At 46.5% G+C, this 278876-nt stretch overlaps 21 protein-coding genes, 1 long non-coding RNA gene and 10 other non-coding genes across 52 annotated transcripts in view; 20 read left to right on the top strand and 12 right to left on the bottom strand.

The window, feature by feature from the left end:
* The window catches only part of npas3 (neuronal PAS domain protein 3), a 184700-nt gene extending 151920 nt beyond the window's left edge, over window positions 1-32780 (top strand). The window contains exons 6-12 of the mRNA XM_084683274.1: window positions 3975-4149; window positions 19780-19898; window positions 24182-24375; window positions 25321-25427; window positions 29968-30115; window positions 30286-30401; window positions 31046-32780. Coding sequence (XP_084539400.1) covers window positions 3975-4149; window positions 19780-19898; window positions 24182-24375; window positions 25321-25427; window positions 29968-30115; window positions 30286-30401; window positions 31046-32589 — 2403 coding nt within the window. The 3' untranslated portion in view covers window positions 32590-32780. The remainder of the gene's footprint in view (window positions 1-3974; window positions 4150-19779; window positions 19899-24181; window positions 24376-25320; window positions 25428-29967; window positions 30116-30285; window positions 30402-31045) is intronic.
* Window positions 32781-37590: 4810 nt separating this feature from the next.
* Window positions 37591-46055, bottom strand: egln3 (egl-9 family hypoxia-inducible factor 3). 3 transcript variants are annotated; one of them, XM_084678832.1, is made up of 5 exons: window positions 45123-46055; window positions 39835-39954; window positions 39194-39227; window positions 38764-38837; window positions 37591-38532 (listed from the first exon to the last, which is right to left on the bottom strand). In XM_084678832.1, the coding sequence occupies exons 1-4, from the start codon at window positions 45597-45599 to the stop codon at window positions 38767-38769; spliced, it is 702 nt and encodes a 233-aa protein (XP_084534958.1). In that variant the 5' UTR covers window positions 45600-46055; the 3' UTR covers window positions 37591-38532; window positions 38764-38766. The 3 variants fall into 3 exon arrangements, with proteins under 3 accessions (XP_084534958.1, XP_084534943.1, XP_084534951.1); XM_084678817.1 differs by having other exon boundaries at window positions 39091-39227; window positions 45123-45905; XM_084678825.1 differs by lacking the exon at window positions 45123-46055 and adding an exon at window positions 43542-44449 and having other exon boundaries at window positions 39091-39227.
* A 1621-nt stretch (window positions 46056-47676) lies between these two features.
* Window positions 47677-49056, bottom strand: sptssa (serine palmitoyltransferase, small subunit A). Its single transcript, XM_084678844.1, has 2 exons — window positions 48906-49056; window positions 47677-48375 (listed from the first exon to the last, which is right to left on the bottom strand). The coding sequence occupies exons 1-2, from the start codon at window positions 49054-49056 to the stop codon at window positions 48272-48274; spliced, it is 255 nt and encodes an 84-aa protein (XP_084534970.1). The 3' UTR covers window positions 47677-48271.
* A 292-nt stretch (window positions 49057-49348) lies between these two features.
* Window positions 49349-51694, bottom strand: eapp (e2f-associated phosphoprotein). Its single transcript, XM_084678808.1, has 6 exons — window positions 51528-51694; window positions 51061-51242; window positions 50844-50927; window positions 50587-50701; window positions 50260-50388; window positions 49349-50094 (listed from the first exon to the last, which is right to left on the bottom strand). Exons 1-6 carry the CDS (start codon window positions 51605-51607, stop codon window positions 49782-49784), a joined length of 903 nt encoding a protein of 300 aa, XP_084534934.1. The 5' UTR covers window positions 51608-51694; the 3' UTR covers window positions 49349-49781.
* A 383-nt stretch (window positions 51695-52077) lies between these two features.
* snx6 (sorting nexin 6) lies at window positions 52078-59430 on the bottom strand. The gene is made up of 14 exons (XM_084678782.1): window positions 59276-59430; window positions 59094-59144; window positions 58237-58341; window positions 57646-57756; window positions 57059-57180; window positions 56500-56623; window positions 56138-56233; window positions 55811-55916; window positions 54625-54700; window positions 54493-54532; window positions 54166-54252; window positions 53518-53677; window positions 53314-53399; window positions 52078-53014 (listed from the first exon to the last, which is right to left on the bottom strand). Exons 1-14 carry the CDS (start codon window positions 59279-59281, stop codon window positions 52961-52963), a joined length of 1224 nt encoding a protein of 407 aa, XP_084534908.1. The 5' UTR covers window positions 59282-59430; the 3' UTR covers window positions 52078-52960.
* A 2124-nt stretch (window positions 59431-61554) lies between these two features.
* cfl2 (cofilin 2 (muscle)) lies at window positions 61555-65136 on the bottom strand. 2 transcript variants are annotated; one of them, XM_084678800.1, is made up of 4 exons: window positions 64978-65136; window positions 63372-63679; window positions 62957-63033; window positions 61555-62587 (listed from the first exon to the last, which is right to left on the bottom strand). In XM_084678800.1, the coding sequence occupies exons 1-4, from the start codon at window positions 64978-64980 to the stop codon at window positions 62475-62477; spliced, it is 501 nt and encodes a 166-aa protein (XP_084534926.1). In that variant the 5' UTR covers window positions 64981-65136; the 3' UTR covers window positions 61555-62474. The 2 variants fall into 2 exon arrangements, with proteins under 2 accessions (XP_084534926.1, XP_084534919.1); XM_084678793.1 differs by lacking the exon at window positions 64978-65136 and adding an exon at window positions 63995-64360.
* Window positions 65137-65442: 306 nt separating this feature from the next.
* Window positions 65443-78424, bottom strand: baz1a (bromodomain adjacent to zinc finger domain, 1A). 6 transcript variants are annotated; one of them, XR_014731922.1, is made up of 30 exons: window positions 78312-78424; window positions 77811-77966; window positions 76599-76877; window positions 74913-75071; window positions 74441-74542; window positions 74253-74340; window positions 73956-74090; window positions 73697-73769; window positions 73424-73590; window positions 73227-73322; window positions 73003-73141; window positions 72738-72884; window positions 72504-72599; window positions 72145-72369; window positions 71796-71961; window positions 71499-71609; window positions 71281-71369; window positions 70988-71088; window positions 70444-70891; window positions 69997-70166; window positions 69599-69753; window positions 69228-69412; window positions 68822-68902; window positions 68451-68698; window positions 67950-68161; window positions 67503-67819; window positions 67087-67265; window positions 66871-66958; window positions 66131-66615; window positions 65443-65941 (listed from the first exon to the last, which is right to left on the bottom strand). XR_014731922.1 is itself a non-coding variant. In XM_084678740.1 (29 exons), the coding sequence occupies exons 2-29, from the start codon at window positions 77921-77923 to the stop codon at window positions 66440-66442; spliced, it is 4545 nt and encodes a 1514-aa protein (XP_084534866.1). In that variant the 5' UTR covers window positions 77924-77966; window positions 78312-78424; the 3' UTR covers window positions 65443-66439. The 6 variants fall into 6 exon arrangements, 4 of the variants coding, with proteins under 4 accessions (XP_084534866.1, XP_084534882.1, XP_084534889.1 ...); XR_014731920.1 differs by having other exon boundaries at window positions 65443-66251; window positions 66360-66615; XM_084678740.1 differs by having other exon boundaries at window positions 65443-66615.
* Window positions 78425-78891: 467 nt separating this feature from the next.
* LOC146299985 (uncharacterized) lies at window positions 78892-81606 on the bottom strand. Its single transcript, XM_084678731.1, has 8 exons — window positions 81373-81606; window positions 81102-81223; window positions 80856-80994; window positions 80289-80410; window positions 80011-80121; window positions 79810-79916; window positions 79460-79550; window positions 78892-79228 (listed from the first exon to the last, which is right to left on the bottom strand). Exons 1-8 carry the CDS (start codon window positions 81467-81469, stop codon window positions 79106-79108), a joined length of 912 nt encoding a protein of 303 aa, XP_084534857.1. The 5' UTR covers window positions 81470-81606; the 3' UTR covers window positions 78892-79105.
* A 51-nt stretch (window positions 81607-81657) lies between these two features.
* Window positions 81658-86929, top strand: srp54 (signal recognition particle 54). Of its 2 annotated transcripts, none has more exons than XM_084678713.1 (17): window positions 81658-81776; window positions 82168-82277; window positions 82369-82466; window positions 82634-82725; window positions 82848-82932; window positions 83182-83286; window positions 83436-83502; window positions 83598-83655; window positions 83773-83923; window positions 84130-84278; window positions 84488-84588; window positions 84738-84824; window positions 84911-84984; window positions 85266-85374; window positions 85572-85751; window positions 85849-85944; window positions 86388-86929. In XM_084678713.1, exons 3-17 carry the CDS (start codon window positions 82389-82391, stop codon window positions 86477-86479), a joined length of 1524 nt encoding a protein of 507 aa, XP_084534839.1. In that variant the 5' UTR covers window positions 81658-81776; window positions 82168-82277; window positions 82369-82388; the 3' UTR covers window positions 86480-86929. The 2 variants fall into 2 exon arrangements, with proteins under 2 accessions (XP_084534839.1, XP_084534844.1); XM_084678718.1 differs by having other exon boundaries at window positions 81660-81776; window positions 85572-85742.
* Window positions 86930-87220: 291 nt separating this feature from the next.
* On the top strand, window positions 87221-103976 carry sec23a (Sec23 homolog A, coat complex II component). The gene is made up of 20 exons (XM_084678689.1): window positions 87221-87364; window positions 88555-88797; window positions 88990-89047; window positions 89204-89290; window positions 89408-89644; window positions 89773-89852; window positions 89943-90087; window positions 90385-90543; window positions 90747-90862; window positions 90948-91071; window positions 91306-91386; window positions 91486-91575; window positions 97268-97374; window positions 98661-98814; window positions 98967-99044; window positions 99289-99450; window positions 100803-100889; window positions 101755-101910; window positions 101997-102062; window positions 102169-103976. Exons 2-20 carry the CDS (start codon window positions 88577-88579, stop codon window positions 102256-102258), a joined length of 2298 nt encoding a protein of 765 aa, XP_084534815.1. The 5' UTR covers window positions 87221-87364; window positions 88555-88576; the 3' UTR covers window positions 102259-103976.
* LOC146299983 (adenosine receptor A3) lies at window positions 92069-95151 on the bottom strand. The gene is made up of 4 exons (XM_084678700.1): window positions 94532-95151; window positions 94007-94257; window positions 93457-93610; window positions 92069-92698 (listed from the first exon to the last, which is right to left on the bottom strand). Exons 1-4 carry the CDS (start codon window positions 94975-94977, stop codon window positions 92278-92280), a joined length of 1272 nt encoding a protein of 423 aa, XP_084534826.1. The 5' UTR covers window positions 94978-95151; the 3' UTR covers window positions 92069-92277.
* Window positions 103977-117554: 13578 nt separating the features above from the next.
* On the top strand, window positions 117555-119479 carry clec14a (C-type lectin domain containing 14A). Its single transcript, XM_084678664.1, has one exon. The coding sequence runs from the start codon at window positions 117795-117797 to the stop codon at window positions 119043-119045; it is 1251 nt and encodes a 416-aa protein (XP_084534790.1). The 5' UTR covers window positions 117555-117794; the 3' UTR covers window positions 119046-119479.
* A 427-nt stretch (window positions 119480-119906) lies between these two features.
* On the bottom strand, window positions 119907-122692 carry sstr1a (somatostatin receptor 1a). The gene has a single exon (XM_084678676.1). It carries the CDS (start codon window positions 121316-121318, stop codon window positions 120125-120127), a length of 1194 nt encoding a protein of 397 aa, XP_084534802.1. The 5' UTR covers window positions 121319-122692; the 3' UTR covers window positions 119907-120124.
* A 62-nt stretch (window positions 122693-122754) lies between these two features.
* On the bottom strand, window positions 122755-144936 carry ttc6 (tetratricopeptide repeat domain 6). The gene is made up of 34 exons (XM_084678651.1): window positions 144716-144936; window positions 144276-144467; window positions 143080-144051; window positions 142759-142827; window positions 142406-142573; window positions 142034-142164; window positions 139494-139673; window positions 139113-139269; window positions 138740-138844; window positions 137674-137775; window positions 137382-137465; window positions 136721-137112; window positions 136329-136598; window positions 135969-136200; window positions 135634-135763; window positions 134827-135002; window positions 134548-134684; window positions 133966-134135; window positions 133764-133884; window positions 133355-133505; window positions 133087-133169; window positions 132886-132962; window positions 132206-132363; window positions 131902-132036; window positions 131311-131460; window positions 129712-129852; window positions 129030-129143; window positions 128602-128721; window positions 128435-128508; window positions 126630-126840; window positions 125611-125763; window positions 125079-125252; window positions 124504-124729; window positions 122755-123431 (listed from the first exon to the last, which is right to left on the bottom strand). The coding sequence occupies exons 2-34, from the start codon at window positions 144447-144449 to the stop codon at window positions 123298-123300; spliced, it is 5871 nt and encodes a 1956-aa protein (XP_084534777.1). The 5' UTR covers window positions 144450-144467; window positions 144716-144936; the 3' UTR covers window positions 122755-123297.
* Window positions 144937-146632: 1696 nt separating this feature from the next.
* Window positions 146633-149614, top strand: foxa1 (forkhead box A1). The gene is made up of 2 exons (XM_084678629.1): window positions 146633-146802; window positions 147724-149614. The coding sequence occupies exons 1-2, from the start codon at window positions 146731-146733 to the stop codon at window positions 148960-148962; spliced, it is 1311 nt and encodes a 436-aa protein (XP_084534755.1). The 5' UTR covers window positions 146633-146730; the 3' UTR covers window positions 148963-149614.
* Window positions 149615-155160: 5546 nt separating this feature from the next.
* mipol1 (mirror-image polydactyly 1) lies at window positions 155161-199690 on the bottom strand. 2 transcript variants are annotated; one of them, XM_084678622.1, is made up of 15 exons: window positions 199446-199690; window positions 196729-196820; window positions 185468-185552; window positions 184008-184078; window positions 181502-181676; window positions 181133-181351; window positions 180305-180440; window positions 179355-179460; window positions 177493-177622; window positions 175324-175357; window positions 174788-174958; window positions 170388-170501; window positions 165915-166009; window positions 159447-159689; window positions 155161-155239 (listed from the first exon to the last, which is right to left on the bottom strand). In XM_084678622.1, the coding sequence occupies exons 2-15, from the start codon at window positions 196736-196738 to the stop codon at window positions 155173-155175; spliced, it is 1656 nt and encodes a 551-aa protein (XP_084534748.1). In that variant the 5' UTR covers window positions 196739-196820; window positions 199446-199690; the 3' UTR covers window positions 155161-155172. The 2 variants fall into 2 exon arrangements, with proteins under 2 accessions (XP_084534748.1, XP_084534741.1); XM_084678615.1 differs by lacking the exon at window positions 199446-199690 and adding an exon at window positions 198466-198593.
* A 148-nt stretch (window positions 199691-199838) lies between these two features.
* psma3 (proteasome 20S subunit alpha 3) lies at window positions 199839-204061 on the top strand. Its single transcript, XM_084678637.1, has 11 exons — window positions 199839-199997; window positions 200472-200554; window positions 200787-200910; window positions 201094-201195; window positions 201673-201746; window positions 201937-202009; window positions 202584-202649; window positions 202770-202816; window positions 203002-203069; window positions 203422-203486; window positions 203824-204061. The coding sequence occupies exons 1-11, from the start codon at window positions 199977-199979 to the stop codon at window positions 203866-203868; spliced, it is 768 nt and encodes a 255-aa protein (XP_084534763.1). The 5' UTR covers window positions 199839-199976; the 3' UTR covers window positions 203869-204061.
* Window positions 204062-205338: 1277 nt separating this feature from the next.
* Window positions 205339-210747, top strand: LOC146299969 (uncharacterized). Of its 3 annotated transcripts, none has more exons than XR_014731884.1 (11): window positions 205339-205434; window positions 206152-206199; window positions 206720-206788; window positions 207023-207120; window positions 207593-207658; window positions 207896-207993; window positions 208513-208578; window positions 209183-209248; window positions 209728-209795; window positions 210150-210214; window positions 210540-210747. It is a non-coding gene; the product is annotated as an uncharacterized LOC146299969 (long non-coding RNA). The 3 variants fall into 3 exon arrangements; XR_014731885.1 differs by having other exon boundaries at window positions 205379-205434; window positions 206723-206788; XR_014731886.1 differs by lacking the exon at window positions 209183-209248.
* Window positions 206481-206561, top strand: LOC146299975 (small nucleolar RNA SNORD53/SNORD92). The gene has a single exon (XR_014744316.1). It is a non-coding gene; the product is annotated as a small nucleolar RNA SNORD53/SNORD92 (small nucleolar RNA).
* LOC146299974 (small nucleolar RNA SNORD53/SNORD92) lies at window positions 206869-206949 on the top strand. Its single transcript, XR_014744382.1, has one exon. It is a non-coding gene; the product is annotated as a small nucleolar RNA SNORD53/SNORD92 (small nucleolar RNA).
* On the top strand, window positions 207413-207493 carry LOC146299973 (small nucleolar RNA SNORD53/SNORD92). The gene has a single exon (XR_014744338.1). It is a non-coding gene; the product is annotated as a small nucleolar RNA SNORD53/SNORD92 (small nucleolar RNA).
* LOC146299972 (small nucleolar RNA SNORD53/SNORD92) lies at window positions 207742-207822 on the top strand. Its single transcript, XR_014744404.1, has one exon. It is a non-coding gene; the product is annotated as a small nucleolar RNA SNORD53/SNORD92 (small nucleolar RNA).
* Window positions 208273-208353, top strand: LOC146299971 (small nucleolar RNA SNORD53/SNORD92). Its single transcript, XR_014744349.1, has one exon. It is a non-coding gene; the product is annotated as a small nucleolar RNA SNORD53/SNORD92 (small nucleolar RNA).
* Window positions 208664-208744, top strand: LOC146299970 (small nucleolar RNA SNORD53/SNORD92). The gene has a single exon (XR_014744327.1). It is a non-coding gene; the product is annotated as a small nucleolar RNA SNORD53/SNORD92 (small nucleolar RNA).
* Window positions 210748-211560: 813 nt separating the features above from the next.
* arid4a (AT-rich interactive domain 4A) lies at window positions 211561-230850 on the top strand. Of its 2 annotated transcripts, none has more exons than XM_084678568.1 (25): window positions 211561-212140; window positions 213173-213222; window positions 213581-213691; window positions 215087-215152; window positions 215485-215575; window positions 216030-216109; window positions 216234-216331; window positions 217482-217614; window positions 217758-217837; window positions 217983-218059; window positions 218343-218545; window positions 220882-220957; window positions 221115-221209; window positions 221679-221776; window positions 221993-222236; window positions 223704-223978; window positions 224236-224394; window positions 224960-225044; window positions 225286-225478; window positions 225908-225970; window positions 226081-227703; window positions 227932-228036; window positions 228170-228370; window positions 228677-228823; window positions 228928-230850. In XM_084678568.1, exons 2-25 carry the CDS (start codon window positions 213217-213219, stop codon window positions 229029-229031), a joined length of 4413 nt encoding a protein of 1470 aa, XP_084534694.1. In that variant the 5' UTR covers window positions 211561-212140; window positions 213173-213216; the 3' UTR covers window positions 229032-230850. The 2 variants fall into 2 exon arrangements, with proteins under 2 accessions (XP_084534694.1, XP_084534700.1); XM_084678574.1 differs by lacking the exon at window positions 211561-212140 and adding an exon at window positions 212461-212548.
* On the top strand, window positions 214845-214925 carry LOC146299968 (small nucleolar RNA SNORD53/SNORD92). Its single transcript, XR_014744415.1, has one exon. It is a non-coding gene; the product is annotated as a small nucleolar RNA SNORD53/SNORD92 (small nucleolar RNA).
* On the top strand, window positions 217091-217171 carry LOC146299967 (small nucleolar RNA SNORD53/SNORD92). Its single transcript, XR_014744426.1, has one exon. It is a non-coding gene; the product is annotated as a small nucleolar RNA SNORD53/SNORD92 (small nucleolar RNA).
* Window positions 221431-221511, top strand: LOC146299966 (small nucleolar RNA SNORD53/SNORD92). Its single transcript, XR_014744393.1, has one exon. It is a non-coding gene; the product is annotated as a small nucleolar RNA SNORD53/SNORD92 (small nucleolar RNA).
* Window positions 225624-225704, top strand: LOC146299965 (small nucleolar RNA SNORD53/SNORD92). Its single transcript, XR_014744360.1, has one exon. It is a non-coding gene; the product is annotated as a small nucleolar RNA SNORD53/SNORD92 (small nucleolar RNA).
* timm9 (translocase of inner mitochondrial membrane 9 homolog) lies at window positions 230778-232687 on the bottom strand. The gene is made up of 4 exons (XM_084678587.1): window positions 232594-232687; window positions 232123-232181; window positions 231937-232032; window positions 230778-231791 (listed from the first exon to the last, which is right to left on the bottom strand). Exons 2-4 carry the CDS (start codon window positions 232159-232161, stop codon window positions 231657-231659), a joined length of 270 nt encoding a protein of 89 aa, XP_084534713.1. The 5' UTR covers window positions 232162-232181; window positions 232594-232687; the 3' UTR covers window positions 230778-231656.
* A 202-nt stretch (window positions 232688-232889) lies between these two features.
* On the top strand, window positions 232890-271098 carry kiaa0586 (KIAA0586 ortholog). 8 transcript variants are annotated; one of them, XM_084678548.1, is made up of 22 exons: window positions 232890-232969; window positions 233636-233746; window positions 233833-233900; window positions 234017-234080; window positions 234224-234293; window positions 234441-234726; window positions 235035-235274; window positions 235363-235546; window positions 235639-235935; window positions 239233-239365; window positions 255694-255859; window positions 257119-257262; window positions 258474-258709; window positions 262313-262385; window positions 263167-263403; window positions 264573-264780; window positions 264952-265119; window positions 266568-266752; window positions 266923-267011; window positions 269109-269219; window positions 270689-270764; window positions 270942-271098. In XM_084678548.1, the coding sequence occupies exons 5-22, from the start codon at window positions 234274-234276 to the stop codon at window positions 270978-270980; spliced, it is 2892 nt and encodes a 963-aa protein (XP_084534674.1). In that variant the 5' UTR covers window positions 232890-232969; window positions 233636-233746; window positions 233833-233900; window positions 234017-234080; window positions 234224-234273; the 3' UTR covers window positions 270981-271098. The 8 variants fall into 8 exon arrangements, 7 of the variants coding, with proteins under 7 accessions (XP_084534674.1, XP_084534647.1, XP_084534640.1 ...); XM_084678521.1 differs by lacking the exon at window positions 232890-232969 and having other exon boundaries at window positions 232976-233746; window positions 263167-263349; window positions 264576-264780; XM_084678514.1 differs by lacking the exon at window positions 232890-232969 and having other exon boundaries at window positions 232976-233746; window positions 263167-263349.
* irf2bpl (interferon regulatory factor 2 binding protein-like) lies at window positions 241458-244999 on the top strand. Its single transcript, XM_084678558.1, has one exon. It carries the CDS (start codon window positions 242305-242307, stop codon window positions 244309-244311), a length of 2007 nt encoding a protein of 668 aa, XP_084534684.1. The 5' UTR covers window positions 241458-242304; the 3' UTR covers window positions 244312-244999.
* Window positions 271099-278876: the final 7778 nt, after the last annotated feature.

The raw sequence follows: 278876 nt of genomic DNA, 5'->3' as shown, positions 1-278876 counted from the left end.
CCATTTCTCCTCTCTTCTATTCTCCTCTGGCTTGTCTCCTTAGTCTTATCTGCCATTAGTTATTTAATTCCACACCAACAGTAATTTTCAAAGTTATGACAAATGCTTCTTTTTTTACAGCTTCTATTTTAACAGCAACTGCTATCAATTGAGGGCAATGTAATATGAATCATTAATGCAAGAGTAATTATAGCTATCAAACTTATAATATTCCATTTAGCTAATGTTAAATGCAATAATTAATTCTGAACCCTAGAGCCAACATCAATTTATTAGATTAGTGCTTTACAAAGTCACACCGATGTTTTAGAAGAGTGTGAGGGGAATTTGTACAAGTTGTTTTTCCCTGTTTAACTCAGAGCAAAACTCCTTGTGGGATATGGGCCTCACAGCCCATCCAGATGTACTGGTTAAATATGTATGATGTAGATGTTGACGTTTATAACATCTCAATACAGCCGAGTTTAGTTGATTAACTGAATTATTTGTATTTGCATTTTATTGTATAGATTTTTTTTTTTTTTTACTTTTTACCTAACAGGTGATGACTAACATGTGATGACTAACAGGTGATGACTAACAGGTGATGACTAACAGGTGATGACTAACAGTTGATGACTAACAGGTGATGACTAACAGGTGATGACTAACAGGTTGCCCACCACAGGGAGACAGGACAGACCGAGAGAGAGAGAGAGAGAGAGAGAGAGAGAGAGAGAGAGAGAGATAGAGAGATAGAGAGAGAGGCTGTTGTTTGATGACAGGGAGTAATGGTGTCATAATGAAGGGTTGTCTCTCTCTTGGGGTGGAGGGGGGGGGGGTGGAGGGGGGGGGTGGAGGGGGGGGGGTGGAGGGGGGGGGGTCCTAAATGAAGAGCAGTGACATTTGACAAACTCATCAGGGAGGGAGGAATGGGGAGTTTTAGGGAGTTAGGGAGTGAGTGAGAGAGAGGGAGGGAGAGAAACAGAGAGAGAGGAGAGGGAGGGAGGGATGTTAGGATGGAGTATAGAGGAAGAGGGAGGAATGGATGAGGGGATGAGCAACTAGTGACATCATGTTAGGGTAGAGATGCAACAGTGAAGGAGACATCATCCTTTGGTGTCTGCTTGTGTGAAGTGACGGAGCAGTGTGTCTGTTTATTTACATAAAAAAAAAAAGAAAAGAGAATAACTGAAGAGAAAAATAATGGAGAAATTAGGGAAGCGTAACAGGAAGCTAGCTGTCCATCATGTGATGAAATATGACGTGCGTCTGTGTAATAGAGATGAACCGATTGTGGTGGAGAGAGGGAAAGAGAAGGGAGTGATGGAGACAGAGAGAAAGAAAGAGAGAGAAAGAGAGAGTGAGAGGCTGACATTTCAGTGGCTCCGCTAATTAATGCCCCCCCCCCCTTCCCTTCTGTTTTATATACCCAGACTTAAAATCTCTTTTTTTTCCTGTTTGGGGAGAATCAGGTGTTTGCATTAATATGTGCCAGTCAGTCTTAATAAGCTTGTCGAGAGGCCAGTGGAGGCCAGGGGGAGGGAGGGGAGGCCAGGGTGAGGTAGATATTATTGAGTGACCTTCCGCCGAGGCAGCAGCATGTAGCTGAGGGTGCCCCCCCGCCCTCCCCTCCTCACTGCCTGGCTCCCAGTACCCTCATCTCCAATGCAAACGCAGGCGTGTGTAATCCACGTGTCCTTTCTGCTATCACACAGTCTAATCTAGCCCCTCTCATGTACCGGACAACAGAGCCACTTCAGCCCAGCCAGCCGAGCACCAACACACTATGAATATCTCAGCTGCTATTATGGCGCCCCCGTCACTGTTATTGTGCCTGATCTGAGGCGCGCTGAGATTAGGGTGGATGAGAGCATTGTTGAGCCACTTGTGCGTGAGAGGGAGGTTGAGTCTAATACAGTTAAAATAGTCAATCGCTCGTGTTCATGAATGATAATGGAACACAAAAGGTTTGACATCCCCGCTGCCTGTGAAGGAGAGATAGCCCAGCACGTTTCATCCATCTGTCGAGAAAGAGATTTTAAAAGCACACTGTGTGTGTGTGGTGTGTGTGTGTGTGTATGCATACATTGGTAATTCATTCACACACTCTTAACTTTGTCACACACACACACTGCCCAGCCCCGGACCATAGCCCCAGACAACCCCAGCCCACTGTCATCTTTCTTCTTATTGTAGTTTAATCCAATTACAACTGTGAATGGCCTTGTGTTCGGCTCCTCTGCTAATCCTGCCTGGTGATGCTCCGCAGGTCCAGGGCCCGCTGGAAGACATTTTGGAAGAGAGAGACAAGGTGGAGGGGGTTCCCTTTTGTCTGTCGGGGTAGGGGTGGAGCAGGGTAGGGGGCAGGCATTTAGTGTAATCTGTCAGACTTCCTTACAGTCATTGTCCGACGCACACACACACGCACACACACACGCACACACACACACACACACACACACAGGGTGTGTCTTCGTCTTCCCGGAGCCCAGCAGTGTGTCAGCCTTTCAGCTGACCTCCAGGAAGCACATCATAACTCTCCCCGTTGTTGTTTCAAATCAAGGACACTCAGGTGTTACATATCATTTGTATACTTGAATATATAAAGAGATAAATCGTATTAAACAAGCCGTGGATTGGAAGTTTTAGTCTTTCATCACCCAGCTTGTCTGCCTGGGACAAGGACATCAGCGGAATAAAGGAGTTGTGACGATAACAGTGTTGAACCACCTTGTTTGTCTCCTCCTCTTATCAGGCTCCATGCATCAGTGAAACGTATGGCTGCTGTTTGATAGAGGCGCCGCCTGTCTGTGCACAACACAGCAACGATACTCGTTCAAGAAAACAATATCTTTAACTTATGAGACAAGTTACTCAATACATGATGTCTGTTTTTGCATTATCTACGACATAAAAATGCAATTTTTGCTGTCATTGTGAAATACTATGTGAGATATCACTCAATTGAGTTTTTAAGCATTAATAGTTTCATACTGTTTCCACACATGAGCAAGATAACCTTCATGTAAAGCATCACCAAGTATTTTAATTGATTTAAAGTCATGTTTGGGTCTTGATATAAGCTGCAAATTACCCTGCAACTTGTAAACTGCGTGGCAACATCCCAGTTCACGGTCTGGAGTATCATGTTCATTTCTTAATCATTGTTTCTGCTTGGGATGATAATTTATGAGGGACTAAATTGCTTAAAGGGATTTGACATTAAAGAGATTATTCCCATGTAATCCTCGCGTCCCTCCGGACCCAACCTGATCATCCAAGCACTCCTGCACGCGCAGCCCAAACACCACAGAAGGAGGGAGGGATGGAGAGAGAGAGAGAGAGAGAGAGAGGGGGGGGGGGAAGCAAGGGAAGCAGAGAGAGAAAGTGAAAGAGAAGAAGCAGAGAAAGCAAAGGAGCGAGGGACTACTGAGAGAGTGACAGAAGGAGAGGGAAGAAAGGTGGGGCGTGTTGGAATGGAGAGATGTATTAACAGGCCCTGACGCTTCGTCTTGTCATCCCCAATTAACGGCTGCAAATCCTGTTTTCATCCAGCGTAATGACTGTTTAAAGTTGCAGGGATTTATTATATATTTGGCTTTGATAATTCTAAAGCGGCTTGTCATGGGTGTTAGGTCTAATTTTGGGAAGGGAGGTGGGGGGGTGGGGTGGGGAGTTGTTTTGGAGAAAACGATGTGCACCACTGGAAACACATACACTGTCTGTATCAAACACACAGGAGTATGTGAGCGCAGACACCCACAAAATAGAGTAAAAACAGGAAATACTTCTCAATGCCACTGTTTACCAACTCATATCCCATAATATCCTTATGATGATGCAAATGCTCCCAAAAAAAAGTCCCTATCCCTGTGGAGTGGCTTTAAGAGGAGATAATTTGTGGCATCTGCTAATGCTAATTGCCCTTTCGATTGCAATGACAATGCTAACAGTGCTAACTCTGTGACTGTCCTGGCGCCTGGTCCCTGTAGGTGGAGCTGACTGGCAGCAGTGTGTTTGACTACGTCCACCCTGGAGACCACGTGGAGATGGCCGAGCAGCTGGGGATGAAGCTGCCCCCAGGACGAGGAACCCTGTCTCAGGGCACCGGCGAGGATGGGGGCTCCTCTGCCTCTTCTTCCTCCCACGCTGAGACCCCCGAACCAGGTAGGGACTGGTCTGTGTGTGTGTTGGTGTGTGTTGGTGCATGGCCTATAGTGTTGGACAGTGAGTGTGTGTTGGTGTGTGTTGGTGTGTGTCCTGTAGTGTTGGACAGTGAGTGTGTGAAGGTGTTGTGTGGGTGGCCTGTAGTGCTGAACAGTGTGTGCGTGTGTGCGCGGCATCCCGCGAGAGGAAGACCCCCTCTGACGCTCAGGACTCTGCTCTGCCTCTGACCTCATCAGGCAGAGCTGTGTGGGAGACCAGAGTCCTCATTGGAATTCTCTTCAGGCTGTTATAGACTTTGCCTTCCAAATGTTCCCATTTTCATTGTGTTGTACTGATGATAATTTAAGTATTAGGGGAAAATCCATTTATAAATTAAACAAAATGACTTGATATCCATCAGTCCCTCAGTTCATCAAGCTGTTCAAACAGAGAGGAGATTGGCTGAGCGGCCGAGGTCTGGAGAGACATGCCGTAATTAGATCTGCCTAGGATTTATTCTTTGCTGATTGGGGCTTTAAATTAATTGAAGTTCCACATTTGTGGTTTTGTCCTTTTTGTGCTTTTTTTTTTTTTCTTGTGCCAGGAGATATTTCACAGTGGCAGAGAGGGAGGGGGAGAGTGGGGAGAAGGAACCAAGGGAAGATAGGGGACAGATGTGTGTGTGGGGGTGGGATGGGGTGGGATGGGGTTTCTTTATGTAAATGTATTTGCCAAGAAGAAGAAGGGGAGGGAGGGAGGGAGGGAGGGAGGGAGGGAGGGAGGGAGGGAGGGAGGGAGGGAGGGAGGGAGGGAGGGAGGGAGGGAGGGAGGGAGGGAGGGAGGGAGGGAGGGAGGGAGGGAGGGAGGGAGGGAGGGAGGGAGGGAGGGAGGGAGGGAGGGAGGGGAAGAGTCTAATGAAGGAGTGGGTGTCCTGACATTGAGATTTATTTGTGTACACAGAGGCTCATTATCAGTGGACTGGACTGTTGGGCGGAGGGCAGCCAACACTCTCTTCCTTCTCTTCCTCTCCTGTCCATCTCTCACTCCCCTCACCCTCCCTCCCCTCACTCTCTCCATCTCTCCCTCCCCTCACCCTCCCTCCCCTCACTCTCTCCTCAACTCTTCATCTCTCCCTCCCCTCACCCTCCCTCCCCTCACTCTCTCCCTCCATCTCTCCCTCCCTCCCCTCACCCGCACACTCTTCATGTACTTCCTCTCCCCTCACTCTCTCCATCTCTCCCTCCCCTCCCCTCCCCTCCCCTCACCCGCCCTCCCCTCTCTGTGTCAGGATGCTGAAGGAGGTTGAAAGGGAAGCAGTGTTTCAGAGAGAGCTAAACCCTGTATCTCCCTCTAGTCGGGATCATTGTAGATATGAGAGGCGCTCCGTCGGCCCCCCAAGCAGCAGAGACAGGAAGCCAGCTTCAGCTCTTCCTGTTTGACTCCTTCCATATTTACATGCTGTTGTTTCGTCTAGTCGATAATCAGTAAACACGATGTAGCAAAACAGTATGGAGGCGAAGACGTGTTTGTTCAGGCTGTCATATCCTGGAGGCTCAGTCGTGTCCTCCTCCTCTCTCCGTTTTCCCTCCGTCAGCGTGGTTGAGAGGACACGAGGGAGACAACTATTGATTGGTATTCATCTTTTACCCTCGGCAAAGTTACACACACACACACACACACACTCTCCCAGCGAGCATGTGTGCACATGTTAATGTCCTGGACCCCAGGGTTGGATAGAGACAGAGGCCCGCAGTGACATTGATGTAATAATGATTGTTAACTTCTTACCTGGCCACTGTTGTGGAGTTGCAGGGTTGTGTTGTGTTGTACTGCAAAACAAATCCCCAAAATGTTCAATTGATATGAAGTGGAATTATTAAAACTTTATTGCGGTAATCTGTTCATTATTGTTTGTATCAACAGTGTAATTGTCCAAGGCGTTGACTTATTCCTGGATCAGAAGTCCCTGATTATCACAGCTAATTATGCTATTAGTAAAACGAATCTGAATAATTCTTTGTAATTGCACACATTCATCATAATTACCAAGTTAGCCTGAGTTTACTGTCACCTAAGTTTTATGTCATTTAAGGGACATTTGTCATTTGTATCCCAAGGACAGAGCTGCTTTAGCTGTGAGCAGCAGAGCGGTGTGTGTGTGTGTGTTTGTAAGAGAGTGTGTGTGTGTGAGTTTGTCAGAGAGTGTGTGCATGTATGTGTGTGTTTAAGAGAGATGTCTGTAAGAATGTGTGTGTGTAAGAGCGTGTGTGCATGTATGTGTGTGTTTAAGAGAGATGTGTGTAAGAGTGTCGGTGTGTAAGAGAGTGTGTGCGTGTATGTGTGTGTATAAGAGAGATGTGTGTGTGTGTTTGTGTGTGTGAACCCCTTTCCCTATAGGTTGGACCTTTTGATTTGTGTGGATATTGCTCCAGCCTCTAACAGGTGCCTGCTGCATGTGACATTTGAAATGCAAATACAGATCTTTGCCAAGAGCCTCAGACCCTACCCTTGTCAAGCCAGAGCAACCCCCTCCACACACACACACACACACACACACACAACACACACACACAACACACACAACACATGCATGATGCCTCTCCTCAGAGGTAGGGGTGACAGGGTATAGTAATGGATAGCAGAGGTACTGGTGCAGGATGCAATCCCAGACATTATTGCACATGTACTATTTACGTGAACTGTGCCTTTAAGACTTGATTCAATGTATGGATATATTGGCACTACAAGCAGACAGTGATCCCCACCCTCACACACAGTATTATATAGACACACTAACACCAACACACACACTCTGATCCCCTACACTTATATACAGAATAAATTACCACAAACTTGCAAAAGTGCTTGAATTAATTAAATCAAATTGTATGTGCTTTTAAAGTATGAAACCACTCAAACAAAAAACTTTATGTTGAGGCTAGGATTATAGTAAAACTAAATTAGCCATTTTGAGACATCCATGCTCGTGTCACTAATTGGAATTTTCAGAGTACACAATGAGCAATCAGAGTCTATTATTATTAGACTTTTCTAATTATTTCTTTAGTGCAGGCTTGAGTGGTTGAGACCGCCTGTTTACAATAGAGCTGGGATAATTAAGATAATGCCAGAAGGATGGTCTGAGAGCTCCCTGCACTGACAACCTGAAATAAAGCCTCTCTTTAACATCCTGTCAGACTCCAGTAGATCTCACACAGCATTCAAACTTGTGAAGTGACACCCAGCCCATTTTACAGGCTGTGATAGACTGGTGGATCAGGCCTCTCGGCGTATTAGCATTTCGGAACTGTGAACCTGCTGCTGCCTATTGAAATGGACCTGTGTGGACTGACAATGGGGAGAAGGAGGCTGGAGGGGAGGGGGGGGAGAGGAGATGGGGTGACTAGAGCTGAAAGAAGAGGAGGGCTTTGACTGGGGATGCAGGATGAGAAGTCTGGAGGCCAGAGAGCAGGGGTGGAGGGCGGAGAGAGCAGGGGGTGGAGGGAGGAGAGGGTAGGGGGTGGAGGGAGGAGAGGGTAGGGGGTGGAGGGAGGAGAGGGTAGGGGGTGGAGGGAGAGAGAGCACAGGGTGGAGGGAGGAGAGAGAGCACAGGGGTGGAGGGAGGAGAGGGTAGGGGGTGGAGGGCGGAGAGAGCAGGGAGGTGGAGGGAGGAGAGAGCAGAGGGTGGAGGGCGGAGAGGGTTGGGGGTGGAGGGCGGAGAGGGTAGGGGGTGGAGGGAGGAGAGGGTAGGGGGTGGAGGGAGGAGAGGGTAGGGGGTGGAGGGCGGAGAGAGCCGGAAGTGGAGGGTGGAGAGAGCCGGAGGTGAGGGCTGGGTTTGCTGGAGCTGAGCCCTGGGGCTGGAGATTGGACTGGGACTGGAGTGCAGGTGGGCCGGGGGCTATAGGTTCTACAGTGGCTGCTTCGTGTCATGGGTGAGACACAAGGTGAAACAGTATCTGTGGTTACCTCATTCTGCAGTCAGATGACGATATGGTTTGTGCTCAGATGTGGTCCAGAGTGCCTGGTTGTGTCTGGAGGTTACCCTCCCAGATGGACTGACACCTCCATGTGTTCACAAGGGGCCGACATGACTCGTTCGTAATCAGGGATACAGTTGTAGCAATGTGTTTTCCCCCAGTTCATCTCAGATGTGATACAATGACAAAAACACACGCACACACACACACAAAGTGGTTATTCCACCTCACGTCTCTCTATGATTAGGAATGCAAATCCGGCCTTGTGTCCATCTGCCTCCCTGTCTCTATGAGGATGTATTCAATTAAACCAACATCCATCATGGTTGTCATCTCTACTGTGCCTTTCATCCATGTCCATCTCTTCATCCCTTCATCCCTCCTTCCCTCCGTCTACTGATCAGCGAGCGCTTCTGATCCTGTTTACCTTCATGTGAATGTAAATGCCACCAGGGACGAGGGAAATCCGTTTTTTGTCTTGGAGACGACAATGAGATATTTGCTGTTTGATGTTTTGTGGTTATTGTTTGGAAGCATGACTTGTTTTGGACACGTGTGGATTTGCTGCGTGGTTGTTGTGAAGGTTAAAGTCTCCAGGAGAGCTGGAGGGATCTCTGGAGTGTATCTGCCCCTCTGAAACCGATCATTGTCATCTTCTTCTTCTGGAAATTAGGGTTTTCCTTACGGTTTCACTGGGAAATCCAGTAGGATATCCTCTTGTGCAAAACCTACAAACCTACTGCACTACTCCACTATTGAGGCAGATAGATGGTCAACTATTGCAATGTAATTGTCATGCAGCTGCAGCAATGGGCCATAAGGTGTGTGTGTGTGTGTGTGTCCGTCTGTGTGTGTGTGTGGTATGTGTGTGTTTGTGTGTTATATATCACCAACATCCTGACAGGTAAATATGTTAATTTTCTGTCTGTTTGAGACAGCGTCATAAGTTAGCCATCAATTATGAAAATACCCTTCATGTCATCAGCTGGTCCACATCATCAGGTTAGCTGTTGACAGACTGGCAGTGGTGCACAGCTAGCCTGCTAGCGAGATGCACAGAGACAGATAGGTTTTAATCATCTGATGTGTTCATTTATCCCCAGCCCCACAAGTTTAGTCTTAGATTAAGCATCTTGCTGGAGCATAACTTGATTTAAAAAGTACCAATCAATCGTGGCCTGCCTTCATATTTCAGACAGCCTTTAATAGAGTGACTGACAGGTTTATTTTTATTCAGAAAGCACTACATATAATGTGTGTTCTGTTATGCTTAAAGATCTATAGTTTGGATCCAGGCTTAGATTACTTCAAGCTACTTTATTCAGAACCTTCACTTATCGATATGAAGTATTCTCCTGATTAATTATGCCTCAACGGACACTTGTGTTATTCATCAAATGAACCCCATCAGTTGAGTCATTTCTTCTGGCTCCATCTCTACCTTCCTCTCTCTCCTCAGCTAAGTACGATAGTCTCCAAGTCAGGTTGTCATCAACAGTCCAACAGTCACCAAGTCTTTGACATGGTCACCCGGTGTGTCAGTGTGTTTGTCATCCTATCTCGGGCAGCTTCAGTTGGACATGCGGTAAATGGTTTGTCTGGTGACCCCTCCACTACGTAGCACGAGGTCTTATCACATCTGAAACCATCGACGTATTCCAGCCTGTCGGCTCCCCCACCCCTGCCTGCTCTCGTCCTATCACCGTGCCCCGTACGCTAAACCAGCCTCGAAGAGGAACAAAGAAGCTAACGACAGCTTAGCCGGCCTAAAAGATTGGAAGTCCTGTCACGGGGAGTGTTGGAGATCAGTGGAGTAGGAAAGCATCACAGCTCTGAGAGACAAAGACAGGATCAAGCGGTCTCTTGCCTATTAGGAGACACTTTTATAGAAGCTTATTTGGCTGATAAGGTTGTCAGAAAGGCCTTTTTATCAGGCGGGAAAGCCAGGAGGCAGGACTTACTCCACCGTTCCCAGGCACAAGGTGCTGCAGTGCTTTGTGGGAAAAGACTTTTGATAAAGCTGGCGCACTTTCTCTGTGTGTCTTAAACTCAACCATTCGCACTCGCACACAAATCGTCACAGTAAGAGAAAGCTCATCGGACGTTCAGCGGTCTGTCTCTCAGAGGACTGTGTTTTAGTGTGTGTCTGCTCTCCGGAAGTTGTTAGTATGATAACATATCGCCCATGTCATGGAAAGTTTCAGTGTTTCATTATTGCTTGGGGCGGTCACTCAGGCAAACGTGAAGTCGAATATTTGGTCCTGCAGGTAATGGTCCAATCACACACAGCTGTCGTTTGAGTTTTTCTGGGAGTTTTTCCATGTCTTCCTTGAGGGTTTAGGTTGGTTGAGGGGCAGTTCTATGGGCGTATGTGAAGCCCTCTGTGACATTGCTTGTAAAAAGGCCTATACAAATAAATTTGATTTTAGAGCTTTTTTTGTAAACAAAAAAAGTTACAATTGAGTTATTTTCACTTTTTGAAAATGACAAGCCATTTCCCACAGAATCACACACTGAGGGCGGAATATCAAATATGACACCGCGTTGGCAGAAAACACAGTTGTTTACTGTTGACAGCAAACAAATGACAGTCGTATTGTCCATACTCTCCAAGTCTCAACCTCCACCACACCCCCACAGCCTTCTCCACTGCCCGACAGTCTTGCCGCCGAGGACTATCTTAGCTTATCAGACATGGAACATCTCTCCTTTCCCATCCCTTCCTCCCCTCTCGTCATACTGTTGGTATTCTGCAAGTTCCTGTCTGCAGGACTGGTCTATGAGTTTCTGTGGCATTTATTCCTAGCAGAGCCTGGCTGTGGCCTGTGCAGGGCTCTGATGGCCTGTTAATAAAGCTCTTACAATACTCACATCACTCACCACGCTCCACAATGGCCTCGTTTGCAGCTCTGTGTGCCATTTAGACTAACCTATCTGCTAGGGTGAATAACAACTGTTAAGCCCAAATTTCACAAACACACACACACACACACATTAACACACACATCGCACAACATACACATATATTTATTTATTTGTTTAACTAGGTGCTTATAAAGGCGGGGGGGTAGATAAGAAGAAACAGCAAACAGGTTCTAGTCTCCTCAATAAACTGGGAAATTATCGCTCCTGCCTCTCCTCCTGACACAATTTGTCAAACGGGCTGATAGGAAACAAATTCTATTCATAAGGCTCACCTCCTCCCTTCCCCCCCCCCCACTTCCTCCCTTCCTTCCTCTCCCTTACCCACCCTCCCACCTGAGCTGCGGTGAGATTTGGTAGCAATTCAATTATAGTTTTGCGAGATAGTAAGCCCAGAGAGAGAATCGAGGCTGACAAGAAATATGACAGGACAGTTACAGAGTGTTTATGCAATTAAACTTTCACTGACAATACCTGGCGAGTGATGAATGCCTGTGTGGAGCTGTGTGTGCACAAGCCAGGCCCCACAAGGATCGCACATTTTTCATTATTTTTTACAGCTGCTCTGATCTGGCGAGGGAGGGGAGAGGAGAGGAGAGGAGAGGGGAGGGGAGGGGAGGGGAGGGGAGGGGAGGGGAGGGGAGGGGAGGGGAGGGGAGGGGAGGGGAGAGGAGAGGAGAGGAGAGGAGAGGAGAGGAGAGGAGAGGAGAGGAGAGGAGAGGAGAGGAGAGGAGAGGAGAGGAGAGGAGAGGAGAGGAGAGGAGAGGAGAGGAGAGGAGAGGAGAGGAGAGGAGAGGAGAGGAGAGGAGAGGAGAAGAGGGGGAGAAGAGGGGGAGAAGAGGGGGAGAAGAGGGGGAGAAAAGGTATAGGAAAGAGAAAAGGATAAGAACTTTGAGATGGATAGGGAGCAGGAAAGGGGAGAAAGAGGGGAGGAGAGGTAAGGTGCAGGAGGATGTGGAGAATACGAGAATTTAGCAGGGGGAAAAAGAGGAGAGAAGAAAGATGGTGTTGTATTAATGAAACCCACACACTGGCACAAATCTCTGGTTTGGATTCTGGTTGTACAGATAAGAATGAGGTGATGTTATAGTTGCCATTTTATAGACACAGATACAGAGAAAATGATTTTTAATCCATAATTTTTAAGTCAAAATCCTGTCACTTATTTTTTCAGTCATGCAGAATAGATGGGAGATGCTAGCCCAGAACTTTCTACCCGGGGCAAGTGTCAAGTGAAAGCCACACTTTAGCAAGCCTTATCACATTCTGCATGTAATGTTGTTATGGGTGTGCACATACATTAACCAATCCATTTCTCATCCAGTTTGCGTTTCATTTGTTATCAGACGGTTGACAAATTCTCATCCCGTTTTAATGCAGCTGAAGCTCAGTGCCTCTTTATCTAATATAATCGGAATATTCTTCATCTGTGAGACTGACAATATCTACACGTCTGTGTCAATATTAATAATTACATGAAGGAGTCTGCTGTTCCCCTCTGGAGCTCTGGAACCATGTTCTGACTCTTTAATAAAATATAACTTCAGATTAGCGAGCGCAAGGGCCCCAACCCTCAGCCTATCATTTCTGTTTCCAAACTGCCTAATCGCTACAGTCTTCTGAAGCCTGTTAACCCACCAGCAACCAAGCTAGGGAGCTGGAGTGTCTAATGCAAACACAGGGTAATATCTCTCTCTCACACGCACACGTCTGATCTTGGAACTATGGATTCCCTGTGATCTTCGTCTGAACACCTGTTCAGTTAGCTACTAAGCAATGCCACTTGTCATGGTTAAGTTTCTCATAAATGGATTAATCTTTTTTTTTGCTTTGTTTTTTGAATTTTCATGCTGCTTTGGATAGAGATAGTTCAAGGTAAACAGGAAGTCAGGGGAAAGAGAGAGGAAGACATTCTGCCTGGGCCAGATTGGGATTCAGGCTTCTGTGGTGAATTGTGTACCCGGTCACTGGGCACCCCTATTATTATAATTCTATTTTATTATTATTAAATATAACTGTCAGATAGTCGCAGCAGTCACTAATAAATTACGATAGAGGAAGTATCATAGTGTGCAGAGTGTTTGATTTGACTCACCTTGCCATGCGCTTGTGTTTTAGAAGGCTGTCTGTACCAATGTTTTCTATGGATTCTTTATCTTAATCATCAAGCACTAGTTATCTATCCTAGATACACATACACCCCCCCCCCCCTCCCACACACACACACACCCTGGCAACCAGAGAGTGTTATTAGTGGATTTGACAATGAACCAACATTCCACAGAGGCTTACAATCACACACACACACGGACACCAGGCCCGACCAAGGATCACAAGTTAGGTGAGTTGTTCTTTTTAATTAATCATTTGTCCTTCAAACAGTGAAGTTTCTCTGCTGTCTGTGGCTGTGTTCTCCACAGATAATTAGGTCCCAGAGTTCAGCTAATTCCACAGGAGAGAGGCTTGTAGCCACCTGCTTCTTTTGTATGGGTAATCTTTGTCTTGTAAGAAACCCTCCCTGTAGACACACTCGGGATCGTAGAGAATGAGAAAATGTCTCTTTTTCCCCACTGTGTTTTCTGCTCGCCGAAGATTTTAATTGTATGCATGCAACACACACACACTCCAGCGTATGAACATGCACACGCACACACACACACACACACTCGAGCTTATGAACATGCACACACACAACACACACGCTTGCAAAGGGGAGGTGTTGATTTTAGGTGTATATGGATCTGAAAGGAAAGCTAATCCCATTAATTCTGAGAGAATAACAAAGAGAGACGCGAGTCTTTTCCCTGGCCGTTCCACTTATTCAGCCTGTTCCCGCTCTGTTCCTCCATCATCATTATTTCCAAGTCAGATTGGCGCTGATTTCCTGGTGGACCCGAGCACCTCAGACTAACTTGGAGAGCGCCGACGTGCAGGATCGTTCTCGCCAGTTCTCTGGGGTGCATGTTCTCTGTTTTTTTTTCAAGGACATTTTTATTACAAAGCTGATGGAATTTGCATATTAATTCATTTCTTTCAATTTTTTTAGATTAAATGTTGTCAACACATATCTGTGAGGGGCTTTGACAGGGCTGATGAAATGGGCCAGTCAAGCTTGAACGTTGCAGCGCTAAGCAGCCATCTGTAACCCCACCGCTTCCCCCCCCCCCACCTCACAGTGCCCAATACCTACACTCTACAGTCCTCCCCCCTTCTTTCTCCCCCTCTTGTCATCTTCACCCAAACTCCCCCCTTTCCCCTCCTCTCTACCCCCCTTTTCTGCCTCTCTGCCCCCTATCTCCCCTTGTCTCTCCCCTCTGTCTAGCTTCCTCCCTTTCGTCCTCCTCTCTCTTCCCTCTCTTTCCACCTTCTCTCTTTCCCCCGTCTTCCTGTGTTCCCTTGCAACACAATTAAAAGAGGAGGAGGGGGGAGGGAAAGAGAAGGATGGAGAGGAGGGGTGGAGTGAGGCTAAAATGATATGCCAAATTCTATCAACTTGCTTTGAGGCGGCTTTCTCGCAAATTAGACAGCCATTAGATCGACTCCATTCCTAAAGTGCGTTTCCTTGTTACAGCTCTAACCTTGGCTCCCTCGCGTGTGACCTTTGACCTCTAAGGGGAGAGCCTCAGTTCAGCATTTAAAAAAAAGGTTCATTGCTTCTATGGTTAATGAAGGCACATTCACCAGGCTCTCACTGCTTACACCACCTAGTTGTATTGTTTGTGTGATGTGTTCAGGATGTATTCCCAGTACTGTGTGTGTGATGTGTTCAGGATGTATTCCCAGTATTGTTTGTGTGATGTGTTCAGGATGTATTCCCAGTACTGTGTGTGTGTGGTTGGGTGTGTGATCAGTTCCTCAGCCAGGCCATCTGGGCATTACTTTGTCCCCTATTTATGCTCATAGGAAGTCAGTCAGGAGTGAAGTCCACCTGCCAACGTGTCTGGTAACATTTACCTCAGAGGAACACGGATTCATTTAACTTGCCAAAAACTTGCTCCAAAACCACCGAAAATATGTCATTGACAGATTTATCAGAATGGGCCTTGATTGGAAAATCATGCAAGTGTGTATGTGATTGTGTCTGTGTGACTACAACCTTGTGCGTGCATCAAAAGGTGTGTGTATTTGTGAGAATGCATATTTTGTGTGTGTGTGTGGGGGGTTGCCTGTGTTTATGTGTGTGTGTGTGCGCACGTCTCCCCATCCTCCCAGTGTGGGGGTGACCTGCCAGAGATAAGAGCTGCCCCGAGAGTCACCCTGCCGCCTTCATTACCATAGCGACCACAGACAGACGCCAGGCCAGGACTCTCTCCTGCTGTGAGGAAGCCTGCAGATGTCTCAAAGGCCAGAGGGTTATCAGACCGCTGTCCTCACACACACACGGACACACACACATATAGGACAGTACACACACATACAGTACACACACACATACAGTACGTGCACGTGCACATGCACACGTACAGTACACACACACTCAGAGGCACACACACCCACAGACACACAGATACATCTTTCTCTCACACGCACACGCACGCACACACAAACAAACTGGAGATGTGACAGCTCAGAGAGACCGTGGCGAGGAGGAGAGGCAGTAATCTAGGATCTCTCCTGTGTGTGTGTGTGTGTGTGTGTGTGTCTCCTAAGACTGTGTTGCTGTCCGTGGTCGTGCAGTCTACTGGTCCTCCTCTCCGCTCCCTTCTAGAATGGACTAGAGCTGGAAGAAAATAAATAACACTATCACTATGAATTGTTGCTGTTTAGACATTTGATTATGTTCAAGTGTTTGTCTGTGTGTTTGTGGTCTGACCTTGTGACTAGTGAGCGTGTAATGTACATCTGTACATCACTGTGGATTCAGATGTCTGTCTTTTGATGAACACGCTGCATGTGTTCTTTTGATCAATGCACTTGTGTGTGTGTAGTAGTGTGTTTGTGAGTGTATGTTCTATTTGTCTTAATCTACCTCCAGAGACATATGGTAAAATCAGCAAAGTGCTCTGGCGACAAATTGTGATGGAGAGAGTGCAAGAAAGAGAGAAATTATGTGGTTGCCATGGCAACGTATACTTTACCATATTAAAAGCAAGGTAAGAGAGATAGCTGTTGGTTAGGTGGGGTGGGGTGGGGGTGGGGGGTTGACTTGTAGGTAAAATGTTGCTCTCAGAACAGAAGGTCTGCTTGGTCTAATGACAGATGATTGAGTTGCTCTGAGGAAAGCCTGGGTTTGATCCCTGATTAGGTACAGGCCTGTAGATACAACATCCCAGACTTTACTTTACTTTCATCCAAAGTTTTCTACAAACTTAATGTGAATGTGAATTTCTGTTGTTGGCAGGAGTGACCCCCCCCTCACACACACACACACACTCACACACACTCACACACACACACATACGCCCAGTTATCCTGTTGACAGGTTGAATTACTACTGTGTGTCACACAGGAAAATGGAGAAATGATGATTTGTTTCTTGTGTTTGGGCCGACGTCACTCAGTCTGACATCAAACAGCCTAGATGTCTTTAATTCCTGTCTGCGCGTGGAAGTGTACACTAATGCTGAGAGGGAGAGAGAGAGAGAGAGAGAGAGACAGAGAGACAGAGAGAGAGAGAGAGAGAGAGAGAGAGAGAGAGAGAGAGAGAGAGAGAGAGAGATGAGCAGGAAGGTGTCTGACTGCATTTCTCCTTCACTTTCTAATTACGAGACCTGTCAATTTAACCTAGGTCTCTTTATTAACACATTGTAAACACACACACACACACACACACACACCCCCTCTCACTCACACACTTATACACACTTTCCCAGGACCACACGAACGCCCTGTATTGAAAAATCCCCCTTCTACCTCTTAATACAGAGCTGGCCAGCAGTGCCTCCCAATTAGCAGTGTGCTGTGTAGGAATATATATCATTACTAATGTACAGACAGACAGACTCATCCATCAGAACACAGCCAGAGAGAGAGAGAGAGAGAGAGAGAGAGAGAGACCTCCACTGCCCTGCTGCAGAGGACAGGCCACACACACACACACACACACACACACACACACTGCATGTTAAAGGCTCCATGCTCCAAATGAGCATTAATATTGATATAAATGGACACGGTTGATCTTGAAGCAGAGTACATTGGCGGCTGAGGAGGAGGTACAGAGTCCTAGTCGGGAAGGAGTGTGCTCACGTTGGCATGTGTGTTTGTAAGTGTTGGCGTACAGGAAACTTTCCACTCAGACTTTGTATGTGTATGTGTGTGTGTGCGTGTGTTTGGGGAGGGGGGGGGATAAAGAACTGCCAGCGTGTTATTGATGATGGACACTCAGCAGCAGAAAGTAATACTTTTAAAATCTCATCACTTACGTCCAGAGAGGGCTCCCTCTGAAGGCTCTCATCTAGAACATGAATCCTCAACTCTGACATCACATAAATAAGGATCGCATCACACATCCTGCTTCTACAAGGATCTATTAGGTGTCATTTCTGTACAAGTTCCAGATTTTAAGTGTATTGTCTTCACACGCTGCCTAATTCTTCCTCTTTTTTCTGTGTGTGTGTGTGTGTGTGTGTGTGTTATGTACTAAATAGAGACCTGTGTAATTCTTAACTAGTAATTACAGAGTGTAGTCAGTGTCTCTCTCTCTCTCTACCTCTCTCTCTCTCTCCCTCTCTCTCTCTCTCTCTCTATCACTCTCCGCCTCCCGCTCTCTCCCTCTCCTCCACATACCCCCCCCCCCATCCTTCACTTCCTCCTGCCCCTGACAGGGCTCCCCCAGGTCTGTGTCTCCAAGAACAGTCCCAGGGCCGAGCCAGTCTACATTCTGACAGCCCACTGCTTCAGCAGAGCCCATGTTACCATCATCAGAGTACTGCAGCAGAGCAACACGCGCCGCTGTCTAAACTAGTCTTTACTTTCCCTTCAGAACCACCCTGTACCTACCCAGCCTGCGTTGTGACACCCACACTATTTTCTCTCTCTCTTTCTCTCTCTCTCTCTCTCTCACACACACACGCACACACAGAGACTCCCCAACACACACATGCATACACCTTATACATCTGCTCCCACAGGCACACACACGCCCCAACACTCACACACACATACACCTTGCACATACGCTCACACATCCACGGCCCAACGCGCACACACCCGTCCTCCCGAACAAAAACGCACACACCAAATGACCCTGATGTTGCTCCACAAGTCCTTGGGGTGAGTGGAGAAGGCTGTGTCTTTAAGCTGGGCTGCAGCCTAATGAAAGCCCTGGCTTCTAAGGGCCTCTGATCTGCTTTCTCACTACAACACAACTCCATGCCTGACTGGCAGCTCTGATCTAAAGCATTTAAGTGTAAGTTTTGATCTCTCTGCCTTTGATTAAAACTAATGAGCTCATTTAATTCAAAATGGGAATGTGTGATAAGAGAAATAAGGTTGATGTGATTGGATTAGAGAGGCGAATTAAACTCTCCCAGCTCAAGTTTGTGCTTCTGCAGTGTATTAAAAAGCTGTTGGCGTATTCTGACGCGTCAGATGATGAGAAAAATTTCATAGTAATTCATATTTAATCAGAAGAAATGAAATGACTAAATATAACATGGCTGGCCTTCTCCCCCGAGTGATAAAGGACTGCTTCGATTTTAAATGACATTTAATTCATGGCCTCCTCTCACAGCAAAAAAGAAAAGAAAAAAAGAAAGAGAATGACAGGAGGGGCAGCATCCTCTCCACCCCCCCCCCCCCTCACCCTCCACCTTACCCCACACCTCCCCCCGCCTCACCCCATCTCCCCTTCACATCCCATTGTAACCCCCCCCCCCTCAGTCCCTGCAGCCTTGTCCGATGCAGAACAGCAGAAAACTGGATTTTCCACATGTGCTGTTGTTGGTAATCCCATTCAGTTTAATCTTCTACTCATGTCTTTTCTCTCTTTCTCCCTCTCGATATGCCTTTGTAGGCTCTCATCTCTTCTCCTCTCCTCTTACTTTCACCTCTCTTCTCATCTCCTTTCCGCTCCTCACCTTTCCACTCCTCTCACCTCACCCCTCCCCTCTCCTCTTCCATCTCCTCCCCTCCCCACGACTCCCGTTCCCCTCGCTGTTTGGTTAAGGGAAGTCATTTGAAGGCGTGTTGTCATCAGTCAGTTGAGATGGAACACTGCCGTGGGTGTCAGGCATTGGTCAGTTCACCTCCGGGACACGGACGAGGGGTGTGGCCAGCTTGTCACTTCCTGTGTTGTCCCTGCTGACGGATGGAATGTTATGAATATGCATGTGATGATGGTCTGAACAGGTAGAGAGTGTGATGGATGGAGGGGTTCACCTCCTTCTCAGAGGACAATACTGGAGCTCGGTGGGTGGGAATGTTGTGGAGGTGGTCCAACCTTGAGTGGTGTTATAGTGGATAATTTGCTTGGCTGAATAGAGAGAATTGTGTAGTTAAAACAATTTTAACTGCTCCTAAACCAGCAATAAAAGCCTCTCGCCAATTACACTGCTACATCAAGCATAGGTTGTTGGCTGTTAAATAACATTATCAAAACCTTTATTGCCTGTGTTTGTGTGTGTGTGCTCAAGAGTTTTATTGCACTGTGCTTTGAAGATTATCTGGACCAATACAGAATCCCAGTGAAATGTTGCTTCAAATGCGGATCTCACCGACTTATTATAGATCCTCTTTTCTCCTGGATTCAACCCGCATTAACGTTAGTCTGTCTGTGTGTTTGTCTGTGTGTTTCTGTGTGTGTCCACAGTGGAGTCGAGCAGCCCCAGTCTCCTAGCACCAGACAACACCTTGGAGAGATCCTTCTTCATCAGGATGAAATCCACGCTGACCAAGAGAGGTGTCCACATCAAGTCTTCAGGCTACAAGGTAGGGGACCTTCACTTTCCCTATCCCTGGATGGTCTTGGCGGCCATCTTGACAGCTAAAAACTCAAATGAAGATTAGAATCCCCAAGTTTGATTATCTGTGTAAAATCCAGTTGGAGGGAGAAAGGAAAAGTCACACATCATTTCAACATGTAGATTTGCCATATCCTAGCATGACAAGATTCAGGCCTCATGTGTGTAATGAGATACCGTATGTATAACATGTTCACTGTTAGGATCATGGAATCAGACCCTGGCTTAGCATGTTAAGGTGATAAGCTCCATGACTACTGGTGGCTTTGGGACAGAGAGATAGGATTAAGACTGATTCTTTAGCCTGTGAGTTTCGGTGAACGTATGTGTGTGTGTGTACTGTGACAACTCGTACAATTTAGGTAGACAGGTAACGGTAAACTAGCACCGATGTGTGTTTAATTAAAGGACCTAGGTTCCAACTTGAAGAGAGGAGCCGTTCTCTCAGGGCTCGTCAGTGAGGAGTCTCTCTCTCCACCCTCGTCGTTAGAGGAGTGGGAAGCGGGAAGCAGGTGCTCTTTGTCGCCTGCGACTTGTTAACTTGGGATGCTCTTTCTTGTGCTGGGAGGGAAGGTTCCGACTCTCTGGGAATGTCACAGTACGTGTGTGTCTGTGTGTGTGTGTGTGTGTGTGTGTCCTTCTCCTGGGCCACTAGTGTCCATAGTCCCAGTATTCAGGGTTTATGCAGGACAGATACTCAAGTTTCTCAAGGGTGAACGTGCTAGGATAGGATTTCATCTTAACATTGGGCTCTGGTTTGTATAATAGGAAAATACACTTGACTCAATTTATTGTGTGATGCATAGCGGGTAGAGAACAAATTAATTCTAGTGTCGCCGACTTAGGTATGCATTGGCACTATAGAAATAAAGACAAAAAGAAAGAGGAAGGAAAGAAAGGAAAAGCAACAGAGAACAGTAGCAGAGGATGTCTTGCTCTCTAAGAACAAAATACAGACCTCCCGACTCCTCTTCCTTTTCTCATTCTCCTCCTCCTCCTCTCCTTATTAACTGTCTCTACATCTCTTCATGTTCCTGTCTGTCCACACAGACACAAATGCAAATCACCATGGAGAGAGAGAGAGAGAGAGAGAGGAGAGAGAGAGAGAGAGAGAGCGAGAGGGAGAGAGGAGAGAGAGGAGAGAGAGGAGAGAGAGAGAAACAGACAGCCTCTCCACAAAGAAAGCGTGCATACATACATTTGTAGGCAGACAAGGACACCTCTTATTACATTTACTTAAATTAAGTCAACACTTGTGTTGTTACATAATACAGGAGCCATGAATATTACATCTGGCATCCTCCGTCAGGGTGCCAGGTGAACAGCTTCTCCCGCTCGCCCGCCCGCTCGCTCGCTCGCCTGCCCTCTCCTCGGCGCGATAAGCCTCGCCGCCACGCATCATGGCAGCTTATATCTCTCTCTCTACCTCTGCCCATCCCTCTCTCTACCTCTGCCCATCTCTCTCTCTACCTCTGCCCATCCCTCTCTCTACCTCTGCCCATCCCTCTCTCTACCTCTGCCCATCTCTCTCTCTACCTCTGCCCATCCCTCTATCCATTCCTCTCTCCACTCTGGAGGTCAAATCAAAGTGAATCAGGGCGAAGGCTTAAAGCCATCTTTTTTCAACAGATCTCAGCCCCCCCCCCCCCCCCCCCATCTCATTTAATGCTCTCATGTAAAGGCTCTCCATCATTATTTGTGTTGTATCCCGTTTCAAAAGCTCTCCGGAGACCCACCCAGCAGCGGCAGATGAATCTGATTTCTTATGTATACCACTTCTATATTCACCGTCTGAGAGGGGGGGACGGGAGGGAGGGAGGGAGGGAGGGAGGGAGGGAGGGAGGGAGGGAGGGAGGGAGGGAGGGAGGGAGGGAGGGAGGGAGGGAGGGAGGGAGGGAGGGAGGGAGGGAGGGAGGGAGGGAGGGAGGGAGGGAGGGAGGGAGGGAGGGAGGGAGGGAGGGAGGGAGGGAGGGAGGGATAAAATGAGAGAGAAGGGAGAGAGTGAGTGCATTGTGTGCTGAACCATGAATTATAAAAATTGATCCCTTTGTTATGTTGGCTTGTATTAAATTGAGATATGCTGTTCAGCCTGCCTGAGACTCTGCCTGTTGTGAACCTCTCTCCGTGTCAGTTTGCATTTAGCTGCTTGAGAATATTTAATGTTTTCGCCAGAGCTTATGATGTTCTTGCCAAGAGCACTCCTGCAGCAATCTGCAGTGCCTACGTTTCTCTTTGTGGCAATTACTTCAGAAGTTGTTATTTTTCAAACTAACTTTTGATGCCCCTTAGCTTTGGGGGCGTCTGAGGGGAGATCATTTCCATTTTGTATGTTTTAATACATTTCAATGTTTATTTATTTAAAGACCTCCTTTATATTCATTGCAGGGAGGGAGGTAGAGTGAAGGGGAGTGTGTATGGGTGTGTGTGTGTGTGTGTGTGCGTGCGTGTGTGTTTGTGTGTGTGTATGTGCACTTGCATTTCTGACAATCTGTCTGTCTGTGTCAGTTTGTTTGTTGAGGTGCATGTATATCCTTGTCCATGTAGAGAAGGGTGTGTGTGTGTGTGTGTGTGTGCGTGTGTGTGTGTAGTAATATGGGTTATGCATGCGTCTGCCTGCCCAGTTCTCTGGAGTGACGATATATTGATGAGGTGATGCAGCCTACGAGGGCCTCTCCTCTCTCTAGGAATGGGATTAGACATCTCCCTCTGGCTGCCCTGAGCTGTGATGTCTTACTGCTCTCTGGCTGGGGCATGCCTGTCAGTCACCCAGGCACCTGGCAGCCAGCAGGCTGCCATAAGCAGCTCCACACCCCAGACACTCCCTGGCCTGGAGCTTAGCATAGCTAAGTTCAGCTACTGTAGATGCGCACAGCTGATTCACCGTTAACACCAATTTTAACCTGGTAATGTGTACTTTTATATGATTGGCTCTCTGCCTAGGTGTGTGGAGGTAGTTCAGTCCTGGTTTAGCGAGCTAACAGCTCCTCTCAGAACTCCTCTCCAAGGACCCAGCACACCCTTCAACCCAAAGACAGCCGAGAAGTCTCTCCTCTGCTCCTTCAGTGAACAGCATGCCTTCAGGAACTACAAAGAATCTCTCTCTCTTTCTCCCTCCCTCGCTCTGTTTCTCTCTCTCTCGCTCGCTCTCTTTTCACCTGCCCAAAATGTCTTCGCTTCTGTTTCATGTTATCAGAGACTGACTGACACATTACCCCCCCATCTCGTCTCCGCTTCTGACTCTTACTGTGTTAACGACGTCCAGACAACGTCCAAACAACGTTCAGACAGCATTTAGCCATGCCAGGGCTCTTTCTACTGAGTTTTTATTCCGGTGTTGTATTCACATGGATTTGAAACTGTCTGGAGGAGGAGAGAATGCAGTCAGTACCGTTTAGGAGTGAGGAACCTTTGTTGGTGTCTGTGTTGGAGGCAGAGCAACACTGTTTCGAGAACAAGACATCATAGATTCAGCTGTTAGGAGATCATCCTTCTCATGGGGAACTGTGCTTTGAAGGCTTCTTTTATAACAAGTCAGATTACTGTTAGCTTAGTGAGATCCCACTACGTCCCTCTCTCTCTCTTTCTCTGTCTCTCTTTCTCTCTCTCTCGCTCTCTCCCCCTCTCTCTTCAATTGACATGCAGTGTCTGTCGCCCATTGTGGAGGGTTGCCCGTCCCTGGTGAGAGGTAGGACCGTCAAGGTCCCCCCACGGTCGCAGGTCTTTGAATGAGTTTGGGGAGCCAGAACTGTCTGCGTGAATGATGATAATGGTGTCTGGCCCATCTCTGAGGTGTTACCACGGAGACGCCTGTGTCAGTAGTTTAAAGACTACAAAACAATTCCCCCTGGCTTCCACACCGCTGATTAAAATGGACGGATCTGAACATGTAGTGTGCATATCTAGTCCCATTACTCCTCTGGGCACAAAAACACAGCTACAAAGACTTTAAGCTCGCCACAACTTTAAAGCGAGCGATAATTAGGAACTTCAATCTCTCCTCTCTCCTCTTCTCTTTCAATCACTCTTCACCGTGTCATTTGGGGAGAAATGGCCTGCTTCACCTCCACTTGCTTTTTCTGCTTTTGTGTTAGTCATTTGTTTGTCGTGTTCTTCAAGTCTTAGTCCTTGATTTCTGGAAGTGCTGTCTGCACTGCCTCTGGACACACAGACTGATGTTCTGATTCACTCTGGGATTCTCTGTAGCTAATTCTGCCTGATCTCTGACCCCTGCTGCTTTACACTTCCTGTCAGGTGATCCACGTCACGGGTCGTCTGCGAATCAGGATGGCCCTGACCCACAGCCGGTCAGTGCCCAATCAGATAATGGGAATGGTCGTGGTGGCCCACGCCCTTCCCCCGCCCACCATCAACGAGGTGCGCATCGACTGTCAGATGTTCGTCACGCGAGTCAACATGGACCTCAACATAATTTACTGTGAGAACAGGTAGGCCCGGGAGCACACAGTGGCACACGGAACATTCTAACCACAAGAGAAGTTTGAATTCTGTTGTGAGAACAGATACAGGTCTGTCGCCAGCCTTTATCTCAGGTGTAATTGTCACAGCAAATCTGCCAGTGTGCCAGACTATGCAACTCTTTACTCTACATGGTGTGGTGACATCGTGGTTGTTGTTATGCTATGATACCATCTTAAAAAGTAGTTTTCAGTCATTGTGTAAACGCACAAAAGAGTCTGTCTACGTATTTTCTCCTGGTTCCTGTGATGACGGGGTTGGGCCTGAGGTATCTCACAGATCTCCTGATAATGCTGCTTTCTCCACGGACAGTTAATCAGTCATTTATCACTATCTGTCCTGCTCTGCTCTCAGATCCATCTGAGGTACTGCAGCAGAGACAGACCTCCACCTCTCAGGCACATATAGCTCCTCTCCTAAGCTAAGCTGTTTGAGGGGAACCAGAAATATCCAACACAACATCGGTTTGCTAAGACAGTTTGTGGACAGATTGCTTGCGGCCAAGCTAGAACGGGGGAGATGATATTCAAAGCTAAGTGATGGAGGGTTTTCATCAGGGGCGAGGCAGAGAGATCTGCTGGCTCTGTTGTCTGGCTGGGATGTCTGGAGTTAAACGTGGGGGTCTCTCCCACACGGTCATTAGAGCAACAGAGCAGAGAGACTGGCGAATGTATTGGGTAAATGTGTGTGTCCGTGTGTGTGACATTAGAGCAGAAGAGCAGAATGGCTGTTCTGGCTGCACTGTAATAACTAGCATGTCATTGAACCCCTTGTTAATGTTTCCTTGCTAAAAGGTAAAATGACAATGTACACCACAGTGTGTGTGTGTGTGTGTTTAATGTGTACGTGCATGTGTGCATCCACTGTGCGTGTAGGCGTCTTCCAAGGCGTGAGAGTCTTGCTGTGTGTTTCAGGATCAGTGACTACATGGACCTGACCCCAGTGGACATAGTGGGGAAGAGATGCTACCAGTTCATCCATGCTGAGGACGTGGAGGGGATCCGACACAGCCACCTGGATTGTGAGTGACTACCTCCTAATTCTAATAGCGAGTCAACCACTTCTGATGCCCATGCCAGGTGTGTTAGGGACTGTGGGCTGTGAAAACGTCACTCAGATGGCTTTAGATCCTGTGGTCTGGAGCTCAACTCTGCTGTCACTTTGAACAAAGTTGATCCCTAGGTATCTAGGTGCCGTCCGATGAGCACCGGGACACTGGCAGTGTGCACGGCTACAGCTTTGCATCTCTCAGTGAAGGCTGGGACTGGCTGTGGACTGTTTCTGCAGTGAAACTTGCAGTGAAACCTACAACCCTTTAACTGTAGTGCGGGTTACGCTGGGGGAGTAGGTGGAGGCAGTGCAGCATTGATTGTGGTTGTTATTGGAAGACACGCATAACAATTGACACACACACACACTCTGAAGCAGACAGGCTGGGTTCCCAGGGGAGAAAGACTGGACAGAAGAAGTGAGCAGTTCCTCTTTTTTGGTTAAGTGTTGAGAGAGAGAGAGAGAGAGAGAGAGAGAGAGAGAGAGAGAGAGAGAGAGAGAGAGAGAGAGAGAGAGAGAGAGACAGACAGACAGACAGACAGACAGACAGACAGACAGACAGACAGACAGACAGACAGACAGACAGACAGACAGACAGACAGACAGACAGACAGACAGACAGACAGACAGACAGACAGACAGACAGACAGACAGACAGACAGACAGACAGACAGACAGACAGACAGACAGACAGACAGACAGACAGACAGACAGACAGACAGACAGACAGACAGACAGACAGACAGACAGACAGACAGACAGACAGACAGAGAGAGAGAGGGTGGGTGGTAAGGAGGGAGTAAGAGAGGTGAGTGAATGTTATTGGGGCCAGCTCGCTTGGGGAATATCCTCTATCCTTTGACCAAATTCAGTGTGATGAGCTGAAGTGAAGTAGAGGGAAAGATAGAGAGAATGAGAGGGAATGAGAGGAGAGAAGACAACAGAAGGAGAAAAGAGGAGAGATATAAAGGAGGAGAAAGGAAAAATAGAAAGATGGTGAGAAGGAAAGGAGAACCGAGAAGAAGATTGTGCTGTCATAACTGATATCCAGCATCATCTTGACTACCACTGTGATCATCGACACAGATCAAACCACACAGTCTACATGGAGACAAAAGACTCAAACTTTTTTTCTATTACATTCCGTGGACGTTTCTATGATCGGAGTAGCAATCAGGATGTGTCTAAGGCAGCACGTAGAAGGGCAGAGAGAGCCAGAGGGTCAGGGAGTGGATAGGCAGAGAAGCACATTATTCTGGTCTGTCTGCTACTTAGACAAGAGGTCAGAGGTGAGGCAGGAAGAGATGGTGTAAATGACTCAGCTCCTGTCAGACACTCTTTAATATGGCAACTTGGGCACCTCTGGTTTTATTCATTCAGATTAATGTGACACAGAGTCTGCTCGTCACAGTACATCTGCACTGTACTGTATGTTTTTTTTCTTCAGTTTACAAAGTTTCCCATTACTGTAGTTGGAGAGAAAATTTGAGAGAAATTATATTCTCGATGATGGTGAGGAGGGAGGAGAGAGGAGAGGAGGAGAGAGGAGAGGAGAGAGTGGAATAGAGAGAGGAGAGGAGAGTGGAAGAGGAGGAGTCTCTGAAAACTTAAGCCTCAATGCCTGCAGGCAAGCGAGAGGAACCTGCTTAGTTCACACAGCCTCTAACGACACCAGCCTGCTCACTGCCTTCTCAGACTGCACACGCACACACCGTACATGAAGAACACACACCTTCAAGCTTTTGTGTAAACACACTCCAGATAAAGTTCCACAAACATTGCGCAACTCACACACGCACACACACACACATACTTCAACAACACAAGACAGAGTCCTCTGTGAAGCCAGCCAAAATCTCCAATCTTAAACCCAGTGGAGAAGAAGAAAAGAAAACATTCCCCTCTGTCTCTCCTCTCCTCTCTCTCCTCTCCTCTTTTCTCTCTCTTCTCGAGCTCTCTCATTCATAAAAGACTTTGCCTTTACGATAATACCCGCGATGGTGCACTGCAAGGACTTTTCCATAAAGCAATTTCACGGCTGTAAATTACCTTACTTTTATAGGAATGTGACACGGCATGGCAGACAGGCTGGGGGATGCTGGGTAAAGGGTATCTGAAAGGTAACCACCATTATGGAGGGAATCCAAGTGATTAAAACTAACTGAAGGACAGGAGGGAAAGAGAAGAAGGGAGGGAGTGAAGGAGGGAGATGGAGCGATGGGGGAAGGGGCGGCAAAGAGATGGAGAGCCAGGAAGATCAGGGAAGAAGGGGCAGGGAGAGGGGAAGTGGGTACGAGATGGAGAGAAAGAGGGGGAGTGCACGTACGAGATGGAGAGAAAGAGGGGGAGTGCATAAGAATACGTGACAGAGAGAGAGGGAAAGAAAGAGAGAGAGAGAGAGAGAGAGAGAGAGAGAGAAAGAGAGAAAGAGAGAAAGAGAGGAGAGAGAGAGAGAGAGAGAGAAAGAGGTATATGCAGAAAGGGAGGTGCGTAGAACACGAAAGAGTAAGAGGAGGATGGAAAGAGAGAGAGTGAGAGAGTGAGGTGTAGAGAGAGAAGGAAGCCATGCTCTAGGCATGCCCGGGGCTGCAGGAGAGAGAGACTCAGATTAAAGGCAGCGTATTCCTTTTAATGCCTCCAAAAGCAGCAGTCTGGCCCTGCACCGGAACACAGCCTCCTTCATTACCACTGGATCAATAGGCTGAGCAGCCCTGATTGATTTAATGGCAGAGTAAGTGAAAGGGGTTAAAAAGTAAACCTCACCTGAGAGGGGGGGGGGGCAGGGGGGGCAGGGGTGGGGGTGGATGTGGGAGCCAGGAGAGGTGGGCAGGGGGGGGGAGGTGGAGGTGGACAGGGGAGTGGGTGGAGGTGGTTGGTGTATTGATGGTTATGCAGATGAGATCCTTCACACAGTGGTATCAAAGAGACTGACAGGTCTGTTGAGGAAGATGTACAGAGATCTTAGGCGTGTAGCAGTCTCCTGGCATGCGCTGCAGAAAGCTCTATGTACAGGCTGGAGAAGTAGCCTAGAGCAAGTTTTCATGTACAGGTTATAGAGGTACAGGGTCTGTTGAAGGTCCACTGGGATGCCAGTGTTCTACAGCCATTGTGGGAACATCAGAGTTTAGGTTTTACCTGATTTTGCCCTTTAAAAACTTATGTGATATTTTAAGGTTGACTAAAATTTTGTTTAATGATTCACTTTACTTAAAAATAAAACGAAAACATAGGTTTATTAAATTAGTTTTTAGCCAGACCTTCAACAATGTAAATATCACACGGACACAGAGCTATCACTTAATAATTTATTGCGTTGCATGACTAAATTTACACATGAAACATCCAACTACTACATAAAACATCCAACTACATTAAATTGAAACATTTCATTCAATAATTTACTAAAATGATCATCAAAGATTTGTTCAAAATATAAGTATTATTAATTATTTTGTATTTACATATACCCATTTGAAATAAAATTAAAATATGTTTTACGATAGCGGCACACTTAATTCTTGGATCACACAAAAAGCTTAGCTGTGATAAATAAACAGTACCTTATTTACTGTACCTCTCTTTAATATACGTTATACTCCTTTACGTATGAAGTAAACTATGAAGGCGATCTTAAGGATACACAATCACACCCTCTCTGTGTTCTTAGAAAGAAAAACAAGTCGTTTCTCTCATCGTCCTGTATCCAGCTACACATCCGTTCTGTGTGTGGTTCAAGAAAGCAGCCAGTGAACTAAAGTCAATTATTACAGCCCCTGGGATGAGCCCTTAACAATGCTATTAGTTCCTAATAGTTTTTAATTACTGGCCTTCTTTTTATATAAATCATTCCTCTCACAGAACAATTTTTTCATAGAAAGGCCTATTTGTAGCTGTAATTAAACCAAGAATATGAATTTACTACCTCGTTCACATTTTGACTGTTTCTGTTTTAGAGTGGGATGATTAATGCAAACACATATTGGTTGAGATAACCATTTAGCGGTTAATTTAGCCAAATTTATTGCAACCGCCAGCGAGCGCGTCTTCTTCAGAGGAACACAAGCGGACAAGGACACTGAGGGAGGGAGGGGGGGGGGGGGGGGGGGGGGGGGTGAGCCTGTTACAGAGCCACAGCTCAACCTAGTGGCGAAGGGGGAGCACTGCACCCTTTTCTCAACAAGCCCGGGCTTCAGCATCAGGAGCACTCTGGGGGGTTCGTATGGGTTTTAATATATTTGAAGGATCCCAGTTCCCTGAGCTACTGTGGCCAGCCCCAGAGGGAGGGCCCAGCAGCGATGGTTGCTACGGTACAGCCCAGTGCACAGCCCAGTGCACAGCCCAGTGCACAGCCCCCGCTCCATTCAGACAGTCACAGGCTTGATTAATGATGTCACCAGCAGAGCAGGCCTCAGCCAGATGTTGGACGCCACCTGATGTCCTCTCTCTCTCTGTTTCTCTCTGTCTGACACACACACACACACACCCACACCCCGTTTCTCCCTCCCCTGCAGTGATGAATAAGGGCCAGTGTGTGACTAAGTACTACCGTTGGATCCAGAAGAACGGAGGTTACATCTGGATCCAGTCCAGCGCCACCATCGCCATCAACGCCAAGAACAACAACGAGAAGAACATCATCTGGGTCAACTACGTCCTCAGGTACACAGCAGGATGTAGTCTGATCCAGTCAAACTGAATGGAGACGCCATCTGAGCATAGCCTGGCAGACTATCTGTCATACCAGTCTGTCTCATCCCTAGGCTATGAGATGATTCTGCTGTTGTCTGGGAGACTGACTTCCTGTCTTGCTGTTCTTCTTCTCTGTGCAGTAACCTGGAGTACAAGGACACGCCCATTGACATCGCCCAGCTTCCCATCCTGCCAGAGAAGACCTCCGAGTCCTCGGAGACGTCCGACTCAGAGTCTGAGTCCAAGGAGAACTCCGGTACGATAGAAAACCCACCTAGAACCGCCTAGAACCGCCTGCCACTCTGGGGCCGGTTGGTTGTCGTTGTTTAGAACCAGCTCGGTTTGACACAGAGCACGAGGACAGACTCTGGTACACAGGTCCAGCAACAGAGTAAGGCTGAGCACTGCTGCTCAAACGGCTTTTCTAACCTGGGTGATGGAAAGGAGGGAGGGGAGGGGATTATAATTTTAGGTGACAGTATTAGAGAAGGCTGTGCCAGCATATTGACGGTTGGCATCCAGCCTCCTTCTGTGCCCCCTATGCCAGGCTGTATTATGAGGGCTGGGTACTTTGCCAGCTGCCACTGGCACAACAGAGTGTTCCACTGTGTCTCCCCAGCTGGGCTGGAGAGGGACGGCATCCCAGCAAAAGACGTTACTTAGATGTAAAAGCAACAGAGCGCTGCTCTGTGTTTGAGTCGGCTGGCACAGAGAAGAATCTCTTCCATTCAGTCGTGGGATGAAAGCAGTATATATATCTACATTTGCAGTGCAGCCGAATGCGTGCGTTTGTTTATTCCATTATGTCAAGGCAGTACGGGGGGTTGTGAGGGTTGAGGTGTTGAGGAGGGGGCCGGGCTGTGTACCTGTGTTGTCTAACCTGCGTCTCTCTCCCAGTAGACAACGAGAACTCCAAGTCAGGTGGTAAGGGGAACCATTCGGAGCACAGCGAGGACCCGGAAACAGACAGCAAGAAGCAGCCCCAGCAGCCTGGACAGTCCTCCTCGGAGCAAGAGATGAGGCGCCAGGAGGAGGGCGACAGCTCCAGCAACCCAGAGAGCCAGGACAGCGAGGACCCGGACCAGGACAGCCTGGAGCCCTCCGACTGCGAGGGGGAGGCCCAGGGGGCCAGGCTGGACAGGCTGGGGGGCCTGGGAGAGCTGGGGGCTCTGGGGGGAATTGGGGGATTAGGGGGCATAGGGGGGGTGGGGGCCATGGGGAGCCTGGGAGGGCTGCACATCAAGGTGGAGCGCTACGGAGATGGAGACGGGGTGGAGCTACGCCACTCGCCCTCCTCCTCCTCTGAAGAGGAAGAGGACGAGGACGAGGACGAGGACGGCGACAGCGTGAAAGACTGCGACAGCATAGCAGAGATGGCCGCCAGCAAGCACCAGAAGAGGAGGAAGAGGAGGAAAAAACAGAAGTGGGACGGCGGACGCAGCAGGAGGCTCCGGCTCGCCTCGGCCACGCCCAGCCCAGGCGCAATGGACGCCGCCCTGGGGGAGCCGCCCCTCCTCCCGCCCCCCTCCCCCTCCAGCGCCTCCGTCCTCAAGATCAAGACGGAGATGTCGGAGCCCATCAACTTTGACAACGACAGCAGCATCTGGAACTACCCGCCCAACCGGGAGATCTCCAGGAACGAGTCGCCCTACAGCATGACCACCAAGCCTCCCCCGGGTCCGCCCCCTGCCCCTGAACCCTACCCCTCTCCTCAAGGCTCCTCCCTCCAGGTGCCAATCCCCGACTCCGTCCTAACCCCCCCTGGCACCGAGGGAGGGGCCGGAGGTGTGAACAGGAACCAGGTCTACAACGCTGGCTCCGCCCCTTCCTCCGCCTCCAGCGCGGCCAGTTTAGCCCCGCCCCCCTCCAGCTCCTCCTCCTCCGACCCACTATCTCCGCCCCTCTCGGCGTCTCCACGCGACAAGCAGCAGGTAACGCCCACCACATCCTCCTCCTCCCTCCTCTACTCCAACGACCTCGAGGCCCTTCAGCGCCTGCAGGCCGGGAACGTCGTCCTCCCATTGGTCCACCGCGTCACGGGCGCCCTCGCCGCCACCAGCCCCTCCTCCACGGTCTCCGCCCCCCGCGTGTACACCACAGGCACCATCCGCTACGCCCCGGCCGATGTGACCCTGGCCATGCAGGGGAACCTGCTCCCCAACACACACGCCATGAACGCCTTCGTGGACGTGAACGCCCCCGGCTTTGGCCTGGACCCCAAGACCCCCATGGAGATGCTGTATCACCACGTCCACCGCATCAACATGTCGGCCGCCGCCGCCGCCGGCCCCTTCGGCTCGGCGGCAGGGAACGGCGGCGGTCTGGGCCAGATGCAGGCTGGGAACGTGTTCACCACGGCCGAGGGCCTGTTCTCCACGCTGCCCTTCCCCGTCTACAGCAACGGCATCCACACCACTCAGACGCTGGAGCGCAAGGAGGACTGAGGCCCGGCACCCACGACCGTGTGACTGTGTTCCACTGTGTTGACAGAACAAACAAACAAAAGACTCTTGACTTTTTATTTTGCGGCAAAAGACTGTGTTTTGAAATGGGGGGGGAAGGAAACCATGTATTCTAGCACTTTGAATTTGAGCAATTGAGCTTGTGTAATAGAAATGAATGCCCCCTCTCCTCCTCGCCCTCCTCCTCTCCCTCCCAGGTCACTCTTGCTCTCTTTCTCTCTCTCTCTCTCTCTCTCTCTCTCTCTCTCTCTTTCTCTCTCTCTATCTACTCCTCTCTCAGCCTCTCCATCTTTACTTCCCTTCCTTCAATCAATGAACATTTTCTCTGAAACAAACTAAATGGACTATTCTTTGTTGTAAAGAATCCCTTTTTTGCAAACAGAGAATCCTAGCTGTCCAGAGGCCCCACTAGAGCCTCAGGTGAACTCTTCTTGTTATTTGAGTTGATAATGTAGCATCTTTGTGAAGGTGCCCTGTGTATTTAAGGTGAAGGTTCAAGATGTTTGAGAAGAGGGAAATCCTACTGGGTTGGCTGTCAAGGCTACACAAACACTAAAGGAAGTTAACCTGTCTGACAAGGTATAAGACATAATCTTGAAACAAGATGTTAGGGTTATTTCTCAATAAGGGAATAGTAGTTTAGAAGTTAATGCTTTTTCTTTCTTTTTTTTTTTGGTTTTCATGTAGCTCAGTTTTTAACTTTCGAATCAAGCATTTAAAAAGCAATTTTCAGCCGGGCGTTGACCTGTGAATAGAATGTTACTTCTCTCCTCCTTCTATTAGTTCTATTTGTGATCCAGAACTCTAGAAATGGTCAGCACCAGATCTATCCTCTCCTTCCATTCTGCAGCCTCATGGTGCTACCACTGAATGACAGACGCATACACACACACAGACATCTTCGCACACATACACACACACACTGAAACACCACACACATACTGACACACTTACACATACACCTCATTCAGCTGGCTGATGAAGTGTTTTACACCTCCAGACGAGTGGGGGTCAGTCTGGGAAGAGTTCCCACCAGGAGAGCTAGACCTCCAACCAGCCGATACGCTCCCTTGTGACATCACTTCTCCTCATCTCTAGGCTCAATCTGATTGGCCACTGAGGATGGACAGATAGCCAACATGGGTTGTGTTGGGTTTTGTTTTCTATGTTTGTTTGTTTTTATTCTAAACTAGATCACTTTTTCTCTCAGTCAAACTGGGAGGCTAATCAGCACCATTAACTTGAAGATGAATGTTTAAAACTATGACCGGCTCCTGTCAGTGTTTTTTTGTACTCTCTCCTTCCTCTGCTCTTCCCTCCCTCCTTCCCTCCTTCCTTGAACCAGAATCACCTCCAGTCTCCCTGCTGATCTGCTCTCTTCCTCCAGTCATCTGACTCTCTGAGTTCACATATCAGGAAGATTGTAAACAAGGACATGCATCTCAATCAGTCTCAATGGAATAGGAGGGTTTTTTTTACGGGAGAGAGAAAAAAACTTTTCCCATTCCCTATAAACCCTTTTTCCCCCCTCTGTTGCCAAAAAAAATGTTGATCTACTATCTCACAGTTTGGTGTTACAAAACACTGTGATTATTCGTTTTTTTTTTTTCAAAAGAAAAATAAGTAATAAAACGGTAAAAACTGTCACTTCATCCTTTGACAGCCCGTCCGTCCATTCTGCCATCCTATTACCAAGCGTGATAACCGTAAACGTGTACAATGTGTAAGTGTCACTGGCTGTCAGTCTCCATGGAGATTTCCGTGTGTGTTACTATATGCAGTATATACCAAGCTGATGTAGCTGTTTTCTTGTCCTTTGTCTTCTCTGTGCTATATCTCTAGTGTGGGGTGGGCGGGGCCTCCTAAGGCTCCTCCCCGGCTCCTCTGCAGTCCTAGTGAAACCAGTGGAGGTTTAGTGGATTTCGTGTGGTGGCCTTCCAAATGTAGAGTCGCCTTTTTTGCTGCTTCCTTTTGTCTGTAAGTTCCTTTCCGTTTCTGCTATTGCTTTGCTGTTGTGTAGTCTTACAGACCTCTCTATCTCGCTCTCTTTCTCTCAGAGATAAAAGACTCTTAACTAGCTCAAAGGTTTATGGAGCCATTTTTGCCACTGAGGAATCTGGGAATCGCAGTTTTCAGCTTGCATATTTACACTACTATAGGAATATGATGAGAAAAAGCTAAAGTAGCATTTAGATGTAGAAACTTCTGGAACCATACAAGCCTCAGTTGTGAAACATTCCCAGAGTCCCTTGTGCTTATTGTATGCATTGGGTGTATTTCATTGGTTTCCACCTAACTTGTTGACTTCAAGGACCCTGCAACTCACAGGATAAATAAACAAAAAAAAAAGATCACGGTAGTATTTCAGGACAATAAACGATTTTAAAGATTTCTAAAGAAATGAAAAGAAAAATATTTCGCACTATAAATCTATTTTTATAGGTGTTTTGGAAATGCATGTTTACTAAGTTGGTTGATTGTTTGGTTTTACTTGATTCCGTTCGGTCCAGAAGCTTTGTCAACGTTCCAGTGTTTTATAGTCTGTCCAGACAACGGGTGGAGGAGCCTAATGTCTTATGAACTGTACAGGGCGACTCCCCCACATCAGGAAACAACTCTGTGTGGTCTCTGTGACAATGTGTTGTTCCTCTAAATCCCAGGTCATGAACTAAATGTGTTTATAAAAAGAGGGATTGTGGGTGTTGTAGGCAGAGAGGCTTGGTCAGTTGCTGGAAAGAGCCGAGTGTCTCTATGGTGAGATTGATGCTAAGCTAGACTTTAGTGTTTTCTACATAGCCAGGAGGAGGAGGCAGGGGGGAGCTGAGGGGGGAGGCTGGGGGAGGGGGGGGGGGGAGGAGGGGAGGGGGGAGGGGGTGCTGAGCTCTCAAGACTAAACACTGTGGACCAGGAAATACACCCATGTGTTACACCCTCTCAGCAGCAGGGGGAGCTGTTCTTAATGTGTTCTGTGTTGTTGTCAAAATGATCGCTGGTGATTTTAAACTTCAAACTAATCTCAGCTGCTGTCCGATACATAGTGTTTAAAATTACAAATATGAATCGTCATTTCATTACCTGTGAAGAGTGTGTCTGTGTTTTTAACTATTTCTTGTACAATTATACAGATTCTTTTATGAGGAAACTTGGTGCCAAGTCCACGAATACGGGAGAGAGGGATTCTCTTAGTATCAATGTTAACAGTGTTATAAATTCTAAATACAAACAAATTAAAATATTAAAAAGAAAAAAAACTATGGTACATTTCTATTTTATTTGTTTTTGTTTTGTTTTCATTTTTGAGAAGAAGAAAAAAAAACATAACTAACTGATGCTAACTCTGAGTGCCTGGCTTTCTTTTTTTTCTTTTTTTCTTTTTGAAATACATTTTTTTTTCATTTACCATGAGTAATGCTGCAGATCAGAATTGTACATAATTCATTTTACAACAGGGTTATTTTATACTTTTGTAGCTTTTCATCCGTTCAAAGAAACATGTCATACATGGTTGTCTTTCTGTAACACGGTTTACCATCTTACAGGTGCCACATTCATAATAAAACCTCTCCTGAATTTGTTACTATCTGGCATCATTTATTTTACATCCAACCATCCCAGTGAATGCTACCACACATCAGTAAGCTGCCAGTTTTTTTCCTTCGTCTTTCCTTTCTATTTTTCTTCTTTCTTTCTTCCTACCTTGCTGTTTGTGTCAGGGTCTGGGGGCTGGGCTGGTCGAGACAGTTCCGTAGGGAGCGTGTTCTTGTCAGGAGTATGTACTCACCTCTGTATCATCACTCGGTCACATGACTTACGGAGCCGACAGGCCGATTTGTAGAGTCGGGGGTTGTGGTTATGCTCAACTTCTTTCCTCAGTTGGATAACCTGTGTTTTAGTTTTAGTTGTCACACTGCATTTGATTTCCAGAATTCACACACAAACCGATTGCATCCCAGGTCAGATCAACAGCTGCAACAGACCATCCAATCCTGGATCAGAACACGCACACACACACACACACACACACGTGCATACAAGGCCATGAACTCATTTGAACCCTACAAGCAGGTCCGGTCAATAATACACTCTGCCTACAGTGTTTTACACATAACTCCCATTACTGATTACCTCAGAGTGACAATCACGTCAACCTCACTGTGATACGGAAGCTTCCCACCATATTAGCTCGAGTTAGGAGCTGTCATCCACAGCAGAAGGGCCTCCAGCCTCCTCCTTGGTGTTTCTGATGAACAGATTTGATGATATCATTTTTTCCTACTGAATGTGATGATTTAATGACTAACCCCCATCTGTAATAAAGCAGTAAATGGTATGAAACGTTCACACGCTTGGAGTGATTATTATACCTAGCGACTCGGGTCCATCACTGGCAATGTTTAGGTAATTCTGTCCTCTCTGCCTCATGCTAAGGGTTTGGTCATGTGGAATAGATGCTCGGGGAGGAACGTGATGTCAGAAAGATGAATCAACGCAAGAACAAAGCAACACACGCCTGATCCATGTGTATGTTCTGCTCTATCCCCGCCTTCATCATTGTCTTCACCATTATCTCCCATTCTAGATCAGACTAGCATGGGAGGGAGATGGACAGCTTGAGGTTATTAGCCAGGCTCCAGGTTCACACTCTCTGCCTGCCTTACCCTCTGATCTATCTTTCATAGACCTCATTTAAAATAGACTGAAATATTTAAAACTGGCTGGCTAGTCTTGGAGGGCCTATGCTCTCTACGACCTCTCCTCTTCCCTGGTCCTCCTCCTCTTGTCCTTCCCTCTCCTCCCCTTCTGCAGCTTGAAAAGGGAATTGCGTAGAAGAGTAAGAGTGCCATCTAGTGGGGAAAAGTCAAACTTGATACAAAATGGATGTTTTCTCAATTACATCGCTTTCATTTTGATTTATATGCAGGGTCCTACAGGGTTACAACTATGGCCTTTAAAAGATTTTACTTCAAATCAAATCCCAAAACATTGGTGAAAAATACTTTTAATATTCACGTCAAGCAAACATTATTCTCATTCTCAACAGCATTCCCCATACATCATCAGCTTTGCTGACCAGCATACAAGCTAACTAAAACACAATTTGAATATTTCATATTTACATTTTTTTATTAACTTTAATGGACCACACAGCTTTAAGCTGTCGCATCAAGGATCTTTTTTTTTAGATGTGTGGAGGCTTTTTCTGAGGTTTCACAAATGTTTCAAAGACAGACTGGAAATCTGCTGTTTCTATAGACAGTGTACTCAAGTAGGTAGTAAGTTTGGCAATCTTCATTCCATAAGAGCTATAGATAGAGAAGTACTGTGAAGGAGCATAGCACACTGACCACAACACTAACAGCCCTCCTCCATACTACACTATAGTTTTTTTAAACTGCATTGAAGAGCAAACATAACTACCATTTTGAACGACTTCACCACACACATTCTTAATGATTGTAGGATTCCACACACAAGTTACACCTCAGACGGTTGTTATGGCACAGCACAGACACAGAAAAGGCAGCAAATGATTCAATGCAGATTAACTCCAAGACACACCACACTGCTGATAAATATCCACCATGACGCCACAGGTTGGAACTTGCCAGCCTTTATATGAGCACAGTCCTCTTGAAAGCAGAGCTTAGTCTACTAAACCACACTGAGTCTTAAAAAGTGTGTTGGTGTGGGTTAATAATAACATCTCAGGGTTAGAAAAAGTTGTCAACCACATCTCTCTTCATTTCTTGTCCATTTAAGATCAATGAAGAGAGATACACAGGAGTAAACACGATGTGGCAGAAGGGTTAAAGTTCCCAGAGCAGGCTGTGAAGACAAGACTTCCAGACCAGCTGACCTCTTCAGACCAGCAAGATGGCGGACTGGCAGCAGCTCAAGGTGTGATACTGTCCTGGTTGGTAGACGCTGAAACAAACACCACAGAGGGTTTTCATTTGTGATAAAGATAAGATTCCCATACTCATCTAAAGTATTATCATTCACACTATACGTACACGTAAGACATTCCTGTTTATTACTGGCATCCATGGAATGTTTCAGCAGTTAATAAGATCTATTATGTACAATTCAGTCACATCACGAGAAAGGAAAAGTTCAAGTGAAGCAATCAGAATATTCTGTAGTCAGGAAACCTACCAGTTAGATCTCTGAACTTCCTCTTGGCTTCAGCCCTTTCCTCGGAATCAAAATACCACACTGTAATGGCATACCTGGAGACAAAAGAGGATATGAGCTACAGACACACTTGATACTCTTACTTTTTTGCACTCAAATGTATTAAGACTTTGTGTTTTCTCCACACATAGACAAGCAAAGTACCTTTTGCCGTTAGTTAAACTATGCATCTTAGTACTAGTACAGCAACTGTAACTAACCTACAACTCAAATGGGAATCAATGCCAGTTTATGATTAAATAGCTCTCCCTTGGCCAATTCCCCCTGACAGCAGCAAAAGATTCAAACCTAGTGGAGAATGAGGGCTGGACCTCATGGGGGTTCCTTCTGTCCGACCAGAAGAAAAGCAGGCGGTCAAACAGCGGTTCAATGTCCGCCACATACGACTTGCCTTCCGGAAAGATCCGTAGAATTCCCCCATGCTCCTGGAAGATAAAACACCAAACATGTTCACCTCAGTCCAGAGAATAAGATGCTTAGAACTAAAATGCTCTGAGGCTACAATTATAAGAAACAGTATGAACTTGAAACACTGAAAATCATGTTTATATATCGGGTAAGATTCTGTAATCTCCATGTGTAATGTAAACACCCTGTAGGGATGCTTTCATGTATTATATATAGTATTAAATAGTATTTTATGTAGTTTTATGTTTTTTTTAGTTGTATTATAATTTATTTATTATATATACACTACATATAATAGTATTATATAACACTATTATAATATTATTATAATTATATAACACTACATCTAATACTACTACAATACTAATTATAACTAAATATTTAATACTATATACATTATAGTTTAATCATACAGTAATTTTTGTAATTTAGTAAAACCATATATTGTATTACATTATAAAGATATTACATTAAATTATTTTACATAATTTTAATAATTATAAATCTTAACTCTCATGGGTAGTTTCTGTTAGGTGATTGAGTGGCAAATCCATCCATGGCCAACATGGTTGGATACAGTGATACAGTGACAAACTAAGAGGATTTCCAAAAGGTCCAGCGTACCTTGGCATTCCAGTTCTTGTTCAGGTAGTAGATACAGGTGACACATCGCCCATCAGCATTAGGGTTGTCCACATGCTTCACATACCCTGTCCCGTTGCCTGGGTAACATGCTACCATCGCCTGGAACACACAAACACAGTATCCTTTTACAGTTCTTCGTTACGTTACATAAGGTTTATAAATCGAGTTATACTTAACTGAGGTTCGGGAGGAGAAGGCCACATAACTCCTATCTGCCACCTTGTCTACACTCTTCCTTACCATATCTGATATATGTTACACACCCGATACTCATCAACTAATCCAACATATCTATAGCTCGGGCAAGTCAGTATCCTCCTATGAATACAACTAGAGATAGGAAGTATTGTACATAAGTAGATTTTTTCTGGTATCAGTACTTTACTTCACTATTACTTTTTTTTTGTTTTTTTTTACTTGGACTCCATCTTACATTTTCAAACCAGGCTTGTTACTTTAGTTTTAATCTGTATTTGGTAGCAAGGACACTGTTATCACCCTTTTTTATGTTGTTGTTACACTGCTGTTACACTGTTGTTACATTGTTATTATGTTGTTATTAACACTTTTTACACCTGTTCTTTACACCGTCGAGCTCCAGGAAGCCCAAACCGGCACTTTTACTGAAATGTTGATTAATGTGCACTGTCCCTGTAAAAATAAAATAAACTAAAACCAAAAAACACATATTGTTGTTAATGTGTGGTTTTTAACTGGTGAACTAAGTGATGTGAAAGAAAGGACTGTGTGCTGTGAACTATTGGTAAACAGTTCTAGAAACGCCTCAATGTATCCATTGGTTAGAAGACTGGACCACAATAAGACTAGACATTTTCAAGTTAGCAGGCTTGTAAGAGATAGGCTTAGAGTTTTTGTTATGGTTCTGGCCTACGTGTGAATAAGAGTGTGTGTGTATGTATGTGTATGTGGTGGGTGTGTAAAGTGTGTGTATGTGTGTTGTGGTTTTGGCCTACGTGCACCAAGGCAGTCAGTCAGCAGTTCAAGGCAGCATAATGAATCAGGCTGTGGTCATTTAGCGATAAGAAGCCATAATGCTACTCAAATGGGACTAGCCTGGGGTTAGGAGCCAAACCCAAATCACAGCCCCCATCCACCATCAGTATAAGACCTTTCAACCCCTCACATAACCAGAGATGGTCACAGTTCCGCCTACTCATTGCAGCTTGTTCCAGTAATGCAGTAATAGATCCTACCTACATGTTCTGGACTGGTCAGAGCACCGGAGCTTACGGTTAGCTGTAACCGCCTGACAAAACTGGGTTGGGGATTTCCTGGTGTTGTGTGTGTGAGTGTGTTTCCTTTGTAAACGCAGTGGAGGTAAATCAACTTCCAGTGCCAACACACATGACTCAGCTTTCTCACAAGAGCAATACACACAAACACCATTTCACATACACGCATCTAAAATCAGACCATGAACCAAACCATTTTATGAGTGGGTCAATGGTTTTTAATGTATGATGTTCAGAGATGGGAAGTTACAAAGTACAAATACTTTGTTACTGTACTTGAATATTTTTCTGATATCAGTACTTTACTTCACTATTTATTTTTCTGCCAACTTTTTACTTTCACTCCCTAAATTCTTTACACAAATATCTGTACTTTCCACTTCTAACATTTTCAAATGTGATCTCTGATGATATCACAGCACAACAACTGTGATATCTGATAAGGAACTTCTTTGTTTATGCAGCCTATCTGTGCTGTAAGACACGTGCATGTTTAGATATAGAACCCTGTCGGCTGGGGTGTTTACTAAGCTCACCAGGAGCACGAACACACGCATCACTAGACCATGGAGAAGGAGTGTGTACCCGTGAAGCAAGAAAGGCTTGGAGTAGGCTCCTTTGAAAAACGTTTTATTTATGAAAGAATTTTGTTTTTGTTTTATCTGGGTTAAAAGAAGATAATTATATTATAAAAACATGAGGTATTTGTTGGTGAATACTAGTTCCGTTAGTCCGTTTAAAATATCTACTTTCCATGGTTCTGTGTAGGCTATTTATGTCAGATGAAAATTGAACGTTTCTGTTTGCGTTTTACGGAATCAGAGAGAGAGAGAGAGAGAGAGAGAGAGAGAGAGAGAGAGAGAGAGAGAGAGAGAGAGAGAGAGAGAGAGAGAGAGAGAGAGAGAGAGAGAGAGAGAGAGAGAGAGAGAGAGAGAGAGAGAGAGAAGGGAAGTCCTCCTAACCCTGTGAGGAGGGCTGGCTGCTTGCCAGGATGTTGAAGGTTTAATGGCAATGCTACGTGTGGTGCGTGAGCCAGCAGCATAGTCGATTTTACCGCGGGGGCATGTGCACCCCCTACTGTTGGGATGAAAAGATTTACATTTTCAGATTAATGTAAAAAAAAAGATTAAATGACTTTAGATGTTTAAGTGATGTCATAGTTGTATGTTATATCATGGTTTGTTGTACTATGGTGATTCATTTGAACATTTTAAGATTTACAATTAATTTTGAGAACGTTTTTTGAATTATATTATTGTTGCTTGCTTTTGTACAGGTACTGCACTTTTTGAGGTTCATGTTGTTTAATTGTAACTTGTTTAGCTACATGCTCTTATGGTTCTTCCCATTGGCACTTATTTGGTTTCCACAATGTATGCTTCATGTTTAGGCTACCCGCAATGTTTTGGGGGCTATCTCGTTGTTATGATCAGTGACCTATGCACTTTGGTAAGCTCTCTCTTGGAAGTCGCTTTGAATAAAAGCGTCAACTAAATGAATACATGTAGGCCTAAGCAACAACAAAAAGGTTCACTACCCTTCACCCCAAGTTTTAAAACCTAAAATCGCCTATGGCCAGCAGTTTGCATGGTGGCCAGAGTGGAACCCAATCAACAACACAAAAATGACCTTTTTATCTTATAAAAATACAACATGAAACCCAAGACAATTTTCGCAGTAATATGAGACAGTAGCCTCAGTAAACTTTGGCAATGCATCATGGTAGGCTGTATGAAAAAGCTGCATAACCAACCTAGCGATTAACGTCATAAACTGCATTTCCTAACCAACATAATCATGTTTTGTTGCTATTGACCTGTGATTGTTTGGGTAATCACTGAGCAGTCCATCTGACGTAGGCCTATTTAAAACAAGGGCTGTGTGCATATAAGACCTGCCTTGAAGTGGGTGTGTGTGCATGTTCGTGTCTGCGTTTGTTGTCTATGTGTGCGTGCTAAATGTGGGTGTTCTCCTTCCTCTAGCCTATCCAACTTCCTTGTGTCTACAGCAACAGTTAAGCATCACGTACAACCCACACACATCTGCGATAAGTATTAATCATATATGTAAACGTATACGAAACACGTTCAAAGAGAGCAGGAAAGGTCTGGATGGGTGTTTCCTTTTAACTGTATATACAAAGATAAGTCTTTATTTTACGCACGCAGTGCAAGTATTGCCTAGCCATGCAAGGCTGCTGGTCTCACAGGTTCACTGAACCTGCACAATCCTGACCCTGGGTATGAACCGAAAACATGTTGGCCCCTTGGATGAAAACGTTTGTTTTTGTGAACCAATATAAAATAGCCTACATGTAAAGAATGTTGAAACCTATCTCACACTACATAAGCTACTGAAACGTTTTGGGCTGAGCCTTGCCTTAAGAATTGAACGACCACCAGGAATCTTTTGCAAGTTTTGGTTTCATCTTACCTTCGAACGCTCCCGAATTATGCTTTTCCCAAGTCGTCCGATGCACAGAGAAATTAATTTATCGATAAGTGTCAATAAAAAATGTATAGCCTCGCATCCCCTCTCAAGTCCGCTGACCCAAGATATTTTATCACTCCTAATGTTTCGTCTGGAGATGCCAGAACTTCGGCCGGCTAATTGTCCATCGTGCAGCAATCCAGAGTGGTGCATTTCTTTCACTTGATGTAACACAAAATCTCCAACCATTTCTCCTAGAAAATTGTCAACATAAAAGAATCCCTGGTCCAGCAGGGACGGAACTATCTGGTCCAGGGCTAACCGCTCCAGTTCTGAGTCCATAATGTGTTGAAGAATTGGCATTATTAGGCAGTAGGCTAACCGTAACCTTCTCAGTTTAAAATTCAGGTATTATAATTTTGTCCAACGACAGCTTCGAACGACGTTTCCAAAATTAACAGACTGATACTTTGACATGAGAGGATTATCGGACCATTCTCCTCCTAGAAACTGTCGACGTTTGTCAACTACAGGGTAGGAGCGCGCCGTACCTGTACATGGAACGTGCGGGATGTGACCCTATAGGGGCGGGGTGTGTAGAACTTTCATTCATTGAAGTAGCCCTAAGGTGATTCAGCTACAATTTATTAATGCATTTAGTACAATTATCTCGATAATACAAACACGGGTTAAAACATGTAATAGTTTTACATTCAAATGTAGACTCGCATATAAAACGCGAAGTAGGCCTAAGCTTAATGTAGGCCTACATAATTATATTTTAGACAGACCACCTAACTTTTTTTTCGTTTCATATCCAATTTCAAATACATGCAGGTCAATAGGTGTGATTTGCAAACAAGGAAAAATCAGCGAGTGGTAGGCGTTTCCTCCGCCATTGAGGATTTCACAAGCCGCATGTAGCCCTCGCTCGCAGTCGCACCGCACGTACTCCCCGGCCCGAAGTAACACTGTCATGGCAACGTGCCACCGAGAACCCCAACGTTCCCATCAGAAAAAGAACGCTTGCCTAATAAGTAGACAGAATATTATCGTCAAGTATTATTAATATCATCATCAGAAGAGGGGACAAGGAATAGGCTAAAGAACAAGAAAACCTAGCCTATAAAGATCGGAATAATATTAACAATATGCCTAAGCCTAATAATGATAATGACAGCTCATTAAAATAGTTAAGCTACGACATAAATATGACTGAAATTATAGCCTAATTATTCCAATAACAGTAGCCTAAGATAAACGTGATAGCCCAAATCAATGAAAATGTGTCCAAATCGTTAAGCTATTGATAACTTAATCATTAAAACAAGCATAGCCTTTTTTTTCATACGGTTATTTTGTGTATGCCATGTCGACCTAGATTTAGCATACCTAGTTTCTGATAATATAGACTATATATTTTCTACATATAGGCCTACGGGACTATTTGAATTGGTATAATCATTCACACATATGCCAACAATGCAAAATGTTCTCTACAATGGGCAAAACTTTGGCCAACGTAATAGGCTACATTAGAGAAATACAGATAAATGATAAGCTATAAGCATATAGGGTACTAACCTTGTGTCTCCCTCTGATTTTGTACTGCCCCAGTTTGCCGTCGGCGTATGTGATAAGTTTGTCCATCCTTGTGAGTAGAAAGCCTATGTTTTCACAGCCTTTCTCATTACCCTCTACCCATGCAATTGTATCACCTCGAATGTTCTTGCTTTGCCCAAAATGTCCACATGCCAACTCTCCGTTTTTCATTTTGCCACCCTGGTGGATATGTTTTACTTCTTGGAGAACTCGTTCTCCAATTTTATTTCCGAGAAAATTATCGACGGTGCAAAGACCGTAAGAGTTCATAGAGGGGACAATATACTGTAATACTAATTTATGAGGGTTCAGGCGCTTGTGTTCATTCGACTTGTGCCTGTTACTGCGGGGTCTTCGGGGAGCGCAGGGCACGACCCTGCTCGTGTTGTCTTCATCAGTGGTTTCACCTTTGGATGAGATTCCTTCCAAACACCTGTTTTCGCCCTTACAGTGGTTCATTTCGAGAATTTCGCAGAGTTGTATTTTCTCAGTGTTGGTTCAGGCGTTTAGGGGTTTCCTCGTAATGTACGCTTAAAAACACATGCACCGTCGCAGAAAGCACAGTTCGAAGGAGGTTTTCACATGTGTAACTTTACTGTGCCATGTTGCAGTTTTATTAAGGGAGAGCCGCGTGCACTGTACACGGGAATGCGCTTTCTGCGCAGACTGCCAAAGATTCGCAAGCTGAGAGAAACAGTAATTGAACTTTGATTTGCCCTGTGAAACAGATTGTCTCTAAGATCCAGAGACAAATAAATGAAGTAATTTTAAAACGGAATCTGTTTTTTCAACCGTTAGAACATTATCAAACGCAATTACGCACCACCATCTGTGTATCCATCATCAATAATACTATGTAAGTACTACAAAATAGCCTATAACGGCAGTATCGGCCAAACCCCATAGTTTGTTGGACACGTCAACATTCATTGTAATGAATGAATTACAATAACAAGCTCCAGAATCTCTGGTATCTGGAGGCAGAAAAGCCATATAAGACTGACATGAAAATGAAATCAGTGAATATATCCTTCCACAGAATTAAATTTCAGAGAACTCCCTTATGAATACGTGACTAAACACAGCACTGTGCAACAAGAAACCTTTTAATGACGCAGTGTTCCCAAAGAGTATTGGCTGTGCCAGTCCTGCCAGGCACGTGTTGGTTTGTCCAGGTGTTGGTGCTGTTGTGCTGACAGGTGATGCAGTGCCAGTTCACTTTTGGCTTCTGGGCCAGAGTCACAACCTTACTCTGAATGTAATATTGTTTACACGAAAAAAAAGTTTCAAGCCATGGGTGTATCCAGGGGCACCACTAGAATTTTGGTCCCCATGAAGAGATTGCAGTCACCCCCCTCTTTGAGGGCCCTCCCCCCACTGGGCTCCTGGGTAGTTACACCCCCCCCCCCTCCAAACACACACTTCAATGCCCCTGAGTGTATCCTGCCCAGCCAGGGAAACAGGTGGTTGCAAAGTGGTCTGGTGAGGTCAGGCTAGTCCTGGCTCATATAATGATGAACATTACATTTTCTTCCATGATGGTCCATGGTGGTTTGATGTGCATGAAGTTGCAGAAGGGATATGTACAGACCTGAATTTTGATAATCTATGGGAAATGTGTTCTTTAAAATCCATACAATTATTCCATTCTTGTAAATACATTTTGTTTTGTTTTCTTAACCCTTGTGCTGCCTTCGGGTCACATGACCAAAAGGTTCATAACGAACCATCGTTGTGTTTACCCAATTTTACCCAATACAAAAGCATTTTTTTTTTCTTTTCTTTTAACCTTCGCAATGTGGGGGGTCTGAGACAGCCCAACGGTTAAAAGAAAATGCTTCACTTTGTTTTTGTATGCGGTAAAGTTGTCGCAAACGACGGTGGGTCACAATGACTGATGGGTCACAATGACTGGAGGAGAACACAAGGGTTAACCACCAGCAAACTGCCACAAACTGCTTAAATGTGTCTGCTTCCGAAGGGAAACGGGCAGATACAGTCAGGCAGCTTATTCTAATTACATTGGTTTCTGAGCATTCTATTTGTGATGTTTTAGCCTGTGGGTCCAAACTCCAGGCAGCAGCTCTGTGTGTACGTGAGATCATCCTCATCCACAGGTTTAAAAAGTAACCAGCTGCTATTTTAATTTTGAACCAGTGCCAGCATGATGAGTATGAATATGTTAAGAGCTGAGGGAACATATGGTTCAATGTCATTGGCTCATGTCAAGCCAAGCCAGCCCTCTCTTTTTTGACAGACAACTTTGTGGCAAACTCAAGTGTCCCACCAATGTAGAAGGTATTCTATACGTCAACCCATAATTCATGACAATTCACATATGACCTTTTGTCTAGATCTGGGCCTGTAAGAAGAGAATACGTAATGGCCTAACGTGATATTTGCTATTATATAAAGTCTGGCAGGATAACAATGCATGCGTTATAATATGAACTACTACCGTTTTCTCTTCTACATTAATATCCAACACGAGCAACACTATCACTAGCAAAAGTGAAGCAAGTTTAAGTACAAGAAATCACAAGAAAATTGTTTAATCAAACATTCATCCCATTAAACACCATCAGAAGAAAATAAAAATGTTGGTGACAATCATTTCAAAAAATTATGTTGCATATTTTTGGTCAATCATAGCTGACATTTAAGTGTATTCAAGGATAAATGCTATCTTATATATAGCTAATTTTAGAGGTGCTCCCATAACACAATCTTCCAGTCTGAGATGATCGCTTGGTTGTGAAACTAATTGAGTAGTTGTTGTAACTGAATGTATCTACTACAAAACTTTACAGATAGTGCTATTTATAAAATAAAACAAATTATACATTTCACAAGATGTGCAAATAGGAACCAACCTGTCACATTGTCTACCATACATTAAGACAATAATGGTTTTAATGTCCCATAAGATCAGATGTTCCATCTCTTCAATAGAAACCCCTTTTTTCCACTTGTTGTAGAACACTGTTCATGTTTCCAAGGTGAGGACAGATAAAATCCAAGGGAATATGTTGGTCCACCTGTCCTTTACGCCACAGATGTATGAAAATAGTTGGACAGACAGCCAGCCATGGACTGATAAGCTCTAGATCAGGGCACTGAGTGGACATCTGTCATTGGATCATTTTAAAGTAGTGCAGGATAGCCATGATGTGCTGGGGCATGAACACATAGCCAGTGTAGACAGCCATACCTGCAACGGAGATCAGCAGCGAATCTAAGCAATAGTTAAGAAAACACTGTTGCGGAAATTGCCGTAAGTTGGGTTGGTGACGTCCCCAATCGGCCAGTTCTCCTCACCCAGGTTAATATGTTAAGTGCATGTGCCATGTGGGGAATTTAAGTGAAATGTATTGGTTCTGTTACGTCAGTCACCTGCTGGTCGAAACTAATCTAGAGCTAATGATGTAATTGGTTGGCACTCCTTTTTAGGTAAGAGGCCACCAATTGAGTATCGCTACCCTGCGAGTAAGTTATGAACCTAACGATAGTAAATCACACTAGCCGTAAGCCATCTATCCCCTTGACTTGTAAATCGGTCAACCACCTAGTTAACATAAATATTGTTGGAAAACATGACAAACTGATCTGCCGCTAGGGACGTGGCTCTTCCATGACAAACTATGTATCGTCACAGATGGCTACGTACATCATGAAACCAGTATTACAGGCTAACTTGCTAGCCAGCCTAGTAATGTAGAGTATGAACTAACTTGACGCTGACCCGTTTTCAAGCAAAAAGGATACTGAAGATCGTCCTCTCCCATGGCTCCAACATATATAAAGCCGTGACGAGAATATACTGATAGTAGAACCAAGATAATTGCTTCCAGACGTCCCCCAACGTCATGTTTTCAACTTTAAATTTTTTCTTTAGCCTTTCAAAACTGCAGACCATTTCCTGGTGGCGACAACGACGTTACATCACAAGGTTTTTATGAAACCAATCACGACTTAAGAAGTGCAGCGCAAAAGGGTGCATTCGGTTCCTGCCTAAAGAGAGACGCACTTCCCGTTTGGACAGTTTATCAAAATAAAGGCCTTCTTTGCATAAAACTTCTTTGAGAAATCATTAAACTTGTTAAGTCTACCTTACACCAAATTGATTTCTCCTGATTCTACAATTAGAATGTTCAAATTAATGTTAAAAAATATATTTTTTAAATCCAAACCCAATCAAACAATGACACTTGTTTGCAGAAACCAATTCACTGGTAATGATTGTAATTACAAAATCTGAAATGTTAATATGTACAAAATGTCCTGATATTTCAGGCAAATACACTTCAGAACATTTAGTTATTAAAACAGTATGTCCAAAAAAGGCACTTAGGCCAAACTAAATCAAACTCAGAAAATGGTATATAAAATCAAAAAGGAAAACCCAGTCTGCTGACAACCTCCTGCCCCCACTCCACCAAGTGTAGACATGCTATCTGTACAGACCTGTCTACCATCAACGTTGTAACCAATGCTTCAGAATGTGAGCCCAAACATATACCACAGACCAAGGAGGGATTTATCTAAGGTCTAAGGGCAATACCTTTCTATGTTCAGGCAGACAGGGTTGATAAGATCCTACAAGGCAAGGCAACCAAGTCTCATTAGAACACCGGGTCCCCTTTAGCAGTGGCTGGCCAGGATGTTGAAGAAGTGGTACACCTCATCTTTATCAAACACGGCCACTTCTGTAGAACACTCTGTACACTGGACCGGGTGGTAGGCCTCCTCTCCATCCATCCCTCTGGGGCTTGGGCCCAACGGGGATTCTGTTGTTGTTGTTGGTGGTGGTGCTGCTTCTTCTTGTTGTCCTCTCCTCCTCTTCCTGTTCTTCCGCTTCCCCTCATTTTGTGTTTTGTACCTCAGCACCTCCTCTTTGTTCACAGAGCAGTTCATGACAAACATGGCCCTGTACTGCGTTCTGTATTTATCGTGTCTGTAGACAAAAACACAACAGCACAAACAAGTCAGAAAATACAAACAGAAAAATATTTAGACAATTGAGATCTATCTATACATGTGCAAGACAACCCCTGCATTTGTATTGTAATACTTTGGTCTTATTCAGAAGTATATGGTATTAGGAGATGGAGGATATTACCTCTGACAGTCCAGACAGAGAGTGGTCATGCAAGCAGGGCAGTTAAGGACAGCATCACTGCTGGGGAGAGCACTGGACTTCTGACCTCTGGGGCCAATCGCTCGCTGCCGTCTTCTGTCACTGCCATACCTAATTACAAAGGTAAACACACGCCAGTTAACCAATACTCACTTGACTTTATTCAAAGTTTTTTCCCCCAAGGCAAGACTACAAGGAGCATGTAAGCACAATACAAAAGCATGGGCAGTCATTCCATTGCCTCTACGATCATAACAATAATATATTTAACATGTTGGTAAATTGGGAGCGAGAGAGATTGATGTTTACCCCCTCCTTTTGGCATCCACCCAAGCCTGGTCTCGGTCATCCTCATCTGGGTCATATAGTAGCTCGTCATTGGTGGGGATGGTGCGCTGCTTCCGCCTCCGACCTGTGGAACTGCCTGAGAGGAGAAAACAGATTGTAAGCCTGTCTACACACTCACATATGCCAGATTTTCTGGGAACATATTTCCCTCATGCAGATTAAGTATGTCACTAGAGTTTAGACCTATGTGGGTCATGAATGTTAGTACCAACTCTTACTTGGAGCATCCTCCTCCTCAGAATCTGAATCGAAGTAGATCTGGTCGTACACCGCAGGCAGCACTGGAGTGGTAGCTGAACTATCTGCAGTTGAACAAACAGGCACACATTATTAATACAACTACACTTTTCACTTCTAGAGTTATAACAATAAAAACAAAAACATTTTTAAAATCACGAAACAGCGGGTTCAAACTACTGCTCAAATTATAAACACCCGATGCTGCAGGTGCCCAGGTGCCTTCCATAGACTTGATAGTGGAGCTGAGCTCGGCCTCCATCTCCTTTTCAAACTCATCCCCGCTGGAAGACTCGCTTTCTCCCGTTAGGTATTCTCTGATCAGCTTCCTCTTTTGGTCCGGTGTCCCGTTCAGAAGCACGTCCAACTCATCCTCCGAGCTACAGGAGAAGCACACGTTGTCAGAGAAGCTAACAAGCACGCAACGTTACCTAGTGAGGCTATCAAACAATGCTTAAGTAGGTAGCTAGCCATATGACAAATGACTTAATGAGACAGAAAAGGTAACTGTAAAAGATATAACAGCATACGACTGTGAATTTGTGTCTATCGCAGTACTATGACACTGACGATGCTTGTTGACATGTTGTAAGCCTATTTGGTTCGCTAGCTAGCTAACGAGGTGGTATCAGCATCAAATATAGAATATAAATAGCAATTACTACCTGTCCTCGGCTCTCTCCTCGTCACTTGGTTCCTCTATTTCATAGGAATCATATTCCTGTGGTTTGTTTAAACTATTCATTTCTAAAACGCTAAATACGAACGGTTGTTAGATCCAGCCTTTGAATATTGACTTCAATGTGCGAACACCTGGAAGTTTTTGTCGTTTTACAAAGTGCTTCCGGTGAAGGATTTTCACAATAAGTGTTGATTAAGGTGGTGGTGGCGGCAGTGGTTGGGATTGAAATATCCTCACACCAGTGAGTGGACTCTCAGAAAATTATGCACGTCAGTATTTTTTTTGTTGAAAAATGGCCATCATCTTTTTTATTCAACCTTAGTATTAACAATGGTTACTTTACGAATCATGGTTCGACTGTTTCCATCACTAATGCCCAGACTCATTCTATTATGGTCACAGAGATGGCAAGATGCTGGAAGGTGATAAATTAAACTACGGTACATCTAGTCAGACAACAAATATCCTTTTATCAAGCTATTTACATTAAATGAAATGTGTTGGTGACTGATGGTAAACAGTTTCATATGCTATTCATTTCAGGATAATCTTTATTATCATTATTTCATTATCATTACCATTTATTTCAGCATTTCTCCATTTTAATAAATGGAAGCTTTGGTCACATAGAGTGAAAGAAAACATTCATATACAAATAAAATGGGAAAAAAACATGTATCCATTCATGTGTTTTCTTTACAATACTTGATTGGATTCATCTACATTAAGGCAAACGTACTGAAGCATTATTTGTCTGGAATGAAAAAAGAACAGAATATGTATGAAATTAACAAGAGAAAATTAAAAGTGTTAGTCATTTGATTAGGATGTTCATTAGCAGTACATCAAAAACTAATACATGTACAAGGCTTGTTTTTAGTGACAATACACTTTAATAATTGTAACAATCAGCTCAATTTCAACAAAGTAACTGAGCAGCATCACAGGAAAAAAAAAGATTTACTGACACCAACAGCCTTCAACAATAAGCAACTGAAAAATTATAACAAATCTGACAAAGACATGACACAGACAGATGATATAGGGCTGGAGTTACGACACTACCCCTCATGGACATCCATGTTTGGTAGTTAGACAATTAAAAAAATGTAATAGACGTGAGTAGATGACTTTCTAGGTTCTTGTGCTGTGTGGACGTAGCCGTCCTCCCATGTCACACAGTGGCTTTCTCTGTTAAAGTGGGGGTGGTGGAGGCAGAAGAAAACAGGGGAGGGGAGGACAGAAGAGAGGGGAGGAGAATAGAGGATGGTGTCTCCCTGGTAGTGATGAGGACTAGAGACATCCTTGAAAACAAACTGACCCCTAAAATCGGATCTGCCTGCCCTGCTGCCTTCCCAGAGAAGACCAGACACAAGCGGAGAAAGCCCTGTACAGTTGAACATCCAGTCTGGAGACTTAGGTGTCGCCCTTTAACACCCCAAGACAGCTTTGCAACAACTGTAGATTACCCTGCAGAGGAAGAAGTAAAGAGTGAGAATCAAAAGGTTTTAAAAAAAACAATAAAAATACAATAAAGAATATGAATAAGACATGTAGATAAAGCACTTCTAGGCCTCAGGGATGGAATGTTAGATTATTTGGAATGTGTTCTCTAGCCCCTAGATCTAATATAACAACTGTAGTTACCTTGTACATTTGTTAACTTTCCTAGATTTGACAGCCATTTAAAAAGCTGAAAGGATCTGAAAAACCCATTAGCACTGCACCCAGGAAGGGGAAGCAACAGTTTACTTTAACAGGAAATTTACCTTTGCATGTTTGAGTTCCAGCTCAGCCAGTTCCACCAAGTTCTTTCTAAAGGCAGCTACTCGTCTTGTCTTGAAGTCTATGAGCTCTGAGAACAAAACAAACAGAGGTTATAGACAGGAAAACTGCACCTTATGGACATATGGATCAACAGTAAACCTCAAAACCTTAATCAAGACCATTGAGGGTTGAAAACTAAAGAGTACCTTGCTTTGCAGACTCTGATATCTTCTCAAACTTCTGGCAACAGACCTGTTGGCTGGTCTCAGCCTGCAGAACCTCCTTGTTTTTAGCTCTGGCTTTGTCCAGGGCCTTGTTAGCGTTTTCATAGTCCACCAGTGCTCGTCCTCGTCTATACAATAGGTCCTATAGCAAACAGACAACAAAGCAAAACTGGTCAGATCTCTTTGCATGTGCAATCCATACTATGCATACTGTGTTGTGGAATCATTACACCCCCCCCCCCCCAAAGAAAATAAAAATATGGCATTTGTTTATGTAAACATAGCAAACAGTATATTGCACAAAGCATGGTATTACAGCTTGTTTTTCAAGGCATGTTCTCATTGCCTTTCAACAGCAAGACCATGCCTAATGTGTGTAAAGGTACAGTCCGCCATACAACTTAACGTTTGCAAAGTTACCAAAGCTTCGGTTTATAAAACCTTCTAACCACAAAAATGCACTGATGGATTAGCAAGCCCAACAAGCAGGGGAGGGGGCATAGCTCTATTATGAACGCACATTACACATAAGAGAGCCTAATTTGATCTCATGTCACACACGACTCAGAGCCCAATTTGAACCCAAAACAGACCTTGGTAAGGTGAAACTAAAGTTCTGTAGCTAGGTACCTTGGCGGCTTGAGACTCCCGGAGGTAGTACTTCAGTAAGTCTGCCAGTTTTAGGTCCTCATCTGCAGCCACCCGAGCCTCAATTTTCTACAGATGAAAGAAAATCACACTTTAGGCAATATTAAAGCAGAACATCATAGGTCTGACTTTGAATCTTTCAAAACCTGATGCAACATCTTGTTCAGAATCTCAAAGAGAACCAACTGGGAACTTGACATTTCTGATTATCTTGCATCATCAAAGCCTGATATGGTTGTTGAATTCTAAGTACATCCTTCCCTGAACGATATCAAACTGCATAACTAAACTGTCTCATTCATTACTTACCCTAGTTTTTTCAAAAAGCTCTGATACTTTCAGGAAGAATCTGGAAAACAGCAGTTAACATTATGAATAGCTAGTAATAACCACCAGTAAACGGCGCATGAGAAAACATCAATGTGTCAGCTGGTTTCATACTTGCACACTTCTGTGGAGTCCTGGGTTCCTAGAGTGTACAATGTGGAGGCAATTCTATTGATATCATCTGCAGCATCTAAAATAGAATACAAACAAGCACACATTGTAGTTCATGTTAGGTACGAATCGGAGCTTCATAGAGCTCTAAAGACACACATATGGAACACGAACACACAAGGCACTAACAGTTCCATATTTGACGAGTGCACCAATACATTCAATAAAGTTGAAGAATTATCAGCGACAAAGGATTTTGCTGGACATTGTCACTATTATTTAAGGCAGTATCATGTTTTAATGTTGTGGAAAGTGCTAATTATCCATCAGTAAGAGACATTAGCTCCTACCAGGAGCAAAAGACAGGACGTAGAAGCACTGGACCCCGGGGAATGACGGACGGCTGGACAGATGTCTCCCTTGTGATGGACATCAGCACAAACTATATCCTTGATCTGCTACAAGTAGTCTACTTGAGCAATGGTCTTAAGGAGTTAAGATGACAAGAGTGATTCTTCGACACTATGCCGGATGGAGTTCTATTAATGAATCTCAATCAATCACTAAACCAATCAGCTGTTTAACTAGTCTAGACTTAATTGGACAGTGTGTGCTTTGAGTGGATGATTGGAGTATATAAATAAACAGATGCAATGATAAAAACTAAGTCGGCCGTCATTCCCAACAATTCAACTGACCAGACTAAAGTAATTATTCAACTCACCCATTTCCACATTTGTCAGCGAATTAATATGAAACAAAGAGTACACGTAAAATACAACGCACAGCACAGGGACAAACAAGACAGCTGTGTTTCCACCAACATTAAAACATGATACCAGACCATGCCAGCCTGCAGGCCCATAGCTTGTTCAACACCTCATCAACACAACACTATGATCCCCAATTGTATCTGGAAAAAGCCACCTTCATGCTCAATTAACTATGAACAAATATCTGCCCCCTCTCATACCCCTACTACCCTACCCACTATATCTGTATCTTCATTAGATGAAGCCGATAGTCATTAGAGTTGTAGTTGGCAGGATGTTGACAGTCTGAGGGACAATCCAGATCCGAATCCACATCTGGGTACCTTCAGCTTTAATGAAACCACCCCACTAACTGGGTCATAAGAGGCCTTACCTACCAGGACTCAGAAAAATACACGTGGGGTAGAGAGACTTACTTTTGTGAGACCTGATCATTCTATCAGATTTGGCGGAGGCATCTTTGACACGATTATGGTATTCTAAAAGGAATGTCTTCTCATGCTCAAAGAAATCATCTACATCCTGAAACCAAAAAAACAAACACGTTAATTCTTCACACTAAGGTTAATGTCATCAAACCCATTTTGGGGAGAGACAGAGAACACTAGCAATAAAGAGCAATAAAGAGCTTTGATTAGTCTGAACAAATAGGCTCAACATTGCATTTCCTATTTCAGACTCCCCCTCCAAAATCCATTTTTAAATACACGTTACAGATTGTTTACTTGCGCAGTGAGTCTAACCTTAACTCCTGCCACCAACACTCCGTCTGCTGATTTGACCACGTTCTTGAAGAAGTCCTCAAGCTTCTCCTTTTTGTTCTTGCCTCGTACACTCAGCTGGAGGGGAGAGGTCAGCCAAGTTGAAAACAAACAGAATCCCAACTGCAACATTGACAGCTGAACTTGAATAAACAGCTGCTATACCAAGTAAAGTCAAGCTGTATTCAAGTACCTACATAAGTAAGGTAGGACAGTATTCTTGTCCATTTTTTTATTTCTTTTTTTACAATAACAAATACATAATACTGAATTGAGTCAGTGACACAGAGCCACCCTTCCCCAGTTGGCTACATGTGAGTTAGCAACCATTTATTGTCACTTACGTCCTGGTTGTACTCTAGAAAGACATGGAAGTTCAGGTCTTTCCTCAGGACAGGATGTGCAGCCACACGACACAGGAAGACTTCATGCATCGCCACTGTCTTCTTGAAGATGGCCAAGTACTCCCTGAAACACAGGCACACAGACCAATGCAGACACACACACAATAGTGTGTATAACCAATAGTGTTCTCCACACTACCAAAAACAACAAAAAATAATCCTCATTGTTTTGAAACTTGAGGACAAGTGGATGTCAGATAATATGGATGTGTATTGAATCAATATGAAGCGTCGGCATGGATGTTTGTGTGTAACATGTTCATTATGTGCAGCGTTACTGTATTTTGAACTGGGTTTCAGTGTGGAGCACAGAGACAATAGACGTTTGTATTACATCAGCTAAAAAAAGGGGATGTGGGAGCACCACAGCAGCTGTGTGGGAGTGTCACAATGCGAAACATTTCATTTTAATGTATGCACTTCTGTACTATGCAGGACGTGAACACGCTGTCAAATAATCCTGTAAATTTAATCCATCAATCATCCGTCGGTTACTCACGCCTCTAGTTCCTGCTTCATCTTAGTAAACTCCTCCTTGGTCATGGAGCCCTCCCCCTCACCGAGCTTCTGAAGCTTCTCCCTGGAGGCGTCAAAATCAGGCCTGGGGGGAGCTGGAGGGATCTGAGGGACAGAGGCAGACACCCTGGGTCAGTATTCTGGACGGACACAGGTTAAGTCGGTCTACATAGCAGCTCTGTTAGACCCACACAGACTGAGCAGAGGTCTATGAACAAAGCCAGTCCTCGGAATAGTATCATTTAGATCAACCTAATAAACTCAAAACCTGAAGAGGCACAGTAAATAGTACTAACAAGTTGGCATATTCATCCTGAATTATTTGAATGTTGCCTATTAAGCCCTTCTACCTTAGCCCACGTCCTTGAAATGTAGCTTTTCTATGTAAGCTCTTAGGAAGAAGGAAACGTTTATATTTACAGTGCAGCAAACATTTTCCACGTTGCATAAAATGTAGCCATCCTATTCCGTATTATATACAATGAAGCCAGCATTTGACCTATTACTTACTATGTGTCAAACCTATCCATCATTACTTACTATGTGTCAAACTTATCCATCATTACTTACTATGTAGCCAGCGTATTCCTCATTCTCCACGAAGGAATCGTGCAGCCAGATGAACTCCTCATGCTGTCGAACCACAGAGAACTCATTCTGTTTGAAGTTAGGGAGGGTGCTCTAATGGAGACAAGACACAGGGTAGTTAGCCAAGGCCATTACAAAACCACAAGGCCATTACAAAAATACATTACAAAACCACAACAAAAGCTGTCAAGGAGAACCATTCTTCAAAATGACCAATACCATACCAAAGTTATTGTAAAGACAAATTATGTGTTTACAGCCTTATTCTATTGAACTTAAAGTGCAGAAACAGATGACAGTTGTGAAATAACCAAGCAGCATGATAATCATCCTCAGTGACAATCCTAAGATAATTATTAACCCTCAACCTGTAACTGAGTTACCTACGAATGGTCATTGTCACCTAAATATGCAATTGTAATATATATTGTAACATAAAACAAGCAGCAGTTACACAAATTACAAAACACTGAGCTTTTTAAGCTTGTACTTGCAAAAATAAGCATGTCCGACTCAATCAATTGTGTGAACTATCAGAGAACCTGAGGAAGGTTGTTACATTGAAAGTATTACCTTTGTGTGAACAGTGAACTTGACTTTGTCCCTTTCACTCAAAGCATCAGAAATATCCACCTGAAGTGTGGCATCCGTTTGGAGATCCACATTTACTGCTCGAGGCTGAAAGAGATAGGATAGTATTCAGGTTCAAATTAACTCTTCAGATAACACAGTTATAGTTAGGCAATTATAGACGAACCTTTTCATGTATTGGCTTGTGAGCGTGCGTGCCTGCGTGCGCGTGTGTATCTCAAATGAGTATGCAAGAGAAGCATGTGACAGCCTCAATCAGTTCTTCAGCATCTATGAATGAGAACCGAGTAATCGAAAATGCTGTCCCACTCAGCTAAATGCAATGTGAATATACGCATGAATATAAATAGCTCCAAGTCATTTTTCTGATTACACTGAATAGTTATCCAGAAAGATTACTTTTCACTTCCTTGACACACTGGTGGTCTGCTGACCTGCTGGGCTAGCTAAGAGTTTGATAGCTAGCAAGAGAGCAATGACAGGTACTTGGCATCCAGCAAATGCTTGTAGCTGGCGAAGGAATGCCTCTTATCTGATAAAGCAATAGGCTTGAATGCAAACCGGGTAGTACCAACCACTGACTAGAAGTCCCTGAGTTGTTATTGACACAGATTGTATGGTCAACAACAAGGCTAAAGAGCTGGATAGCCTGTTAGCTAGCTAACTGACAAGCTAGCCATGTTATACATGTTGTCCACATTCGCCTGCTAAGAAGCTGTCATGCCGTGCAATCTCGGATCCATGTATAAGGCATCATAGCATAAAGACAAACGACATCGGCATGCACAATTTTTGCGTTACAAAATAAGACATTTTAAAAGAAAAGAAAAAAAACTTACTCCTCTGTCTTCCTCGGAGAGGAAATCGGGACCGTCATCCAGCCCTTCTTGCTAGGTAAATAAAAGCAAAGAAGGACAGCATGCATCACAATGTTTAAAGTGCAATCATTAGTTTACTAATGATAGTGCCACAACATTTATTTATGTTTAAATAGTAAGGAAAGGTAGTGGATAACACCTACCATCATGGCTGCTGCGGGTGGAGTAGCTACGGATCCAGAGAAGTCGTGTGACGTGACGGAGACGGCGGCGAAGGCTGAGGGTGGAGCTTGACAGACAAAGCTGCAGATTGAGTCACATCAAAGTTGAATCTGTATATTCATATAATTAATCAAAATAATTTGTACTAATTATTTTCATGTGTTAATATATTTAAAGTCACTGAATCATTAATACCCATGACGCACAGACCATTATTTAAGTCCTTACAAACGAAATTGTAAGTCTCTCCACAAGTCTCTCCCCCTCCCAGCTTGCCACTTCAATTTAAAAACACAAAACATGAAACCCAATAAATGTAGGCTATATAAATCAGATTCTTGTGATGGAGAAGAGAAATAACTCGTTGGCATTACATACACAAACCACTTGAGGGCAACAAGGGCAAACATAATACAGGACCTGATTCAACCGTAGGCTACTCACAATTCAGTGAGGATGCTTTGGCAGCTGTGCTGAAGCGCACATAATGCAGTGCCGAAACCACTGTGACCAGAGCAGATTTGATTATTTACTGGCCTAGAAGGTTACGGTTAGATAAACACGACTCTATCTCACACATATACAGTATTTGATTCAGGACTGAGTGGTAACTCTATCACTGTGTCAGGCTGTGTTCCATTTCAGATCAACAATTGAGAAATATGTTTTGACAACATGTTGCAAGATTGTCACACAAGAAACAGCTCAGCTGCTTCGGAACATTTAAAGGGCCCAAAACAGATTCTACTTCTCAAGTTCTCAATTTTGAGAAATTGAAACAGATCTGGATAGTTGACTAATTGGAAAGACTCTTATATGAATACATCTCACCGCTATGGACTCTTTAACTATCATGTGGGCCCCAGAGGAAAAGTACCATATGCTCCTGTGTTGTGAATGACTGGCTAAGCTCTGTGCTGTTTTTCCCTAGTATAATGGTGTTTATAATCATCCCAGAAGCTATATGACAGTATGCTGGAGTTGAGAGCAAGGAGAGGTCACCTGTTTATTTTCAGCATATTTATCATAGCACACACTCAAACTGTCGGTATCGGGCTGCTAAACTCACAAGGCCTGGTGAGCTGTCCACAATACAACCTTATGTGAAGATTGAAGAGCCTCAAGAAGTTGGAAGTCTCCTCGCTATTCTCATTGGTAGCCTATGGACATTAATCTGAGCTTTCATCCAGGGGAATAACCTAAATGGATTAATCAAATCTAATGTGCGTATTACTTAGATAAAACACAAGTTATGTAAAACATTTTTTTTTTTTTACATGTTTTCCACGTCTGCAGACGTAACTTCCCACTATCACCACCACTCCACACACAGTGATGACTTAGTATGTCACTGGGGTGATATTGGAGAAGCTGTGCAGCCATTGACCAGTTTCATAACCAGGACTGGAAGGTTCCGGGAAACAGGGGACATTACTAGGTCAGAGGTGGGTCTATCACACCATCCATGGTAGTCACCTCAGACCATTTTACAGTTTATTCTTTCTCTGTAAGGACAGGATAGATGGTGGCTTCTAAACAGACATCATACACTGCAGCTGTCAGAAGGCATTTACCCAGAAGGGGTATATAACATCTATAGTCCTACTGTGTGTGTGTGTGTGTATGTGTGTGGGCAGGGGGTTCAATGTGAGATGTTTGTGTACATTTGTTTCCGTAGCTGTTCCAAGTTCTTCAGTATGAGAAGCATTCTTTGCTGCTGCTGCTGAGCACTCGGGCTCCTCCACCCTTCTTCCCCTTCCACTGCTCTCTGGAAGCCAGCCTGTCCACTTTTGCCATTTGTGGACAACGATGACAAGACACAAAAGCATGTGTTGGCCATAAATAGCAGTCAGCAGCAGAGGATTGCTCTCCGCCCGCAGATCAAATTCTCTGCAGGGAGAAGCTAGCAGGCCCTGGCCTCAAGCCCAGACGCTGGTGGACTCGCCACTACGTTAACTCCAGTGCTTGACCAGGCCCAGACATCGATCCAGTTTGGTTAAAACCAACCGGGCCAGGTTTTCTAGACACAAATCTAAATGTGGATGTATCAGTGTTCACATTAAGCAATAATAAATTATGATGTTCTAAGATTAAATAGACCTAACAACATATTACAAGAACATTTTACTATTGAATTCACTATACTAATGTCATTAGTAAATAACAAAGTCCTAACCCTACATTAAGACCTATTTTCCAAGGATATCAATCATGCAGAATCACACATTCATAAACATAAAACCACTCACATGAGACTGGGTTTACTGATCTGCCACAAGGTTTTATTGAAAAGTGGCAACCTCTGCGATCTCAAAAACAATATTTAAGTTAAGGCTCCAAATGCTCGTATATATTGTCAACTTTTCTGATCCTTCTGTGAATTCACTTTTTATTATTTTGCGTTAATAAAATAACTGCAAGAACCACCCCCCTTCTTGCTACTGCATGGCGTAACTGTACATTCAACTGAAAGTAAGGCGGCGACTGAACAGGTCCATACTCTTCCTTTCTAGATAATCTGCATAGCAGGAATGAAGACTGAGGTAAAGTCTATCTCGGTGGCATAAAATATATAAACTTTATACTTAGTTATTCTCTGACCTTTTTGTCTCAACTTGTATTGTATAAACAAAAAAAGTGCTTTTTATGCATAGTCTAGAACGTGTTTTTGCCCATGTTGAGTAGCATATCCGATAAAGATAGAACAGTTCAAATAATAAATAAGTCATATGAAAAAATGAGTGCAAAGTACTATTAGGCAGCACCTGGACAGTGGGAGATTGTCAAGGCATTATAGAAAACGTTCCAATTTCCTACACTAGTGAACGCTAAGTCAGCACTGTCGATGTGGTGGAAAATGCAAACAGTGGCTACTTCTTAGAGCTTGTGTGGTGGGAGTGTGTGTATCTTCTCAGGTAGTGGTGCTGTTTGAACTGGCTTTGGCAGAACACTCGATGTTACAGAACATTCCTTGAAGGTCACAATTCTACCAGGATTTTGAAAACGTCTGCTGGCAATTTACTGGTAGGGTTTTGCATATGTTAATGAGATCTTCATGTGGAAAAATTTAACAAACAGACACAAAAAAAAAAGCCTAGGAGCTATTCCTTTAGGATCAAATGATATAGACACAGCTGCTAAGATGAAAGCGTCTGGAATCCATATGGCACGTGTTGTCAGTTACAACGGCAACCCCTCCAGTGTCACCACCACGTTGCCTCCCAACTTGTCTGCCAGGGTTGCACGATCCTGAATGTCATCGAGTCCGTTCACTTGCCATTCGTGTTTTATACCTGAGAAATAGAAGTGGAACGTTCAAGGAGATATGTTCCATCGGATCTCTGAGGTTTCAAGGTCTTCCTTCATTCAGATATTGGTAGTCACTTTTATTACTTTCTCAGTGTAATCCAAAGTACAAAGAACATCCAACAATTGAAATATAATTGAAAGATAACTAGAAACTAAATGTCTCTGGAAGGACTATTCATGGTTTTACAATCTACTACCGGTATTACACTGCGCATCCATGATAACTTAGGGTTAGGGGTTAGCACATCCAAAGTTTTGTTGATTTGGCATCCATACTCCTAAAAAACATCAGCTAATCTAATCACAATTTAGTGACGCTTGTCACAATGAAACACACAGGGGGAAGTGCTCACCTGTAAACTTCTTTTTAATGGCATCTTTGGAGCTGGCGTAGATCATCTTGCTTTTTAACGGAGCACCTTCAGGTGCCCTGGAACAACAAGGACAATAAAAACAAGATTAACTTCCTTGCTTCATTTCAAATCAACGACAGAAGCCCCCTTACGGGCATTTCATTCTTAATCTGCCTCATCCTATCTGAAACAATGAACTGACCTGGTTTGGTCCTACTCATTCAAAAACAGCTTTAATTGTGATATTCAGTTGTGAACCGAGTTAGCCAACTGTAATTTAATAGCCAGTCAGTAACACCAGGATTTGACAACACGTCTGTGTAGACATATGATAGGCCAGTTCATCTACTCAAGAGTCAGTTTTGGTAGTAGCTACCGCATTAGACGTAGAACAGTGACACAAACAGCAACGTACCAAAATATAAATACTAGGTCTTCTTTCTTGGACTCTTTTGTTTCATAGGTGGCGTCGTACAGGCCGTATCTGCAGTCATTGAGCGGTAACAGCTTGACGAAGCAGGCATAAGGGTCTTCAACAGTCTCTCCGATATCTCCCACAAGGATCTGCTTGCCCTCCTCCACAATGATCTTTTTCTTGTCATCGCTCAGGCAGAAGAGTACAGCCTTCTTGCGCTTCTTGACATCTTCTGAGCTGGACGATTTCCTCACCTTCATGTCGTTAAACACCTTGATGACTTCATCGTTAACTGTTACGCCAGAGGCCTGAGAGAAAAGAAGGATCGAGATAAGGGGGCAATAGAGGATATAAGATGAACAGTAGATCATGGTGACTAGGTGTACATTTGAGGTAGTCTGATGATTCATGAAACAGTAGTAATAATTAACAGTTAAAACAGTTAAAAACTATTATAAACAAACACAAATCACAAAATAAATCATATTCCTTTCTGAAGTGGACTGCAGCTAAATGTGTTTAGGAAGGTATGCCCCCTAAACAGCAATTCAAATAGGCTAACATAAAGATTGGCTTGGCCTATCCTGTTCATTTCAAATTTCGTAAATAGTCCATATATTTACCTGTACTAGATTACAGTATGATAGTCCATTTCGCTTTAAGGCGTTGGAAACTATAGGCAGAGTCATGCAGACAGAATAACAATTGACAACATTGATTTTTCACCAGTGATTCACAATGACGAATACACTTGAGTTGGGGACAGGCACAGTGCTGACTCATACCCAGATCCTAAACTAGGTGCCATATAGTCAGTGTATGCCAGATGTACGACAACCTTACATTTCAACCTTCTAAATGGCGTTAATTCGCTACCCCACTCTCAATCAAGAAAACATTAGACTCTTTGGACAATATTGCACTATTGTCAATGAGAAAAGACCACTGTATTGAGGCCTAGCTAACTAACGCAGCCCTCTGTGGTTATAGGTAGACCACCAGGTGAATCTTCTTGAGGCAACTTGGAAAGACATGACTATCCCAAGTAATATTAGTTAGTCACATTTATCTCAATCACAGTTGTAAGCAAACCAATGCATTTCGCTATTAAGAAATGTATCAAGAATCAAATACGATATTGACAAAATAAGTCTACACGTTTATTTTTTACATCAAACCGAACTTTTAAGAAAGTAGCTTCCACTAGCTTAGCTAACCATTGAAGTTGAACGGGCTTGACAGTGATTACTGCGTTAGCTAGCGGACTGCGGCTATAATTAGGTTAAAATGGCTGTCGAAAGCCAGAGAGGCATCAGGCCTCATGACAATCTTAGATTGAGACTCATTTCATAAACCAAATCATGATTATATTCAATACTGACACAGACACGGCACTGCTGAACATAAAATAATCATACCCTGTCATCTTCATTTGGTCACTCTGCTAACAAACATGCTATGCTAGCCGCTGCTGGGATTGCTAGTCCTCTAAGAAGATAACGGTACGGTCAGGACAGATCCCACTACAACTGCAAAGTTGTAAAAAAGTTAATTCTGCCCCCACATTAGTCAGCAAAGACATTATCACAGGTTTAAGTGCTCTTACCATGATATCCGATGGTTATTTCGTTCTGATAAGAAATAGCAGGGAGAACTTATAAGGGGGTAAAGGTATCGGGAATGTGAACTGCCGAACGTGTGTTCGCGAGAAGGGGGGTAGGGAGGAGAGGGGTGCGCCAGTATGGGACCGTATGAGATACTGCACTCACACTGGCGGGCGGGATCAGTCCTGGGATTGGAAGGGAGCGAAGGAATTTGTCCTCTGACATTCTTGACAATGAATCAACTCGCTAGGATAACCAACTTTTAAACTTCACCTGAGCAAAAAAAACAAAAACAATAAACAAACTCGTAATTCAGTTTCCTAAAAATAAACATTTGTATAGAAAGAAAAATATATATTTCCACAATTTGTAAAGTTCGTGGTATGAGGTGCAAATTAAGTCCTCTTGATGTTACTTAAATCTATTAAATAAAAACCTCTAGTTAAAGATGAGATGTAAACAATAACTATTAAACAAAAGTCAATTTATTTTTACATACAGAAAAATGTACAAGACAGCAAATACAAAAGCAAAAGTTCGGAAAGTTTAGGGGGAAACTCAGTATATAAACCCTACCCTAAAAACTCAACAGAAAGCTATGTCAATTACTCTTTACAAAAACATGGTCTATATATATTTAAAAGAAAATCATAAATAAAGCAGGTCATCCTCACACACAAACTAAATAAATAACCAATAAGAAAAAAAACAAAATGGGGGTTATGGAACATTTGATAAGGATTAAATGATGGTTGTTCCAGTGTAGTGTCACTGAAGCCCCCCCCCCCCCCCTTCAAGGGTGTGAGTTGATGGAGACAGTTGATTCTGGGACATTTTTCTACTAAGTTACAACTGAGAAAACGCACAAAAAAAACTTAGAACATCTTGAGGTGGCAATACCTAATTAATCAAAGTTGTTGAGGTCATTCACTTGAGAGATGTGCTCAATACAGTAGTCTAGAAATGCTGCCAAGAAAATACAAAACATAATGCACCGTTGTAAAAAAAACTTTGATTTTCAATTTCAAATCACAATTTGTTTTCCCTGAGTGAAAATGAATAAAATCGACTGTTTTCAAATAATATCCAGTGCAAAGTAGATTCACATCAAGTTAATCCTGTGTTGTCATTTGATGGTATGTGGTGCTGTCTTACGTGGCCATTTTGCTTTGGGAATGTTCAAAAACTCCAGTTTGGTGCTAGGAAAGTTCAATCCAGTTTGTTTACAAACAAACTCCACATCCCTCCCTTGCCCCTGCCTGGCTAGGCTCTAGATCTGAGAGGAATGGACTGGTATAAGCAACATGGTGATAACTTGATCTTGTTGCCTGATATGCTATGATGTACTTAGACCTATAGTGCAGATCTATCAACATCACTTAACTGCCTCTACTTTCCACAAAGCACCTTCAAGGACATCCTGTCAGTTCTAGAGCGGCAGGCAGGGGTGTAGGGGATGGTGCGTTACATCCGAGGCCGCTTCTGAGGAGGAGGAGACGTCTTGTCAGACAGACCCAGCTTGTGGAGCTCAGAGTAGAAGTAATACTGGAGCCTGGTCCCAGCCTTGGCCTCGTTGGTGTGGCGAGGGTTGTACTGCAGACAGTTGGCAAACATCAGCTCCACGTCATCAATGTATTCCGCTAGTGGGAGGGTGGGGGGCAAGAAATTGAGATAAGCAACAGGTTGCTGTCAACAACAAGAATCTTCAGGGTCACTGATTTAATTCCCATGGACATTAAATGATTCTGATGATAGGTATTTACCGTTAGCAAAATGGCATTGGGAGATATTTACTTTGAAGTGATGCATTTTGTTGAGGCAAATACTATGCAGCAAAGTTACAGAATCTAAAGACAGTTGTTGAGGGGTGAGGTGTAATGTCAGTTAGAGCTCACCAGATGTTTTGTATTCACAGTTGTTGACCTTCTCCCTAATGGTGCTCAGGGCAATAGGCTTCTTGATGATATCGTAGTAGTCAGGAACCTACACACAAGGATTAAGAAGAGAAAGAATCAGACACCACACCTCTGAACATGGAGCGCGTACATGTGTAGGCACGCGTCTCAAGGTCTCACTCCTTGAGTACCAAGTGCGTGACAAACCCTGTATACCTGGGTCCTGGAGACAAGCTTCATGAAGGGCCAGCTGTCCTCGTGTCTGACCAGCTCCACGGTCAGCTGCTCGCAGGCCGACAGCTCGTGCACGCCGTGGTTCCTGCCAGAGCTGCGGCGGCTGGACGAGGAGGACGAGGTCGTCAGCAGGACGGGCTTTGGCTTGGTGAAGACCTCTGCTGGCCAGACAGGGAAATGACAGGCAGGTGACCCAACGAAGGCAGGAAGGAAAGGGAAAAACGTCTTTGTGAAAATAATAGCTTTAGCCATTTAACAATGTGTCAATTTAGTCATATAACACAAAGTGAAGTCTGTGTGGGGGGGGGGGGGGGGAAGAAATGAGAGAAAATAAAAAGGACTACCGTCTAACATGAAAACCATCAACTTTATTGCCTTTGTTAACCCATGTTGCATACCTGCGAGGGGACGTTTTGAGGCAGGTGAGGGGGTCTTGCCTTTGGGAGCCAGGATCTCATGGCTGAGGCGAGAGCTGGCGCGGCTTCCTGCCCTGGGAGGAGCTCTACCGTTGGACACGGGGGTGGTCTTCTTCCCTGAGCCCCTGGAGGCCGAGCTGGAGGCCGCCCTCCCAGAGGAGGGGGCCTGTCTGGGGGTGGTCTGCTGGCTGCGGGGGGTAGAGTGGCTGGAGCTGCTTTTGCTGGGGGTCTTGATGTTGGACCGGCCTCCTTTAGCGGGCGGGGGGAGCTTAACGGCAGCCCGGCCCCTCTTAGTCCCACTACAGATGGGGAAAGGTCCACCAACATCCTCATATTTTAGAATTGGGAGACTGATGACATAAGCAACTTACTCAACCGCGAAACTAGTTGTCATGATCTTCTCAGCCCATGACATGTACACAAACACACCTCTCTTTTACTTCCTCCTCTTCAGAATCCTCCTCAGACTCTTCCTCTTCCGACTCCTCCTCTTCGGAGCCTTCTTCCGACTCCTCCTCAGAGCCTCTCTCTTCCTCCATCTCTTCCTCAGAGTCCACAGAGGAGCGCTGGCGCGAGGTGAGACGGTTGGCCCGCTGTTTGGGTCGACACTCCGGACAGAACCAGTCCTCAGCAGGGATCGCCTGGAGAGAACACAAGGAAGGTTCCAGAATTAGTTTCTTGCCTCAGACCTACAGTAATACTGTAAGAATTTGATACATATTTATTTTTGGGAAGGCGGAGGGCATTTCTGCCTTAATTTTTTTTTACAGTGAAAGTATAGAGAGACAACAAATGTAGGGAGGCAGGGAGAATGAAGAGGACATTCAGCAAAGAACCTGGGGTGGATTCAAACCAAATCCTGTGCCGCGCGCACTTCGCCACAGCTAAGTCCCCCAGACCTACAGCGCTGACGCTACTCCCGAGTCCTACCTTGAGTTTGGGCCTGATGCAGTGGATGTGGTGTCCCCGGTCGCAGCCGTCGCAGAGCAGCATGTTCTCTGCGTCTCCCTTGCGCCGGCAGACCTTGCAGCGGGCGTTGAGCAGGGACTTGGCCCACAGCACGCTCCTCTCCAGGGTGGAGAGGTGGAGGAACACCTGGGACAGGCTGGAGCACGCCTGCAGAGAGTCCCGCCACCGCTCCAGCACCGTCTTACACACACGGCCGCTGTCACTGCCGTCTGAACACACACACAAGATCAGAAAGTGTTCTCGACGGCATACTGATTCTAGCTAAAGGGTTGTCAGGGAACGAGCCTGATGACTAAGAGTCGACTCAGTGACTTGATTATTTTGTTTCTTACCGTCTTTATCACTAGACTGGTCCTCATCTTTTTTCTTGTCTTTCTTCTTCGTCTTTTGATCCTTCTTGGAGTCGTCATCCCCTGGAAGAGGAAGAGGAGGAATTACAAGATGGACCCGAGGAGGGAGGAGGGTTGGCTCTAGGTTCTGACTGGTTCATCATGTCCGTCTAAAGGACAGCCAGTAATCTGCATGTTGAGTCATGTCATCAGGAGCTTAACTACCTCAACAGTGGATCAACAAGGGTCCTTAATGACCAGCTCTGTATGGGATGAGTACACATCTTCAGTTGGAAAGGTTTGGAGGCTCTCAAACTCATGATGTTGACTATCATCAGTCAGCTAAGCTGTGTGTGTGTGTGTGTGTGTGTGTGTGCACGCGGGTGGGTTGGGTGTTCAGTAGCCTTACCCAGAGGCGCCTTAAGAAACTTCCTCTCCATGCCCTGTTCGATCTGCACCAGAGCCTGGGCCAGCAGATGGACCGTGTTGTTGACGGGCTGGGGGGTCCCCGACCCGCTGGAACACCCTGGTGTCGCCACGCTGCCCCCCTCAGCCTTCAGCTCGGCCAGCCTGCTCAACACAACGCAGGGGAAACTGTTGTTGTGGTTTTGGTGGGTGTCAGTTGACAGTAGACACGTAGAGGGGGCAGAGAGGAGGGGTAGAGGTGAGGGGTGTGCAGGAGACCTACTGATGCAGATACACATTTCAAGGACCTCCCTCAATTCCCATTTGCAAATACTGTCTAGCAGTCGAGCCAGGTCTAGCAGAGGCATCGTTTACCTGTCTCTAGTGCTTCCTCTCTGGGGCTGACAGTCCACCTCCATGTCCTCCACCTCTCCATTCACCTTCAGCCCGTTCTCCTTCGCGCCGTCTGGGGTCAGCAGGTCGTAATGGCCCTGCTCCAGCGCTGCCCTCCACGCACTCCTCTCCATCACCTACACACACACATACACATTTAGCTACATAACCTAAGGATTTATCTACAGTCAAGTGGACAAAATGTCACCTAGTAAAAAAATTAAGATATTTCATTTAAAGCCATTCAGTACACAACTAATTGACCACTGGGAAATTAAGATATTGAATTAACTTTCCTGCAGTCAAAGACACTGATTTGTCAAATGTACAGTTTAACAGGTCATTCTGGAAAATGAAGTTCTTCTGACAAGGCAGGGTACCTTGAGGTTCCCCAGGGTTCCCTGGTAGATGCGGTCCTCGATGTCCAGCAGCAGGTCCCTCAGACGGTTCTCCATGAAGCGCTCAGCCGGAGCAGAGGATTCTGGGACGGCTGTGGAGGACTTGGTCCTGGAGGAACTGCCTCCAGCTTTCCCTGCCTCCTGGGGCTTGTCTGGACAGAACAGGAGATAGAGTGTGAGGAACCAGGGTGACATACTGCAGCCTGACCTGCCTCCTGGGGCCTGGCTGGCTGCATGGTTCGGTCTGACCACAGTAGATACCTCTCCTATTTAATCCTTGTTCTACACTGGAGTTCTAGCCTGTGGCAGTTCATCTATGGTGCCTGGAGCTATACAACGGAGACCCATTTCAGCTGTATGACGTAGCTACATCAGATGGGTTTAGAAGTTGTATAGATATAGTCAGATGTCTAAATAGTGTCTCAGTACCTGCATGGTTGTATCTGTCGGCTGTGGAGCCGGACAGCAGCTGAGCGATGCGTTCCCTCTCCAGCAGCAGAGCCTCCCTCAGCGTGTTCTCACGGTGCCCTCTGGGGTTCAGCGCCGCGATCAGCCGATCCACCTCCTCCACCGTGCTGTAGAACGCCCACTGGTTGGGCCGGTTGACGGGCGGTCCGCAGACGTGCACCGGGGCGGAGCCCGGGTCAGAGGCGGGGCTGGACACGGCGGTGTCGGCCCCTTCCTGGTCCTCCGTCTTGGCTTCCTGTTTGGGCTGGGGCAGGAGCATGTCCTCGGTCAGGCCCAGGAAGTCGTCCTCCACGAAGAGGGCGGAGGCTCCGGGGAAGAGCCAGTAGCGCCTGTAGAGGCGGTCGCGGCCCAGAGGGAGGATGTACGTGCAGGCGGCCGCCTTCTGGATGCGCTCCTGCAGCTCTCGCACCTGGGAGCCACGGCAATGTTGTTAGTGCTGTACGGGAAGAGGGTTGTGGTGTCTGGGTATGTACAGACACACACACACACACAAATATATCCCTACCTTCTCCTGCTCCTGCTGCAGCTCCTCAGGGGTCAGACCCATGGGGGCGGGGTCTTCCTTAGGCTCCGCCTGCTTCTGTTTCGGACCACCGCCTCCAATCTCTGGGGAGAGAAAACAGTTTCAGCTGAAGCAAAAGTGTCTCTTTTTGGTTTGCGAGAAAAGCTTGGAAAATTCTGTGATACCACAATTTCAGTGGCTGGACCCCCGCCAGGGAAATTGTGAACTTATGTTCAATACTCTGAGTATTATGGTAGTTACAGTGCTCAGAATTGGACGTATTTGTAGAATTGTACTTTTCTTGGCCTTGCTCTGTTCCTCCTCGTCCTCTGTCTGGTGTCCTCCATGACTCTCTGTACTGGTGTTCATGTCCTCAGCTCCCTCCCTGGACACACACAGGAACACACACAGGAAGACACACAGGAACACACACAGGTTAGTGTCCAGGTCAACGGTACCAGCTCTGTACCGTGTGCGAGGTGTGTCTGTGTGAGGTGTGGTGGGAGGTACGTACCTGGCGGAGTGGGTGGCGCTCTCCTGCTCCTTCATCTTCTCGTGTTTCTCCTGCAGCTCCCTGAGCTTGAGCTCCTGCTCACGGAGCTTCTCCTCCTTCCGCTTGCGCACCCTGGGACAGTCCCCACCAGCAACATGAGGGAGTGTGCCCTTCTCCTAGTGTGTGTGTGTGTACTTCCTTGTTTTTCTCCTTGATGTGTGTGACCTCCTCCCTCTCCGTGTATGTGTTTGTGTGTGAATGGCCTCTTCTCTCTGTGTGTGTGTGCGGCCTCCTTCCTCTTTGTGTGTGTGTGTGTACCTGTGTGCTGCCTCCTCTCTCTCCCTGCGGTGCTGCTCAGCCTTCAGCTCCCTGAGCTCCTGCTTGGCCTGCCTCTGCTCCTCAGCACTGTCCTCTATGAAGTCCCTGGTGGACACCAGCGTCAGCAGCTTCCCACACAGGGCGTGCAGGATCTTCATTTTCTCACCTAAACACACACACAACACAACACATAACTAAGGGCTTGAAGCTACTCTGGTGTTGTATTACTTTAGAGTGTGAAGTTGAGTTTCGAGGGAGTGGAGAACCCAGCAGTAAGAAGAAGCTGTCTGGGTGTTTTACTGTGTGTGTGTCTGACCAGGCAGCAGGTCGTACTGTGTGTGTGTCTGACCTGGCAGCAGGTCGTAGACAGCAGTGCAGGACAGCCTCTTGAGAATGGCAGGGTTGGCCAGTCGGAGCTCCACACAGGGGTCGTCGCTGGAGATGAAGCCCCCCTGCTTCTGGTAACGGAACTTGGCGTTGCTGTTGTTGCAGTCGGCGCCCGAGGCCAGGAGGTGGAGCCTCAGGATCTCTGACAGGGTGCAGCTGTCCAGGTCCAACTGCTTCAGACTGCAGCCTGGGGGCGAGAGAGGAAGAGTCACGCATCGCAAACATACTCTTACTCTCCAGTCAACAGTTGGCCTTGCCTATTTTTGGTGTCAGTATTGATTGATGGACTTGTATTCGCGGGCGGGCTGATTGACTGGTTACCTTGGTGTAGCTGTGGCCAGGCAGCAGCAAGGGCAGCCACAGCGCTGATGGCTGACTGGGTGGGATCTGAATCATCATCCAGCGCCTCGCTAAGATCTGCAACCAGGAAGTCCACATTAGCTGCCAACATACTTAATATAACTGTTCAGTTTGTTTGATCACTTTAACATACACTTTAACAATGAGCCTTTTCTCCCCCCCAGAGAGACCGTTTGTGAAACATCATCAACGTGCCTTTGGTGTCGGCCTCGGCCACCTGGTCTTTGGCCACCTCCTCCTGCTCCTCCGCCAGAGCCTGGAAGATGGCCGACAGGAAGAAGAAGAGCAGCTCGCACAGGGGCCCCTCAGGGTCCGAACCCACCAGTGCCTCCTCCAGAACCTCTGCAGGAACCAGAAAGATTTCACGTTTCAACAAAACCCAACAAAGCAGGCTGCTGGGAGTCTAAGCCCAGCAAGGCCTCCTGGTCTGGTTTAAATATCCAATCAAAGTTTTTCTGACCTAAGGAGACTCTGTCCGGGAACTCATCCTTCAGGTCGAACAGTTCTCCAAAGGACTTGAGGAACTCCAGAACCATGAGAGCGTCTCCAAACAGCTCAGCTGGAAGGCGGGTTTTCACCGGTACTGGACTGGGTAGCTCCTACAGGACACAGGGATGAGGGGAGATCAGAGACAGAAAAACAAACAGACTGACAGATGGAGGAAGACAGAGAGAGTCGTGTTACCTGCAGGTCTTCACACTCCATGTCCTCTCTGGGTTTGTTCCACAGCTTCAGACGCTCTGCATACTTTTTCTTCTCCTCCTTCAGCTTCTCTCGCTCCTGAGTGGAGACATACAGCGTTGGTTTACAGCATGAGAGGTGACATGATGTATGCACTGAGGAGGACGCTGAAGCCCTTTCACTGTGAAGATCCCCCTCACCTTCTCCTTCTCCAGTTTCATGCGATCCTTCTCCTCCTTCCTTCTCTGCCTCTCCTCTTCAAACATCTTTTTCAGCTCTTCTTTCTTTTTCTCTTTGTCCTCCTTCTCCCTCTTCTTGGCCTCCAAGGCACCCTCTTTCTCCTTCTTCAACTTGGCCTTCTCCTGGACTGAACATGAGCCCCCCAAAAACGTGTCTCAGCTTCAATCAACATACTTTGTGTTGCATATCAAAAGGTAAAAAAAGTAAAAACACAACTTTAATCTATGACTCACCAACAGCCATTTCCTCTTTCTGCTGCATTATATGAAGCTTCTCCTTTGCTGCCTTCAGGAGACTATGTCCCAACTGCGGAACAGAGCCACAACACTGGTTTAAGGTGTGGTTCACATTCGGTTACGTACAAAGTCTAGGGGAACGGTCTCAGCGGCTCCACACAACTGAAGCTTGGTGGAAGGTCAAATGGGAAAACATGATGCACCAATCACGTTACAGCTCGGGAATATAAAGAGCAAATCACAGCCGGTCTTTTACCTCTCCAGGAGAGCCATCTCCAGGCCGTTTGCCCCGCCCCTTCGCAGGTGGGCTGAAGACAAAGACGGGTGGTTCATCTGGGAAAAACTGGGAGAAGTTTGTCTCTGACAGACAGTACTTAGCTATGGTGGAGGCCTGGGACAGAGGAAACAACATTACACAATGCTAGCTAGCTAGCAACGACATACAGACCTGAGAAAACACTTTACTCAAGATCAAAAATCCCAGCTTCAAAACTGAACAGCCATTCCTGAATGGTCTTTCTTCCATTCTCCAGTTAGAAGCCATCTTCCCCACCTTGAGGCCGATGGCTCCGTTCTGAGGTTCACAGTGCTGTTTGAGGAGCAGCTTCAGCCTCTCCCGGGACAGTGTGTTCTTCTTGCGGCTGAAACAATGGAGAGCATTTTAAAAAAGGTAGTGTGCATTGAGACACGCATCCAAACAGAGTTCACCCTCCAGACAGCGGAAGAGGATCGAGATCTCACCTCATCTGAGCAGCCTTGGTCACAATGGGTTCACAACCTTCTGTCTTAATGGGACGGACTTTGTACTTTATCACTGCTGGGTTGATTGGTTTCTTCTTACGGCTGTCAACACAAGAGATAGAAAGGGGGAGAGAGAGAGACCACAACAGTGTTTTTCTGATAAGTAGACAGAAGAAGAGGTACGACCGAATGCAGGCTCCAGCAGAGGAAACCACTGATTTAAGTTTTTTGCGGTAGGATGTGGTCGGGGTCTATGACATGCATTCATTCATGCTCATTACAGTAAAAGGTGTGAGCAGCCTATGCTTGGCAGGGTTTTTAACATAACTTTATTCAAGATCTTTGAATAACTTCCTTATTAAAAGACTATCTGTATTCCAGATTTGTCATTGCTGTGTGTATTTTAGGGTGTAACTGCACCATCCTAAACCAAATGGTCTCGTCTGGACAACAACGTCCCACTCCCACTCACCCATTGGCCAGTGACTTGGGGGACTTGAGGACGCTGCTCTCCTCGTCACTGTCACTGATGACGATGGCGTCCCCGTCTGAGGGGGGCTTCGTGTGACCGTTCATGCCCCCGTTAGAGTTGGAGTGTGGGGACTGCACCTCCAGGATCTCACATGGTTGTCTGCGTGGGAAACAATCGAATCGCGGGTAAAGATGCCGTTTGTGAGAAAACCTATTTAAAGACGTGGTCAATAACAGGAATATGAAAAACGCATCAAATTCATTCCTACATTTTGGACTTTTAAAACGGCACATCAAAGCAAGCACCCGGAGACGTAATTGTATTCTGTAGCTTTCTAAATAGTTAAATAAGATACTGAGTGGATAAAAACTGTGGATTAGCATGAGAGACCTCTATGGGACAGAGTAACAGGCATGAACAGAAGTCAAGTGGACGTGCATACAGTCAAGTAAAAGATCATCTGACAGAGAACGCACTAACAAACACCTGACCCACTACAAGACCAAAACTAGGCCAGAAACACACACAGACACTGTGTACAAGCCCATAACGTAGCTAAGCACATCAGGCTAAGCACTGGTACCCAACTGTGCCACAGCAATCTGCCAGATAAAGCCCACAGAGCCACTAGTGGCCTCGGCACAGCGATTGTCTGCGCTCCCGCCACTCCCGATACCCCTCCCTCCCCCCTGCTGAGCCCATGCTGCCTGGCGTCTGGCTGCCTCCGCTCCACTCGCACATTACAATGATGTGACGTCTGGGCGAGTCTTTCTGCCTTGAAAGCCAATCAGACAGCTCTGCCATTTCTTAGCTCCGCCCAGTACCTTCGGTGTTGTGTTGTCTCTGCAGACAGCAAGGTCAGGCCGCGATGGCTGACTAGTTTGCGGATCCACTCTCTCCGTGCAGAAAAAAGCGCTCTGGTTAGCTTGTTAGCAGTTTAGGCCCATTAATATGGACCAGCCGCTAGGTTTGACCGTCTGTGACCACATGATTACAGACTAGTTGGTGACTTTAGTGACAAGAGTGCTGCAACAAATGCACTTCCGTTCTTCTTCCTCTGTTGTTTGATAAGAAAGTTACATTTAGTCATTTAGCAGACGGTCTTATCCAGAGATGCAGAAATGTCATAACGGGGCCTCCGTGATCCAGGCAAGGCTGAGAGATGGTAGCTTGTATGGCCACGAAAAGCTGAAGAATAGCTTGGAGCTTCAGCAGACTGAGCCATATTTATGTGAAGCCACACCCAGTTCGGAAGGCTCTCATCAAACAGCTCACAGTCAAGGTCATGGCTACCAGGAGTTCCTTAATTCTTAGGCTGAATGGAGATGCTATAAAACCACAGCATCATCCTGTTCGAGACCCTTTGACACTGCTTAACCTTATCCCTTTCTTCCTCTTTATATAAATAAAGTCTTACTTACTTACTCACAGGGCAACAAAGTTTTAAGGACAAGGTGGAGGAACCTAACCAAAAGTCTACACGGGGCTGTATGTGCTATTTAAGCACTAAGGTGCCATCGGATTGATAACTTACTCATGAGAAAGTAACTGAGGTGCATTGGACCTGTCCCCAAGTTGGCACTAATAAGACTGGTTGGTTTCATTGCACTGGGTATTACACATCCACTGCACCCCCAGTATGGTCAGGACAGCTGACATAGGACCGGTTGGGGATCGGCATCTTACCTGGCTCCTCCTCTGTGTATAACATCCACCAACTCCCCAGGGAAAAAACGGTCCTTGGCGTAGGAGTACACGTCGTCGCAGATCTCGTGGAGGCGTGTGCGGTGTGTGAGGGCGGTCAGGTGCAGCAGAGGGAGGACCAGTGAAGATGGAAAGTTCTGGAGGTTCTGCCGGGCCTTCTTCTCGCTCTCTACGGCCTCCAGGTAGGTCAGGCCAGGCTTACCAGTCAGGGCACAGCTCCACACAAGGCTGTTGCACAGAATAGTGCGCTCAAAGAACTCACTGGAAAGAGACAGGAAGAGGTGAGATTGGTATTGTTGTCCACTCAGTTCATTATCACCATAGGATTCAGATAAACTGTTAACTGGTGAAGTGGTGGTTAACACCAGACACTGAAATTTCGAATTTACATTACGTAGAATGTACACCAGACAAATGAATGTCCAGATAAATTGAGAAAAATACAGTGTGCTTCCTAAGCAGTACTTTAGAAGTCAAACAAAAAAGTGCTCAAATGTCCATATAGGGCACGGTGTAGCTATGCCATCGCCTAGCATTGTTATGTTTTCACTCCAACAATAGGCTACACCACGCTTCTCTTCACATCTAAGCTTTAGCTTCTACTGTGCGAGAGGTTGCATGCTACTTAAGTGAGTATTATAGGCAGTGATAGTGACTTCACTCGAGAGCTCTTGGGATGTGACTGAGTACACCGATAATGCCAATGATCAATTATTTAGTTCTAAATACTAACTTGACAGTCAATACAACTTCTCTCAAGTTCGAAACTTGGGCTATCAGTTGCCTAGCAGGCCGGCCTTAAGCGTGAAGTGAGTGGCGCGTTTCAGATGCTACTTCTCTCTTAGCTAACAAGCAGCCTTGGACTTGGGTAAGCTACTATAGCTGCTAGTACAACTAGCTTCAGTAGCAACAAAACTACACCTGCCAAACGAAACGGACCTTATTGACTCTTAACCTCATGTAAAATAACCAACTGTAACACCCACGGGCACCTATTTCACTAATTTATATTATACTACATAGTAGTGTCCATTTGAAAGTTCATTGGTGTTAATTATTAGAAACTTAACAAGATTATGCATCTTTGTACTCTTAACTGTGGATGACATCCCCTAAACTTCTTGCGACCCAAGTCAGAATCTTAGCTAGCTCTAGATATAATATCGAATGATCGAATGAACTAATTTAACATACTCATAGTTTCTGAAGATTTCGTGGGTGACTCGGCATAGGAAAACCTCTTCGTCAGGCTTTAGGTCGGCCGGAGGTTTCTGTCTGACAAACGGCTTTCTGTGGAGAAGCGGCATCTTTCTTTATCTTCGTCTCCTTGGATGCACTGTCTCTTTCAGACTTTAAAAATAGGAGGGAAAGAGACAGCATGAATCCCTATAAATATTAACCAAATATACACACTAAAATCAGTATTTTAAGCCAGTGACTGTAAGGAATCAGTGATCCGAAAGCTGTAAAAAATGCTGTAAAAGATGCCAGAAATGTCAAGAGAAAAAACAGTCTTTGTTAGCAAGTGACACACGCTTCCCAGTTCCACTCACAAAGTGACTGTAATCCAGCCCACATGAAAATGTGCTCAGTAATTGACTTGTCCCATTTCTGACATCAATAGTCAGAAAGTGTACATACAAATATATTTAAGTAGGATATCGTTTTCAAATACATAATTCAAGAGATGTTTACCAGTTGTATAACGTTGAACAGATAATCCGCGCTCGAAAGACCGAACTCAAACGACTGTCCCACTTCGACCGTGAGCGTGTTGACGACAAGTTTTGATCCGCTCTAGTTCCCCAGGGTTGCCAGGTTTATTGAATGCATCCCTCTAACAGTGTGTACACAACCCCCTATATGAGACCGTGCATGTCTATGCCAGATCAATTTGACTTTCTGTACTTCGGGAGTCACAGTAAAGCCGCAAAAGTTAGAACAATGTTGTAATTTGTATACAACAGAGCTGATAACTTTATACTACACAATATTTTTGTTTCAGGGTTTATTATCCCAGTAGAGTTTCAAAAGAAACATTGTGTGCACTGGTAAACCGAGTTCCTTGCTAACCCATTTCCTGTTTAGACAGTTTAATAGAAATGTACTATATACTTACTTGTGCATTTATATAAGAGTGACTGCTCATTCAATTTACTTGGGTTGCTCACTGTTTACCTGTAAAGCCGATGTCGTTGAAGGTGTCCCTCTTGACAATTGCAATAATGCAAACCTAACACAAGTTTAAACAAATTAAAAACACCAAGGCAGTATGTTGACATTTTGAGCATTTTAAGTGTTGACATTTGCAAAAATGCATTTACATTTACAGAAGTTTTGTAAAAACAAAACAAAAAACATGACATGTGTTGCCAGATCTAGACGTTGGCCTGTCCACATTTCAGATGTCAAAAAACTGACAAGTCATCATCATCATTTATCATTGATTTAACTGTTCAATTGACAAATCCAGTGTCAGAGCTTTACATCTATGATCCCAGCACCCTGTAGAGATGAATGTCTCTATAGGCATCCTGGTCAGTGTCCTTTCCCAGGTAGACACTGTAATCCAGGGGCACTTCCTCCACCCATTGGCTGTGGTCCACACTTCCCTGGGAGACCAGCACAGGACATACAACATACACACGGAGAAAAGCAGGCTACCCTTGAATGATGTTTTTCAGTAAATAAGTATTACTTATGATGACAATACAATTCCAGACAAAGTTGTGTACATAGGACCTACAAGCTAGATATGACAGTACATATGGGTGTACAATATATACAAGTGCACTGCATATAGCCTATACAAATATCTAGCTGCACTGATCTGTACAGTTTACCTGTAAAGATGAAAGTGACTCCAGGATGCTAGGAACAGTTACCAGTAACGCGCCCTTCTTGCGAAAATTGTGGATGATAAAGTTCCATGCTCTACACAAGCAAAAAGAAGACGGGAAACGAGGGGTGGTTTAATGTCAATAATGTATAGTAACTGTAGAAGCCTATGCAAAAAAGCTGAGTAAATCTTTTTTGTAAAGACTAACAGTGAGTTTTGTTTCCAAAACATGTTCCCTGTTCAACCTTACACTAATCAAACTCAGATCTGTCAGATCTGTGATGAGGAATGAACAAGGAAGCACTAATCCCCCCCCCCCCTTTCCGCCCCCCACTCTTTGTGTCTACTACCTACTTCAGTTGGCTGCTAGGCTCTAGGAAGTATTCAAAGACATTGTTCATTATGAGAACGTCTGCATTCTGAATGAGGGAGTCCTGACTGCAGACATCTGCATGGATGACCTGTGGAGATTAGAGAAAGTTGCAGTGTTAAGTAACAATAAATAATATAAAGAAAGACCTGATGAATTGCTCTAGTATGAGACAGACATTCTACCTGTATTCGATCACTGAAGCCATACTTTTCCACAGCCATGTTCTGAAGCCTGACAAATTCAGCACTTATCTCCACCCCAACCAGCTGAGTGGCTGAACTGTACAGATACCCCTGAAACACAGATATACGGGGTCCTTTCAACCACAGGTTAATATACACTAGATCTGACTTGGTTACACCACACTTAGCTGCCGACCACAAACATTGATGTCCCTTTTTTTTCCGTCTTTCTTTCAGAAAAGCATGTGAATATCTGTTTGTCTACAGATGTATTTTACCCCATAGAGAACAGCACCCAGTCTGGAGCCCACATCCACCACAAGTCTTCCTGCCAGGTCTGGCAAGGCGTGTTGGAACAGAAACTGGAGCTCCAGGATGGAGAACGAGTGAGAGATGAAATCTGAGAAGACATAAAACATTTATATGGGTCATGTATTTTCAAGTTTTTGTTGGGGGCAAAACTCCTATCCTCCTTTCATATGGAAACTCAAACATCTATACTTGAGATAATCCTTAAATCATTTATTCTGGGATATTCTTAACAAAAGCTGATCTTTGTTCCAAACAACTTCTACACTTTTAGCCTAAAGTTTAATATCGAAACCATTCAACTCTCAGCAGGAATGCAGAGCCATATACAGCATGCTGAAACATACACAAATCTAAATCAAATCAAATCAAATGTATTTGTATAGCCCTTTTTACACGCAAGCATGTCACAGAGGGCTTCACATACGCCCATAGAACTGCCCCTCAACCAACCTAAACCCTCAAGGACATCTAAAGATGTCGGACAGTGGCTGCACACTCCATGTGGGGAACCAGGACACCTAAAGAGCACCTACCCAGGGGAGCAGTCCCGTGAGAGCCACAGCTGAGGCAGTAGTTCCTGCTCATCTTGCCCTCCTCACAAAGCATGTCCACTGCCTCCTCATCATACAAGAAGGCATCCACATGGACCGTAGGGTGGGCACAGTGTTGAGTCTGGAGTATTACAGACACAGCAACAACAAAAAAGACAACATATTCAGTTTAGGGAACATCTCATTGTGAGCCACCAGTCATGACAATGATAATTTTATGGCCAGCACCTTCTCTAAGGCCAAAGACTCTGAGGACAATGTTGCCTCCATTGGCAGACAGGTTCTAAGGTCCTCTGAGATGCTCTGAAGTATGACTTTCTGGTTATCAGTTAGGGCATCATCCAGTTCATCTGAGAGAAAACACAATTAGTGATGTGATCAACCTGAAATATGTATGTATCTATAAGAGATTAACATTTTCTTGCAGGGTGACTGGATGTTCAAATAGTTATTGACTTGTCAATTATTCTATGAAGGCTTATGTATACAGGAAAGATACCTGTGTTTTTCATCCAGTCTATTAACCTAGGAAGGTCTTGACGTTGAACTCTTGAAAGTAGACGTTGGATTTCATTTTTAGCTTCCAAAAAGTTCATTTTCTTTTTACAGATTTATGCGTGCGGTATGTGGGGGAAAATACTGCCGCGTGTCACTTTTGAGAAGGTAAATCATGAGAATAAACGATAACGAGATGATTACCAATTTCAGTATAACGAGACATGCGAGTCGCGATGTAAACCGAATCAATGCAATCCCGGCTTTCTGTTGCACGAGGAGGTAAACACAACCCCGGAAGCGGATGCATTTTGCTTCTGGGTCGAATCGGATTTAGATGACGTTCGTTTGGTTGACTTAGCTTCTGTAGCAGCTGGAAAAACAGGAATACTGATTCTACTGATTCTGGTAAGATGGACAATTACACGATCTTATGCTATTAGCAACTGTAATGTATTTATTTTGTTATAAAACGAAGATGTCAGTCAACACGTCTACAAAGTAGTTAGCTAATAATTTTCACTGAACGGTAGAATCACGGCCCGTTGCGTCGCAGCTGTATGCTCCTGTACTCGAAATGTTGCTATCTTGGATAACTTTGCTTGCTATTAGTAATATTTATTCTTCTTCTATACATCTATAGCTATCAGACTACCTAACTATCGATACTTTGCTACGGAGGATGTACTAACCCGCTTTTCACTTCAATCACACTTTTACCAATAATCCTCCTGTCCCGCTTCTCATTTACATGTCTTGCTGTTGTTGTCTAATCTTGTTAATCCTTTATTTATTCTAGGATTCCTATTGATAACAAACAGTCATCACTGCACTAATTGGTGAGCAGTGAAACTAGGGGGTTGCCCCTCAACATTGAAGCCGAAGAGGCCGAATTTCTCAACTGATTTTGTAAGTTGAACACTTTGCTTGTAAGGTAGTAGTATACTATTTGTATCCGTACCCAACTGGTGATCTACTACCATGTAACCTATACCTTCAGGTTTCACTTGGATTGTAAAGATGGTTTTGGCCGATTTGGGACGAAAGATCACATCGGCGTTGCGATCACTCAGTAATGCCACAATCATCAACGAGGAGGTATGTTAAGTTGATCTTGAGGTATTATTTGCCCCAAGGTAACATAGTGCTTGTAACTCGTAGTTAAATAGTTCAGTATGATAACGGTTGGCCTAGCCGAATTGATTAACCATGATTCCATCTGCCCTGGTCTATATGTACTTTGACGAAGTGTGTCAACCCATTAGGTGCTAAATGCCATGCTAAAGGAAGTATGTGCAGCCCTCCTGGAAGCTGATGTCAACATAAAGCTGGTGAAACAGCTTAGAGAAAATGTCAAGTAGGTCATCATATTACACATGTATATTTGTCTCTTTTTCACATACACACATTCACACCTCAGATAGATGCACACTCAGATGACAGCACTTGACATTGTGGTGTCCCTTTCACTGTTTGTAGGTCAGCCATTGACCTGGAGGAGATGGCGTCAGGCTTGAACAAGAGGAGGATGATCCAGCATGCTGTCTTCAAGGAGCTGGTCAAGGTCTGTGCATACTAACACCATCACTACACACAGTGTACTGGTATGGAAGCAAACGTAATGTCTTGGTAATGAGTGTAGTTTGTAAAACCAGCTGTCTTGCAACTTGAGTTTTGAGTCTTTGGGGTGGGGTTAAGAGTTTCCATTGTCTTTCAACCAGTTGTTAATTACTGTGAAAGATACTTCCAGGGCTTACTGCCAGGGCTTTGAACAGTTCATGATTTTCAAACAAGTTGTGTGTTTTTGTCCTAGCTGGTGGATCCAGGGGTGAAGGCATGGACGCCCACAAAGGGCAAGAACAACGTGATCATGTTTGTGGGTCTCCAGGGGAGTGGGAAAACCACAACATGTTCAAAGGTGAGTGATACTGCTGGATCTTAGCCCAAAGATAAAAACTCTTCTATTTACTGTTTTTAAGGAAAGTAAAGGGAGTCCGGCTCTGTTTTCAACAGTGTGATGCTCCCTTATTTTCTAATATTAATACTGAATGCTTTTCTTTTTTACAGTTGGCATACTACTTCCAGAGAAAAGGCTGGAAGACCTGTTTGATATGTGCTGACACTTTCAGAGCTGGTAAAGTGTTCTGTTTGACAAATATATATATAATTTTTTGTTTTGCCTTAAAAATAATCAATCAAATTGAGTGACCGTGTCCTCTGTGTTTGAAGGTGCCTTTGATCAGTTGAAACAGAACGCAACAAAAGCCAGAATCCCATTCTATGGAAGGTAAGCTGACAACATTCTAGGGCCATATTTAACCCCTAAATCCTACATATTCCTCGGGCCATGTAATGCATAAAACCTACATGTTGCATGTGTTTATGTTCTGCATCTAATTGACAGTTACACAGAGATGGACCCTGTTGTCATAGCAGCGGAAGGTGTAGAGAAGTTCAAGAATGAGAACTTTGAAATCATCATTGTTGACACCAGCGGTCGACACAAACAGGAAGATTCTCTTTTTGAGGAGATGCTCCAGGTTTCCAATGCTGTGGTAAGTCTGAGGCACTTATCCCATCCCTTACACATCTCCTAAATGACAAGGAAGCACCGCATTTGGCTCTGGTATTGGACTAACTCTAAAAATAAGGTTTCACCATGACCATTGCCTTGTTTTTATTACTGGGTATTTAATTCTAACCCCAATTATGATATTGATGTATGTTTTATCAACTACATCCTGGTGTCCTGTTTCCACAGCAACCAGACAACATAGTGTACGTGATGGACGCCTCCATCGGCCAGGCCTGCGAGGCCCAGGCCAAGGCCTTCAAGGACAAGGTAGACGTGGCGTCTGTCATTGTCACTAAGCTCGACGGGCATGCCAAGGGTGGTGGAGCTCTCAGTGCGTAAGTTGCAGAAGTATTCATGTTTAGCACAGCTTTAATATGGTTGATTTCCTGGTTGAAATGAATAGTACAAAGCCTCAACCTGGTCTGGAAAGTTGCTGAGGTAAAAAAAAAAAAAACAGTGGAATGAACACTTGTTAAAAGAGATGTTTTCATAATGAAAGTCTTTTGTGTTGTTTTTGACTTCTTTTTTGATAATAATTTTACAGTGTGGCTGCGACCAAGAGTCCCATCATATTCATTGGAACTGGAGAGCACATTGATGACTTTGAGCCATTCAAAACACAGCCCTTCATCAGCAAGTTACTGGGTAGGCTGGTCACTCCACTGGGTGTCCTTGCTTTCATTTTGCCCGTAGCCAAAGCAACATTCCCTATTTATTACATTTGTTAACATTTTGTGAAATTGAATAATTTCAATTTTGTTCTCTTATTTTTCTTTTTTTCTTTTCATCTCCAGGTATGGGAGACATTGAAGGGTTGATAGACAAGGTCAACGAACTCAAACTAGATGACAACGAGGAGCTGATTGACAAGTTGAAACATGGTGAGATTAAAATCTATTAATTGTAGTTTTACTTGGGTAGTATTGTCACCCAATCACCCCCCCCCCCCATTGCTTCTCTGTTTCAGGCCAGTTCACTCTCAGAGACATGTATGAGCAGTTCCAGAACATCATGAAGATGGGACCGTTTGGACAGATCATGGTGAGGACAAGTGGATGGGAATTGGGTAGTTTGGGTTAATGGCAGGTGATGAGAGTCATGTTTGTGTCATGTTCTGCATAAACATTATCTTAGGGTTACCTTAGTTCTGCCACTTATAGGAGATGTATTGAGTTTGTATTATCTTCATTGATCCAAGCTGCTATACGTCGCTTTGAATAAAATCCTCTGCTAAATGAATACATCACTACATTACATTATTATCTCAGGGGTCCCGTATTAAGATGCATCAGTGCTATTATCGTACTTGTTTCAATCTTTAGGGAATGATCCCAGGCTTTGGAACAGACTTCATGAGCAAAGGCAATGAGCAGGAGTCCATGGCCAGGCTGAAGAAACTAATGACCATTATGGACAGCATGAACGACCAAGGTGATTACTGAAACATGGAGGAACATTTTGCTTTATATTTCCACATCAATCATCAGCTTCAACTCAATTGTCCTCAACGGAAATGATTGGTGCATCAGTAAAATACATTGGTTCCCAGTGATGTTCTTACCTCCTGTTGTATGTTACTCTTTAATGTCGTAAGCCTTTACCGCTCACGGATCTCTATTCTCCGACAGAGCTGGACAACAAAGATGGCGCCAAGCTGTTTAGCAAGCAGCCCAACCGTATCCAAAGAGTGGCTCGGGGGTCAGGTGTTGCCACCCGCGATGTCCAGGAGTTGCTTACCCAGTACACAAAGTTTGCACAAATGGTCAAGAAAATGGGTGGTATCAAGGGCCTGTTCAAAGGTACGAAAGGTACAGAGACTGACACTCATCTGGGTCAAATGCATGGTTGTGGGTTTTGCAGCAAGCTGAGTGGACTCTCCTAAGTAATTGTGTTTCATGTTTAAAGGTGGCGATATGTCCAAGAACGTGAACCCCTCTCAGATGGCAAAGTTAAACCAGCAGATGGCCAAGATGATGGATCCAAGAGTTCTGCATCACATGGGTATGTTGTTGAACTCTGCCTGCACATTTAAGAACACATTTGAGTTATTTAGCAGTACTTTACATTTAGTCATTTAGCAGACGCTCTCATCTAGAGCGACTTACAGTAAGAACAGGGACATCCCCCCCCCCCCCCCCAAGGCAAGTAGGGTGAAGTGCCTTGCCCAAGGACACAACGCCATTTTCACGGCCCGGGATCGAACCGGCAACCCTTTGATTACTAACCTGATTCCCTAACCGCTCAGCCACCTGACTCCACTTTACACATACATCTACAATGACTTAATGAACGATTGCTGCATTAACCCCCAAGAGGACATTCATTCTGTGATGTTGGCTCTGTTTTGTTATATGCATGGGAAATCTCCTTGTGTTGCTGTTTTTGATGATTTTGAATGTAATACTGATGTTATGTTAATCCACCACCGTGTGTTCTGACTGCAGGAGGCATGGCCGGGCTTCAGTCCATGATGAGGCAGTTCCAGCAGGGAGCTGCTGGCAACATGAAAGGAATGATGGGATTCAACAACATGTGAACCACAAAGCCTTAACAGTACCGCTGAAGGATACAAAATATGTGTTTTGGACCGTTGTGAAAAGGAGGAGGTGGGGGTAGGGGGAGGGAGAGGAAAGGACATAATTTGAGTAGATGGCAATTATTTCAGGAGGTGGAGCCAGTTATTTGAGGATTAGACAAGTGGAACCAAGTTCTTTTTGCCTCCGTAATATAATTCTATAACTTCTTTGTGTATAAGATTATGCAGAGGCGTATGTTCATGTCCAGAATAACAGGTCAATGATTTTACAGTAATTGCAGGTAAAAGAGGCACAAGAGATGGCAGGCAGGATTACAGTAGTGTAAGGAAATCATGGCTGATAATCCTGATTTCGAGAGATTGCAATGAATGAATATGACAAAAGATAAGTTTGTGACAGTATTTTTGTCATAATGTTATAATAAAATTTGTATTGCAACGTTTTAAAAATATGCTGTCATTTATTGGAAATCTTTGTGTGATTTATGGTTAAATGCCCTTCTTATCTAGCCTACTTTCAGCACATGATAATGTTTTGAAGAATAATTTAGTAGTAATTGTGCAACTTGTTCTTATTCTTACGGTAGAGGTAATAACACTAATATAGTGTCTTAAATGTCAAGCTGCTACACTGTGAACCAGAGTAAAACATTTTTTGGAAAAGTTTAAAATAGAAAAGATGTAGCTGGTGAGTTGGTGAATTTCGGATTTAACCTAAAAACTATTTTGGGTAGGATTCAGGATAGGACACGCCTCTCGACGTGGCATTGCCTTGCGCAGCCATGTTGTTTGCTACGTTGACAGAAAGCTAGTCTAGCTAGCTGCGCTTGTGTGAGGCGCTGTTCACTGTCGCTAGTACCAGTGTGGAACCAGTCTGAAAACCAGGTAAATATGTCAACTGTGCCTGTACTTGTATTGCATATTCAATGAAACTTATGTTTGAGACATTTGAATCCACAGATGCCTATGATTCCCATTGTGATAGTTTGATAGTTTAAGTAACAAGTTTGGCGGTTAGTGCTATGAAAGCGTTTTGACAGGCTGGCAACATTTGCCGGTGGGTTAGCATCTACGCTACTAGCTAGCTAACGTTAGCTGGCGTTAAAGCAATTTTTATTTAGAAAGCAACAGTGTTGGAAGTTTGTCGACTTGAGGAGATTACGATTTCACAATGGCGAGATTATAAAAGTAATTGAATACTTGCTTTGGATTGTGTTATTAGCAAACCAGTTGGCTAAACATGTTATGCCTTAAATATGTCTCACAGTTGTGGATTGATCGGTTACATACTGTGGCTTTCCACTCAGTTTCTTTAATCATTTAATTGACCGATCCCAGGCAATGAAAGACAATATTGTACTTGAGAAATTACAGCAGAATAATTCTAGCTTGTGAAAATGGTGTAGTTGGCAGAATACTGACCATTTAAAGACACTTTTAAAGTTGCTATTGAGGTCAGAGCTACTCATTTTAGAGCCTATATAATTGTGAAATATATATATATATATATATATATATATATATATATATATATATATATATATATTATTCTTTTGAATGCATTTACAAAATGTAAAGTTAATGTAATGTCCGGGTGTTGGTTTGAGCCACAACTTCATCTTTGGTTGAGCTTTGATTCACTTGTGTCGCAGCCAGTTAGTTAAACCATAGGTTAGCCTTCAGCTTGCTATGTGAATTGGTTCATTGGGCGTGTTGTTTCTACATCTTTAATGCTATCATACGTTGCGGATGGCCTCTGACGGAAAATAATTGTAACTTTATGTCCAAAGTCCAAAAGTAGTAGTTCATGTCAGGATAAGGAACAAATCAACGCACTCGAAGCCTATTGGCCATAATAAATAGATTGTGGACTTGGGTCTTAAGCAATTATAAAGTGCAATACGTGTTTAGTTTTTTGTATGACTCATTTTACATTTAAAGTCAGTGAAACTCTGTTCCATTCTTCTTATATGTAGGCAGTATGCCAACATCTGAGGCAGTACCTGCATCAGAAGGCAAGAGAGAGTTGTCAAATGCCTACCTACACTCCTTAAACCCAGCACCCCTTTTCCCAGTCTGTAGTTCTCCAAGGGTGCCATGGCGACCTTCCCAGAGTACATCCAGCAGAACGAGGATTGTGACGGGACACGTTTCAGCTGGAACGTGTGGCCCTCCAGCCGCCTCGAGGCCACACGCATGGTGGTCCCCGTTGCCTCGCTCTTCACCCCCCTGAAGGAGCGTCCAGACCTGCCCCCCATCCAGTACGAACCAGTGCTCTGCAGCCGGGCTACCTGTCGCGCTGTTCTCAACCCTCTCTGGTATGTAGGCTATGTTGACAAACAAGGCTCGTCTTTGAAAGAGCGGTTCATGCAAATATCTACTGTTCTTGAATGTCTGGATGTTAGCTCTAGATTGTGAGATTGTACACTAACACAATTAGATGCAAATATTCTGTGGAAATCTCCCTCCTCCCCTCCTCATAATAAACATTCCTTTCCTCTGTCACCCAGCCAAGTGGATTACAGAGCCAAGCTGTGGGCTTGCAACTTCTGTTACCAGAGAAACCAGGTAGGTGCATAGGGGACTTTGGCTGATGACATACCTTGTACAATACTGTAACTACACCGGGAGCTGCAACTCAGGTGTGGTCTATTCATGTTCTCATGATGTGGCTTTAGACTTATAGTCCTTATTCATGTTCTATTCGTGTGTTCATTCCTGTAGTTCCCACCCACCTATGCAGGGATCACAGAGGTGAACCAACCAGCAGAGCTGCTGCCCCAGTTTTCCACCATTGAATATGTGGTCCAGGTATAGCTACGTACTTCAGTTAAGCCCTTTGTCTGGCGGACGTGGAAGCAACACAAATCCAATTCCGACTATTTATACATTCACAGCAGCGCTCTGTTTGTAATTGCTTTCCTCCAGAGAGGTCCTCAGATGCCTCTGGTGTTCCTCTACGTGGTCGACACCTGCATGGAGGACGAGGACCTGCAGGCCCTGAAGGAGTCTCTGCAGATGTCACTGTCTCTGCTGCCCCCTACTGCCCTGGTGGGGCTCATCACCTTTGGACGCATGATCCAGGTTCATGAGCTGGGCTGCGAGGGCATCTCCAAAAGCTACGTCTTCAGGGGCACCAAAGACCTCAATGCCAAGCAACTTCAAGTGAGTTCCCAGACAGACGGAGTGATAGACGGATCGAGGATGGAATGTGGAAGGTTATGACGGCTGGACCAGCTGGACTACCTCCGAATGTGTTTGCTGAACTCTTAACACCTGGTGTTGTTGTGTAGGAGATGCTGGGTCTGACCAAGCCCACTGCTGCCCAGGCTGGACGGGGGCCCCAGGGCCCACCACAGCCTCTCTCTAACAGGTACAGTTCTCTCTCTCTCTCTCTCTCTCTCTCTCTCTCTCTCTCTCTCTCTCTCTCTCTCTCATACATATGTTGTGATGCTGTTCCCAGGTTCCTGCAGCCAGTGCAGAAGGTTGACATGAACCTGACTGACCTGCTGGGGGAGCTGCAGAGAGACCCCTGGCCCGTCACCCAGGGAAAGAGGCCCCTCCGCTCCCTGGGGGTGGCCATGTCCATCGCTGTGGGCCTGCTGGAGGTAAGACCTAGTCTGGGGGTTGGGTTTAGCCTGCTTGGGGATTAGGCGGGGTAAGGGCTAGGGCTGAGGGTGACTGAGGCTTGAGGGAAAGCTAAGGTAAAGACTGGTCTTGACACTGTAGCCTGTTTGGTAGTACCAGACTCCAGTGGGTCAGTGCTGGGATAAGACCAATGGTTGTGGAGTTGTAGGGTCTTGGGAGTCTTGTCGAAACAGTGTTTTTTCCTTTCTCCTTATTTCTCTTCCCCTCAAACCCATCTCCACTCCCCCCCCCCCCCCCTTCCTGCTTCCTGACCCTAGTGTACGTTCCCTAACACGGGGGCGAGGATCATGACGTTCATCGGCGGCCCGGCCACCCAGGGCCCTGGCATGGTGGTGGGGGACGAGCTGAAGACGCCCATCCGCTCCTGGCACGACATTGAAAAGGACAACGCCAAGTTCATGAAGAAGGCCACCAAGGTGAGCCTCAGAGAGAGTCACACCGATAAACATCATCTGCATCATCTGCCTACACCCAACTGTCAATCACTTCCTGGTCAGAACTGGGAAGGTGAATGATTTTCGACAGGTTGCGGTTAGCTCTTAGTCATCCATGCTGATCTAGAAGTAAGGGCTGTTCACAGTGAGGGCAGCACTCTAAGCACTGTCCCTGTGTGTTCCAGCACTATGAAGCGCTGGCTAACAGAGCTTCCACCAACGGACACATCATGGACATCTACGCCTGTGCCCTGGACCAGTCGGGTCTGCTGGAGATGAAGTGCTGCTCCAATCACACCGGGTAAGGCCCCTGCTCCCAGGCTTTCACACCAATCACAGAGCCGGAAAATCGTGAGTCAACCAATCACATGTGTTTTTGTGTCCAGAGGCTACATGGTGATGGCAGACTCCTTCAACACGTCTCTATTCAAGCAGACCTTCCAGAGGGTCTTCAACAAAGATGTACAGGGCTCTTTTAAGATGGCTTTTGCTGGAACACTGGAGATCAAGGTAGAGTCTCTCAGGTCTTCTCAGTCACTACAATGCCTCCACCAGATCACCAAGCTGGAACTGGGACCTTGTGTCTTTCGTTTATCTGACTCATTGGGGTAAACTTGATCTCTACCCTGGTTAGACCATAACTGTCTGGGGTGTTAGATGTCTTGGTCTTACGTTGACCCGTAGGAATGAGAGTGGAGATTGTTGGTGGGATTTATCTCATGTCTTTCCTCCTGCTCCTCTCAGACCTCCAGAGAGCTCAAGGTGTCTGGAGCCATCGGCCCCTGTGTCTCCCTCAACGCCAAAGGACCCTGCGTCTCTGAGAACGTGAGTGTCGTCCTACACACTTGTTGACATCGTTTTCGTCACAGAGCCGTGTGACATTCTGCCAGGTAGCTGTGTCTGAAGCCTCGCGTGCCTTCACAGGAGATAGGAACCGGAGGAACGTGCCAGTGGAAGATCTGCGGCCTAGACCACAACACCACGCTGGCCCTCTACTTCGAGGTGGTCAATCAGGTAGTTCTGATGCACACACGAACACACTTGTTCAACCTGTTGTTCAGCCATGGCACACACGCACACAGCTGCTAAACCTGTTATTCAGTAGAGTATCTGATGCGCCAGGACAGTTTCGTGTCAACACGTGTGTGCCCTCCTGCTGTGCAGGCATGCAACAACTGGAAAGTCGACTCTCCCAGTAGCCAGTCCCTAGCTGCAGAGCCCTGTTGAGCTGAGTATGGCGTTGCAGTTTGTTATTGCCAGATAGCGAAGTAGTATTGTTACATGGATGATATGAAAATAGGAAGTCATAAAGCCAAGTCTTAATTGCCACTAACCCAGACCTATACCACATGTGACCTGCTACCTGAGCTGTGTTTGTGTCGCTCCACCACCAGGTGGCGCCCTTGTCAGGGAAATGAGAACGGATGCCAACAAGTGATCAAAATGACCAAAGATGCCACAGAGAAGTCTTTTTTTTTTTTTAAGATGAAATTATAGAAGCCTTCATTTTTATTAACTTATAAACGTTTAGAACCTTGCCTCGAACATTAAGAACAGTATGGGAATTGAAACTACCCAAAAATCCAAACAGGAAGAGCCACATGGAGCCTGTTGGTTTGAGGAGCTCTCTCAGTGGGATTAGAATGGGATTAGTCTTCAGTAGTAGATCCTCCGTGGTCCATCAGGGCTCAGGGAAAGTCCCTCTCAGGGTTGGGTCTATGGTGTGTTCCTGTGCTGAGCAACAGTCCTGTGTGTGGGCACTGCCTCTGTGTCTGTGTGTCCAGGTATCTCCACTGTTGGACTGTGAGGCTGGGTCGTCGAGTCCCTGGCCCCATCTCTGTCCTCGCTCCCCTCAGTGTCCCCGTCCTCATTCACCTCCACTATGTGGCAGGGACGGGGCGTGGGAGACTCGCCGTCCGCGTCTGGGTGACTCGTCCCCCTGGTGTGAGACCCTGGCCCGGTCTGAGGCGTCATGGCCTCGTTCTCAGACGGTGGTGGTCCCTCTAAGGAGGTCTTGGGCCTGCTGGTGACCACCTCCAGGTGCAGCGCGCTGCTCTGAGGACGGGAGGTCTTCTTTTGGCACTGGAGTGCCTGATGCAGCTTAGCCAGGCTTCTCCTAAGGGCGGCCCTGTACCTCCTGAGGGCAGGGAGGGGGGGGGGGGAGGGAGATTAAAGTAGGGGACCGAGGGAGAGACTAATAATTCATGCTTTCCTCTAACAACCCCAGAGTCCGATCGACAGTGTACTCTCATGATGACTTCATAATCAATCAGAACAGATTCTAGAAGGAGGTTTGCTGGAAATTCCAATATAACTGCTGCTTTATCAAATTTGTGAAAAGCCTGGTTTCCAGGCAATTTAGTAACTTGATTAGTCAGGTTTATCAGTGCTGGTCCTAGCACATTCTGTGCCCTAGGCAAGGTTTACCTACACCGCCCCCCCACCCCCCCGGGGCACAAACCGGGGTGAGTGCCCCCCTCCCCCACAATAATCAACCACAACACGGACTTATGATGCAATTGGTGCCCTCTGCTGGTAGTGCGTTTGAAACACAAGCGGGAGGTTAATTTAAATGGGTGCACTTGGGAAATTGCCGCCCTAGGCGGCTGCCTATGTCGCCTATAGGAAGGACCGGCACTGAATCTTATTACTTAGTCAAGATCATGGATTTGAATGAATTCACAACCCATCACTGTGTGAAACTGATTATGATTGCTCTACCAAAGAAACGTAGTCTTGAGCAATTCCAGGGAACAGAACAAGTGATTGGATATATCTTTGGTTTCTTAGTGGTAGCAAAGATAGAGTCTGCATGGAAACCTCAGTCCAAATGTCAATTCCTGAAGGATTAGACAACAGTGCAGCTGAGTGCTTTGTGTGGCGTGTATCACTCACGCCTGCGTCATGGAGTTGATCCAGGGGTTGAGGGTTGCGGTGAAGAGGACCAGCCAGGTGGCCAGGGCAGAGGCCGTCTCGGGACCCTCCCTGCCTGAGAAGGTCTCATAGAAGCACAGGCAGATGTAGGGCAGCCAGCACACCAACAGACACACTGACCAGAGAAGAGGAGGAAGAGGAACAGGGCATGAGGTCACAGAGGAAGAGGAACAGTCAGGGGAACAGGAACTATCTATGAGGGAACCTCATAAATAGTCACCAATGGGTGCGTTTCACGACAAAGCGACTTGACAGATATATTCGAGGCAGATTGCGTTTAACCTTATGGGAGGTTTTGCCTTTGTGTCGTCCCAGAGTACGGTATGCGTCTTTCTATCTGGTCTTCTGATATTGTTTACTGTCGCGTGGATATAGCTCCTTATCTCTGTCTTTGCACCAAGGCATTATTTCCTGATTCTCTTGTTTGCAAACAGCAACGGCCACAAACCATGGCTTAGACCTCGGCAGTGTTCAAAAGGTCAACAGCCGTTATGCAACAGTCAGGACTCACCTGAAGTTGCCACCATGACGATGGAACTCTTGAAATAGGTGTTAGCCGGTACGTAGAAGCAGTGCTGGTCGTTGCAGACGAACGTGCCCCTGCGGACCTGCTTCCTGGCGATGTAGACGATGTAACCATAGAGGGAGCACATGATGAGCGTGGGGGCAATGATCCCCACCACTATGAAGAGCATGTTAAAGCCCTGGTTGGAGTGCTCAAAGCTGGGCGCGCAGATGAACCTGGTCTTGCTGTAGCTGTACCTGCACAAGACAAGACACAGAGTTGGAATGTAAATATGTGCGGATGTTGCTGCCAACATCCTTACTGAACGTTGAACGACTTTTTAAACAGATGGAACAGAGAAAGCAAATGAGACTTGTGTTTGAATGTTTCCTGATACTTTATAGGCAGTGCTGATGAAACGGACTCGCTACACATACACACAGACATACTCTTGCTACGACACAAGCTCCGTGGAAAGAAAAGAAAACACACTTGTACGTCTTTGGAAACACACAACACACACACCCTTACCTGCCGAAGCCCAGGAGTGGCAGGGCAGCGTTGAGCAGGCAGTAGAACCAGACCAGGACCAGCACCAGTCTGGTTCGACGGAGAGAGCAGATGGAGGCGTAACTCAGCGCAAAGCAGATCTCCGTGAACTTGTCGATGGTGGCCCAGGTGAGGGAGTGGATGGAGGCCAGCTGCAGCAGGAGGTAGAGGAAGCCGCTGCCCTGGCAGAGGGCTCCGTCGTCCGGGTAGCCGTCGGGGCGGAACAGGCTGTTGTGGGCCCCAAAGGGGATGGTGGAGAGGCCCAGGGCCAGGTCGCTGAGGCTGAAGCTCAGAGTCAGGCCCCAGGTGTCTGTCTGGAGCTCCTTGTTGAGGAGGAGAACCAGGAGGAGGAGCAGGTTGCCGCAGATGGAGCCCAGGCTGGAGAGCACCATCAGGGCTGCGTAGAGCAGGGACACAGCCTCCTCCATCCTGGTACACTGCTAACCCGCTAGCCTGATATCCTGGTTGTCAGCGTGCTGGGAGGCTTACTACGATGCTGTTGGACATGCTCTTATCTGACATGGCTACGGCTGTCTAATCCCTTACGCTGTAACGACCGACCAGGGACGATTTCCCCCATGAATAAGCAGATTCACCAGCTGAAACACCTGTGCAGTTCATCCCATTCCCAGCGAACTGCTCTGCAGCGAAGGACCTACACAGCACATCCCCATGTTGGTCTGAGCGTTCAGCGCCAGCGTCGACGGACCACCCACAGTGCTGATCCTCCCTTTGCCCCTCCCTGGTTAGAGCCAGCCCATTCACTCCTGGCCTCTCCCCCTGCCAGCTAGCCCCTCTCCCTGGCTGTGTCGGCTCCAGCCCGCCCCTCGGTCCAGTCAGCAGGTAGCTAACGTGACGTTGGCGCTCACGTTACCTGAGACGGTGTGTCGGGGGCGAGGGTTCCTCGGGGAAGCCGTTGTTAGGGCAGATGTGTCGGTCTCCCGCTGTGTATCCTTGGAGGAGGAGGGGTTCAGTTTGTGCTCAGGCACACAGACACACAACCACAGCCCTGACAAGGAGGGAAGGAAAAGAAACAGAAATGCACATTCACAAATCGCAGGCCGACAAGTTCCTCTTGCAAGCCTTTGTGGTTGTTCTCAACTTTTGCTAGCGGAAAGTTAAGAGTCCAAAGTGTGATAAAGCTAAAGTATTCCTGTCGTGTCTGACAGTGGTCGGGCGAGATGAGGAGACTGGGAGGTGTTGTTCTCTCTTGTTCACGGCTCTGGCACAGAGCTGGACATGGTCTCCTGTCTCAGTGCCTCAGTTCCTCACTCACACAACAGCAATAATGGGCCTGCCTTCCCATTCACCTAGCAGCCATGAGAACAGAAACATGCATTCTCACTTTAATGGTGGGGAGAGTACAGTAAGACAAACACAAAGAGGAGGAGTGTTTGTGTGTGTGTGTGTGTGTGTGTGTGGATACACATGCATGTGAGAGGCTGTAACAACCACTGCTTGGTGTAAAGTCAACACGCGCTTGAGATCCAATATCCTCTGTGTGCCTGTAATGGCTGCTGCTGTCTTAATGAACCATTTGGTTGGAGAGGGATGGTGGGGTAATTGGCTCGTAGCCTGTGTCTAATTCCCACTAAGCCTGACGCATCATTAATAACCTCCTCTCTGCCCTCCTAAACCCCGTCTCATCACTCTAATTATCTGGCGTTTGAATCTTGTTTTTCCCTCCACAGGCTGTGAGGTCAGCAGTCCTTTGTCGTGACCAAGCCCAGTTTTGAATGATGGGGCAGAGAACTGAATCCTGGCTGTGTCAAACCCATAGCTGGGTCGTTGGTGTTCATGGTGACCTTTATAACGCCTCTGTGTAAATATACACAAGCAGGGGCGGGGAGCTTCTCAGTGGCTTTACTTCTCTGATTGATTTAGTGTCGGATGTGCCTGGGCTAGCACGTCTTCTCTTAACAACCCCAATCCCCCTCGAAATAATCTTTTCTTTCTCCTCCCTCTTTTGATGTTATTTTCCTGCCGAGTTGAGGATCTGATCCGAGTCTATGACTTCTTCTTTGTGTGAAGCTGAACATGTGGTGTTGCCTGCTAGTGTTCTAGTGAGTGTGATGCCCGTGGCTAGAGCTGACCTTAGCACAGCCCGTCTGTCTCAACTGCCAGCTCACGCAAATCACTGTAGGCGTTTGTTTTCTCTGAATTCTCTGAACATCTTTACATACTCTTTTGTTTTTTTCCACAGGTACACCCTTGCACTTTTGAGGTTCATGTTTAATTGTAACTCGTTTAACTACTACATGCTCTTATGGTTCTTCCCTTTGGGACTTATTTCATTTTCACAATGTATGCTTCTTGTTTTGGCTTCCCGCAATGTTTGGGGGTATCTCGTTGTTATGATCAGTGACCTATGCACATTTGTAAAGTTCTCTTTTGGCAGTCGCTTTGGACAGATGCATCTGCTAAATGCATACATGTAAATGTCCTCTACCCCTTCCCTCCACATAACCTCAGGGTCAAAGGGGAATCTCCCCAGGACACTTTGTCCTCCTCTCAGACCTCATTCTGATATCCATTCTTCCTTCACTTCAATGGGTTGGCGTGAGGCTAACCATCCTTCAGTTGTGTTACAGTGCAGTCCTCCTAAGCCTGTAGACTGTGCTGCTATCCCCAGAACTACCAGAAGGGGGAGTGTGTATGATGTGTGTAACTCCAGTTACTCTGCACTGTCTGACCCTGTGTGTGGTCTTCCTGTCCCAGCACAACGCTCCCATCCCCCAGGGAGGGCGTGGCTCCATCCAGTTTGTCACCCAGTACCAGCACTCGAGCGGACAGAAGCGCATCCGGGTCACCACTGTCGCCAGGAAGTAAGTCCCGCCCCCTCTCCCTTCTCCCTCTGCTCTCCTCATTCTGGCTCCTTGTCTCCTCGTCACTCCGCCTCATCACTCCTTTCCCCCTCTCCATCCCTCTCTCCTGGGACTTAACTGTTCCTTTTCATACAAATCTTATCTGAAATGGAACACTGACCTTACATCCAAAGGACAACACGTGAGGAATAAAATAAATAAAATATTAAATCAAAGCTGAATCGCCATACATTTATCAGAGCTACAGAACTCTCAGAATGACAGGGGAACAGACATGGTTACATAATATGTTTGTATAAAGTTTTCTGTCCGACTGTGCATCTATGTAGGCAAAATAACAAACGGTACACTGTAGATAAACAAACAATCCACTGTTCCAATCACAGAACTGACTGTTGATCTCCACTTACTGTGTATCTGTGAGTTAATCCTGTTTCCATGGCAGCATGGTGGCGAGGAGGGAGAGTCGAGCCGTCCGCGTGTCTGTTAATATCAGAAAGATTTAAGAAGGAGATCATCTTCACACAACATGACAGAGACTGAGCGGCTGTCTAGCTTAGGATCATGTTAGCTGGACGGGATAACATACCGTAGCCAGACATTTACAGACTAGGCGTCTTTCAGAAGATGCTACTGGAGATAGATTGTTGTATCCTTGGTAGATGGGCACCCAGTGAGCAGCATGATATGTGCTGATGGCGAGATGTTCATTCTCCCTGATGAAAAGTGTGTTTCTGCATGCTCAGCATGTGACGAGGGCCAGAGGACATGGATCTAGATGAGAACAGTGATAGCAGAAGTAAAGGGCTCTGTCAGAATTCTTCAGTTAACACGCTTCTTAGGTAAGAAGGACTCTGGGAGTTTTAATGCTACGTTAAAATCCATCGAACTGAGGCACAGTTGTCGTTTAATGGGCACTCAACAAACATCCACTGAATGTTATGCAATATTTATGCAGGAGTAGCAGCCTGTGTTTCCCTGCTGATGATAAAGATGTTGTCTGTGTCTCTCACCCCTCTAACCTTTTTTTTCTTTTTCTCAATTTTACTTTTCCCTTCCTCCCAATCTCCCTCTCTTCTACTCCTTTACCTTCCTAATCCCATTTCCTTCCCTCTCTCTTCCTCTTTGTCCAAACATCGAAATCTGTCTCTCTCTCTGTCTCTTTCACTGTCTCTCTCTCTGTCTCTCTGTCTCTGTCTGTCTGTCTGTCTCTGTCTCTCTCTGTCTGTCTGTCTCTGTCTGTCTGTCTCTCTCCTCTCTTTAACCTCCCTCCCTTGCTCCTCCAGTTGGGCCGATGCCAATACCCAGATCCAGAACATCGCTGCGTCCTTCGACCAGGAGGCGGCGGCCATCTTGATGGCGAGGTTGGCAGTGTACCGGGCAGAGACAGAGGAGGGCCCTGACGTTCTACGCTGGCTGGACCGACAGCTCATCCGCCTGGTAGGAGACACACACGCACGCACACTGTGTTCCTGTTTTTTCCCTGTGAAAAAGTCCATTTGCGGTTTCTCACCCTCCTTAGGACACCGTTTCACACCAAGAGCGCCTCTACATTAGCAGGTTTGAATAAATTCGATTTCTCTGTGTTCCAGTGTCAGAAGTTTGGAGATTACCACAAAGATGACCCCAATTCCTTCCGCTTCTCAGAAACCTTCTCCCTCTACCCTCAGGTAGGTCTCTCTAGAGGCTCTGTCTCTTCTGACACAGCTGGATTGCATATACCCTTTACTTTTGTCCAAAAAAAGAGGCCTTTGAGACCTTTTGCAAATACTTGTTGAAGATAACATATCAATAGATATGACCATAATTATGTGGAATCCTCTAGATTGCTGTGTGGATTGCTGTTACATAGTGTTTTTACCATAACATTCCTGCCAGACGCACACAATGACCCATCTGTGCTTCCATCCCCAGTTCATGTTCCACCTGAGAAGGTCTCCCTTCCTCCAAGTGTTCAACAACAGTCCTGATGAGTCTTCCTACTACCGCCACCAGTTCATGAGGCAGGACCAGACCCAGTCTCTCATCATGATCCAGCCCATCCTCTACGCCTACTCCTTCAACGGGCCGCCTGAAGTAAACACACACGCACACACACTCACACACACACTCACACACACACTCACATAGCACAAAGAGATCAGCTCTTGGGATGAACTCCTGTTATGTTGTTTAAAGAGAGTCATTTCTTAGCTTCTCTCCAAACTGGAACCATCAACAACTTTTTTTTCTCTTTTTCTCTCTAGTTGTAATAAAGATCAAAGCCTCAATTTCTCCATCTTTCTCTAAATCTCTCTCTGTCTCTGTTCATCCCTTCATCTCCGTCTCAGTAGTTCTCTTGCTCCTTCTTGACCTACCCCTCCCTCCACTCTCTGGCAGGCCGTGTGTGTGTGTGTGTGTGTGTGTCAGTCAGTCGTCTCCACACAGCGCCTGTTCCTAGCTAAGGCTGGCTGCTCGGTTCTCTCAGGTACCAACTCCGATAACAGAAGTGCTCTCTCCTCACAGCACCCGCTGTTTGCGGTGTGTGTGTACGTGTTGCTATACACTGTCTGCTGTGGAGAGGCTGGTGCTTGACCATCTAGCCTGGCCTGGCCTGGCCTGGTGTAGCCAGGAGACTGAGAGGCGCAGCTGTTTGCTTTTCTGATTAGAAGACTTGTGTGTTTCCACTGGAGCTAGCCGGGGCTTTAAACCCAGTCAGAATACCTGCTCCTTTATCACAAAACAGATGGTGGCATGCAGGAACAATAACTGACGTCTCTCTGTTGCTCCTGTGTCCGCTGAATGACTCTGCAAAAACAAGGAGCAGACTTAATTAGCAGATAGAAGCTCATCGACAAACTGCCATGGTGGTTGTTGTTGTTTGTAAGGTCACCTGATGTGTTATAACTTGTAAAGACCCAGTGTTGGTCTTTTGTAAGGTGTGCTCTCTCACCTTGGTTGTGCGCTTGAGATGCCCTCCTCCTTGTGAGTGAACTGGATCTAATCTGTTACTGTTCAGGTTGATCCCTCCGCTCCAGGGATTAGACCGCACCGCCCTTTTTAATCTGTCAAATCTGCCTCACTAATCTGCTCTAATTGGAAGCAGCGTTATTGATTTGAGTAGAATTAGGCGGCTGTCATGGGGTTTAAGAAAGCGATGGTTTCGACATAAATAAGAAGTTTTTCTCATATTTCCTTGCGTCGACCTCAACATCCTCCTCAGCAGTTGCACGAATGTAATATTCAGAGCGTGCTCCTGTTTTAATGTTTTTGGTTGAAACTAACCTTTTCTCTCTCTCTCTCTCTCTCTCATCTCCTCCTCCACTCTCCTCCCCTGTCCCCCTCTCTTCCTCTCATCTCCTCCTCCCCTGTCCTCCTCTCATCTCCTCCTCCTCTCTCTTCCTCCCCTCTCCTCCTCCCCTCTCTTCCTCCCCTGTCCTCCTCTCCAGCCAGTCCTCCTAGACAGCAGCAGCATCCTGCCAGACAGAATTCTCCTCATGGATACATTCTTCCAGATCCTCATCTACCATGGAGAGGTACCTTCAGTCTTCTCTCTCACTCTCACTCTCGCACTCTCTCTCGCCACCCTATTTCTTCACATCAGTGTGTGTGTTCCCTTATATATCTGCATCTTTCTTTCTACACATCTCTCTCTCTACTTTTCTCTTCTATGTCTCTCTCTCTCTTCATATGAGTTAGTACCCTCCCCTTCTTCTTTTCTGGGCCTGGATTCAGGCAGATCGGTCGCTGTTGTCCCTGTGAAACGTGTGGGTAGAGGGAGAGGGGGGGGGGGAGAGAGAGAGAGAGAGAGAGAGAGAGAGAGAGAGAGAGAGAGAGGAGAGAGAGAGAGAGAGGAGAGAGAGAGAGAGAGAGAGAGAGGAGAGAGAGGGGAGAGAGAGGGGAGAGGGAGAGAGAGAGAGAGTCTATCTAAGCCTCAAGCAAACAGTCCAGGGAGTCCAGTCCCAGGGGCTCCCACTGCCCTCTTAAGCTAGCGTTCACAACATTTCATACAGAGAACCAATCACGCGGCACGACAGTCTTATACCTGTGACCTCAAGAAAGTTCAGGAGGTGCTAGACGTGGTCTGCGGTGCCCCAATCCAATACTCACAGTATCAAATGCGAGTTGATTTTGTTCATAAATTGGCCATTAGATTCCTAGGCTTGGAACTCAAGTGGTGATAAAAACCTATCTGAACTTGTCATTGGGCTGTCTCAGACAATCTGGACAGCTCTTTACAACCCCTCCCCCACCTCTCTCTCTCTCTCTCTACGTCTGTCTCTCTTCCTTGCTTCTTTTTTTGTTTTGGTTCTCTCCCTTGGTTACCTGTATCTTGAGTGTCCTGTCTTTACTTGTCTTTACTGATCCTACCTAACCCCCCATTTCCCCCCTCGCTCTCAGACGGTCTCTCAGTGGCGCAAGGCAGGCTACCAGGAGATGCCAGAGTACGAGAACTTCCGGCACCTTCTGCAGGCTCCCGTTGACGACGCGCAAGAGCTCCTACACACGCGCTTCCCAATGCCCCGCTACATAGACACAGAGCATGGAGGCAGCCAGGTACACACACACACACACAGTAGATGTCTCCAGTAAATGGAATTAACCTAGTCTTGTATTGGTAACGTTCTTGTCTCGTTCCGCAGGCTCGTTTCCTGCTCTCCAAAGTGAACCCATCCCAAACCCATAACAACATGTATGCCTGGGGCCAGGTAAGACCTCCCTCCTCTCCTTACACCCAGAAACACCCAGAGAGATCTACTCATGTCAGAGAGGTGTCTAAATACAGTACTTTCTGGATTTCTCTCTCTCCTCCAGGAGTCAGGTGCTCCTATCCTGACTGATGATGTCAGCCTACAGGTCTTCATGGACCATCTGAAGAAGCTGGCTGTCTCCAGTGCTGCCTGATCCTCTACGCCCCCTACCACCACCACCACCCCTACCTTCCCCCTCCCTCCCCACACCTCCACCCAATTAATAGTAGTCTGGCGACCCGGCCATCCAATCAGTAGTCATCGATCAGCTAACCATCCAATGAGGAGTAGCTTTCAGCTGAGGCCAATCAAATGAGCAGATTTGTGATCTGTTTGAGCCACTGTGAGAGGACGTTTCAACATAAACCAAGTAGCCGTATCTCACCTGTGAACCAGATTGAAGGCTGTTCCGGACAGGGCTGCTGTTGAGCATGTCATATAGATTTGGTCTCTGCGTTTAAGCAATTACATCATAAAAACTGCATCCAGCAGTGCTGCCTATTGGTAGTCTACCCACTTGTAGAACCGTCTGTGTTAGTGCTTAGTTGGAACACAAACCGCCGTATCTCTGTTCATATGATACACGGCAACGTCATCTACCAAAAATGACAAACCTCTTCCTCTATGCCATTTTATACTGAACACCTAAGAGCTTTGTACAGCAGAGATGATTATATGTACAGAGATGGGCCTTCAGAAGGTCCTCTGTACCACCACAGAGGTTTATGAATACGATTTTTAATAAAGAAATATGGGTCGTCGGCCAAGGTATGGTCTAGGACCACTGAATAAGATTTAAAGTCTGCTACACTCAATGTACCATGTCAACACTAACCTTGTAGGCTGAGGATGTTCTGATGTGACCATAGCTCTTGTAGGAGTTCCAGCACAACACCAGAAGTGTATACCGTGTCTCATGTTCCTTCCCTGTGTGTTTCTATTTAAAAGTATACCGACCTGAGAAGGCGTGTCTGTCCTGTGTGCAGCCGTAGTCGAGGATGCCAGTGGTGTTGTCTGTAGGCAGAGGAACTGCGTGAGGGGTTCAGAGGAACTGCAGTGAGGGGTTCAGAGGAACTGCAGTGAGGGGTTCAGAGGAACTGCAGTGAGGGGTTCAGAGGAACTGCAGTGAGGGGTTCAGAGGAACTGCAGTGAGGGGTTCAGAGGAACTGCAGTGAGGGGTTCAGAGGAACTGCAGTGAGGGGTTCAGAGGAACTGCAGTGAGGGGTTCAGAGGAACTGCAGTGAGGGGTTCAGAGGAACTGCAGTGAGGGGTTCATAGATCAGAGAAGATCGTCGAGCTGGGTCTGATCACAGTAGAATAGGCTGTGCTCTGCTCCACTCCTCTGCACACAGAACGCCACAGCTATTTTCCGACATTTGATTGTGTGTGTGTGTGTGTGTGCGTGCTGCTGTCTAATTGATGCAGGTTCTCCATATCAGATTCTCTCATTGTGGTTCTGAACATGCTAGCAGGCTGCAGAAATACAGACTGTTTTACTAACATTCTCTTCATAGTACAGACTTGCTGGCTGCCTGATGGGCTGTATGAACAATATCTTTAAGTCCCAAACCACCTTATAATACCCTACAACCTACCGCACCGAGCACACTTCTACACCTTAGTATCCTACGCACTGTTGCAGCAGCGCACAAGAGCATGAACAACTCTGACATAGTTTGCATCCAGTTCTGTTGGCTGAAGGTGTTGGGTGCTGGGGTGTAGTGTATTAGGGTGTAGTGTATTAGGGCGTAGCATCTTAGGATCTGTTGGAGACTTTCAAGGCTGTATGAATGCTGCCTTCTCTCTGTCTTTCTGCCTTGTGACTAACAGTGTTATTTCTGATGTTTCTAATAAAAAAACTTTTCCTGTCAACATGTTATCGTCTCATTTTAGCAGCCTAACCCTGATTAACATCAAGTGTTTTAGGGATTTTGTTGGATGCAAGTAGGTAAGCAGGTCTAACAGTGCATAAATAGCTTAAAGGGCTGTCTGATTTTTCAAAGTTGGTTACTCTGTATTTATACAATAATAATGGACTACTACGTTGTGTTAACATGGAGGGGCTGTACAGCTTGATCTGATCCTAACAGAAGAATCCCAGAGCTGTCACAGGTGGAATAAAACTAAAAAAACATTTTCAGTGAGTCATCAGTGACAACTGACCTTGAAGATGAGCTGCTGTCACTGCCAGTGTCCACCACTAGGGCGCAGTAGAGCTCATCCACCTTCGTTACTGAGGTCATCTCTTAACAACGGAAGCTGCAGTGTGCCCGACGTGTCTCCTGGAGACAGTCTCCATACTGAAAATATCACCTCCAACCATGTTATACTTCAATATAAACATTCATGACTGTCTATTTTTACTAAGGAAAACCAATATAAATTGATAATGACCTTTATTGTGGAGAAGTAACATCGATTTCTTTAGCCATTATATTTAGGCATGTTAGCCATTGCTCTTAGCCGTTGCCATTGCTCTCAGGCGCTGAACAAAGGTCCTGTACAAGTTTGGTGTGTGAACAGTACAGTTTGTCAGTATGGTAACTGCAAAACTGTTGATAATGTCACAGACTTGCTATTTCATCTGTTAAGAAAACAGATCATTAGAAACAAGACAACAGACAGACTTCCAGAAAACACTTGACAGAACAAGTTTGTTGTGAAAAACTGTCTTGGGTCCCAATCAAAGTAACAGAACAGAATGCCACCCCCCAAAAAACTGAATTCACACCAAAAAAACTGACAGACTGACTCACCCAGCCTGCAAACCTTTTCAATTTATATGTTGCTGTGGATACAAGGTTGTGCAGAGAAAGGCCATTCAACAGATTCTAGAAATTATATTTTTCTTCTGTTTGTGGTCAAGGCTTTCTGGCACATGTAAGGTCATTTTCCTTTTTAAAATATGGCTAACATGGTTTGCTCAGCAAGATGATAGGTTTAAATGTAATGTGTTTTAAAGCTATACGAAATCAATTACCTTTCCAAATTTGGGGAAGGACATGGACACCTTTAACACAGTCACACTGAGTGGATGCATTGAACAAAGTCTTAACCTTTCCATGGGCCGAAATACATTTCCCTCCTAGCTTTGATGAGTCACTGATGACATGCCAACATACCAATGGAGAGTAGTAGCATTGCGATGCTGTGACTGGCTCAACCATACGGAGGGAGCTCATAGCTATGGGTGATCAGGAGTGTCTGTATTATCAGTCATGTCAACATCGCTAATTCTCCATAACGTTAGCCATTTATTTGCCTTATGCCTTGCTCCATGGTAGCTTCTTACGCTTGTTGTGTGTGATAGTTGGTAAATGAAAAAATGTGCACAATGCCAAGAAATAATATTGATAATGCCAACAAATACAGATTAAACTGAAGTAACAAGCTTAGCCTTCTTTGAAAATGTAAGAAGTAGAAAGTACAGATATTTGTGTAAAAAACGTAAGCAGTTAAAGTAAAAAGTTGTCAGAAAAATAAATAGTAAAGTAAAGTAATACCAGAAAAATCTTCCTATCTCAGATCCATGCAGCATTTATTTTTCAGCCTTATTGGACATGCCATACAGGTGTAGTTGATGAACAAGATAAGGCGCACTGCCAGAGTGCAATGCTTGAACTAGGCTTCGCTCATATGGAGAAAGAGAGTGGTCAAGGAGAGGGGTGGGGGTGGAGTAGAGGAGAGCTTAGAGAGGAGGGAGAGACTGAAAAAAAAATGGCTTTCTTGTGATGAAGAACCTACCCGGACATAAACAGCACTTAAGGTTTCCATGGCAACTTTGCCTCTTCCATTAGTGTTGGTCACAAATGATTTATCCTTGTTTTGATAAGATAAGACAGAACAGTGAGGTGTACACATACCCTGCAGATCTTGGACTAGAATTCCCCCAGAACACTGCGCATAAGTACAATACAACCACTTCAAACCAAAAGAAACAATGACAACCCGTAACAACGACAAGCTGCTTCCTGTAATATCACTGCGGCGTACATGTCACAAAAGATTGAACCCTACAAGGCTGAACTGAGACTAAACAGTTTGACACTGTACCGACCACAGCTGATGGCTCCATCTCTCCTTCACAGCATGTTCTGAAAGGGAGACCTCACTCTCTCTCTCTTTCTCTCCCTGACCCATTTATCAGTAACTAGGCCTGGTGCTTCTCTGTACATGGTGCCAATCAACTGGTCTCTGATGAGGCCAGGGCTGTGGGGCTGTCAATTGATCTTATCAAACCAAAGGCAAGAGATCTTTTCAGAATATCATCTTCTAAAGACTCCTCAAAATCTGTACGGTTTCTTTGAGGAGCAAGATGTTAGAAAGGTACTATCTGTCCAATGTGGCAGTAAAACACAGATTAAATATAAAGGTGGAATGACCAGTGGAATTAATTTCGTAGGGGACTCCGCGCTGTCATTTATTGTCATCTGTTAGACATGCATAATCAACTACTGGTATGCAACTTCACATACAATATCTCAAGCCGTACGCACACACACGTAAACTCAAACATTGTTATGCACTTGTAAACTGTACATCATTACTTGTCACAATCCCCAACTCCTCCGTCTCTTCATATTTCCTGTCCAATGGTTAACTGATCCAGTACTGTACACAACATTTGCATATGTATTCTAGAAGTTACTGCAAGAAGACTGGCCGTTTTCCCTAGATAGAATCACTTTTGTATTGTTTTAATAAACAGTTAAATAAATATACAGACTCTTGACTAAAATGATATATCTTGACTAAAACGGTTACATTATGTAATATTTCCATGATATACCCATTCATTAATTAGATATTTGAAAGCTTTTTCCTACCGTGTGTCAGAAGAGTCAGCCAGTGTGTTTCTCCTGTGTCATTTCTGCTGATCAGTCAGCCATTGGTTCAGACGTCTGTCCAGGATGACACATATCCCACTACTCTTCCTGGGTGACCTTTGACCCCACCCTACTGAGAAAGAACAGCTGAAACACGTCAGCCAGAACCACGTAGACGGCTTGAAAAATACATTGAGATGAGTTCATCCATTGAAAATGTGTGATGGGAGCAAGTATGGTAGTTGCCCAGGAACAGATTCATGTAAGTTATTCTATATTTACATTTAGTCATTTAGCAGAAGCTCTTATCCAGAGCGACTTAAAGTACATTGCCTCGTACATGGACATGCCTTGCCCAAGGACACAACTTAATATGGCACGGCAAGGAATCGATCCAACGACCTTTTGATTACTAGCCCGACTCCCTCACCATTCAGCCATCTGACTCCCTATTCTGTCCATATATCACAGAAGGACCATGGTTGCTTGTTGTTCTGTCCGTGTCTTGATGTCTTTGACCTGCAGTATGGAGCTTGAAGGAATGGTGAGTTGGTTTGATGAATTATATTTTCGCTGGGAGGTGACAGCTTCTTGCTGTCAGGGGAAGAAGGTGCAAACTTGAGCAGAATGACAACAATGAGACCAGGACACAATCCGGAGTAGGAGAGGAGAGGAGATGTGGGAGGAAAATCAGAGAAATGGCTCCATGTCTATACTTAGGTTTGGAATACCTCACGGCCACTCAAATACCTCCCCCACAAACGAGCTGGTTAGACATCTTATTTGGTGAAGGGTCCAAATAATAAGGGTCCAATTTTTTTTTTGGGGGGGTGGGGGGGACGATCTGTCGAGAATAATTCTAGTGATGTCAAAAAAAAAAGAAACCTCGTATCCCCTCTCATATTTTGTCTGAACGCTTTGCTAACAGCGGTGGGTGTATTTGCCCCCACAGTGCTGCAGTGGGCAGCAGAATCAGCCCAGTCTGTAACCTCCATCCCTCCAACAGCCTGTTACTCATCTCACAGCAGACGGCTGAAAAAAACTTAGCTCAAGCAGCTGATGTACTTGACTTCTCTAACGCTCTCTCTCTCTCGGCCCCTCTCTTTCTCTCTCTGTTTCATTAGTGCTCACTCCCTGTCTCTTTTACCCTCTCTCTCTCTCTCTGTCGGTCTCACACTGCTCTCCTGGACCCTCTCGTCCCTCTGTCTTTCTATGTCTCAGCTGAATGATGCCTGAACATCACTTGTTAGTTCAATTAACAACTGGACTGCTACCTCCTTTGAAACACACCCTGGTCTGAATGCATTACATAACCTCTATTCATCCAGAGAAAACAGACATACTGACGAACAACAGTCTCTGGAAACAAATACACACACATGTACTGTGTATAAGCAGATACACAGACTAACTGGCACTGAGCCGGGACAAAGTTCTGAGACAGAGTCATCAAATTCACTCTCTCCTTCACAGAAAGTAGAACATTGAGTAAGTCAGTGTGAGTGGGTCCAGGAGACAGAATATTGATGCAGAGTTCTCTGCTGTTCCAACATACCACCTCCACCTCCTCCCTGCCTCTGTTGCCATAGCGAATCCACCATCTCCAAAACATACAGAGAGAAACAAAACCTTGACCACTTTTATCTCTGGGTTTCCTGTCTCTATGGCGATGGCAGTTATGGGGAACCTTTGCAACATTCGCTGAAGAGCCACACAACAAAAGACTGTTTAATGTCCATTGCACTGAAAAGAGCTAGTTGTGATTATGAACAAAAGCATTTTACAGATCATGTACACCCACCTATTAACACAAGCACACATACACACATACACACACACACACACACAAATACACACCAATGGATGGCTAACCACCACAGCATTTGCACATTCTGCTTGGCTTACATCAAACATCTAGACTGTAGTTTGAAAGCCCAATTACCAAGTCAGGCTTGAGGACAGAATCTTCCTCCGGATGCAAAGTGGACTAGATCAATAAATCAGTGTTGAACCTGGGAATAGTGGCTGTTGCAGTAGTCAACAGTTGTTGTGAGTGTGTGTGTCAGCTTGCAGCTGGAGGTGAGGGAGGGTCACACACCCGGGGCAGCTCTGCATCTCAGCCATCTTCTCTTCCCTGTCCTGTGTCATCTGCGAGGGTGAGGAGAGAAGACCTGGAGAGGAGGGTCAAGGACGGATGTCATAAGGAATAGCTCAGTGGTTACAGCATTTGGCTGCAGAGAGAGAGGTTGCAGGTTCAAATACTGTGCTTTGAATAAAATAATCTGTTAAATTAGGAAATACATTCAACACTAAAAACACAACCCTTAGTCTCGGGTCATTGTTGGGCTTGTCTCCATAGTTGAGGTAGGAGGTAAAGAACATAACATGATCCCACGTGACACAGCATTACCCAGAACCCCCGTGGAGAGTGAGTGTTCCATACTTCCTGGAACAGATTACCAAAACTATTGATGAATATGCTAATGTTTCTTTTCTGTGGAGTGCTCTGCATTAATATTCACCTCACTTGAACTTGCTGTTAATCAACATTTGCATGACTGCTAATGTACTCGATAAGGTGTCAATTTGAATAAAGTGAATTTTAAAAGCAAAATAACATTGTTTTTCAGCAATGCTACCCAGACAAATGCAATTACACTGATTCCAGGATCTCAGGATAGGTTAATGGTTTTGTTAATGGAAGCCTGTGAGGTTGGAGTAAAGTGATTTCATGTTTTAGGTGTATACTAGTTTCACAGTGTAATGTAATGAGCGAGGCCTTTGATGTCTGCGAACAAGTCTCTGATGTGTGTCAGAACTCTGCCAAACACATTGCTATGGTGACGCTTGCTTTGATGTCTTCCTTTTTTGTTCATTCCCCCCCTGCGCACACACAAAAACACACACACACACAAATCTAATGTACATGGAACGTTCCTTGTACCAAGCTTTACTTATGACATGCTCTGTGGTACCCTGACACATGCATTCACATACAAGCAGACACACGCATGTTCACACGCACGTGTCCACGTGTCCGCCGTGTTATCTGGGGGCACAGGGGTATCATCTGGTCCTGACGGCCAATCAGAGAACAGGATGGGTCATTTGAGGGAAACGCAGCTTAGCAACAAAAGAGGATCACAGTTCAGGGTCATAAAAACACAATGAGACAGACAGAGGATTCATGGTGTAAGACTGAGGCGAGACCCAACTGATACAATGGAGGTCACTGCAACTGTGGTGTCAACAATTAAGTTGTGTGTGTGTGCGTGTGTGTGTGTGTGTGTGTGTGTGTGTGTGTGTGTGTGTGTGTGTGTGCCAATACAGGGTTGTACAGTCACCTGGTGAGTCTGGCAAGGTTTTGAGGTGTTTTTTATCATTAGAACTCACCTTGGGTATACGGCTCACACACACACCCACCCACACACACACACACACACCCACCCACACACACACACACAGTGTGGGTGAGAGAGAGAACTGAGGTGGCACAGGGGAAGCATTCTATTTTAGGGAAGGTGAATGTGCTGAATGTGTTTGATTGAAATGTTGACAAAAACACCATTTACATCATGGCCAGTAAACCCCTCTCTTGAGGATTCCTGCCTTTTTACTTGAATCAGACTGTCTGCTGAAGGTTAGTTTACACAAGTCGGTATTAGCACAGACGAGAGAGTGTCTGCCATTGGCTGTTTGTTCGTGTTGAAGTGTTATGGGCGTGACTCATTATCGGGAGTGTGTGTCTGTGTGTAGGAGGTTGGCACGGCAACTGAAATTTCACACTTGCCAAGTGTGATTTCAATAAAATGTGATTAGGCCAATACGTGTGATATCAGTCTATGAGAGTACTGGAGGGGAGGAGAGGACAAGGAGAGGCATAGAGAGAGAAAGACAGAGAGCGATGGAGAGAGAAGAAGAAAGAGACAGAGAAATGCCTAAGATGGTGGGTCCGATGGAAGAAAAAAAAAGAATCTCATTCCATGAGATGTTCAAACATGGAAGGCTAAACATATCAATTCTTCTTGATCACTTGAATTAACATCAGCCTTCCCGAGCCCAGCTCAGTGCCTCCACAATCTGGTGTGAGAGGATCTCTGCTCAGTACAGCACGCTGCTTAGCATCTGCTCTCTGTCTCAACAACATCATGTCATCCTGAACACCTTCACACACGCTCTTTACACATCCGCCTGCTCTGCTCTATGTGATGTTGTTCATCATTACAATACCAGCCCCCGGGTGTCACTCACACCCACACAGAGCATGGTGCCGGGGGCAACGATGATCAGAACGGCAGAGGAACAAGCTGCACTCAGAGAGAAGGTTGCCGCCGACTGATTTGTGTACGTTGCTCAAGACGGCTAAGTAATTAGAGCTGGATGTGTACACAATTAGGCAGGAAGAGCAGGCTGTGACATCAGCCACTTCTGAACCCTACTCTATATATAGACGCAGGTTAATGGATGAGCCAATGCCTCCAGCCTCCAGCCTCCGGCCCCCAGCCTCCAGCCCCCGGCCGGTGGCATTTAATTCAACTCAGTCTACTAGGATTCCACACAAACATTCTACCATTTTTTTAAACATGATTCTTAGAGTCAGAATGAAGAAGAAACATCTCACTGTTATTCTAGTGAGAGTGTCTTCCGGCTGCAAGAAGCTCCTTGACCAAAAACAGGGAGTTCTATGATGGCGTCCACCTGGGTCATACAGTTCACCAGTAGGATGTCTCTCAAGATGGGCAGACCTTGAAAGAAAGACAGTAAGGAATATAGATGAAGATGAAAGTTGTGTTTGTAGGATACACTTTCAGGCAAATAAATCATACATTTCACCAGTATCATTCATTAGCAAACTGGGCCCTTGGCTGGAGGGAGGAGGGGTGGGAGGAGAGGGTGGAGGAGACAATGAATCAGGTGACGAAGCTGCTACAGACTGGTGACTGCATTATCTGATGACGCCAAACGAGTACACACACAAACACACAAACAGAAACACCCATCTGTTAAGCAATGAGGCAAGCTTGGTTTCTATCAGCAAAGCCCAAAATGGTTCATACTGTTTGGGGGGACAAGATTGAGTCTTTGCAAATTGGCCACTTACATGCCTGGAACTTAGTGTGCCAGGACACTCATCATAAGCTATTTGTGGATGATGGCCACTTTACTGTACATGGTTAGATGAAGAGTCTAATTTTCTCTGCATCTCAAAGGGCCAGCTGGGGGGGGGGGGGGGAGTGATACTGTATATCACCACTGTGTTTATCAAAGGTCACATCAACAATGCTCACAAACACTTAAGTGTACATACAGGCAGACACACACACATCATCCTTTTGGGGTGCCTTCCAAGGTGACCTTCCCAAAACACATAAATATTCATGGTTGTCATCTTTGATTTACTGTGCTCCACCAGAAGGCTAAACTTACGACCACACTAAAACAAAGAGAAGGAAGAGAGGGGAGGTGTAGACGGGCTGCCAAGTACTCCCCTGGGGGAAGGAGAGCGAGACCTGGTCCAGGGGGAAGAGCAGAAACACGTTGGTCTGCTCACTGAAGGAGGGAAGAGGCAGGCTGACGGGTTTAAAAAAGAGTGATATCCAAACATCCTTTTGAAATATGAACCAGTCCATCGCCATGATTATGGTTCAGCACTGTGTAAAGCACTGTCTGAAGTACAACAGAGATACATATCTACTTAGCCTTAGTGTGTCCGATCAGGTTGAATGCATATAGGCAAGTACATTGGTGTCTGAAAAATAACGTTCCCGCTGAGAAAGTAATGCCTTTAGTGTACCTGAACATATTCTAAACACATTCTACAGCTTAAACCACAGTTGTTGTTTTATTTGCAACAATAGTGTAATTTTGAAGTGACAATTGCAGGCTTAAGAATAGAAAGCCCCTAGAGTTGTTTATGCGACAGAGCAGAGTCTCGCCCAAGGACCGTCATTACAAGTGACAGATCAATACGCCTTTAGACTAGCAAGACAATGGCACTATCGTCACGCTGTAGTGAAGTAAAGCTTTAGGTTATTGATTGTTTTCAACGTCTGTCCCCGAAAACTAGATTATGTGTGAAGTGGAGGAGATGAAGAACAGCGAATGCATGGCTGTGTTTAATACCTATGAGCGCGAGGGAAATCGCAGGATCAAACAGCACGCAGACCGCCACACCACTGTTATAGCTAACTTGGAATGAGACCATTATTTTATAAACGAATCCCCCACCCAAAGACCCAATTAATTACATTGAGGCACTGTAGAGGGTTTCTGAGCGCAGGTTATTTTACAACCTTTATTTAAACTCTCAGTGAGAGCAACCCTGTTGCCTCCAGCCCAAGGCCGTAGCCATGGAGTCAACATTTATATCAATGTTTTATTTCAATGTATCGGGGGGAACATTTTGACCAGATTTGAATATTGGGGAGGGGGTTAAATATTATGATTACGGCCTTGCTCCAACCACTTAATAATTAGACTGGGACTTGTCATGGCTCACGCTACTGAAGCAGTCCTCTGATGAACAGAACAACCCACTTAACCGGCCGAGATCAACACACTATTGAGATTTTGACTAATAACAATGTATGGATTACACATCAAATTTAATACGTTTACAGAAGGAGTAACAAGGGTTAAAAAGTCATCTCTCAGTCATCTCTCACACATTCAGAAACACACACACACACCAAGAGCTTGCAGAGACACAAACACCCTCCACCTGGCTGCCTAATCAAAGCTCCACATGTGTACCTTTGATTCCCACCAGTTCAGAGCCAGCACCTGCCAGATGAACTGTTTCACCTGGGGAAGAACCGGATAACAGCTACCCCTCCTCTTTTCTTCTCTGCTTTTCATTTCCCCCTTTTCCATAATGCAGAACTGGTGTTTTGAAGTGCTTGCAAACCAGGCTGGGTGGTATCTATAGCCTTACCCAAAGATACAGTAGAGTCATTAAACACTTGCTGTATGCCTTCCAAGTTTAGACCCAAATCTTAAACTTCCCAAGTACGTAAAACTCGAAAGCATCATTACCATACATCTGTCAAAGGAGAAGCGAGTAAATGGATTAGTTTCATTCTGGGGTATTTAATACTGCATCTATGAAATTAATTAGCAGTTTGAATGGTTTCTATAAAGATCCAATCTGGAGATTTTTTCTGCCAGGATCAGACGTTCAATTTGCAGAAGAGGAATCGTAATCACAGTATCTTAACTCATGCCCCCCTCCAACTCTGTTACTGGGCTGCTAATGGTTTATATACATCGCCTCCTCACCTCCTCTGCCCCACTGCTCACACAGTAAACAGTCAAAAAGAAACTCTCACACACATTCACACACACATACGCAGAGAGACACACACACAGGGTGAGGCTGTAAGCTGTAATTAAATATCCAGGACTAATCTCCCATAGGAGTAATGGGCTCCTATAAATAGAGGCTCATCTTGTGTAGAAAGAGCCATCGCTGGCTACTCATGCTGCCTGGTACCCTTTAGGAGATGGAGGGGAGGAAGAGGGGGAGGGAGCGGAATGGGTGGAGATAGAAAGGAGGTAAAAGGTGAGTTGGATGAAGGAGGTGTGGAAGAGGTGGTGTGCAAAAAACGGAATGAGGGGGAAGAAGAGAGATTTGTGAGATGGATGATTTGATGGGTCAGAGAGAAGGAGGCATCGGTAGCACAGCAATGTCATTAGTGCTGTTATTGGCATAAAAGGGTTTCCTGTGGTGCCAGAAAATACAGGAAGTGGTTTTATGGAGAGCAGAAAGTAGTCCTTTAATCACTTCCTGTACAGTCACAGATATGGGGAAAGGGGAACCGTAGCATCACCATGGAGACACAAGGGTCACAACCCTGTCTTCATATGGGGGAGTTAATCTTTCTGAGACAACAACCTCTTGTGAATGATGCAGAATGGATGTGCAGTACAGACACTGTCCTGGGACACACACAGCAAAAATCTGTTGTGTTCAGGACAGGTTCGGAGTGAGAACAGCTCCATATATAACAGAATGACCAGTGTGTGTGTGTGTGTCCGCTCAGGATCCTTGAAGAACATTTCTACATGATCACTCTTCATTAAATTAATGTTTGAAGGTCTGTTATTTACCCTGAGGTATTGTGCATGGTTATTGACTGAAATAAATGCCATCATATTTTATTCAGTTGCTGTGAGATTAGCTGACAGAGTTCAATCCAATTAGCAAGTTGATGGTGCAAAAATCAGTTAGTTCTTGCCCAGCAAGGTACCTCACACACTTTTCATCCATCACACTATGTCCTTCTATTGAATTGTAGATTGCTTTCTGTACTCTCTGTGGTTGCTGAGAGTTCATATGGGTGGATCAGTTAATGTAAATGACATATTTAAAATCCACCTCATACTGTAAATAAGCTGAGGATGGGTGTGTATTTAGTGTGTGGGTGTGTTTATGTGTGTTTATCGTCAAGGTGACTGGTTTCCAGCACTCATTCTGTATCACTATTGAGCATATTCTTACAGCCGACCTACTGTCAAAAGCTGAAGCATTAAAAAGTTAGGCTCACTATCCTCAATAGACTGAAAGCATAAATGTTTCAGGAGATGATTAAATCAATATTTGATGCTACATTACTTGGGATTTAAGATATCATGATGTAACAATTACTGGTGAGAATATCAGTTCATGCTGCATCTGAATTAACTCAAACCAGACAAATCATAGACTTCCAGTAATCTCTGTTGGATAGTCTCTGTAGGCTGTGCTGCTCACAGCCTCATCAATGTTTTATAAGATTAAAAGTAGGATCATAGGATTAATGAAACACACACACACACACACACACACACACAAACACACACAAACACACTCATCTATATGTACTCCTCTCCGGGTTGTCTTTTCTCACATCAGTCTGCGAGGCTGAAAGAATCACTGAAGGAGTGAAGGCTCACAGTGTAAAATAGTTGACCTGTGTTCTAGACTATCTGAATAACGAAAATTCTGGCCATTTAATAAATGAGTGAATAGGGTTATCAGTACTGGCAGTTGATGTCAGTCTGTGGATATCAGGCCCCGTTGACTGATACTGACATTTGAGAATCTAAGTCAGACAAGGCAACACTTTTCCCCATGACAGGCAAGTCATCCTGCAGTGAGAGATTGTTCAGTTATGGGCTGCTCTCAGCACTGTCCTGCATTTGAAGTCAGGCAGGAGTAGCAAAACGGGAAAGGAGATAAAAAATGTCAGGACGAAGACACAAATTAAAAATAAACTTTGAAAATGCCAGTTCCAACATGCTGTGAGCCCAGTTCTGGTCTACTGTATGTGTTGTGTATCTGCCAGTTGGAACCTGGATAGTAGAGCTCATCATTAGGACTGGCAGGGAGACGGGGGCTACTCTGTGCTGTCAGTCATCATCTGTTGTGACCTTCAACACTGATAGGCCCCGCTTGAATCAATCTGACTGTGGCTAATGATGCCAGGGTACTGAGGACATAGCCTCATGAGAAGGAGACCCGGGAGAGCAGGTACATAACCACATGTAGCAGAGGTGGTTCAGAGCTACAAACAAACGTTCAAGTTGAGTCAGTGAACAGATCGCTGCTTTGATCCACTCTGTAACGTATTCATATTATACTGACCAACACACACACATAAAACGTGTGAAGACATAAAAACCTTTTTTTTTTCTCCTTAAAATCTTTTTCCAAGAAGTAGCCGAAGGCACCCAACATGATTTCATCCTCTTGTTCACGCTCTCTGATGGCTTCTGTGTGCCTCCCTTCCTGTCCCTCATCATTCCATTTCCTGTGCCTCCCTTCCCTTCCCCTTCTGCCCTGCCTAGCTGTGTCCCTGGTTCGCTACTGTCACATAGGCCACGCCCCTCCACCCCCCACTTCCTGCCATTCTCCTGTCACATCCTCCAGGAAGCATCTGGGTCTCTCTGACAAAGCCTGGCACCAGAGGCCGAGTATAAGTACTTTACTGGGAGGACATTGTGCACACAGCACATCCCTGGTGAGAGACCCTGAACGCACTCTTCCACATGACAACAATGACTCTCTCTGAGTTTAAGTTTCAGGGCTGCCAAATTCACAGACTAGTGTGGTTACGTGTGTGTGTGTGTGTGTCATGTGGAGGGTCCCCTAAAGAAAGGAGTCATGTTTCCCCTGTTTGTCATCCCATCCTGTTAGCACTGCAGAGTTCTGAGTGGGTCAGGCTGGCACATCCTCCTCACATGGTTGTTTATCCAGTTGGATCAGAGTGCGAGCCACACCAGCGGTGCAGAGAGCTACGGTCTTGCTAGTTTCTCAATCGCTAACTTCCTGCATCTCCGGGATAAAAATCTGTTTGTTTTGGCAAGCCTGGATTTGTCCTGGAGGAAAAACTGACCGTCGAAGGCGGGTCAACTCTTACGGTTACACCTCTGTGACCTGAACCGTTACAAATCCTCTCCATAAGGTCTCCTCCTGAGACTTGGACCGTAGATGCTTGGTGGGTTGCAAACTACAGTTTTGATGAGTTGGGGTGATTAGTTTTTGAAGTTGCTATTGTTTGTCTGTGGCGACACCCAGCTCCACCCCCCTCTGCAGAGGAAACAGAGAGCTGTATCAAGTCGGAGCACACTTCCTGCGCTTGTTGTCTTGGGAGGGGAGCTCAGGGGCAGCTAAGAAAGCACTGGGGAAATGAGCTCTGTAGACTGTTTAGTCGAGGGGCTGCTATCATAGCCAGCCAGTCTGCCACAAGAGAGCTAGCGCAGTCAACTGGTGTGTCAGAGGGAGCGGCTAAAACCTGCCCTCCAGAGCTGCTCTGCTGACAGAGTTCCAGAGCAGAGGCAAGCTGGGCCGTATGAGAGCACAGGGTTTCAAGGAGATATTCTAATGACCACCATCAAGAGGCTGAGAATGGCCGAAGCTGGAAGACTACAAAACTGGATCTATCTCTTTACTACCTTGGGGATTGCTCTCTGTGTGACTGAGGCACGTTTCACCATCAATGAAAACTTTTTCAACTTTGACAAAGCTCTGGAAGCCTGTCTGCCTAATGGCTTCCTGGCCAACATGGCCAGTTTGGAAGAGGTCTACGATATCCTGGGGGTCATCTCAGACACACTTCGACACAATCCGATAAATAGTTCGACCCAGGAGTTCCACTTTTGGATCGGCTTGAAGAGTGGCAGGGACAACTGTGTGGTGTCCGGTCAGCCCCTGAGGGGATTCAAGTGGGTAGTAAACGTGAGTACTGACCCTGGGGTTGGGCAGTGGAGGAAGGAGCCCGAAGAGACTTGTACTGGGACGCGTTGTGCCTTGCTGTCTGGGGAGTTCAACGGGACAGACGTTGTGAACTGGGGCTTGATCTCCAGCTCCTGCAAGACGGGATACCCCATCGTCTGTAAAGAAGGGGAGGGTGGACCCCTGAAGGGACAATGTCTCCCCGACAAAATCCCTAACGCACGATCACAGGTCATTCAGTCAGATGGAACTCTAATGGTGGAGTGTTGGACCGGGGACATTCACACACTGATATGCTTTGCTAACACTCGCAGATGGCATAGCAGTGATTTATCCGTTGCTATTGAGGACATCTGTCCCTCATGTGGAGAAGGCTCAGTGGGGGACATATCTGGTAGCTGTGTGGATGTTGACGAATGCTTGACGAACCCCTGTAAAAACCTTTGTATCAATACTCCAGGTTCATACGCGTGTTATTGTTTCGACCAACTTCAAAACATCCACAATGAGGGTTCACCATCATGCAGTGGGCCAACAACTACCTCAGGCCCTCCAGGAGGAGTTACCAAGCCGCATGTGACTCAGGTCAGCACCCCAACTCTTGACCTGCCTTTCCCGGAGAGGCCGTCTCCCAGCTCCCCTCCGGCCTCTCCTGGGTCCCCAGCCTCCCCCACAGACAGCAGCAACGTGTTCATCCCCGTGCTGATTGCAGTCATGGGTCTGGTGGTACTGGTGGTGGTGGTCCTGGCAGTGGTCAAGTGTTGCCTCAGGTCCAGGAGCCGGAAGCTGGCCTTGAAGAAATCCGAGCAGATGGCCATGAAGAGGGCTGAGGCCTCTAAACAGGCCGGCCTTAATGGCCAAGACTCAATGGAACACACCACTGAGAAGGAGGCCACATAGTGAGATGTGTGTCTGATAAATGAAGGTTGCTGGTTTGGACGGTTGAACTCTCTCAACACTACGACGTTAACTTTGCTTGTTTGCACTTACTGTGCCAGAGATGCTGTCTTTGAAGAGACTGTGATAATGGTAAGGTCATCGTTCAGTCTCTAAAGAATAGGAACACCATGTCCTGTCTTTTCTTTCCTAGTGTTCTGTAGAATGTTCTACTGTATATAAGTGTGTGCTATTGATTTTGTTTGTATTTGAAAGAAATGATTTAAGATACCAAGTCTTGATATTGAAGAGCTTTATGGGATATGCCCATACTCTATTACACTGACCAAAGTATTGCTGTAAAACATATTTTGAGTGCATTAAAAAAAAAAGTAAAAAAATATATTTCTTGCACTTTGATTTTCTTGAACAATAAAGTGGATATGAATAGTACTCTATCTAAGATGTGGTGCATTGCTTTCCATTCAGTTCCTCCCTCTTTTACACTCATATAGGCTAGTCAGCTAGGTCAGAGGGGGGACATAGCTTTATTCAATAAAACTTAGCCCTAAGTAGTAGATCAGACGGGCAGGACCTGACCCGAATTTGGGCAGGATGTGGTTATTTTGTGTCACAAATGTTTCTGTCTTTCCTGTATTTAGGGATCCTAAATATTTTTATCTGCATTGCTTTGATACCGCAGAAAGTTCTTTATAGGCAGTATGGAAAGTAAGAGATGTTACGCAAATCGGATTTAGAAAGCATATGCATTAGAAAGCATATTCATTTAGAAACCACATGCTTTCATGCACGATAAATGACGAGGATGCATTCATGTATTTTCGGTAGTGTTCACATTGTGTAAATAAAACAATAGACAATTAGGACCATAGGACATTTTTAATTTGATTGAGTCAAATCTTATTGAGATATTATTTCCAGTCCCGCCTGAAGGTATGTCAATAAATAATTAGACGCTTAAATTCATCTAATTTTTAATGCCGCGTTTATGGAAAACATTTGCAAGTTAACAGACGTATAAGTAACAGTCAAATTAAATACAAGCGGCACATTCATTTGTTCATATAACGCCAGTCATTATGCTACAATGTAGTGGTCCTAGAAGTACAGGTGCCGTTCCGGTAAGTGCTGTCTGATTCCATGTTGTCCGGTTGGAACTCGTCCACACTATATCCGCGACTTTTCACAGCCGTTGCATAGTAGTCTATGGGTTCCTCAGTTGCGCTATCCATCCAGCGTAGGCACAGGATTCTTTGGAAAGAACGTTTGAAATTGTCCGAAAGGAACCCGTACAGGAGAGGGTTGGCGCAGCTGTTAGCGTATCCTAAAATAACAGCTAGTTGGCTGAGCGTTGCGTTATGCTGCTGTACGAACACGTTAACGAGCTGGACGATGTGAAAGGGCATCCAGCAGATGACAAACACGGTCACCACCATCATCACCATCAGTGTGATCTTTCTCTCCGATTTTTTGCGCTGCTGCCATCCCGCCTTCAGAGCCACCACTCTCAGCTTGGCAATGATGAGGATGTAACACATACAAATGGCAATTACTGGGAACAGAAAGCCCATGAGAAAGGCATATATCACAAACACAGCCATCCACTGGCGCTCGGGCTCGGGCATCTGCATGTTGCATGCGACAGAACCGTCGGAGTTTGGTGCTGTCGTAGAAAATATGATAATTGGCAAAATGACTAGAATAGAGAACATCCACACCCCTAAGTTAACCATTTTGGCAATTGTGGGTCTGCGGTACCGGGACGCCTTGATGGGATGTACAACTGCAATATAACGGTCTATGCTTAGGACAGTTAGGCAGTAAATACTGGTAAACATATTGATAGCGTCTACACTCAGGACAAGTCGGCAAAGGAGGGAACCGAACGGCCAGTGGTGCAGAAGTGAAGAAGTCACCAGGAACGGGACGCTTAGCATGAGTAACTCGTCCGCAATAGCCAAGTTCAGAATGTAGATATTGGTAGCCGTTTTCATTTTGGCATACCTGAAAATGACATAGATCACCATGGAGTTGCCACACAGTCCAACCAGGCACACCACTGAGTAAATAAACGATATCAGGATTGCGCTGCCGTGCGTTTCGCTGTGCGTTTCATTTCCAGATGAATTCGTTAGAAAAAATCCGTCTGTTTGGTTTAGATTCCTAAAAGAGCCGTTGGGCATCATATCTGCTTGAATCTCCATCAAAAGAAAAGTGTGAGACAATATATTGTCTGTGAAATAATCCTTTTTAAACAGAGCGCGAGTCCCGAGCATCCATCTACTCACGGCAGTAGCAAAGCGTTGCGGCGCACGGTGCGTTTCAGGACCATGGAGAGCGAGCGACTGGATGCTCCAGCAGTCTCGAGACGCAGCGTCGTCAGACGTCCCTAAATGACGTTGGGATGGGATTGGGTCCCTAATCGATATGCTGTTTTCTAAAAAGAAATATCCAAATGAACGTCATACCACACTCAATTTCTGTACCAAACTAAAGTATAAATGGCTTCATATCATATGACAACATACAGTAGAGCTTTCTCTAGTGTTCCCTGAAGGAACCAGGGTGGAACGCGTCTGGTACTTTGAGACAGATGAATCCAATAAGCAATTCAATCTGAATAATTTACATGAACAGAGTATACACTGAGATACATACAGTCATCAACAGGTATATGACACATTTAGTAAGTTACTCAATGCAACAAATAATAAATAGGTTTCCTTCTTAGTTTCTTTACGGTTTACAAACACAGTGGCATGAAGAGAGTCTGTTGTGCTGTGCCGACCATGCTGGAAAGGCAGCTTGAGTCTTCATCTCGCTGACAGGCCTGAATATCCCGACAGGATGGCAGGTAGCGGAGCAGACATGCCGAGACACAAGCTGTCGGGTGCGAAACCACAAGTATAGGTTTCTGATTTCCTAGCACAGCAGTGGGTACAGCTCACTTGTAGAAAAGTTGCAGGTTCAAATCCCCCTCTGTAGGTCACTTTGCATGAAAGAGTCTGCTGACTTAATGCATTATTTATTATTATCGTCCTTCATTTTGTTAGTCCTAACAGGGTCATATTAGCCGCACCTGGTGTCTTAGTGGGAGACCAGAGGTGTGTGGAGACACCACATGTTCCTCTCAAAAGGAGATACAAGTCTGGGTTAATGAAAGAGTTTACAGTACTGGACTGGTGGAACAAAAGTGTTCTTTACAGCTCAAATATGCATCGACAAAAAATCCCATAGCCCTCATCAAGAGCCACACAATGAGAGCATGCAGTCTGAATGCAGGTAATGATGTCAGGCAGGAGAGAAAAGGCTTGTCTCTACAGAATAGACAGCTTCAATCAGATGATATAGCCGACATTGTTCTCCCAGAGAATGCCCTGGAAATGCGATGGGCTGAACCAGTGTGGCTCTGGGAGGAACAGATGGCTGTATTCACACTCCTCGTTTCCATCCCAGTCCTGTCTCTCTCCCTTTACTCCACTCTCTTCCTTTCTCGGTTTCCCCTCTCGCTGTCTCTCATTCCCCATCACAGAACACTCTATACCCTGTGTCCATCCATCTTAAACTCATCTCTCTCATTCTGCCTCCCTCTCCTTCCACCCAGCTCTCTCTCTTTCTCTCCTGGAACCCGGCCAATTCATTTGGCAGGTGTTTTTCATGCTCAGTGTAGGCCCCTCTCCTCCCCTCTCACCCAGCCCTCCTCTCTTCACACCTCAGTCTCTCTCCTGGTCGTCTGAGCTGTTTCATGGTATCTGAGTCAGCAGCTCACTCATGATGTGAGAGTCGAAAACACCTAAATACAGTTGGTGAGTGTGTCTGCCTGCTGAAACATAGAGCTCTGTGTGACTCAGTCTCTGCAGGCTACAGCCTCAAAAGGCCAGATTTACACAGACTCACACACCGTCTGGCAAGCAGCTATTACTGAAGCATTTTATCAGCTCAGTGGTGTGTGTTTTCTCAAGGAGCTGCCACAACATAATAAAGAGGGATTACACACACAACACTCACACCATGTACTTTCTCCAAGGACTTGTATTACAATTAGAAGAATATCAGACAGAGAATATGCTGTGTGTCAAATAATGTTTTGTGTTACGCATTTTCAGATTGATCGCAGTTTGATCTGTACTGTCATCAGCCATTTGATGTGGAGCCTCCTAAAAATAGGCTGTCTGCACGTGCATGCGCGAGTGTGTGTGAGAGTGTGTGAATGTGTGCGTGAGAGCATGTGTGAGTGTGTGTGGGTTTCGTCCTATCACCCGTCCACGCCCTCCTGCAGCTCCAAGGCTGTCCTGTAGTCCTCCACAGCCTGCTGGGTCCAGCCCAGGTGACCTCTGACATCAGCACGCAGCTTGTAGACCAACGCATCGCTGGGCTGCAGATGGAGCACTACACCAGGAGCAGAACACACACTTCAGAACTCTGAGAACACTCTAGAACACACACACTTCAGAACTCTGAGAACACTCTAGAACACACACACTTCAGATCTCTGAGAACACTCCAGAACACTTTAGAACACACACAACACTCCAGATCTCTGAGAATATTGTAGAACATAGAGAACAAATATGAAAGCTAGTAGGGGAACTCTCAAACAACTAAACCGCATAGATACTAAAACACTTATATGGTTCAAAGATAGCGGGGGTGCGACACAAAGCTAATTAAACACACACAGTAGCTCCGATAGAAACTAAATATTGAACATAGAATTATGTCCTACACAATGCAGTGCATTACAGCCAGTTAGAGTTTGGTTAATTATCACTTTAATTGTCTCTTTGTTTCTTCAGAGTACTTTTTATATTATAGATCATGTCAGCCCATTGGAGTTCAGAGGATAAGCAAGAATTATAGAGCAACATAAGATTTTGGTGCATAACACAACACGCTATTTGTTAATAGCTGGTCTACTTAGGAGAGGTATTGGATAATTATACTCAAGAGTGGGGATATTACAATGTTTGTTTTATTGTCTCCATGGAAACCCCAGCTCCCTCTTCCAGTTTACCATGACTGAGTAGTGTGTGTGTGAGCGTGTGTGTATGTATCTGTTTGTCTGGTCTTTGTGTTACAGTGGTGTTGGCATTCTAGTGTTTGCTGGTTATTGCGACACACACTTGTAAATGACAGATCCCTTCTATAGCCAGTTTCCCTCAAACCAGAGAGCTAGCTAAGAGGGACCTGTCACCTCCTACAATAGAACCCAACTGAACAGAACGAAATACAAAGACATGGAATTACAAAGACAGAAGGTCCAACACACCAATTTCAACCTACGTTCACAGTATCTTTCAAGTTATCCTCTATTATCTAACTGCGGTTTGAAATGAATTGTGATAGAGAGACAGACAGTACCAAGAATACTAGTGTGCCCCCCCCCCCCTCTCTCTCCACTTTGAAACACACTTCAGAGAATGTAAGTGTAGAAAGCCACCAGGCTGACATGCCTGCATACCTTGGGTGAAGTCTCTCTCTGCGAGGGTGTACTTCCGCATAGAGCAGTAGAGGTTGGCTCGGTTGAAGAAGACGTGAGCTGAGTCGGGGTTGAGCTTCAGGGCCAGGGAGAAGTCCTGTAGGGCCTCCGGAACCTTCCGCAGCAGCGCTCTGGTGATGGCCCGGTTCAGAAGCGCTGACTCATCCTCTGGATCCAGCTCAAACGCGTGGCTGTAGTACTCGCAGGCCTGCAACACGTACGAGCCCATGTAGTGTCTGGGAGGTGGATCAATGCCGCCAGGACTCTCTGTCAGGGCTAATGCCGTCTAAGCTAAACTCCTAGGCCTCAGTGATGCCTTATAAACAGTAGGCCTTTAGAGTTCTAGACTTGAGGCACCTGGAGCTTTCTGACTAAAAAGACTTATAGAGAAGCTTGTGACCCCCCCACCCTCACCCCCCACCCACCCATCCACCCACCCTCACTCCCCACCCCACCCTCACCCCCCATCCACCCTCACTCCCCACCTTCCCACCCTCACCCCCCATCCACCCTCACTCCCCACCTTCCCACCCTCACATGTGTGCCCAACCCTCTACCTGTTCAAAGCGGCTGTTGTGGAAGTAGAGGTTGGCAGCGTTGAAGTGTGCCAAGGCGTAGGCGGGGTTGACTGAGATGGCCTTCTGGTAATCTCTCATGGCGCCCACTACGTCCCCCATATACTGGTTTATCACCCCGCGGTTGGTCAGCAGCTGGTCTGACAGTGGGTTATACTACAGAGACACAAGGAGGTTCTAAAATAGAAAACTTCAGAGAAAGAAAGTCCTTCAACGTTCTGTTGGAACCACCAGTGCACTGGGAGTCCAAGCCTAAACAGAGTTCTACTGAAGTGGCTCCCAGCTACCATGTGTGAGGAAGATGTGAGGCTTTAGTCAGTATGGGCTTCCAGGGGAGTAACAGGGAGGATGGGTGAGGCCAGCATACTGGGGCTGGGGCTGCGTGGAGACAGGTCCAAAGGGACTCCTTCAAGAAGACCGATAAGACCAATCTCTAAAACACAACAACATACTTCCCCACCTTGAACCAAAAAGTTTAAAAGAGGGTGGAAGCAGCTTCCCTCAGCTCAGGTACCTTCAGGGCGGAGTTGATGTCTTGGAAGGCAGCGTAGGTGCTTCCCATCTGCAGGCTCACCACCGCGCGGCCCTCCAGAGCTATCCAGCTCCTGGGGTTGATCTCCACCGCCACGGTGAACTGGTTCCACGCTCTCTGGAAAAATCCGAGAACCTGGAGGCAGCAGATGGGTAGTTACACACACATGAACACACACACACACACACACACACACTCATGCACACACGCACACATAAACACACACACACTCGTACAACAGAAGGCTTTCTCTCCTCTCTGCTTGTGGCAACTCCACATCTTAGGAACAGGCTGTCAAGTACAAGTTCACATGGTACTCAGTCTTGGACTAGACACAACAAAATAACACCACCTAATCAATGTTGTTATTGGGCCTTTACGAACCCCCCGACCTTGCTTTCTCTCAATGTGCTCTTCCTTCTCCCCTGTACACCTTGTTATCAACAACACAGCGAGACAGACATGCATGGTTCTGCTCCTCCCCACTCTGCCACAAGTCACCACCACCAATTAAAACTAATGTATTCCAGTTAGACAGTGGTTTGGAGAGAGGGAGCGGCGACACAGGGACAAGTGCGGGGCACTCAGCTGCGAGGCCCTCTTCACTCTGAAGAGCTTGATCAACAAGTCTGATACCGGTCTTTTGGAATACGTCTCTCCTGTAGCTGCTAGGTCTGAGCAATCTACTGATAAAGGAGTTTTTAAAGACCACTGCTATAGTGTAGGATAGGCAGAAAGCTAATTAAAGGTTTGTAAACCAACTGTGACCGTTGAATAAATCCCTTCCATTTATCCATTCTGCTCAACTGTCCAGACATCCTGTTTGGCTGTGAGGTTGCTTCCTTTATTATTTACTTGTTATAAAACCCCAGAGAATTTGTCATAACACGACATTTTACAAAACAGGTATAAGTCCTTAAATATGAATTTGTGTATGCCTGCATGAGGATGACCCAGGGCCAATCCCACATCCATCCACCAGTGTGTAGAGCAGTGCTCACCTGCAGGTTGTATGCCAGGTTAATGCGTGCAGTGGAGCAGAGGGGATCCAGGTGCAGGGCTGACAGGAAGTCTCTCTGGGCCTGCTTGATGGCGTGGGCGTGGCCGTAGTCCATGTAGGCGTTGCCCCGCCCCACGTAGGCATCCAGGAAGAAGGGGCTGAGCTGCATGGCATGGCTGAACGCCTCGACGGAGTCCTGCAGCTGACCTTGTCTGAACACACACACACACACATGTATAAACACTCACACCTACAAGTATTCACACACACACATAAACTCACAGATACATGTATTCACACACACACACACACAATAAGACAACACTGTTTACTAGGATTCATGTATTTGGGCCAGAGAGCTATTCCTCCAGTTTTCTGCGCTCCCTATAAAAGCTCTGAGGTGAGAAGAGTCTAGAGCGCAGCAGCACCGTGTCTGAATGACCCAGCTGAGAGGTGAGAAGAGTCTGGAGCGCAGCAGCACCGTGTCTGAATGACCCAGCTGAGAGGTGAGAAGAGTCTGGAGCGCAGCAGCACCGTGTCTGAATGACCCAGCTGAGAGGTGAGAAGAGTCTGGAGCGCAGCAGCACCGTGTCTGAATGACCCAGCTGAGAGGTGAGAAGAGTCTGGAGCGCAGCAGCACCGTGTCTGAATGACCCAGCTGAGAGGTGAGAAGAGTCTGGAGCGCAGCAGCACCGTGTCTGAATGACCCAGCTGAGAGGTGAGAAGAGTCTGGAGCGCAGCAGCACCGTGTCTGAATGACCCAGCTGAGAGGTGAGAAGAGTCTGGAGCGCAGCAGCACCATGTCTGAATGACCCAGCTGAGAGGTGAGAAGAGTCTGGAGTGCAGCAGCACCATGTCTGAATGACCCAGCTGAGAGGTGAGAAGAGTCTGGAGCGCAGCAGCACCGTGTCTGAATGACCCAGCTGAGAGGTGAGAAGAGTCTGGAGTGCAGCAGCACCGTGTCTGAATGACCCAGCTGAGAGGTGCGCATCACTGCTTTCTACAGTCCCTTCTTTCTATTTCACCACTCTTACTCTCATTTTAGTCAAATTTACACACCCACTTTCTCTTTCAAAACATCCTTTCATTCTCCTCTCTCTTTCGCCTCCATGGCTCCCTATTAGAGATGATTACCCACAGCAATCATAGCCCGCCAAGGTAGGGTGACATTAAAATGCCCAAGAGGTCCTCTTTCAGAGAATAGAGCCTGTATAAAACCTAGATGAAGATGTTTTTGTCCCTCACAGACGGCAGATAACATTGCTCAGGATGTTTGTCTTGGCCTGAGCACAATCAGACAGGGAGGGATTGCAGGTTCTGGAAGTGACAGATGAGGGTGTCTGAGCGTGTCACGGTGACCACTTCCTCCTCATGCAATTACGTGTCAGATCCTGTTTCCACCAGTTGGAAAGCATGAGAACAGACAGATTGGAGCTATAGTTTTCCCAATCAGAGAAACCATTAATAACATTAATGGTCATTAATGTTCCTGTTCCTTGGGGGATTTTATTTATCCCCAAAAATCAATAACACAACGCAGAAGTCAAACAGCAGACCTAACACACACAGTCACACACACTCAGCCAATAAGAGGGATGTTTGTTGTCCTGGAGGCAGAGTGGGTTTAGAGCGACATAGAGATTTCCCATACTTTGCACTGGTTATCAGCGCATCAGAAAACAGAGCTAATAAGATTCCCCCATCACAGGTCCCTCAGTCGTGGTCCTCTCACACCTCAGGCTAGTGACCCAGTTTCTGAGTTCTGTCTATGTAGGAGAACAAATCATATTTATATGAAATATTGACCTGTGATGAAAAACTCCCAGAGCATGGTAGATGTTAGCATCCTTGGGGCTTCTCAGCGACGCAGCTTTGAAATCCTACAACACAATCAGAACATGTGCCACAGAACACAATATCAGCACAGGGTATGGAGAGACGGATATATAGACGGATGGGTGGAGAGGTGGTACCTGTAAAGCACTTTCATGGTCCCCTAGTTCCAGATAGAGGAGAGCTCGATTGATCAGGACTTTTAAATCAATGTCCTGCTTTCCAGGGACCAGCAGGACTATCCCATAATCTATGAGAGCCTGGGGATGATACACATACACACACACACACACACACACACAAGCCAGGTAACACAGTCTGTTAGTGTAAGTGGCATTCTGTCTTTGAGAGTGTCACAGTCAGTGTTTGTGATTTCAAGCATTAAAAGTCAAAGCACATCTGCATGATGGAAAACCAAATGCAAGAAAGGACTGAAATCAATTATTGAGAGAGGCTGGCTAATCTACATACGGAAACGAGAGGAGAAAGGGAGGGAGGCACCAAATCATAAATGGAGAAGGGAGCGAGATGGAGAGAAAAAGGAAGAGGAGAGTTAGAGAATTCTAACCAGATGATAGAGTTTAAGCTGCTGGTAGCAAACTCCTCTGTTGTAGTGGGCAAAGTAGCAGGTGTTGTCTATCCTGATGGCCATGGAAAGATCCTCCACTGCCCCCTTATATGTCTGAAACACACACACACACTTATACACTTTAAACACAACTACAGTACATACACACATAAACCACACACACTCACACAAACACACCTAGAACACAACCATAAATACACACTGTACATACACTTAACCTTGAAACACAACCACATACACACTTCCACCTGAAACACAGCCATCTCTTGCCCACAGATACACCCCCCCCCCTACACAAACTCTCTCTCCCCATCTCCCACACGAGGCATCTCTCCTCCAAAACTCCCCCACACACCATCTCATATCCTGTCAAAACACCCCACAGCAGCTTCTCTCCAATCTAATAACCTTACTCTGAAATAAGTACCAATGGAGACTGATTTAGAACTGTTATTTATATCTCTATGACAGACAATGACGGGCTTCAGGAATAAGGGAGGATATTGTTTTAATCAAAAATACATTATAGAGTGCTAAAAAAAGAGAACTGAATTGTGAGTGTATTCACATAATACAGTAGAATGACACACACCCACACATACACACACACCCCCACACACACACACACATACACACACACACACACATACACACCTCTCACCTTGAGGTAGAACCTGAGTGCTCCTCTGTATAGAAATGCCCTGATGCTTTTGGGCTGGATCCTGATGGCTTCGTTGCAGTTCAGGATGGCCTTGGAGTAGCGTGCCTGGGCTCCGTAGAAGGCAGCACGACTCAGGTACACCTGCAGCACACACACACACACACACACACACCGCCATCACACCACAGAGCAGTCACATGACACACACCGCCATCACACCAGAGAGCAGTCACATGACACACATCGCCATCACACCAGAGAGCAGTCACATGACACACACCGCCATCACACCACAGAGCAGTCACATGACACACACCGCCATCACACCACAGAGCAGTCACATGACACACACCGCCATCACACCACAGAGCAGTCACATGACACACACCGCCATCACACCACAGAGCAGTCACATGACACACACCGCCATCACACCAGAGAGCAGTCACATGACACACACCGCCATCACACCAGAGAGCAGTCACATGACACACACCGCCATCACACCAGAGAGCAGTCACATGACACACACCGCCATCACACCAGAGAGCAGTCACATGACACACACCGCCATCACACCAGAGAGCAGTCACATGACACACACCGCCATCACACCAGAGAGCAGTCACATGACACACACCGCCATCACACCACAGAGCAGTCACATGACACACACCGCCATCACACCAGAGAGCAGTCACATGACACACACCGCCATCACACCACAGAGCAGACACATGACACACACCGCCATCACACCACAGAGCAGTCACATGACACACACCGCCATCACACCACAGAGCAGTCACATGACACACACCGCCATCACACCACAGAGCAGTCACATGACACACACCGCCATCACACCAGAGAGCAGTCACATGACACACACCGCCATCACACCAGAGAGCAGTCACATGACACACACCGCCATCACACCAGAGAGCAGTCACATGACACACACCGCCATCACACCAGAGAGCAGTCACATGACACACAACAAGGTGTCACGCTGTTTTAATTCCCCCCCAAAACAGAAAAAAACACTCCTTCCCCATAAAATGAGACCGCTGACACGTTCAGACCATACAGGTGCATCTGTCTTTCATTGTTCTGTAAGCCTTCTAAGGAAGGCCTTTGTTAGAGCCGACATTTACAATTGGAAATAGACTACGATTAAATTATTACAAAGAATGTTGTCTTTTTTTTCTGTGGTGTAGCGTGGGTTTAACTGCCTGTTAATTTGACAAAACAGTCACACAGTCATGGTTTACAGCAGGTAACTGTGACTCCTAAATACCAGGAGGAGGGGGAGGAGGAGGAGAAAGGACAGGAGGGGGTGGATGGGCGGTAAAGTAGGGGGGGATGGGGATGAGGAAGGGGAGGGGGAAGGGACAGTAGAGTAGGAGGAGGAGGGGAACAGCTGGAGAAGTAGGAGGTGTAGGGGAGTAGGAGGGGATGGGGAGCCAAGTACTGCAGTCCTAGAACCATTCACGATGGTTCAACAGACCAACCATTCACATTCAATGACACGTACAAGGACTCTGGACTGGATTATTGACCCTTAATTCCAGTGGTTGGCCTGTAGTCTAAACTGACCTGGAAGAGGTTGGGGTTAATGCTGAGGGCTCTGTTGAAGTCCTGGACGCTCTTGGACTGCTGCAGCTTCATGCGACACAGCCCCCTCTGGTGGTAGGCCTCTGCATAGTCCTGGTTGATCTTCACTGCATTACTGAACGCATCCAGTGCCTTACACCCATCACAGACACCCACATCACATACACGCACAAACATACATCCTGAATTCACACATTACACAACAACATGCCAAAGACACATCTCGCACATATCTCACAAATATCAAAGCGCATAACAAGCTCAAACATATTCAGGAGAGATTCTAAAGAGCTTCTTTTGATGGCCATCAAAACATTTCATGAAAAGCACTCAAAGGGATTCACTGAGAGGCTTTAAATCAATGTAAGATTGACTAGGAAAAGCTGAGAGGGACCTAGAATTTGAACTATTTTGTTGAGAGTTTCATTCATCCATTCAGCCAGGTAAAAAACGTTCTTTTTGCCTGGCTGTATGACTGGCCTAATGCACATGAGATTTCTTAATAAATGTTCAGTTTAGCTCAGCTTTGAAGAATAATCCTCCCTCCATCCATCCATCTATATCCAGATGTACCTGTGTGAGGAGGCCTTGGTACATGTAGCAGAGCCCTATATGGTAGAAGACCTCTGCAGCCTCTGGGATGGTACACAGGCTGGTCTCGATGGGGCTGAGCAGAGTCAGCGCCTTCCTGAAGCTCTCTACTGCATCCTGTAGCAGTATTTTACACACACACACACAGCAATGTGCAAAACATGAAAGTATGCAGAATATTATATTAGTATCGACGTGCAACCCTCTCATAAGAAATGAAATCAACCAGAGCAGATATGAAGGAGGGACAGGAGGAAGCAAAGGACCATGGCAGGCTCAGACCCACCATGAAGTCGCGGGTCTTCATCTGGGTCTTTCCCAGGAGCAGGAGGATGGGCAGGGACGGCTTGTTGCTGGAGGCCTCCTCCAGACAGGCGATGGCTTTGTGGTCATTCCCCAGAAAGCACTGCACAGCTGCCTGCTGGAGGGCAGACGAGCCCAGGGCTGGAGGGAGAAGGACATTTACATTTAGTCATTTAGCAGATGCTCTTATCCTGAGCGACATACAGTAAAGGGACATTCCCCCCGAGGCAAGTAGGGTGAAGTGCCTTGCCCAAGGACACAACGTCACTTGCATGGCCGGGAATCAAACCAGCAACCTTAGGATTACTAGCCCAATTCCCTAACCGCACAGCCATCTGACTCTGAAGGAGAGCGTGTGTGTGGGAGAAGGGGATGTGGGGCGCGGGGTGATGTACAGGATGTTTGTGTGGTGTGTGGTTTGTGTGACAGACTGAGTGAGGATGCTGTCACTATTTGTTTCTGGCATGTAAGACTTCCAGAATAGGTCAGAGAAAGCTGAATCGTGAAGCTAACCATCGTGATCCAGGTGTCTGCTCTGGTGTGTGTGTGTGTGGAGTCATGTGGAGATGAGATGTCTACAGCCCCAACAATGCAGACAGGTTCTCCCCGGAGACAGGTTGTCTCTGTTCAGGGAGAACGTTCTGTCCTGTGACTGCCTGGTACCTTTATTCATTTCAGCAGCATACTGGATACAGAACGTGGCCAGGTCAAACTGCTCCATGTCACATAGATACTGACCCCTGGGAGGGCGGGAAGAGGAGAGGGGAGGGGAAAGAGGGACGAAAGAGAGGATAAGGACACATGGATGCCCATTATAACTGGCCCAAACATTTAAAAATGATGATTTTTACAGAAGGTAAGTACCTCATGATGTAGAATTGTTGGGCGTCAGGTCTCATGTGTGTGGCTCGAGTCAGATCCTTCAGAGCTCTTTTTATGTCATTCGCCTGGAGGAAATAGATGGAATCTGGTTGGTCACTATCTGCTTCGAAGTAGGAGGTATTACCTTGTGGTAGGCCAGTGTTCAGGTCTAAGTAGGAGGTATTACCTTGTGGTAGGCCAGTGTTCAGGTCTAAGTAGGAGGTATTACCTTGTGGTAGGCCAGTGTTCAGGTCTAAGTAGGAGGTATTACCTTGTGGTAGGCCTGAGCACGGCAGATGTAGCCTCTGATATAGGTGGGGTTGGCTTGCAGGGCGTTGGTGAACATCTTGATAGCCTGCATGTTCTGGTTCATCTTCAGCATGTAGATCAGACCCAGGTTCACATGGGCCACGGCCACTGACCTGCCCGGGCAGCAGCAACAACAACAACATCATCCTCAACATCATCCATAACATCGATAACATAAATAACACAACCTCTCTCTCTCTCTCTCTCTCTCTCTCTCTCTCTCTCTCTCTCAAAAGCATCTTTGGTCTTTGGACCAGAGAGCAAGGCTGAGCCAATCTCAGCGAGGGGCCTAGTGGTACAGTACCCCTGTACAACCCCCCCCCCCCCCACACACATACACACACACAGCAAGGGGCCTGCTGGTTGAGTACCTGTCCAGCTTGATCACAGCTTCAAAGTCAGACACAGCCTGCTGCCACTGCTTCCTCTCTGTGTAGAGCAGGCCCCTGTGCAGGAAGGCTTTCAAGTTGTCCTCCCTATCATTGATCAGAACTACACACAGAACGTCAGTCAGCTTGTCCTCTTGAAGGCATGTGTGTGTGTGCGTGTATGTGTGTGTGTGTGGTGCTCTACCTGAGGTGCTGAGGTCCTTCAGAGCCATGTCAGGGTTGACCCTGCGGAGCAGACAACCCCGGTTGTAGAACGCCACCCAGTTGTTGGGGTCCAGATGGAGGGCCAGGGAGAAGTCCTCGATGGCCTCTTGGTGCTGGCCCAGCCTGAAGTACACCCTGGCCCGGTACGTCCTGGAGGTCATAGGAAGCCTCATTGGAACAGAGATGATACAGACACACTCTACGAGGGCTGTAAGAGGTTCGATGAGGATTATGGTCCTGTTGTCACAAAGGTAGTCAGATGGCTGAGCGGTGAGGGGGTCGGGCTAGTAATCAGAAGGTTGCCGGATCGATTCCCCACTGTGCCAATTGACTTGGGCAAGGCACTTCGCCCTACTTGCCTTGGGGGGAATGTCCCTGTACTTACTGTAAGTCGCTCTGGATAAGAGCGTCTGCTAAATGTAAAGGTTATAGGGCACCCCGAGGTACTGACGATGAGCAGTCTTGCTTAAAGATAGTTATACAAAGCTTTAATCTTGTTTAAGGAATCATATGCACAGATTTATACACACATGCATCCACAAGCACACCCAACTTCACAGACCTGGCCTCGGAGTGGCCCGGGTCCTGTTGCAAAACCTGGGTGAAGTCGTTCAGAGCCACCATCCAGTTGTTGCTGTGGAAGTAGTGCAGACCGTGGATCATCAGGGCATCAGTGCGCTTAGGGTTGATGGTGGATGTCTACAGGAGAGAGACAGGGAGAGAGACAGGGAGAGAGAAGGAGAGAGGGTGAATGAGTGGGTGGGTGTGTGTGTGGATGAGAAAGTGAGTGAGTGAGTGAGTGAGTAGGTATGTGTGCACATCTGTGAGGTGTCATGATCACTTTAGCATAGTCCTCCATGGCCAGAAGGATTTCCTTCCTCTTCTCATACATCTGAGCCCTTTTGAAGTAGTTCTCATCATCTTCCGGTTTACACTTGATAGCTTGTGTGTAGTTGATGATCGCCAAGAGGTTCTCCCCTCTGAGCCGGTAGATCTCTGCCTTGGACTTCAAAGCATCTTGGACACACAAGGGAACAGAATCTGAATCAGGTCAAAGTTTCAATGGAAAATCAGAGTGAGACGTTTGATAGATGCAGAAACTTTCCCAAACCATTTAGGTTATTCCAGAAAATGCATGACAAGCACTTTCCTTCTCTGGACCTGGAGCTAACAGCTGCTCATCTAACCGAGGCCTTTTTCAAATCAGTAAATCTTCATCTATCTGTCTTCTCCAGTCTGCAGTCTCAACTGCTCTGATGCTATTAGACCCGACATGATGCACGGAGGAACAAACTGTACAGTAATCATGTCAGATATCAGGATGCATTCTGTGACAGTGTCTGGTGCTTTCTGAGTGCTGCCTTGATGTTCATGAAATGGAGTGCTCTAGCAGCCAGGCAAGAACAAGACTGAAATGAAAATATTCAAATGTAGGTCACGAGTTGGAAAGCCTCTCTTAAATTCCTGTCGCTGCTGGAACGAGGAATTACCCTAAAAGTGTTGTGTGAATCTTTAATTCATATCAATATGGTTGTGCAGTACTGTAATACACACTAGCTTGGGCTAGATGTGTGCTTTTTAGTTCTGTGCTTGATGATGAAGTTCCTACCTGCGTGCTTCCTGTTGTGCTAGATGATGAAGGTCCTACCTGCGTGCTTCCCGTTGTGCTTGATGATGACATTGAGGTCTTCCAGGGCGCTGGAGGGCTGGTTCCTGAGCAGGTGGATGCTGTGTCTGTGCCAGTAGGCGTTCAGCAGACGGGGCTCCAGGGAGATGGCCTGGAGGAGGGAGGCGACAAACTCTGATTACAACTCCCCCAGCTGGATCACAGTACACGACGGTCCAACTTTCTTTCCTTATAGAATATGTGATTTTTCCGGTCAGATATTGTCCCTAACCCTTTTGAAATTGTTCAATCCTGTGAAAATGAAGGAGGAAGGACAGGTGGTAGTGTGGTTTGGGGTTCCAGGCACTAACACCTACAGCGTTGAGGTCCTCGAGGGCCAGGTTGAGGCGGCCCAGCTTCCTGTGCAAGGCCCCACGCCGACAGAGGTGGAAGGGGCTGGGCTTGTCTGTCTGCTGGGCCAGGGTGTGGCTCAGACGAGCCACCTCGGCCTCCAGGTGGGCAGGGGTCAGCTCTGGCTCCAGGCTCAGGGACAGGTCCACGTCATCCAGGGTCTTGATCTCATCTGGAGTCCGCTCCTTGTCCCCAGGTCTTTTGGAGGCGAGGAAGGTAGAGGAGGGTAGAGAACAGAAATAGTTAAAGATGGATTCCTAAAACTGCTAATCTCATCACATATTTTATGCATTTATCACAGTATTTTGCCCTTTTTCGCCCTCTACCTGAGGGTCTCGATCGGGCCCTCCTCCCTGCAATCAGTGCTGTTGCTTTCGTCCAGGGGGGGGAAAACCTCATCAAACCAGACTTCCCAGATGTCCCTCACCCACTCCCGGGTGGGCCACTCCTCCGGGATGCCCCCCCTTTCCTCCGTGAAGCTCTGGAAGTCCAGAACCAGGGGCACACTGGGCCAGCGGGACAGGGGAGCCGGGAGGGGGACCTGCCCATGGGGTTTGGGGAGGGGTTTGGATGATAACTGGAGCATGGATTCACTCCTGGGAAGACAAGGAAGGAAGACAGAGATTATAAGTAACCGTCCTGCTGTTACAAGAGCCTGGCCCAGATAGCGAGAGTTGTCAGTACATGAAGCCACCTGAGGATAATGGGCATGTCGTACCTGGTAAGTATGCGTGGGGGCTTCTTAAGTGTCTCAAAAATGTCGGCCAGCTTGGCAGGGCTCAGCTTCTTCCCCCCCCTCGTCCTCCTCCTGCCGTAGAACACGGAGGCGCGCCTCCGGCTACCCCCCGGCCCCACCCCCCGAGCCTCATCTCGGCGCTGCTGCTGTGGGGGGAACGGGCCTGGGCTGCCCCCCGGGGACGGCTCCTCTCCGGCGAGGGCGGTGGGGTTTGGGGGGGAGTCCTGCTGGGAGGGGGGGGCCTCGGCAGCACGGGCGGGGGAGGAGAGCTGCTGGCTGACCAGCTGGAGCTCCTTGGTGATGGTGGCGTAGTCACAGGACACCTTGAGGGAGGCCTCGGGGTCCAGGGGGGGGTTGGGGGCCGAGAGGGGCCGCTTAACCAAATATTGAACCGTTTACGGAATGGATATGATATACAGTACATAGTAGTTACAGTATATATTTGGGAAAAAACATTCCCATTTATGTATGGCTCTGCTTCAGATAAGACATTAAAGCTAGAGTCAGAGCTGCCCATAACACAGGATATCCATTTTTTTTATGTAACCCTAACCTGACTAAAAGGACTACTCTTTCAGCAGGCCATAATTCATCTCCTAATGCAGACTAGCACCAGTATGTTTCAGCCGTCCGTGTGTCTGACCTGTTTGATGGAGGACAGGTCACATGACGGCTGCAGGGTCTGGAGATCCACGACAGACTGGAACTTCCTCGACAGCACATTCTCCTGAGGAGGCGTATTCAAGGTTCAGACAAGATGGTTATGGTGTCCGCTATCTGATTTTTGGAACACCTCACTGAACACAGCCTGGCAAATCCTCTGGGTTGAACACTGAGATTCAACATTTTTGTAACTCCCATCAAATGATTCTTAAAGTAATGGTAAGCAGAGATTAAACCAGGACATTACAGAGGTCAGAGGTTGCATGACTGACCATGGAGAAGTTTATCTCCGTTCCGGTGACATCCAAGCCAGATTCCACCCGGTCCGGCAGGTCATCAAACAACTCCTCACTCGAAAGATCATGCCTGGTTGCCTGGGTGACAGAAACCATGGGAACCAAGCAACAAAGTGAGGCAGAGTGGCTGAGGTCAAGAGTCTTATACACAACATTAATGGAAGGATTCTGGGTTATTTAATGATTGGAACGACTGTCCAAGTGAGGAGGTATGTATTTATAGGCATGGTGCTGCTGTGGCTGCTCAGAGGGCCTGTCTGAAGGTCTGGCTTGAGCAGATGGAGAACATCTCTGAGGCTAGGTCTATCTCTAGTCTGCCTGCACCTATGTGCGTCGCTTTGCACACACAACAGACACTGAGCTACACCTGGCTACAGGCTGCCTGGACCTATATTCAATTCACTTTGTCCCTGAGAGGCCATCGGCAGAGGCATATAGAGTAGTCCCAAATGAAAGGATACATTAAAAAATGACATTCAATGCACACAGTAATATACAATACTAATGGGCCTGTCTCCGTACATGCTACATGCCTTGCCACAGTCTCTCCTCTCTGTACCTCTCTCTCCATGCACACAGACAATGTCCCTGATACTGTGTCTACCTGCATTCCTTAGAGTAGTGGCTCACTGCAGTCAGAACAAGCTCACCGGTGCCATGTCTGTTCCTGTCTCTAGCGAACAAGCCCATCTGCAAACACACGCCCATGCTCAGCAGTGGATCTTACCTGGGATTTAGCTGAACCTGCTGAAGAGACCCAACTAAGCTGTACCGGTGCACACACACACTGTCTGCCTTACCTCTTCTGTGGTACAGAGCTGGTCTGCCTTGGTGCTCAGCTTTAGTATGTATACTACAGGTGTGATATACATGTGTGGTATTTAGTGTGCATGTTTGTTGTATGTTGTAAATGCTGCTGTATACATTGTGTGTGTGTGTGTGTGGTGTGCAGTATCTGATATTTAGCATGCATGTCTGTTGCATGTTGTATATCTGGTACTGCATACAGTGTGTCTGTGTGTGTGTGTGTGGTGTGCAGTACCTGGTATTCGGGGAAGAGTTTGCGCTCAATGAAGGCAGGGGAGCAGCTGAACTTGGGGGGGGCTGGGTTCCAGAACATCTTCAGCTCGTTGGAACAAAGGGGGCTCTGGGGGGAAGGGGGGGCGTGCTCAGTAACTAGAACAGACAACCTCTCAAGAGACCTGCTTAGTGATAACGAGTTGCACATGTATGTGGTGCCATCTAGTGGCCACGGACAGAATTATCAACATCCGGCTGAATCTCCATCTTTCTTTATGTCATCGCTGATCTAACAGGTGTTGAATGGTGAAAACAAATATTCGAGCAAAGGAAAAGATGAATATTCTGACTTTGAAGGACAGGAAGTAACCAGAAGCCCTTCAAGGGAGACTAACCATCTGTCCCTGCAACAGCATCCGAGGTTTCTCCACATAGTGCTCTGCTATCCTCTGCCAGTCTGCCAGGCTGTCAGAGGTGGCGGGGGACAGGTGGACCACACTGTCTGGTACCTCCTCTGGTAACCCCTCACAGGGTTCGCCTTCTGTCAATATCCTGGTACAGCCAATGGGAATGAATGATTACATCAAGGGTTCGATTGGTTTGTTACATTTAAATTAACCTTTTTTTTCTTTTCTTTTTTTTCCCACTCTACGTTGTGTTGATGCTCGAGACATCATTTGTCTAATTTGGATTTTGGATTCAAAGCTAATTCGCACAACTCCACTCCAACGCACACAGTCAATCATAAAAGGATATTTCAATAGGTCTCCTCTCACCTGTGACATTTGGGATGAGCGGCAATGAGGTTCAGTGCTGCCCTCTGCTGGCAGAAGAGAGGTGGTGCTGCGAGCATGCCGGGGGTGTGACACACACGGGAGGCGAGGCACAGCTCCGGTCGGAGGGTGTGGCTAGCTGGGGTCGCACACAGGTGATGGATCGTCTTGTACTCTGAACAGCTTGTTGGAGGGGGAGAGGGAGGTCGTAAAGGGAGGAAAATATGATGTCACATTACTGTCACTGCCATATGTTATGATGACCATAAGTTTTGATGAGCTGAGGCCATACATTTCCAAATATGGGAGATTTTTGATAATAAAAAGTATTTACAACTCTTCAGTGTTTCTACAGTGAAAATATGACACCCAATTAAACCCTCTGTGAGTGTTGAATTGCGTCATTCAATAACAGTATGAAGACATGCTCTCAACCCAGTGCTGTCTCAAGCAGCTGCTGGCCCCTTCCCTGAGGGGGGAGTGGACCAACAGAACATGTGTCACTTCCTAGTGCCAGACTCTATGTTGAGATATACTTCTATTTCTGGAACAATAGTTGGCAGCAGCAATGCATAGCCCACATATACAGAAAACATTCTCAAGGCATTGGATCCTCACCCCCATGTTTGCTTTGATGGAGGTGAAGAAAAAAAAAAAAAAATTGATTTGTTACGTTCAAGAATGTCAACGTTTCAACAATCCCAGTGTTTTGGAGCTGTTCCGCGATCCTGCCCGGGAGCTGGTCCAGCAGGGAGGCCCTCCCTCGCAGCCTCCCCAACATGAGCTGGGGGTTTATTTGTGCAGATCATCCGCTGCCATAACTCCTCAGTAGCCTTTGAACTGCAGACAGACACAGGCCTGTGGTCCAGGTCTGTGTGTGGCCTCTTTGTGCCAAAAGAGAGGCCCTCCTCCACCATCCCTCTACCAACCCACCTGACTGTGGACATTCATTGGACCTAGCATGTTCACTGTGAGGCCTGGCTGCTGGGAAGGAGAAGGCTCTCTCTGGCTGTAAAACAGCTAGCAGCTACCAGCACGGCTGGTCAGGTAGCATGGCAAGGTCAGCTCCACTTAGCACAGCTGGTCAGGTAGCTAGGCTAGGTCAGCTCCACTTAGCACATCTGGTCAGGTAGCTAGGCTAGGTCAGCTACACCTAGCACAGCTGGTCAGGTAGCTAGGCTAGGTCAGTTAAGGTGTGCTAGCACAGCAAGGTCTCCTTTCATGCAGAGGTCAGATAGCTTGGAAAAGGAGAGCCTGTGCATGACTGTGCATGTGTGCAAACCTTCCTGGGTCTCTTAACTCTGTGTCTGTGTGTGTGTGTGTGGGGGGGGGGGGTAGTGGAGAGAGGTGAGAGCTCTGGGTCTATCAATCTTTCCACACTCAGCCTGTCATCCATGCAAGAAGAAAAACCTCTCAATGACCCACAACACTAAGTACACCCCACTAATTAAATGGCTTTTGTTGTGGCTACATTATTCCTGAATGGGTGTAGTGGCAAAGAGGTAGAAAGACAGATAGAGACAGAAAGGCAGGCAGGCAGACAGGTTGGCAGGCAGGCAGACAGGTTGGCAGAGTGACAGACAGACAAGTAGACAGACTGGCCCCCCCAGGAGACAGGCCGGCAGAGAGAAAGATACAGAAGTAGGCAGGCAGAACGGGCAGAGCTCCAACTGACTACTCATGTAGAGTACGTTAAAGAACGTGTGTGTCATAAAAGCAGCATAATTACTCTCTGCCTGTCAGTGGAGATGACTAACTGAAGAATGGGACTTTATGTTATTGCCTTATGACTGACGCACACCCCATAAAAGTGCCCCCTCCTCCAAGCAACTCCAACCCTACTCGTAAACGCCAAGGTGGGAGAGATGTGCAGGTGAGATAAGGGCTGAGTTGAGGAGGTCACTGGAAACTTACATGAGTACAGAGACTCATCACTAATAACAGTCATCAGGCACCATGTTATGTCCTCATAGCTCTACCTAAACAAGCCCTCCTTGTGATGTTTGAGACATTGGCTATTTATCAATCCACGTTTTTGTCAGTTCTTGTGTTCTTGCGAACTCGTTTGACGACTCATCTTTCATTGCCCAAGAAAATCAGCATCTGAATAAAAATGTGACGAAAAATGGGCAGTGTAGTCGCTGTGTGTTTATTTTTTTGATGAAATGGTTCATTTGTAAATTTGCTCCAACTTCTCTATAACCTAGCTAACGAGGACAGGGTATTGCGCAATAGCTAAGAAAACCTGCATCTCAATTCATTCTCCATCAGTGCGGGCTTGTAAGACCGTTCTCGCAAGGACGCTTCGGATTCATAAACAGCCACTGTAGTCTATCTCAATAATCATAATCAGTAATAGGCCTACCTCAATATTCAACGCACTTTGAAATAGCTGAAAATGTATTTTTGAGATTTTACTTGTGTGGGTGATACAAATACAAATCCTACAAATTATAGCATGATATTATAGATCTCCATAATAGGCTCGTGAAACTCTACTCTCTCAAACCATATCCTTTGCTAAAGCACTACCAGAGGTGTACCTGGTTTTGGGCCTCCAAGTAGCCAGCAGAGAGAGATCCTGCAGGGTCTGGGTCTGTAGGGACACCCTCCTGGGCCTCTGGGCTCCAGACATGGCACCTCCTCTCACCATCAATACATCCTCACATGGCACCTTTACAACAGAAAAGAAAGATGACTGAATTTAGACACTTGGAGTATTCCTCCTTCCACAATTAACTAACTTATTCCTGAACATATATTTGTATCCAAGTTCACCTTTAGTTGATGGTGTGTGTGTATTTTTTACTGTATTTTTTTTACTGTATGCACACAATACTGTTCATAAACATAAATAGTACTCTAATGAATTGTTGGGTCACGGTAGGATAGTGGGTCCGTGTCCAGCAGGCTACCGTGTGTGGTAGGGTGTTGGCCATGGAGACTATGTCCTCCTGATCCTCTGTTCCTGGGGCGGCCATCTTGTAGATCCCTGAGGAGGCTGGTCGCTGGGTGGACTCAGTGGGACTCATCTCCCTCCTCACCCACCTCTGAGGAACGTAGACCTCTGTGTAGACGACCTCCTGGAGGAAGTATGACAGGACACACATGTGCGGTTATCTTTGAGGAAAGAACTATGAAGGGCCCGGTGTTGCAAACAGCAGACAAAATCATCTCTTCAAAAAGGTGACATAAAATAATGACTGAATCGATGTTGTTAATACAATGTGCCTTTCAGATCGAAGAGTTGGTCCATCAGCAAGGGTACCTTTTTTACACGGCTGCCCTCGATTCTCTTTTCCTTCACACGTTGAGGTTTATACTTGGTTGGCTCCTCCTTCGTGATGTAAAACAACAATTCAAGGTCATGTGTAGCCTATGCATAACAGTACATTGATAATGCATTCAACAAACCTATTTAATTGCTTCAGTGTGTGTTTTATTCTAGTGATTGTTTAATCAGAATTCTGCTGGTGGCTAGTACAAATGTACTATTAACCACCGAAAATCAATAAAGGAATCAATTGCTTATCATTTCCTTCCAGTTAACTGCGTGAGCAGGTAAGTATTCTGGGAGTTTGTAGCTCACCTCGTAGCTGCCTCCCAGCACCTTCTCCATGAGCTCCTTGATCATCTGATCGGAGGCCGACGGTGTGTCATTCGCCCCGCTCTGCAGCGAGGCAATAATCTCATCCACCGTCCTCCCTCGCTCCCTGACCAACATCTTGGCAACTTCCACCATCTCCTCTGGGGTCCTCTGCTGGCCGTGGAGGTCTTCCCCCACCGCCTCTTCCCCAGGGCCGACCCCAGCAATGTCTTGCGCCTCCCGCAGGAGCTCCTCCGCTGAGCGGACGCTGTGGACGCTGCCTCCCCCCTCGGCGGCCTCCACGGGGGTCCGGGTCACCCGAGCCTTCCTCTTCTTTTTCTTCTTCCCGAGTCTCCGACCCACGGAGCCACTCCGTGATTGGTCCGAGCCCAGGTCCGAGCCCAGGTCCGAGCTGTTTGCGCTCTCATCCTCAGAGCTGTCGGACCTCTGGACCCGCCCCCTACGTGACCTACGATGAGTCCTGTCAGACGGTTTGTTTACTGAGTCTTTTGTCTGGTTGGCAGACTTATCGGTCTTGTGTGCGAGCGTCCTGGTTGTCGTCGTGGAGGGGTGCTCTGACCGGGGTTTGGAGGGGGGGAGGGGTCTCTGGGTCATATGTATGACTCTAGTGGTCCCTGCTAGCTGAGCAATAACTGGCCTGGGCTCAGGCTTCCCTCCAGAACAGACAACCCCTGTGGCTGAGTCTAAAGCCTTTTTGGCCTCCCTCTCGTTAGCCAGGTCTTTCAGAGGTTTCCCCTGGGCCCTGCTCTGCTCCTCACATCTACTGCTAAGCAGCTCTGGATGAACGGCACTGTGTGTGACAGAGGCTGGTGGGGAGCGGAGCAACTGCGCATTGAACTCCACAGGGCTGGTGGACAAGCGGGGAGGCAGGGGCGGAGGCAGGGGCGGAGGGGAAGTACTGGTTTTAAGTGCTCTTGTTTGGATGCATGGTTCATCTGATGTTGTAGGGTTCACCTACAGGGGTGTAAACAGCACATATTTCAAGGTCAAGGTCAATTATAGCTGGATGGATGAATGAATTTGTTATTTATTATGTTATTTATGTCAAGGATCATAAACTGCACGGATAAATGGACCCTGCCTTAGTGGTTGTGGGCTTAGTCAAACTGGAGGTAGTCAAACTGTAGAGAAAGGGCCAGAAAGTGTAGCTGCATGCCCCAGGTGCTATTGTCCTTTACCTCTCTTGCAGACTTAGAGCCTGAGGCTACCGCCTTGGTACTAGGGTTCCTGTGGGAGTCATAAAACAGCTTCTTCATCTGCAGAATGTCTTTCTGGCAGTCTCTCTTCAGTGCCTCTACTTCCCTTCTCCTCTTCTGCTCATTGTGACTCAGTAGGGTCATATCTCTCTGCATGCCGCCTGTTGGTGGTGGCTGCAAATGAACAAATGAATCAATAAATCAATCTATCATTAACTTAACAACAAATGCTTTGATAATTCTCAGGGCAAAACTGTAACAAAATACAATATATTAATGAAACAAACTGCCACTGTACAATTTGTTACAAATGTTGTATCTTAACTTGTATGAATGTTTGAATGTTTGCTACTGTGTTAACGCTACCAGTGCTGCAGCATTACCGAAAGAAAAGAGGACTAACATACGTTGGCGTAACTCACCTAGCATTAGTAGCAAACCACCTCCCCCCTCCTCAAAAAAATATAAAAAGTTTCCAATTGTAAGCAGTCACTGCGTTTTAGACAATTGAATGTTGCTAAAAACGTCGAATGTTTGTATTCCATGTGCTGACCAAACTGAAAACCAGATAGTTAGTGCTACACTGTTGCCAAACTTTTTTGCAAGATCTGACATTTCCCACTTCTTTGCGCCAGCCGGGACAATCTCCTAGCAACCAAACCAGACAACCAGGCGGTACAACACAGACACCACGTGGGTAAAAACTCCGACTGCCAAGAATTGCACGCGCTTGGACTAGCTAATAATTTAGGTATATTATAATTAAGGTAATTAGACACATCGCTGTAATAATATTAATAATAATAAACAAACAAGCAACAAACAAATAAATAAATCCGACCAAATAAGTGTGAATTAGAAATGGCAAGCACAAAAATTAGTCATTCCTTTCATCACACCTAAATCGGAACAAATGAATGTATCCATCAAATTTACAGTAAGCTTTTGCTGAATAAAACGTTTCATTCTATTTTGGGGGGGGGGGGCATTTAAGAGCGTCACAAAATAAATACAAATAGCCTACTATGGTTTTCATTACCGTTTTTGTTTAGCATTTGGACTATTTTCTTCCAAATGTGCCTTAATTTAAAACGTGAAGACTGTTTACTGTAAAACAATTGCAATCCAAACTTGCATTGGACAAAAGGGCATGCTTTAAACAAATGTAGATAAAATCATCAAGTTATCTATCCAAGTAACACGAAATGTCCGGTCCATCGCATCAGAATTCAAATACAGCGAACCTAATTTCCCCTGCTTGTGGGATGTTCTAATCCGCCTTGAACAAATCGATTTTCCCTGCCTGACGGTGCTACAGGTCAGATCACCCAGAGATAATCCCAATGTAAAGGGGTAATTATCGGTGTTATTCGCTCATTAACGGGGTCAGAATCGAAGGAGCACAGTTGACAAGATAAGTGATGATGCGGTTCTTTCCACGAGATGCTGGCACTTGTTTTATAAAAATAAGGTGTCCAGCCACCTGAATTTACTTTATGGTAAAATATTAGTATCTATACCACAATAGCCCTAATGTTATTGTTATGGCTTTAGATAGCTAAGTAGCCTACAAGGCTAGGTAACAGAATACAATGTCCGTCAACAACTTATCACCAAATACAAGTCGGTTACATTTCAGTGTAGGGCTAGGCCTATGAATTCCATAAAATACTAAATAACGTGCTATAACAAAGCACGATCTCTAGGCTATATCCAGTCTCCCTTCCAGTTGTGATTTTACGTTTTTATTATTAACATTTATTGTTATTTTGTTATTATTATTAGCACGATCTGTAATGAGTGGGACTTTTCATAGATTCTTATAAATGTATTTGAACTAGTATTTGTGTCACCTAAGAAATATTTGCAGGACGCGCGCTTTCTTGAATCCAAAGACATGCTTTGACGTACAGTAATTTCTTTCACCATGGTATTTCAACAGTCCTTTGTGTGACATGTTACATGGGCAATTTTACGCAGGCTGCTCCTCGAAATTAATAGGCTTATCGAGGCTATATTAAGATGGAATGCGTAGCCCAAGTGTCCAGTAATCAATGCATGTTTGATCTCTTTAAAATGTAGTTTTATAGTTGCCCTTGTTTACATCTTTCAGGGAGGAAAAAAAAACTTTTGTCTTCATTTTGGCTATTTCACCAAAGACGCGGTTGCTAAGAACATGAAGTGAGGTGTGACGCGAGCCTGCAGCTGAGGGAGAAAAAGCCAGTGAAACCAACACTGAAAGTGGGTTGTACCCTCGACGTAACAGCAGAGGGAAAGCTCTACACTACAGGTCACGCTGCATTCAACATCTCCACACTTTACTCTTTAGCCCTCCAGCAGCCAGCCAGTCAGAGAGCTGCGTTGTTCTGGATAAATTTTTCTGCTAAACTTGGGTTCTGCGGAGCTGCATGTTGACGCCTTGCGGATCCCGACCAGAATGCTGGGCACTGTGAAGATGGAAGGTCACGATACCCCAGATTGGAGCAGTTACTACAATGACGCACAAGAGGTTGGTGTCCCATAGTTTTATTACATTTGGTAAACAATTAAATAATAAGTTCGAATATTTGTGTTCTGTAAATGTGTTTTGAAAACTATGTGTTTAAATTTAGCGTTCCTAGGTGGACGTTGCATTTATGTTATTTATTATAGGAAGAGGTGTTTATTTGGGGGTGATATTGTTGCTTAATATAGTTTGGGTAGATTTCTCCAAAATGAGAACTCTAATCCTGCCTGAAGGCAGCAGTGAACGCACTATTGGGGGTTTAACAATGTACCAATTGGTTCAGAAACTTTCCACATAACAAAGCATGTAAATATAACCATATGTCTTGAAACAAAATAAATAATGCACGTAGGTTTTAAATAGGATGCGGCCTCAAGAGTAGACCCAGCCTGCATGCAGTCAGGCGAGTTGGTTTCAATTCCACGTTGCAATAAAGTTACTGTTGGATCGGGATGCTCACGGTCTAATTTCAAGCGTTTGTTTGACCCTAAAAGATAATGCACTTTGGTTGACCTGTGTGTTTGCGCAAGGAACAAGACATAGATTGCAGTCTTTATCTCTTAAACGTTAACCTGATTCTATGGCTTCAGTGGCAGCACCAGATTCCACGAATACAATGAAGGAATATTTGACTGTGATCTGACCCTGTTTAGCGTGGATAGTCTATTTACCACAGTTTACAACTGAAATTGTACTTAGTTGGGAATAAATGCTTATCGTTTGATGTTGAATATAATTCTGTGTTTGATTTATTGTAACGACTTTTGGTACTTTCACATCAAACGGTTCAACTGTGAACGTGTCCGATTATGTTACATCGATTACATTTTAATACAATTCTATTTGTCAGAAAATAAAACATAATCACAGTCATTGTCATCTGAATAGCCTATCTGAATAACACATTTTTCTATCCGATTTTAGGTCTATTCACCGATGACTAACAGCGGCATGAACGCGGGGCTGGGTTCTATGAACACTATGAACAGCTACATGAGTATGTCTACAAGTGGAAATATGACATCCAGTTCATTCAACATGTCCTACGCCAACCCAGGTCTCGGGGCCGGACTGAGCCCAGGAACCATGTCCGGGATGCCCCCAAATGGCCCCGGCGCAATGAATGGGATGGGTGGAGGGGTATCGACCATGGGCACAGCTCTGAGCCCCAACATGAGCGCTATGTCGGCCCAGCAGGCCTCGATGAACGCTCTTAACCCGTACGCCAGCATGAGTCCGACCATGAGCCCTATGTCCTATAGCCAGCCTACTCTCAACCGGGCCCGGGACAACAAATCGTTCCGGAGAAGCTACCCTCACGCCAAGCCACCGTATTCGTACATCTCCCTCATAACGATGGCTATACAGCAGGCGCCAAGCAAGATGCTCACCTTGAGCGAGATCTACCAGTGGATCATGGACTTGTTTCCTTACTACAGACAGAACCAGCAGAGGTGGCAGAATTCCATACGGCATTCCCTGTCCTTTAACGACTGCTTTGTCAAAGTCTCTAGGTCACCGGATAAACCCGGAAAAGGCTCGTACTGGGCGCTGCACCCTGACTCTGGAAATATGTTTGAAAATGGCTGTTACCTCCGAAGACAAAAGCGGTTTAAATGTGATAAAAAGTTATCGTCGAGTAAGGGGGATAGGAAAGACCCATCTGGTGGTTCCAGCTCGCCTCAGAGCGACAGCTCCAACACCAAGTCTGGGCACATGGACTCAAACTCTCTCTCCACCTCCAACCAGTCATCCAGCCCTCACGGTATGGACCATCGGAGCACTTCCAGCGCTTCGGACCTAAAAAACAGCGGCCCACCGATCCATCCAACCACCAACTCAGCTACTTCCCTCTCCTCTCTCCCTTTACCTCCGCACTCGATGGCGCACGAGTCTCAGCTGCATCTAAAAGGGGACCCCCATTACTCCTTCAATCACCCGTTCTCAATTAATAATTTAATGTCATCTTCAGAGCAACAGCACAAACTGGACTTGAAAGCCTACGAGCAAGCTTTGCAATACTCCTCATACGGCTCAGGGATGTCCTCCAGTCTCCCTCTCGGCAGCGCGTCTATGGCCGGCAGAGCAAGCATGGACCCGTCCGCACTAGAGGCGTCATACTATCAAGGTGTGTATTCCAGACCCGTTCTCAACACCTCTTAGTATACTCTCTCATTTCTTGCTTGACAAAAGGACGACAGAAAAAAAAACATTTATCTTATTTTTGCATGCACTTGGTGCATAAGGACTGTTACTTTAATGTATAAGAAGAATGTGTATGAGTAGCCTAAAATACAATAGGCCTGTAAAGTGTTACCATTGAATGATTGTATATCCAGTTGTAAATCATTGCTAGTGTATTTAAAACAATTTTGAGCCTGTAAAATAATGTTGTATTACCCCCAAACTTGTAGTCTCAAACTATGAATATATGTCCATGTGTTACAATGTGCATGAATGAGAACCAATAGGTGACACAGGTAACCCGCGCGCTGAGATACCCGCTGTCCCTGACATAGGCCTACTTTTTGATATGGATGTTGTCATTTTACGCACCGCTTTCGTTTGCCACACATCTGACAAACATATGTCCAACCCAGTCTTGTATACTACGTTCTTTAATCAACCTGGAAATGCATTCTGAATAAAGACGTGTTTCTTCAGAAACGATGGTCCAGTGGTTTGTGGTAGCCGGAGAATGGGTGGTTTGTATGTGCAGCCTTTGTCAACGTTTTGTCTCTCCCTGTTGGTTTTGATGAATCTGCATGTTCTTAACTTATTCTTGTTAATTTTCAAATAAAACTATTATAATTTATTCCCTGATTGTTTTAATCATTTATGTTAATTTGAGTTTACCCTATTTTAACGCACAACATGCAAATGTGTAAAATGACATGGCTCTGGAACAATGCGATTGCTTTGTTATATGTCTTACAAGTTTATTATTATTGGTAAAACGTCACATTGTACTGCGTTTTATTAAAGTTTGGTACAACATAATAGGCTATAACCCAGTATAGACAATAGCTGCTTTGCATCCTTGTCTAATATTGTTCAATCCTAAATGCGTAAAGGTAAAATAATTATATATTTTATAAATCCTCTGCTTTATTATTATTACATTATTAATGATTAAATTATGATTAATTGTAAATGGTGATTTGTGATTTTCATAATAATGATAAAATCCTGTCTGTCAGACTCTTAAGTCTTCTGACTCACGCTTGAGTCGACGCGGTTGATCAATGAGCCTGAGCAAAGCCAAATCTAACAGAAATATAGCCGCAAAGCCCTCCTTCAAAAAAGACGCGGGCGTGTTGTAAATGGATTTTCAACAATATCAGAGAAAGGCCAAAGCATCTTTTTTGTTAACCGTAACCTACATGATGGGCTCGTGAACCTGAACAGATTTCACTTTGATCGTGGTATTTTGCAGACACACATTTTGGCTGAGTAACCGTGAAATGTGTTTAATTATCATGTAATTGCCCCCCGAAGCGCAAATAAAATGGAGAGTGGAGTTGAGTGTCGTAAAATCGAGGAGAGTAAAGGATGTACTCTCTGCTTTCAACACAACTTGTCAAATTAAAGATTACTTCAATTAGCGTGCGCTAATGTTGTTCAAGCGAGGAATAGGCATATATTTATTTAGAAAAATATTTGATAATACTAATAAATATAAATACATAAATTATATACATGCAGGTCAATCCGACTCCAATGCACCTGCCCATTGCGTAATGCAGATAAAAACAAATGCAATGTTTAGATGAACTGAAGTTAAATGACAGACAAAATCAGTTTTCTTTAGCTAAACTTAGACTTCAATATATAAAAATTGGCTAAACGTTTATCATGTAAACTGATATGGGATATCCTGGGATACTACCCGTACAATGTTATAGCATATGGGCTTGGTTATGGTCTGATCATATATCATTCACAGTAGTGTTATTAATAATAATATTATTATTTATATATTGAAAATAAAACAGGCCTATAATACACAATTAATTCATATTTCCAATTGAGGGATAAAAAAAAAAAAAGTCAATTGGCACATTCAATTACGTAATAAGTGAACCACTTTTAACACGATTTCGATCTCACGTCCCAAATCACATAATTTGATAAGATTATAGTGTTTAATGATCAACAACATTCCAGTGAGAAGCCTATTTGAGGGATACTATATTGGCTGTGGTCTCACAGATTCCAAGGCCATATCTGGCATTTCATTTTTTGCTCTCAACATTCCACCTGCCAACAAACATATTTTAGGAGCATTGTGGTTTGTTTACATTTTAAATAGACATACTTTAATCACACAAAACACATACATCACAAATATATATATATATATTTACATATAAATGAACAAATCTATATATAGGCTATATTGTCCACGCATAGGTGTGTTGCATAAAATGTGGTTTGCGATTTCGAAACGGCTCCGCGTTTCTATGAGGAAATCGTTGAACTTTGAACAAAGATCTTGTTCATTAGTTTACCCAGCTGTTGGGAAAGGCTCTGCAGAGCGCGTTTCAGTATGGAGGCAACCTTTTCACCGACGACAGTGAAACAGCAAGGGACACGGCGACTCAATCTGGCTGTAGTAGCCTAGGCTACTCCGTGTGGTGTTCATCGGTTGAGAGGATCGAACTCTTATCGGTCACTCAAAGTGGACTATTGTCCTTGGAGAAGTAGAAATAAAACATTTGCTTTAAAGTATTGTCTGTAATGCTACATTTATGTGAGCTATCTGCACTCTCAGCATACGACCTTGTAAAAATAGCCTTAAATTAATTCAGGAAAATAACGTAATGGATTTGTAAGGGTCCTTTTAAAACCATAGCGCCTGAAGGTAATTTTACTAAGACTAGTTTTTCAGGCAATAAGCAGTTGTTTATATTAAGATTACGATAATGGCCAGTTTTACAATCAGTTATTTGTTAGGCCTATTATTAGGATCTTGTTAGGTGTATTCGTTTTAGGTCCATAGGACATTATTGTTGCTGACTGTCATTATTATTGCAGGCAATTACATTGCAATTTACAAGTTTGTGTTATTAACCTTTGCATAGAGACCCTATTAATGATCTGTTCACTATTTGATTTAGACTTCTAAACTGGTTCTGCAACTCCTCACAATAAATAGTCCCGATCAGTTGAAGTTGACCAACCTTTATTAATGTGTGACATATGTTATCAGCGGGCAGTGTGCCCGGTGGTTTCAGCAGGGTCTTGCTTCCCCAACTCATGTGGCATTTCTCGTTACCCCATCAATAGCGGTGGCGCTTTCTTCAGCCGTATGGACTACAATTTCGACAACAATGCGCCATCTCCTTTACATCAAAAGCGGCCATCAGCTAGCCTACCCGTAGACCTTTCTTCTTTCTCCTTTCATTCTCAGTTTAGAAAGCTACTACAGGCCCAAGGCGCGTCTAATACCTTTTGATGGGGATTGAATTAATTATCTCCAATAACACAATTGTGCTTGGCCAACGAAAAGAGCAAAGCAATACCCCTTCAGATTCAGAGACGAAAGAAAAGAAGGGGGCTTTCAAAGGGTGCGGGAGAGAAGAGGGAGAGATCTCTATCCGAAATCAGCTTTAAAAGCAGCTGGTTTTCCATTAAAAATTATACGGAAGAACTTTATTAGGGCTTTGAGAGCCCCTAATATGCATCGTCTAAGTCAGGTTGGTGGTCCCGGGTCTCGCCTGCCTGTGGATCACGCTCTGTCTTCATTAAAACCTGCCGGAGGCCAGAGAGAGGGACTGGGGTTGTTGTTAAGTTAACGGAAAAGTCCACACAAACAAATGCTGATAGAAATGAATAGCCCGCTCGTGGCAAGACCTGTAGAGACTGGGAATAAGTGCAGTTATTCAACTGTTTTAATTGGCTCAACATTTTTGATGTGCTTTGTTACACATTGACGAAACATAGTGATAAGACAATGACGTCTGAGTAAATAGCCTCCATTTTCAAAGTATATTCTCTCTGAATTCAACAATGTATTGATGCTATTAAAAAGTTTGCTTTACTGCCCCATGTTACATTTTTGGTCTAGGTGTAGGCCAGTACAAATTGTAGGCTATTCGTTAAGGCGAAATTGACAAAAATGTCTTCCAAGGTGGAAAGTGCGCTATTGAAAAGGAATATTTGGAGTCGTTATAGCAACAGGGCCAGGCCAGCAATGGTTTTCTACTGCAGGTCTTTCAAGCCACTGCCCGCTGGAACACTTAATTAAAACGTTTAAAAGTACTTTCGTGGTCCTCTCAGAATCGTTTTTCAAAATGGATAAATTGGATTCTTCTATGCACGCGTTTATAGCGGGTGGGGGACATTTTAAACATAGCCAAACCAATAATTAAGGTCAAATATATATAAGGTCAAATATAGCGAAATTACATTACTGGTGTAAAAGTAATAAAAACAGACAAGTCCACATTAAGTTTTTTTTTTTTATTGACGAATCAATGATGCCTATGCCTTCCATAGACTGATTGTCTGAGGATAACTGAATATCAAAAGTTTTCAGATTTCAACAAAGTGGAAGATTTAGCCAACGTATTTAGAACAAGGCGGATTATCTGACGGAGAAACATACATTGGGAGGACCTAGTGGGATTAAGCGCGAGGACACCCAAGTTGTGAGATCTCCACGGATACCAGCGCGCAAGGAATCGACAAGCTTGTCAGTGTCAGGCCTTAACGAAGGGGAGGGCATCACAGCAGCAAGTCCCGCCCAGACAAGGCCTCCTGTCTCCAGTATACCGCAACTGGAAGACATCGGTGAAATGAACACATTTCAAAAGTTGGCCAGATAATCGATTGTGGGTCGCCCATACAATCTCCGCGCGGCCATGTCAAATTAATTTAAGGACTAGGCCTACAGAGAAAGTAGAACTCGCGAGGTAGAAACACAACAACAAATCAAAGAGGAAAAGTAAAGGCTGCTAATATGATTGTTGGGTGTGTGGACAGCTGTAAATGTCGTCCGATCTCTGGCCTGCAATGTTTGTAAATTATCAGCGTGCGAAGTGTAGGCTAAGGAGGTGGGAGAGGGCTGGTATGTAGGCTCAATCAAAAGTTTCAACATGTAATAGCAGGCACGCAATGTCCATTCAACAGAATCTGTACAATGGATTTTAAAACGTTTTATTGCACAACAGCAGATTGTCGAACCCCATTGAACCCCAGTTCCCCTGAAGACCTTATGCCCTACACATGCGGATCGTTTCACACAAAATTGACGTGCACGAGAAGAAGTTACCAAAATACATGATATACTTTGACCTTCTTTTTAGAGTTCTAAAAAGTTAATATTTCATCTGGAAAGTATTAAGTCCGTGGGAGAGAGCAAGGAAGATAACTTTGTGCAATTTAGACAGGTTTGTCATATGGATCTTACAAAATTAATATCCGAGGTAGTGTCGTTTTCTTCCCTCTCTCTTTAAGACATGCTCCAAATTAGCACAGGTTCAGAGCAGAACCCTCAATAAATAACAGCGCTAGAACAGTTTTAACTTCGATTAGGAACAGGGATAGGCAATTATCAGACCAGATATAAGAGACACCCAAAAACCCTAAACGAAATACTGCTTTAAAATGACACAAAACGCTTGAAATAATTAATCATACAACCTATATTTGAACACTGAATAGATATATATAGTTTGATTGTTACATATTGAATAATAATATTATCTACGTGTTTTTATTCAACATATTACATGATATATACCACAAACAAATGAAAGTCGGTCCATAAAACAGAGTAGTAATTGTTGACCAAATACAATTGTGTTAAAATACAAATGTGTAAAACACTCATGATGTAACCTAGTTTGAAAACACTGAATTGGAAGAATATACCAAAGGCAGTATACTGTAGAGCTCTGCAACCAGCATATCCAAAAACATTTGCTGATCATCTGAAAACAACAATAAAAAAGTATACCAATAATAATAAGACCAAAGCCCCCATCCTTCAACTCAGACTGACCAAGAAAATGCAAAAAAAAAAAAAGGAATACAACATGAAAAAAAAAAAAAAAAAAATTTAAACCACTGATTTCAAAGTGTGCCCAGAGAGAGGGAAAGAGAAAAAAATAGCTGTGGCAGATAACAACAACAACCAAGTGGTTAAACATTGACGGTGGGGTTGGAGCAAGGGTCTGAAATGGGGCCTTGAGAGTAGCACTTCTAACGACTGTTTGCCCAGTTAGGGCCGGCTGTTTGTTCAGCCCTAAACGCTCTGACCAGGACTGCCTGCTCCCCAGATGTGCAGCCCACAGTCAGGTTGCTACAGTCTGGACCAAAGTGACAGCTCCCCCACCCCCCCCCATCCCACCCCAACACCCAAACACTTTAGATCACTGTGCGGACGGTCCCCGTCCCAACCTTTTTCCTCAAGACCTCCACCAGCCGCTCCAACCTGCCGAGGGCGAGAAGAGGGACCAGAGAAGGGAAAAGAGAAGGAGGGGAAGAAGACGATTAATATAATGCTTTCTTTCGAACCGTACAAACTCCAGGAAGAGGATGAGGAGAAGGACAAGGAGGCAACAACAGGAGCACCCTAACATTAGGGGTACAGGTAGTACACACACTAAAGATGAGGAGTTTATTTAGTATACACTCTAAGACAAGGAGGTACTTGTGGAAGGCAGTGAGACTGAAGCAGGACACAGAGGCCACTTGGTGCCCAGCAGACACCAGCAGCTTGGCCAAACCCCTCCGCACACATCCTTAAATACAACCATGTTATTCTTCCTCTTGCCCTCCCTCTCGCCTTCTCTCTCTCTCTCTCTCTCTCTCTTTGACAGGCTTCAGTGTCCAGTGCTGCAGTGGTGGAGGGACTCTCAGGGTGTCCTAATGGTGAACAAGGAAAGCAAACGATTCCCTGAAAGTCTGGAAAAAAGCGAGGGAATTGATGGATGGGAGGAATGCGTGGAGAGAGAGCGAGGGGCTGGGCTGGGCGACGGAGGGAGAGAGGAAACATTACTGCCTTTTATTTGGGCCCTGTGCAAACGAGACAGGAGAGGTCAGCCAAAACGGCCAGGAGCAGCCTCCAGCCTCCAAGCTACAGTCTAATTTTAACTTCGCTCACTTACCACATCAGATGCACTGACATTTAAAATATATCACCAGGCTAAATATGAATTTAGACATTTAATACGCGTAAATATATATTTATATATTTAGATTCCGTTATGAGTTTTGAAACAGCATGCATCATCCTCAGCCGCAATCTGGCTGAGGAGGAATCTGGGGCCCTGAGCTCAGGTGTGAGATACTGAGGGGGGGCGGGGGGGGGGGGGGGCGGGGCAGGCTTTACTGTGGGCCCAGAATGCTCTCTTCGTTAACGCTAAATCAGATCCCATTTCACACGACTTGAGAGCATTTATCTCTCTCAATGACAAAAGAATTCCATGATCATATCACATGAAGGAAATCATAAGCAGCCTAAATCCCAGTGAAATGGGATTCTCAGGAGTGCCCCTTGCTAAGAGGGGAGGATGGGAAGGAACGGAAGAGAAGGAAATAATATGGAGGAGAGGAAGTTGACCCCTCCTACTGGAGGACGAGAACAGACTGAGCAGTGAGCGAACCAAATTAAAAAACCCTAATGTCTTCATAATTGGCGGGGAGCGATCTGTCGGCCAGGGAAGTTTTCCTGTTCGTGTGCAAACAGATCTTTTCCGTGAAATCTAAAAACTTTGGTGCACTTAACGGTGGAAACCCTCCCGCTGTGAATGAAATTAGAGAGGAAAGCTGCATCTGAGTCCGGGAACACAGAGCCCTCTGCAATGGAGGCAGGACTTAGAGCTGGCGGGCTGAGCATCTTATCCCTCTCTCTACTGCGACTCCAGCTCACTGGTGATACCCAGATATAGAAATATGGAAACGGATGGGACACAGTGGGGAAGGCTCATAACACTTTTCCTGTGATAAGCATCAAGAATATGAAAAAATGTCTTCCATTCTCAGGGCCGAGATTTTAAAATTGTTTAAAAGATCTCAATATGAATTTGTCTACAAATTATAAGTTAGTTGTGAGGATGGTTATAGTACCTTTTGTATACAGGCAGGTTATCTGTTTGTCTAGCACTCTGCGTACTAGATGTATGAAGTCAGTTTGTTTTGTGTGCCTATTTTGTGTGTTTATTGCCACGTTAGTAAGGGGGACAGAAAATAAGTCCGAAAGGCTTGTGCATGTTTAGGAAAGGTCAGTGAGACTAAATGTTCAGGCCATGCACACAGTCTCAAACTCACTGACACATACGCAAACACTGTACTGGTTCACATGATCAAGAGATCGGACTTCCCTGCCTACTCTCTCTCTCTCTCACACACACACACACACACACAAACACACACATACCCAGTTTCTAAATATATGCATTAGCTTCTCTGTCACGTTTGCACAATCAGTGTGTTTTCAGCAATTGCGTGTCATTAATCTGTGTGTTTGTGCGTGTGTACGTGTGTGTTTTGTGATATGTGTCCGTGTGTGTGTGTGTCCGAGGTGCGAGGTGTTGGTGGTGGGGATTTGGGACGTTGGTGTTGACAGAGACTGCTGGGTAAACCCGGACACACACGCAAGGGAGGAGCCAGCGAAAACATAAATCCTGATTAAGAATTCACAGTGTCCCAAAACCAACAATTATAGCTGCAATAAAACCCAGTAAACACGCAGCTTGCATTAATTTCTAAACAACAGCATCTTTGACGTAGAGCAGAGACATCGAACAGACACTTGCTGGTAGAGGGATGTTCTGCCTCATGCCAAGGGGTAAAATACTTTACTCTTCCACTCATTTGTAACATCCGCAACATGACAGCATCAGACAGAAACCAGAGGTAGTGGCCTTTAGCTGTCCTTCTGTCTTCTGAGCTCCTGTTTACCTCTTTTCTTCTCTCCCTTCCTCTGCTCTCCCTACATCTTCTCTCCTCTCCTCTCCTCCCTACATTGATCTCTTCTCCCTTACTCCCATCTCCTCTCTACATCTTCTCTCCTCACCCTTCCTCTCCTTTACTTCCCCTCCCCTCTCCTTCTGCCCTCTTCAACTCAATGAAAGCCGTCTTTGTCCTCCATGGCCAAGTGTGCTCCAGAATCCATTAGACATCCAGCGAGCGGGCCTGTCAGAGGAGCAGCAGCGCCCGCACTGAGGTGCCACATTCTGGGACGCCTCTCTGCTTCCTCTGGCAGGATTGACCTGGACTGGAGGTGTGTGTTCCAGAGAGAGAAAGAGAGATATAGAGAGGATGACTGCGAGTGTGTTTGTGAGACAAAGTGTGCGGGAGTGTACGAGGGTGAGATTAAGAGTGTGTGTGGAAGAGAGAAAGAGCGAGGGTGTGTGTATGTGTGTGTGCGCGTCTGCATGTGAGTGTGTGCGCGTTTGTATTCACCCCCCCCCCCCCCCTACATTCCTCTCACACTACTGTGTGACAGGGCTCACGTCAGAGTGGATTCCCACAGTCTCTCCCCCCCCCTCCCCCACCACACAAACCCAACCTACCTGCCCACCCCCTATAACCCACCCACATCCTCTCTCTCTCTGCCACCCCCCCGTCCGTTCGTCCTCCCTATCTCAGGACCAGGGTGGCCCATGCAGGGTCAGCTAGCAGTCGAGTGTGAGGGCTCTGATCACAGCTTCTCTGAACTCAACCCCCTCCACTCCTCTATCGCCAGCCGGCCACCTGGTACCTACCCCGTCACTGGCTGCACCCTCTCCACGACCCCTCCTTATACCCCCTCCACAACTGCCCGCTACCGACCTCCCCAAAGTGACAGGCCCCTTTCGGAGAAACCAGCCAAATGATGGAGAGAAAGGAGGAGAGGTCTGGACAGAAAGAGACAGAGAGAGGGTCGAGTGTGTGTTTTTGTGTGGTTTATATATGTATATGTGCATGTGTGTGGAGCTTCGCAGTGGTGAGAACTGCCCACCCCCCCTCATTCTTCATCCCATCCCTCCCCCCGGTAATTCAGCAGGCAAACAGATGAGTGGGACCAGTGTTGTTTGTTTAGGGTGTGGAGCCCCAGAGTACTGGGTGGAGGGGGGGGGGGGAGGCTGGGCTGGTGGGGCAGAAGAGTTGCTATGGCAGGGATGTGGCTGGGAGGTGAGGAGGGGGCCTGGGGGGCAAGGAGAGGATGGGATGGGACTGGGGTTAGTGAAAAGTGTGGGTTTGTGTATGTGTGTGTGTGTGTGTGTGGGGGGGGGTAAGTTTGGGGGTGCAGCCCCAATCCGAACACAAAACGACCATAGAAGAGTGGGTGAGGGGGAGCATGGGTAGTGGTTATGGGGTCATGCTTGGGGCGCCGAGGCGGGAGATGAAGGGGAGTCAGGCTGGAGGTCAGGGGTCACCGATTCACGGCTATAGTGCGGACCAATCATGTGTTCATTCAGACGCTTTTATTCAAAGCGATATATACGGGGCGAAGGGAGGATTTGAACCAGCAACCTCATCATTCGAAGCCAAATGCTCGACCACTGAGAGCTATACCCAGTGGGGTATTGTTGTGGATTGGTCTGGCTATTCCATCTTAAGTTTAGAAATGCTCAGCAAAGAAGGAAAGGACGCAAGCAGGTGTCATCTTCAGTATTGGCTGAACCCTAACCCGCTATATTTTTGTTACTCACTTCTGGACCCTCTCATTGGCCTCCCTCTCAGCCTGCTGGCTCCGCTGCAGCAGGACCTGGGTGCTGTGCTGCTCGGTGGCCATCTGCTGGAGCTGGGCCAGAAGGGGGGCAGGCTGGGCCAGGCTGCCCAGGGGAGAGGAGGCGTCCCTGGGCACCAGGGTCTGGTCAGCCCTGGGGGTCGGGAGCGAGGGCGAGCTGAGGGAGGAGCCAGACTGGCGGGGGTCACACTGCGACTGGTGCAGGCTGGGGAGAGGAGACAGTTGGAGGGGGGTGAGATAAAAAAAATAAAAAAAATGTTATGTGTAGAAATACTGGAAGATCCTCTGATATAGGTTATCTTGTTTAAATGAGAATGTACTGATACTGCCAGGCAAAAGGACACACTGTGCAGACTCTAAGCAGGCCTGGTTTGCTCCCTAACTAAACGCCTGTGGCTGGACACACGCCTCTTTACACAAACAAGACAGACAGCTTGACCTGAATCACACAGAGCCTGACTCCAGTTTACCTGACAGAGGACAGCGTTTCTCTGTATCAACAGCCCATAGCAGAGAGAGCAGCTTCATATTCAAACACAGCCCAGATACAAGACACAATAACTGTAGGCAATAAGACCACTGAATGTCACAGGAATACATTAGAGAGAGAGAGAGCGAGAGAGAGAGAGAAAGAGAGAGAGCGAGAGAGAGAGGAGAGAGAGGTGGGATTGTGCCACAGAGAGTGAGCAAGCAGATATAGAGAAAGAGACAGAAAGAACAGTCAAATGAGAACTCAAAAAAGTGCTTTGGCTGTGAAGGAAGAATCATCTGATGTCTTGTTATCTTTTAAATGACTGGATAATATCAATGGTAGCTTACTGTTATTACAACTGAAACACTACTGATCTATCCATGAGGGGTTATTGTCATCATGAATCATGTATATTGTATACTGTATATTATTATTTTTTCTTCTTCCAATTAATATGTACAGTATCCTTCACTGTAACCATGGATATCCACCAGAGAGTGACTTTATTAATCCAAACCAACTTCACTGCATATTTTGGGACAATCACATAAGATGCCCTATAGATGACTGATTGAAAAATATATTTGAAAAGAGGTCTCACTTGCACTCTGATTAAAATGAGCTAGGGTAATGAGTTTCTACCTCTTAACCTCAATCTTTTCTCTAGCCTTCTCTCCTCCTCCTCTCTCTCTCTTATCCATCTCTCCACAGACCAAAGAGTCATTACCACTCCTCAATTTAGATCAGAGCTAGTAATTCCACAGCATTAATATTGACCCTACAGAAATAACACACAGAAATCATCATCCACAATATAAATAGAGGACATCATAAAAAAATAAATGCATGAATCTGGTTTTAGCAAGAAAAAAACAAAAAACAACAACCTTAGAACGCAAGACCTGAGGTTTGATCATCAACATACGAATCGTTTAAGCAGCTGTTGATGACTGAGTTGACAGGCTGTCGTTGCAGTGGCCAGCTCTGTTGACAGGCTAATCATGACTAATGACCCAGGTAGACCTGCAGGTCCCTGTGTGCACACTGCTCAACATCATATCCATCATCGTCTTCAGCCACGGTGCCGCTAATGAGTTTGAGGCGGGTCAGGGGCTTTGCCTTGTTCTCCTCCAATGGAACCTAAAGGTAATCAATACCGATGGGATATTGATAGGTGAGAGGAAGTGCAGTTGTAAAGCTCCGTGCGTGTGCGCGTGCGTGTGCGAATGTGTGCTTGTTCTAATGAAAGGTAAACATATCGGAGGGAGGTTGGCGTCCAATGCCTGAGGGAGGTCAAAAACAGCCCAGCCAGGGGACTGTAGATTCACTGTGTTTACACTCACAACACCCCGATTACTGAGAATTATTATTAAGATTATAGGTAACACTTTAGATGAGCTCACCAAATTCATAATTTATTAACCAATTTGTTACCTATTAGTTAACAGTTTGTTCACCATTAGTTATTTATTGTTTATACAAAATGTATCATTAGTAAAGCATTTGTTCACATAGTTAGGGTTAGGGTTCGGGTTTAGGGCTAGAGTTTAGGTTAAGGGTTTACATTTTGGTTAGGGTTTAGCTTTACTAATGCTTTTCGAATGATACATTTTGTATGAACAACAAATAACTAATAGTGAACAAACCGTTAACTAATAAGTAACAAATTGGTTAATAAATTATGAATTTGGTGAGCTCATCTAAAGTGTTACCAGATTATATTATACTATCATGTAGTAGTTTTATGAAAACAAATGCTTCACGTGTAAAATTCCCCTAATCACACATTTAGATGAATTCATTGGATAATCAGACTTCCAAGGAGAATTACGTCACATTTACTGAGAACCTGCATGAGGACCGGGATGAAGCCAGGAGGCTGGAGGCAGGAGGCTGAGAGATATCATCTGTTGGCCATGCTGACTTGTTTATCAAGATAAAAAGAATAGCTAACCTAGCCAGGGATATTCAGGAACTGTATCAGCCCCCCCCCCCCCCCACCCATGAAGTCTCTAAAAGTTGGTATATGCAACCCATCAGTAAATGTGTATGTAATGTATGTATTTATGCTACTTACACTAACTATCTTATTTCTATAGACATAGGGGAAGAGAAAGTAGTAAAGTTAAGGGGAAAAGGGGATGACAGGAGAGAAGGAGTGTGAGATAGACAGACACAGATAGGGTGAACGAGAGAGATCAGTGATATATTGTATGTCCCATATAATTTTCTTTATCTGAGGGCACAACAGCCAACTCCCAACGACTCCTCTGTCATAAAGGGACAACGCCAGATTGCACTGCTAATGGCACCGCGCGTCGACTCTTATCTTCACACCTGAACTCTTACGTGACTGTGGGAGAGTGAGAAAGGGAGAGAAAGGGAGAGAAGCAGACAGATTGAGAATATATGGTGTTTCTGTGTGTGTGAAACTGACCGTCCTGCTCTAGTTGGGGAAGGAACCACTCATCATGGTCCATTGTTAAACATCAACCTCTTTCATCAGATAACCGCTCCGCAGAGCTGTGTCTAACCAGCCTGCCTCTGCACACACACCCTGGTTCACACAGGGCTGCGTCAAGCCCAGGGCTGGCACGTATTACAGCCTGCTGCACCTCGGTTTAGTGTAACCAGTAAAAAGAAAACTCGAAGACAAATAAGGTGCACCTCAGAAGTGTTGTGGTTTGTTAACGGTCAGAGCGGTGAAGCTCGTCCTAAGCGGAGATGTAACTAGCCCAGGTCTGGTTTGAGAGTTGGGTACATCCATGTTCATAGTTGGCTAGGACTGGAGGTAAAAACATGTCGGAAGGGCTGCATTGGACGGAGAGCCGCTCTGATCCTCTCTCGCGGGTTTCGCCTGCTTTCGTAACGTTTTCCGTGCAGTCCTAAACCCTGAGCACCTCCTCCTGCCTCCAGCATGGAGGAGCACAAAGCTATTTAGGCAGGGGTTTGCCTGGGTGCTGGGAGCTCTAATAGCAGTTCCTGTCTCAGGCTCTCTGAGGAACAGACTTGCTGGGAGGGGCTCACACAAAATCCTGCCAATGTATTGGCCTGCACAGATAGGGAAACCGGCTAGCTCTCAGACAGTAGTAAACGTAAACTATGTATTTAATATATTTTTATGAACTGCTTTCAGCTTTGGCTGCTGTAATAGAAAAGGTACAATGATCCCCCCCCCCCCTCCCCTCCCCATATATATATATATATATATATATATATATATATATATATATATATATATATATATATATATATATATATATATATATATATATATATATATATATATGTAGAGTATCTATAAAAACCCTAATACAACTGATACAAATACGTCTAATGATCTTTAAATAAGGACTAATACCTCAGTCTGCCATGTTGAACAAGGTCTGGTTCACGTGGACATGAGTCTCTCCCGGACCCCAGCACAGCTCCACAGGAGCAGGTCTGTCGAGGGCTCATCTGCACCCTCTCCGCCCAGCCAGGATGGCTGCTAATCACTATTGAATTCTAGGTGTTAAGTGGAGAAGCAGTCATCTCTGTGCTAAGTCTGTTCCACAGGGACCTGCCCAGCGCCAGGACTGGAGGGACTGACTGAAGTGGCTGACTGCCTCCACCACTTGAGATCCAGTTAACTCAGTGCTAACGGCCTGTCTCTAGGGAGCTGGACTGACTGACTGGTCGGGCTGACTGATCGGTTGGATAGTTGAAGAATCAGTCATCTCAGTGACGACTGGAACATTAACATCTCACACATCATCTAGCACACTTAAGAACTGACTAGGATGGTGGTTGGTTGGATGGTTGACTAGCTGAATGATTACTTAACTGACACACTGACTAACTAGTTTGTGCGTCGACTGACTGGTTGACTATGTATACTTGCCGGCTGGTTGATAGCTGGCCGACTGCCTGACTCCCTCCCTTATTGGCTGTTCCTCAAAGGCCCAATCCCCCCCATCCCTCTGCCATGCCCTGTCTACTGCAGACCAAGGCCAATGACAACCCATTAAACAGCAACCCAGTCTGGCTGATCTAGTAAAGAGCTCTCTATTTTTGCTTTTTAATCAACAGGGGTTTCCCTAAACACCCCCCCCCACCATGAGCAGAGCACTCGTTCTTGTCTTGAGTTTGGGGTATCTTTTTGTGGCGGCTGCTTTTCTCATTCTTCTCTACGTCTCTTTTTCTCCTTTCATGTGACTGGTTCTGTGTGTTGTCCAGGCGACACAAAGGAGGGTGTGTGTGTGTGTGTGTGTGTGAATCCTCAGAGTAAACACCCTGAGCTATCTCTCCCAGCCTTTGTTGGACTGGAGGATCCCACCCAACAGAAAGGTCTGGCTCCACAGGACCAGGGGCAGGACCTCACACACACACACACACACACACACTCTCACACGCACAGACACACACACACTCTCACACGCACACACACACGCAGACAGACACACACACACACACACACGTCCCATGCACAACTCATTCTCTCTCTGCCTTTCCTTCTAATAATAATAATAATAATAATAGATTTTATTTGTAACGCACTTTACATTTGAAACAAATTTCAAAGTGCTAGTGTTCTACGTCTTTCCCTGTACTGATCTCTCCTTTTAACACTCCTACATCACAGATTCTCTGGGTGAATGCAACACATTCTCCTGCAGGTAACCATGGGTGAAAAGTATTTCACCCAAAGGGTTTATCATGATATTCCCAGCACTGTTGAAATCTAGCAAGCTAATTTCTGCGGTATGCAACGGCAACACAGTTCTGCCTTGCTTCGATGATCCTGTGGAGAACACAAGCCTACTTTCCTCTTAAGGTCTACTATGCAGATGAGTTCTGGGAAGAGGACTACAACACCAGGATGTGACCTAACTGAAGAGGATGTAGGAAGTCACCAAACCAGATTGGCCACTAGATGAGCCAATGGCAAACAGGTGTTGATGGAGGACAGTCTGTGGAGTGGGAAGCATTCCTGGAGAGGAGCTCCAATGTTTGCTTAACCATGTTTCTTAGATCTTACACAGCTGAACAAAAAAGGCAAAACAACTATCAAGGGAAGACAAAAACAAAATCCAAATCAACAGCCCTTCATCTTCCCCCTTTTTCATTACATCATCTTCATTCATTTCCTTTAAATTCATTTCAATTGAAGTTCCGTGACCTAATTTGGGGCCCTTCGCCTAGCCTGCCACACCAAAGCAAACAGCTGCTGGGCGTCCCAGCCTCAGGTCTTCATATCCCTGCAGAGAGCGGGAGAAGCAGGCAGCACCTAACATGTCTCCCAGGCCTTTTTAATAAGGGCCAGAGCTGAACTGCAGCGCCGCGCGCCAGCCTTTATTAATACGTTCAAACGGGGCTAGGTTTTCTGACTCCCTCAGTGGAGGGGGTTGGGGGGAGAGGGGGAGGGTGAAGAGAGGGAAGGGGGGGTGGGTACCGAGGGGAGAGGGGGTGAGGGGTGGAGAGGGGGAGTGAATGAGCAGAGGCGGTGACACTCGGCGATCACGATGCTCTGTAAACTGGCCAATGAATAACGGGCAAAACAATGACACCTTACATCACAGTCAATTACACTCAACTATCCACCAACAATAACTGATTCCGCAAGATTCCCTGTTCTCTCAAAGCCTCTCAAACACTGACCTTTACAGCGGATTTGATTATTTGTTCCCAGCACTATGCATCACCCTAGCCTACCCCTTATCAGTGAATACAGACGTTGGTACTGAGAGTGCACGTACTCCCATAGAGGAGGCAGCTGGCTCACCTGGGGAAGGTAAACAATGTTCTCTAATGGGGAAGTGTTATTGCTTTGTACTTTGTGTCCACTGTAAAGTTCTCTCACAGGAGTCTTGAGGAAGTGGCAGTCTCACCTCTCTAAAAGAGGACCTGTATGTGCAGTTAGAGGGGAAGTAGGTGTGTGTCACGGGACGGCGGAGCATGGGGAGCAGTGTGTCTGACCTCTGATAGGTGCGTAGGGCTTGAAGCTCCTCCTCCAGGCGTTGGCTGTGTTCCAGAGCCCTGTCTCTCTCTCTCTGGACCGCATCCAGCTGCTCCTGAGACACACGAGACATGACACAGTCAATGACATGAGCGTACAGTAGAGTTGAAGAGAGGAGAACCGATGAGAGTAGAGTACAATAGAGTAGAGAACAGAGGAGTAGAGTAGAGAAAAGAAGAAGAGAAGAGAGGAGAGGAGGTGGATGCTGGTAAAGCAGCCGCAGTAATGAAGGGCGCGTTGAGAAGATTAACAGCTGTAATGAAGGTCTGCCGTGTCCTGGCAGCTGGGAGAGGAGAGGACAATAGGAGGAGGAGGACGTGAAGACAAACACACAGCCAGGGCCGCACTGTTAACACCTGACTGATAGACCCTGGGGAGCGAATGGAGGACTGTGTGTGTGTGTGTGTGTGTGTGTGTGTGTGGCGGGGTCAGCTAGAGGGCGCACCTACAGAGAGGCTGTTGAGGAGGCCTTTGGATTTTCTCTCCGGCTGTATCATAACATGACATATGGTAACATAACATTACACACTGTAACATAACATGGACTCACCGGAGGCCACGGCACCAGTACCCCACTGACACAACCACAACCACACTGAAGCCGCCAACATACACATGTAAACCCCCCGCGGCCCTGCGCCCTCTGGAAGCGTGTAGACTCAACTGCTGCAGCGTTGATGGGAACGAGGATGGAGGTGTTTGTGTTTCTGAGGCCCCGACCCGGGGCCGCACACAACAGACGCTTGAAAGGGGTTTCATGTCCAATCAGACGGAGAGAGACCCCTGGCGTGAAGGACACGCCAAGACTTGTGTCTAGTCAGGTGGCTGAGCGGTTAGGGAATCGGGTTAGTCATCTGAAGGTCGCCGGTTTGATTTCCGGCAGTGCCAAATGGAAGTGCGGCAGTGCACTTCCCTCAGGGGGAATGTCCCTGTACTTACTGTACGTCGCTCTGGATAAGAGCGTCTGCTAAATGACTAAATGTGCATGTAGTCAGACTGCAGACGGGGATGTCCTGTGGGCTGGGGCTGCCATCTCCCCATCTCATCGAGGCAGCGAGCCAGTCGTCCTCTTAGCATCCAGCATGGCATCCTGTGTTTTCTGCCGACGCATTCGTTCGGGCGTTAGGATGAAGCGAGAGTGATGGAGTCTCTCGTCCTCTGTGTGTAGTGGTGGCAAGCCCAGCCTCCCCATCTCCTCCACCTCAGTCCCAATTACCCCAGCCCCAAGGTCTCCCAGTCAAAGAGAACATCAAAAAGAGAGCCAACCTCTACAGTCAATATGTACTTTTCTCCAACCGGGAAGGCAGCACCACTTCAAAGACTGTTCCTTTTAATCATATGTATTCTATCAGCATTCATTAGAATAATATCCAAATTAGGTTCACAAAGTAGCTGGTTAACCTGATGGGATGAGGGGGGGGGGGGTCTGTGTGTGTGGTTGAGGGGGGTGGGTTGTGGGGGTGACCTTTTAGACGCGGGGGTCAGTGGGGGTGGGGGGACCAGGGGCAACTGAAGGGACAGAGGGCGACAGGCAGGCTGGCAGTCAGGGAGGGAGTGGGGGGGGGGGCTGGCATTTCAGTCTCTCTACAGAAGGATGATCAAGTAAAGCCTGCAGCTGGGCTGTTTGTGATGTGGAACCCCAGAGAGATGGCAGACTGGCAGGGATGGGTAGTGCCCGGAGGCACTGGGACCAGACTGCTGGGACCAGACTGGTGCCTACCTGCTGCCTGGTGCCTTTGGGATGTCCAGATGGAGAGCATATTTACAGTGGGATCACTACATAGTGAACTGAAACTGGAGATGAGAGGAATACCATTTTCAGCGGAAATCTGTTTGATACAAACGTATAACGACACAAAAACAACGGCAGTCCATCCAGTATCATCAAAGGTTGTTGACAGAAGCAGTCAAGCTAGCCGTCATTAGGTTAATTTCTTGGTTTGACTGATTGTTAATCCACATTTCATAACCGGTGAGGCAACTCCATAGAGCAGTTGAACAAACACCTACATATGGTCTACACCCCCCCCCCCCCCCCTCCCCGCACAATGTGGGTCTAAATCACCTGCTGCTAATCATCCATCACACTGGGGTTGTAAACCCAGGAGATAATGAACCTGATAGAGAGAGACTGAGAGAGAAGGAGAGAGAGGGAGTGGGAGCACATACCTGTCATGCAGGCAGAAGTACACAGTAGACAACACAACTCCATTCAGAACACACTGAGGGAGGATCCAGACGCAGCCTAAATCCACACAAACCGCACTAAACCCATCTTAATTCTATTTCACTTGGATTTTCTCTTATTTTATCCAACTGAAATAATCAATCGACTAAATCAGGCAAACCAAAACCATTAAACTTCACATTCGATTTGTGTCTAAACATACAAAAGCAAACAGTTTTTACTTACTGTTGATATAAAAAAAACTCTCTCTCACACACACACTGACACACAGACACACACACAACACAAAGAGGATCCGTCAGTGCTCCAGCGAAAAGCTGGTGAGCAAACACAGGTGGTTCAGAGCTGGGGCAGCTCTTACACCAGACCAATACAACAGGCCACTCCAGATGACCTGGGTCTGAAGGACACTTCACCAGGTCCTCCACCTCCCCTCCCCCTCCCTCCCTTCCTCCCTCCCTCCCTCCCTCCCACCCCCCCTGCTCCTCTCAGCCTCTCCTGCACCCCCAGACCTCTCCTCTCAACCCCAGCCTTCCCCCTTCACCCTGGCCAATTTCAGAGGGCCATAAAGTCAGAAACGTCTTTTAGTGCCGAAGACGCACACATGGTTTTAGATGAAAGACTGAGTCAATGTTAGCAGTTCACAATCTAACCACAGGCTGATGAGGTGATGGGTTGGAAATTGACCAAAAACATGATGGTAAATACAGAGGTATGACATTGACTCATGGAAATAATACATCAATATTTACATTTGTAACAAACCAGTCTGGATAAAGAAGGAATGTCCTGGTGATAATAATTATTATTGAACACATATTGGTCATTCTTACAAACACAGCAACCACTATTCAGCGTCCTAGTGACTAATTTAAATCCTCAAATAAAATGGAAAATAACTTGTAATAATATTTCGGCGGATAAATCTTACACCCACCAAAAGCCACTTTTAGACATCTCTCACTTCACACAACTCTTTCCGGCAGATTTTCTTCTCAGTTTTATTTCTTTAAGAGTGAAATGTAATTTGATTAGAGGAGACCCGTTCAGTTTTAAATTGTTTTGGAGGATCTGTTCTCGGCTACTGTTGACTAATTTTTCTGACAGCTGTTCGCTTTCCAGTCTAAATTAAAAACCCGGACGCCGTAAATCCCAGGAGTCAATCTATAATTAAGGGGATTTATAGAAAAACCGAGTGCTACATTAATAACAAAATGTAATATATTTCTTAATAAGGCAGTGAAGGCGGCCTGGTGAGATGAGGAGTGTGATTGCTAGCAGGCACTGGAGGAGACAGGAACACAGAGGACATGCCACATGCTGACCACATGACTAGGCCACATGACTAGGCCACATGACCAGGTCACATGACCAGGTCACATGACCAGGTCACATGACCAGGTCACATGACTAGGTCACCATGACCGTCACATACCAGGGACCCGTTTCATGTGTAATGACAAGGACATTTCCATACAACTTCTTCTATCCGTCATCACAAATCTATCCTGTCGAGCAGTGTCAAACCAGCCTGCGGTGTTAGCCCTTTCGGCTGACATGTTTGCCTGCTAGGCCAGCCTCTCCGTCAGCTGATTGGTCGACGTGTTCAGAGCTGACGAGCTTGAGGAGCTACAGGAAATGTAGGCGAGAGAGATAAGGAAATGGCCCGGGCTGGAATCGAACCATGGCCCTTGCATTCAGGCCATAGGCTACGTGGTACTCGCTCTATTCAGTGAGTCACCGAGGCACCCCCATCTGATCATCTCTGCTGAAGGTCAGAGGTCAGTCTGGGATTCTACACGGAAATAAACCCTGAATAAACAAGACAATCATTCATGTAATATGAGAGAGAGAGAGAGAGTTGGTTGGTTGGTTGGTTTGCATGAGCGTGTGTGTTGGGGCAGGGTGGGCTTATGAAGGCTGGTATCCAAATACGACCCTGTGCATGTGGAGGCGTCCATGTTTGAATACGGTGTTGTTGGCAAACACCACCTCTAGGGTTGGCATGGTAATGTACACACACAGCAGACCTCCATACACAGACCTGGAGGAGGAAGCCAGCATGGGGGCGGGGCTTGGAGAGGAGGACACGGAGAGGTGGGGTTGGGGGAGTACGAGACAATGCGTTTAGAGGGGGGTGTTGTAGAGGTCCATGGGCTCTAAATTAAAGACGGGAAGGGGGGGGGGCATCGAGGTGACAGGGTAGAAGGGTGGGAGGGGGGTGGGAGGGGGGGGGCCAGTGTACCTTGCGAGCACGTCCCTGGTGGTGGTCTTCAGCGAGGTGTCTGCTGCTGCTGCTGTTTGCTGAAGTCTGGCTCTGCTCTCTGACCAGCCGGAGCTCCTGCTCTACACGCTTCCACTGAGGAGAGGGAGGATGAATCACTTACAATACATTACAGCCCCCACACACACACACACACACACACACACACACACACACACACACACACACGTGGGTAGACACACAGGGGCGCGGTGGTATCCATACACGCATGTGGACGGGGCCGTGCAGAGACACACAGGCATGCGCACACACACACTGTGAGTGAGTCAGGTGGTGTGCATGCCCAGTATGTCTGTGTCTGCCCTGCGTCACAGACAGCCAGGAAACGGGAGCTCTGGAGCCAAACCGCCGTGCGTCCCACAGATCGCACACACGTCTCGTTTAAACGCCGCTCTCCGGACACGCGTCGTCCTTAGGATGGGGAAATGGAACGCTTTTTTTCTTAGGAGAGGTAGAGTTGATTAGGTTGTTTTAAGAGCTGGCTCCTTCCACAGCACGTACAAACACAGGTCTTCGGAGAAATGAGGACGCAAACCTTGTTAGCATTCTTTAAAACTTCCCAGGAGGAACTGGGCTTCTAATGTATGGCAGACAGACACAGAGAGAAACAGACAGTCAGACAGACAGTCAGACAGACAGACACAGCAGTGGACAGACAGGATAAACAAACTAACAGCCAGAAACGACTGATGGTCTCTCTCCGTCTCTGTCAGGGTTCTCCCAGTGCTTTTGTAAGGCCTGTGTGTTCTGTTCAGGGTTTGACGGGACTCCCTCCAGGAATGTAAACCATGATGCTGGCCCCCTGACAAGTCGCCGCGCCTCCCGGCTCCCCTCTCCATCCATCTGTCTATCCATCCATCCTTACGGTCTGCTATCCATCCATCCTTACCCTCTCCTATCCTACGATCGGTCTGTCCATCCATCCTCACGGTCTGCTATCCATCCTTACCCTCTCCTATCCTACGATCGGTCTGTCCATCCATCCTCACGGTCTGCTATCCATCCATCCCTACCCTCTCCTCTCCATCCATCCCTCTCCATCTATCCATCCATCCATCCATCCATCCATCCCCAGAGTCTGCTATCCATCCATCCCTGAACACATCTCCCATAGCTCTTCTGCTACCAGCCAGTAGCAGAAATTCTACATTTCAACATCGTAAACACACGTGTCCAACATGACTGTACACGGCACTTCGATATCCCCAGTCCTCAGTCTGACCCTCACTCCATTTTCTTAACCCTCACCCGAACACCACCGTCTGCGACTCAGGACCGCCGCTCCCCGATCCCCGCTCCCTCCATCCATCCCTCCCCTCCCGCTCTTCCTCTGCAGACTGGAATAACAAGGGTCGGCTCCAGACCAAACAGCCCGCTCCTCTTTAGTGTCAGCCTGAGTTATGGCCCCCGGGCAGCAGATGTTTAGGAGGACATGTATTTAAACCACAGCAGCCCACTGCACCTCACTACTCACACAGACTGCAGCGGCGCACGGCCCGGGGCCGGCGGCACCAGAAATAGCAACAGCCGAAACAAACATGCCTCCCAGACAGAGAGAGGTTACCTGCTGTTAGCTACCGGGCTGTAGTGAATGACCCTGACAGTGGCACCTGAGGCCTAATAACTACCCCAAAATACAGGACAGTCAAACAAGTTCTCTTAAAAATGGACTGACACCAAACTAGTCCAAGGCCGTTTCCCAGGTAGGGTAGAGAGACTGGGAGGAACAGCTGGGGTGCAAAACTACTTCCACAACAGGGACCTGACAGTCACCTTGCTTCCCTCTCCCTCTGACAGACATATGCAGGAGACAGAGATAAAGAGAGCGCAGGAGAGACAGGAAGAGAGAAAGAAACACACCAACCAGGAGAAAAGAAGAGTGAGAAAAAATACAATTAACAAACGCATATAACAAATGAGAAATACCAGAAGAAGCATGAGGACGACAGCCAAATGAAAATGGAATGAGAGAGGGAGAGAGAATGAGAAGCAGGAATAGAGAAAGAATAAAAGTGAGATCAGCGTTCCTGGTTCTCCCAATACTCTTCCTCCTCCTGTGCCTCATTTCCCAAAAGCCTTGTTGGCGGCTCTCTGGATGGAACGGCTGATAATCCCTCCGAGATGAAGAGAGAGATGAAGGGGGGGGGATCTGGAGAGCGGCAGGGGGGTGTAGAAATCCTCTAGGATAGAGTGTCGGCCCGATCGCCACCTTGCAGAGAGATTAGCAGCATCCGCAACATACTTTCACCGCTGAACCCCCAAGATGAGTTCACTGCCCTTCGCCAAACGCTGGGGCCTAGATATCAGGCCACGGTGTTAACCGGGGGAGATCTTGTGGAAAGCTGGATAGAGTGAGTGAGGATATGGTGTTACCTAGGTAGTGTTGCTGCTGGCATGGAGCATGTTTTGTTAATGTTGTAGTGTATGTAAGGTGGAGCATCACAGCCTTGCTTGTGCTACCGTATACCTCCTGTTCCAAGTCCAGGGTCTTGACATTGCTGGGGCACCATGTCTAACCTCAAAACTCAACCCCCAACTCTAACCTAAACACTCGAGCACAACCCTAACCCCCACCTTCACACCCCCTCCCCCACCACCACTCAACATCATCTCTAATCCCAACACTCAAGCCCTCTAACCCCCACAATATTGGGGGTTCCCCAAATCCCCCAGGATCACATGTTCTATATTGGGTGTTCATACCATATTCACCCTCAGTTCCTCAGGATAAAACCACCATCTGGATAACCTACAGCATGCTACTGTATTCATGCACCATCTTTGCTATCGTTCACACCATCAAACACATCTTTAACTAGCAACAGAGTTAGTTTGGATGCTGAAATCTACCCATCTCCCCCTCACCTCCGTTTCTCTCTCCCTTCCTCTCCTCCCCCTCTCCCTCCCACGCTGGCCCCGGTTCGACTGTGATCTCCATGCTGCTACATGGGCTGGGCAGCATATCCATCTCGAGACCCCCCCTCCCTCCCTCCCTTCCTCCGCTCTCTCTCCTCCTCTCCTCCCTCCTTTCCTCTCCTTGCCTGATGGTGCTCTTTGTGGTCCTGCCGTGTCCGCCTGGTGGCCTGCCTGTGAAGGTGCTGCCTGACTGCCAGCCAGCCAGACCTGGGGCTCATGTCCCACTGAGAGCCAGTAGACAGATGGGGACCCATCATACATACATAATGTCATTTATCGTTTAACAGCACAACACACACACACACACACACTCGGAAACACACACAGACACAACCGAAAAATACCCACTGGATCTACACACAGAAAGATATCAACAGGATAACAGACCTTCAGTTACAAGGCTGGTTGTGTGTGTGTGTGTGTGAGCTTCTAGTCTGAGATCACTGACATGATGAAAGCAGCCCTGTGTGCCCCAGCGGCCCTCCTTGCCAGCTCTGCTGAGGATGACTCTCTCTAGGGGAGCCCGATACACACACTGACACTGACACATACTGTATTATGTCTCTGTGGATATGTTTGATGAGCACATAGACACAAGACCTGTGTTAACTATCCTCAAACACACACAGTTGTAAAACAGATCCGTGACAAGCACAAGCATCTCTGTATCTGGATACACACACACACACACACACGCGCGCACCCACACAGGCAAACAGCGTCCCTCTTCACCTCAATGTTGAGGCAGAATATCTGGGTGTCAATATTTGTCCCCGGACACTTGTTTGTTTTTAAATGATTGAAAATATGCATGTCAGATTGATATGTCAAATATTTGTTGGGCAAGCAGATCAGGTGTAAGGCCAGTTTACCAAGCCGAATAAATGACTTAAGACTAAAGCCGGGCGTATGAGAGGGAGTTAAGCAGGCCATCACAAGCCCTGAACAGGGGGAAGGGAGAAAAGGAGGAGTGGAGGGATATGATGTCAATATTGTTGGAGATTTCAGGTGTGTTTTCAGTATTTAGGCGTCTGGCTGAGTACACACAAGGAGTACGTTGAGTGTTTAGGGTTTAGTTTTTAGTATTAGGTGTTGTGAGTTTAGTGCTTGGGTGTTTACTGCAGATCAGGTTTGGGTTCAGGCTTCTCCTGATGAAGCCTGGTTGCATGTTTTCAGACCCTAAACTGGAGGAGACGCGCCGTTCGGACACTCGTCTTCGTGGATTTCAGTCAAAAGCGTCGAAGTGAATTCATGCAGCTTGATAAAACAGATTTTTTAATCTGGTCTAGTCTCACCTTAATGTTTATTCATACAGCATGTGAGTGATTGGCTAGCTTTAATTTTAGGGCTGATCCTTGGTTGGCCTGTTCTGTGTATACTGTATGAATGAATGAATGAATGAATGAATGAATGAAGTGTAACAGTGTGGCGGGTTTGGGGTGTACCTTGGCCTGTGCTGTGTCTCTCTCCTGCAGCACTGTGTTCATCTCCTCAGCTGTGATCTCCCTGCGTCGCTCCCTGGCCTTCTGGAGAAGGTCCACCAGCACGGCTCCACTCCGCTCCAGACTCACAGCGCTGTCTGCACTGTTCACTCTGTTCAACAGCTCCTCCAGGTCCTGGTTACACACGCATGCACACACGCATGCACACACGCATGCATAAATGTATGTACGTAAACATACATAAATGCAAAAGGTATCCCCTATTAACAATTCACCTCGAAATCAGGGCTCTAAGCCTGCTTTGTTTAAACTGTCAAGATGCCTTAGCATAATAAAGATGTCTTGACACGCAATTTCAAAAGGAGATTACGATGTTATCGCATCCTATTGTTGAGATATCCTCAGTTATGACTGTTCCCTGCAGTCAGTTCATCACTGAGATGAGAGAGAGAGAGAGAGAGAGAGAGAGAGAGAGGACTGTGGTGGAGCCAGAAGCAGAAAAACGTGAGCTCACATGAGCCACTGAGGGGGGGGCTTACCACATCACTCTCCTCTGGGTCAATACTCTCCATCCTGGGGAAAGAGGCAGGTACGGAGGGAGATGGGAGGGAGGGAAGGAGAGGGATGAAGGGGTAAGTGATATTGTCATATCAAGAGATGAGAGACTGAGGGACAAGTGAGCTTGAATGAAAGACTGTTTGTGTGTACGTGTGTGTGAGAGAGAGACGCAGAGAAAAAGAATGGGAGAAAAATCAAATCATTTCCCCCCCCCCCCCCAAATCTTCTTCCCAGCCAATAATATTGGCGTTCAGCAGGTTTTCCTGAGTCTACCAGGACCCCCAGCATATTAAAAACCCAGATGGAGAGCCCACCAACCCTGCACTATAACACCTCTGCCTTCAGCATGAAGGGACCACAGTTAAGATATTAATGTTTACTGCTATATATGACCAGTGGGATCAATCGCTCATATGTGCTGAGATTGAGTCATTTGTAGGTTTGCAGTATTGAACAGCTTTACAGGCGTAAAGACTACTGTAATTACAGAATGGCTGCCTGGAGACTGTAAGCTGGTGTGTGACACACACACACAAGTGAATGTGGCTGTATTCTCCCCAACAACCAGGTGACCAGTTAGAAAGAGGGAGATGGTTTGTTACTTGACTGGTTAAATTATCTGGTTAACAACTGTATTTGTCACAGCACCTCTCATTTCAACATCTTCCATCATCATCTCCCATGAAAACAAACAGTTTCTCCCCTCAGTTTGTGGGGCATTACACGGACGCTGCTGTCCTATTATGAAGGTACATACTTCATCAGCAGCCCCGGCCCCTGACCACAGCCAAGCTGCAGGACATGCTCTCCCATATTCCTGCCCTCATAATAGGATCCTGCCTGCCTACCAATTACCCTCGTCCTAGAGGAGGCAGGGAGGAGAGGGGGAGGAGGAGATGGGGGCTGTTTTCGCTAATTCGATTTTTCAGCCTATTTGGCAGGTACTCCAGCAGACCAAATGCATTTCATGCAACTTAATAAATCCACACAATTTAAATAATTTACATGTTCTGAACAAATCTGAATATGTGATGGTATGACTGCAAAAAAAATGGATATGTGTTGGACGGGCATTTAAAAACAAATAACACACAATAGATTGTTTGTTGTTGGGGTACTTACTCTTTTCCAACAAGCCTACAACAAGATTTATTAAAATATAGATTTGTTTCAGACTGCTAAGTTAGATATTCCCTTAAGTGAAAATGCAATTACGTCTAAACTGCAGCTTGCAAATATTGCCTGCCGGACACCCCGCCCCAAAGGAGGACAATACTGCTTTCATTTCAGAGATCTTTGTACTCAAGAACTAGCCCCACTTGTCCGTGACACACACACACACACACACACACACACACAAAGAAGTCATCAATTAGTGCAGTGCAGACAGAGAGGCGAGTATATGTGAAGGGTTGGGGAGGCTGATTGATTTCCGATGAGCAGCTTCTCTTGACAGACACCGTGGACGGAGAGGACCAGGGACACTGGCATGGAATGTCACCCCTCTCCGATATACTTCCAAACCAGTCGATGTGGGATTGCCAAATGACGCCTATGCACACGCGTACGCACACACACATTCCATTCCCTCACCTTGTTCACCAGGCTAGAGAACAAAGTGGGGGAAGGAGAGCGGAAGAAGAGTCTACGTGATTCTAATTTGAACGTATTAAACAAAAGCTTCATAAATGTTTTGTGTATTTTTCATTTTTTTCACAATTGGAAGTGTACTTGAAAACTTACTGATTTTATATGTTCACACAGCCATTGACAACTTTAAATGTAAGTACATTTGTACTTATACTTTGCAAGTATACTTTAAGTATACATTTTTTCCCGTGGGAAACTTTGCTGCGGCTGTGTCAGCCTGATCTGACTCACGGAGTGAAAGAGAGAGACGCGGAAAAATACATTGACAGAGACGCACCAAATAATGCAGAAAGAGTGAGAGTCTGTCGGAGAGAGAAAGAGGTAAATAAACTCCACATGTTATTTTCTAGAAATGTTCTATATGGCCAGTTCCTTCACACAAATTATCCACTGGTGTGTAACTGACAGAGAAGAGTGTAGTGGGGTGCTGTGCTCTGTGTGTGTGAGAGTGTGTGTGTGTGTGTGTGAAAGTGTGTGAGTGTGTGAGAGAGTGTACATACTCTGCGGCTGCTTGCTGCAGGCGTTTAGCACGGAGTAAGGCCTCGTCTCTCTCCTCATTGGCCAGTCTGAGTCTGGCCATGACTGCCTGGTCTCTCTCTCTCTGGGCCAGGTAGATCTCCTCCACTAGAGCTGCATGCATGGATGGATGGACGAACAGAATGACAGAAACAGAAAGCGTAAGAGAATGAGAGAGGAAGAGTGAAAGGATGACAGTGAGGGAGTAAAGGAAAGAGAGAAAGAAAAACACAATAGGCAGAGAAAGAAGAGAAGGAGATAGATTGTTATTAGTTTTTGACCAGCAGAGGAGACATAGTCTCCTGGACAATAAGCAGGTGCACCTTCCCTGAGGGAAGTAGAGAAGCTGGAGTTATTACTGCAGAAACACAGCACCACCACTGCTCAGTCTGCTGGCCCCCGACTCATATCAACGCCTGGGCTCTAAGAGCAGAGGACCCACACACACACACACTTTTCACCGACAACAACCCATCTGATACCTGATACTGTCCTACAAAAAGAGATGGAGAAATATCTGATATGTTGATATACCTAATAGGGTATAATTCTTGGATTTGCATTATCAAACATTGGTGACTTTATTATTTATTCTGGCACCGTCTGCTTGAATGTTTGTGTGTACAGTGTGGTCGAAACAACCGTTCCGTAGAGTGCACCTTATAACACTCTACCTGCCGTAGTGTGCTGCAGTCTCCACCTGTATGCTAACCCCAATGCGTGTGTGCCCTGCTCCCCACAGCACCCCCAATCTGAGATTAGCCCCATCTTCATCTAGCCTGGCACAATCCCACTGTATGATGCCACCAGATCCAGCAGCAGGTAATATCCCTGCTTCCTCAGACAGGAGATAGCTCAATGATCAACAGTCGAGAGCTGCCTCACGTAAGCCCAGACAAAGTTCACTTCAAAAACCAATATTGCATTTTAGCTGAAATTTGCTCATTAAACACGCTTTCCCCCCATGCAAATCATATTAAAATGAGGACGGCAAATACACGTTCGTTTTTTTTATATTAAACGATGAACAGTTGCTGTGCTAATTGCACTGGGTAGACTGTGTCTGATGTTGTCTTTAATTATTAAGTGGGGGAAAGGGCCCACACCCCCAAAAAAGAATGATTGCGCAGCAGATTTCAAATATTAGTTCAGTAAGGGTTGGGCTTGAAATAAATGACATTAACAAATATGATCAGTTACAATGTAAGCTCATTGGTTTTGATACTCATTTCACTTGTAAAACAAATTGATAATTGTTTACCATACTCCAATATCTTAGTTCATCAAGGCTTTGGTAGTCCATGGGGGAAGAGCAATAGACTCTAAAGTAGTCCTTGTTTTCTTGCATTTCTCTTGAACCTTAAATGTCTTTCCCCATATCTATTCATAAGTGCAGTTTCCTCTCCCTCCAGCCCTCCTTACCTCCCTCCCTCTTCCTCTCCTCCAGCCCTCCTTACCTCCCTCCCTCCCTCTTCCTCTCCTCCAGCCCTCCTTACCTCCCTCCCTCTTCCTCTCCTCCAGCCTTCCTTACCTCCCTTCCTCTTCCTCTCCTCCAACCCTCCTTACCTCCCTCCCTCTTCCTCTCCTGCAGCCCTCCTTACCTCCCTCCCTCTTCCTCTCCTCCAGCCCTCCTTACCTCCCTCCCTCTTCCTCTCCTCCAGCCCTCCTTACCTCCCTCCCTCTTCCTCTCCTGCAGCCCTCCTTACCTCCCTCCCTTTTCCTCTCCTGCAGCCCTCCTTACCTCCCTCCCTCTTCCTCTAATGCAGCCCTCCTTACCTCCCTCCCTCTTCCTCTCCTGCAGCCCTCCTTACCTCCCTCCCTCTTCCTCTCCTGCAGCCCTCCTTACCTCCAGCTTTCTCACAGACCCGTGCCTCCAGCTCAGCCTCCTGCAGCTCAGCGTCCACCAGCCTGCTCTCCAGCTCCTTCTCCTTCAAGGTCAGCTTGTCCTGCAACTGCACACACACACAAACACACAACCTTTTAACCTTGAATTACCACATCTTGTTAGAGTAAACACATTTCAACCCAGGTCGGAATGGGCAGACACACCTGACCCTTCCCTTTCTGCTGTTCCTGTATCTCCCAGCCAGCCAGCCAGCCAGCCTCTCTTGCTGTCTCATGATGATGACATCATAGCCTGATTACCTGTAGAGGTATTCCTGTCTGCCCCAACCTCTCTAACCTCCTGTTACCCCGGTAACCCCAGCCGGTCCTCTGCAGCATGACTCAGCACTCCCCAGGCCTCACATCCAGCCCTCAACCAGCATTACTGTCCTGCCGCCAACCGAAGGAGAGGGGCTGTTATTGAACTCCCATAAATCTAGCCAGGAGTGATATTTTACAAGCCCTAATGATAGATTTAACCTCCCGTCTTAAATATTTTGCTCCAGAGTTTGTGTTTTTTTCCCCCCCTTCCTCTGAAAACATGCCTGGGGCGGCGGGCCGTGGGCCCTGCCAGGGACAACAGCCTGTTGGGAAATGTTCCTCTGCCTCTGTCAGGAGTCACAGCTACTTGCAAACTAAAGGCATCAATTACAGACGTTTCAGAAGGGGCCTCGTGTCTGACACACACACTTTAGCAGAGAAACAAAAACACTCAAACACACAGAGGCAGAAACACACACACTCACGAAGGACAAAAACATAAAGAGGAGAACAGAAGGAGAAGGTGTAAATCCAAATCTCTGGATTTATCAACCAACTCTCATATTCGACGCTATATTCATTCCGTCTGAACCGGCCCACACGGGGGTCGTCCTTCAGAGAGCACAGAGATGAACGTGACTGAGTTTACACCTTCTGGTTGAGGTCCCGTAGTGAATCCAGCTCCTTCAGAAGGAAGGCTATGTTCTTGTCCTTGTCCAGGGCTGGAGATCCCTTCCTGCAGGCAGGGGAGGGGGGGGCTCTGGGGGCCTCCTGGTCCTGCAGCATACTGGAGGGGCGGGGGATAGAGAGACAGAGAGAGAGACAGACAGACAGACAGACAGACAGACAGAGAGAGAGAGAGAGAGAGAGAGAGATTGGGGGAATGCATACACAGAGAGATGAGAGAGAAATATTAGGCAAAAAAAAGAAAGAGAGAGATGAAGGCAGCGGAAGAAAGAGAGCGAGAAAGAGGAAGAGAGAGGGAGAGAGGGAGGAGAGTGGAGACAAACTTGATTAGAAACAGCTCCAATATTAAAACTCCAGGAGAGAAACAGAACCACCATGGATGGCAGTCCTTGTCTTCCCACAGAAAAGACATGCAATTACGGAATGCACAAGGGATGCAATTTCACCTCTTTCAGGGATATTACTTTGTCTTATTTACCAGGTTATATTACGCAAAATCAGAAGGTTGACCTTTAAGTTGATATGAAGGTATTACAGAAGTGTATTGCCATGTAAATGACTTTCCTAGCCCAGAATACGACAGGATTCTTATTAAAGACAGTAGAGAATGCAGAGCCTGGCACTGTTGCGGTGGTGCCGCAGCTAAAGAGGCTATCACAGGTGAGTGTAGACGAAGACCCTGACAAGGGAGCAAAGAAGCAGTGACAGAGCTGGTCGTGTGGAGAATGAAAGCTGAGGGTCACCTGCTGAATAAACAAGTTCAGGACAGACATGTAGGTCTGCCAGGTTTACCCGAGTGCGTGAGCCTGAGCCTGGCTGCGGTCAGGTGACGCAGGGGGGAGCAGGTGTCGTCTGTGGGCAGGACTCTCTGGACTCCTTCCCCTCTCTCCAAGCCCCTCGCTGGTGCTCTCTGCCCCGGGACCCTCCCCAGTGGAGGGGTTGCGGCTCGGCCCTCGGACTCCCTCCATCACCACCCTGCCTGGGCCCTGCGGGGCCGGAGACCCGGGAGACCTATCAGGAAACCACACCTTTCATTTGTACAGTGCTTTTATAGTCACGTAGCGATCTTTACGTAGGTATTATAAAACGCGCTTCACATCCTTAAGCACACAACATCATAGGAATGGAGATAAATCAATCAGATACGTGTCACACACAGACCTGGGCAGGGCTGGGGAGCTGGGCAGGGCTGGGGAGCTGGGCAGGGCTGGGGAGCTGGGCAGGCCGGGGGACCTGGGCAGGGCTGGGGATCGAGGGGCCCAGGGAGCGGGGGACTTGTGTAGGGATCTGGGGGAGCCGGGTTGGGGGGATCTGGAGGCCTGCAGGTGATGTGGGGCTAGGAGACCAAGGAGAGACCAGATCAGAACAGTGAATACCTCCAGGCATGACTTGACAACGTTTACCCTGGCAGGTCCAGTGTTAAGGTGTGGAATACGGCAGATATATCCGAGTATGCAATCGTCCGCAGGAGTGATTTGTGTTTTACCATCATGAGAAGGATGTGTTTGTAGGTCTAGACATTACTGTGTGTTCTTGTGTGTATGCCTAGACGTCGGTGTGTGTGCGTGTGTGTGCGTGTAGGCCACGAGAGTGGTGTGTAGGTTTAGTGAGGGAGGTTCTGGTCCAGAGCATGGGTTGTTATTCTGGGGGTCTGGATGAGGAAGCCTGGCCTGGATGTCTGTCATGAGAGAGAGGAGAGTGGCTGAGTGACTGGAGCTGGCACCAGGCAGCATGGTGCTCTGTCAATGTTTCTGTTGAGAACCCCGCCAGGGGGAAGAGAGGGAAGGACAGGAGGGATGCAGACAGAGAGGAGCAGAGAAGAGGGAGAAAGAGAGCACGTGAAAGAGGGAGACTGTGTGTGTGTGTGTGTGTGTGTAAGGCATGAATCCAGCTAATGGCCAGTCCTCTTGGCTGGCTCTCACAGGACTCTCAGTGATCACAGAGCAGACAGGGCTTCAGTTAGCATCGAGCCATCCTGACTTTGAAGTTGCATTTCAGGGCCAAATCAAACGCCTAAAGCTAGAAACAAAACCCTCGCTACTCTGAGAGATGGAGAGGTGGAGAAAAAAGGGAGGGGTGATGAGGAAGGCAGAGGAGAACAAGGGAGGAGAAAAGTAGGAGGGGGGGGGGGGGCAGGAGGAGTGGAGTAGAAGCAACTTTGCCTTTTACCTTCAGGTCAGAGGAGCAACACTGAGGAGCAGGAAGGGTCAAAGGTCAAGGAGAGGGAGGTGCATGTCTGTCAGACCGTACTGTTGTCAGGGCCGGCCCCTCACAGTCCTGGCTGACAGTTATTAGTATTCCTCTACCGAGCCAGCAGAGCAAACAGAAAACTCAACCCTGAATGACAACAACACCAAACCAACGTGCTTATGTAACCTCCCTTCGGCTCTGTCGCACGGCAAATACAGGGGAGCAGCTTTCACACGGCGCTGGTCTGAACCCGGGTGCTGCTCCCTGGATGCCAGGCTGCTCCTCACCAAGACAACGGTCTCTTCATCTCCACAGTTTCTGCACTGGCGCCTTGTAAAGCGGTATTTCACGCGCACGTTTTAGACCTTGGGGTTTCCGTCTGAATTTGCTAAACCTTTCTTAAGATTCGGCATCTCAATCTTCAGCTGAGGTGTCGATGGGGCAGTATTAAAGTTATACTGAATTCGACCTCGGTATAATGCCTGCTTGAAAAACCCTCCGGTTTTCTCAAGCTCTCTTTGTTTGTTTGTCAGATTTTACACATACCTTTGCACACACAAACACACATACACACTGCTGCCCATACAGCTGCACGCACACCGCTGCAGACACCAACACATCTGGTCACACACACACCGCTGCAGACACCAACACATCTGGTCACACACACACCGCTGCACACACTCCTCTCCTCACACACCACTGTCGCCGTCAAATGTCACCGTCTCACAACCATACAGTGGTCATTACAGGCTGTTTGGCGAGCAGGGATCGGAGTGTTTTAGCTCCCAGACCCAAATGTATGCTTAAGCAGAAGAGCTCAACCTATTTACATATCAGGAGAGTTCTGGGCAAGGTGGGTAAACACTCTGTTTATCTTCTATTGTCATCCACGCCCTGTCTTTAAACACACGCTCCAGTAGACGGGCGCAGGGTGTGGGGGTTGGAGGATGTGGGGGTTGGAGGGTGTGGGGGGCGGAGCTATGACACTCCAATGGCAGGTTTTACACGATTATTTTTTCACATAAAGAGCTGTTTGGGACACATTAAAACATGTTAAGATAAAGAGACACACTGAAGATCAGTACGGGAAGACTCAGGAACGTATTTTTTCTCCCCCGTCATTTTAACAGAACATGAAACATAAACAGGGCACTAGAAATAAGGACCAGGAACTATTTAAGATACGTCCGACAGAAATGTACTACACTACAAGTGGCATGCAGTTTTCTAACTCACGCCTGTGTTTGATAGGACAGCATGTAGGGGAGATGCTACCTAGGGAGTCAGGTGGCTAAGCGGTTAGGGAATTGGGATGGTGATCAGAAGGTTGCCAGTTCGATTCCCGGTCATGCTAAATGACGTTGTGTCCTTGGGCAAGGCACTTTACCCTATTTGCCTCGGGGAGACTGTCCCTGTACTTACTGGAAGTTGCTCTGGATAAGAGCGTCTGCTAAATGACTAAATGTAAATGTACCTTGGGACCGGTCCCCTGAAGACAGGTCTGGCACGGACAGGGTCGAGGGTGCGAGTCCTGCCTCACTGAGCCTAAAATAAGACGACAGGATCACATTCAGAAACAAAGTAGACAGTTTTAATTAAAGAAAACACACAAACATTTCAAAATCCTGACAGAAAAATTGCTGTCCTACAAATTTCTAAAACGTTTCTACAATAAAACAGCAGTCTGTTATATGAATACTGAAGAATTTTCACCAACACGGAAATATTAAATATTTTCCATCGACTAGCCTAAAGCCGACTTTGCATTAATACAATATAATAGATAGTATTATATAGAGATTCAACAGTGCTTTAAAAATGCCTGTATGTGGGGTGTATTGCTGAATAGGCTGGCACCTCTCAATACAGCTGTGACCGGTCTTAGTGACCATAGGACAAGCTGAAGGTGACAGGTCTGTTTGACTGACAGGCCAGGTCATGGGTGAGACAAGCTGACATCGTTATCAATGTCACAGAGATAGGTACATGGTGCGGTCTGGTTTAAACTGGTCTGGCCTGATTTTGAATGTATCTTTCTGCTAGGATAACAGCGCTCCCACAGAAAGCTTTTTTCTTAATGTTTTAACTGCGACATTAATTTACATTTTGGAATTTTTAGTTATTTTTCTTCTATATTAATAATACAGACATGGGGATGCACACAGCTTAGTTTGGGAATGTTTGCATAAAAATGTATTTTAGGGATTTTTCACTACATTTTAAGTGAATATGAATGTGGTCTTTTGAAAAATGAAAACGTGTCTATTCTGGGGCGATGAAATGCCATTTGAGCTGAAAGCAAAGTTGGATACGATGTTTAACACAAGGTGTGAACACAACGTTCTGCAGGTAGCATGTTGACATAGAATACAGTGCACACATGTATCGTGATTGAGTTCATATCTTATTTAGTCAATGACAATGCTCTGTTCTATTTTTATATAAAACATTTTTTTACATTATAACAATGTTCATGTACGATTGAGAAAACCCTCTTCAACAAAGAAAAAAGTACTAGGCAAACACCTGTGCTAACTGTACAACTCATGCACTAATAAACAACAGCTCAACATATTAAAAGTCTGTTTTAATGCCATAGCTTGGTAAAAGCCATTCACAAACAGGGTAGGATGGAGAGAGGAGGAGAGGGGAGGATGGGGGGGGGGGATAAGGTATAATAGGGGGTAGATTAGGGGAAAAGAGTGCGGATGGAGGGGATGGGAGGTGAGGGGAAGATGGAGGGAGAAAGAGAGGAGCAGGAAGTAGAGGTGAAGAGAGAGGATGGAGAGAGAAGAGGGAGAGGGTAAGGAAGGAAGGAAAATGGAGAAGAAACAGGGGAGAAGGCAGGGGATGAAAAAAAGAACAGAGTGAGAAGAAGGGAGCATGGAGGAGAAGGGTGTGTGGAGAAGAGGGGAGTGTAGAGGGAGTGGTTACCCGAGAGGCGACGTGGTTCTGGAGTACGAAGGCCTCACTGGAGATGGTAGTCTTTGTTTCAACTCCTCGTTGACTTTGGGATTAGCTGGGAGTAGGAAAAGGAGACAAGATTAATTTCAAAGGAAAAATGCATTTCATCATCCTCAGGCAGCCAGCCACTTTAGAGCCTGCTCGCTATTGCAACCTAGGGAGAGAAAAGGTTAGTCTTAATTATAGCGCCCGGTGGATATGATCTTGGAAGAACTCTACTGAGAGCAGTCTTTAATAACCTCCAGAGTTGTGCGTGAGCAACAACAAGACTGGCAGCTCTAATCTACGAAGCGAAACGTTCGGTGCTTTACGGACGCCATCAGTGTCATCGGTGCGGCTGTCTTATCGGTGGTGGCTCTGTGTACCCATGCTCTACCTCGCTCTGCCTCATCAACCCTAATGAATACCCGCAATTAACACATCTTAATCCCGCCTCTGAGGCTTCCTAATGCTTTTAGCTATCAGGAAGGTAAACAGTAGTTTAATTCAGACGAAGCCTTGTCATTTCAGATCCTGGTTAGGAGGACAACGATTACAGACACTCCTCAGGTGTAATTAAATGATGACCCGGTAATTTAGTTCCATAAACGCAAGTTAATTCATAAGCAAGCAACAAATACAATGTAAGTGATTAGAAGAAACATTGACATTCACTAGCAGCAGACAGAGAGAGAGAGAGAGAGAGAGTGTGAGGGAGAGATAAAGAGACTGTTGCTTAGGCGTGTGTGAAGAAACATAGTGTGAGTCTGTGTGTGTGTCTGTGTGTGTGACTGCGCATGCAGGAGAGGGCTACCCTCTAGTGGTGAAGTGTTCAAGACAAAAGACCCTCTCTGTTTGTAGGTGTTGTTTGATTAGGACGACAGGGCGGTCCTCCAGTCCTACGGGTGGTGGTGTCATGTATACCATGCAGTGGACACTGTAACAATGCCTAGTCACGTGGCTATAAACATCTATCAAGGGTCACTGAACTGCAAGTGTTTTATCATGTACATAGAGGGCATGTTAATTATTGTGCCTGAGACTGTAACTAGAGATATCCTGGTTCATTAGGAGTACTGTACTTTATTTTATTTTGTCTACCACATAAAAAAATACTGGAAAGAGTTTGACGTTAAAGGGGTACAGGCATTTATCTGGCAATGGCTGACTGAAGAACAGATGTAGGCCTAAAGAAATAGAAAGTTCTAGAGGGACATGGGCTTCAGATAAACACATTCAACCTCAAGATATAAACAGCAGCGAGCGACGAAAAAGGACGCTGAAAACTCGAGGCGGAGGGAGGGAAAGAAAGCAAATTGAGGGAGGAGAGAGAGTGCGAGAGAGAAAAGGACGAGAGAAATCTTGGGAGGTTTGGTGCTTGGCGGGTGGGTGACCTTAAGGGCAGATGCCAGCAGAACGTTATCCCTGTGTTGTAAGCCAGCACACACCGTTCACACACCCCACCGCTCGCTCGCTTGCTCGCACACACACCACCACCACCCTCACACATACCCACCATACCAAGACCCTATACATTCATCCTACACACCACCACAACCACCTCACTCTCTCTCTCTCTCTCTCTCTCTCTCTCTCTCTTTCTTTCTCTCCCTCACAAACAAACACACACACACACACACACCCTATTCAGCACGGGCACAATCAGGCGCAAAGGGACTACTGGCTTTTTGTGGATGACACCATGGGGCACCAATAATCCCAGTGATGGACTCTGGGCTAAAGCTAGCTACTGGGTCTGGGGGACGGTGGGAGAGGGGGAGAACTGGGGGTGTACGAGGGGGAGGAGAGAGACCTCTAAGCTAGTAGGTAAGGCTCTGAAGGTCTAGTAATCCTTTAACACGAACATGAGAAAGTAGCTTTGAAAAGGAAAACTAGAAAAACACAGAGCACACAAACCTGACCTTTCCCTATTCTGACAATTTTCTTTTTTGGGGAGGGGGTGTGCAAGATTCAGCACACAGAGAGATTGGGGGGGGGGGGGGATTTGTCAAAAAGGGCGCCGCGCAGCGTGACAAAATAAGAATATGACTCGTTGATTGACAGAGAATCCCACGGTGTATCTCCAAACAAAGAATTCATTTCATCAGTTCTCTCTGTCATCTAGAAGCTGATATCTGTTATGTGGTGAGATGTAATGATTCGAAATCATTTCTGATTGCTGAAGGAAGGAATGTTTGAGATGAACCTGTAGAAAGCAAGCCAGTTCCTCTTATTTAATGGTTATTGTGACACAGACACTGCATACAAACAGGTACTTACGGGTAATTATGGTCATGATCACTGCCAATTATTGTTGGTCATGACAAAAACATATCTTTGTATGTTCTGTGGGTGGTAATGAATGTGCAGAATTGATCGGGTGAGTGCTGTTGTAAGAGTAATAAATGATTGCATAAATGATCTGCCTAAAATCAATGACAAAAGCCTTTGTGTGAGATCGCTTCATCTTTGCTTTCAAACTTTTCTCATTTTCTTTGTCCTTTCCTGTCTCTTGTGTGATCTTCATATTCCTGCTGCCATGTGGACTTTGAGCTAATTGGCTTGTGGGGCTACTTATTATTCATGTACAATTATTGCAGCGTAATGTCTTCAAATCCTCCTAAGTGACCATTCATGCCTCGCATTCATTGAAAACGCCTTTGAAGTCCGTCAAAGATGGAATTCTTCAAAAAGAAATTTCTAGAGCCTAAGTCCAATTTCAGTCAACCAATAACAGGCGGGGGGCTTCAGCATTCCGCCCCCCCCCCTCCTCCTCCAATATAAACTAAATTCCATTAATTTTTTAAGCTGCATTTAATACATTTTCTTCTGCAAAAGTTTCGGGGTTCGGCAGCTTGTCATTTGTATTCCAGCTGACTTGATGAATATTAATAGCAGTGTTATCCTGATTAAATGGGCTTCATACGAAATCCCAGTGAATCCTTGAGCTCAGACCTCACATCTTTTCCCTATTCTTTATGAATTTTGATACAGACGCTAATCTGCACGGAAACTTAAAGCAGAGGTTTAATTGTAATTGTGCTGCTTTGTGATGCATGGTTCACCCTCCCCTCCTGAGGTAAAAACATGGATGAGAATGTAAAATGGCTTGTAAACACACATAAGACATGGAATGAGACATGGTAACACCTGCAGTGGGGGGGGGTGGGGGGGGGGGCACCTGCTGCTCCATCTGATTGGATGATGTTGGCGGCTTGTTGGGTAGGGACCTGACTGCAATGGGATCAAAGGATTTGGATACATTGTTGCTCTGTTCATCAGACTGTCCTGGTAAAGCATTTGAAACGACTTCCTCACACACACACACACACACACACACACACACACACACACACACACACACACACACACACACACACACACACACACACACACACACACACACACACACACACACACACACACACACACACAGACACACACAGACACACACCTGATCTGCAATGGAGACACATGAACTAAACATAAGCATCAACACATTGTACATATTGTTTGTTCAACATTGTTCCAACCCATCGTTCAATGCCACAACATAAAATATAGGCCAACTATTTATTAAACGCGTTTAAAACTGTTGGAACAGGTTAAGAATGCCAAAAAACAAGAAATATTGGACACTGATGGCACCATCAATAAAGACCAGTTTTCCAATCGCAACTCAGCGCTATTCATCCAAGTTGGTCAACAAAGAGTTCTAGCATGCTCTACTCAAAGTACTGCTACACATGAAGGCTATTTGTAACAAAAACCAAACAGCTTATTTCTAAAGGAGTCTTAAGTGTGGGGTGCAGGGCGTCTGTTGGGACATGGACAGCTATATCACCTGATTGGACGGTGAGTGATGATGGCAGCGGAGTCGGTCTCAGGTCTTGAGTCGGCCCTGAACTAAGGACCTCTCCGTCTCAAGAGCTCAAACGTCAGAAAGCAGTGTGAAGAAAAACAACCCTGGACTTGAAGATCTGCATTCTTCTAAACATCAAATATTGATCTGTGAGGATTATTGACCGTTTCTATGAGATGGATGGGAGGCAGAGAGAGGGCAGGATGGAGAGAGGGAGAGCGTCGACGGACATCAAAGAAGCACAAAGAGAGAACAGAAAGGAAAGCGGAGTTTCTCTCTCTGTTGACCTCATCACTCACCCAGGCTTCAGGCGGCCACACCCAGTCCCTCACCTCTCAAGGTGCTCACAAGACCAATCAGTACAGGACAGAATGTCTGTGGGATTCTGTCGTTGTGTGTTCTTCAAGTACCAATCCCACTACAAACAACGACACTATTCAAATTCTTATTTTCAGTTCAGAGTATGTGAACATGGGATGGGTAGAGTAAGGTTGAATATAGCCTACTTCCCAGAACATGACAAAAAGCCTTCAACAAAACTTTATCCATCCAAACGTTCGCTACAAATCCTACGAAAGCAGGACCAATATCTACATATCCAAGTCTTGGACTCTCTCGTCTCTAGATCAACTTGAGACAAACATCTATTAAGCTGGGCCCCATCATAACCACACTGTAGGCGGATCACATGCCTGTGGCATGATGCCACCTAGGCGGGGGGGGCTTAGTGTGTGCACCACCGGGGTTGTGAAGGGGAAGGAAGTGGACCAGAAAACCTGCCTCTCGGAGCAGCCTTGCTGATAGACCTGACTGGTGGAGGTGGTGGTTGTTAATTGAATAGCGCTCAGGAGAATAAGCCAGGGAAAGACTCAGCAGGGCAGATCAGGAGATCTCACCGTAGATCCCTACTCTGATGAATCTGGAAGGGGTGTCGTCGTCAACAGGACGGAACACTGATCCATCTTGATGATCCCCTCCCTGCTACACCCCCCCCCCCACACCTCCCTGCTACACCCCCCCCCCCCCACCTCCCTGCTACACCCCCCCCCACCTCCCTGCTACACCCCCCCCCCCACCTCCCTGCTACACCCCCCCCCCCCCACCTCCCTGTTACACCCCCCCCCCACCTCCCTGCTACACCCCCCCCCCCCCCCCCACCTCCCTACTCCCCGTGCATTACTCCCTCCCTCAGAGCCCCCACCCCCACCCAGCCCTCCTGGCAGAAGTAACCGAGACTCTGTGGGGATGAGTGTCTAATTTTCCACGGATCAGGTCGATTTGGGTGCAGAGAAGGAAGGAAGGGGGGAGAGAGGGGGAGACGTGCTGAATCTACAACAGGCCGGCATCTCCCTGGTTAGCCCCACTGCTGTGGAGAAGAGAATAACTGCCGCCTCCCTGCTGGCTCCCCCAGATCGGCCTCTGAATATGTTAGCCTCTTGATGGCCTACCCCAGCTTCTGATGACTCGAAACCACTGGTGTTCATCAGGATAATAATAATAATAATACTAACAACAACAGCAACATGTGTGTATGATAAAGGTGCTATCTAATCCTGGCAACTAGTGTTAGTAGGAGAGGAAGCATTGTCCAATGCTGGAGCATGTCTGATTGGGAAGAGTATCCGTGTAGGTGCATTGGGGTGTACTACAATTGTAATGTTATGCTAACATACTAAACTTACATGACTTATATTGACTCTACTGGTACATACTCTGTTGGTTTACTTTTTAATGCCACTATTTACTGCCACTAGCAGTAAAATACCAGGAAGAGACTCAAGCCAATTCTGATCACGCACCGATTTATATAAACACCTGTTGCAACATTTGTCTGTATGTGAGGCAGGGAAACATGTTTGCTCAAAGGACGCTCACACAAGCACATGTACGCACACCCAGAGAGGCCTCAGCCACTGACGCAGTCTGGTTTAAATTCTTAATTCTGTTGGACCAATTGGTACAAATCTTTCTTATCAGCTAAGCCAACATCAGAGCAAATACAGTACAGATAATCTGATTCATAATGAACGTCACTCACAGGCCGCATGCTTATTTGAATTACAGCACATGTAATTACCCAGCCAGCACTTTGGGTGTTAACTGGGGCTTTTCACATGAATATAAGCAGGAATAATCTCTGTGTGTACTAAATTACTGGTCTGCTCCTAATGATGACAATCCTCCTTATCATTACCCCACACATCCAAGCATGCATGCAAACACACATTACCAAACATGTTTTGAACTTTTGTATTGAACACAAAAGGAGCTACTTTAAGACATACACTGTGGTGAAGACAGAAGACTTCTGGGAAGTGAGGTCGTTTTTGAGATCATAGTGATCCATCTAAGGAGGACCACACAAAGCTTCATTGTGCCATACAGACAGGCAGAGAGACAGGCAGAGAGATGGGGCTTGCTAGATCAGATGAAGGTGGCGTCAGACTGGAGAACAGACCAGTTATTACTCACCTATTCTCTCGCCCAATCTTGACTGAAACCACTCCCTCTCTCCCTCTCTCTCTTTCTCCCCAACAGAAACCACTCAGTCAGTGGGGCGTGCGTTTTCTCCAGTTGATTCTAAGAACAAGGAGTGTTCAGGGCTTGGGTATAATCAATTTCAGCTTTCCAGAAACACAGGTCTATTCATGGTTGCACAGGGAAATACACACACACGCAATGATGATATTGGTGCTAAAAGGGCTATACTGTTGTGTTTTGTTGAGTAAATCCTTTGACTAACATGCTTTGAAATTGAACTTTGCAACGGACAGGGATTGAATCCCAGTGAAGAGCTTTGGGGTGAGGAGAGGAGGAGCCCAGCTCTGGATAGGGCCTGTCCTCCAAACCCTCGCTCTCCGAACCCTCGCTCTCCGAACCCTCGCTCTCCGAACCCTCGCTCTCCGAACCCTCGCTCTCCGAACCCTCGCTCTCCGAACCCTCGCTCTCCGAACCCTCGCTCTCCGAACCCTCGCTCTCCGAACCCTCGCTCTCCGAACCCTCGCTCTCCGAACCCTCGCTCTCCGAACCCTCGCTCTCCGAACCCTCGCTCTCCGAACCCTCGCTCTCCGAACCCTCGCTCTCCAAACCCTCGCTCTCCAAACCCTCGCTCTCCAAACCCTCGCTCTCCAAACCCTCGCTCTCCAAACCCTCGCTCTCCCCTGCAGCAGACAAGTGGTCCAGTTCTAGAATCAAACACTCCAACATTCCAACTCCCTCACCGGCGGAACACACACTGATCCTCACCGAGGGCCTAACCGACTGGCTGTGGCCCATAGGCGTAGGGCTGCAGGAGGGAGAGAGAGAGAGAGCAGGCGACAGCCGTCATGTTTGCTCTCCTCTACGGTCTGCAGGCAGACAATGGCCTAACAGGTTCCCCCAGCTCACAAACAGAGAACAGCAGGGACAACATTGGTGCAACATTGCTGCAGTGTTAGACTGAGACCCAGCTGTGACCAGACAAAATGTCCCTGAGGGAGAACTTGCTCGATCGGGGATAGGCCAAGAGCCTGCAAGGCTACGTTGCACTGATAGGTTTCATGTATGCAGATCTTTGAAAGTCTGCATAGAGCATGTGTGTGTACGAACTTGTGTGTGTGTGTATTGCGAGTACATCATCATCCGTGTGCGTTTGGTGTGTGTACGTCTTCATGCGTGTGCGTGTGTGGTGGCGTCAGATCAGGATATTCAGGCCTGGCCCCGGCCCAGTTGTTCCAGTGCCCACCCTAGTTCTACTCTGTTCCTTAAATCAACACAGAGAGACAAAGAGGAACACAGGCTGAGGAATCCCACTGTCTGTTTGTGTGTGAGTGTGTGTGGCTGGCCCTCTGCTCAGTCGTAGACCACCCACCTAGGGCCACACCACACACACACGCACAATTCACAGGCTTTTGGACTTCAATAAGACCCACATGGTAGCCCAAACGTGCCGATAGCTCGCCTCTTGGCCCTCTGAAGTGTCTGAGAAGGGAGGCAGGGAGAGAGAGAGAGAGGGGAGGGGTGCAGGGAGAGAGAGGAGTCAGGGCGACTGAGAGAGAGAGAGAGAGAGAGAGAGAGAGAGAGAGAGAGAGAGAGAGAGAGAGAGAGAGAGAGAGAGAGAGAGAGACAGAGACAGACAGAGAGAGAGAGAGATAGAGAGAGAGAGAGAGAGAGAGGAGGCAGGCAGGCAGACAGGGAAAAAGGACAGAAGTGAGGAGGGAGGGCCCAGAGAGGTGGGTGGGTGTCAGTGCAGCCGAGGGTCGGGGGAAGGGTGGATCTCTCAGCCACCTCCTCACGTGCTACCGGCTGGTGCTTCTGGGAGGTTCCATTCCTCAGGGAGCTCAAGGCCCCAGACGCTGCCTGTCTACCTCCTCTGCAGTTCCTTGGATCTCTCCATCACTGACAAACAGAAAAAGAATTCGAGGAAGAAAAAAAAAAAAAAGAGAGACTGCGCAAATCAAAAGGAAAGAGAGAGGTAGTCGGAGAGTTTGAGAGAGTGAGCAAAAGTGAGAGAAAGTGAGCGTGTGCATGACAATGACAGACCACACATCTCTCCAAAGAAGTCGTCTCCAGCTGCTTGCAAAGCCGCTGAGCGCATGGGTCTGAACCCAACATCTCCCTGGTTGGGAGGCTGATACCAAAGGACAGGGGGGGGGGGGGGGGGGCGAGGGGTGTCAGGGAGAGGGAGCTGGGGAGGAGAGGCCTCAGTGATAAAGGTAAGGATGAAGAGCAGGGATGGGGGGACCAGGGGGAGGGTGGCAGGGGCAGCAAGGGTGAGGTCTATGGGTTATCCACCTTATCCTCTGGGGGTTGGAACTGCTCTCCTCTCTGACCCGACTCAGCCCCGCGGGATACCTTACTTTGTTTATTATCTGGGGCTTGTCGGCTGGTCTTGGAGCACACACAGACAAACACACACCAGTAGAAGCAACAGCTGTTTTAAGGCTGGCCGTCACACCAGAGAACTAAAATAAATGTAAACAGACATAGCTACATGCTACAAAGGAATAGACCCAGTTCAAAAGAGACAAACTACAGCACTCAGAACGGCGACTGAAGACAGTCTGCCATGAATTCACAATATTCTAAAAAGTAGAAAATGTATTTTACATTTATCATAAAGTAGAAAGCCAATGTCACCGAAGTGTAAATGCTTTTCTCACTTCATGTGGTCACATAAACATACTATTCTGTTAGTAATATATATATATATATATATATATATATATATATATATATATATATATATATATATATATATATATATATATATATATATATATATATATATATATATATATATATATATATATATATATACATATACATATATACATATACATATACATATACATATACATATACATATACATATATATATATATATATATATATATATATATATATATAAAATATATTTTTTTTTACCTATAAACAAATGACCCACCCCACTCCTCACTTATTAATTGTCTCTCTAATTCTGGCCTCAGGATGGACTCATGGTGTTAGGAGCGGAGCGTGTGTGTGATAATCCCTAAAGCATATTCATGTCCGAGTTTCCGTCAAGACAGGATTTGACACCCATTCTGTCACCTGGGTGGGGAGGATCAAAGCCACTCACAGCTACGCAGCAGAGACTCCCCAGCTTCAGCCAGGCCTGGGGATTTGTTCCTTAGGCCCCTGACTGATGAAGATGGAACAAATTGGTGACAACATGAAGGAATAGATGGGCTCATCTCAACATTACTGACACAGACTCTGTCAGAAAAGGTTAATCTCCAGGAATTAGACAGGCCCGGGCCAGATTAAGACTGATTGAGATTTTGATACTGTTTGGTTGAGCACTAGAATCTGTCTGTCAGTCTGTCATCACCCTCCATGCGCCCTAGGTCAAGGGATAGCACCAAGGCTCACTACTGACTGACTAGGACACAGATAGACAGACAGACACAGAGATGCCGGGACCTTTCCAACCCAGTACTGTACAGTATCTTATCTATGTGACAACAATGTCGTGAACTGTTCACCCACAGAAACTCCACATATCACAGTGTTGGTGCCTCCAAGTCTAATTATACAGTACATAGGCCACTTGACAGACACAGGCAGACTACCTGCCGGTTGGACACACCCTCCTCTGAGGCGATGCCTAGCTCGGTCTTGCGCAACTCTGTATCCTGCTCGCAGGTGGGCCTCCGCCCCTGCTCTAGGATGTGGTGGGTCGGACAGAGCCCAAGCCGGATAAAACCAGTCTATCGCTAGAACAACAAATGCGCAAACGGCGATAGGACAAACAACATTAACATACTGCACTGCACGCACACGGCTGCTCTGAGACAGCCCGCGGAGCATTCACGGGGAACACATGCCACCGAAGGCCAATGTACGGGGAATAATAAGTATCAGCAGAACCCTGTAGGCTGCTGGAGACTCCCAGCAAACTGACAGATATGCAGGTCAACACAGTTGTAGAAAGTGGTTTAAACAGGTTTCCCTATCAGATACACAGATCTGAAGAGACTGAATGAAAAAATATGTATATAGCTATTTGTTATTTCCATTTTCAAATGAAACCTACAAGAACCGTATAGAGTTACTGTGAACATGTGGAGGTCTTGTCAGTTGTCACATGTAACGTGATGTGTTTAGTAACACCACCAGAGTCAGGCCAAGGAGACCATCCACGAAACTCTGAATTGTCAGTGTTTCCAAAACTTTCTTGTCAGTCCGACAACAGAATATGAATGAGTGAGTAGGTCCATCTACTGTGTGTTACGCTAACTGTTAATGAAGGAAGTTTTCAGGGCAGGCATGTTTGCCAAGAAGAGGGAACCCTCCTCTCTATATACCGATGTGCTTTCGGTCTCCATCTTGTTTACCAATCAGATTATCTGCATATCAAGGACAATGGAACTTTCCTCTGTTTGCTGAGGCACTTGATATGCTGTTAAAGGGATAGTTCAATCGAAACACACATCAACAGTCCTTCCTTGACTGTAGCTGATTTTCACTAGATTCTATGGTAGCAATTCAAACTCTAATTAAACTTTCCTACCTAGTATCCAAGTAACAGAAGGATGTTTTATCTTTACACTATGGCTAATACTGGTTTCAATAGGCTATAAAAAAAAGGGTTACTGCTCTCGGTTTGAAAAAGTAAGTGTGCCCTCTTGAGGTGAAACGAGCAATTCCATTTTTCTGTAACAGGAGTCGCTAGGAAAAGACTGACTATGCTCCGAGTGTCCGTAAATACGTTTACATATATATTTCAGTCCTTTGTCTTAAATAAAGTAAAACAATTATGAGGTTACGAGAAAACGATTTAACCCAAATTCATATAATGACATCTCAAATCGAAGCAACTGTAATCTGATGGATGTGAGCATGACGTCCACATCCAAGTGTATCCTACCTTTGTACATGTTCACCAGGGAGTCCTTCAGCTCCTTGTTGTGTGTCCATGCTGACAGGCCGAGCTCCTCTTCACTCTCCGAACAGCTCTCCCTGAGGTATCGACAAATAACTACAAATTACATCATAAAGGGCTTCCATCCATGCCATCCGTGTCATACGAAAAGAACACTCCATTAACATTTTACTATCTAGGCTGTATGGATTGACTGCATTTAGATTTGTCAAATATTCTAGTCCTCTTCCACAGATCCTCCAGAGGAGAGACTGTGAAGGTGGGTATGCTCGTGGACTGGTCTGAATCTCGCCAGCCTCCTCTAGCTTTCACACCATTGCAGGCAGACAGGTCATACACTGAGATTACTGGGCATGGCTGTTTAATCCCTACAACTATGTGTGCTTAGCTGAGGCCCGGGACCCCAGACTCAGTCCACCCACAGACTGAGACCATGCTGCTGCCCACGCCCAGACAACATTACAATATCAGGACTGGGGGATTCATTCACATTGTTATGCAACCTAATCATGGATACGGGAGAATGTTTGAAAAAACAAAAACAAAGATGGTTTAGCCAGGTCAAACATTTGGTTATCAGTTTGCAGTCAGCTGCATCTTTATAACCAAATTGAAACACATGATGGCTACTTGGTTATTATGATAGCGACCATCCTACCCCTATGATCGAACTCAGTAGGGTTCACAGTGAAGATATGCATGACTAGTAGTTATGTGTTACCTGAGAGGGAGGGAGGGTCATATTTCTAACCATAACAATGTTGTCAGTGTCACATTTACTAGATTACTGCACAAACCAACATATAAAAGGCAAATAGGCTGTACTATATGCTACAACAGCCATTCCTGACCTTTTCCACTTGGTGGGCCACTTGCAATGCTCAAATATTTTTGCGGTCGCCCAACACATCCATTCCGTAAATTTGTGCTTATCACACATGTTTAGCAACGCCAGGGGAGCCAGACACTTCGCTTTCATGGTTAATTGTATTTGAGAGATCATAGAAGACAAAGTGTCCATCAGCGCCACAGTCATTTTGGGAAGGCTACCCGAATCCACTGTAAAACTGCTGTCTACCGGAAGTTGTTGACTTGGCTTACGCAATATCCGGAAGTGATGCGTGCATTGTGTATTAAAGTGAGCGTATGCAAGTTAAGGCGGAAATGTCAGTTGGTCTTTGGTCAACATGCCAAGCGTAACTATTAGCGTTTCGTTCATGATAAAGGAAAGGCTAAATGTCATTTTCAAATGTGTGAGAATTTTAATTATAATTTACCAACAATATATACATATTTAGATATATATTCATTTTTCATACTTTTGTTTTCATTGGATTGGCGGCCCACCTGTATTACACTAGTGGGCCTTGGCCCACAAGTTGGGAAACGCTGTGCTACAATGTCTCTTAAGAGCTGAACTTGGCTATTTTGAGCTTTCATAATAAGTGCCATAATCCATTTGAAATTACTACAAGATTGACTCTATTATCCCTTGCTAGTCATCAGTGTTGAGGTTCTAAAATAGAATACAGATTTACTGTGATACATTTCTCATATCTAACATCAACATACATCTCCAATATTGTTTCAAGACAGTTGGAGAGATACAAATTTAACCTACAGTGCATTTGAGATGTCTAAACCAGAGATATGAAAAAATCAACATAAAGGCATACAATACCTCTTCCTGTATAATCTTTACTTAAGATCAAAAACGCTTACTTTACTGAGAGTTCCTTCTCCAGACAAGATATCTTGTGCTTAGCCCTCTGGAGTGCACTTTTAACATCACACGCTCTAATTTTTGTTGCCATCAACAGGCTGTAATTCCACCGTGGCCTTGTGAGTGATACTGAATAGCTTTTGTTCAGGGCTCACTGGCAACCAGATCCAGATCCATGACAACACACACTCCAGTCTGATCAAAGCTTCCAGCTCAGGAGAGCTTTAATTGGTCACTATCTTCCATCTAACCTGCCACACACAACCAATGTCAGAGAACCAAGCCTGTATAATTTATTGATGTTGAATCCAGACCCCCCCCCCCCTCCTAGCTGTACTGTAATGCTATTGATAAAATAAGGGAGGGCTATTCGGTCCAGCTCTGCACTAACTTGTAAAATACTGTGTCACAAGGCTAGTGTTAGGTGTGTGTCACATGCAGCCAAACAGCCAAATGCAGCAATCATAATGCAAAGTGTCACCATTCTTTTTTTACGGCCACTGCGCAGCTGACCCAATACTAAACCCTTGCTTGATACTGTGTGTGATACCTTGTTACTTTCTGGCATTCCAAACATTCTTGACACAACTGTTATGAACTTGAGCATATGGGGCCGATTGAGGACTCGACTGTATTCTGCTCTAGGCTTCTTGTTTTCCTCTCCTCCTCTCTCCTATCCTCTGCTTCCACTTCACGTTTGAAAAAAAAAACTTTTGAAAGTTGAACAAATATTTTCGAATAAAGGTTGCGAAAAAAAGTTTTGAAATGTGAATTTAGGTAAACACAACATAACGACCACGTGCGCGAAGGAGCATACACTTGTCATGACACTGCGGTGGAGGCCAACTGTACAGTGGCTGCTCATTATCGCTATTGTTAGCTACCTAGCTTTAGAAAGGTAAGCGTTTGCTATATGAAAAAATCCATGCCTTTTTAAACTAAACTTATTTATGAGAAAGTTACATTTGAAAACACTCACCGGAATGAATTAGAAGGCAGGCAGAGTTATGATTGTTTCATACTGGTTAAGCGCAAGAGCTGTTGACTCTTCTTTCACTAATAAAGTTAGCTTAGCCACAACTTGAATGGAATTTTTGCTAGAATTAGAGGAAGTGACTGGAATGCTGTTGCTCAACTTTATTTGTCCACCAGAGAGCAGTAGAAGACCATCTATTACTCCATACGACTCTTACAAGCACACATAATTACTATTTCCACCAAAAACAGGGACTACTCGTGATATTACATTTTCTCATAAAAATACCGCAGATTTATTGTAGCGTTGGCCTTTGGAAATGTTTAGTAACACTGGATTGCTAGTTAAATAGCATGTCCATCGCTGGATAAATGCATTTTCGACGCCATCCAGTAGAGGCGGTATAGGCTGTGGTCACGCTTGGCGCTGACAACAAAGCTATTTTCGTTGTTGGTGAATGACTTGGATGCGCTTCTGAAAGAACTGGACAGAGAGAGCTGTTTAACGAAGGGGTTTTGAAGAGAGTCAGTTACAATGAGTTCTATTGGAACTGGGGTAAGTTTAATATGAGTGTAGATGCGTTTGGTAAGTGAACGTTTAAAAAACATGAATCGAAGTTAAAGTCGGCTTTCCGGGACACAGCCAGTGCCCAGGTTTGCATGCGTTAGCGAGCTAGCAACTTTAGCCTGCTGCTGAGTCACTTGCAGAGGCCATCATTTGCTAGCAGTTGCTAACCAAGTGAAATCGAAAGTCAAGTTTTCTAGCTAACACATGCTAACTGGGTAGCTAACGTTAGTTCCCTTCTTTGCCTGGCATACTCCTTCTACACTTGCTTGTATTCCCAGTTTTTTTCTCTCCACGGAACTACCCTGTACTAGTTTGGTTGCAAACATTATTAGGTAACCTAGCTAACTAGCTTGAAAGCTAGTAGTTGAGCGGTAACTGTAATAGTAAAATCTGACAGTTTAGGACAAGGCTAAGTTATGTTATCACTGCGCCTGTTACTGACGTATTTTTCTTCCACTCCAGTATGACTTGTCGGCCTCCACCTTCTCCCCTGATGGGAGAGTGTTCCAGGTGGAATATGCCATGAAGGCAGTCGAGAACAGCAGGTGAGATATCCCATCATGTACGCTAGCTACCATGTCCATGTATCAATGAGAATTGTATATAAGGCTGTGGTTCAGTGTAGTTTTAGTACACGTCTGGATAAAGGGCAAAAGTCATGTGTTCTGTATCTTTCTTTCTTGCCTATATATTGGAAGTGAACCATGGGTTGTGAGAAGAGTGAAGGCTTTAACTGGAAAAAAATGAACAATTCAAATCTTGTTTTGTTTTTTACAGTACAGCGATTGGTATCAGATGCAAGGATGGTGTTGTTTTTGGTGTGGAGAAGTTGGTTCTCTCCAAACTGTATGAGCAAGGCTCCAACAAACGCATCTTTAACATTGACAGACATGTTGGAATGGTATGACGATCATAATTTGTCTTTATGGCATGCACAGTTTCCATACATTTCCATGCAGACAGACTTATATGTTCTGTATGTCAAATTTATTCAAGTAATAAATAACATGTTTTAGATAGGCTGTTAATGCATAATCACAGACTGAAATGATACAATTTTCATGGAAATGTCTTCTGTTCTCAGGCTGTGGCAGGTCTACTAGCTGATGCCAGATCCCTTTCAGAGGTGGCCAGAGAAGAGGCCTCTAACTTCAGATCCAATTATGGACACGACATCCCCCTGAAGGTAAACTATACCCCTGCCCTGAATCTCTTTATTATCAACAGCAAATTCCAAAGAAGGAACAGTCACAGCTCGGATGTGACCAAATTAAATAGAATTTACTTCTCGGTTGACTTACAGTTCATTGCCTTCAGATTTCTAGATTTGTTAGAACGTGAGCAAATTACATCTGTTTTCTTCAATTTTATAATAAGATCACAACAAATCAGAAATGTTAAATGACAGAATCAAAGTTGATTGTGGATTTGTAAACAATTAATGAAACAGGTTGTTATTGGTTTTCTGATTTTGGATTGTAAATTGGATGTGAAATTATTGAATGATGCATTGTTTCTTATCCAATACGGTGTACACCTGAGTCTGTTGTGACTGATGCACTGTATTATTTTCCATAATTTGAACCTTTATATAGTCTGTATTCTGAACTGAGCTACCTTGCTCCTTGAATGGGGATCAATTCCATGTACTCTGTCTTCACAGCACTTGTCAGACAGAGTGGCCATGTATGTCCATGCCTACACGTTATACAGTGCTGTCAGACCCTTCGGATGCAGGTAACAAGCACAGTAGACCTATCCCTGCATGTACTCAAACCTCTCTTTGTTACAGGTCCTTATGTGGCGCCATATAAATCCCTCTAGTTGTAGTGTTCACAAACGGCGCATACCAACGCTACAGTTTAAATGAGAAATGTATGTTGGAATTACAGAACCTTTTCCGGGATTAACGGACTTTTCTCCTTAGCTTCATCCTGGGCTCATATGATCAAGATGACGGTCCTCAGCTGTACATGGTGGATCCCTCTGGGATTTCATATGTGAGTTCTACTAACTTTAGCACAAGTCATTACATTTACATGTAGTCATTTAGCAGACGCCCTTATCCAGAGCGACTTACAGTAAGTACAGTGGTACCAGTACATTGCACTGGGCACTGTCGGGAATCAAACTGGCAACCTTCTGATTACTAGTCCAATTCCCTATCCGCTCAGCCACCTGACTCCTTCATTACTACATCATTAGTAGTAACACTTTATGTCAAAGGTATTTGTAGACTAAAGCAAGTCTGTAACCAGTTACTAACCATCCACAAATCCTAATCGGTTGTTGCAACAGATTTGTACCGGTAGGTAGATTACATATACTGTTGTAGGTTGATGGGTAGCCTAGAGGATACTTTTCTCCTACCAGCTGTGCTCAGTGTTTGACTGCAGATAGAGGTTGCAGGTTTAATTCCACACTGTATAAAAGTGTATTACGTGCATTAATATTATAACTCGTAAAATAAAGGTTATTCTTATGTTGTGTAGTTGAGCATATGGAAATTAAGTGACATTTTCTTTTCATAGGTTTCTTGACATAATTAAACATGCCTTCATTTGTTTTATCTAGGGTTACTGGGGATGCGCCATTGGGAAAGCCAAGCAAGCTGCCAAGACAGAAATCGAGAAGCTTCAGGTACCGAGTTTGATGGTTCCCCATGGGTCATCTCTCAATGACTAAAGAATGTTATCTCGATTTCACAATGTGCAACATGCTGCTGGTTTAATGTTGGTGTTTTGTCTTGCCTCCCAACAGATGAAAGACATGACCTGCAGGGAGCTGGTGAAAGAAGTTGCTAAAATGTAAGATCATAAGCATGGACGTTGTTCAAAAGGATTCATTTTCCATGGTGAACACATGCTGACCATGACCTTGGCTTCCATACATATATCTGTATGGAGAGCATGACATTGAGCCCAGTTAAGCACTTGTTGGATTCTCACATCCAAATAGAACAAGATGTCTAAGCTTTGTCTCTGTCTTCCAGAATCTACATCGTACACGACGAGGTGAAAGACAAAGCATTTGAGCTGGAGCTCAGCTGGGTGGGAGAGGGTAAGGCTCCACCTTATCCAGCGTGTTCACATTTCGGCAGAATTCCTCTTTTATTGACTTTCAGAATTTGAACACAAAACAATTTGTTGGCTCGGAAACTTGTTAAGTCTTCTTCTACTGTACCTTCATTGACTGACGTGTGAACTTCATGTGTTTACAACAACCTAACCTTCAGCATTGGTTCAACAGACAACAATTTAGAATGTCTGAGTTTGTTCGATGCAATATGAGTGGCTTAAAATAAGTAGAAGTAATTTCTGTAGATGTATGTATTATTCCTCTGGACATTTCAAAAAATGCCCTGGCCTTTATAACCCTATAAATGACACTTCTCATCGTCTCCCTTCACTAGTTACTAATGGACGCCATGAGCTGGTTCCCAAGGACATCAGAGAGGAGGCTGAGAAGTATGCTAAGGTAAGCTAGCTTGACAAATCAAATGCTCTGTTCTGCAGTCTTGAGTCTGAATCTGATTCAGTAGTTTCATTTATGCAGTTCCATTATTTTCTCCTGTAAAATTTTAATTTGAGGATTGTACTCAGACTTAACATTTTAATGTCTTAGAAGGGAAGTAAGGAAAGAGAACGTGAAGATCTGAGGAAAGGGTTACTAGCATAAGTTAATTAATAGAGGCTGTGTACATTGGTCAGCATCACTGTAAATGTGTTAATATTCTAAATTATTTGTTGTATATCTGTTGTGGAAAATAAGTGAGCTTAGTAGTGTCATCATTCTGTGTTTCTGCCATCCACAGGATTCCCTGGAGGAGGATGATGACTCTGATGAAGATAACATGTAAACTGGAGTACTACGGTTTACACTCATCACATACTCTCGCTCTCATAGACAGCGTGCTCTTTAAGAGACACTTGGATATTCTTTTGTATGTTTTTAAGTTCATGGACCATTCCCGTCAATTAAATTCTCTGTTGGGTTTTGATCCCTTTTGGACTTGAAATAAAAATGGAGGCAAACTACTGTTTATATTAAAAGGTTCTTTGGTATTTTTGTAAACAAATATTGTAATCACTTATTAGGTTCTGGAATGTAGTACTTACTGTACACTTCCAGTTTATTATGCTTGTGAGAATTATCTGAAAAGGAACCATCCTAATAAGTATATACAATCAAAATGAGAAATTCTACATTGGTGCACAACTGTGTAAATAGTCTATAGCTAATGCCATCATGAAACACATGGATGACATGCTTTTAAGTTTGAAAGACCCCCACATGACTAAATCTGTCTACTATGCTTGTTTCATCTCTGTTCACACAGCATGATCAGAAACAGTGGGTAACTTAGTGAGATTTGTTTAACTAGCTGAATGGTCGTTAAGGCTTCTGCATACCTAGATAACGACCCATTCATTTGAATAAAGTGTGTTGGAGCAGGGGAAACATCTAAGAAGTGCAGGACAGGGGGTACTTGAGGACCAGGGTTGAGAACCACTGGCCTAGACTAGCTGGCCCTGGGGCCAGACATCATCTGGCCGTATGAATGACATGCAGCTCTATCCAGGAAGAGACTATGGTGTCCTTCATTTTCATTCCAACCTGGTACTTGTACACCTGTCTCAGCCCTTCAAGTTTATTATTAAGTTCAGCTCAAATCTTTGCTTTTCTACAGCAACGCAGCCAGCTGCCTAGATAATAGGACGTCAAAACACCGACGTGTATCTTTTGAGATTATGTACAATGTGACAGCAACCCCCTTCAGGCTTTTACCTGCACATGCTTCCGGTTACGTAATCGACTCGTTTGTTCTGCCTCCAACAAACAATACTAGGCGCCATTGCCTTCAGCTTTCTTTCGACCTTTTCTGTGCTATTTCCCATTTTCCTCCTTTAACGCAGTTTATGAATACACAGATAACGGGCATTTATTTTATCCATTTGGTAGCTGTCATCTCCGTAGGGATTACAAGGCAGAATATTAGTTGTGTTCGCCATACTTACAATCCAGCCCGCTCGTCATACCCATGACAAGGATGACAGGTACGCGGATCATCTTTGTCTAACTAGCCAATGACAATCTTGGAAAGGTTTTCTGAATAGACCGGCCAATCATGTTTCTAAATTAGGGACTTCGGTTGTGATTCTGTGAATACCGAAGCTAAATAATGGATGTCCAATGAAGTTACGTCCATGACAGCGCCTCTTTCATATCAACCAACCAGAAACGAAGAAAAACGATGTCCTGTTTGATGCGACCATTTGTAAACCAATCATAATACTTCCATCGGACTACTGCTGTCTGTGCAGCCAATCGGAGTTCGAGAAACACATCTTGGGCTGAACAGCTTGTTCTTCTTGCATTCATTGCATCCCTAGCAAGTGGTGAGCAGTTGCGTTGTACGTAGCATGTAAGTATAAAAAACATTCATATTATTCGTAAATGAAACGTAAACTTTCATGGGTTCAATCTGTATAATCTACTTAAACACAGAAAGTTAAATTATGGAAGGGTGATAATCACATTTCCTGGTATTATGGTTATAAGAAGGAGGTGGCTAGGCTAGAAATTGAATGGCAGTGGCTACGTTAGTCATCTTATCTTTTACAGTGAAGAAATGTATGCGCCTTTTGTGAATCTGCATATTAAATACATAATTCCAATTTTCTTTCATTGTCGCCCACTGCTTCTGATTTTAAATGAAGGAGAAGCTCAGATTGATACGGGTTAACGCACATGTCTGACATCATGATGCAGCATGGCGAACTATGATGGCGACGTGACAGTCAGACTGCGAGCATGCGGGAAGGAGCACATGTACTAGCTTGTCTGTTTCGTTGTCCCCGTGCAACGTTTTTGTGGACATCGATTAAATAACTTTCACATGTGTTCTAGAAAAACTAATTATTCGATTCGCGTTTGTTTGAGATATCAACCTAGACTACACTGAGCTACCTTTTCCACACTTTTGGGAATCTGGAGGGAGGGGGCTGCATAGAGCTTGAAAAGAATGCGTCAGAAGTAACTGGCCCGCTTAAACCCATGTACATATTTGACAATACAAGTAAGTTAAGTTATTTACACATCCATGAAAAAAAGTTTTTTTTCTATTTAATCTATCTTCCAGCGATCAAAATCTTCCGAGCTGGACTCTTAAATAGCCTCAAAGATGAAGGTAAGTCATTTGGCTAAGCTCTGTTGAAAACAGCAGCACTCTTTTTGCCTTGCAAGATGTTATGGGTAAAAATAGTCTGTCTGACGGTTAACTTTACATAGGTCAGTTAAAAATTATTGGTATGCTTGACGTTTTCACGTACCCATCCACCCACCTTTGATTGTTTTTTACTTTAATCAACCAAGACTTAACCAGCAAACAAACCTTTTAAACAGAAATGGCAGTAGAAAACATGAATCGCATCTATATTTCCATATTTTTTACACTTCACACCAGCAGGAGCAAAATGATGAAAATTAGAACGGTTTCGCAAACTTGACTGAAATCTTGTGATGTCATGTTTCTCTTGGCTATCTGATTGTCTCCCACAACACATTTGATCCATATAGTTCACTATAAATGTTATCCTTGAGTGCACAGGAGGCTCACCTCAAAGACCCTTTGTTCAAATCTTGCATGAATTCCTACACCTGAAATGTCACCTTTCAAATCACCCTCTCTTTCGCCTCATTCTTTTCAGCAGGTGCCATTGAAAGGAGAGTCCACCTTGCAGGTTGTCCAGGACGACCAGGTTAAAGGGGTGTTGAGGGTAGGAGGCATCTTCTTTCCGTAGAATTTCTGCAAGGTCGTGAGCATTTTTTTCTTTTTTTATCCTTCACACCAGCAGGGGAAATGTGATGATAATGAGAACGGTTTCGCAAACTTGACTGAAATCTTGTGATGTCATGTTTCTCTTGGCTATCTGATTGACCCCTACTATTATTACATGTGTTATGTTGAATTAACTATGGCATTGATCTTTTGATTGATTTTTGTTGTTCAGATGTTGGACCAACTGCCGCTAACCAACCCTAAACATTTTGGAACGCCCGTCATCGGGAAGAAGTCAAATCGCGGAGGCAGACGGTTGTCGCAGGCTGTGTAAGTTGACTTTAGACAGTCCTGTGTCTCTATTGGTCTTGTACTTGTTTGTATGCAGAAAAAAAGTAGACTTATCTTTTAGAAAAGCTGTCCTCTTATGTTTTAGCTGTTAATATTTTGGGATGTTTTCAGAATTACAGAAAAGTTGGGTGTGTTGGAATTCTTCCACTTGTTGTTCAGTTAGGCATAGAGCAGACACAAACTGAGACATAAACTAGCCTACATGTCAAATGACAGCTTCACGGTTGAACATATGAACTCTGATATATTTTTTTACACTTCACACTGATGGGCAATATGATGATAATGAGAACGGTTTCGCAAACTTGACTGAAATCTTGTGATGTCATGTTTCTCTTGGCTATCTGATTGACCCCTACTATTATTACATGTGTCAAATCTTGTATATACCCCCACACCTTGACTGAAATTTCACCTTTCATTTCTCCCTCTCTCGCCTCCTTTTTGTCAGGTGACATTGAAAGGAGAGTCCACCTCGCAGGTTGTCCCGGACGACCAGGTTAAAGGGCCGTTGAGGGTAAGATGCATCTTCTCTCCCTAGAATTTCTGCGAGGTTGTGAGTTTAATTACATTTATTTTTTACACTTCACACCAGCAGGGAAAATATGATGATAATGAGAACGGTTTCGCAAACTTGACTGAAATCTTGTGATGTCATGTTTCTCTTGGCTATCTGATTGACCCCTACTATTATTACATGTGTTATGTAGAATTAACTATGGCATTGATCTTTTGATTGATTTCTGTTGTTCAGATGTTGGACCAACTGCCGCAAACCAACCCTGAACATTTTGGAACGCCCGTCATCAGGAAGAAGTCAAATCGCGGAGGCAGACGGTTGTCGCAGGCTGTGTAAGTTGACTTTAGACAGTCCTGTGTCTCTATTGGTCTTGTACTTGTTTGTATGCAGAAAAAAGTCGACTTATCTTTTAGAGAAGCTGTTATCTTATGTTTTAGCTATTAATATTTTGGGATGTTTTCAGATTTACAGAAAAGTTGGGCGTGTTGGAATTCTTCCTCTTGTTCAGTTAGGCACAGAGCAGACACTTATAAACTAGTCTGCATGTCAAGTGACAGCTTCACGGTTGAACATACAAACTCTGATATATTTTTTACACTTCACACTAATGGGCAATATGATGATAATGAGAACGGTTTCGCAAACTTGACTGAAATCTTGTGATGTCATGTTTCTCTTGGCTATCTGATTGGCTCCCACAACACATGTGATCCATATAATTCACTATAAAATGTATCCTAGAGTTCACAGGAGGCTCACCTCAAAGCCCCTTTGTTCAAATCTTGTATATACCCCCACACCTTGACGGAAATTTCACCTTTCATTTCTCCCTCTTGGCTCCTTTTTGTCAGGTGACATTGAAAGGAGAGTCCACCTCGCAGGTTGTCCAGGACGACCAGGTTAAAGGGCCGTTGCGGGTAAGATGCATCTTCTCTCCCTAGAATTTCTAGGGGGTTGTGAGCGTTTTATTTAATTTATTTTTTACACTTCACACCAACAGGGGCAATATGATGATAATGAGAACGGTTTCGCAAACTTGACTGAAATCTTGTGATGTCATGTTTCTCTTGGCTATCTGATTGACCCCTACTATTATTACATGTGTTATGTAGAATTAACTATAGCATTGATCCTTACACATAGCTTTTTTTTAGTGTTGTTTTAACAGTCAGTCCAAGTGAATGCAACACAATTTTTAATCAGATAAACATGATGAACTCACTAGCACACGAGACGTTCTGTACCCTGTTCTGTACTTTTTGATATTTGTCTCAAATGTTCAACGTCTATAGTGTCACTAAACATGCCTGTGGGCCATTCAGTGAGACATAAATGACACGTTGATCACCAGTACTGTAAACATGCCAGCATTAGCCACAGGCTAGTTCATCTCAGTCTGTTCTCACCCCTCGACGATGGTCCCTTTTATTTGGCCCCTGTGACGACCCTGAGACCTTTTTCATCTTGAGCCGTGAGTGATCCAACCAGTATCGCCCTAACTCGCGTGTTTGTGTCTCTCAGGTGCAATGATGACCTCGCTGTCAAAAAAGACATTTGTTTAGTGAGATCCTTTGCAGACGTGAAATTGTAAGTGTTTTACATAAATGTCCTGTATTTTGAGAAAGCAATTTGTCTGCCATTTCATTTGGAAATGTGATTTTGAAATGTACGTCCATGCCTACACGTTATACAGTGCTGTCAGACCCTTCGGATACAGGTAACAAGTGCAGTAGATCTATCCCTGCATGAGCTCAAACCTCTTTGTTACATGTCCTTATGTGGCCGTATAAATCCCTCTAGTCATGTACATTCCTCTCACAAGTGTTCACAAACGGCGCATACCAACACTACAGTTTAAATAAGAAATTCCTGCTGGAATTACAAAACCTTTTCCAGGATTAACCTCTTTTTTAATTTTTTTTTTTATCCTTTTTTTTTTATCCTTTTTTTTAAAAAATCCTTTTGTAACAACTACACAACATAATGACATTAAGCCCAGTTAAGCACTTGTCGGATTCTCACATCCAAATAGAACAAGATATCTAAGTTTTGTCTCTGTCTTCCAGAATCTACATCGTACACGACGAGGTGAAAGACAAAGCATTTGAGCTGGAGCTCAGCTGGGTGGGAGAGGGTAAGGCTCCACCTTATCCAGCGTGTTCACATTTCGGCAGAATTCCTCTTTTATTGACTTTCAGAATTTGAACCCAAAACAATTTGTTGGCTCGGAAACTTGTTAAGTCTTCTTCTACTGTACCTTCATTGACTGACGTGTGAACTTCATGTGTTTACAACAACCTAACCTTCAGCATTGGTTCAACAGACAACAATTTAGAATGTCTGAGTTTGTTCGATGCAATATGAGTGGCTTATAGTACAAGTATAAGTAATTTCTGTAGATGTATGTATTATTCCTCTGGACATAAAAAAAAATGCCCTGGCCTTTATAACCCTATAAATGACACTTCTCATCGTCTCCCTTCACTAGTTACTAATGGACGCCATGAGCTGGTTCCCAAGGACATCAGAGAGGAGGCTGAGAAGTATGCTAAGGTAAGCTAGCTAGACAAATCAAATGCTCTGTTCTGCAGTCTTGAGTCTGAATCTGATTCAGTAGTTTCATTCATGCAGTTCCATTATTTTCTCCTGTACAATTTTAATTTGAGGATTGTACTCAGACTTAACATTTTAATGTCTTAGAAGGGAAGTAAGGAAAGAGAATGTGAAGATCTGAGGAAAGGGTTACTAGCATAAGTTAATTAATAGAGGCTGTGTACATTGGTCAGCATCACTTTAAATATAATGATTTGTTGTATATCTGTAGTAGAAAATAAGTGAGCTTAGTAGTGTCATCATTCTGTGTTCCTGCCATCCACAGGATTCCCTGGAGGAGGATGATGACTCAGATGAAGATAACATGCAAACTGGAGTGCTACGGTTTACACTCTTCATCCCATGCTCTCATAGACAGCATGCTCTTTAAGAGACACTTGGATATTCTATTCCTGTCATTTATTTTCTCTGTTGGGTTTTGATGGCTTTTTGACTTAAAATAAAAATGGAGGCACTACTACTGTTTATTAAAATGTTCTTTGGCATTTTTGTAAACAAATAATGTAATCACTTATTAGGTTCTGGAGTGTAGTACTTTGGTACACTTCCAGTTTATTATGCTTGTGAGAATTCTGAAAAGGAACCATCCTAATAAGTATAAACAATCAAAATGAGAAATTCTACATTGGTGCACAAATGTGTAAATATTCTATAGCTAATGCCATCATGAAACACATGGATGACATGCTTTTAAGTTTGAAAGACCCCCACATGACTAAATCTGTCTACTATGCTTGTTTTATTTCTGTTCACATAACATGATCAGAAACGTTGGGTGAGTTTGTGAGATTTGTTAAACTAGGTAACAGACTAGACTAGCTGACCTGCTCACCATCTCCAGGCTGACCTTTTGGATCAACCGTGGTTCTTCTCTGTTAAAACAACCACTAAACTAACTGACCATGGACACTGTAGTCTCTGACTGCCCAACACATTCTTTGTCAGTGAAAGAGTATGTATGGGGCCGCCCTGGGGCCAGACATCATCTGACCGTATGAATGACATGCAGCTCTATCCAGGGAGAGACTGGTGGCCTTCATTTGCATTCCAACCTGGTACTTGTACACCTGTCTCAGCCCTTCAAGTTTATTGTCAAGTTCAGCTCTAATCTTAGCTTTTCTACAGCAAAGCAGCCAGCTGGCTAGATAAAAGGAAGTCAAAAAACCGGCGTGTATCTTTTGAGATTGTGTAAACAGTGTGACAGCAACCCCCTTTAGGCTTTTACCTGCACATGCTTCCGGTTACGTAATCGACTCGCTTGTTCTGACGTCCTACAAACGATACCAGGCGCCATTACCTTCAGCTTTCTATCGACCTTTTCTGAGCTATTCCCCGTTTGCCTCCTTTAACGCAGTTTAAGAATACACAGATAACAGGCATTTCTTTTATCCATTTGGGAGCTGTCGTCTTCGTAGGGATTACAAGGCAGAATATTAGTTGTGTTAGCAATAACCACAATCCAGCCCGCTCGACATACCCATGACAAGGATGCCAGGTAGGCGGATCATCTTCGTGTAACTAGCCAATGACAATGGTAGAAAGATTATGACTGAATAGACCGGCCAATCATGTTTCTAAATTAGGGACTTCGGCCGGGATTCTGGTACTACCGAAGCTAAATGATGGATGTCCAATGAAGTTACGTCCATGAAAGCGCCGCTTTCATATCAACCAACCAGAAACGAAGAAAAAGTATAACCTATAGAATAGAAGCATCTGCAAACCAATCATAATACTTCCATCGGACTACCGCTGTCTGTGCAGCCAATCGGAGTTCGAGAAACACAGCCTGGGCTCAACAGCTTGTTATTCGTGTATTGCATTGCATCCCTAGCAAGTGGTGAGCAGTTGCGTCGTACGTAGCATGTAAGTACCAAAAACGTTCATATTATTCCTAAATGAAACGTAAACTTTTATGGGTTTAATCTGTACGATCTACCACAACACTCAGAAGGTTAAACTATGGAGTGGTGGTATTCACATTTCCCGGTATTATGATTATAAGAAGGAGGTGGCTAGGCTAGGAATTGAATGGCAGTGGCTACGTTAGTCGGCTTGTTTTTGCAGTGAAGAAATGTATGCGCCTTTTGTGAATCTGGATATTAAATAAATAATTCCAGTGCACATACTTTTTTGTTTCATTGTCGCCCACCGCTTCTCATTTAAATGAAGGAGAAGCCCAGGTTGACACGGGTTACCGGAACTAAATGGCTACTCATGATAGCAAGACGGTTTAAATCGCCATATCGAGAAACTATTCAGCCAGCCAGCAAGGTTAGTTGGCTAGCTGGCTAAATTTAGCCCGCGACTTGGGAGTAATCTTATACTGTTCTTTTGCTTTAGAAAACACCTATATTTCATTCAGGCTATGTTAAGAGGTGGGAGCCAACATGTTAACTAACATAAGATGACTGAAGCCACCACACATTTCTTTCCAGCTGCTGTGTGTATTTCACGGGCAGTTTGTAATGAGCCAGTGTCTGACATGGTGCAGCACGGCGAGCTATGATGGCGACGTGACACAGTCAGACTGCGAGCAAAGCGGGAAGGAACACACGCACTAGCTAGTCTGTTTTGTTGTCCCCGTGCAACGTCCTTGTGATTTGCGAACGTTGGACATTAACTAAAGAACTTTCACATGTGTTCTAGAAAAACTAATTATTGGATTACCATTTGTTTGAGAAAGCAACCTAGCCCTAGCTACATTTTCCACACATTTTTGTGAATCTGGAGGGAGGGGGGCTGCATCGAGCTTGAAAAGAATGCGTTAGAAGTAACTGGCTAGTCCGTTAGCCCGTTTTAGCCCATGTACATATTTTCGACAATATAACTAAGTTAAATCGCAACATTTACACATCCATTAAATAAGCTTTTCTTTCTATTTAATCTGTCTTCCAGCAATCAAAATCTACCGAGCTGGACTCCCTCAAATAGCCTCAAAGATGAAGGTAAGTCACTTGGCTAAGCTCTGTTGAAAACAGCAGTGTAGCCGACGCCTCTTTTTGCCTTAGCTTGCAAGATGTTGTGGGTAAGAATTGTCTGTCTGACTGTTCCATTTACATAGGTCAGTTAAAAACCATTGGTATACTTGACGTTTTCATGTACCCGTCCACCCACCTCTGATTTATTTTTTTACTTTAATCAACCAAGACTTTCCCTGCAAACAAACCTTTAAACAGAAATAGCAGTGTTATTGAGTTGTAATCTTGTTATAACCCCTATGTTGATGTGTAAGATTAGGAAATTGAATATCTGACCTGTCAATGCAGTGTAGCAGTAACTGAGATGTCTGTCACTTTCCTTCAGGCAGCGGATGAGCCTGCCTACCTGACCGTGGGGACGGACGTGAGTGCTAAGTACAGAGGAGCCTTCTGCGAGGCCAAGATCAAGACTGTTAAACGGATGGTGAAGGTGAAGGTAAGAGGAAACACACTATCATGGACGCGTGAAGCATAATTCCCCCCCCCCAAAAAAAAAAAACTTGCTTAGTTGACAATGTATCAGCATATCGGAGAAGCACATAGTGTGTAAACGCTATCCTTTCTCTATAACCATCACGCGACAACCATAAGAGACACACAACACGATTAATGTGGTATGGCTGATAGTTCTGTCTATTTTTACCGATAGACAGAGAAAATGTCATGCCTAGTTCCAGAATGCCACTGGTTACTGTAGTTCAGTGGTCGGGAGCTTCAGATCACGTTGACATTGTCCTTTACTCTGTCTGCAGCTCAGTGTAGACAGAGAGTTTCCTTTTTCTAAGTTATTCATCCAGTTTAAGGTGACAGTAATGATACATAAGTGAACCACACCATTACTATATCTGGTTAATAAATCTGCCAGGAACAGCTGTCAAGCAGGGACTTGTTGTCTGAACAGTTAGTTTCAGGAGACGTCCTGTTCTGTGCAGATCCTATAGAGGCAGAGCGAACTTGTACTTGGATCAAAAGGTCAGTCTTAAAAGTTTACACAGTGATCCAGGACTGAACCAGCTATTTGTGCACTTGCTGTTGGTTCTGATGTTATTATTTAGGATGCTGATTGCCTAGCTGTAGGATCTGCTTCTTAGACAGCTTCCTGTTTGTGGCCTGTACAGGGTTTTGTAGGGTTTACAGTACCACCCCATAAGCAGTAGTCATAAGCAATAGTTTGTCACTGAGTCGGAACTGCTAGCCACATAAAGGCCAGGTGTTTTGTTGCTTGTATTCTCCACTGTTCTCCTGTGCTTAGATGGGCCATTATTACTGTCACAAGGGCACAGCCATTGACCCTCTTCTCTCACTGAATGTCAGAACAATCAAGAGTGTTACAGGAAGCAGATTCACAACAGTGTGACTCAGCTGCTTCGTGTCAGACCCCAAGAACCATGGAAAGTTGTCTAATAGTGGGTTTAGCTGCATTATACGAAGGGGCACATTGAGAGCCACACAGAATTCTGTGCCGTTGAGCTCACACTCATTTAGAGGGACCCAGAAAGTACAGCCGTAGCTGTGACATAACTATCATGGTAAGCTCAGAGTACAGAAGTCATCGATCACCAGGGTTTTACCGTTTCACACTAGCAGGAGTAATATGATGATAATGAGAACGGTTTCGCAAACTCGACTGAAATCTTGTGATGTCATGTTTCTCTTGGCTATCTGATTGGCTCCCACAACACATGTGATCCATATAATTCACTATAAAATGTATCCTTGAGTTCACAGGAGGCTCACCTCAAAGCCCCTTTGTTCAAATCTTGTATATACCCCCACACCTTGACGGAAATTTCACCTTTCATTTCTCCCTCTCTCGCCTCCTTTTTGTCAGGTGACATTGAAAGGAGAGTCCACCTCGCAGGTTGTCCAGGACGACCAGGTTAAAGGGCCGTTGAGGGTAAGATGCATCTTCTCTCCCTAGAATTTCTGCAGGGTCGTTACCATTATTATTATTATTATTTATTTTTTTACACACTTCAAACCAACAGGAACATTTGATGATGATGAGAATGGTTTCCTACAACCATTATTAGATGTGTTATCATTTGCGTTAAGTCATTCTAACTGAATGCATAACACAATTTTAAACATGCACGCCTTCAGCTGAACACCCTGCTTGCCCCTCCTTAAGCATCGTGAATATTTCTGCAGGGTCATGAGCGTTTATGCGCTGTTGTGAGCATTTTCTTGTTCCTTAACTGAACGTCTCTCCTCCTCTCCCCCTTGCAGGTGGGCTCCACAGTGGAGGTGAAGACCACAGAGGGCGTCTCCAGCGAGGCAGTTATCGGTAAACTCACAGATGCCAGCTGGTACACTGTGGGTAAGTGACACAAGACGCCAGGCAGAGGTGGCAGAAGTTCATTTCTGAACAGTAAATGTTACAGCTGTAGTCATAGTTACGTTTTCTGTACATTTAAAAAAAAGTTTGTTTCCTGGCTTATCTTCCTAAGTATCTTCCTTGGGTTATCTGGCCAAATACCAGATCTCCACTAGCAGGTGTCTGTAAAGTTTGTCAGTTAGGGTTCCACCCCTGTTTACATTTACATTTAGCCATTTAGCAGATGCTCTTATCCAGAGCGACTTACAGTAAGTACAGGGACATTCCCCCCCGAGGCAAGTAGGGTGAAATGCCTTGCCCAAGGACAAAACGTCATTTGGCACAGCCGGGAATCAAACTGGCAACCTTCTGATTACTAGCCCGATTCCCTCACCGCTCAGCCACCTGACTCCCTGTTGCTTCAGGTCTGACGTGGAGCTGTGTGTTTGTGTTCTAGTGTTTGACGATGGGGATGAGAAGACCCTGCGGAGGACCTCCCTGTGCCTGAAGGGGGAGAGACACTTTGCAGAGAGCGAGGTGAGGGAAGCCCCATCCCATACGCACCCATTCACTGGATGCATCTCCAGTCTGGGGGAAGCGTGGGGGGAACATCTGACACCTTGAGTTACACTGTCTTTTTTTGTTTGTTGTTGTTGTCCAGACGTTGGACCAACTGCCGCTAACCAACCCTGAACATTTTGGAACGCCTGTCATCGGGAAGAAGTCGAATCGTGGAGGCAGACGGTTGTCGCAGGCTGTGTAAGTTGACTTTAGACAGTCCTGTGTCTCTATTGGTCTTGTACTTGTTTGTATGCAGAAAGAAGTAGACTTATCTTTTAGAGAAGCTGTTCCTCTGGTCTAACAAGCAGGATCTTCAACGCTGGCTATCATCAATTTTTTTTTTCTGTCAGGGGGGAGAAGCATGGAGCAAGAGTCTCCCTTGACCTGCTTACAGACAGATTCACAGACAGTAGAATGACATGCTTTTCAGACATTTGTTTGGCGCCTCCAGTCTTTCACACTGAAATGAGCATCTGATGGTTGTTGATTCTTGATGGATTTTCTAGAAATCTCTGCCTGTCTTTGCACTGAATTGACCTATGAGTTTGAGAGCTTGCATTGTATAAAGCGTTAAAACTCCTTGGAGTAAAATGAGGATTGGAGAAAAACATATCAGAATATAAACTGAAGCGAAGCACAGCTTTATAATTTTCAGAATAGCGCAAAACATTTGATAATGCATCCCAAAGAAATGTTTATATGAATTGTAAAGCAAGAAAGACTGTCACCTTTATTAACCTTTATGTTTTAGGTATTATAAATATTTTGGGATGTTTTCAGATTTACAGAAAAGTTGGACGTGTTGGAATTCTTCTACTTGTTCAGTTAGGCACAGAGCAGACACTACAAGTCTGCATGTCAAGTGACATCTTCACGGTTGAACATACAAACTCTGATTTTATAGAAGACATGTATCACATCTGTATTCCATATTTTTTACACTTCACACCAACAGGAGAAATATGATGATAATGAGAACGGTTTTGCAAACTTGACTGAAATCTTGTGATGTCATGTTTCTCTTGGCTATCTGATTGACCCCTACTATTATTACATGTGTTATGTAGAATTAACTATAGCATTGATCCTTACACATAGTTCATCATGTTTATCTGCCTTAAAAAAAACTAACTAGCACACGGGACGTTCTGTACCCTGTTCTGTACTTTTTGATATTTGTCTCAAATGTTTAACGTCTATAAAGTGTCTTTCTAAACATGCCTGTGGGCCGTTCAGTGAGACATAAACGACACGTTGATCAACAGTACTGTAAACATGCCAGCATTAGCCACGGGCTAGTTCACCTGCAGTCGGCTCTGGTTTCACAGTCTGTTCTCACCCCTTGCAGAGCGGATGATGAGAAAGAGTCTTCCTCCAGCGAGGAGGAGGAAGACGACAAGAGGAGGCTCAACGACGGCCTGCTAGGAAAAGTGACCAGCGTCCAGATTGGCTCTGACAGGACTTCCTGGTACATAGCCCTGGTGAGTCACTTCCTGTCCAGGACACGCTCCGAAACCCTGGTCCCTTTCTTTTTTTGGCCCTGTGACGATGCACTTTCACTCTCTTTTTGAGCTGTGACTGATCCAACCAGTATTGCCCTGACTCGTGTGTTTGTCGTCTGTAGGTTGTGTCTCCCAGCTGCAATGATGACCTCGCTGTCAAAAAGGACCAATGTTTAGTGAGATCCTTCGCAGACTCCAAATTGTAAGTGTTTTACATAAGCGTCCTATCTTTGAAAAAAACATAATTTGTCTGCTATTTCATTTGGAAATGCAAAAGTACATATGAGTGGGAACAGAGGGGTATGCGACAGTTCAGTCATGATGTACAATCAATTTCTCTTCCCCAGTGTTACTGTTGCAAGAAAGGACATCCATGAAGTAAACCTGGACAGCATCAGCAAGCAAGAGTTTTCCACCAGAAAAGGTAAAGTTCCAGATTGTGCACTTGAGTTAGGTTTTAGAACAGAATGTTCAGACGCCACGTAAAATTGAACCTGGCTGTCTGCTTGTCTCCAATCCTGACTGTCTTTCTGTCTCCTCTCCTTCTCCCCCTGCCCCTCTTTTCCCCTCATCTCCCTGCCCCTCCTCTTCTCCCCTCATCTCCCTGACCCTCCTCTTCTCCCCTCATCTCCCTGACCCTCCTCTTCTCCCCTCATCTCCCTCTACTTCACCCTCCTCTGCTACCGTCTCTTTTGCTCACCTCCCAGGGTTAGAAGGGGCTCTGAGTTTCCTGCAGACCAGGCTGGTGCCAGAGAGCTGGAAGATGGACATGAGTGAGATCCTGGATTCCTCCAGCAGCGATGAGGAGGACGCGGAGGGCAAGGAGAGCGAGGAGGAGGAGGAGGAGGAAGAGGAGGAGCAGCATCAAGAGGATGAGGAGAAAAAGAAGAAGAAAGCAGTGAAAGAGGAGGTAAGACCCATCTACAGTTATGTAAAGAGCCTCCCAAAGCGTTGCAGCACTGATCGTTGTCTTGGAAGTTGACTTCCTGTAGGCTACTGTTTGCAGTTGGCCAGCCTTGATTACGTTTTGTTTGTAGCTGACGTTCAGATGAGTTGGGGTGGATCTAACTGTTTCACACCACTGTAATAATGTTAGCATCAGTGCTACTATAAATCTACTTGTTATGCCTGGAGATGCTTGTGTCATCCTCACTGTTTACTCTGTGAAAACAGGAAGTGGAAGTGGTCTTCACTTTATTTTAAAGGGATATTGCGCTGTAAAATCCCATCATCTTGCTTCATTTGAAAAGAGTAGTCTTCCTTTAATCAGTCAGGGGCTTAAATGTCAGAAAGCTCTGTGTTGGCTTACTCCAGTGCCCAGTGTTAAAGGGGACAGTTCAACCCAAAATCTCAAATACATATTTTTACTCAACGGGTATGGTTCGGTAGCCTGGCTCTGCCCTCCTACGTACTTCCGCTCAATTTTGATTTTGCTTCTGTACTAGGTCTGGCCATGAGGTACGTAAGTCAAATGTCTCCGGATAATTTTCTACCGGCCAATCAGCAAACAGAGAGAGTGGCTGAGAACAATGACGTTGATGTGGTGCGCTAGTTTGTGTTGTAGTTCCGTAATGGCGGCGTAGAAAGATGCGAGCGAAGCCATTCTGTCCGTTGTAGCAATGCTGCTGAATATCCATAAGCTAAAGCTGGAGTAAGAACAAGTTTTGCTGAGTTTTGTTTGTGGCCATGATGTTGTGGCCCTCCTCCCCACGGGGTTCGGGAACAGTTAGATTTTCCAGCTACGGCAGCTAGCTCTGTTACAGAAGTGGTGAAGGAATTGGCTCAGGTGAACGGTAGTGATTATGGGAGATCAGAGTGGCTCTGGGCAGATCCAATAGTTTTAAACTTCGACAGAGTACCCGTCTACAAGGAAGTCAACGCTTGTCAATGGAGCGCGGCCAAACTCTGTACAAATGAAATGTACGAGAGTCTGGTTAGGACCAGGCTAATAGTTCGGTAGAAAGAAAATTATTCTTACATGAAACTGCTCACAAGTTCTGAGGATTGTTTTGAGAAACCTGGTCATGATTTCTGGAAAGAGACATTGCTGTTGAGTTTCACAAATACCTTTTTTTGGGGGGGGGTGGGGGGGGGGGGGTGGAATTTTAGGGCTATCTGTCCCTTTTTAAAACTAACTCCTAGCTTCCTTAACACCAGATAGTGTCTTCTTTCCATGAAGCACAGAAGCAAGCCATTGATGCCCCTGGCTGCATTCCTCAGTGTGGCTGCGACACGGTGGACACTGAACCACCGTGGCGAGCCAGCCTGGTGAATAGGGCCCCAGCATGTGGGAACCCTCCCCGTCCGCCCCGACGGCAACAATGGTTCATTCTTCCTGCTCCCACGACTCCCACAAATGGCCATTCGTGTGGCTTCCGACTCCGTTCCCATGGCAACCCCCAATGCCTCGCTGCAGTGGCTACTTCCTAGCGTTTCAGAGAGGTGCTGTGTGGGGATTGGCCGAGGGCCAGCAGGGGGGGGGGGGTGTGGCCAGGCCGGGTTCCTTTTTGGATGGCATGCGCTCAGTTCCGATGGCTTCTCTAATCTGGTCCAGTCACAGCAGGGGAAGGAATGCTGCCATTGCAGACGCACAGATAGAACATGTGCTTCTCTACAGCTGTCCCATCATTCTGCTGCTATTTCTCAATGTCTGTTTAGTGATTCCTATGAAGACCATGGTTTAGCATGGTTTGCTGTACGCAAAACAGGATAAGTAGGATCAGCTTGGATATGGTGGTGTAGCTTTGGTGGTGGAGGTATTTTAAGGACTATGGGCCATGTGTTGTTCACATGGTTCCTGGGTATTGGCTTACTGCATTCATGCCCATCTATCTCCAGTCATATCCACAACGTTCCCTGATTCTGTGTGTAGGCAGCCCATTGTATCCCAACAAGGACAGAATGTGTGTTGAGAGTTGTGCATTAAGTCACTTGATTTTGAAACAGGTTTTCCCGGTTATTTAGTTAACCCCTTGTAATGGTCAACACCAAGGAACGAGGAATCAACCAGCACCACCTTTGAACGACCACCACTGACTAAATGTTGAACAAACACTGGTGTAACGTGAAGATGGCATGAACTAGGAGGTTGCTATGCAACGTCTTGGCCGAGCATCTGTTACATCTTCCTCCGTGTTGCTGTTAGGTCTGCCTGTGTTAGTGTCCACCACAGCTCATAGCAACCATCACTAGGCTGGCCCAGTCAATCAAGATTCTAACGTGTGTGTGTGTGTGTGTGTGTCCCAGCCCCCAGAGGATGAGCCTGACCCAGAAGAGAGGGACCACTTCCTGCAGCAGCTCTACAAGTTCATGGAGGATAGAGGTGAGCAGTGTTACCTACCATACACACATACACACACACCACGTTTGTACGTACAAACGATCCAGCGGACGGGGTTTTGCAGTGTCTTCAGTCACAAGAAAGCATTAAGTGATTGTTCCTATGCTCGATTTTTAATGTGCTCCTCTGTATTCTCCAGGGACACCAATTAACAAGCCTCCTGTGCTGGGCTACAAGGACCTGAACCTGTTCAAGCTCTTCAGGCTGGTCTACCACCAGGGAGGCTGCCACAGCGTCAGTGCTGTTACATTACTCTGCTCTCTGTCTCTCTCTGTCTCTCTCTCTCTGTCTCTGTCTCTGTCTGTCTCTGCTCTCTGTCTCTCTCTGTCTCTCTCTGTCTCTGTCTGTCTCTCTTTGTCTCTGTCTGTCTCTGTCTCTCTCGGTCTCTCTCTCTCTCGGTCTCTCTCTGTCTCTGTCTCTCTCGGTCTCTCTCTGTCTCTCCCCCACCAATAGGAGTAATATGATGATAATGAGAACGGTTTCGCAAACTCGACTGATATCTTGTGATGTCATGTTTCTCTTGGCTATCTGATTGGCTCCCACATTCCATGTGATACGTAGAACTAACCATAAAACGTATCCCGTTTCATAAGTCGTGGAGTGGGTATCCTGGACTAGCGTTCGGTCCAGTGATGTCTTTAGCTATGGATAGGTCAAGTACACGCTGGAACATAACGTGATTTACCGTGTGTGTGTGTTGCAGATTGAGAGTGGCTCAGTGTGGAAGCAGATCTACATAGACCTAGGCATCCCCGTCCTCAACTCTGCAGCCTCCTACAACGTCAAGACTGCATACAGGAAGTAGGTGTTTAAGATGAGCTCATAGCTCATCTACAAACATAGGGATCAACTGATTGTTTAGGACTGGTGGCCGATGACTTGTAGCTGGTGGCCATGTTGCCAACAGCTCTACTTTGGTTATGTTCCTGGTCAGATTTTATGTGTTGTGTGTACAAGTGCGTGTGCTTTATGTAGGAACGAGAGGTATTATTCTAACTGATCCCCGTCTCTTCTCAGATATCTGTACGGGTTTGAGGAGTACTGCAGATCGGCCAGCATCCAGTTCAGAACCATTCACCACAACAACCCACGCCCCCTCGCCCCGCCCAATCAGAAGGCGCCCGTGGTCGAGCCGAAGGAAGGCCCGCCCCCGCTCGTGAAGATAGAGCCGGCGGAGGAGAAGCCCGGTGCAGAGGAGGAGGCGGAGTCTGACAGCGACAGCGACAAAGAGGAGCACAAGGACACCCTCTCCTCCCCCAGGGTAAGAGGACAGACAGGGTTCGTACAAGGCACTTAAAGTGCTTGAAGTACTTGAATTTTACTTTTTTGAAATCCAAGTCCTGGAAAACCCTTAAACAGTCATATTAATGACTACATATGAATTTACAAAGTAATTTTGAAGTGTAAAAAAAAACAAAAAAAAAACATAAATACACTCTTTTCACTCAAAATTAACGCCTCAGCCCATCCCCCTCCTGCTAATTTAATTAAAGCACCATCCGTTTTTTCTGGCATTCTTTGGTTTGCGTTATAGCATATGATCATGTTCTCAATTTAAGTGTTTTCAAGCACGATAAGAGCCAAAGTAGAATTGGTTCTGAAGAAGCGCTGTCTGAAGTGGCATTCTTTGCACAAACACCCGACTCCAAACACAGAGAGGAAAAACCGCTTCTTCTCAGCCAGCGCGTGCCAGTACCGTATTCATTAGGCCTACTTGAGGACGAAAAAGAAAATTGTTAAAATGACCATTTTGGCGAGTATCCTCGTAAGCTGTCATTAATGAGTTTCAAAGTCTTAAATGAAGGTGAAGAGCTGGAAGAGAACTGGATTTGTGTCAGATCTGAGACATGCATCAGGTCTTAAAGAGACAGCCGTCTAATAAACCCACTGCTGTCCATTTCTGTAATGTTAATCAAAAAACGAAAGAAAAGGAGAATCACTCGCTGTCCTTGATTGAATAACATATGTAGCTTTAAAAGGATTAATTTAAAGTAAATAAAGTATATGTTTGATAAATGAGATCTCTGATTGTAGTCCTTGAAAACCCACAAAATAGTGCTTGAAAAGTCCTTGAAAGTACTGGAATTTCATTATACGGTATCTGTATGAACCCTGGACAGACGGCCCCTGCTGTCGTCTCTGGGCAGCGTCCGGGACACAGCATGTTCCATTTAAGGTTGTGATCATTGTCGTGTGTGTGTGTGTGTGTGTGTGTGTGTGTGTGTGTGTGTGTGTGTGTGTGTGTGTGTGTGTGTGTGTGTGTGTGTGTGTGTGTGTGTGTGTGTGTGTGTGTGTGTGTGTGTGTGTGTGTGTGTGTGTGTGTGTGTATGTGTGTGTGCGCGCGCGCGCGCGCGAGTCGTCCACACTGTGCTGGTGTGTTTCTGTCCTAACCCCCGTGTGTGAGTCGTCCACACTGCTAGTGTGTTTCTGTCCTGTGTGTGTGTGTCATCCACACTGTGCTGGTGTGTTTCTGTCCTGTGTGTGTGTGTGTGTGTCGTCCACACTGTGCTGATGTGTTTCTGTCCTGTGTGTGTGTGTCGTCCACACTGTGCTGATGTGTTTCTGTCCTAACCCCCGTGTGAGTCGTCCACACTGCTAGTGTGTTTCTGTCCTGTGTGTCTGTGTCGCCCACACTGTGCTAGTGTGTTTCTGTCCTGTGTGTGTGAGTCGTCCACACTGTGCTGGTGTGTTTCTGTTCTAACCCCCGTGTGTGGCCGTGTCTCTCCAGGGGAGGAGGAGGGGCACTCCCATCAAGGCTGAGGCCAAGGAGCCCTCCAAGCTGGACAAGATCAGGGAGGAGCGGCAGAGGGAGGAGAGCCGGGCAGGAGAGACCAGCGGGGAGGAGCAGAGGGAGAGGCCCGACCTGGGAGAGCCCCCGGGGAAGAGACGCAGCCACCGCCATCTGGACGAGTCCGACAAGGAGTCTGAGGATGAGGAGCAGGAGGAGGACGAGGACGAGGAGGAGGAGGATGAAGACGGGGAGAGGAGTCAACTCAGAGAAAGGTGCGGGGGGATCTTATGCCACTTGCTTTACCTCCGTTAAGAGTTGCAAAAAGATATATATACATATATATCGTTTTTTTCTCCCGTTAGTTTGAAGTTGATGAATGAAGAGTTCCTCTCTAAGTGGAATCATCATCATTAGTTGTTGATGTCACAATTCAGTGGTCCAATAGGAATTCAGTGAGTTGTAAAATAAACACATGCAACATGAAGTAAAGCGTGGTTTACAGGAGTGTGTGTGTTTCTCTCGTCTCCAGGGGCGAGGAGGAGGAGGAGGGCTCTGTGACGGGGACTAAGGTCCGGGTGAAGTACGGCCGAGGGAAGACCCAGAAGATCTACGAGGCCAACATCAAGAAGACGGAGACTGATGAGGGCGAGGCGCTGTACCTGGTGCACTACTACGGCTGGAACGTCAGGTATGGATCTAGCAGCAGACCTGTTCCTATCCTCCCCAGCTCTCAGATAAACGGTAAATGGCACCGGCTAAAGGAGAACATTTTTATGTCGCTTTAGAACAGTTTTGTTCTGCTGGTTTAAACTTGTTGACCTCAGGGAGAAAACATTTTGGGAGAAGAAAAAAAATATATATATATATATATATATTATATACTGTAATTTTCGGACTATAAGCCTCGCCTTTTGTCTCATTTTTTGACCCTACGGCTTGTATAACGGTGCGGCTAATCTATGGATTGTTACAGCTAACGGCTAATAAATGGGAGCTTCCTAAAGCTGCCATCTCTTTCCCAACCATCCCCTCTGTGCACGAACCCTTACATATGGTAATTAAACATTAAAACACCTGCGGCTTATAGTCCAGTGTGGCTTATATTCAATTTAGCTGCTGCCGCTTATATAACAGTATATATATATATATAACAGGCAAGTCATTGAGAACACATTATTCTTCACAATGGCGGCGTGGCAGGTGGCAGCAGTGTGTTGAGGGGTCCTAACCCGTCTGGTGCTTCTGTCCTGCAGGTATGATGAGTGGGTGAAAGCAGACCGGATCATCTGGCCCGTGGACAAAGGTGGAACAAAGAAGAAACAAAGAAAGAAAGTGAAGGTGGGGTGCTCGCCTTCCTTCAGTCCCCTCGCAGCCTCCTGACCTCTTATGGGTCACTACCGGGTGTAGCGCCCCTCACCTCTGACCTATGACCTTTAGCATAGGAGTACTGATCTGTTATACAACACTGCCAAACTAGGTTAGATTGTGTTGAGTTGCCACGTCACGACAACAAATTAGAATCCCAAAAAAGGAAAATGCTAAATATAACATCTCTTTCTCCCCCCCCCCGCCCCCTCAGAACAAAGAGAAAGAAGAGGGGGAGAAGGAGGACGACAAGCAGGGCAAGACTGGGGTGAAGAGGGGCCGTCCTCCCATGAGGACCACGCCCCCCAGCGCGGGCCGCAGCGTGTCCAAGACACCCAGCAACGAGGGCCGCTCCAACAGCAAGAGCAGCCGGCTGTCGGACACCTCGTCGCTCCCCAACGGAGAGGGTGAGCCAGACAGGACCCCCGTGATGTGGCAGGGGCTCTGGGCGCTGCGTCTGCAGCTTGACTGCTCGTACAGGCTCACGCGTTGGGTGTATTTCACCTTAGCTTCCCTGGTGTGGGGGCGTTAACTTTTTGAAAGTTCACACCAACAATATGATGATAATGAGAACGGTTTCGCAAACTCGACTGAAATCTTGTGATGTCATGTTTCTCTTGGCTATCTGATTGACTCTTAATGCTAGCATTTAAATGTGGCGTATAGAATTAACTAGTCAAGTAGAGTTTATCCTTGAGTACACAGGACCTCAGCTCCTAATCCTATGTGTACTGCTACACCTTGGCTGAACTTTGACCTTTTACGCTGTCTACGTTGTATCCAGGACTCACACTGACTTGTCTCTCTGTCGGTCTCTCTCCGCGTCTCTCCTTCAGGAACCCCTCGCAGACGGACGAGGAGGACGTCTGGGATGTACGACTCTGACAAAGAGTCTAACGGTGAGTCATGATGACACTGCCTCCCGCTTCACTGCAGATGACCATCTCTACCTGACACAGTGGAACATTACAGTGTGTTTGTTAACATTGTACTTTTTTCTCTCTCGTAGAAGAATCCGTAAACTCGTCAGACGACAGCGAATCGGAGGACTCCCCTGAAAAGAAGCCGGCGTGGGCGGAGCGTACCGACCCTGCCACGGCCAGGAAGCAGGAAGAGGAGGAGGATCGGAGGGTGGAGAGAGGCAGAGCCGAGGCTGCTGCCGCCGCTGCCGCCGCTGCTGCTGCTGCTGCTGCTGCAGCCGCTGTTGCTGCGGTAACGGCTGCTACGCCCCTGCCGTGTCCCAGCATGCCCCAGGAGCAGACAGATGTCGACAAACTTCAGTCATCGGAGAGGCGGGAGGCAGAGAGGACAGAGGAGCCGGCTGCCGCGTCTCCCGTGACAGAGAAACAAAACAAAATGTCTCCCGTTTCCGAGAAGCAGCTTATTAAAATGTCGCCTGTACCAGACAAAAACAAAATGTTGCCCGTTTCGGAGAAACAAAACAAAGCGTTGCCCGTCTCGGAGAAGCCACTCAACAAAATGTCGCCCGTTTCCGAGAGAAACAAGATGTCTCCTCTTCCGGAGAAGCCAAACAAGATGTCCCCTCTCCAAGACAAGACCAAAGAGGAGGACGGCAAGACGCCTCCGCCTCCGACGCCCCTCTCTCCCAGGACGAAGGGTCGGAGGAGCCTCTCCAGAGAGGCTGGGTGTGACACCCCCACCAAGATCCCCAGCAGCAACCCCCCCACTCCCAACCACACAGAGGCCTCTGACGCCCTGTCGCCCATCCCCCGCAGCCTGCTCAAGAGGCAGGACGAGCCCATGGTGGTGCTGCACTGCCTCCCCGCCCAGCAGCTCCCCGAGCCCCACGGCGACTCCGACACCGACTCGGCCCCTGAGGAGGAGGACGAGGAGTTGGCCTGCAGGGAGGAGCGCGCGATGGGCGTGGCCAAACGCAAAGCCACCGAGCAGAGGACGCCGGATAAGAAGGTCCGACTGGAACGGAGGGACGAGGTCAAGATGGCCACCTCTCCCAAGACCCTCTCCAGCTCTCCGCTGAAGAGGCTCGAGGCTGAGAGGAGGATGGAGACGGGAGCGAAGGGAGAGGAGCACCCCAGGAGACCGGAGGGCCACAAGGAGCGAGCGGAGGACTGCCTCTCCGCCGCCAAAGAGCCGGACAGCAGAGGGGAGATGCCTTCCCTCACTCTGGAGGTGCAGCGTTGCCGCAACGACGCGTCGTCAGGAGGAGCGGGCCTGGCGGCGCAGCGGCAGGGCCCCACGGTGGAGGAGCTCATGCCCCAGATAGGCCCCGAGGCGCTGGTGTGTCACGAGGTCGACCTGGACGACCTGGACGAGAAGGAGAAGCCCGCCACTGGCGAGGAGCTGCTCATGATGATGAGTGAACAGCAGCCTCTGCCCATCCTGCACCACCATCAGCACCACCACCACCACCATGCCGCCCCAGCCGCGGGCCCCTCGGCCCCCCCAGCCCCGGCCAGAGTCTGCCCCCCCACCGTGGCCTCCAGCCCGGACGAGTCCCACAGCACGCGCAGCGAGAGCGACGTGACCATCGAGGTGGACAGCGTCGCCGGGGAGAACCAGGAGGGGCTGGGCGAGAACGAGTCCACGCAGGGCTTCGACGCCAGCGCCAGCTCCTCCAACTCCAGCCTCTCTCTGGAGGGCAAGGACCGAGGTGGGTGCTTCCAGTCTGGAGCCTAGTCTGAACTTTTTCAACTTTTTTTTTTTTTCCCCCAACTGTTACCTGGTTATTTGCTTGGTTTTGTGGAAGTGCTAGTCACCACAGTCTTGAGGTCATTTCATGGTGTTCTTGAACTCACGGGAATCCACTGTTACCCTTCAACAGTGGCCTATGTGACCTAAGCCCAGGGTGTAACATGCCCTCTCCCTTCCTCCCATCCAGGTCAGAAGAGGCTGATGGACTGCAACAGCAGCTCCTCCGCCAAGAAGCAGAAACGCAACCAGAAGCGACCAAGCACAACCTCCAAGATGGAGAAAAACGGAGCAGGTAAGACTGAGAAACCAAGCCAGCTTCTCCTACGATGACTTACCTGAACAGGACCATCTCTTGAAGACAGTTTCCTTCTTTCCCTTGTTACACCATTCCTACGTCTTCATTTTGGCCTCCCTTACTTCCCCAGGTCACAGCAGTGACAGTGAGGACTTGACGTTACTGGACTCCAGTAAGCTGACTCCAGTCAAGCACTCGTCGTCCCTGTCCAAGGCCCAGAAGCTGTCGCGCTCCCCGGGCCTGTCCTCGCCTCACAGCAAGGACCTGGACAAGCACAAGGACAAGCAGGGCTTCCCCTCACCGCGCACCTACAAGTGGACCTTCCAGCTAGGTATACTGCCTGCTACTGTTAGCTACTGGCTTACGATCAATACGTTAACTAATGCAAACTGGCATTCTGGGTTTGAGGAAAATAGACAAAGACGGATACATTCTGACACTGAGTGAGTGTAGCTTTGTGTTGAGTATTATATCTTCATCTACAAGTTTACCTTGACAGCTGCTGTTGATGTCCAAGATTCCTGGAGACATGCTCGTTGCTCAAGTTTCTAGCAGTTGGAAGTGTGAGCGCTCTCTATTGGTTCAGACCTGCCTTGTAACAAGCATTCTGTTTGTCTCCTTCCTGCGCCCCCTCCAGCGGAGCTGGATAGTATGAACAGCACTGAGAGGATCTCCTTCCTCCAGGACAAGCTGCAGGAGATCAGGAAGTACTACATGACCCTCAAGTCCGAGGTGGCCTCCATCGACCGACGCAGGAAGAGACTGAAGAAGAAGGAGAGAGAAGGTATCGTGTTCGCCGACGGCCTCTGCCTCTCTTCACTGGCAATGAACCTTTGCTAAAGCGTCTATCTTACGTGTCTCTCTCTCTTGATCTCTCCCTCCCCCCAGTGTCTCACACCACGGCCTCCACCTCCTCTGGCTCCTCAGATACAGGCATGAGCCCTTCGTCTGCCTCGCCTACCCAGAACACCGTGGCGGTCGAGTGCAGGTGATGGCACGCCTCCTCTGGCCCGGCCACGCCCTCCTCCTCCCCCCTCCCCCTCTGCCTTCCCAGCATCCCGCTGCCTCAGATGGACATGCAAGAGAAAGCAGCCTAAAGCACTCAACTGCCCCCACGCCCCTCCTGGCCCTGCCTCACCTTCTCCCAGTCCCAACTGCCAAGCGGTGATACCCAGTTCCTGCCCTCTTCCTGTCTCCAGTCACCTGTCTCCGTGGCGGAAAATGGACTCTCCCATGTGAGTTGAATGTATGATGGAATGAAACTCCCTCCATGGCCCCTGGATTCTTCCCTGAAGCCCTCTCTCTCCTGCTCTCTCACTCTGACTCCATCCTCAAACTGTCTAAGGCACTTTCCCCTCTCCCTCATTGTTGTCAACCACAAAAGTAACAACCACAAAAGTAACAACCTTAAGGTCCTGAACACATGGACCCGACGAGGATGCAGTAATAACCAGTATGTTCCGGTCAGCAGAACTCGAGACAAAATACAACGTTCAAGTAGAGTCCCGATGTGTTGATAATGGTCACTTAACCAGCTGGACATGGTTTTGTATAAAGGTCAATTCTGTTCACTTTGCTCCATCAGAACTGCCAAAGTACACATGTTACAGCAGTGTCCTATTTTGGAGAAGTGGGACAAGTTCAGTCGTGGAAGGGTCATGTAGTTCACTGAAAACGGCTATTGTTGTCTTCCACTTAAGCAGTGTATCAGCACAGATAATTATGCAAACTATTTTTCTGTTCTCTTTTTAAGAAAATTAAGATGAAAAGTAAAAAAAAAAAAACATTGCCAGTGGAACACAGGAAGAATCCTTTTCGGTGGACTAGACTCCCTTCACGAGTGTATTTTGTCTTTTTGTATGTAATCGCAGAGTTTTTATTTTAGTATGGAAAATTTCACAAAGTATATATCACAGTCGTGAAGTTTATTTAATGAAAGATTTCTAGACCTGAATTTTTTGTGTAAAATAAAGGTATCTTGCAACTTGTTAAATATATTTATTCTGTCCGTGGACATCTTTTTGTATGTTTTACAATAGAGAATCCTTCCACAGTTGGGACGGTGGGGATAGTATGACGTTAAAGGAATGTCGTGTGCTCATCCTAAATCTCAGCAAGAATATGTTGTTTCAATTGGGTAGCTACTGTGCAGTACGTATGCCCCCTCCCCCCCTTCATTTCAATAGGGCCCAAGTCTGTCCCCTTTATCATTTGATCATACTATTTCAGGGTGACACCATAATGTGGTGGCCTTCTTTCTCACCATGTATTTTGCTTGTATTCATATTTCTTGGTACTCTGTTAAAAAATTAAACATCTATTCTTATTTTCGACATTTAGTTCTGAGTTCTGACCAATCAAATAAAACCTTTGCTGAAGGAACATGTATTTCAAACCCAGGGGTTTCATATGATTGTTTCTTTTGTACATAAATCTTCCAAAACCATGTATTTGAAAAATACATTTTACACAAACTGTAAAGAATGATTTATATTATTTTTTAAAACCATCTTTGTACCGGTATATTAAGAACATTTTCTTTTTCTATGTCAGGTTGGTAGAAGCATTAGTATACATCTGTACTGTATATACTGTATACTGAACCTGTGAGTTTCAGCCTGATGTGCAGAGAGAAATGAAACAGAAATGTTTTATAGACTTGGTTCCTTGGTGAAAACCCTCTTCCTAAAGTGCTCAGTATATCCAGGGGGTCTGGATGAAGGAAAGGAGGACAAATCTGAGTTAGCCATTGTATCTTTATGTAAAATAAACAGAGCTCTCTTCGTTTCTAATAAAGTTTTTAAATATTGATCCTGTGTGCTTTTGGTTACTTTGAGCAAAACTTGTACTGCACTGGACACAGTTTAAGCCTAGTCTAAAACCAGGGGAGCTTCACTAACATGTAGAAATAGCTTCTGTGTAGGAAAGTTTCACAGACAACACAGGATTCATGTCCCCGGGGACAGATTGTTGTAGTGTTTCCATGGTACCAGCAGAGGGCAAACTTTCCAGTAATTTGTAAAGGTCATACACAGAAGGACATCACCGTGGATACCCCAAAGCATTATCCTGCCAATGATTTTAATGAATTGAGTGCCGGCATAGACATCAGTAAAATTATGCAGCTCATAGGCAAACAGCTAGCGGTGGGCAATTTAACCAGACATTTAATGGTACAACTGAAGGTATGACAGTGTTTTGTTTTTTTACATGTATACTCCAGGTTAACATTGTTCTACACTTACATAACAGACAAAAAAAATCTAATTCTTACTTCCTTACATGTTCCGCCAGGGTCAAAACAAAAAACAACTCAGCATGTTGTGTCATGATCAGATACAGGCTGTTCTTTACCTTCTGGGCCCATGGCGGCCCTCTGTAACAGAAGTGTGCAAGCAGTCACCATCCCAGGCCCAAAGAGGTGAGGTAAATATCGGCCAGAGGACAGTTCAAGGCTGCTGTTGGGTGTCCACTTGTCCAACCATACACAGAGACAAGACTCCCCCATGTCGAGGGGGCCCGAGGCAGTGCTGTGGCCAGCCAAGGTGTGTTGGCTGTGACTCCTCTGATGCTATCTGTCCATGTGAGCAGCTGTAACGAGGAGGGTCAGCAGGTTTCTAGCGAGGCTGTGCCAGTAGGCCAGCTTTCGCAGCCAAGGCTTCGTTCTGTTGAATGTGGTACTCCTGGAAACGCATGGAGATCCGCTGAGTCATCTTCAAGTACTTCTGGAGGCAGCTCTCTGAGCAGGTGGTCTGGGGGGAAAAGATAACAGCAGGTCTACAAATATCCACTCCTGGGCAAGGCTGGTTTTATACTGATATAAACCTTGCAGTTTTGACATTGATAATAAAAGCATGAAATATATATGAAGGAGTTATGTCAAAGGAAGCCACTTACCTCCTCTGGTTTAACTTCTCGTGTGGTGAAGTCCTTGACACAGTCCATGAAGCAGTTCTCTGTCAGCTTGTTGTAGGTTCCCAGGAACTCTTTGAACTTTCCAAAACAAAGATATGACAGTTGTTTAATCTGACACTTGTCACTATGGTACACAAGCCCTTGCAAGATGGTGGAACTAGTCATTACCTGTTTAATCTGGTCCGATTCTGAAATTTGGGCTGCCATGGTTCAGGTCAATGTAGTTTCTGTTGGTATAAATATTGTAAATACACACAAATCGGGTTAACTGTTGAACCTGCCGTGGTTGTAAGAGAGGATATGCGCGTTGAACATCTTGGAAAACATCCACAACAAGAATTAATAGAGCCCCATCATGTTTAAGCCATTCATAGACAAGTGACGACAGTAAACATTCTAAAGACTTGATCATTTAGCATGACATCCACCAACATGGGATGCATGATTCCAGTCCAACCTGATTGTTGCTATACGTTAGCATGCTCTGCCCGTTGAGGGCCAAATCCTTAGCTAAGGTTATCTAGCTAGTGGGAAGATTAAAATACATTTTCAGCATGTGAGTCTATGACTTAGTATGGAATTTATCTTTAGATACAATATACAGGCAAAAATGTATAAATTCGAAAACAATTACGAGACCTGGACACTGCAACGATTTCCGTCATTCACCTCCCTTGCTTTCGAAGGACATGTGACATGTCGTGAAAGCGCTGGTCGTGAACCAAGAACACAGATTCGACAACTGAAATATAGAAAATATTCAATGGACAAATACCGTTTCCTTGATCATCATCGTTTACAAAAAGACATCAAATTAGATTCAAATAAAATTTAAAAACATTAATACAGCTACTGAAAAGCTCGAAGTTATTTATAGAAAGTACTTACAATAAACATAAGTTATAAATCCGGTGTACTTGCATACACCATCCGATGTAATACAAGTCGGGTTTATGTACAGTTCCATAATGTACCCGTTGCTCTTGCCGATTGCTTGCCTAAAGAGCACCAATTGGTGAGATTTGGCACTTGTCTTAATATTAGTTATTGCTTCATTATTCATGGTTTAATTTCTTGTTTCTTCGTTGTATCGCTGCAGCATTTTTAATGCTGCAATCATGTGTCAGCAGATGGCGACATTGAGATAGAGAGTTTATTCTTTTCTACTCCTCAACCCACAGTATCTACGGAAGCTAGCCTGTTGTCAGCAACAGTTGCTGTGAACGTTTTGGTTGAGCTTGAGTTGTTGTTATCTGGCTAGTTATATACAGCCATATACTTAGCACTACTGTTGTAGAAAGGTTGTTTTCGGGTACTATTTGGATCATGTTATTGTGTGACACTGGAACTTGTAAGAAGAATTTAGCGAGTCATCTCCCTCCGATATGAAGCGGGAAGTTTAAAAAAACGCCTGCTACGTTGCTGTCATTCTAGCTAACGCTAAACATGGCTCAAACTGTTTTTAGTTCGAACGAACAACTAAACTTTGCAAGTCATACAAATCTCGATGACTCGTCTTTAAGCTCTGATGCCGGGGACATTTTAATTCGTTCTACTAGAATAATCTTTCCCGAAAGAACAAATGTTCGCGATTTAGGGTCGACTTCAACCAGCTATAACAAACCAGACAACGTTCAGATTACGGCGAATAAACTGCGCAGTACTACTCAACATGTAACAGATGAGGTTCAAAAGTCGAGGCGGTCTAAGAAGCAAGAGTACGTCCATGTCCCTCCCGCACTGAGAGCTAACCTACAGTCCTGTTCCCCATCAGCCCCAGTGTCACTTTCAGGTAATCCCTAGACAGTTACATGCTATAAATACTTCATTGTCTGTATATTATGTTGGAGAATATTGCAACTACCCCTTGTGTTACAGACGGATGTAAAGTGCCAAAAGGTCATGCAGTGATAAAAACTTCGACCGAAACACGAAAAAACAAGCAGGTTTGTCATGAGCCATGGTGATATATTTAGTTGTACACCTTTATTTATTTAGTTGTCATATACATACATTGTCATCTCTTTTTTAATAATTGCAAATTACTTGCTTGTTTTACAAGCCTCACAAAGATGGGAAAGGGACACATCAGTCATCTGTTCAGATCAAGCCTAGTGGAGATGAGGGTAAGAGTTTAGTTATAGTTATGCCGACCTCAGCAATAGTCCTGTGGAAGCTAAAGCAATTACTGATCAGCTATTTCTCATTAAGTTGTCCTAGTACAGCATTTTCCTTTACGTAAGGATCTATACTAACTACATGTTTGCAGGCCATGAGGTTGTGATATCCCGCTATGCTGCTGGAGGGAAGGGGGCCATAATGGCTGCCCTCAAACAGAGGTGTGTACACCAGACCATCACTAAAGATAACACTTCAAGTCGATAAACAACTTCAAAAAGCAGAAAAATCCAACTCATTTCTACAGGCCAGCCAAGCTGTTTGAGTCAGTTAAGTTAAGAAGAACAGTTAAGTTTATCTTCTTTCAGGTCTCAGAGTGCCCCCTTGAGGAGGGAGGTGAAGGTGCAGCTGCTGGGGCAAAGGTCTGCTGTCCAGAGCCCTGAGTTTCAGACTGTGACTCCCATCTTTGGTAACCAGGGCCCAGGTCTGATGCTGGATATCCAGCCTGGTACTCTGCCTTACGGAGACCAGGGGTGTCAGAGCTCACAGCCCCAACGTGGGTCTCTCCTCTTGGGGGACCAGGGATCATCAGCTGCCTGTACTGCAGCGGTGGTCACGGCTGCTACCATCGCTGCCACTGCTCCTCTCCTCAAGGTACTGCAGCTGCTGTGAACACGGTGAACAGAACTAGAACCAATGAATGCATAGCTAATAAAATGCACATTTGTTTGACCCGTTAGAAATGCATGGAATCCTGTTTGGACTGTACATTCTACTATTTTTCCCCATTGTTTGTGTGTGTGCTTGTGTGTCCGTATGTGTGTGTGTGTGTGTGCTTGTGTGTCCGTATGTGTGTGTGTGTGTGTGTGCTTGTGTGTCCGTATGTGTGTGTGTGTGTGTGCTTGTGTGTCCGTATGTGTGTGTGTGTGTGCTGGTGTGTGTCCGTGTGTGTGTGTGTCCAGGCTCAGAGTGAAATGGAGCTTCGTGTGTCCCAAATGTCCGAGGGTCTGAGGACGCTGCTGGAGGCTGACAGACTTCCAGGCCAGTCCCTGGAGCGCAGAGCGGGGAGGGATGCCAGTGGAAGCAGGGAGGGGAGCCAGACCCAAGACCGTGTCGCCCAGCTGGAGCAGCAGCTCAGCTCCCTGACCCAGCAGCGACTGCAGCACCTGGAGCTGATCCAGAACCAGCAGATGGGACTGCAGGCAAGAGGACTCTCCTCCCCTCTCCTCATTCCTTCTGTACTCTGCTCTTCTCTCAACTTCACCAACTCAGTGTCTCTCATCCAATTAGAGCCGTCTTTTGGAGTCTGCTCTCAGCGTTGTGACTGGCCACGCCTCTGTGCCAGCTGCCCCCCCGCTGCGCCCTGACTCTTCATCTGTACTAGCTGCTGGTCTGCCACCTGGACTGTCAGGGTCTCAGCCTGTAGGCCACTCTCAGACTCATTTGACGGTGGTTGACCTGTCTACTGATATAGGTAGAGTAACAGAGTAGTGGACGATGAGATCTCATGTCCACTGGAGTTTTAGATGGAGGAGTGCTGTAGACTGACGGTCTCTTTTCTTCCAGCCCAGCCCAGCCAGAGGACAGGAGCTGGAGGAGGCCCGAGCACCCCGGAGACCCCTGCCCCCCGCAGAGTGATCCCCAAACCCACACACTGGAGCTCCAGCACACTGGACACCCACAACCCCCAATCCAGCACTCGGAACGCCCAAAAGCTCCCAACCAGGACCCAGAAGTCTACACACCCTAGCTCTAGAACCCATGGTGGATCTGGGACCATCCAGAACACCACCAGGCCTGGACCAGCCAAACATAATCCAAGATCAGGCTCCAAACCACAGAGAACTCCCAGCACAACCCCAGGTCAGTTAATGAAGCCAAGAGTTGGCTTGTCCTTTCTGATACAGGATACTCAGTGTTCCCTTCCATATTAGTGATGATTTGAATGTACTAGAGTAGAAGGACATCTGTCTCAAAGCTTTGTAATTCGCCAAAAATGACACCAGATTGCCTCAGATATCCATGCACGTGATTGCTGTAGTTTTTTCTTTCCACCAGGGGGCAGTAGCGTCACTGAGATCAGTAAAAAGGTTTAGGAGAGGCAGATGGCACAAAACAGACATACCCTTGAACCAAACAAGACCACACCGCTGGCACTGCAGTTCAATATCCATAATACTGACAAACTGATCTGAAATGCGCAGTTGTTGGTAACATGTCTAGTTCAACAGCTCTGAGTGTCCTGATTGGCTCATGTCATTTTCACAAGAATGTGTCAGAAAAGTGGACTGGATGGGGACCCCTCAGTTAGTGGAAACTAAATCCCATCCCCTCCTATCATGGGAATAATCAGTGGTTATATCAGCTGTTGAATCAGGCTCTCTCCCACTCCTACTATCTGCTAAACAAAAATACTACCGTGGCTTTGTCATAATACGAGAGTCTCTTTTCCAGGTAGTCTGCCAGACTGATAGCCACACTCTTATCACCCATCGCTGAATGGTACACACAGTTTTATAGTTACAGCGTTCCAATCCCCTTAAGATCTTCTGGTCCGATCAGTGCTCATCTCCGGAACACACTGAGTGACGGGCCGGGGGACAATCTCCCCTCTAAATCTAATCTGCCTCTTCTCCAGAGTAGTCCTGACTGGCCAGGGCCAGCCAATCTCCCACGGAAACCTGGAATTGGCTTCTCAGGTGCAGTGGCCTCTGTCCCCATGGTGATTGATGTGTGGGTGATAATTGTGGCCTGCAATGCACCACTGTGTGTGTGTGTATTTGTTTGGTGTATGTGGAATGTGTGTGTGTGTGAGGAGGTTGTGTGCGAGTGTCTTAACAAGGACGATGATTGGAAAAGGCTTTAGATTTGACGCCCTCTCTTTTCTGTAGGTCTTGCCAGGCCTGCAGTCCAGACCCAGGGACATGGAGCCTGGCTATCAGGCCTGGTGCAGCCCAGTCTGGTACTAGGGGTCTGACTGGCATATCAGGAATATCCTACTGCAGAGACAATGCTAAGAATAAGATAAGGCAAGACAGATAGGCTAACGCTTCTCACTGATAAACACATTAGGTGTGAGTGAGATGTTTCTGTGGAGTTTTTTGTTGTTGTCTCGATTGGGGCTGTGAGTGTGTGTGTGTGTGCGCGTCTGTGTGTGTTGTCATTCTGCTGTGTAAGATGTCTGAGGTGGCACCATTTTGTAGCTGCCTGTCTGCCTGCATGGTGCCGCTTGTGCCTCGGAAAAGCTGGTTGTCATGGCAACCAAGCTATTTCTACCCTCAGCTTCCATCTCTCTCTCTCCTATTATATTATCTCGCGCTCTCTCCCACCCCCCCCCCCTCCCCACTCTCTCATTGACAGTTTACTATTTTTAGTGTCTTTGTCTCTGAAGCCCGGCGATGTTGTCAAGTTAGACCCCGGGTCTGAGACGAACATTAAGGGCAGTTACAAAGCCTCTTTGTCACGCTGGTCAGCACACCGACCTGCAGTACTCCGTCATGATGTCATCACCAACCCCGGAGGTGACGCGCTACCGGTCACAAGGTCGCTCTGGATCAGAGGTTTCCCTTGTGGCCGGTCAGATCTGGATGGTCAGAGCCCTAAGGCCATGAACGGCTGTTGGGTTACCTGCATTCCTGTTGTCCCTTGCCTTCTCTATGGGAGCGTTCTGTGAGCAAAACAGACCGTTTCGTCGTCGTCGTCGTCGTGTTCCCATTTCAGGCAGCGCCCTGGCTCCGTGTGGCTCTGGGGGGGGGGGGGGGGGGGGGGGGGGCTGGTAACTGGAGCGACATTAGGTTTATCAACGCGACAGACTTAGACCGTGTTCCAGGATTGGGGTTGCATCATTTTCAGCTCAATCGATTCATGCCCAAAATATCATTTTCATGATTGCAGGCCACTTATTTTCACAGAGTTTGAACACAATCTTAAAAAAAAGGTCTTTTTTTAGTTTTGTTTTCTATTTAATCTCACTACCTGAGTGAGCTGAGTGCCCTGTGCAGCCACCGCCTGTGTCCCCAGGCCCTCGTCACAGACTCCTGTGAGCATGGGCGTATCTAGCCCTATTTTGGGGGGGGGGGGCCTAAAAGTTTCATTAGCCCCCCCCCAAACCAATATTTAAAAAAAAACAAATAACTTTTACTTTGTTTTTTTTCTTTCATATTTTAAATCTGAATTTGTTCATTTCTCTTCCTAAAACCCACAAGAGTACACTATTTAAAAGGATATTTAAAAAAAAATCTTCTGGGGAACATGCCCCCAGACCCCCCTAGTTTTGCTGGGTCACAGGAAAAATAATAGGTTTTATCTCGGGGCTTAGCCCCCCTAAAAGTGGAAGCCTAGATTTACCCCTGCCTGTGAGCCCCCTCCATGCCCTGCTCGCACTGAGCTTTTCCTGTTTGGAGGATGTGATGTCATCTCACAGTATTTCATCATCACTCATCCATGCTGGGAGTGCTACTGAGGCTACACATGCACGCACGCACGCACACACACACACACGTGTCTGTCAATTGAGGTCTAACGTTGATGAATGACACTGCCTTTAGACTACCAGTTTTCAGAGACAGAGAAGGGGGGGGGGGGTTCTCCTCCCCCATACTACAGGAGATCACATGAGGTAATAGCTTTCCAGCTCATCTGCATAATGGCTCAGCATCAGTAGGCTGCTGCTGACCTCTCGGTGGCTTTGCTCCGCTGTTTGCCAAATGTAATGCAACCTTCATACCAGATAATAGAAATAATTACTGTCAATGATTTGGTCACGCAGGGTAAAAGGGTCTCTATATAGTAGAGATGTGTCCCTATGTGGAATGGCCTTTACAGACAGCATCACTAATGACATCTGACTCCAGGCCGTTGGATCTGAACCCCCTCCTCCTTGGTTGTGATGCAGGACTGCTGTGCCACCTGACGGTGTGTGTGCCAGGGGGTGAACATGGCATGGTCGCAGTGCCCTGGAGCGATGCCCTTTGGAGTTGAAATGGCAGACTGTATTATTAGATAGTGGCCTTAAACCCGCTATAGCTAACTAGGTCTGACCTCGGACAGCGGTCAGCAGGAGGGTGGTGTGTGTTTGTGTGTGTGTGTGCGTGGGGAGACAAAGTACGCCACGCTGAAAGGTAAAGGTGTGTGTGTGGTCTATGTGTTTGTCCCCGACAGGAAGTGGTAGACTCCCGGAGGCCATCCATGACGACCGCCGCAGCGGCAGCTGTACAGCACGGACCGGAGCCATGTCCGCCGCGGTTGCCGTGGCAACACCCCAAGACGGTGACGGGCCACCAGAGCAATTCAGGTAAAGGAGAGAGAGAGAGAGAAAGGAAAGAGAGAGAGAGAGACAAGCGTTGGTGTTCATACCCCCTCAGTGCAGCCTGTCCAGTAAGGGTGTCTGTACAAGGTAGGTCTGTGCTCCCCCCAGCATGAGGAACGGAGCAGCAGACATGCTGTGGAGCCACGAGAGCCAGCATCAACAGGAGCTACTGGGTCTTTCACCTCACAGTCCAATCCCAGCTGAACGTGTGTGTGGGGGTGTGTGTGTGGGTGTGTGTGTGTGCGCGTGTGTGTGTGTGTGCGCGTGTGTGTGTGTGTGCGCGTGTGGGGGTGTGCGTGTGGGGGTGTGTGTGTGCGCGTGTGGGGGTGTGCGTGCGCGCCTGTCAAGAGAATGCGTCTGTGTCGACGGGTACAATATTTGCATAATTGCATACAGAGAGAAAGGCAGAGATGGTAATTCACAGGACCCGCTCCTCTCCTCCTCCCCTTCCTCTACCTCATCTCATCCTCCCTTCTCCTCCCTCCCCCTCCTCCCCTGCCCACGCCCGCTCGCCCCAGCAGCTCTTCTTTGCCGTCGTCTCCATGGCAACGACGACAGCATTTATCAGGCCCATCTGAGAGTGAATCTGCATGCCCCTGGCATCGTGCCAGCGTCGGCAATGAAAGAGCACTTTGAACCGCTGCCAAGTTGGGGAGAGGAGGAGGAGGGGGGGTGGGGGGTCTGTCAGGCCTGCTTAATGTTGGCAGTTTTGTACTTGGCAAGCCTCACCTTTTTCCCAGAATCCATCTGGCTGGCTGGGTGCCAGGCTCTTAGCGGAAGCTAAAAATTAACCCCTACGGTTGACTGGGGAAGCTGGAAATTTTCCACATGGAAAGAGGGAAGACAGGCAGAGGATTTAAGAGAGGAGGAGAGAGACAAACACGGTCAGGTTCTTGGCTGTTCTGTACATATGAGGGGCTTTAAGGACAGCTATGTACTGGAGCTTTTCAGCATTGAAGGGAGAGAGAGAGAGGGATGGAGGGAGAGATGTCCCCAGGCAGAACACATCTCTGTTTTTGCTCTGCTTCTCCTCTCCCCAGCAGGCTGGGGGCTCCGTCGCTGTGTACAGCTGTGCTCTTCAAATCAAATCCAGCCATCGCAGGGGCATGTGACATGCCCCTCTCCAAAGCCTTTCTGGCGTTTTCATTTGGTGTGTTGATGGTGGTCACACCGCCGGAGGAGAGATCTGCCTCGGCTGGTCTCTGCTTCCTACCACCACTGCCTCCGGCACAGATAAACAACAAACATCGATCTGTTGTCCTTCCCATCCAACCCAGCCTGTCAGTCTTTCACCATTTGCTGATTACCTTCCGCAGATTTATGCGTTACACATGAGAGGACATTCAGAAGCGTTCAGTGTGCGTGATTTGGATCTATATGCTGACACGATCTGTTGACTTCTCTCTGTGTGCCCCTTATAAGACCACTGTTCCCGGTTCCAGGCTACATAATACCAAATGCATCCACAATGTGTGTAAGAGGGTTTAAGTTTCCAAGAGCTTGTTGCTGATTGTGTGTTGAAAGGCACATTGGGCTGGAGCACGGCCAGCCTGGCCTGGTGTCTCTCTGCTGGGTGGACACACTGCGGCTCTGTCTGTGGTATGTGCAGACTGCAGTAAACCCCTTTGCTCTGCGCCGCCGCTTCCCAATTTTTCTCCCTGTCCTTGCGTTCCGTCTCTTACTCCTACACGCGTGCACGTGCTGCGCATCTGTTCTGTGGCACAAATGTTTGCTCTCGTTTTCACATTCTCTAAATCCCAGGCACCAGAACACATGTATATGCTATTTAACTCTCTGACAGACACGCACAATCTTGCATTTTCTTTTTTTCTTTTTTATGTTCTGCCTTTTCCTGTCTGTCTCTTTCCTTCTTTAGAGCTATCGTCCTCTCACTCACACACACGCACGGTCGCTCTCTCTCACACACACATTCACAGACACACACAACATGCGATCTGTTTCTGTCGTTGTTTCAGAGTGTGGCTGTAGCTCCAGGCTAGGCTGGGCTGGGCTGAGGGCGGGCAGAGTAGTGGGGGTAGGGCTGTCCTGCTGGGCTCTGGGGTAAACAAGCAGTAGGTCGGGGAACCCAGCCTCAAAGGGCTCCCTGCTACGGCTGGAGACTGCAGACTGCTCTCACGCGCCTTTTGACACCAGACTTTAAAATCAATGGAATTGGTTTCAGGTCAATTGCTTCAAAAATAAGTGTTTTTCATTCACAATATGAAGCTAAATGCATTGTTATTCTCAAATGGTAATTATTTTGGGATACAAATGTTGGACTACATATATATTGTGGCTCAATAAATTGTTTCGTTTTTCTCCTTATTTTATATAAAAACAATTGCTGACAAAGGCAAAAGTGCGAGTAGTCGACACGCATAGTTAATTCTCACTTTGGCTGGTATCAGGCACGTTTTGCAGTGTGAAACCTCCTCCGTGGTTCGTCCAGCCTACTGCCAGTTCTGTACAAATCGTAGGCTATACTGTTCTCTGCTCAACATCGTGCGCCTATTTCAGTCCATTCAGAAGATTGCGGGGAGAGAGGGAGTGGTTTGAGGCTCGTGCGTTTGGAGAGCAACAAGTGGCATGTCATTTGTTTCAAAGGAACTGCGGAACGTGGTGCATACGTCACCGCTCCAGCCAGGTGGCATTCCAAGCAGGGAGAGGAGCGAAGACGTGGAGGCACAATCAACATTCCCAATCAGAATCCTAGTCAGGATGTAAGGCGCGCGTAAAGCAAATCTCAGTCAAGCAAGATCGAGCGAACACCGTGCGCTACTGGCACCGAAAGAGGAAGATACGTTCAAGATTGCTTTTGTGTTTGGACGCCAAAACTCAAGGACTTAAAAAAAAAAAGAAAAAAAAAAACATTTTACAAACAAGTGATCTGGGTATACAGAAAGACCACGGGGAGGACATTCAACATGTCTTCTTCACAAGTATCTTCATCCCGGAGACAGTCGTGCTACCTCTGCGACCTTCCCCGCATGCCCTGGGCTATGATTTGGGATTTTACCGAGGCAGTATGTAGAGGCTGTGTGAATTACGAAGGCGCGGACCGGATCGAGTTTGTTATCGAAACGGCAAGGCACCTCAAACGTGCTCATGGTTTCCAGGAGGGGAGATCCCCCGGTCCACCGCCTCCGCCTACCGTGAAGACCCAGGCGGCTATTTCGACTAAAGAGACGGTGCAGCATAACCATGTGGACGGACCGTCTAAACAGCAGCCCTCCGGTATGGATCGCTACTCCCTGAGCAGCGACAGACCGCGCTTCGACTACTCCGGTATTGGCGCGCACACCAGCAGGCTCCCCAACGGACTGAGCGGTCCAAATGGCTTCCCTAAACCAGATGACGGACCTCCAGAGTTGAATCGACAGAGCCCGAACTCCCGCCGGAGCCACGGGATGGTAGCAGTCCCAGGACAAATGGCTGTGCCGCCAAACCTGCTACCCCAGACCTTGTTGAACGGACCCCCGTCATCTGCAGTCATTGCCCCGCATAGCTTGGCCAGTCGACCCCCACCGCCCTCTATCGTGGGTTCCGCTTTGTCTCTGGGTTCTCAGACCGTGTCAGACCAGGGAAAGCGACCTGGATCCGTATCCAGCACCGACCAGGAGAGAGACCTGAAGGAGAAGCAACGGAACGCCGAGGCTCTGTCTGAACTCAGTGAGAGTCTAAGGAACAGAGCAGAGGAATGGGCAAACCGACCCAAAATAGTGAGAGAGACTCTTCTTACGTTGTCTAATTGCACGCCATTTGATGTGAGGTTTAAGAAGGATCATTCTCTCGTGGGTAGAGTGTTTGCGTTCGATGCTGTGTCCAAACCTGGCATGGACTATGAGCTAAAGATATTTATTGAGTATCCCAGTGGATCTGGTAACGTGTTTTCCAGTGCATCTGGGGTGGCCAAGCAGATGTACCAAGACTGTATGAAGGACTTTGGCAGAGGTTTGTCCTCCGGGTTCAAGTATCTTGAGTATGAGAAGAAGCATGGTTCAGGGGACTGGCGACTGCTGGGAGACTTGCTACCAGAGTCTTTGCGTTTCTTTAAAGAAGTGTTAGGCGCTGAGATGTTGCCCCAGTCCTACGTTGATGCCAGCTGCCCCTTGCTGCCCACCGCGCTGGTTAGCATGCCCCGTGCCTTGCCATCAGCGAGTGCCCCGAGGACTGGAGTGCGGAAACGTAAAGCCTCTCCCGAACCGGACTCAGCTGAGGGAGCTCTCAAATTGTCGGAGGAACAACAACGGCAGCAGTGGATGGCCAGCCAGAGCGAAGCATTGAAGCTGACCATGGCTGCCGGATCGTTCGCTGCCTCCCATGGGGGACCCCCGCCCCTTGGCCCTGGCCATTCGGTTCACTCCAGTCGCGCCACACCCCCTGAATCCGCGCCCCAAAACGGACAGTCTCCTATGGCCGCGCTCATGTCTGTGGCAGACACTCTTGGCAATGCGCATTCGCCGAAGGACAACAACTCAGTGCACTCTACCACGTCAACTAGACATGGCAGCAGCAGCCCGGTTTCCCCCGCCTCTGTGTCTGGTCAGCGGCGTTTGGCCTCTCGTAATGGGGAGCTAAATATGTCTGGCGCGCCCTCTCAATCCAGTGCGCATTCTGGCATGGATCAAGTTCACGCGCAAAACATTCCAGATTCGCCCATGGCGAACAACGGACCTCTGTGTTGTACCATTTGCCACGAACGTTTAGAGGATACACATTTTGTTCAGTGCCCGTCCGTTCCTAATCATAAATTCTGCTTCCCGTGTTCACGGGAGAGCATCAAAGCGCAAGGAGCCACCGGGGAGGTGTACTGTCCCAGCGGGGAGAAGTGTCCCCTTGTTGGCTCTAACGTGCCTTGGGCGTTCATGCAAGGTGAAATAGCGACCATATTAGCTGGGGACGTGAAGGTAAAAAAAGAGAGAGACCCTTAGATGTAATGTAACTGGGTTCCTTCTAGAAAACTGAATTTTAGTCGGAACATATAAATATTATACATGTGAATATTCAAACTGACAAAATAGTCAATGTACAAAGGCGCGTTAAATTGCTGTTTTGAGTCAAAGGAACGTTACAGACGACAGTACAGTGCGTGATGTCACTTAAATTGAACGGGGATGTTGTGACGGTTGCTCGTGTTGTTTTTGGACAGCTGTGGGGAGTTAAATGTACTTGGTGATAACTGCTACAGGTGCCCTCCCCTCAACTCATGCATTTCTCATAGAACGGCCAGTTAATAGTCCTGACGAATATCCTACTGTATGTTTGTGAAATGGAACTACGTATAGAAAGATTCAAAAACAGATGTTTTTAGTAAATCATTTAACTATTCGATTTGAATAGCTTACAAATAATTCTGGGGATTTTTCATTTTACGTTAATTTTTCATTTTTATATATATTTTTTACAGCGATATATCTCATTTCTTCTTGTGACAATTTTACCGTGTATTATTCATTTCCCTTCGTCCCTGTTTTGCTATTTGACGATGCACGGGCGCAAAGATAGAGCACACCGCTGTACATGGACGTAAACTGATTGTTTATACATTTCTGTAGTAACAGATGACTTGTAAACGTGCCTTGGAGCTGAGTTAATTGTAATAAATTCCATTGATATTAACCCCTTGTGGACCTGTCAGTTTCTTCCCATACCAAGGACGTTCCATTAGCAGATGAAACGGTGTGTTACAACTGTGATCCATTGTGCCTCCAAGATCCTAAGTCATTAATGCAATTCCCTCCGTGTCTGTCGGAGACAATCAGCTGTTACCTCTTTGTTATGGCTCATTCACAGTTACAGTGGGCCTAATGGCTCAAGCACTACCATCAGTGTGTGAGAGTCTGAGTGAAAATGCTTGCACATGCTAGAGAAAGCCCAAAGGAGGCTTTCCTCAATTAGATTCCAGCAGGCTGTCATGTGACCTTCTCCCTGGTATTGTATTGGCTGAAAACACAGTGGGTGCGTGTCTGTTGCCATGAGCCAAGCGAACACTCACTTTTATCTGGGCTAGTAAGACAAAGGGACACACGCACACATGTAGTCAGTGGCACATTGCACGCTCACACACTCACACACATAGACACACACTTTGTGCAGCAAGGTAGCCTGTTGCAAACATGCATGCTACAGGGAGTGTCATATTCCCTTCTCTTCCATGCAGTGTGCTGTCGTTGCTCACACACCACCTTGTTGTCTCTGTATCGCTCACACACGTACACACAACACAGTGTGCTTCCTGGCAAGGTACCAAGGAGAACCTTGTCAGCGGACTGGCACATCCATCCATACACATTGAAAGCCCCATGACGAGCCAGACACCAGAGTTGTTGGTGTATAATGCAGGCAGCTAGTGTGTCATTCCAACAGACGCACACTCACTTCCATGTCCTGGTTGCATCATACTGGCATCTCCTACCCTACTTAGCTCCGCAACTTTTTTTTTCTTCTTCTGCCGATAGCGAAACTCAGCTTAGAACACTTTTTCCCGGCACATCAAAGTTAGGACTTCCTGTATTTATTATAGGTTTAGATTCTTCTAGGTTTAGTCGGCCACGAGGAACAGTCAAGAGAAGCAGGACCAAAGCATTTCAATGTATCTGTACTTGTTACAAATATAATAAACTTGAAACTTGCAGATAGATGGCAGCATCCAGAGGGAGATTCACATCGCTGCCATAGTCTGTATTTATATATAGCCTCTTTGTATCCTGGAGACCAGGGGCTGTATCACCCAGGGGATGGCACCAATCCTACTACTGGGGCCGGGTAATTGGTTGAGCGTCAGAGAAGGAAAGAGACTGTTGTTGGTGTCGGGTTTCACAGATTCGCTTCAATGCAAATTGGCTCGTCGGTTTAACGGCAGTTTTAAAGCAGCCGTCTGAGAATGCAGCCCCATTTCCCCCTCCTACACAGACATGCACACACACGCCATCTCTCTCTCACACACACACACACACACACACATAGAACGTCTCAACGTTCTTCTTCCTGGTCATGTGCCCTGTGTGTAGTGCTTAAATGGAGCAGACACCAGCTTAGTGAGGAGTATCAAACCTATGGAGGACGAAGAGAAGTTAGCCGCAATACCTTTTTCAGCGTTGAAATAAGAAACCAGTGTGCGCCTGCGAGCTGAAAGCCATGATTGATACTTCCCAGCACGCATGTCGTATTCCCCCGTCTCGTTTCCCTTCTGGCTGGGATCCAGCCCCTGAGCTGCCTAGATCGTCCCATGGACCAGCAGGCCTATGTACTGCTGCATTGCAGAGATTCTACACGGGAGAAGTAGCCCAACCCAGGTGCTCTGAGGCCACCAAGCACCTGGTGTGTGGTGTGTGTGTGTGTGTGTGTGTGTGTGGCGGGCCGTGTCTCCATTGTCATGCTAACGCCCAGCTCCTGGTTAAGGTGCCCTTGGCTGTCACAGCGCTCATTTGGGCTGCAGGTTACATCGTGCATGCTAAAGAACAACCCAGACACCCCCCTCTGTGGGGGAGGGTGGGGGGGCTCTCGCTCTTCCTGTTTAGAATTCACAGGAGTCCGCTTCACAAGTTCCCAGTCGTCTGAATACTAAACGCCTCTCTCTCACACACACACGCGCACCTCGCCATCTTGGCCCCTTTTAATGTGTTAAACACTGACCCGTTTTTCGGTTGCTGTCGTTTGCCATTGAAAGGTGTCGGATGGCTGAGCGGTTAAGGAATCGGGCTTGTAATCAGAAGGTTGTCGGATCGATTCCCGGCCATGCCAAATGACGTTGTGTCTTTGGGCAAGGCATGTCACCCTTCTTGGCTCAGGGGGAATGTCCCTGTACTTACTGTAAGTCTGCTAAATTACTAAATGTAATGAATACCAGGTGAGTCATTAGATAAGCTGTAGTGTGTGTGTGTGTGTGTGTGTGTGTGTGTGTGTGTGTGTGTGTGTGTGTGTGTGTGTGTGTGTGTGTGTGTGTGTGTGTGTGTGTGTGTGTGTGAGACAGGTGAGTAGGGGACCTCGTCACAGCCAGAAGGCCTGCTAAGACCGGTTTAACAACGGTTTAGTCATGGCCAAGAGAAAGACCCACGCCGAGTTTAACATCCACATTTATCGCCTTGCTGCAAGGAATCCAGCAACATCCATATAACATGTCTGTACGATACTTGCCAGATACACAGTATCTCTCTGATTCCGTGTTTAGAGCTTCAGAATAGGACAAAAGCCATTGTCGGCTTGGTTCCGGTCCAAGTCTTTTCTGCATGGCTCAGAAAGCTGCTCCGATCTAGCCTGCAGCCTGACCTAGCACCGCCTAGCCTAGCCCAGCCCAGCCCAGCCCTAAAGGACAGGAGCTGCAGCTCTCAGCTCAGTCTCAAATCACTGCAGTCTGGCTTCGCTTTCCGTCGACCAGGGAAGCCAGCCTCTGTGCCCCACTAAGCCAACCCCATCCCCCACGCACGCCTCCCCTCCCTCGCCTCCACCTTCCCGGTCAAGAGAAGTTTCCAGCGGATAAAAATACACCCATCCCTCCTCCCTTTATTCTCCCCCCTTCCCCGTGTAAAGGTTATTCTGCAGTGCCACCGTGCAGCGCGCCGTTGCCATTGGTTACCAGCCTTGTTCAAAACATCATTTATTCAGGAATGTGCGGTGGACACAAAGAAGGGAGACGGCAGCGCGGGCTTAACCCCTCGCTCGCTGGAGCATGTTTTCCCCCGGAATGGAGAACAAATTCTTTTGTGTGTTTTCATAACGGTATAATCCTTTATCCACAATGTTGTTGTTTTTTTGCAGCAGCATTTCTTTTGCATCTTGCCTTCTCTTATTTGGAATTTTAGTAACCTTGTTTTTGTTGACGTGGTCGTGTATTTCTAGAAAGATATAACTTTCACTAAATGTGGTGCCAACATGCCCATTGTCTCTCATTATACACGTTAACGTGTATGTGTAATATTCCAAAATACTGATACAAAGCACTGACAGGATTGACTTCCTGGTAACACTCTGCCACGACCTGAAATAGAGTTGTGTAATTCTTCTGCAGCAGCCTGGGCTGCCTGCCTTGTGGGGAGGTGTGTGTGTGTGTGTTTTTGAGTGAGAGAGGGAGAAAAGAGAGGAAGGAAAGGGTTATTCCCATTTTTCTCCGCCTCCCTGTCTTCCAGCCGGGCTCATTTAAAGAGGGTGATGTCAGCACTATCTCCTCCTGCCCCAGGCTTCTTCAGACACACTCACAATGTATGCAATCTCCAACATTCCTCTCGCTCTCCCCACAGCCAATCAGCTGCTCAGAGCTGCAGGCGTGTGCCACCCCCACCTCCCTCCCCCGCTCTGCAGAACCACAGTCGCTGCTGCAGAGAAGAATGGATTCTATTTCTTCTCTTTTCAGTCTTTTCTTCCCTTCCTCCTTCAGCTTATTTCCCGGAGAGCAGGAATGAGAGCGGGGGAGATGGAGGGGAGTTTATGTTGCGCTGTCTTTGAGCTGCAGTTGTTGTAATTGATTCTTTTACCTTTAGCTGTGACCTATGTTCTAGTTTTCCTAAAGCACAGGACTCGGAAGAGAGTCAAAGGTTCAGGAAACATTTTGTTTTCGTATTTCATTTATGTTCAGATTTGGACTGTTCCTCTTTTCGTACTGCAGGCATTAGGCATAATCTGTATTAATGGCTGCATTTTTGTAGCTCTGTCCTGTTTCACTAAACCTCGGGCCAGAAGTGCTGGAGCCAACATAAGTCTGCGGTCCTGGAGAGGTCGGGAGAGTTCACAGTACACCCTGTTTTATTGTGCTGCACATTTCTGTTCCTGGTCAAAAGAGAATTCTAATGAGTATTTGGGGCCGTTGCCATGGAGACGCGCTATTCACAAGTTTTCCCGCCAAGACACAAGACCTCGGGTTAGGGGTCACAGAGAGGGGCGGGGTGCATGGGAGGAGGAGGGGGTGGATGCTGTTACAAAACCTGACCTGGATCAATATGGAGGTTGCCCCACCCTGTCCAGAAAGTCAACTGAGGGGGTGAAAAGGCTGGCAGTCTGTTGTAAATCTACACCCACCCCTCACATCTCACCCCACCCCCCACCTCTCTTGTTTACATCATGTATCTGGCAGCCATCTTGTGTCAGCGTGCCACATGCCTGAGGCCACTTCAGGTTTCTGCTCTCCTTCTAGACAGTTCTAACACTCACTCACCCGCTCACAAACCACTTTCTACTGCAGCACTGCTCACTAGGATACCGTGGGTCACTAGGATGTTGTGTCTGTATGTACTGTACGCCAACTGGAGTACGACTAAACATCGCAAACTCTAACCCTAACCCATATATATATATATATATATATATATATATGTGACTGATAGCATAGAACAGAAAGACTCATACTATTATCTTCCGGTTGCCTCAGCAGAGAAGATGAAACCTCTGGAGCTCAGATAGGGAGGACATTTCCATATCTAAGGCCACACCATGGTGACATTATCTGGTGACATTTGGTTCCTCTCTGAAGAGTCTAGAACCCCCTCCCACCCCCCAAACACACACAGACACTTCCCCTCTCTCTGTTGACAGGAAGGTGGCCTATCAGTGGACATTTCCCTGTGAAAGCGCCTCAGTAAGAAACAACAACACAGGCACAGACGGACACATGCAGAATGTTCCAGTGTTGCCACTGCAGTCACCTCCCACGTCACCACAGAGGAGCGTATTGTTTCCCGCCCTGCCTGCGTAACCCTGGCAACTCATCTGTTGTGTGAAAGGGGCAGGATCACTGCTAATTAAGAGGTGTGAGCTGTCTCACCACTGTCAACACGTGAGAGACCTCGGTGCACACACCTCGCACAGCTTTCAAGTATTTCAAAAAAGGATAACTGGAATGATAACCAAGAGTGTTTCTGTCACTTACTAATCAGCTAATGAATGGAGCTCTTTCAAGGCTCCGATTAAAGGCTCCACTCCATGCTGGCAACTGTAGATACTGATGAATAGGTCAGTCGCTCTGTGGACTCAAACGTATTTAGTTTATGTAAAAACATTCACCAGTTAAATGCTCAGAAGAGGAGATGTTACATTTAGTCATTTAGCAGACGCTCTTATCCAGAGTGACTTACAGTAAGTACAGGGACATTCCCCTGAGGCAAGTAGGGTGAAGTGCCTATTAGACTATTAGCATTGCTTGTCTGACTGACTCCTTGGAGGTCTTGGGTCTGTTGTGTCTAGGCTTGTTTCTTTAGGAAAGACCAAGTCCAGTCTCTCAGGTAAGATCATCAGATAAGATCATCAGATTAGACAGGCCTACTTTGTTTCCGGACAAAGCTGGCTGCAAAACTGGCTGCTCGGTTTCACTTTAGCCCATACTGTGGAATGTGACCGACACTTTGAGACATGGGAACAGGTCTTGTAGAATCATAACTAGTCCAGTTTCAGACCCCTATCTTTTGAATGGGCTTTCTTTGTAAGAAGTCATGGATTTTCTAGATGCTGTTGCTGTTGTGCTCATCAGATATCAGTGATAATGTCCAGTAATAATATCCAACTGGAATACTCTCACATTGTGTTTGACCACAATATATTTCTACCTCAGAGCGCTGTAGAGATTCAGTACCCCAGAGCTTGTACACTGTATCTTTCTGTCTTACTGCCTATTCAGCGCAGTCTCTCTGCATTCAGGCTGCTGTGTTTTGAATACACACACACACAGCCGTCAGAAACATATGGCCCTTTCTGCAGCAGACAAAGAGCCATACTGTAGCCTTCCAGTTAACACACACACACACACACATTGGCACCCCCCCCCACACACACACACACACACACACATTGGCACCCCCCACACGCACACATTGGAGACTTGAGTCTCTTTCTGCTGTAGTCAGCAGGATCAAGGCCTGAAACAATCTCTCTCCCCGGGTCAGATAAATCCTGCCTACGATGGTAATAAGCTGGGTTTAGGTGAAGCAGGGCTTCTTTCCAGGTCCACACCTTGCAATTGTACTGGGTGGTTCAGAGGGCTTGGAAAACACGTGGGCTTTACACTAATGTAGCTGAATAATACGCTTCTACTACTGTAAAAAAAATATGTTGAAGTACTGACCAAGAGTAGGTTACATGTGGAGATTTGATTATGTTTGTGTTGTTTCTGTCTTCGAGCTTTAAAGATGGTGATTGACGTGGCTTAGAAGGTACTCTGTGTTCCTCTTATACAAAGTATCGACAGATTAGACTGAAACGGGGAATTATGAAGTCAAGTATAGCAATTTCTTTTGATTGACCATTTTGCCATCTCACAGCTGCTTTCTAAATTCAGTGCCAGCGCAGCAGCCATCCAATAATAACATCTACGATAGACCAGACTGGTTACCCATGGCAACATCTCATGCTGTCATGAACGGTTGCACAGTAACCTGGGCTACTGCCGACAAAGGTTCCTGTTACCATGGCAACGGAGCCAGCGCGTGAAGCTGATTGGATGTCGTCCATTCTCTTTTTCCTGCCTTCCTTAAGCTCCGAGTTTTATTTGAGCTTTTTACATTTATTGAACAATTTTCTCTGTGACTCTTTGAATGTCAACTTAAATGGGACATTTCAGGTCAAGACAGACTAAAATTATTTATGTTGATGAATTCATTGATTAATCAAATATATAGTATATTGAAATTCTCCAGAAACTGCATAAGTGTGTCTCTAGTCCTAGTATGTAGAACCCCAGGTCACCTGAGGTCATGATTGTGTCATACCTCATGATATTCTCTTCTTTATGTCCTGAACGTGGCCAGAATAGTGAGGTCGTAATGCAGGTATCACAAGGTCTGGCAGCCCTTGTGTGCACTGCCATGAGGACTCCTGCTGGCCGTGCGGTGGTAGTGCAGCCATCCAACCAACAGCAGCCATCTTAACTTTGCTGCTTTTACACAAGCACTGCAGGGACTTTGTACACACACGTTATGCCTGGGAGGGAAGAGGATGTAGCCACTCTTCTCTCCTACCTCCATCTCCGCTAGCGTAGAACTCGGTCCTGATATAACTGCTTCTCTTCCTCCTCCACCTTCTCTTCTTCCTTCATCTTTTCTTTCTCCTCCTTCTCCTCCTCTTTCTTTCCCTCCTCCACCCCCCTCCCTCATGGCATGACTTGTAGAATGGTAATAGTGGCCGAGTTGCCGTGGCCGTAGATTCCTTCCTGTAAATGCAGCTACGTGGCTCAGCTCCTGGTAGGGGGCAGGACTACAACCAAGCTCTGGAGAAGTGATCGATGATGCTCCGTTGAGCTCGTTTAGACCAGAGGAGTGGTGCAAATGAATGGTAAAAGGTAGACACGCATGTACTGCAGATGGGTGTTTGGGAGGTCTGGTGGCTGCTGTGTGGCGTCAGTAGGAGGCTGTGAGGGCCTGGGTGGGGTGGAGGGAGCAGGGGTGGAGGGAGCAGGGATGGAGGGAGCAGGGGTGGAGGGAGCAGGGGTGGAGGGAGCAGGGGTGGAGGGAGCAGGGGTGGAGGGAGCAGGGGTGGAGGGAGCAGGGGTGGAGGGAGCAGGGGTGGAGGGAGCAGGGGTGGAGGGAGCAGGGATGGAGGGAGCAGGGGTGGAGGGAGCAGGGGTGGAGGGAGCAGGGGTGGAGGGAGCAGGGGTGGAGGGAGCAGGGGTGGAGGGAGCAGGGGTGGAGGGAGCAGGGGTGGAGGGAGCAGGGGTGGAGGGAGCAGGGGTGGAGGGAGCAGGGGTGGAGGGAGCAGGGGTGGAGGGAGCAGGGATGGAGGGAGCGAGGACAAAGAGCAATGGCGGAGGATGGAGATTGTTGTGGAGGTTGTTGGGGTAGAGCTTCTAATGCCATCTCAGTGTGACAAGCGAGGATGACGCAGAACTACTTAGATGCAGACTGGTAGTTGCGTCGGCGGTAATGGAGTTCTGATGGCCTGATGAAGGGTACTCCCTCGGAGAAAGCACGGCTGCATTCTCTTCACCCCCTGTTGTTCTGCCCAGAAGACGTGTTTCTTTCTGCCTGGGAGAGCTTCTAGGGGAGAATGCTGTCGCTCCATCACACGGTCTGTCTCCCGTCTGCATAATCAAAGCTGGTTTATCCCGTTCACTGCCTGGGGAGAGGAGAGGAGGGGAGAGGAGAAGAGGGGAGAGGAGGGTGAAACGACGTGCTCCCTCTCTGAATCATCGTACGTGCCGCGGGGCCGGGAGAGGAATGCCAGATGACGGCCTCCTGAACTAATCTGACAGTAGAACCCCCCCCCCCGAAACCTCGGCCAGCATTAATATGGATGGACCCACGGTGCCTCTTCTCTCATTTGAAACAGACCGTTTCATTCATTTGAAAAAATATATTGCACAAGCTTTGTATTAACACGGCTAAATATTATAAATATTAATAAGGATGCGTGCTGTGTGTGTGTGTGTGTGTGTGTGTGTGTGTGTGTGTGGGGTGGGTGGTGGGGGGTTGGTGTGGGTGGTTGTGCTTTAATAACAAGCATATGGCGCTTCAAGGCGAGTTGGGCACTGGGCTAGGATAAGGGGGTGACAGGGGTGCGGCAGAGCAGTGAGCTGAATACTAATAGGTCAGAAATACCTCTATACTGGTCTCCATGTCCTCTGTATTGTCGTATCCCTCCCTTCTCCTGTGTGTTGTTTTGGTCCGGTTAGAGGAGGATGTGTGTTATGTTTGGTCAGGTTAGAGGAGGATGTGTGTTAGGTTTGGTCAGGTTAGAGGAGGATGTGTGTTAGGTTTGGTCAGGTTAGAGGAGGATGTGTGTTAGGTTTGGTCCGGTTAGAGGAGGATGTGTGTTAGGTTTGGTCAGGTTAGAGGAGGATGTGTGTTAGGTTTGGTCCGGTTAGAGGAGGATGTGTGTTAGGTTTGGTCCGGTTAGAGGAGGATGTGTGTTAGGTTTGGTCAGGTTAGAGGAGGATGTGTGTTAGGTTTGGTCCGGTTAGAGGAGGATGCGTGTTAGGTTTGGTCCGGTTAGAGGAGGATGTGCAGGGTCGGGAGATTTCCTGAACAGCCGGTCAAACGGCCGCGGCATGATGCCAAAAATATATATATAATAATAATACACGGTCGTGGGCCGGTCTGCGTTTCAAAGTCCTGGGCCGTTTTCCAGTCCCAGTCCAGATCTGATGATGTGTGTTAAGTTTGGTCCAGATTGTGTGATGCATGTTCCTCTTCACAGCTTTAAGAGAAACTGGTAGGAGAATGAATCGCAAATCTTGTTTTGTTTCACTGTCATCATTAGACTGAATGTAGATGGAACCTTCTCAACTTAACGGCCGAGAGAGAAAGATAGTCTTAAGGACAGAAAGGGAGAGAGAGGAAAAAGGTGAAGGGGAGGTGAAACGTAATGGCCTGTTGACGGTTAATAAATGGTTCAGTATGAAAACCGTTGAACCGTGAGAAAGTATTGATCAGCTCCGCAGTCTCAGAGCCAGTGTGATGTGTGGCATGATAAGACAGATATGTATTATCGATCCATGCCTCATATTCACTCTCAAACTGCCATCACTTTATAGATTTTCCATCGCGCTGTCGTCAACCGAGCATCGTTTCTCTATTTCTTTCTCCCTTTCACACATGAGCACAGCCACACACACACACACAGCCTCAGAGAGAGCCAATCTGCTCGAATTTCGTTTTTTTTTGGCAGGGTACATTTGCATACACTGACCTCTAATTGGAGCATTTGTCCCTGAGACTCTATCACCCAATCAATGTGAGCAAGATCAAAAGAACTGGCATCACCAACACCCCCCGCACACACACACACACACACACACACAGGCAGACACGCACCCACACGCACACAGGCACACACACACAGAGAGACATGCATGCACACACAGTCCCCCTCTTCACATGGATTAGCTGGTTGTGAGGCATCTTGTGGCTGATTGAAGACGCAGGGCTGAGTGGAATACATCAAAGTTGGCGCAGTCGCCGTCTGACATTTCCCTTCATGTTTATTTATTGGTACCCTCCTCGTCCACACACACTCTCTCACTCTCCTTCACTCTGTCACACACTCCCCTCTCACACACACACACACACACCCTGAGAGGGGAAAATGAGCGTCTGTTTTCTGTCTCAGGTGTCCGCAGATGCCAAACCCACAAGGACAAAGTCCATATTACCCACCACTAAGAACGACTGTGCTGCTGGGCCATGCAGGATGTTTCTGTCTCCGGACCCATGAATCTCTCTGTCTGGAACCTCTAGACTATGTATGGTGTCCTTGAACGCAGGCTTCCACTGTGACCAGGACCAGACCATATATAGAAAGCCCTAACCTGCTCCTGCCTAGTCCCTGTCCTGCCCTAGGACTAATAGTACAGTACAGTGTGTCCTAACCTGGATATTCCCCTCTCTGTCGGCCCACAGGGACGCACACCAGCAACAGGAGACTTTCAGGGTTTCCACGGCAACCCCGGGCCAACCTTCCAGCTCAGCGCCAGCCAATCAGGGCGACAGCTCGGCAGTAGAAAGAGCCAATCGGATGCTAAAGGACCTGGGGCGCCTCAAGGCCGAGATGCATACCCTGCTGACGGTGAGCCGGTGCAGGGTACAGCGGTGCAGGGACGGAGCTAATGGAATAATCCTCAAATCAGTGCCAACTCCACCCTCCTGGCACGCCGGGATATATAAATCAAAGGCACCTTCATAACGTCAAACTTAAAAGCTGGTTTCCCAGACCCCGAACCTCGTTACGAGAGAGACGGATAGTCGTGGGCTGTGCTTCAGATCGATGAGGGACCAGGCTAGTTTGCCAGTTTGATCGTGCTTCCCTTCCACCCCACCACCTCGAACAACATCTCAGCCCCCCCCTCTGCTGCCGCACAACCGCAGTCAGGAGATCTCTTGCTGCGGCCCTTCACTGTCACTCTGCCTTCAGTACCTCTGGGCTTCAGTATGGTAATGTCCTAGTAGCTGCAGCACCACCTATCTCTATCTGTCGAGCACCAGTGTGGCAGAGGCAATGAGATTACCGCCTCCTCCCAGTTATTGGTTGGCGTACGTGTGCAGAATTGTGTGTGTGTGTATGGCAGTGCATGGGTGTGTGGGGGGGGGTGTGGTGTGGAGGCAGTGCGTGGGTGTGTGTGTGCAGATTTGTGTATGCGTAAGGCAGTGCGTGGGGGTGTGTGTGTGCGTGGGGTGTGGAGGCAACTTCCTCTTGGCAGCTTCTCTACTTCCTTTAAGTGGGCCAATGTCATCGTCTGTATTCAGCCGTGAGATGACAAGCTAATCTAATTGGTCCTTTAGCTCTGATGAAATCAAGCCAGAGACACAAGTGTGACTTGTATTTCAATGAACCGACACCAATTTACAATTGTGTCTCCAGTCGTCTCTTCTCATCTCCACTCCCCCCCGCTCACCTTTAATAAATGACAGCTCGCTCTATCCCGTCCCAGCATGGAGGGTGGCGTGCTGCTTTTTCCCTCCATCTTGTCACATGGTAGCTGTGCCAGGAAGGCCCAGTGATTTTCCTTGGTCTGTCTGTCCATCAGCTGGCATGTCTGTCTCTGTCTGTGTCTGTCTGTGTGTGTTTCTGTCTGTCTGTCTGTCTGTCTCTGTCTCGGTCTGTGTCTGTCTGTCTGTCAGCAGCCGGCATGTCTGTCTGTCTGTCTCTGTGTCTGTCTGTCTGTCTGTCAGCAGCCAGGGACAATAGAGCTGTAGAAGCAGGGAAGGAATGCTGGTGTGCTAGCTGCTGTCTCACTGTCTGTACGTGTGTGTGTGTGTGTGTGTCCGTGTGTGTGTGTCCGTGTGTGTGTGTGTGCGCACGTCCCTTTTTCTCTGTCGTCTTCCCAGACAGGAGATGCCTTCCCTGGGCAGATCAGCAGGGACACGGCCCAGCCTAGCTCTGGCAGTCCCAGCAGCACCAGCCGACCGCCTGCTCCCCACATCCCCGCTGCCCCCGCCGCCGCCACTCTCCCTCCCCCTGCCGTCTCCGTGGTGGGTTACCATGGCAACCCTCGCCTCTGCAGTGCCAGCCCTCCTCTCCCTTCCTCTCTGCCCCCTCCTCTCTTGCCCCCTCCTCTTCCCTCTCCTGCCCCCTCCCCTCCTCTCCTCTTCCCTCCTCTTCCCTCCTCTCCCCTCCTCTCTTCTGTCTTTTCCATATGTCCAGTAGCAGATAAATCAGTGGTGTTATCTGTGTTGTACACACGGACACAGGACAACACTCAGTGACAGCTGAGAAAAGCCTCATCCATGTCATTAGCTGCTCCTGTAGATAGAAACACAGGACGGCGGGCGGGTGTGTGTTTGTTGGTGGCTGGGTCTTCTATTTTTGAACACCTGCTCCAAATTGGTCTAAGGATTGACTTGGCTCGAAAATTGGGCAAAGTGACAGAGTTGCTGTCAGGAGACGTGAGATGGCTGCAGAGGCTAGCTGAGCGCCTGCAGGAGGCACTGGGGGAGTGGGGGGGGGGGGGGGGGAGGGAGGGGAGGGGGGGGGGGGGGGGAGGGAGGGAGGGGCGGGTCAGGCTAACACCACCCTGGGAGCAGAGAGAGACGACAGACCAGGTCTCTGTTTGATCCATGCGTAGACGCGTGTGATGTCGAGTATGAAAGAAAACACCTTGGAAGGGAATCACAGCGCTTCAGCGCGATGGGCAGAGAGAGAGAGACGGAGACAGCGAGAGAGAAGGCAGAACGAGGAGGTTTATTGAGATAGATTACGTCTGAACCAGGGATGGCTCCCTTTGTTTCTCTCTCATCAACACAGGGCAGAGGAGAGGGCTGTTGGTTAGACGTGTCAGCTGGGAGTGCACTGCAGGCTATAGAAAACACACCTCTCTCTCTCCCTCTGTCTTTCTTTTTTCCCCCTCTCTCTCCCTTTTCGATCTAAAGTGACTCTAACAATCCAACTCCCACGTTCTAGAACATTGTCCCAAACTTCAGTTTTAGGTTTCCACTGCCTATCAAAGTTATTACTTTACTAACATGGTTGTTTACATTGATGCATTGATGAATGTTCCTGTCTGATTGATCCCCATTATATGACCACAAATGGATGTATGTGTATATACTGATAGGGTCAGCAAATAGTCAGCAAATTGGATCAGCTATGTTGTATTGTATCATGCATGCATTGTGTTCCATGGAAATGTACTGCATTGTGTCGTCTTGTATTGTATTGTGCTCTATCTTTGGTCGCTTCGCAGCCATCCCAGAATGCAGCAGTAGAAGTGATATCTCCGTCCGTTTTCCCGCTCCCCCGCCCCGGACTCCCGCTGCTCCAGAGGAACCCTCCAGTGCCGTCCATGTTTGAGGACGCCGAGAAGGTTCTCCGACAGGTCCAGAGGAACAAGAAGGTTCTAGAGGAGAACCTGCAGGCCATGCTGAGGGCCAAGGAGGGAGAGGTTCTCCACTGCCAGCTGGAGGCTCTTGCAAATAACAGGTAAGCATACTTATATGGAACCTGTCTGTCCCCCATGCCTGTCCATTGACCCCAGCACCAGCCTGCTGGTGTATAGTACAAAGCACCTGTGATATAACGATCACCTGTCTTGTTTTCTGAACAACATGTCGAACCCCTGAGCTGGTAGCTGGGGGTTGTTGTCGTCGAGCTGAGAGTCTCAAAAGGGTGTATTGGGTATGCCGGGGTATTGTCGAGAGGGATGAGCTGTGTGTGTGTGTGTGTGTGTGTGTGTATGGTGTCTCCCAGTTGATTGACAGGTGGCCTCAGAGCGTTACGCCGGCAGTGAAGGGGCTAAGCCAAACGGAACTATCAGCTTAGATTGACAGCTGTCAGGGGGCAAGACGAGCCCTCATCATCACATCGCTGCCAGCCGACGTCCTGCTCTCTCTGCTCTCCCTCTTTCCCCTCTCTTTCTTTCTTTTCATCTCTGTCTCTCTCTCTCTCTGCCAGTTTGTTCAGTTTCATGTGAGACGCCAGTTGTGAGTGGTGCGCTCGGCAGCTCCCTCCCTCAGGAGGTCAACAGCACCTGAGAGAGAGACAGAGAGACACAGAGAGAGAGAGACACAGAGAGAGACACACAGAGAGACACAGAGAGAGAGACACAGAGAGAGAGAGACACAGAGAGAGAGACACAGAGAGAGAGACACAGAGAGACACAGAGAGACACAGAGAGACACAGAGAGACAGAGAGACAGAGAGACAGAGAGAAAGAGAGAGAAAGAGAGAGACAGAGAGAGACAGAGAGAAAGAGAGAAACAGAGAGAAAGAGAGAGAGAAAGAGACTGAAAGGGGAGGAGAGACGTAGACCGACAGGAAGAAAGGAAAGCGAGCAGCCGCTGCTTCGCTGGAATAAAAGTTGGCTAATTAATAGGATGATACAGAGATGAGTGACACTGCCTTTGTTTCCGTTCCCATGAATATGCAACAGCAGACTATTACGGCTACCTGTTACCATGGAAAACGTAAGGAGGCCGTTCAGTGGACTACTGCTACTGGGTTTTGCTGTGAGGCTGCCACAGTGTTGGCTTAGGGCTGACTATATATCTGTGTACCTATGTTGGGGACTTCTGGTCCTGTCTAGCAGTCTCTGGCCGTTTTTATGTCTCCATTTCCAACCTCATCTGGGCCAAAGACTGAAAGACTGTCTGACTGACTGGCTGTCTGACTGACCTTCAAACAGACAGAAGAGGAGAGAGAGCAGATGTTGCTGCAGCTGGGTCCACAGGCGAGTGAGGAGTTGTCTAACAGAGGCCTCTGAGGCCATGTCTCCGTCTTGAGGCTGTGACTGGCATTCACACTTCACTATACTGTTCTCCTTGGAACGGGGGTGTGTGTGTGTGTTTGGAGTCTCTGGAGGCAGAGAGAGGGGGAGAGGCGGGGGAGGGGGAGGAAGTGATAGATGGGGATTTGGATAGAGAGAAGTTGAACCTCATATGGGGAAAAACAAGATAGGAAAACGAAAAAGCTTTCATGGAAATGGTATCACATGCCTCTCCCTTACTGAGTAACTACCCTACGTTATTCTGGCTGTGAGGGAGGTGTGGTATCGCACACAGTGGACAAGCTCCATGATACACAGCCCCATTATAAAAGACAGACGGACGATGGAAGAAGTTAGTGATGATGATCCGCCCCAATTCACACACGCAGACGCGCATAAACACACACACGGAGCGGAAGCCAGAGAAGAGAATGTCAGACCACATGCTAATCGCCTTCAAAATGGCAGTCGCCGCAATCAGCTCCCTGTGTTAATGTCAGAGTCACTGAAAACACAAACACACTGATTGATGCCCCCCACACGCACGCACGCACACGCACATATACACCCTCCCTCTAATGGCTTTGATCTCCTCCTCAGTAGAAAGGTCACATGGCTGCCGCTGCCAGATGCTCCCCGCTGTTCCGCCACGGAGCAGAGCTGAACTCTGGGTTACGATGACATCACTGTGTGTGCGTGGGGGAGGGGGGGGGGGGTTCGGCGTGATGGATTCAGCCATTTGTGGCCGTGACAGTGCAGAACGGGCGGAGGCGGGACTTAATGGCCACCATCCATTTCAGCCAAATATTAATGAATTCATTTGCAATCCAAAATGGCTCCCCGCGTGTCCTACAGCGTGTGGACTGATCTCCCTGGTCCTCAGCTCTGAGTGGCAGGCCAGCCTAATGGCTGCACTATACCTCCACCACCTCAGCAGCTGCAGCAGGTTAGCTGAGGAGAGGGCACCGTCTTAGAACAGTTGCCCTTGGCCTTTGGCCGGTTCCCTGGGCTGTTTGTGACCCCTGCTGATGTAGAAGGCTCTCCTGACCCTTGTCTTGGACCACTGCCCCGCATGGATCAGTGCCAATGCAGAACACTGAGTTTCAATGACAATACTGAGCTCTGCCTCTCATTCATGTTCCTGTCTCCCAGCTCTTGCCCGCACCTTTTGCCTTGCAACTGTGTTGGTCGGACTGGTGTGTGTGGTGGTCTGTTAGCAGACAGAAATGAGATATATAGACTGTCTGATGGATTATAAATCTGATCGATTACAAAGATTCATTTCAAGGCCTCTGTCAGGGGTTGTGACCTCTTGTTGATTTTGTGTAAGAATGAATAGCGTGCTGGGTGAATAGTCCTGATTGAACATCCATACTTGGAATCTATATGGAATCTAGCGGTGTTCTAAAATTCCTCCATTCAAAAATCTAGTTTATTTTCCTCCACCAAATTGCTTGTATCTGTCCGATTTACACTCTAGCTCTCCCATTGTTTCTCCAGTGTGATTCTCAACTCTGTCAACACACTGTTCATTTTTTTCCCCAGTGAGGAGCAGACAGGCAGACATGGGTGCAGGCAGCTAGCGAGGACATAGCAGCTGTTTGGGGTTTTGGGGCAAGGATCTGTCCTCTCCGCTTGGTTCCGTTTGGGCTGACAGGCTAGTCAGATAGACAGAGCTCAGAGACAGTAGCAACTAAAGCAAGTAACGTTTGATTTCAGACTGCAGACCTCCTCCTAATAGGGACAGCTGTTACCAGCCTTCATTAGGGCTTTGTCTATGATCCTGTTACTGACGGCTTGACCCTGAAGTTATACTCCTGCTGGCTGTAGAGCTGGGTAGCTGACAGCTTATGGATAGCTGGTCAGCAGTGTATTCTGCCCAGCAACAGAGTTTCCCTTCTGCATGCCAATGAAGCTTTGCCAACATGGAGCAAGGTTCTGGCTGTGCCAGGAGAATTGGTCTGATCCCAAGAATATCCAACAGATAATAACTGCATCATCTCCATGACACCTTTTGTCTCGCATAGTGATCTGTGTTGTAGTTACCTGGCCAGCGCTTCACAAGAAGTATTTCTGGTATTAGAGGATGGAGAGGGGTCCTTTAATGTTGATGACATGTCGATAAGAAACAGCCAATCACATGCTCTCCTAATTGCTGGGCAAATTATAAATTGCTTTTAAAATTGTCGCCTGATCAGACAAGTGGAGCACAGGTCTCTGTGCTGGGAGTCACTCGAGTCGTGCCAGGGCTAGCGTCACAACCCAACCGGTGTGGTTTCACCACAGAAGAAGGTCAGTAATATGTCTGTGATTCTGCACAGGGACACCACAGAAGAAGTGAGGATCAAGAAGACTGTGGATGCTTGGATCAAGGCCCTGAGTAAAGACGTCCAGGTTAGACTGTCTCAAGGTCATTCTATATTTCAACAGATACTGGTTTGACAGTATCTTTATAATTCAAATACAACTCTATTCTGGTGGTGGTATAAATGTGACCAACATATCTTATATGATGTCAAGTTTCCAAATTACAAATGTGTGATGTGAGTATTCCAGTAATGTCTCCAGCCCAGTTCAGTCTGACCTATTTTTTGTAAATTTTTCGGTTACTTATTTTGCTTCGAGTAAAATTGTCCTCTGACTCATTTGAGAATTAACCCAAAGTAGCGTAGTCAATACAAAGTTCCCCATCTCAGCCCCGGTTCAGGAATAAAGCTCCTTAGAGGAGGGTTTTGATCCCAGCGTTTGTTCCAGAGCAGACATGAGACATGAGGCAGGCCTGTGATCATCTGGATGCCTCAGAGACTCCCTGCCTCCCGGGCTGCACCACAGATCTATAACCCATCTGCAGAAACCAGAGGAGACGTTTGTTCCCATTAAGGCTCACGGTCAGAGTCTGGTCCGCTACATGAGCTGTGGCAGCGTTTAAACCTTCTGAAGCCTATCTTTTAGCAGCTGTTGAAGCCTCTCGATATCCTCTGAAGCCTTTCTCTGTCTCAGTCTTTGACCGGAAAGTCAATATTCATTTGTCCTCAACGACAGCCTGCTATATACTACACTATGGTCCTCCTCAAGTACATCGGCCATTTACTGTTTTTTCTCTTTCTTTATACCCCCTGCCCCCCTTGTTTCTCCCTTTCTCTTTATTTCTCCCTCGCTCTCTTTCTTTCTCCAGACTGAAGCAGCTGGGCAGGACCTGGTAGCTCAGTGTCGACCCAGGGAGAGAGATGCTGCAGCCCCTACTGCTGCCCAGAAGAAGACCACTGGGACCAGAGACGAGAGAGGGAAGGATATGCTCAGAACAGCAGGAACTAAATCCTCTGGTAGAGTGGCCAGGGGACAGTCAGGCAAGACTGAGGTGAAAACCAAACGCACCCACCCCAGTGCAAAACTGAGACCAGCTCAACACATGGTGAGCCAGACGGCGTTTGGAATATGTTGAATTGACACACGTAATATGATCCTGAGAAGGAATTTACCAACCTGGGTGTTTCAAGCACCATTCTCCACTAATGAGTCACACAGGGACATATAACACACCCCATTCAAAGTCTAGAAGGTCGTGCCATAATTCAGTGACACAATCCTCCCTTTGACTCCAGCTTGTTAGCTGTCTTTAGACCCTAACTCTTCCTCTGTTTTGTCTTTCCTGACTAAACCCTCTGTTGACAGTGTTTTATACATGGTGTGTGTTGACAAATGAACGCTACCCAAGAGAACAATAACGCCTCCGCGCTAGCTCACGTAGCCTAGCTGGCTAATCTGCCCATCTGGATACAAACAGCCTGATTGTGCCCTGCTAGCCTGCTAGCCATCATACCAGTTCCCTCCAAACAAGCTGCTTGCGACAGCCATATGTCGCTTCTCATGTCGATTAGCAATAAATAAGGAGCAGAATGGAGCGGGCAGACAGAGGACAGAGCCTGCTTATCTCCCAGGGACATGCCCTCTCTGACTAATGGAGCAGGGTTGCCATGAAGCTGAAAACAGCATGTCAAACCTGGCAACGCACTACAGAGAAACCCGGCAACACCGGATTCAGGGTCTTGTGTTTGTGTGCAGACCTTGAGAGGGTTCTTTATAGCCCACAGACAGGATCGGTGGACAACACCACAAACGACTCTGACCCCAAGGACGGGAGCCATGTTGTGTAACTGAAGCAGTGTGCGGCTCACAGGGGTGCTACTTTTCATGGAAGCAAACAGCCTATCACAGAGCAGAGCTCAGTCACTCCATGTCACATTCATGTCCAGAATGGCCGAGTTTTGGTCTGCAGGTGTGCTAGCAGTGCTGCTGCAGTGTTGCAGCTGCATGTGATGCTGCGGTGCGTGATGCTGCGGTGCGTGATGCTGCGGTGCGTGATGCTGCGGTGCGTGAGGCTGCGGTGCGTGAGGCTGCGGTGCGTGAGGCTGCGGTGCGTGAGGCTGCGGTGCGTGAGGCTGCGGTGCGTGAGGCTGCGGTGCGTGAGGCTGCGGTGCGTGAGGCTGCGGTGCGTGAGGCTGCGGTGTGTGAGGCTGCAGTGTGTGAGGCTGCGGTGCGTGATGCTGCAGTGTGTGATGCTGCGGTGTTGTGTCGTACCAGCAGCCCCAGGCCAGGGTGGAGGTGGAGGAGGAAAGGCCAGGAGATGAAGGAGATGATGGTGCTGGGGAGGACTACCTGGTGAAGCTGTATGGGAAGGCCCTATATGAAGGCCACAGGAGGACGCTGAAGAAAGGGCCCTACCTGCGCTTCAGCTCCCCGTCTCCCAGGTCCAGGGGCCCCAGACCCAGGGTGGTGGAGAGCGTGAGGGGTGAGGGATCTAGCTCCACAGTGCATGTTTATTCAAGCTTTTCAGATGATGAAATGATGCTCTTTTGATGCCCCCCCCCTTTACTTCTCTGAGCACTCTTACTCGTGCACTGTCAACCCCCAAATATCCTTTCATCTTTCTCTCTCCTACACCTCTTTCGCCCTCTCTCAGGTGTAAAAATGAAGTCTTCTAAAACCCAGACAAATCTCGCTCCCGACCGGACAGTCTCCTTCCCCCTGCCCCCGTCCACCAATCAGCCTCAGTACATCTTCAGCCCCACGCGAGGCGGTCTGAATGACCCCATGGAGGGCTACCTGCTCCCCATAGCCATTCCCCTAGGTAAGAGGAGACCTGTCACACCCTGCTAATGTCACTGTTGGTACAGTGACACTGACCTGACACTGACTATGACTCTCTTCAGAGAGCTGGACACTTGAATGGCTGAGTTTATCAGCTGTTAAACGGAAGAAGCACATGAAGAGGCAATCAAAGCCCGTTGTCACCGTTTGTTGTCTGCTAGATGATGGTGTCCTGTAGACAGACGGTTAGTTAGGAGCAAGTTGTGGGAGCTGGGGAAAGTAGAAGAGGCAGGAGCGAACAGGAGGGAAGGAGACAGGATTAAGCACCCTCTGAGCTTCCGTAAAAGCTGAGTAAATTGATCGTGCAAGTATTCACCCAGACATGAAACACACACAGTCGCATGGAGGAAGAAGGGGTCATAATTAGAGGAGAGGAGAATTAAGCTTTTCTGAGTCTAAACTTTAATTATAGCCTCTACCCCTCCCTCATTCAACCCTCTGTTCTATTTTAATCACATTAGAATGTGTTCAGGTCTGGGAAATTAATGCTTTCTCTCCAGCTCTCTGGCTTCTGACAATAGTGAATGTACTTATTAACTCAAACAACTAAATGGTAAAATACATTAGCGCCTTTATGCTGCATAAAGAGAGGCTTTAAAAGCTGTTTGGCCCATTGGAAGCTTTCAGGGAATGTTTTAAATAACTAGATAATATGGTGATCGTTTCCTTCTCTTGAATGACAATGAGCCAGTCGTACAGTAACCGTGTAGGATGGATTCCTCTTGGTGTTTGAGAGAACAGGGTGGGCTGCAGAGCAGCACACAAACCGTGCATGTCATAAGGAATCAAACAACACAAAGGAAATCAAATATTCCCATTTTTAATAGGTGCTAATTAGTATCTATCTGCTGCCTTCTCGTTCCCTGGACAACCTCTGCTGCTGAAGTGTTTCTGCAGCACAAAGGAAGACAGACGCACGCAGGCAGGCAGGCGGTCAAGTCGGTAGGCAAAGAGAGACAGAAAGGTAGACAGTCAGTAAGATCAGCAACAATCCCAGCTGCGAGGCCGAGGTCTTTGTCAGTGCAGTGAGACAGGTAAATAAGCTCCGGTTCAGGAGTGTTTATAGTCCTGTGTTCATCCTCAAGGACGCCTTTCTCTTTTACGCTCTCCTTTCACGACATCAGACTGGGTTTCTACTACAGCTGCAGCACTGACTTATCATCAAATACCTCTGCACCTCAGCACTCACACACTCTATAGTAGCAGGTGGGTAGACTTGGTCGAATAGGCAGATGTTCAGAGGACAAGAGAAGGAAGTTCTAGAAGTTACAGACTGTAGGATATTGAATGATGCCCTTTCATGGACATGACTGTGTGTTGTAGTTAATCTGTTTAAAGGTGTGGAGTAAGTTGTGTCGGTTTGACTATTCTGCATCCAGTATTTGAATGTATTTCTTAACAGTCCTGCCTCCCCCCCCTCCCCTCCAGGTCGGCGTCGGGTGGACGGCATGGCCCCCCAGCCGTCACGGGTCTTTATCAGTGACAGGCCTATCGTGGTGACTACTTCTTTACCTCCATCACCCCCCAGACCGGCCCCTGCCCCCCGTAAACCTACTGTGACCCTCCTAGAGGTCAAGTCTGACCGGAGGAGACCACCGAAGCTCACTGTGCAGGTACGGCCTGTCTGCGCGCACACACACACACACAACACACACACACACTGGTTAGAGCAGCTTGGATTACCAATCTGGAGACAGGATAAATTCAAATGTTCCATATTCAGCATGTGTTTCTACTTACCGAGGGAATGGAGACTCTTCCAAACACCTGTCTTTGTCTGCAGGTCCAGCCCAGCGTGAACATCCAGCCTCCAGCCTCCACCCTCGTTGGCCCTCCCCCCCCAGGCCCTCCCCCCCTCCTCCACAGGTCCAGGTACTCTCCTCTAACCCCCCTCCCCCCCTACACACACACACACAGTAAGGGTGGAAGGTAGAGTATGTGTAATACCGCTGTGAAAGCTGCAGTGCAACCTTGCAAGCAAGCGTGCACACTCACACGCTTCAACTCAACAAGCACACTCACAAATTCAGCTCCAGTCGCTGGGCACATCTGGTTGCCTGGAAACAGATGCGGGGGCTTCTGGCTGTGTGTGTGTGTGTGTGTGTGTGTGATTCAGAGAGAGGACAGCGCAGAGCTTTAGAGCTATTAGGGCCTGGACTACTGCAGTGAGCATTGCTAGCCAACAGCAGACCCCCCCTCCTCCACACACATAGACACACACACACACACACACGCTAGAAGAAGAAATAATTGTAGATCGTAAATAACAGATTGAACATTAACAAATGAAGATGTTTCTGTGCCATCCAGACAGTGTAGGCAGGTGGACTACCATTCTTCTAGCTTCTACATATTGCCATGTAATACTCTGACCCATGCTATTCCATACATACACACACATACACACACATGTGCTGCAATAAGTGCAATTAATGAACTTGTTAATACCATTCGCCCCAGTTCAGTCATGAAAGCCCCAATTCACTCACACGACACACTCTTCAACTTCACTCTCAAACCATTCTGTCTCTCTGTCTCTATGTGACTAGCATGGTAATGACTGCTGGAGTTCTTCTCTGCAGCACTTATCTCTCAGACTCCCCAGCAGAGTTATAAAGTAACTGCCTGCAGTACTGGCAAGCTACGCTACCAGTCAGCTGCAGTACCAGTCAACTACTATGTACCAGTCAACTACTATATACCAGTCAACTACTATATACCAGTCAACTACTATATACCAGTCAACTACAGTACCACTCAGCTACCACACTAATCAGCTATGATACCAGTCGGCTACAGTACCAGACAGCTACAGTAGCAGTCAGCTACAGTACCAGACAGCTACAGTACCAGTCAGCTACAGTAGTAGTCAGCTTCAGTGATACCAGGCTGCAGTAATGTTCTCTGCAGGCTGGCCAGTGCTCATGTAGCTCTCTTTCTGTAATACTGACTGATTCTCTATCAAATACAGTTTCTCAGTTGTTGAGTTTATGTGCAGCATCCATACATCACAGACTGTGGTGCCAGTCAGTTACTAATGTATCCAGTTGGTGTGTGCTGTTGCAGCCTAATTTGTTGTATTATAAGTGTTTCAAAAGGAAATGGATTGAGAGCCCATATATTTTATATAAGACACCCATTGAATCCATAGCCTTTTCAGCCACAAGCTGAATCCATTTAAGTCAGCTATAGCAGCGTACAGCTACAGTCTAGAGAGCGAGGAAAGACGTCTGTGAGCCTCTAACATACTGAATGGCTGAGGCTTCATGTGAATGCATGCTTACATTTATACATACATACAAAAACACACACGCATGGATGCATACACAGTGGTTCAACACTTTACAGTCTGTTATCGTAGATTCACCATACGGAGCAGTGAATTGAGGCTTTTACATTCCTTCACCATGGATTAGCATTATTCCCTTCAACAAGATATAGGGATTAGGACTAATTGCTGTGTGTATCCGTGTGTGTATCCGTGTGTGTGTGCGCCAGGGTATTGTTCCTGCTCAATAACATGCACACACATCTCTAAATGTCACCACTGCATCCCGATCAATAGTAACTGGATTTCAAGTCAGTTGTCATTACTTAGTGTGATAAGTAACAGTTTAGTCATTGCTGGAGGGGAGTGTTCCTGTGCCATTCTCTCTCCCCGTGTGTCTGCGTCAAGGCCGTAATCAGAATACATATTGGGGGACACACATCCCCCCCAATATTCAAATCTGGTCAAAATATGTCCCCCAATATATTGATATAAAAATATAAATGTGCTACGCTAGAACAGGCTACCACGCACGCTGTCCAAAATTATCATAAAAAATGTATATAAAAATGTGTCCCCCCCAATGTTGACTCTGTGGCTATGGGCTTGGGCTGCATGTCTTCTCCCAGTCCTCTTCCTCTGGGTGCTACCATGTGTCTTCTAGTTCTACAGAGGATTTAGCTGTTCTTGTTTCTCTGCAGACTGTGGAAGAAACCTTGGAGAGGAGGAAGAGGAAAGAGGAGGAGGAGGAAGAGAAGGAGGAGAATGTTTTCCCCGGAACAAATTTCCTGGCAGTGGTTGATATCTCTCAGGTCAGTAGTGAGGTCAATCGGATCATCGGAAATTTGTGTTCGCGTGAATGAATCCCCAATTGAACAATAGCACACAAAATCCCCCCCCATTCAGACCACAAACAGGGCAGTAAACCGTCTTTGGAAATAAAGGACATCCACCTTGACCAACCTTAAAACAGATTCAGTATTTGCCATCGGTCCTGCGTTTTCCTACCCACTGCCCTTTTTGTTGTTGTTCCAAGCCCCTCTCCACCTCTGTCATGTGATCGACAGAACGGGGACTGCCGTTTCCACGGCGGCCATGTCAAAACCTCCTACGCTCAGCACTAAGATCAGACACTGTCTATTTACATATTCCCTCCATACGGTCGACATGCACCCCATCTTGGGCTGTAACAAGCAGACGGCATGGTGCAGTTTGATGGTTGGGCAGTCAGGATTATCCTCTGCGGTCACACAAGGGCAAAGCGTTAGTTAGTACAGAAACGCTGCCTGTCATTAGTGTGTGTGTGTGTGTGCGTGTGCGTGTGCGTGTGTGTGTGAGCGCCGGGCTTAGAAGATGAGAACAAGGTTCTTTGTGCCTGAAACAGAGGGAAAAGGCATCTGAATCAAATATCTGGTATGGAAAAAAATATATGCTTCCACAGTGCCCCCTTTTGGTCAGTTAGTAAACTGCGTTTTCACAAAACGCGTTTGCCTAATGTTAAGATTTAGCTTCAAATATGAAAGAATATCCCAGTTGTCTGTTTTGATCAAATAAGAGCATTCTCTGAGTCAGTCATGATTCACAATTTATTTGGTGTGCATAAAAGCTGTTCTACCTCAGCTCTGTTCCGCCCCGGTTCCTCCCTGGCAGAACCCCCTAAAACCGTGTCCTCCTGAGGAACTGTCTGGGACTCAGATCCAAACTCACTCATTCAATCCCTTACGTTACCTAGCCTACCTAGGATTTGATAAATTGCTGCTATAATCTCGAATATTTCCAAAACAGTTTAGGCTATAAAAGCATTTTAATTCAATATGGAACGATTCGAGCATAAACAAACCTTTGCATAATTGCATTCTTTCCCCTGCAATTACCGTTTTAATTCTCCCAGCGTACATATAAAGTATACAATTGTTTTAGAAATTTTTTACCAGAACAATGCTCACAGTCACGGTTGGAGACATTGTGTACCGTAATATGATGCTCTGTGCTGTTGTGCAATGACACCAAGGTTCCAACAACTAAAATGTCCCCTCTTTAATTACCCCTCTTGGTTTGTTATTGTGCAGCGGTAGTAAAACACCAGGCAGCTTCCCATTTGGCAAGAGGGCCTATCTCTCTTTCTTTCTCCCCATCTCTTAGCCAAAAAAACAACACATAAAAATAAGATATCCAGCCAAAATCGGGTAAAAGTGGCTAGGGTAGTGACAGCGTAATCTACAGCACTCTACTGAACTATACTCTCGCTGTACTTTACTCTGCTATACTCTACTCTTCCTAGGAGACAGAGGAGGACAGTGAGGTGCTTGATGGCGAGAATCGCACGGTCCAATCAGAGGAGAGAAGCGATGCGTCAGGTGGGTTGGGTAGGTGTGGTCAGAGCCCACCTCGACTGTGGGCCGGGTGTCAGAGTGGGTCACCCTGCACAGCAGCACACCTGACTACACACCGATAGCACGGCACAAAGATGCACTCTCAAATGACACACACAAGAGAATAGACCTGTGTGTGTGTGTGTGTGTGTGTGTGTGTAGTGGAGGAAGACACCAACGCCCCAGTGGGGTCTGAGATGATCAGACAGTACATCAACGAGGCGCTGACTGAGATCGTGGCCCAGATGCTGGACCAGAGAGACGGGCAGACACAAGAGAGGTCTGCTCCACCCACCCCCACCCAGGAGCCCCCACCACCTCCGCAGGTGCTGACTCTCTTACAGACCTCTGTCTGTATGTGTGTCTGTCTGTGTGTCTGTCTGTGTGCTGCTTCTTACACATGCGGGAGCAGACTGTCTATGAAGACCAACAGGTTCTGGAATGGGAAGGGAGGTAGGTACTTGATGAATCCCAAAGGGGAAACTGTGTAAAACTCTGACTCAAGCTGGAATCTGGCTTGTGTATTCAGCTTTTTGTTCTGGTGGTCTAATTGATGTCACAGTGTTTTCTTCCCGGAAGAAGTCACGGTCTTCCTGCTGCCACTGGGAGCAGCCATCGCTCAAGTCTTGTGTGTGGTGCTTCCTCCCTGACGCTTTCCTTGTGTCGTGTGTTTCAGGAGGACTTGGTGCCCACCCCCATGCCCACCCCTGAGGCCAGCATCAGCCCCATCGTGGCCAGCCCGGGGCGCTCTCCCCTGGGCACACCAGAGCCCTCTGACCAGGGCAGTCCAGAGCTGACCCCCAGAGACGTCCAGCCCGCCCAGCCTCAGCAGTCCACTCCTACAGGTCTGACTCTACACCACTTTTCTAGACCATTTGTCACACAGATCAATTTCACCAAGCACAGATAATGGCAAACTACAATATATTATCTACATTTGATGATGGCTGATTGATGATGATTTTTTTTACTAGTCAGTAGTTGCAGGTGTTTATAGATATGATGACAGTTGATCTGGATTTTAACTGATGATGGATTGAAAGCCATTTTAGCCAATGGGGGAGCTAAATCTGTCTATTTCCCTATAATCCCAGAGCCAGAGCCAGTGGTGACCCCGGCCTCCACGCCAACCCCCACCCCCCCAACACTGAGCCCCCAGCCCTCCCTGGAGCCCCCCAGCATGAGGAACCACCCCTGGGGAGATGCAGAGCTGCCCCTGGCTGAGGAGCAGCCTCACAACAGCCTGGAGATGAACCCCCAGCCCAGCAAGCCTCTGTGAGTGGGACTGACTGCTTAAATGACGGTTAAATGATGTGGGTTTCTCTTGCTGTCAGACAAGCCAATTTGCCTGTTGATCTGTATGTCGAAAGTCAGTGCCTGTAACTTGATTGATTGTGGAGGTTTCTGTCCCTGGCTTGACTGTTTGGGACCACAGCGCCCCCTGCTGACAGGAAACATGTACTGAATGTAACATGTACGTCATGCTTTATCTTCTTCTTAGTTTAGCTAACAGACAGCATCACCTTCTTCTTTCTCTCCTTTCTCTCTATTCTCTTCCCCCTCCCCTCCATCTGCTACAGAGTGATGTCCGTGGCTGTAGAGGAACCTCTCCTGGTCTCCCCTCCTATCTCAGTCCCCTCCATACCCCCGCCCCAGCCTCCCCGCTCCCCCACCCCACCACCGGCACCTCTCCCTGGGCCTGCGACGCCCTCCTCAGCCCCCTCCTCCTCCACGGAGGACAGCAGCAGTAGCAGCAGCTCCACCGTCTCGAGGACAGACACAGCTGTCAAACACATATCCGAGGGAGAGCTGCTCTTAAGCTACAACAAGCTGCTGGCTGCACAGGGTGAGACCCACTCCTGCACACACACGCAGTGGGTTCGATTGCTGTCATTTCTCTTTGGGATCAGTAAAAGACTGACATGACCTTGTTTTGTCTGCCCATGTTCCAGCCTATGAAGAAGGCTTGTGTCTGCCCTGTGACATCCCCAGCTTCTCCAGCTCCCTGCATGAGGTCCAGGACATGGTACGAGGCTCAGACGCAAGCCACGCCATCCCACTAATACCAGGTCATCCTGAATGTGCTGATCTTGACTGTGATGTCATGTATTGATCATGACTCTGTGCCCTCCCTCCTTCCCTCCCTCCCCAGGACTATGACCCCCCTAGTGAGGGCCAGGTGACGAGACCCCAGGTGCCTCCCCACCACGACCCCCTGCTCTCTCTGCTGGCTAAGATGGACCAGGGGGTGGTCTCCACCCACGCTGGGGCCATGACTCGTCCTGGGGTATGGCATTGTTGGCCCTGTTGGCCCTGTACCTTGCTGAGGCCTGGGGGCAGCTTGGTGTGTTCGCACCAACAGAACCACGTTTGATCCTGGTTGTGCTAAGCCCAGAACAGCAGCGCTGACTTGCACTCGGGAGAGGGGCCAGCCATGGGTAGAAGTCAGGCGGTTGCTTTGCCAAAGGCTGAAAGCTCTCCAAGCCCTTGCTTAGCCCATTGCTAAGAATGCATTATCCTGGGGCTAAGCATAGTGTGTGAACTAATACAGTATCATGACCTGAGACTCTGTTTGGTCTTGTAGTGACACACATCGACCTGTTGGTGGCAGTGCTGTCACACTTTTACATGTGCATTTACTCAGCATTTACAATTATCTTTGTCTCAATAGATTCCTGAATTGACATGATCCTTTCTTATTTGGGGGGGAAAACAATTGTGTTATTGATGAATATTTCTACTAATTTACCACACTCTAGTTTTGCCATACTTCTTTGACCATCCTTGCCATTGTTCCATCAGTGCTCTGTTAATAACCTGAGTATGCAGTGTGGAGTGCAGCATGTGAGGTTCATTAAAGTGTATGTGAATGACCTCTGACCTGTGGTCCCTAGGGTTCCTGGGGGTTGGAGGCAGAAGCTGAGGAGGAGGGCAGTGTGGGAGAGGTGAGCGAGGGTCAGAGACCTAGACTGACTCTGGCAGGAGAGAGGGTCATGACTGGACACTCCCTATTGGGCTCCAGGACCCGGACTACGGGAAGTAGGATTCATCATCCTCTCAGAACTACAGATCCCAGTAGCGGAGCTGGGGCCAGGACTACAGGGAGTCCAGAGATCCGGCAGAGACGAGGTTCATCTCCAGGCCAGCTCAGCCAGTCTGCAGGTCTGTCCTCGCACCCTCTCTTCAGACTGTGTCTTCTGACTGGTACACCCCTTCTGTTCTCCACAGTCAGAGATGGGGACTGGCATTGTTTTGGTGGCAGAACATTTGACAACAGATCAAGAGGTCAATCGCAAGCACACACTAACCCCTTCTTCTATCGTCAAATAGCTAATTAAAAACAAACTGATCAGAATTTTGTTGTTGTTCTGAATTCACAAAAAAAAAAGAAACATTAAAATTGAAATATCCAAAAAGCAGCTATCTAGGCTAGCTCTAGCTATCTAGGATTTGAGCAGGAACATTAGCTAGGCTAGCTAGCTAACCATCTTTAGCTAAATTAGAATAATGTTTAGACCTGGCCTGGCCGTGGTATTTACACAGGTTACCTCTTTACAACGTGTGCTTAGTGTACAGCGAACCGTTTGGCTCCCGTGGTGTTGTTTAACATGTGTGATAAGCGCAAATTAGGTGAACTGATGTGTCGAGCGTCCGCAAAAATATTTGAGCAATGCAAGTGGGCTGCCATGTGGAAAAGGTTGGGAATGGCTGGGCTACATGATGGTACACATGCCTACCTTCAGACTGTTGATGTTCCTGACATCATGCACGCTTCTTGCGGTCATGATCTCTATAGCTCTGAATGAGGCGTGGGGCTGAGGAGGGCATTGAAGTTCTCCTCAAGCTATCGCTAAAACACCTCATCTGTCAGTGGTCGACACTCTCTGTTAGTTTTCTTTAGCTAAAAGAAACACTCCCGACTCTAGCAGCACTAAATGGAAAACGTTGAGATGGACGCTCAAATATTGACTCAGCAGTTGAAACAGCAACATGTGACGGTGTTTCAGTGCTGTGTTGTTATTAGTTTCTGCTCCTCAGACAGACAGACAGAGAGAGGGAGAGAGGGAGAGAGAGGGAGAGAGAGGAGAGAGAGAGAGAGAGAGAGAGAGAGAGAGAGAGAGGGAGAGAGGGAGAGAGGGAGAGAGAGAGAGAGAGAGAGAGAGAGAGAGAGAGAGAGAGGGAGAGAGGGAGAGAGGGAGGGAGGGAGGGAGGGAGGGAGGGAGAGTGGGAGAGACAGACAGGCGGCCCCTCACAGCCCCAGACCCCAGAACAGCCCCTCCCCCCATCCCCACTCATGTCCCGGGCCAAAACCAATATTTACCCAGCGCCAGAATCTACCCTGCTCGGGATAAAAAGACCCCTATGTTGCTGGGAGACCAGAGAGGGGAAAACTTTGCAGGCAGGAAGGAGAGACAGGAGAGTATTAATGACAGGAGAAGAAGAGAGGGAAGAGGGGGGGGGGGACAAGCAGACATGTACAGTTCAACTAGATTAGAACAACTCCAACCAAAGATGCCTCCTGCTTTACTGACTGTACATACTGAGAACAGTTACTATATCACTGAGCCGACACACACACCCTGTAACCAAGGTCTCCCTTTGTTGTGGCACAGCCAGAGACTAGGCTGAAGTCTGTGTTTGGCCTGTGCAGGCTGGTGTTGTTGGGTCTGTGTGTCAGTTGGTGGTGGTTTAATCCTTAAAGTAGGGGTGTGGTGGGAGAGTTGTGGTCTGGACAGACCGTGATTCCCTACACAGTTGTGGGTTGGGATACTTAGAAACATAATGAGTGTTGTCATTTCTCAGATGTCTAACTTTATAATGACAGGTATTATCTGAGGTGGTCTTGTGGACACTGAAATGAAAGTCGTTGTTCTTCAGGAAGAGAAGTGTTCTGTCCCGTTTTCCAGTTTCAAGATTTAACCAGCTTTATTGTCCCCGGTTGTTCAGATCTGACAGAGCTGAGTCTGGGAGACACCCACCAGGGTCCGGTCACAATTGCAGATCTGGGAGTCGAACCTGTGATGTCAACCCGGACCTCCAACTTCCACACTGGCTCCTCCCCCTCTCCGGCCCCTCAGATACAAGACACCGCCCCACTAGGAGCTCAGGTGAGATGCAGATAAAGAAGGGGAAAATAGAAATCTCCGGGAGGTTTGTGTGTGTCTGTGTCATTCTATTTTTTAGATTAGAATGCCTCGAGTCAAATGGGGTGTTTTTGGGAGCAAATGAGTTGCGTCATACTGCAACCACCAGGAACAGGTAGCGTATGTGTGTGTCATGTTGACCGTGGGAAGTGTTATGGGACACGTGTTTCCCCTTAAGGCAGGTAGGCTGATGGATCCCTTACTGTTCAAGGGAGACTTCCTCTTCAGCAGAGCCCGTCAGATGGGGTGGGAAACCAGCTCCTGGGAGATATACAGTCAAACACAGCCTCGCTCAAACAAAGCCCAGATGTCTCGAGCTGTCTGTGTGTCAATGTGTGTGTCCGTGTATATGTGTGTGTGTCTGACTGTCTGTGTGTGTGTGTGTGTGTGTGTGTGTGTCTGACTGACTGACTGTCTGTGTGTGTGTCTGTCTGTCTGACTGACTGACTGTCTGTGTGTGTGTGTGTGTGTGTGTCTGTCTGACTGTCTGTGTGTGTGTGTGTGTGTCTGTCTGACTGTCTGTGTGTGTGTCCTAGTCAGCTTGCCCGTGTTAATAGCTCAGCTGGAGACGATGTCCCCTCCTCGCTCTCATCAGAGAGGCAGAGCAGAGTCTTTAGCTGTGTGTTGACACACATGAAGCTCCCATTAGCTGAACCCCACATCCTGATGTTGGCTCGTTTGGGTGTGAGGGATTTAAACTAGTGACGGAGACCACAGAACAATGAGGCTTACTTGACGTTTGTCCCACTTACTTCCTCCGCTTTAAGTTATCATCTAATCCCCCCGCATACAGTGTCTGTTCATACATCTCTTTCTTGCCTCTCTTCAATACTCATTCCTCTTTTTTTTGTGTGTGTTTTTCCTCTCCTCTCCTCCAGGCGGTTGATTGGTTGTCTGTCTCTACGGACAGACCTGCTCCTATCCTCGTGAGGACCCAGGAGACTCACTCAGGTATGGACCGTCCCCACGACAACCTCTCCTCCACCCGGCCTCCTCTCCCCGCTCCTCCTCATGGACCTCTTCCTCCTCCCGCTCCTTTTTTTCGTCCTCCTCCTCCATCTGTGACTCCTACTGTGTTCGCCACTAGATGGCACTGTTTCAGCGCGGCAGGATCCTCTCGTCGGGCGGCCTCTCCCTCCTGCAGTCTTCTTCTCCCCTTTTGTCTCGGCGTCAGGCTGCGGCAGACCTCGGGGGTGAAGTCATCCCGGCTGATCCCCATCCCTTATCCTCAGAGGGGCGGTCAGTGCAGGGCTCTCGGTGGTGTGCAGTCAGCAGAGTCGAGGCCAGGGGAGGGAGCGCAGTCAGGGCCTGGACACACCCCAGTGACACACACATGAAGCTAGCTCAGCATGGGCGGAGGGGAGGACGCATGGGGGAGACGGGGGGATGGAGCGGGGGACGCTGGGGAGGGGAGGAAGGGGAAGGCAAGGGGAGTGGGGAGAGAAGGGAGGGGGAGGTGAGGCAGGGGAAGGGGAGGTGAGGCAGGGGAGGTGAGGCAGGGGATGGGAGGGGAGGGTTAGAAGGGACGGCAGGGGAGAGAGGAGAGGAGAAAACAAGTGGGACTATCTCCCAGCCCTGCTCCTGCGAGCCTGCTGCGGTGAACGTCTTCATCTCCCCTCCTGGTCCCCACCGTGGCAACGGAGAGCGTCTCCACACTGCTGACCCCAGCCCTCTCTGCTCTGGAGATCCCTCCACCTGACCCCACATCCCACCGCAGACACGCCAGGCTGGACGTGCACATACATAACTCCCACCTTCCCTAGATGCTGCACACGACAATCCCTGTTAAACACACACACCCGCCCTTCATATCCGCCTGTGACTTGGCTATTTAAACGATTCCGTCCAGCTCAGCGTGTCTCTGGATCTATCTCCCCGGCATTTCCATTTAATCAGGAAGTGCCAGACACCTACAGCCTCTGGCTGTGCCTCGCCAATTAATTGTGTTTTGATATCGCAAGCTATTTTAATGTGTTTTTGATGTGTCACTGCACAGCTCAGAACTCCTCTCCTCTACCTTCTCTTCCTCCACCTCTTTCACTCCCCCTCCTACTGTGCCTTCCTCTCATCTTCCTCCACCTCTTTCACTCCCCCTCCTACTGTGCCTTCCTCTCATCTTCCTCCACCTCTTTCACTCCCCCTCCTACTGTGCCTTCCTCTCATCTTCCTCCACCTCTTTCACTCCCCCTCCTACTGTGCCTTCCTCTCATCTTCCTCCACCTCTTTCACTCCCCCTCCTACTGTGCCTTCCTCTCATCTTCCTCCACCTCTTTCACTCCCCCTCCTACTGTGCCTTCCTCTCATCTTCCTCCACCTCTTTCACTCCCCCTCCTACTGTGCCTTCCTCTCATCTTCCTCCACCTCTTTCACTCCCCCTCCTACTGTGCCTTCCTCTCATCTTCCTCCACCTCTTTCACTCCCCCTCCTACTGTGCCTTCCTCTCATCTTCCTCCACCTCTTTCACTCCCCCTCCTACTGTGCCTTCCTCTCATCTTCCTCCACCTCTTTCACTCCCCCTCCTACTGTGCCTTCCTCTCATCTTCCTCCACCTCTTTCACTCCCCCTCCTACTGTGCCTTCCTCTCATCTTCCTCCACCTCTTTCACTCCCCCTCCTACTGTGCCTTCCTCTCATCTTCCTCCACCTCTTTCACTCCCCCTCCTACTGTGCCTTCCTCTCATCTTCCTCCACCTCTTTCACTCCCCCTCCTACTGTGCCTTCCTCTCATCTTCCTCCACCTCTTTCACTCCCCCTCCTACTGTGCCTTCCTCTCATCTTCCTCCACCTCTTTCACTCCCCCTCCTACTGTGCCTTCCTCTCATCTTCCTCCACCTCTTTCACTCCCCCTCCTACTGTGCCTTCCTCTCATCTTCCTCCACCTCTTTCACTCCCCCTCCTACTGTGCCTTCCTCTCATCTTCCTCCACCTCTTTCACTCCCCCTCCTACTGTGCCT

The sequence above is a fragment of the Hypomesus nipponensis genome, chromosome 3 (assembly GCF_054491055.1).
Source record: "Hypomesus nipponensis isolate SF chromosome 3, ASM5449105v1, whole genome shotgun sequence".
In the NCBI taxonomy this organism is placed as follows: Eukaryota; Metazoa; Chordata; class Actinopteri; order Osmeriformes; family Osmeridae; genus Hypomesus; species Hypomesus nipponensis.
This window is presented reverse-complemented; position numbering and strand designations above follow the sequence as displayed.

Coding starts and splice junctions, on each gene's coding strand:
- egln3 (XM_084678817.1), bottom strand. CDS start 45,599: ATGAACCACTGTAAGGGCGAAAACAGGTGTTTGGAAGGAATCTCATCC. Junction 38,838..39,090: donor CAGCCCTCATTCTCCACTAG/GTTTGAATCTTT, acceptor TTTTGTCTCCAG/GTATGCCATTACAGTGTGGT. Junction 38,533..38,763: donor GAAGTTCAGAGATCTAACTG/GTAGGTTTCCTG, acceptor TGTTTGTTTCAG/CGTCTACCAACCAGGACAGT.
- snx6 (XM_084678782.1), bottom strand. Junction 56,234..56,499: donor TTCTAGAGTACAACCAGGAC/GTAAGTGACAAT, acceptor TCTCCCCTCCAG/CTGAGTGTACGAGGCAAGAA. Junction 55,917..56,137: donor TGTTGGTGGCAGGAGTTAAG/GTTAGACTCACT, acceptor TTTTGGTTTCAG/GATGTAGATGATTTCTTTGA.
- irf2bpl (XM_084678558.1), top strand. CDS start 242,305: ATGTCTTCTTCACAAGTATCTTCATCCCGGAGACAGTCGTGCTACCTC.
- mipol1 (XM_084678615.1), bottom strand. CDS start 198,557: ATGGCAACAAAAATTAGAGCGTGTGATGTTAAAAGTGCACTCCAGAGG. Junction 180,441..181,132: donor GCTCAGGCTCACGCACTCGG/GTAAACCTGGCA, acceptor CCGCCCCTCCAG/TATGCTGCAGGACCAGGAGG. Junction 155,240..159,446: donor GCCAATGAGAGGGTCCAGAA/GTGAGTAACAAA, acceptor CGCCCTCGGCAG/GTTGGAGCGGCTGGTGGAGG.
- timm9 (XM_084678587.1), bottom strand. CDS start 232,161: ATGGCAGCCCAAATTTCAGAATCGGACCAGATTAAACAG. Junction 232,033..232,122: donor AATCGGACCAGATTAAACAG/GTAATGACTAGT, acceptor TGTTTTGGAAAG/TTCAAAGAGTTCCTGGGAAC. Junction 231,792..231,936: donor GAGAAGTTAAACCAGAGGAG/GTAAGTGGCTTC, acceptor TTTTCCCCCCAG/ACCACCTGCTCAGAGAGCTG.
- LOC146299983 (XM_084678700.1), bottom strand. CDS start 94,977: ATGGAGGAGGCTGTGTCCCTGCTCTACGCAGCCCTGATGGTGCTCTCC. Junction 94,258..94,531: donor CCACTCCTGGGCTTCGGCAG/GTAAGGGTGTGT, acceptor TGTCTTGTGCAG/GTACAGCTACAGCAAGACCA. Junction 93,611..94,006: donor CGTCATGGTGGCAACTTCAG/GTGAGTCCTGAC, acceptor TTCTCTGGTCAG/TGTGTCTGTTGGTGTGCTGG.
- sptssa (XM_084678844.1), bottom strand. CDS start 49,056: ATGGTCTGCAGTTTTGAAAGGCTAAAGAAAAAATTTAAAGTTGAAAAC. Junction 48,376..48,905: donor ATGGGAGAGGACGATCTTCA/GTATCCTTTTTG, acceptor ACTATTGCTTAG/ATTCGCTGCTGATCTCCGTT.
- arid4a (XM_084678568.1), top strand. Junction 216,332..217,481: donor AGACGGTTGTCGCAGGCTGT/GTAAGTTGACTT, acceptor CACCCCTTGCAG/AGCGGATGATGAGAAAGAGT. Junction 223,979..224,235: donor AGGAGTCAACTCAGAGAAAG/GTGCGGGGGGAT, acceptor TCTCGTCTCCAG/GGGCGAGGAGGAGGAGGAGG.
- kiaa0586 (XM_084678497.1), top strand. CDS start 233,401: ATGGCTCAAACTGTTTTTAGTTCGAACGAACAACTAAACTTTGCAAGT. Junction 233,747..233,832: donor AGCCCCAGTGTCACTTTCAG/GTAATCCCTAGA, acceptor CTTGTGTTACAG/ACGGATGTAAAGTGCCAAAA. Junction 239,366..255,693: donor GGGCCACCAGAGCAATTCAG/GTAAAGGAGAGA, acceptor GTCGGCCCACAG/GGACGCACACCAGCAACAGG.
- psma3 (XM_084678637.1), top strand. CDS start 199,977: ATGAGTTCTATTGGAACTGGG. Junction 200,555..200,786: donor AAGGCAGTCGAGAACAGCAG/GTGAGATATCCC, acceptor TGTTTTTTACAG/TACAGCGATTGGTATCAGAT. Junction 202,817..203,001: donor GTGAAAGAAGTTGCTAAAAT/GTAAGATCATAA, acceptor TCTGTCTTCCAG/AATCTACATCGTACACGACG.
- sec23a (XM_084678689.1), top strand. CDS start 88,577: ATGGCGACCTTCCCAGAGTACATCCAGCAGAACGAGGATTGTGACGGG. Junction 89,853..89,942: donor CCACAGCCTCTCTCTAACAG/GTACAGTTCTCT, acceptor TGCTGTTCCCAG/GTTCCTGCAGCCAGTGCAGA. Junction 99,045..99,288: donor CCTTCTCCCTCTACCCTCAG/GTAGGTCTCTCT, acceptor TTCCATCCCCAG/TTCATGTTCCACCTGAGAAG.
- sstr1a (XM_084678676.1), bottom strand. CDS start 121,318: ATGCTCGGGACTCGCGCTCTGTTTAAAAAGGATTATTTCACAGACAAT.
- eapp (XM_084678808.1), bottom strand. CDS start 51,607: ATGAATAGTTTAAACAAACCACAGGAATATGATTCCTATGAAATAGAG. Junction 50,702..50,843: donor TGAGGAGGAGGATGCTCCAA/GTAAGAGTTGGT, acceptor TTCTCCTCTCAG/GCAGTTCCACAGGTCGGAGG. Junction 50,095..50,259: donor CTCTGTCTGGACTGTCAGAG/GTAATATCCTCC, acceptor TTTTGTCTACAG/ACACGATAAATACAGAACGC.
- cfl2 (XM_084678793.1), bottom strand. CDS start 64,060: ATGACTCTGCCTATAGTTTCCAACGCCTTAAAGCGAAATGGACTATCA. Junction 63,680..63,994: donor CATACTGTAATCTAGTACAG/GTAAATATATGG, acceptor CTTTTCTCTCAG/GCCTCTGGCGTAACAGTTAA. Junction 62,588..62,956: donor CATTAAAAAGAAGTTTACAG/GTGAGCACTTCC, acceptor TCTATTTCTCAG/GTATAAAACACGAATGGCAA.
- foxa1 (XM_084678629.1), top strand. CDS start 146,731: ATGCTGGGCACTGTGAAGATGGAAGGTCACGATACCCCAGATTGGAGC. Junction 146,803..147,723: donor ACTACAATGACGCACAAGAG/GTTGGTGTCCCA, acceptor ATCCGATTTTAG/GTCTATTCACCGATGACTAA.
- clec14a (XM_084678664.1), top strand. CDS start 117,795: ATGACCACCATCAAGAGGCTGAGAATGGCCGAAGCTGGAAGACTACAA.
- srp54 (XM_084678713.1), top strand. CDS start 82,389: ATGGTTTTGGCCGATTTGGGACGAAAGATCACATCGGCGTTGCGATCA. Junction 85,752..85,848: donor CCTGTTCAAAGGTACGAAAG/GTACAGAGACTG, acceptor TCATGTTTAAAG/GTGGCGATATGTCCAAGAAC. Junction 85,945..86,387: donor AAGAGTTCTGCATCACATGG/GTATGTTGTTGA, acceptor TTCTGACTGCAG/GAGGCATGGCCGGGCTTCAG.
- baz1a (XM_084678740.1), bottom strand. CDS start 77,923: ATGCCGCTTCTCCACAGAAAGCCGTTTGTCAGACAGAAACCTCCGGCC. Junction 74,341..74,440: donor ACCAAGGCTGCTCAGATGAG/GTGAGATCTCGA, acceptor CCATTGTTTCAG/CCGCAAGAAGAACACACTGT. Junction 67,820..67,949: donor GAGGAGGAAGTAAAAGAGAG/GTGTGTTTGTGT, acceptor CCCCATCTGTAG/TGGGACTAAGAGGGGCCGGG.
- LOC146299985 (XM_084678731.1), bottom strand. CDS start 81,469: ATGAACTTTTTGGAAGCTAAAAATGAAATCCAACGTCTACTTTCAAGA. Junction 79,917..80,010: donor GCTTCAGTGATCGAATACAG/GTAGAATGTCTG, acceptor TAATCTCCACAG/GTCATCCATGCAGATGTCTG. Junction 79,551..79,809: donor GAGCCTAGCAGCCAACTGAA/GTAGGTAGTAGA, acceptor TTGCTTGTGTAG/AGCATGGAACTTTATCATCC.
- ttc6 (XM_084678651.1), bottom strand. CDS start 144,449: ATGCAGAGAGATATGACCCTACTGAGTCACAATGAGCAGAAGAGGAGA. Junction 132,037..132,205: donor TGAAGACCCGCGACTTCATG/GTGGGTCTGAGC, acceptor ATACTGCTACAG/GATGCAGTAGAGAGCTTCAG. Junction 131,461..131,901: donor ACCAAGGCCTCCTCACACAG/GTACATCTGGAT, acceptor GATGGGTGTAAG/GCACTGGATGCGTTCAGTAA.